This window comes from Dunckerocampus dactyliophorus, chromosome 3 (assembly GCF_027744805.1).
Source record: "Dunckerocampus dactyliophorus isolate RoL2022-P2 chromosome 3, RoL_Ddac_1.1, whole genome shotgun sequence".
NCBI lineage: Eukaryota > Metazoa > Chordata > Actinopteri > Syngnathiformes > Syngnathidae > Dunckerocampus > Dunckerocampus dactyliophorus.
The window spans coordinates 32461336-32749693 of NC_072821.1; the positions used below are offsets into that span (position 1 = coordinate 32461336).

General features: G+C 39.7%; 13 protein-coding genes across 27 annotated transcripts in view; 4 read left to right on the forward strand and 9 right to left on the reverse strand.

Annotated features, from left to right (window-relative positions):
* Positions 1-401: 401 nt before the first annotated feature.
* LOC129178868 (low choriolytic enzyme-like) lies at positions 402-25658 on the reverse strand. 4 transcript variants are annotated; one of them, XM_054771510.1, is made up of 7 exons: positions 5695-5958; positions 4114-4279; positions 3684-3804; positions 2649-2827; positions 2500-2581; positions 1467-1591; positions 402-1333 (listed from the first exon to the last, which is right to left on the reverse strand). In XM_054771510.1, coding segments are annotated over exons 1-7 (825 nt in total). In that variant the 5' UTR covers positions 5845-5958; the 3' UTR covers positions 402-1331. The 4 variants fall into 4 exon arrangements, 3 of the variants coding, with proteins under 3 accessions (XP_054627485.1, XP_054627486.1, XP_054627484.1); XR_008569862.1 differs by having other exon boundaries at positions 1317-1333; positions 2496-2581; XM_054771511.1 differs by lacking the exons at positions 402-1333; positions 5695-5958 and adding exons at positions 23690-23933; positions 24450-25658 and having other exon boundaries at positions 1459-1591.
* Positions 16686-53137, forward strand: c1qtnf4 (C1q and TNF related 4). Its single transcript, XM_054771504.1, has 3 exons — positions 16686-16891; positions 44846-45209; positions 47155-53137. The coding sequence occupies exons 1-3, from the start codon at positions 16701-16703 to the stop codon at positions 47953-47955; spliced, it is 1356 nt and encodes a 451-aa protein (XP_054627479.1). The 5' UTR covers positions 16686-16700; the 3' UTR covers positions 47956-53137.
* Positions 53138-59132: 5995 nt separating this feature from the next.
* On the forward strand, positions 59133-68550 carry pkd1l3 (polycystic kidney disease 1-like 3). The gene is made up of 12 exons (XM_054772029.1): positions 59133-59219; positions 59734-59795; positions 59870-59932; positions 61543-61701; positions 61770-61882; positions 62818-62941; positions 63008-63130; positions 63291-63510; positions 65130-65311; positions 65439-65669; positions 65811-65912; positions 68368-68550. The coding sequence occupies exons 2-12, from the start codon at positions 59757-59759 to the stop codon at positions 68548-68550; spliced, it is 1539 nt and encodes a 512-aa protein (XP_054628004.1). The 5' UTR covers positions 59133-59219; positions 59734-59756.
* An 11582-nt stretch (positions 68551-80132) lies between these two features.
* On the reverse strand, positions 80133-85854 carry LOC129178866 (IST1 homolog). The gene is made up of 10 exons (XM_054771505.1): positions 85702-85854; positions 84143-84243; positions 83872-84052; positions 83708-83795; positions 83550-83633; positions 83357-83467; positions 83091-83267; positions 81877-81978; positions 81446-81491; positions 80133-80430 (listed from the first exon to the last, which is right to left on the reverse strand). The coding sequence occupies exons 2-10, from the start codon at positions 84225-84227 to the stop codon at positions 80270-80272; spliced, it is 1035 nt and encodes a 344-aa protein (XP_054627480.1). The 5' UTR covers positions 84228-84243; positions 85702-85854; the 3' UTR covers positions 80133-80269.
* A 2040-nt stretch (positions 85855-87894) lies between these two features.
* Positions 87895-97875, reverse strand: LOC129178867 (IST1 homolog). 5 transcript variants are annotated; one of them, XM_054771508.1, is made up of 11 exons: positions 97801-97874; positions 96877-96973; positions 96596-96776; positions 94186-94273; positions 92836-92919; positions 92611-92721; positions 92367-92519; positions 90929-91024; positions 90506-90551; positions 88471-88542; positions 88047-88196 (listed from the first exon to the last, which is right to left on the reverse strand). In XM_054771508.1, exons 2-10 carry the CDS (start codon positions 96962-96964, stop codon positions 88487-88489), a joined length of 903 nt encoding a protein of 300 aa, XP_054627483.1. In that variant the 5' UTR covers positions 96965-96973; positions 97801-97874; the 3' UTR covers positions 88047-88196; positions 88471-88486. The 5 variants fall into 5 exon arrangements, 3 of the variants coding, with proteins under 3 accessions (XP_054627481.1, XP_054627482.1, XP_054627483.1); XM_054771506.1 differs by lacking the exon at positions 88471-88542 and having other exon boundaries at positions 87895-88196; XM_054771507.1 differs by lacking the exons at positions 88471-88542; positions 97801-97874 and adding an exon at positions 97543-97768 and having other exon boundaries at positions 87895-88196.
* Positions 97876-98187: 312 nt separating this feature from the next.
* Positions 98188-107819, reverse strand: mphosph10 (M-phase phosphoprotein 10 (U3 small nucleolar ribonucleoprotein)). Its single transcript, XM_054771512.1, has 11 exons — positions 107672-107819; positions 105931-106582; positions 105710-105858; positions 105456-105615; positions 105195-105336; positions 104465-104532; positions 104247-104384; positions 103438-103548; positions 100635-100742; positions 100319-100549; positions 98188-98458 (listed from the first exon to the last, which is right to left on the reverse strand). Exons 1-11 carry the CDS (start codon positions 107794-107796, stop codon positions 98312-98314), a joined length of 2031 nt encoding a protein of 676 aa, XP_054627487.1. The 5' UTR covers positions 107797-107819; the 3' UTR covers positions 98188-98311.
* mcee (methylmalonyl CoA epimerase) lies at positions 107818-111830 on the forward strand. The gene is made up of 3 exons (XM_054771515.1): positions 107818-107870; positions 108123-108463; positions 109338-111830. Exons 1-3 carry the CDS (start codon positions 107843-107845, stop codon positions 109488-109490), a joined length of 522 nt encoding a protein of 173 aa, XP_054627490.1. The 5' UTR covers positions 107818-107842; the 3' UTR covers positions 109491-111830.
* fth1a (ferritin, heavy polypeptide 1a) lies at positions 110421-115274 on the reverse strand. Of its 2 annotated transcripts, XM_054771513.1 has the most exons (6): positions 115083-115274; positions 114959-114976; positions 114480-114585; positions 112910-113056; positions 111937-112062; positions 110421-110789 (listed from the first exon to the last, which is right to left on the reverse strand). In XM_054771513.1, exons 3-6 carry the CDS (start codon positions 114579-114581, stop codon positions 110631-110633), a joined length of 534 nt encoding a protein of 177 aa, XP_054627488.1. In that variant the 5' UTR covers positions 114582-114585; positions 114959-114976; positions 115083-115274; the 3' UTR covers positions 110421-110630. The 2 variants fall into 2 exon arrangements, with proteins under 2 accessions (XP_054627488.1, XP_054627489.1); XM_054771514.1 differs by lacking the exon at positions 114959-114976.
* Positions 115275-118406: 3132 nt separating this feature from the next.
* Positions 118407-123392, reverse strand: LOC129178450 (60S acidic ribosomal protein P2-like). The gene is made up of 5 exons (XM_054770702.1): positions 123284-123392; positions 122437-122560; positions 122288-122336; positions 118830-118928; positions 118407-118679 (listed from the first exon to the last, which is right to left on the reverse strand). The coding sequence occupies exons 1-5, from the start codon at positions 123370-123372 to the stop codon at positions 118603-118605; spliced, it is 438 nt and encodes a 145-aa protein (XP_054626677.1). The 5' UTR covers positions 123373-123392; the 3' UTR covers positions 118407-118602.
* A 717-nt stretch (positions 123393-124109) lies between these two features.
* Positions 124110-133924, reverse strand: lin7c (lin-7 homolog C (C. elegans)). The gene is made up of 5 exons (XM_054771648.1): positions 133718-133924; positions 132462-132580; positions 131757-131828; positions 131457-131666; positions 124110-128004 (listed from the first exon to the last, which is right to left on the reverse strand). The coding sequence occupies exons 1-5, from the start codon at positions 133752-133754 to the stop codon at positions 127837-127839; spliced, it is 606 nt and encodes a 201-aa protein (XP_054627623.1). The 5' UTR covers positions 133755-133924; the 3' UTR covers positions 124110-127836.
* Positions 133925-135568: 1644 nt separating this feature from the next.
* Positions 135569-152490, reverse strand: bdnf (brain-derived neurotrophic factor). Of its 7 annotated transcripts, none has more exons than XM_054771691.1 (3): positions 151370-151686; positions 146848-146890; positions 135569-140090 (listed from the first exon to the last, which is right to left on the reverse strand). In XM_054771691.1, the coding sequence occupies exons 2-3, from the start codon at positions 146863-146865 to the stop codon at positions 139254-139256; spliced, it is 855 nt and encodes a 284-aa protein (XP_054627666.1). In that variant the 5' UTR covers positions 146866-146890; positions 151370-151686; the 3' UTR covers positions 135569-139253. The 7 variants fall into 7 exon arrangements, with proteins under 7 accessions (XP_054627666.1, XP_054627665.1, XP_054627667.1 ...); XM_054771690.1 differs by having other exon boundaries at positions 146848-146893; XM_054771692.1 differs by lacking the exons at positions 146848-146890; positions 151370-151686 and adding an exon at positions 152153-152490.
* Positions 152491-184051: 31561 nt separating this feature from the next.
* On the reverse strand, positions 184052-213955 carry kif18a (kinesin family member 18A). Its single transcript, XM_054770814.1, has 18 exons — positions 213763-213955; positions 212594-212935; positions 211117-211274; positions 210573-210677; positions 210309-210419; positions 209956-210153; positions 204106-204282; positions 203930-204004; positions 202907-203004; positions 200389-200551; positions 198161-198325; positions 197362-197483; positions 196992-197281; positions 195983-196039; positions 189453-189816; positions 187448-187540; positions 186166-186254; positions 184052-184786 (listed from the first exon to the last, which is right to left on the reverse strand). The coding sequence occupies exons 2-18, from the start codon at positions 212907-212909 to the stop codon at positions 184650-184652; spliced, it is 2718 nt and encodes a 905-aa protein (XP_054626789.1). The 5' UTR covers positions 212910-212935; positions 213763-213955; the 3' UTR covers positions 184052-184649.
* Positions 213928-288358, forward strand: part of mettl15 (methyltransferase like 15) — a 79267-nt gene continuing 4836 nt past the window's right edge. The window contains exons 1-6 of the mRNA XM_054770815.1: positions 213928-214006; positions 216733-216990; positions 258008-258144; positions 265785-265976; positions 269190-269368; positions 278884-288358. The exon at positions 278884-288358 is cut by the window's right edge and continues 4836 nt beyond it. Of these exons, the coding sequence (XP_054626790.1) occupies positions 216748-216990; positions 258008-258144; positions 265785-265976; positions 269190-269368; positions 278884-279314 (1182 nt within the window). The 5' untranslated portion in view covers positions 213928-214006; positions 216733-216747 and the 3' untranslated portion in view covers positions 279315-288358. The remainder of the gene's footprint in view (positions 214007-216732; positions 216991-258007; positions 258145-265784; positions 265977-269189; positions 269369-278883) is intronic.

Here is a 288358-nt window from a genome sequence, read left to right on the forward strand (position 1 = left end):
CAGTTGGATGGAAAGTACGCAGCTTTGGTGCAGTCTTAGCTTGATCTTGGTACTGTACACTGTACTGTACTGGCCGAGAAGTGCAAAACACGTGAACAAAAAGCAAACCAAATTACAATTACACCAGTCGGAATAGTTATGTACCAAATCTCAGAGTTATAGGAAGTGATAACGTTTGAACCAATCACCTCTGAGGAGTTGTGTTTTGCACTTCTCGGCTATAAAGATAAACCAGAAAAGGAATGGAATTGGTCCAAACGTTATCACTTCCTATAACTTTGTGATTTGGTACACTCCCTTTCCGGCTGGTGTAGTTGTAATTTAGTTTGCTTTGTGTTAACGTGTTTTGCACTTCTCAGCCACCACAGTACTAGTATGACTTCCACACATTGTGTAGCATTCTGAATGCAGTCTTGGCCTTGTTGAAGCGATTCCCGATTTCGCTGCCTTCTCCGCCATCATACCTTACAGTGCTTCCGAGGCATGTGAATTCTTCAGTAGTTGGAAGATCGGCGAGGGGTTTGGGACATTCAGCATGATCACTTCTGTTTTCTTCTGGTTGATCTGCAGGCCTGCTTGCTGTGTAAACATGCTGAGTGTTTTTCTCTTGCATGTGGTGATCAGTGTGAGACTAGTGCTAGGTCATCGGTGAAATCTAAATCTTCAAGGCTTGAGAAGAGGGTCCATCTTATGGCCCGTGGCCGGTCCAATGTTGTTTGCCTCATCATCCAGTCAATCGGCAAGTTGAAGAGCCAACGCTGACATTGGACATCCTTGTCTAACAAGCCGTCTTCACACCGAAGGCGGACTTGCAGTTTCCCACTCTCTGCACTTGAAGGTGTGCTAGAAACGATCTGTTGTGGAATTTCATATTTCCTGAGTATGCGCCATTTACATTCTCTGTGGATGCTGTCCAAAGCCTTCTCAAAATCAATGTCATTGATGTACAACTGCCTCCGCCATTCAGTGCATTGTTCAGTGATGTTACCCAGAGTGAAGGTCTGGTCCGTGCATCCTCGCCCTTTTTGAAAACCAAAAACACTTCTCATGCATTTGCCATACAAAAGAAAACCAACTGAACCCTTAAGCGCTTGCTGATGGAGGCAAGAACAAACTCCCTCCAGGGAAGACACCTTCAGCAGAACCCAGTCTCTGTCTCCTGGCTGGATTACCACGTCCAGAGGGATCGCCACATGTGGACAGTGCAACCAGTGACAGGCCCCAGAGGACGAATGCAATCCTATCCACAAAGTTTAGGAGAAAATTCCATACACTTATACAGTACACTGATTTGATTTGCTGGTCACTGGGGGCTCTCTCCATCATGATGTTTCTGATTGGTGAAGGTGAAAAAAGAAATCAAATTGCTGTTATTAGACTGTTATTTCCATTTACACACAAGTCACTGTTTTCCGTATCTTGTGTGGAAAATGTTCTAAAGAATGTTTTGTGAAGTGTTTACTCACAGCAATTATAAAGTTTGTTGACACGTGCATAGTCATTAGTGCTCATCTCAGTTGCAGTGCCAAAATTAGTGACAGACTTGTCTTTGGCAGTGATGGTTGGTTTGCCGTTTTTTGAGAAGACAAATCTACAACAACAAAAAAAAAACAGTAAACCAACAAAACAGCAATATACTGAGAAATTCACATCCCCTGAAATAAGAAGTCTTGGAATAATGCAAATAAACTTTCCCTCATTGGTGTGCAGTCAGGGCCAGCAAGGCCCTCTCTGCAGGCCTCGACGCCGACTTAAACTGTAGTATTTGTTCCAAGAAATTGTATTAATTTATTGTCAACAGTCTATTATCTTCATTTAGTAGCATGTCTCTTGGCTGCACTCCTTCCACTTGTTAGATTTTTTTTGTCCAATCCGATTACAGTAATGTAATCTGCCCAGGGCCTTCAGAATCAGGAGTGCTGGCCCATGTCACATGCACTTTATGAGCAATGGGGCTGTTTTTTTCCAGATTTCAGATTCACCTCACAAGGCCAGCTAGCTGGCCCACATCGACTTCAGCATTTTTCCGTCCCATGATTGGTTGATGACTGAAGTCCTATTACCGAACACTCAAAGTTACTAGTGCGCTTGAACGCATCATCAGATGAACACTTAACTGATCCTGTTCCGACATGAACAGGAAGTTACTGGAAGTCTTCCAGACCAGTGCTTATGGGTGAGTGGTTAGTGTGATGTGTTGTACATAATTTTTTGTGTTTTTGTCACGCTATTATATAAATATTGATTCTGAACTGCTCCAGATGATGTTAGTAGTGTCGAGGTTTGGAGTTTTTCAGAGGCAATGTATTGGAAGATAAAGGGTTGACTGGTTTATGCTGTAGTAATAATGGTATTTTATTATTGATTATATTATTGATGGTGGTATTAAGTGGTGGATTGTGGTGATTAAGTTCCCACTGAAGCGCCCAGGTACCAAATGCCCGCCACTGCATTCCCTTTCAAATGTTGAAATATTTATAGAATGATAGACGTACTCACTGGTTGTAGTGCATCACAGATTTAAAATCATAGGGGGTACCCAGGTTGTTGGTTTCCTGAATTTCAAAATTATATTCCCGTCCTGCAAACAAGGAGAGAGCAGAACTAAATTTTTAACCACTATTTGGGATATAATGTGAAGGTCTGACCTGGCCTGATGTTTTCATAATGAATGTTGACATGGTCGTCTCTGTCTGAACGAACATGCTCATGGTGGAATCCAAGTGCATGGAGAACCTCGTGCTCCACGATATCTCTGAATAAACAACCGTTGGCCTTCAAGGAGATTTGCTGTCTGTTTTGCCAACGACCAATGTGCGACCAACACCTGTCACACACACACACACACACACAGTTTAGATATCCCAAAAACATCAAGTGATGCATGCTGGTAGACAATGGCGCTACTTGATCTGGCTCCTCTCAATGCAGAGGAGCAGTGCTTCTAACCTTATCTCTAAGGGAGAGCCCAGCCACCCGTCGGCCGCTTGTACCTGCGATCTCGTCACTACCCAAAGCTCATGACCACAGGTGAGGGTCAGAATTTAGATCGACCGGTAAACTGAGAGCTTTGTCTTTCGGTTCAGCTTCCTCTTCACCACAACGGAACAACGTAGAGTCCACATCACTGCAGACGCTGGTGTTACCAACCGTTTTTTTTGTAACTGTGGTCCCAGATGCCTTCAGTTCATTAACCACTTCCCACCTTATGGCTATGGGATGATTCCTCACTGTTCAGATAATCAAGGACCTCGGGTGGAGGGGCAGACCGAGGGAAGTTGGCGGTGGTGTGGTGCCTCTTCCATTTCCTGATAACTGCCCCAACAGTTGATGTTTTCTCTCCAAGTTGCTTTACGATTCTCTTGTAGCCTTGTGTTGTTCCAAAGTGTTGTCCCTAATGCCTTTAGGCAGTTCTTTGGTCTTTCCCATGGTGGAGATGTTGGAATCTGGTTGTTTGGGTGTGGACAGCTGTCTTTCATACAGGTAACGAGGTGAGGCAGGTGTATTTGATGGAAACGATTAGTTGGGATTGGGGGTGCGTCTTAAAGAAAGACTAACTGGTGTGTGGGAGACGGAATACTAATGCCAGTGGGCAAACCTGCAAAATCAGTAAGGGTTTCTCCCTGTACATGTGGATAGCAAATGTTTAACACCTGATATGAGGTGCGTGTGTGTTTTCTTACCCATTGGCAGAGATGAAGGACAGATAGTCTCTATGTTTTTCCGTCCTCTTAATAAAGTGAATGCAGGTGCTTTTCATGAAGTCTTTCAGAATTTTTATGATGAATTTCCTCTGCTTCTTGGCTGCAGAGAAAAACAAATCATTGCACAAATCCATTCCAACAGAATGAAATTCTCACATTTTCCATAATTCAACAGTTTCAATACAGCCTCTCAGGCTGAGAAACTGAGAGTCTCAGCTCACCGTCAGCTCTCGTTATTATTATGTGGTACTTTATGTATATTTATTAATATTAATGTGTTTGGCCTTAAAGCACATATTCCAATTGAACCAAAAACTCAGGCTAATAGCTAATTTCAGACCTTCAGATAAACTATAAAACATATTCCAAATACCATTCAGGTAAGTCAGAAAGACTGCAGTTCACTTACAATAAGCTGTGGAGATTTCATAGGGCACTTTGACCTTTTTTCCAGATTTAGGCCATTTACAGCCTGAGGCTGTGCAGTTGACAGCATTCCTCAAATTACCTCCGTCATCGATCACGTCCACCATTTTGTCCCCATGTGTCAAGTGTGATGTTGTAGAATCACCTACCTGTGACAGGATTTGCACAGTGAGCAGTTTCTCGTGACACCAAAATTTTCATTTTTGGTATTTTGCCGTGAAAAATAATATTGAAAAGGCCTGTATCCTGTATTAGATGTGTGTTCGAATGTTGACATATTGTCATACATATGTAACGGATGCCAGCCCGTGAGGCTGTGCAAGTGTACGTTGGTAAACCTCACTCCCTCTGCCTTAAGAGCTGCGCTAAACACGCGGTCGACAGCCTGGGCTTTTGGCCGTGTGGTCAGCACTCTCGCCTCCCATTGCAAAGGTCCTGTGTTCGAGCCCCGGTGCGGGTGGTGCGAAACAGGGCGGGTTACATAGATGTGGAAGTGGTAGTTTTTGGCTTCTTAAGTTTCGAAGAAAAAAATTTGAGGCTAACTGGTTAGCATGCTAGCTAGCAGCTGTCTCGAGTGTAAAGGAGTGTAAAGGTGGCTATAGGCGTATTAGTTCATATCTACAAAGCTCTAATAATGTTAAAAAAAACAAGTTTAGAAAGTCTGAAACAGTCTCACTCCCATTTCTTCTTTTTGCAATTTGAAGCTCAACTTAGAACCGTGACGATCACCTGCTGCTGCGCCCTGTTCTCTCTCTCTCTCTCTCTCTCTCTCTCTCTTGTTTTCCACAGCTGGATGCGCAGCAAAGGCTGAGACAACTGGACACACCCACACCTAATTGGTTCATCCCCTACTTAATGCCAAGTAGGGGCAGCTGTGAGACGCCGGTTCCTTGCAGAACATTCTACTGTGTTCACGGCTGGGTCCCTTCCAGTTGTCTCGCACCTGGACACCTGTAGTGTTTTTTGTTGTCTTTTGGTAACTGCTTTTTCCTAGGGCTCCGCAAGCTGCGGACCCCAGCGCTTTTCGTTGTTTCATCTGTGCTAATCACCTGAAAGACTGCATTAAAGAACGGTGATTCGCTGCTCCTGCCTCCGCATTCTGTGGCCCACCTCACTCACCGCCGTAACAAGAACCTCGTTAAGCTCCAACAGTGCAGAATGTAAATTATTGCAATTCTTCAACTGGTCTTAAAACTGCTTCTCATATCATAGCAACACCAGTTTGTTTTCCCCATTTGTACCATTTACTGTATTTCTGCCTGAAATGAAAATACTCTCTTTCAGTTCATGTTATTTTAAGTCTGTGTTTAACATTTCAGGACCATGTCCTTTTTTTGTGGATCAGCGGTTCTTCATGAAAAATGTGTATTTGTATTCATAGTTGAAAACAATGTAATAAAGACTGAATATGTAAATAATGGATGCCATAATGATTATAATGAATATTTTTCTTTTTTTTATACTGTAGTATCCAATATGATATTCAAGAGGGCTGATGTTTTCAAAGTTGAATTAAAATTATGATATGCAGTATACATAGAAGCAATATAAATCTTGATCTTACCGGAGAAACGGCTGCAAGAGACAGGAGGAGAACAGTGAGGACAAATGGAATCATGTTGTCTGTCTTTCGTGCCGTCGAAAAAACAAAAAAGTAGACAAGAGTGGAATAATTTTGTCTTCCCGGGCAGGACTGTTTTGTCAATTGTTGCATGATTTGCCGTATTTCTGTATGCTGTACATAAAGATCCGACTTGGTGAAATTCCTCAAGCACAGAGTAAAATGGACATACAGGACGAACTGGATGCGACTAGTTCCATTCCAACTGGGCTGCCAGTCTGGTTAGGCTTAAACGGTTCACCTTAAACTTAACGCCAATTTTAAAAAGGAAAACATTCAAATTTTGTCCAAAGGCAATGTTTTTTTGTTTTTTTTTAATTTCTTACATAATTTTGTGACATGCAAGTTGAACAGGTCAGTCATTGAAATACTTCAATAATGTAAATAAAGTCACCAAGATGAAATCAAATGCACAACAAATCGTTATACTTCCCACAGCAAAGCCAGCAGCAATACAGAACCAGAAGCTATAACACTGGCATAACGCAAAAGAACAAAAATATACACATGCAGAGCAACCGACAACCTGCCCCACAGCTGCACCTTTATCTAGCCTGCTGTTAAAATGCAGGTCCATCAGTGTAGGGTCAAGGGCTGGGAATCTCATGGTACCTCACGATACAAGACGATTTAGATACATGGCTCACAATAACAATAATATCTATATTTTGCAGCCTCCGGCCGGGCTTGGCAGCAGCTTTCCCATGACAAGCGATAGGAGTAGGCTTTAGCAGTAGGCTATAGAAAATGTGTGGCTGTTTTGCAGCATATTTTAACCAGAATACGGCCTGCAAGGGCGCAAAAACATGGAGACTGTTTTATTGCAACATAAGTGTTGAACAGGATTTTTATTTTAGGTGCCTGACAGTGACGCTAGTTTAAACACATGCAGTAAACACATCATCTCATGTCGCTCAAGTGCAGAGGAACCTTGGTTTGAGTCATTAATTTGTTCTAACCGAAAAGGACTGGATACATTTTTCCTATAAGAAATAGTGTACATCCAATTCATACATTCCAGGAAGCCAAAAACGTTAACACAAAACACGTTTTTATAGTTTTACAATTACAGTTTTACATGCAGTAAACAATTCCAAATGCGTATAAATTAAAGCTGTCAAATTTAACGCGATATCGGAAGTATTTGACGCGTGATTAACGTGCGCACATCCTGTTTGACCCTCAGCCCACACCGTAGTTTGAGGAACCACAGCAGTGACTGTGGGGCCACAAGAAGCAAGGAACAACTATTGAGCAGAAATTCACAAAGAAAAGGGTACTTTGATTGGTAAATTTAGCTTCAAAGCCCGGGCAGATAGCTTTCGCAGCAAGACCAAAGTTATTTGTATCTACTGTCGCTGTGATTTGAGTTGTCACAGAGAGAAGCAAGAAGTTACTGGAGCACTGCCGGTATTTTTTTATTGTCATTGCTGCAATGGTACCTTGGCATACGAGTGTCCCAACTAACAAGCGCTTTTTTAGATGGGAGCTATGTCTCGGTTGATTTTTTGCTTTGAACAAAAATTCGGGTTACGAGCTGCTATTTACTGGCAGGCATAGCCGAGGACAGCTCTTTGGGGGCTTTTGTCAATGTGACCATGGCTCAAGACAAGAATGGATGTAAATACCATTAACAGGGCTAGCATTAGCAGCGTGCTAGCCAGTCACCAGGAACGACTTCTAACATATCAGTAAAACATAGGTACATACATTATAGCAATCTAATATATCTTATTTATTATGTACAGTAGACGCCCCTACAACGTAAATAATCCTTTCCGAGAACGTTTACGTTATAGGGTTTTTACGTTATACGAAGCGTAAAATACATGTAAATAGCCTAATCCGTTCCAAGATCTTCCCAAACTCACCCCTTTGGCCCTTCAAAATATTCAAAGTCCATCAAATACAGTATGGTGAGAAAATATAAGAAAATGTTAGCATAAACATAGTAGAGTAACGTTCCAATATAAAATAAAGTAATAAATAAGATTACTGTAAATGATTACGGTAATTTTACGTTAAGTTAACACAAAGAAAAGTAAAAAAATTAAGAAGAGATTTTAATGCGTGAAAACTAGTTTAAGGGCGACTACGAAGAGGAAGGGACTTTGAAGGGCGAAGCCTGTCTCTCACACAAAGTCACGTACGCACTGTATAAGTCAACCAATGAGATGAGAGCGTAGGTGGTGCCCCGATAATCGGCCAATGAGAGCGTGAAGCGTCAGAAGACGTCACCAAGCGTACTGTACTCTGTTAGTCATGGAAAATGTTTCCGTCTCTCTGTCGCGCGCTTTTCAAATCAAATTTCTGAACTTGCACCGACTGGATGCTTTGCGTTATATGGAATTTCTTATGTAATACGATGCAAAAACTTTACAAAAATTCTTTACGTTCAGTGGAATTTACATAAAAGGAGGTTCACGTTATGCAAGGTACTACTGTATTGTCTAAAACTATGACAGGAACAACTTCAAATTAAAAGTACAAAATGAATACAGAGCCAGCATCCACCAGTACAAGCCTGGAGTTTGTTTGTCAGAGAGCTGCACCACACAAATACACACACAAATATACACTCAGTAAAGTCGGATCTTACCTTTATGCATTCCCACAGAGTGTCAGCATTTGGCACCAAATATGAGGTGAAAGAAAAACACAGTATAGTAGTCTGTCTGGGCAGCGTGGGATAAAGTTTGAAGGTGCAATGTGGGACAAATCGCCGCTCGCACTAAACATGCAAAAACTGTGGGATAAATGAGTTACCGCTGGTAATGCGCTATTTTTAAAATGCAAATGACAAGCATTTGTAAAATGCAAATGTTAATATGTCATGAATGTTGCATTCAAATGCTATGCTCGTGGCATTTAGGTAGAAATATGGTTGGTGACAGTGACGGACACCAGTAACAGTCCTGTTGGGCCTTAAACATGTTCATTGACAATATTATGGACTGGGAACAACAAATACAAATGATATTATTGTTATTATCTTATTATATGGCGCTGGAACGGACCAACTCTGTCACAAGGCAACACGAGCAGCCCTCCTCCTCATATGACGTCACAGCTCTACACCAAGTTGATGAAACCCACCAACTTTGAAATTAAATTGCTCAAGTAACCTTTGGCGTACAGCATTTTGGAACCTGTTTAGATACATGTGGGTGGAACTCTACATGTCCCCAGTAAAAAAATCCTGTTTGGGAGGACCTTTACCGTTCAAGCGTGCAGCTAAGCTAGCTGGCGTTGGTTGCGGTAGTTGGGTTTAAGGGTTGCAATTATTTTGGAATGTGAACTAACAACATGTGACTATTCCCGTGATGGGGATAGCATCGTCGTGTGAGAACCTGTCTAGGGAGATGATACAAAATTCATTGCACAATTCATGATATCCCCCTGACACTGGAATCACTGTTGTTCTTCTAATTCCATTTTTTTTTGTGCACAGACTAGAGTTATTTGGATGTTCTTCACAGTTGAACGTGTTCTCAACAGTACTTGACACCTCATCATGGACAAAATGTAAAATCTCTGGCTTTAATTCTGTAATTTTAACAATTGAACTTGTGCTGGCTTTGTTATTGGAGCCTGATTGTTTTGTTGAACAACTCTTATGTGCGCAGGGTCGTCAGCCGGGAGCCTTCCTTCACAGATGTTTCGCTCCTTTAATCCCAGAACATCTCCAGGTGGTGGAGCAATGGCGTGGAAAGGGATTCCTGCAGCCCGTACGAGGACCCTTCCCTCCCCCGAGCTTTGTCATTTTGACGGAGCCATTGCCAAAAACTCCCTTGCCTGACTCTTCTACAAGTTCTTTCAGGACGGCTCCCTGGGGGAGTGTTCAGGGCACGTCTGACCAGTAGGAGGCCTCGGAGAAGACCCAGGACACAACGCGAGGAGCTGGACGAAGTAGCCGGGGAGAGGGAAGTCTGGGCTTCCCTGCTTAGGCTGACCCGACCTCGGATAAGCAGAAGAAGATGGATGGCAAGGGCCACTTTGACATTTTGTAAAGCAACACATGTCGATATGCTAAGAAGTTAGATGTATTTCAAGAAACAACTGCATCTCAGCCTCGTGATATGTGAAAAACATCATTTTTGCTTTTTTTTTTCAAATATTTCAACTGTCGTTTTAAATCATCTTTGGAAATGTTCTTTTTGTAATATTACGACTTTATTCCAGAAATTACAACTTTATTTTGTTTTGTTTCTCGTAATATTACGACTTCTAAAAATTTACTTTTTTTCATATTTCAACTCTATGCTATTAAATTTACATTATTTTTCCTTGTAATATTAGAAGCTTATTCTCATAACATTGCTTTTATTCCTGTTAAAGCAAGGCTTTTTTTCTTTTAATATTTTGACTTGAAAGGAAGAAATTCAGGAAATTTGGCATGTCCACCAAAATCCTCAGTTGCTTCTACAGATGTACTATGGAATGTCCTTACCGCCTCCATCACTGTTTGGTACGGTAACTGTACAACACGTGATAGGAAGGCACTCCAGCGGGTGATCAAGACCTCACAGAACATTGTTGGGGCAGCCCTCCCCTCACTGCAAGACATTTATAAATCTAGAGTCCTATGAAGAACACACAACCTCATCAAGGACAGCACACATCCACAACACTCATTATTCACACTCCTACCGTCAGGCAGACGCTACAGGAGTTTGAAGTCCAGGACCACAAGGCTGGCAAACAGCTTTTACCCACAGGCCATCAGGCTTCTCAACAAAGCACTCACACATGCCGCACGCAACACACGCACACACTCATAGCACTTTATTTATTTATTTATTTATTTATTTGTATTAATGTCTCTTCTGTTGTTGTTGCTTAATTTATTGGTATTTATGTTTCTTATGTTCTTATTCTTTTTCTTGTGTTTTCTTTCTTTCTTTTTGGGAGAATGAACAGAACAAGAATTTCATTGCATAGCAGAACTACCTGTTTTACTATGCACATGACAATAAAACTCTTGAATCTTGAAGTCCTGTACAATTACAGCTGCTTTCCTCATTTTAGCTGTTGTTGTTGTTGTTCTTTTAATTTTCCAACTATTTTTCTTGTAAATTTTCATCTCACAGTTATTACGTTATTCAGATATTTTTTTCTATATTTTTTTATTTGGACTTTATTCTCCTAATTTTGTTCTTTATTCATTCTAACTTTTGCTGCAACCAAATTTTCGAAAAATGACAACTTTATTTGTTGTTTCCTTTGTGTCTCATTAATATTTGGACTTTAAAAAAATACTGAATATTTCAACTTTATGCTACTATAATGACTATTTTTCCTTATAATATTACAACGTTATTCTTGTAAAATTCCAACTTTTTCTCGTTACTTTTAAAAAATATTTTGACTTTATTCTTGTAAAATTACTGCATATTCTTCCATTTTTGCTTTTTTAAATTTTTTTTTTACTTTCTTGTTAAATTAAATTTAACAAAACAAGACAAGACAGTACAAGATAATTAGAATCACAAATGGACCCCCGGGCCACATTTTGGACACCTCTGACCTAAGCCATGCTGCCCCATCTTCAGTTATTATTTGAAGTGACTATAATCTCTCAATTACGTCAATGTTTGGTCAATTTAGAGATTCTAAAATTGGTTTTGCATTTTATGAGACCATACACTATAACTGTAAACTATATGTGTAGTATATTTACAGGATGTTCAGATGGATGCACATATCGATCGCATCAATACCAGGAGTACTGTCAAAGTTTTTTTTTTCCTATTGCAGTTTTCTTCACCAACAGGGAGCCAATGTCATCCCTATTTTTATTTATACCTGCAGCCTCTGCCGCCACAATCCCATCATCCACGGAGAAACAACGCAAGACAGGCGGACAAGAGACTCCTTGGGGAAATATCAGGAGACAAACTGAGAGGAAAAATGTGATGGATGAAAACATAGCACGGGAGAAGGATGTGATGAGGCAGCAGGGCAAAAAGACAACCTGACAGCGAGAGGGAAAGGCGGGCGGTGTGAAATCGAGAGATGGAAACGAGGTTCAAGGAGAAAGGGGAGGTGTGTGGCGAGGTAGAGAAATGAATGGTTTTGATGGAGGGAAACTGAATCAACTCTGCAATGGCGGCCCTGCAAGAAGAGACGTAGATGAAGCCCATCATGTCAGCATAGAGCAGGGGTGTCCAAACTTTTTCCAGAGAAGGTAACATAGTGTAACACTGTGGGTACACCCTTTCTCCGTAGGGTGCTTGGACTCTCTCTTAGCCATAAGGTGAGAAGTACTGTCATCCGAGAGAAACTCAGAGTAGAACCACTGCTCCTCCACACTGAGAGGAGCCAGATGAGGTGGCTTGGGCGTCTGGTCAGGATGCCTCCCGGACGCCTCCCTGGGAACACCTAGGACACATTGGAGAGACCATGTCTCTCAACTGGCCTGGGAACGTCGGGAGAGGGAAGTCTGGGATTCCCTGCTTCAGCTGCTGCCCTCGTGACCCGACCTCGGATACGCGGTAGAAGATTCATGGAAAATTACTACTTAATAAAAAACAACTTTTTTTTCCTAATAATATTACAACCTTTTTTTCTTGTTAGAATTTGTTAGACTTTTTTCTTTTAATATTTTACTTTATTCTTTTAAAACTACAGCTGTTTTTTTCCATTTCTGCTGTTGGGTTTTTATTTGGAATTTTTCCAAATGTTTGAACGCTCTTCTTGTAATTTTTTTTTTATCGTAATTATGACTTTATTCCCATAATACTTTGACTCGTGACATTTACCACAGCCTCATTTTCTAAAAATGACAACTTTATTTGTTTTTTTGTTTGTTTCTCATAATAACAAAAAAATATGTGTTGTTTTTCTTTAATATTTCATTTCACTTGGTGCTACTAAATTGTTATTTTTCCTCATAATATTACATAATTCTCGTGAAATTGCGACTTCTTTGTCACGTTTTGCTTGTCGCTCTGCTGCCGCCTGTCTGTCACTTGTCTGCAGTGCACCCCGGCCGGCGAAGGAAGAGACACCGGAGCACACCTGCAGACAATTACACTCATGGACTCTTAAGCAAGGCAGCAGCAGCAATCCAGTGCCAGATTGTACTCCCTGATCACCTGACCTTTGCTACCGCTCAGTCCAGCTCCTTACCTTTTGCCCTGCTTTCTTGTCTGCTCCTCGCTAAGGTTAGTTTACTGTCTAGGTTTGCCTACAGTGTTTTTGTTTCTATTCCTAGTTTTTTCCTGTCAGCCTTTTGCTGTCAGTGTTTTTTGTTAGTGTTGTCCCTCGTGGATTTTTTTGTGTTGTACTTTCCCTTGTGGACAGCTTTTGTTGGATTAAACCCTTTGTTTTACAAACTTTTTGCCTTTCCTTTCTGCGTTGGGATCCAGACCCTTCGTCGTGGCTCGCGCCTCTCCTGACATTTTTGTTGTTCGATGACAGCTTTTTTTCTTAACATGTTGACTCTATTTGTGTAAGATTATTGCTAATGTTCTATTATTAAATTGTTATGTTAAATTACATTTTTTAGAATGTGCTGCAGGCCAAAAAAAAAAACCCAGCCACGGGCCACATATGGCCCCCGGGCCACACTTTGGACACCCTTGGCATGGCGCACATATTTGATTCAGTGATCATCTGCCTTCGCTGTCATCACCTCTCCCACAAGGATATTTACACTCAAGGTGACAAACACTCCACCCACCCTTGAGGTGGATGAGCAGGCGACTGCACACCTGATTAAAAAAAGGAGGACATGGAGGGGCCATGGCAGGGGAGCACAACATGCACAGATAACTTCATCATCCTCCACTAACAGGATTATAGCCTCTTGTGGAAAGTCACATTGAAGAAATGTGGAAAGTTTGCACACACGCCGAGCTGTGCCTCACATTTTAATTAATCAGAAAGGGGGAAAAAAATATGCCCGGCAGCACGAGGCACATGGAGCAAACTTACAAAGCCAATTTGAAAACGTAGTGCATGTTTTCTAGGTCAGTTCTCGTTCTCATTTGGCACTTATCTGTCAAACGTGTGCTACTTTGTCCGTTTCCCCTTTCCCTTCTGTGGTTGTTTTGGGTTGTGAGTGTAATTGTGTTAATTGCCATCATATTTGAACCCATTACATCCTAATGAAAACATAAACATATGATAAAGTACGGTAACGTTTTTTGTTTCCTTTTAGGCCAACACCTCTGTCTTGTAACTCTCACGATCGCTTGGCAAATGATGATTTAATCGGCGTGTAAACTTATTTCAACAGTCAATCTGTGACAGTTAATTGTACTTGTGATTGTTTTGGTGGCGCAGCATGATTAGCATTTGTCATCATGAGCAGCTGCAGCGGGGATGTTTTGTTCTGTCTGCCGTGTTACTGAGCCCACCGTGTTGCTATATTTGGTGTGCCAGGCTGTTCCATAAAAACAGACCTGATAATGAAAGTGGGGCAGCCCACAGTGGCAGAAACCTTTGCAACCTCAAGCAAAAACCTTTGTTTTATTCGTCGGACTTGATGCATCAGTTTTCCCATTTTTGGATATAAGCTATGGTGAATGGGCTGCATTACCTGCGCTCTCACTGCAAAGTACTCAACCTGCGTTTACAATGTTGCACCATTAAGCATATATATGTATAGTTTTTTAATTTTTTTTAAAGACATTTTCCCAATGCAATAGCTTGGTTCAGTGCAGAATCGTGCATTTCCATTTCCATTGGAAGCCCACGCACACACTTCGCCAGCAGAAAGAGACGCAGCATGCCTTGCAGGTTATACATTAGTGGAAAATACTATTGTTTTGCATTTATATTAGCGTGTAAGCATTTATTGTGTGCTCCACATTTGTGACTTATTATATTTGGTTCTACTGTGCGTGAGGGAGGCGTTTGGTTTGATGACCTCCTGTCGGTGTGTGTTAGAGCAGGGGTGTCCAAGCTTTATTGTGGCTTTTTTCCCAACCTAATGTATCAAAAATTACAACTTTATTAATTTTTTTTTATGCGTCTTCATTAAACCCTGCAAGCTAACCCTGTTAACGAACATTACAATCCTATTGTGACACTATCTTCGTTCTTTCTTGAATCCAATACTGTTTCTCGCCTCCTTCCTCAAAGTTCTGTTTTTATTGCTGTCCGCAATAAAAAAAAACCACTCAGAAATATTCAATCCGCGATGCGCTTGAATGCTTCAGTGCCTGACTACTCGGTTTAAAAGGGATTCTAAGTAAGGAGAGAGGGAAAGTGACTCAGATATTCACAGCCTTCTGAGTAGAGACGGCCACGTTGCATTCAGACCACGCACGATAGAGTAACCGATTTATATCGTGCGCAATACTGAACCCTCTACTTTTTAGCTGCTTCCCCTCTCTGGTTTGTTGCCCTTGGTAAGGACCTGGGATAATTTACTCATCTATTAGCGATCAAAAGGAGCTGTTGATTTTTAGTATAACTGGAATAATACTTGACTTAATCCTTGACAAAGTACAGAGTGTCACGACTCGACACAAGCCGGAGTTTGGATCCCAGGATGCAGAGAGAACACACTCAGATAAGAACAACAACAAAAAAAACAGAGTCCAGCGTCAAAAGTACACAGGGGGTGAGCCAAAAAGGAATACACAAAATGCTACTAAAAAGGCAAGTAGGAAAAAGGCCACGAGGCAAAAAGGTAAACTAAAGCACTGCAGACAAGCTAGCAGGACAAAAAGTAAAGGTGCTGCAGAAAACCAAGCAGGTGAAACACAAGTCGCTGCAGGTAGTATCCTTAGCCTTTGCATCTTTGGTGTAGCCACTGTACTTTTGTTCATGAAGTCTTCTATGGAGAGTAGATAGTGATCCCTTCACTCCTGCCCCCTGGAAGTTGTTGCTGAAGTCACTAACAGTTGTTTCAAGCACTTTCTCTACAGTTCTCACAATGTTTTCTTGGTGTACGTGGTCCATACCAGTGGTTTCTTTCTTCTGCAAGACATACAAAATGGTTGTAGTGGCTATGACCAAGGTTTGTGCCATGCATCTGATTGATTTTGCATCGTCTCTCAGATTCACAATTGCTTGTTTCTTCCCCCAACCATAGACAGCTCTCTGGTTTTCATGTTGTTTTCACCTCTAAATGCAGTCTACACAGGCAAAACCAATCCAACCAACAGTCTACGGCAAAAATAAAGGAATTGGCCTCAGTGTTCCAATACTGTATGATACTGCACTATAGTGCACAATACTGCACTGTATGGTTGTTGGGCTAATTTTCACTGGGTGGATGTAATTATTAGCCAATAGAAGATAAATGATATGTTGATACTGACATTGGAGCTAGTGCACAAACATTGTGTCAGTTTGTGGTTTGTTTTCATATTTCGTTGTCGGAGCAGATGCGTGCTGCCCGTGCACCAATGGACTTGTTTAGTCTCCTTGCAGAGCTGCGCTGCCCACTCTTAAATCTATTTCTGCACGTTGGCCGAAACACAAAGCACAGCAGTTTGCTGCAAAGCCTCCCGGAAGATCAGATGCAAAAGAGCGCGGCAGTCTGCCAAATGCCAGCCAATAAAAAGCAAAGCGCAGGAGGGGTTCAGTGCTGATTTATGCGATTGAGCAACAGACTTGTCGAATTTGACTGGGATTATGAAGGGAATAAATGATAAGGGATGGATTTCAGTTTAAACGCATTACAAAGAAAAGAGGGAGAAGGGTGAGATGGTCGAAGGAAGGAGGAACTTGGCTGCCTTATTGTCAAATAAATACGGCACCAACAAACTGACATACACACACACACACACACACACACACAAACAAACTGGGAGTATCTGAGTGCATTTAATCAGCAGCATCACTGCAGTATACGCATTGCACCTCTAAAAACCTAATCTCATCACATTGCAACCCAGCATAGCATATCGTGAGTGGGTGAGAGTGGGGGATGGGGCGGAGTGGAGGTGTGTTAACAGAAGATAGAAGATAGAGAAAGAGCAGATGGAACAATGGGTGATGGGCAAAAGAGCAAGGAGGGGGAGAGCAGATTGAAAAGGAAAGAGGAGGGGGAGCAGCGGGAGAGAGAGCGATGCAGAGAGAGAGGAGAGGCTTCTCCAAACGGCGCCGGAGAGTCGGAAGTTTCAGCTGCACGGCTCACACACAACCAGGACAGAAGACACAAGCTCACACGTATGCAAAGGTGAGCTGACTCTTCATCACCACCATCAGCATGATCACCCCCATGTGTCTCTGTGAGTGTTTTTTTGTTTTCCAAGCACGATGATGTGATGCTGGCATCCCGAGCTGTGTGCGGGCGGCCAACTTAGCCACAGCCCAAGTTGAGAGTCTGCAGGCATGCAACGTAAACAGTCAAGCACCACCTGAGGATGGGGTGGGCGGTGGGTTTACTGTCAACATAAACAGGAGCTCCAGGATAGAATGTTACATGTGTCATAAAATACAGCAGATGGACACTTAATGTGTGCATGTGTTGCTCTAATAATAACAGGTGGCGTCTGAAAGTGATACATTCTGGGGGAAAGTGCTATACTGTGTGTTTGCATGGAGCACTTGTGCCGCATTTGAGTAATATGCATTATTTATCCACTGCGAAACAGTGATAACTCGACATGCATGTACTTTAATGCATACCATCAGTTTATTTTATGGCCATGGAAGAGGATGTATGGACATGCGTCTCTTGCTAACGGTGGTGTGATGTGAATTAGGCTGAGTTAATATCTCCATTGGAAAAGTGCAGCCTTCTCGTTTATAACACATTTATTGTGTGCTTCCAGTAGGTGTGTTCAGTCTTATACTTGGACGGGTGTTTAATCTTGGCACTGAGTGCCGTGGAATGTCCTTAAAATCCCAGGAAAATGTTGAAATGTTGTGTGTAACAGGTTACATGAAGGAACGTCTCCCGGTTACATTTGCACAATTCATCGTGTCTGAAATATAATTTCATCCTACCCCTTCTCCGTGTCTATTGCTGCTAATTCATTAATAATGCATGTTAATTAGTAGACTTTCAAATTCTGTCCACTTCCTGTGTGGAAAAGAAAGGCAGGTGCTGAAACAAAAGAAAACATCAATAAGCAAATGGGAGTTCAAAAAAGGCTACAATATAACTTGTGCAGTTTTAAGGAAAATGAAGAAATAAAATGGTTGCAAATAAGGATAGAAATAAGATTAAAATGTAATAAAAGTGATCAAATAGTAACCAACTCTTGGGATGAGACGATGCATGAGATTGGGTCCACGAGACGAGATTGTCACATAAATTTGATGAAAAGTACAATGTAAAATATGCCTGGACAAACAACTGAGCCACAAGACAACGCAGGTGCGTTTTGAAATGTTTACTGTCCCACATGACGTTAACGAAATTACTGTCAACATTATCCATCCATCCATTTTTTAAGCCGTTTGTCCTTACTGGGGTTGCGGGGGTATGCTGGAGCTTGTCAACATGATTTGAGACCAAATAAACCACAGTTTTGATAACATATAATAATAATTAGGGATGCGCCGATCAGGGTTTTATGCTGCCAGTTCTAATACCGATCATCCATGAGTGAGATCGGCCGATACCGATTCAATTTATTTATGATGAGTGCTTTTGGCCAGGGCCACCACTGGACAATTCCAAGGGCCCTGGGCAAAATGGTAAAGTTCATTACACAACAACACACAAATAGTGTTTGGAGGACATAACATAATTAGTATAATGACAACAGTAGACACTTGAGACGTTAGTATGTACCCGATGGACGTAATATACTCTTCCCTGTGGGACAAAAACGAGCTCCAAACTAACCGCATTGCTTGTTTGTTTTAAAAACAGAATGTCACTGTGGTGAAAAGTCACATTTGTAGTCCAAAGACAAGAAGCTAGGCGGATAATTCTAGCTAGCTAGCTAGTTAGCTGCAGTCGTGACGAGCTAGGCAAAGTGTGTAAAGAAAGATGCAAGAGACAACAAATAGCCTGTGGCAAGCTGTCAAGCAAAAAACATTGAGGTTTTACAGACTAGCGTTGATTCTGAGACGAAGTGCGTTCCTAGTCGGCTCAACACGGGTGTTGTCACCGTGACACAGCACACAAGCACATTCATGTCATATTTTTGTTGTCACGACCTGAATGGTTATGACGTGATCGATTTTTGTAATCGGCTTTGAAAGGCATTTCTTGTCACATGGAGAGCACATGTTTTTTTTTTTACGGAAATCGTACGATACTAATCGGTGCCCGATCCATCAGAGTATCTGTAATAATAATAATAATATATGATAATAATGCAATATTTCCTGTAGTATGAGAGTAATTGGCGTTTGGTGCATGTATTTTCTCACAGGCAATTTACTGTCTGTCAAACGCTGGCAGCATTTCTTAGGAGTGTCACCACTGATAGTCCCAGCTTGTAGTTAAACAATGCCAGCTCACTGTTTACACTATTTAAAAATGCCTGTGTTGTTTTTAGTGTTGTTATTAGTTATTAGTAGGGATTTCCCGACCTGATCTTCAAGATCGGGACATCCCTACAAAATACGGCGGATCTGCCGATCCTCTGTATTTTGAAGATCGGAAAATATCGGCTTCCTCTACGAGATCGGGCCATTCCGGTTGCCGTATCACGTTCATAACTCTAAGCCACACTCCAACACGGTAGGTGCGGCAATGTGCCACAAAGCTGGTTGCCATGAGACTCCCGCCACCCGCAAAAAGAAGAAAACGCAACACCACCATGCAGACATGTCCTCGGTGTACCGTGGTGAAGTTACTTTCACTTTGGACGTTAGATATTCGGCTCCGTAGCTATGCCGATAGTTCCCCCTTACTGCGCCCGGATTGCTGTGTCATGGTGGAGGGAGCTCGTAGAGGAAGTGCTGCTCTAACCGCTGTTTTTTTTACAATATAGCCCATCAATAAATGACTAATGCGTTGAAGAGAGTGTAACCGAGCGGGTGAGGAAACCCACTAATGTTATGGGAGTGCAGAGTGAATCAAAGGACAGGGGCCGGAGCAGCAGGAGGCACTTTATTCTTAGCCCGCTCGTCTCTCCACTGACTCCCGCCAAGTGACCTCAACACACACAACACTTTTAGGCCTTCGAAGTAACAGCACATCCTGTGTGGGTACAAAATAAGGGTGTCACAAAAAAATAGCTTACATGGGTTTGTCATATATTATAAATCATAATGAAAGAATGCATTTTTGTTTATATGTATTATAACAAAAACAATAACATTGAAAGAATGGATAGATACTGATAATCCAACTTATAATGGCTGGTGCACACATGCTATGGAGATGATCTCACTAGAGAGAACTGCATTTAGATTGGACGATAGTGAGTATTTACAAATATGGGATCCATTGTATGAATTGATTTTAATGAGTTATTCTTATTGTTATCACAGTTTATTATTTGTTAATGTCGTTGTGATTGTTGTTATTATTATTGTTGTTATCATTGTTATTGTTGTTGTCATTGCTTTTATTTATATTTTTTGGGTGGTGTGTTTGTGTGTCTTCGCTTTTTGGTTGTTTTGTGTGGTTTTCTGCCTCTTCGGGTGTTGTGGAGCTGGATTGGGGTGAAGTTGGGGTTGTTGTTGCTTCTTATTATTGTTCTTTGTTAATCAAATAAATAAATATATTTTAAAATACATATATATATATATACATAAAGTATATATAGTACAAATCACACCACAAATTGATCCACGTCAAATGATTAGTCCTCCCGTAAAAGTATTTTTGCACACCCATTTTTTCCAATTTGATCTTTTATTGGATGGATTTTTATTGGATTTGGTATTGGATTAAGCACCTGACTCACAGAGGTTTGTTACAAAAGCCAAAACAATTTTGTTGTTCGTGCTGTGTAATAAAAAAGTCAATTCAATTCAATACTTTGGCTGCATTATTTTTAATGCTTTGAAGGGCTATTTTCATAACCATATTCAATTCCACAAATGTTTTTTTCATGTTTGTAACAAAAGTTTAACATATATAAATATATATATAGAAAAGGATCAGTACCGGATCAGATAGGATCGGCAAGACTATAAAAAAATCGGATCGGAAGCCAAAAAGTGTGTATCGGGACATCCCTCGTTATTGGTATCAACATTTTAGCTTTTTCTAGTTACATTTAGCCTTTTTGCTCTATTTTTCCACTTTTGCTGTGTTTGTGTTTATTTTATTTCTGCAATGAGCCACGTTCCACAGGTGGCCCCTGCGCCACACTTTGGACACCCATGCATGTTCCGCCTGGAAGGTCTTGCCAGGCGAGGGAGGAGTGCGTGCAAGCTCTGCCTTCTTGCCTCTGTCGCTGCCTTCAGACCTGCATTGCACGGCGGCACGAAGGCGGAGCTCTGCTCCAGCTCGCCTGTGCAGCGGATACTTCACCTTTGTTGACCGCTTGTATTTACACACCTAACAAATGCATGGCACAGGAAACACTTACTGTCTTTCACTTTTACTTAATTAACACGTGACACCCTTAATATACCGTTCAAAATCCCCCAGTTTGTGCATCCTTGAATGCATCATGGTTGTGTGTTGTGAGTGAAAGTTCTGTATAGCTTCCGCCACAAATACACTGATATTTGCCCTGTTCTTCTCTCAGCTCATTGCTGTTTCCAAATGTCGATGCTGTGTGTGTGACTGCATAAAGCTCAGCTTTGATGACGTTACGTCTGTGTTGAGTTGGAGCGGTGCATAACCTCAAGTCAATTCATGCCAGCACACTGCCTGGCACCTACATGCCAATCAACGATGAAAACAAACTCCAGGCTCGTACCAAGGTTAAGTTTGTATTCATTTTGTGCTTTTAATTCCATGCTGTTGTGAGCTACTTTTCTGATTTTGTTCAGTGCAGACAGACAGGGCTTTTATTGTGACAGCCGGAAGTGTGTGCTTGGTCTTGAGCGTAATTTCACATCGTCAGTGGTCATCTTAATAAGCCCTCAGTTACATTGTGTTATTTTTTGTTTTATACACATTACATTATGCTGTGGTGGCACAGCATTACAGTTCAAAAAATCGTGCTCTTTTCGTGGTTCAATATGGCCTATTATTCATTTAAAAATATAGATACTGTATGTAGGCAGCTTTTGCACATTTTCAAGCATAAAAATGGCTAGATGATGTAAAATAGGGCATTCAGAAGACGCATTCAAAGATGTTGTGATGAAAGGTAGTATTTGGGTGTCAGTAATGTTACTATAATGTTCGGTGAGACACACAAACAACGGACTTGATCGCCTGCTTTTATGCCAGGTTTGAGTTATCTCACAACCAGCACAATCCCTAACACGGGCGACTGTTGCGGCCGTAACCCATGCCAAGCTAAAGCTCAACTCTGAACCCGTCACTTTCTGTCCACCACGCACTGAGCTCCCCGAGCACCGGAAGACATTTACAGCAACACACACAAGTACGAGTCTTATTTATGTCCTAAATGGCTTATTTTCTGTCATTTAGGACACCTTTATGAGTATAAAGCTGACTATAGAGGGGTTGTTTCATGTCTGGAGGGCTGTAATAATGTTAAAAACCAGTAAACAGGCTGTAAACAGGGACTTTGAGCGGTTGCTCAAAGTGAAGCGTGAGTATCATAATGGCACCTATGACCGTAAAACCCAATGTTCAATATGGTTGAACTGTGGACGATGGGGGATCGTAACACGTCCATTTTATTCACTAAAGACTGCAGATTATCAAGAAAAATGCTCGGTGAGGAGAGTCCGCGCCTTCCTCGCCTTTGTTTACGTTCTCGACGTCGCTTGCAAGCGCTTCCGCCTGGCTGGGTGGTGTGTGTAGACTCCGGTACTGCGGAGCTCTCAGAGACGAGTCGGAGATCGATGATAACAACGCAGGCGGTGCAAAATCTAACATCCAAAATCTCTTGTCACGTGTAAGATGTTAAACCAAACCCGATATGAACAAAATAATAACGACAAAACTGCAGATCAGGACGTCACGTCATTTTCAATTACTTAATAACACAAATGAGGCGGAATGTGTATCAAAATAGGCTATTCATAACATTCTATAAGAGATTCTATGTAAAAATGTGCCCCCATTTAGTCAGAATGGTACAATCTTGATCACATAACATCTTCATATGATTCTACGGCGAGACTGATAGTCGAATCACACTCCTCCGCATCGAGTCATTGACTATTCCAAGACACCCCTAGATTATGGAAAACCGCAGGGGTATCAAAAGCTTTCACTTGACATATTACCAGTCTCTGGTAAAGATTATATTATTACATTCAGTCTTCAAAAACAGCTGTGCCAAGTCGACGCAAGACTGAAATGGCAAAAAAATTGTTGTCAATTGAGTCATAGAAAAGTTTTGGGCATGTAGCCAGAGCCCTATTATAGCTTCACCTATAAAAAGCACCAGCATATTAAAGTAAGTCCTCAAAAAAAAGACAATGGGCCTGATTCTCCAGTATGTTTGTCCTCAGACAGGTTCTTCTAAGTGGCATTCATGAAAAGTTCTCAAAGTGTTCATGATTGCTCATACGGTAGTGCTACACAACTCAACATTGCACCTGCTGCTCCTAATTAGCGTAGGTCAGCCATCACCAAATGGTGGACCTCGATCCGGATCCGGACCCAGTGATGGCCCTTTAGGTGCCAAAATAAGTGTGTTGTAGGCCATTGGTTCTCAATTATCTACTGTCATGCCCCCACAGAAATATTTCCCCCACCCCATTTGAAAATACAACTGAAAAAAATCTATTTATTAATCTGTACTGCACAGACTGAACTCGAAACTGAAACCAGCAAAATGCAACAAAACGGAGAGCTGTGACGCAAACAGGCATATTCAAATCGCACGCTGAGTACGACACTAATATCGAAAGTCCTCCCTGCCTCTCACGCCCCAATGACAATTCACCACCGCCGTCTGTTTGATGCAATTTAATGCAAAATAAGGTTTGGACCGCCGCTGTGAAAAAAACTGCATAAACGGACCTTACTTATTCGGAGAGCCCTGGCGTTGGTAGTCCCGCCTTTCCCACATCCAGTGAGGCATTGAGTCTTGTGCGCACAATTGAACTTGTTGATTTGAGAGTTGTGAAAATCCACCCATCCATCCATTTACGATGCCACTTGTCCTCATTAGGGTCGCAGGGGTATGCTGGAGCCGATCCCAGCTGACTTTGGGCGAGAGGCGGGGTACACCCTGGACTGGTCGCCAGCCCATCGCAAGGCAGAGCTGTGAAAATGATGGTTAATAGGAATCGGGTGAAGGTGAAGGTTGCGAAGAGAACTACGAAAGGAAGAAAGGATTGGGATTCAATATTTAGTGTGAAAAGCATGCATTGACACACAAACACCTGGTTGGCAAGTCTGCACTCAAATTATCACTCAAATAAATCATGAGTCTATCGCTAAACCATCCACCCGTCCTTTCTTGTGCTTGCGTCGCATTGCATCAGTGAGTTTTAGCGGCTTGAGTTCCACATTTGCCCATTGAAGTGCTTGTGCTTTGAATTGTCTTTTGTCTTCCTAACATAGCTTGTAACCAACGTTCCTCTAGTTTATTGATACTGAGCAATTACCATAGCAACACAGGCACAACCTAGCAACCCCCTACATTTGTAAAAGGTTAGGTAGGCACTAAACATGCGCGATATTGGCTTTCTCACCAATATCCGATACTCGATACTGAATTGAATTGTTTTAGTTCTCACGTTCCCGGAAGGAAACGAGATAGGGAAATCTTCCTCACCTTTTTGTGAAGCTTTTTGTCGTGATTCCACACCCCTCTCAGGTGATGAAACCCCCCCACCATGTGAAATCCAGGACAAAAGTCTTTGAAAATGGAAACAGCAAAAGACTGGAAGAAAAAGAAACTGTGAAAAAAAAAACAGAATCTCAAACATCCAAATATGGACAATGAAAGTAATTTATTCGAAATGATTACCAGAGTGAATATTGAGCTCTTTTTTAGACTCAAGTGAAGACGAGCAAGTCCAAGTCAAGCAAGACAGGTCGTGTCAAGCCCGAAGTCAGAGGCCTGAAATTGTCCTCGGGAGCATGTTGACACGTTGTGGTGTTATTCAGAGCCAATCCCGAGCAAGCAAATTTTAAGCCTGATTGAACGTTAACGGATGCATTCAATGAGGCAGTTTCTGTGGGAAAATCGGTGTCTTGCTGGAAATGACGGTCATGTGACTTGAATACTTTGAATGAGGACACATTTTTCTGAAATGTCAAGTCATTTTAAAGTCCGAATCAAGTCCCAAGTCATTAGCGTCAAAGTCCAAGTCGGGTTGTAAGTCTTTGATGATATACTCAATTCGAGTCCAAAGTCATCAAAATTGTGACTCGAGTCCAAATCGCGTGACTTGAGTTTGACTTGACCTCAGTTATATCGCATTACGTAGTACTTTTTTCAAATGCAAAACTAATACAGTCATGCTTCGCAATAGTGCGGTTCGATTATCGCGCCCTCACTATATCACTATATTTCCAGAAATTAATTAATAAGTAAATGATGTCTGTTTTGTGGTAGACTACGGTCTATTATTAGTCAAAACATACTGAAATACTAATGATCTGTAGTATTCTGGTCACTCGGCGGCAGTAACGACACAAAACATTGATGAGACATTACCTTACATTACCTTAACACTGCATGAAGCCATGAAGTCAGCCAGAGTGAAAAAAACGCTCTCCTCCCATCCCGTGTGGAAGTGGTATGTTTTTGGCTTTGAGGCCGCACGGTGGCCAAGTGGTTAGCATGTTGTCAGGGGATCAGGAGATCGGGAAAACCTGCGTTCGACTCACCGTTTGGGCAACTCTGTGTGGAGTTTTGCATGTTCTCCCCGTGCGTGTGTGGGTTTTCTCCGGGTTCTCCGGTTTCCTCCCACATCCAAAAACATGCATGTTAGGTTAATTGGTGACTCTAAATTGTCCATAGGTATGAATGTGAGCGTGAGTGGTTGTTTGTCTATATGTCTATTGGCTGGCGACCAGTCCAGGGTGTACCCCGCCTCTCGCCCTACGTCAGCTGGGATAGGCTCCAGCATACCCCCGCGACCCGATAAGCGACATTGAAAATGGATGTAAGTTTAGAAGAAATACATTTGAGGCCAACTGGTAACCTCGCTAGCTTGTTAGCTCGCTAGTTCACTAGCTTACTAGCTAGCTGCCGCCTCACGTCCCTGCAGTGTAAGAGTTGGAATGCGGTGTAAACAAAGAATAATAGGAATGTAAAGGTGACTATAGGGGTGTTGTGTCATGTCTACAGGGATCTAATAAGGTTTTAAAAAAAAAAAACGTATTTAGAAAGTCATAAACAGGTTTTCTATGCTCTAACTTTGAAGGTATTCCATTTATTAGCATGAAGCCTGTATCACGGCAACTCATTTATGGAACCAATTAACTGCTGGAAACGTGGGACGTCTGACTTTGAATTTCTTAAAGTGTGAAAGTAATACAATTATCTATCTCTATATGTATATATCTGTAGAACCACAGAAATATAGCAAACACACTCGAATGTGTGTATGTGGTAGTGAGTGGGCTCTAAGGACAAGTCTCGGTATAAAAAAATCTAGGTATATATTTTTAATTTTGGCAATGAAATGCCACAAATTCAGCAGCAACCTGAATCAAATTGATTGGAAGATGGGGCTTAGGTTGCTGCCATAGCTGAGTCTCTTCCATCCTTCTTTTGTGTGCTTATCTGTAGTCGTATCAGGTAACGGAGGAGCAGTCTGGCTGCTATATTTCTCTTTGTTGTCAGACTGCAGCACGAGGTAGCAGATGCTTACTGGATGGATTAGAGCTCTGAGAAATAGATCTCTTCTCTTGTCCAGCTTCAGATGACAAACCTGGCATGTCCTCTTTCGCTCTTCCCGTCCCTGACATTCATCCAGTCCCCAGGCTGGTTCTCTGTCTGCAGCCGAGCAGGCAGCTGACAGCTCGCTGACAAGTGCTGAAGATGAGAAGGAGGAAGAGAGGAAGACAGACTAATGAGAGGGATAGTAGCAGCAGGGCTCTGTCAGTGCACCTCCAGATAACAGCCCTCCTGACTCTTTGATATGTCCCACGTGTCCAGGTCACTGTATCCTGGGCTTGTGTGAGGTTTATTAGACATCCCCGTCTTCTTGGGCCGCTGAAAGAAAGGAGAATGAGGGCAGCTATTGTAAAACCTTGCATAAATCCAAAAGCCAGAGGCGGTATTGAAGGGAAAACAGTACGGACAATGATGTAGAAATATTTTTTTGCTGCTGTGAGGCTGAGATCCACTTGTACGAATCAACACTAAGCCACAAATAAATGCTTTTCTGGCACAGCTGCGTGATTTGTGTAGTTTCCATACGTGACCATTGCTGATCAGTACGTTCTAACCGAATAGAGCAGTGCAGGGGTGTCCCAAGTGAAAAATGAAAGGGTGCATTCTAAGCAGTTACACAGGACATATCTGAAGACAAAAATTGCATCTCAGCTTTGCGATACAGGTGAAAAAGCATATTAACTTCATATGAAATTAGTATGAACTTTGGTCTTTGCTCTTTTTTCCCCCTTTTTGCTGCTTTGTGTTTTATTAATTTTCCAAATATTTCAACTTTTTTGCTAAATAATCTTCCTAAATTTCCCTCTCATAATGTTATGACTTTATTCACATAATATTAGAACTTTTCCCCCCAACATAATTGACATTTTTTTTGTTTGTTCCTCATTATATTATGACTTCAAAATAGCTTTTTTTCTTTATTTGTTGACGGCCTTTTTCTTATGACGGCAGGTTTTAAATAGCCCGACAGAGCGCGCAAAGACCCGCAACCCGGGTTCAGAATCCAGTTTGACGAGCAAACATTTTTAGGGCTTTTTATTTCTGCCACAAATAGCTTGAGCCCAGATCACAAACGGACGTACGATTTTTTGGCTGTGTGATTTTTGGCGTTCCCCAAATTGCTGTTTTTGTTTTTTTTGTCCGTGGAGAATGTAGTTGTGGTGACCATGAGGGAGTGAGATCTCGACACGCATGGAGGATGTACGAAATATCTGAACGTGCGTTGGCCGCGCTAATTACGTACGTGGTGTGCACGTGTTGCGCACCACACACACAGGAGTCCGCAAGTGTGACGTCCAAGAAAAAATGGACATTTTGCCCAAACCTGACACCAGCAAAACGTACGACACACACGTTGGCCGTACGGACGACGCACGAAGATGTACAAAGTGCGCACGTTTATCTTGCAACCTGAAAAAAACGTAAGCACCCTTAGAGTTTGTTTGACAGGACAAAGAAGCTCTGCGGCCGGTATGCGTTTTTTTCGGCTTTTTTGCACGTGGACCGGCCGTAGGAGCTGGCACGACCGGTTGTGACCTAGGTTTGAGATGACTGGACAGCCTGTTTGTGTGGGTGCAGAAAAAATCACATTTTTTTTTGTTGCTAAGCTATTTGTGAAGTCTAATGATACCACGTACCGGGAAAATGATTTGGCCATGGTGAAAGCAACAACGCATGGCTAGGGGTTGTGATAACGCCAATTAGGTTATTAGTTTCAGGTGTTTCCCTGCACAAAATGCCAGGTATTTATCGCGTTAAGGTCATTAAAGCTGCCATACAAAGCGCTGTCAAAATAATCATGGTCAGGTTTGACAGGCACATAAGTATTAATTCAGCAGCATCTTTATTATTGTGTTCATGGCAGTATAATATTAGAAGCACCTCTCAGTATGATGTAGTTCTACACCAGTGCACCCTACAACTCGGCAGCCACGGTCAAGCGGTTGAGGGTCAAACATCAGATGAATATAGGCTGGCGAGGTGAATATATTTACCGATGAGGTGCCCTTAAATCAAGGGTGCTTGGTATTCTTCACTAGGCTGAAGTCAGCTGCAATGTAGTATAACTCGTTTTATTTTGTCCAATATGTTGAGGGCCAATAAAAAACAAGCTGCGGGTCGAACGTCAGCCCCGAGCCGCACTTTGGACACCAATGCCTTAAACCAAGCACTGGAATCAGTTCCTAATGTTGTGTGGATGCTGTGTACACTGACAAATATGTGTGCAGTGCAGTGCAGTATCTTCATAAAGGCTGGCCTTTCATGCATCTTTTAGATTGTGCAGGTATATCGATTGTTGTGTCCAAAAGTGGACATTTCTGTGTTGACTGCAAGCCGGATATGTTTTATGTTTTTTGAAAGCCCACTCAAAAAGCCCACAGAGGGACATACACTTTGATGTTGACCTCTTTCAGGAGGGCAGAATCAGCGCATTGCCCACCCTGTAGCCGTTAAGACAAGTAGCGATACGGTAGCATTGTTGTTTATGCCTTCAGATCATGCTGTTTCCTGGTTGAATACCACCCATTGTTAGTCAAAAATATGCATATTGAAGCAAATGTTATGTTCCCTGCCTAAATGAAACATAGAAATGGCGAAATCAGGGGTGTCCAAACTTTTTCCAGCAAGGGCAACGCGGTGAAAAATGAAAGGACTTTGATATTTTGTAAAGCAGCTGGTATGTTAGATATGCTAAGAAGTTTTATACATGTATTTTTTTTTTTTTAAACCTGCATATTATTAGTATGAACCTTTGCCTCGTGAAGGTAAGCGGCATAGAAGATGGATGGATGGAACTTTTTTACTATTTTTTTCATTTTCCAAATAGTTGAACTTTCTTCTTAAAAAATCTTTGTAAATTTGGTTCTAATAATATGCAAAATTACAGCTTTATTTTGTTCTGTTTGTTTTTTCCTAACATTATGACTTTTAGAAAGTAACATACTGTATTTTTTCTTTAATATTTCAACTCCATGCTACTAAAATGACATTATTTTTCCTCATAATTTTACAAGTTTATCCTCATAAAATTCTCGTTAAAATATGACTTTTCACTGTTTATATTTTGCTTTATTTTTGTAAAATTGCAGCTGTTCTTTTTTAATATTTAAACTTTCTTCTTGTAACTTTTCTTCTCGTAATTATGACTTTCCATCCTTTTTCAATGGCGCTTTTCCTCGCGGGGAGCCTACTTTTAAGCGTGAGGCGGGGTGCACGCTGGACTGGTCGCCAGCCAATCGCAGACAAACAACTTTTCACACTCATATTCATACAGTGCCTATGGACCTATACCTACGCGTCTTTTAGGAATGTGGGAGGTGTAACCGGAGAAAGCCCACGCACACACGCAGAGATTTGAACCCAGATCTCCTGACTGTGTGGCCAACATGCTAACCACTCGGCCACCGTGTGGCCTAACCATGACTTTATTTCGATAATGTTGTTACTTTATTCTCGTAACACTCTCGTAACTTTTTCCGCAACCTAATTTTCCAGAAATTACAACTTTCTTCTTTGTTTTATTTGTTTCTTATAATATAAATGACGTTATATTGCCTCATAATATTACAACATTATTCTCGTAAAATTACGACTTTTTCTCATTAGATTACAACTTTTTTTCTCTTTATAGTTTGACTTCTTCTTGTAAAATTATTGCTGATTTTCCCATTTACGCTGCTGTTGTTTTTTTTAGTTCTCTTGTTAAATTATATTTTTAGAATGTGCCACGGGCCAATAAAAAAATATAACGGAAATGGCCCCCCGGGCCGCGCTTTGGACACCCCTGGGCTAAATGAACTAAGATACAAATATAAGTCATTCAAAAGACTCAGTCAAAGACGTTGCTTAAATGTAGTATTCTACACTGGTCACTAGGTGTCAGTAATGTTACTCTAATGTTGGGTGAGACACACAAGCACCAGACTTGATTGCTGGAGCAACAGGCTTTTATTGCAGGTTTGAATGATCTCACAACAGGCACAATAATCCCTAATAAAAATTGTGTTGGAAGGAAGGGAGAGGCAAGTCTCAATAATGAGACTACAGATCCTTTCACATGTTCAAGGATACCATCTTTATCCTGGATGATGCTCACAGTATTTGACCGCGCGTGCAGACAATTTTGATGGGCGTTTCTCCACTTTTTGACCATACTATGATCCCTAATTTCACCTCACGTTTCGCTTTCACTTTCCTTTCCTTTGGCACACTGAAGCCTCACGCTTGGGAGACACAACGAAGGGAACAAAGTTCATTAAAAAGAACAAAAGTGACGTTGTCCTTCCTCAGCGTAGCGATGCACGACTACACAGTCCTCCGCCTACGGGTTCATCTTTTTGTACAGTATTCATCCTTAAAAAAACGTCGCTGCACGAAGATCGCCTGTACAAAACATCTATTCGTAAGTTGATGACACTTTGCAAACTAGTAGTGTTTGCAGGAAAAAAATAAATAAATAAAATTGATGATACCCGTTGAATATGTGGCAGCTCCTTGGGGAGACATAACGACTGCTGCTGCGCTATGTTTCTGTTGGAATTTTGACCTTGCGCAACTGCTGTGTAGGCTTTTGAGGTATTTACTAAGGTTGGTTTAGGGTTTCTCATTGAGTACCGTGTACTGCAAGCGCTGTATTGTCAATAGAAATTGTGTAAAATGACATATTTTCAGCTGAACACCGCTTATGAATAAAGAGTAAAATGCTGCACGCTTCTCAGTTCAAGGTTTCTAGGTGCAGATGTTCCAGTTCCAGGTTTTGTGGTTGCTGAGCAACATCTGTCATGGCAGTCTGTGTTGACCTTCAAGTGTTTCACACCGCGGCGCCTCCAAGGTAATTCAGTGCGTGACAAGCATGAAAGCCACTGCCTGTTACTTTGGCAACATAACCATGAAATTTAAGCCAAACTACTTTGATTATTAAATCCAAAGAGTCTATCTCAGGCCCTGTCGACACGGGAACATTCTTGGGATTTTTTTTTTCGGCGCGTTGAAAAAAGGTCGCATCCACACTGTGGCGGATTAGTAAACAGTTGCATCTAAACGGGAACGGATAACAGAGTGAAAACGATGTGATACACAAGGAACACCCACGTGTGGCGCTGTGAACACACCAAACCGTAGAAGCAGAAAGAACGCATGCGCATATGTCCGTCGTCTTCCGCTTTCCAAGGCTCGTGTAGACTTACGACAAAGTGGAATTACATGTGCGTCATTTTGGGGGTATAAAACAACAAAATACCAGGAGAATGTCGACTGCGGTGAGTCATGACACTCGAAGTATTCAGATATTATGTTGGCTTAAACTGAAACGTACAAAAACTGAAACAATTCCCCATAGGAAACATGATAAACCCAATGAGATTTGCTGATTTGTTGACAAATATGACCATGACTCAGCGGCGAGGGTCGGCCAAGGGGAGGAGAGAGCCACACGGACGACACCTTTGTGTTTTGCCATGGATTATTTCTTAAATTCAGTAGTGTTTCTCACCTCCTTCATCAAAATTCTGGGACTTGAAACTTTCCTTGACTTCATCGTGAGCCTCGGTTAGCGTGTGGGTGTGTTAACATAAAAAATTTACGCCGCAGTTTTGCCTTGGTTTGCATTTATTGGTATATAAACTTGGTTTATATTATACAGTATACTGTATATAACACATACATATATACAGTATATGTATATATATATATATTTTTTTTTATTACTATATCTATCAGAAAACATCCTTCCGTGTTAGCATCCTATTAGCTAGCAAACAAAATGGCAACCGGACATTACGTCAGCCGTCTATGATGTCATCAGCGGGTGACTCTCAAAAATGTTAACATAAAACACGTTTTTATAGTTTTATAATTATATTTTTACATGCATAAAACAATTATAAATGCATATAAATGACAAATGAAAGGGCTAAATCAGGGGTGTCCAAGCTCTGTGATATGGGTGAAAAAGTGTACTTTTAGTATCTTCGCTTCCGGGTTACGCATCTTGCGGATCGTGGTGTTTTTTTTTTTTATATAAAATGGTGCTGCTTTTGTCGGGATGTTGAGAGAATGACGAAGACTGCTCGATCAACAATCACTTTTTGGAAACGAGCAACCATGCCAAAACAACCACAGTCGTTTAGCAGCACCTGCCTCCCCCTCCTTCTTCCAGGTCGGCCTTGTTCTACAGTATTTTAAATGATTTTATTTCTTTGGTATTTGTTTGCATAAGGTGTACATCCGTTTTCCTTTCTTAACTGATATCAACGAGACGCACCGTAGCTTTTTTTCTTCCAATACTGCCCTGATATATTGCATCATTTTTCTATTGGGATACTATAGTTGTCGTTTGCATAATAATGTGCTAATACGCTATTGTGAGTTGCTGTTTAAAAAGTGTGTCAAGCGCGTACACTTTGTGCTACACAAGTGCAATTAGAGCTTAGTTTCATTTTGCCACCGTGACAGCGGCTGCCACCCGTGCTCACTCACACAACAGAAGAACAGTTTTGTGCGGCTTTGATTTAATGACAGTGAGAGCAGCCAAAAGAGTCGACGCCCGGAGACAAAGACAAAGAGAAACTACACATGGCGAGAGAACACAAATGCTTTGACTTGAATCACACTGCTCATTAATAGAGTTGAAGTGATTCACTTGATACCAATACTTTTCCTAGTAATACAGTACTGCATTTGTATTATATTATATACTGTACATACAGTATAAATATACACTCCTCATCAAAATCCTAAGACCAGTTGAAAAATTGCTAGAATTTGCATTTTGCACATTTGGATCTTAATGAGGTTTTAAGTAGAAGTACAATATGCAAAAACAAAAAGGGGGAGTGAGACAAAAAGCACTTTGAAAAAGTAATTTATTGAAAACAACAATTAAACTGAAATAGGCTGTTTATCAGCGGATCACAAGTTGAAGACCACAGGCTATAAAAGCCAAAATCTGCTCAAAATGTTCATTTTCCGTCAGGCATTCACACTGTCATGCCCTCCTGATGGCTAAAGCTAAGAAGATTTCTCTTTTTGAACGTGGTCGGATTGTGGCGCTGCATAAGCAAGGCCTCTCGCAGCGTGCCATTTCTGCTGAGGTTGGGCGCAGTAAGACAGTCATTCTACATTTTTTTTGAAAGATCCTGAGCATTATGGAACAAAAAAGTCAAGTGGTAGACCCCCAAAAAAAATCACACCTGCCCTGAGCCGGAGGATCCGATTGGCCCTTACTGGTGCCGACTGCAGTGCAATAACCATCAGACGGCATCTGCGGGAAAAGCGTTTAAAAAAACTGAAAAGCAATTCAAAGACCTCGTCTCCTTCAACGCCACAAAACTGCCCGTTTAGACTTTGCCAGGGAGCATCAAACATGGGACATTGAAAGGTGGAAAAAAGTTTTATTCTCTGAAGAGAAAAAATGTAACCTTGACGGTCCAGATGGCTTCCAACGTTACTGGCATGACAAGGAGATCCCACCTGAGATGTTTTCTACCCGCCACAGTGGAGGGGGGCCCATCATGGTCTGGGGTGCTTTTTCATTCAGTGGAACACTGGAGCTTCAGGTGGTGCAGGGTCGTCAAAGGGCGGATGCTTACGTGCAGATGTTGCAGCGGGCATCCCTCATGACTGCGGGCCCTCGTCTGTGTGGTAACAGCTGGGTTTTTCAACAGGACAACGCTGCAGTTCACAATGCTCACTTGCCCAAGGACTTCTTTAGGGAGAATAACATCACTCTTTTGGACCATCCTGCATGTTCCCCTCATTTAAATCCCATAGAGAACATTTGGGGATGGATGGCAAGGGAAGTTTATAAAAATGGCCATCATTTCCAGACAGTTGATGCCCTTGGTGAAGCCATCTTCACCACTTGGAGCAATGTTCCCACTAGCCTCCTGGAAACACTCGCATCAAGCATGCCCAAAGCAATTATTGAAGTGATTAACAAGAACGGTGGAGCTACTCATTACTGAGTCCTACTGAGAACATTTTTTGTTCTGGTTTGGAGAGTTTTTTGTTATTTTTTGAGCGATGGTCTTCAACTTGTGATCCGCTGATAAACAGCCTATTTCAGTTTAATTGTTGTTTTCAATAAATTACTTTTTCAAAATGCTTTTTGTCTCACTCCCCCTTCTTGTTTTTGCATATTGTAGCTCTACTTAAAACCTCATTAAGATCCAAATGTGCAAAATGCAAATTATAGCAATTTTTCAACTGGTCTTAAGATTTTGATCAGGAGTGTGTGTATATATATATACACTGTATGTATGTACAGTATGTGTGCATGTATGTATGTATACTAAGTCACCAACTTACGAACATCCGACTAGCGAACATTCGGAGATACGAACGCAAGCTAAGCTAATAACATTTATCATTACGTATTATTGTCATTTTTATTATTATTGTTTTTTTTCCATTAATTATTCTTGTTTAATATTACTACTACATCCAAACTCATATTTACATACATACGCGTATATGTATATGTGTATACACGTACATGTAGTACCTATATCATTGGTAAATTACCTGTTGTTGGACTTACGAACAAATCGACTTGCGAACGGTCGTCTGGAACCAATTGTGTTCGTTGGTTGGGGACTTAGTGTATATACATTTGCAAACGCAAACCAAGGCAAAATCTTAGCGTAAATTTTTTATGTTAACCGAAAAGGGTGCCAACCGTGGTGGACGTTAACCGAAGTACCACTGTACTTGTTTACAGTCCATCCTGCTTCGGTTTGGAATTCTCTGCTTTAAATTGTAATTTTGGTATTTCTTTAATGGTAATGTTAATAAAAACTGGTTTGGTGGCACTATCGACGGGGGGTGGGCGGTGGGGCTGGGGGGGTGGAAGAGTGCTGCAGCTATGAATCCAGCAGATGCCGCTGTATCACAAGTCAATTTGACAAGACGTGATGCTTTGTAACTGCAGGGTTTTTTTCATACAATACTGTATACTGTTTGCTTGTTATGCCTAAAACTGAATTTAAAAAGTGTTTAACTATGAGAGGCATGATATTATTAGTATTAGTATTAGTTTGTTAATATAAAAAATGTCAATTTTTAGGGCTTTTTTATGAGTTAGGTGCAGTTTTTCACCACGGTGGTGCAGTCGTACCACAGTGCTTTTTTACTACTTATTTACAGCGGTCACGCTGACGTCTTTTCCATTGTGTCTGTGTTTGCACATATATGAGATTTGTATAGACAGCAATTTCATACTTTTATTGTAAGCTTCATCCTTCCACTATTCATCATGCCTCCCGTCCCCCCCCCCCGTCATCCCTGCCTCAACCAAGCTATTGATCTGTCTCCAGAGCTCTATTTTTAGACACGCGACACATCTCAGGGAGCTACAAACTGAGAGATGGAGCACAGATGCCACCGATACCTTGAGGTGGAGTTTTATTTGATAGTTATGATGCTCTCTTCACTTGAGACACACGGCAAATAAATGCACACTGGCACTGCTATCACAGTGCTGCGGTTGTTTTTCCACTTCTTACTGTGCTCGTGTGGGGCAGCCATAACAGACTTACAAGACACTTTCCAAATTCCATTGAGTGATATCGATGTTGCCCACACATACGGTCCGAACGGTTCAATATTCCACGGTGTACCCCGCCTCTCACGCAGTCAGCTAGTATAGGCTCCAGCTCACCCGTGACCCTGAACAATAATAGTGGTTCAGTTTGAACACATTGAGTGAAAGCACTGAATGGCAAAGCATTCCGACAGTGACGTTATTAGCGGTGTTACACAACGCAGCAAAACTCTGACACTGTGCCACGTGGAGAGAATGTGCATGGGAAAAAAACAAAATCTGACAAAAATGTCCTCTTGTGCAATGCAGGTGGAAAATACCAATTAAGTAAATGTTACCCCCAGACCAGGGGTTTTCAAAGTCTAACATCGTGGGCCCACCTCCGAGGAGACACGCAGGTTCCACATGCATTTAATTACTATTCATCATTCTTATGCACAGTTGGGAGTAGAATGTTCACTTTAAGCACATTTTCAGCCTGATTTTAAGTCCTCGCATCTCGTTTCACTTGTGGCTATTTTGTGCTGCGTTTCCCACCAATTATTGCGCCTATAGGCACATATTTTACATTAGAACAAACTCACAGCACGCCACCAAACAAAGATGGCAACAGGTGCATACACAAGCTAATTACGGCATGCACCTTCTGCCATCTAGTGGAAGGGTAACTGTTCTGCCCGTCACTGTGTCACGGGCATACGTAGATTAAGAAATATACATTATTTTTAGTAATGAAATAAACATTTTCTGACCAGTTCAGTGCCACGGCACAGTGGTTGGAGTTTCATTTAAAAACTGCATTTTGTGTTTAATTGTGTTGTCACTGACTAACATTTACATTTGTTTGATGATCTGAAACATTTAAGTGTGACAAACATGCAAAAAAAAATAAGAAATCAGGAAGGGCAAACACTTTTTCACACCACTGTGTGTAACACAAAGCATAACATACAGTATATAGCACAACACAACGCTTGACATATATAACAACACAAACATAACACAACGTATAACATAATCTACAGTGTAACATAATAATAATAATAATAATAATAATAATAACTACAACATTTTTCATGGACATTTTGAATGGGCTTGCCTGTTGCCTACCTGTGGCCCAACGTTACGTCTGTGCAGGTTGCTAGCAGGTTATGACCTGAAGGGTAGCTTCCTAAAGTGGCCATTTTCAGCTTTGATCGTCAATTATGTTGCCATAGTTACACAAAAAATGACCAAATATAAATAGGGCCATTCCCCCTCCATTGAAACCCATCCAGTGGTGCACTTTGCTTGCAGGCCCGTAATAACGCATTTATTTGCAATCCACTGTATGTTTCAAAGAAATATGAAAGTGCTAGCTGCCAGACACATGAATTTCCCCTGTTGCGGATTAATAAAGTATCTATCCAGCTATAAAAATTCAAATACAGCGTAATATAATGTACAGTATGTGAAAAAACAAAAAGTTTCATATCCAATAAAAAGAGGACCTGGCCAGAACAACATTTGAAGAATGCATACACGCAACAGGACTGTCAACAAGACTATTTTAATTACTCTTGTCACATACTGTACATGTAAAACACACACAAAGCACACAATGGGGTTGCAGCGCGTAAGAGTATTTGTTACGTAACTGAATGCTGATTTGACGACGTGGGAAGAGAGCAAAAGCGGTCATTAACTTGTCTGAGACAACAAGCAGGGTACATTTGTCAGACCGTACTCTCCACCACTGTTCTCTAAACACCTCATTGAGGAGAATGCTGTTTCTTTGAGATACTTACAATGACAGTGACTTGGAGTGGAGGCTCTTAAAGGGTCCCTGACATGATGTAGCGACTTTGCTTACATACAGTATGTTACATATTGTTTGTAATTATGTTCTACATTGTTCAGTTTTTGAAAGCGAAAGGTCAATTTTCCAAAACTACATTTATGGTTCGTGGCGTCGGCCATGACAAGCTAGCAGTTCAGTGTCATTTCCGGGAAGTGGCTACAGCAGAGTAAACAAACGCTTCTCCAGGTCGATCGTCGACTTGGCTCAGTATATTTTTAATCAAAATAGTAGTCATGCCAAAATGTTATAATGCTGCTGGATGTTTACGGTATTCGAGTGATACTTTCTTTTCCATCAGAGGAAGGTTTAATACAAAAACGGACGAAGCAAGTGCAGAGAACGAGAGACAGTGGGACGCTACCCCAAGTTCTGTCCGTTGCAGTGATCATGCTATGAAGGAACACCTTTACAAGAAACATTTTAAACGTATTTTGAAAAAGGATGCCATTCCGCTGGTAGACAGGAAAAAAAAAATACAAGAACAACGTCAAAGTTGCCATAGAACAGAGTAAGTCATGTCTTGTTTACATAAAACACTATTCGATGATCACATGATAGCGACAAGGCTGTAAAGCATTATACACGTCATATAAACATCTTTTGACAGATGTATGTTTACTGTGGGAGGTGGGGGCGGCGGCGACAAAATATAAAATAAATCAGGCTATAAAGACCCCCTTCACACTCATTCATAAGCCGACTTCAAACAATGACTGAAGGTTAAGCAACTCCAGAGTAATTTACACTTACCATTCTGTTTTGAAGGCAACCAATCTTCATCTCCATGTCTTAAGGCTTGAGTCCATGTTCTGCAAGTTCTCTATTTCACCTCCAAATGTTTCTCCCTCCTTGTCTCCGCGAAAACTATTGACACATCGTGCAACTCTTGGCTATAATCACTGTAAACATCCTCTGTCCTGTACACCGCTATGTTTGTGTAGCTAAGTACTCCGATGGCGTCACTTCCAGAAATGAGACCAAACAGCAAGAGCTATGAAATATAAATGTATTTTTTGTGAATTTACCATTCGCTTTCAAAAATGACTAACAATACATAACATATTTAAGCAAAGTTGATGAACCTTGTCAGGGACCCTTTAAGTCAAATGTGGCATAAAATTCTAATTCTTTGGCTTCCACCAAGGCTGCCCTCTGCGATTCTGTCAAAAATAGAGCTCTGGAGACTTCTGCCAAGGCGTCAAAGAGGTCCAGTTTGGGGGCCTTAGGATCTTGTCTCTGCTACAGTATCTGCAGATGATGTTGTCCTGATGGCCACATCAGGCTGTGACCTTCAGCACCTCCAAATCCGAGGCCATGCTTCTCAGTTGGAAAAAAAAGTCGTACCGAGCTGAGCCGGAAGGCAAAGCTCTCAATTTATCGGTCGATCTATGTTCCCACCCGCACCTACGGTCATGAGCAATAGGTCGTGACCGAAAGAACAAGATCGCGGATCCCGAAATGAGTTTCCTTCGTAGGGTGGCTGGAACCACCCTAAGAGATGGGGTGAGGAGCTCAATCATCCATGAGGAGCTCAGAGTAGAGCCGCTGCTCCTTCACATCGAGAGGAGCCAGTTGAGGTGGCTCGGCATCTAGTCCAGATGCCTCCCGGACACCTCCTTGGTGAGGAGGCCCGGGGGCAGACCTAGGACAAGCTGGAGGGATTATGTCTCACAGCTGGCCTGGGAACGCCGTGGTGGCCTCAAGGTGGGACTGGAAGAGGTGGATGGAGACCGGGAAGTCTGCACTTCCTTACTGAGACTGATTCCCCCGCGACCCGGGCCCGGATAAGCGTAAGAAAATGGATGAATGGATGGATAAAATTGACTCACCTGTAGCTGCCTTGAGCCTCGGAGGTTCCTAAGTGGTTCCTGAACATCTTAAACAATTTCCTTTCTGCGTTTGACAGGATGGGTCTTCTTCCAGATGGCACATCCACGTAACTTGCATTGATATTCTTGGAATCTGCACTTGTTGAGAATGGAACTCGTAAATTCACCTTCCCAGATTTTCAGGGTTCCTTGAACCTCCCTTTGTTCTGAGTATTAGAACAATTAAAATAGCAGGAGAATACCTATGAGTGCTTTTGTTTTGTTGTGAAAGACTACCAGCTGCAGTCAAACATCATCACTAAACCCTTAATAGGACTTGACCTTGTTAAATTATAAGACATTCAAGAACCTTCGGTGGCACATATGAAATGATTTCAGTCATTCTATGGATATACTTGCGCTGTTGTATCATTTTGATGCTCTGTGGTATAACTGGCTGTTACTGTGGGGATTATTGTATACAAAATCCAAAAATCAAGTCAAACCTGTCCACCAAATTCTTGTTCATAAAAATAATTGTACATTGTATTATCATGTTGTATTATCACCAAATAACAGATTAAAAGACCAAAATGAATACGACATTCATGCCCAGCATGACCGTGACTGAATATCTTTCCGATATTAAACTTCCCCTCTAGTAGCACATCTAAAGGAAAATAGCAGAATGTGCACTTTTAACTGAATTTTAACAAGGCAACGGAACAAGAAAGTCACTAATGAGCCTGACTTTAAAAATGCATATTCCCTATATTAAATATATTAATATTCTACCTCCCGTCATTGCACCCACGGCTGCTCATTACGGGAAAAGCTTTGTTTGATCTATTCTTTCATTGGTGTTTGAACTTGAAGTATGACTCACTCTGAGGAGTACTTTCTGTCAACATGACTCGTTCAAACTTGTCATTACAAAGACAAACACCAAGCAATTGTGCAGTTGTGTTGTATCCCTCGTTGCAATTTCTTTCTTATGCGGATTGGGTAACAATCAGGTTTCCACTGTAATTACAGTAGGCACAGTACTTTTTGCTTCCTGTGTCACTTCCCACCACCTCTCAGGCCACTCTTGTCCATTGTCAGTGTTAGTGTCTGTCTTTGGGTCAAAAACGCTGGTTTCACAGGATTTGTGGGTTGGTATGAAGGCTTTAAATAAGTTCTATCCATCCATTTTCTGTAGCTGAAATGCTGTGGTTTGCATTATAACTGTTAGCATGTTAACACCTAGCATGATAGCGCTAAGTGTCAATGTCAAGTACGTGCTTATATTAGCATACTAGCAATGCTAAGATGCAAACTGTTAGCATGCTAAAACGCTAGATGTTAGTATGCTAACACCTGGCATAATAGCACTTACTCTTTACGTTATGTTTATAGATCTGAAAATGGCTTAAATGCTAAAATTCTAACATTAGCATTCTAGCAATGCTCACAAGCTATCTGTCAGCATCACTGAACTCTATACTACTGGAAGGGGCGTCACGGCTGGCCGCATGTAGCCATTGGTCGGCCATCTTGCTTTATCCAAAAAAGCACACACGCATACACATACATGTATCTTCATTCACTACATTTATTATGGTTTGGTATAAAAATTAACACGAATTAACAAAAATTCCATTGAAACAGAGTAAATTTACTACACCCAAATCTCAAAATTTCCTTCCAGTTTAAGGTTTTGCCTACCTCTATGGCGTGAAATTACAATGCATAACGACTCAATTTCAGTGTTCACAAGGTATTTGTTATGATAAGGATCTACGTAGTATCAAAGTTAAATGCGACGCATACCTTTAGATGATCAGGACAGTCAAATATTGTTGGAACTGCATTTTGTCGCAATCTAACAGTCTGGCCGGTCCTGTCGAAGTTCTCCTTGGTAAAATGACTTGAACAGAGTTGCGATCTGGCTGCAGGAATCCACCTGTCTCTCCGCATATTTACTACCCATTGCTTTAGAAGTTGAGCATTGCAGTGCGGACATCTAAAGGAGAATAAGGGTTCATTTACAACTACTTAGATGAAAAGATGCTTACAGATTTAAAGTATCTATTTTTTTTTACTATTTTTATTATTTAGAAGCATTTACCTACCTGTGAAATGTAAGTCCCTTCTCGCGATTTTCACGAGTATCACGATTTGTGCAATTAATAGCAGGACAAGACGGCATCTCGAACTCCTCTTATTTGTTAGGCTTTCTTGTTTTGGGTGAAACAACATGGCGACTTCTATACTTCCGGTGGCTTCAGGCCTCCAATGCGCAGCAAGCGATCAGGGCCATTCCAGTAGTAGAGTTCAGTGGTCAGCATGCATGAAAACACTGTTTATGTCAGGTAATACCATTGAAAATAGTAAAAATGCTAACATGCTAATAGTTAGCATGCTAACACCTAACATGAAAAGACTGTATGTAAGTTTATATGTTTAAACAAAATAAGCTAACAGCTAACACCTAGCATGCAAGTGCTTAGTCTTTATGTAAATGTCTACCGACATTTAGGTAGTACGTCTTTCCCAAATGAGCTGGACATTTTAATGTATCAATGGTCAAAATCCGTGAGACGAGTTAGTGGACAATAAAATGGTGGAATAAAAAAATGGTCGTGCAGAATATTACTGTCCAGCCGTCACAAAAGTACGTCCAATTTGATATAAATGCATATCAATTGTGGAAATATGGACCATTATTTTATTTTGAAAATAATATATAGCTAGAAATCCCACAGTTTTTGCATGTTTTTGTTGTTTGTTGTGAGCGGCGACCTGTCCCACTTTGTTCGACGGTACTTAAATGCACCACGGTCATGTAGTGTTAGTCATGTGCGATATCACTGTTTTCGTTTCCAATCCGATACGGAGTAAAACTCAGGCTAGTTTCGATGCTACCAATCTAATACAGATACTTTTCTGCAAATTCACCAATCAATTTTAGAGCATAAAACACTGGTATCGGAAGTATAGCTATTTCAGTGTCGGTCCGCACTTCACTAGTGCGTGTGCTTCCTCCCACGCTGCACACTTAGACTATTATGCTGTGTTGTCTCCATTTTTCTTTCACCTCATATTCGGTCACAAATGCCGATACTATACGGGAATGAATAAGGGTAAGGTTTGATGACGTTATTGAGTGCTAATGTGCATTTCTGTTTTTTTGGACAACCTCAAGTTAATTCATGCCAACACACTGCCTGTTACCACACACATCAAACAGTGATGTTATAATCTCTCTCTAAAAAATTAAAGCTCATACAGGTGGATGGTTAGTGGGTCTGTATTGATTTTGTGCTTTTAATTTTATGTTGTTCCAGTCTTAGTTGGAGACCACTCAGCTTAGTGGCAGCAGAGTGAGTGCTCCTCTCCTTAGTAGACAATCTTTGACGTTTTTCTCTCGGTGAAGCGCAAGCTAGCAAGGGCAGAAACGAGGTCTGAGAAAGCTCATAAACAGGCTGCACTTGCTCTAAAACGTTTGAGCCTTGGGAAACTTTAGTCTTTTTTACTGCAAGCACACGTGAATGTCAAAGAAAGCTTCCCCAAAGCAAGAAAAGTAAGCCTTGTGTACATAATTTTCTTTACTGGTTTGCTGGCTGTCTAGCTAGCAGCACAGTCACGTGTTGTGAGGACAGCACAAGTAGTATCACCAATGGTTGTCCCACCAGTCGCTAGATGACGTCACCCAACTCATTTGCATAACATGCATGGAGCGCACATATATTTTAATTAATGCCGTGGGAGACACACTAAAAGAGCAAAAACATTTTTATATTTGCAAATGAACAAAAGCAATAATGAGGCAATATCAGTGAAGTATAATGACATAAACGTAAAAATGATGAGCTTTCTAACAGTGGGACATGTACAGTATGCTATTATTTATGACTTATGGGGAATAAGATGTGTTTTCTGTTGAAAAAAACGGCCTCTTTTTGGAGGAAAAGAACACGTTTTTTGACTGCTGTATGTTACATGCTTTGTTGCCAGATGTCTTGACTTGAATAAGGTCGCTAGATTTGTCGCCAGTTGCTTCTGATTTTACTTCTTTCTTTTTTCTTCATGGTCACTACCCTAGAAAGTTATACTTTCACTGAAACTGGAAAAAAAAATTCAATGTCAGCTTTGCATATGATTTGATATCATGTACTTTATTACTGATAAACTCAAAGTACCAAGCAGGTGCATTTACTGTAGGGAAGGGGTGTCCAAAGTGCAGCCCGGGGGCCCATTACGTTTTTTATATTGGCCCTCAGCACATTCTAAAAAATATAATTTAACAAGAAAACTAAAAAACAAACAACGGCAGACTAAAATGGAAAAATCAGCAGTAATTTTACAAGAATGAACTGAAAATATTACGAGAAAATGTTGGACTCTAACGAGAAAAAGTCGTAATTTTAAGAGGATAACGTAATATTATAAGGAAAAATAACATCGCTTTAGTAGCATAACGTTGAAATATTAAAGAAAAAAGACATTATTTTTTAAAGTAGTAATGTAACGAGAAGCAAACAAAACAACGAATAAACTTGTCATTTACTCTAGAAGAAAGAAAAGTTTAAATAGTTGGGAAAAAAAAACAGTAGTCATAAAAGAAAAAACAGGTGTAATTTTACAAAAATGAAGCAAAATGTTAACAGAAAAGAGTCGTCTTCGAACGACATAAAAGTTTCAACCTATCAGAAACAAACAAAACAAACTAAAGTTGTAACATTGAATGGATATTATAGGAATAAAGTCATAATATTATAGGAATAACGTTATAATATTATGGGAATAAAGTCATAACATGAGAAGAAAATGTACAAAGATTACTTATACTGCGTGTGTGTTTTGTAAAAAAGTGAAACGGCTCAGCATTGGTCCAGACCAACCGTATTAATATGAATGGGTTGCTTGAATCGATGCCTTCAGATTTTTTAAGCAGATTTTTTAGTTGCCAGGCAACAGATATATTGCAGATAGTTCTCAGTTTTCACGACTTGTCCTTTGAAGGCAGCAGCACTCAGGACACTTTACAGCCAAACTAGTCTGTAGAGAAATGGCATAGCAGTAGAAGTACCACTGGTTGTATGTGTTTTAACCCTGGTTGCTGAAATAAAAATGTTTCTATTTCCAGATATAAGATGCTGCTCCCAGCGAGCATGCTGATTGGCCTACTGTGCCTGAGCCATGCGGGCGTTGCGATGGGTTTCGCTCGTCTGTTGGACAACGCCGAATTACGCTCGGCTTTCTCGGTGGCACGAACCAACAGTATGGAAGGTGGACCCAAGATGACCGTCACCTTTGACGCGGTCTATGTCAACATCGGTGGTGACTTTGACCCAAAGACCGGCTTGTTTCGCTGCCGAATCCCGGGGGCCTACTATTTCTCCTTCACGGTGGGAAAGTTCCCCCATAAAGACTTGTCCGTGATGCTGATGAAGAACAGGAATGAGGTGCAAGCTATTGTGTATGAGGAGAATGCCGGAGAGGAGAAGAAGGTAGGTCAGCCCTCTGTTACTGCAGCATTCCTGTGTCGTGTATAAAGCTCACTGCAGCATTCAACAACAATGACAACTCCTGCATAGTTAGAACACAGGCGAGAGGAATATGTACACACACACACACACACACACACACACACACACACAGATAAGCACAGACAATACACAACTGAATCAGAAATCATCACTGTCAGGGTAGCTACTCAAGAAAAAAACGAATCCATTTCACATTACTACCATATTTTCCCAACTATGAGTCACTCCAGTGTGTACTAGCATACCAAACAGCCGTATTTTAACACCAAAACTTCATTTTTTATTCACAAATGAATTCACATAGACTGAAAACCATACGTGTGTATTTCGTTAGTCAGTGACTGACACAGCAGCTACAATCTCCAAGCTAGACACATTTCTCAGTCCACACAGGTATCATATCATTGCAGTTGCACATTACTTACAGACACAGAGTCACCAAGGCAGAAGTGTATTAGAAAGTACAGTCATCCCTTGCCACGTTTTGCGGTTTTACGCTATCACGGGGCAGACTCTGGAAAGCATGCACGAATCGCTTTCTATCAACATGAGTATGAAGTGGAGCGGCAATCTCCTCCCTCACCCCTTGCAGAAAAACATGACCGCAGAACAGCTTGTTTATAGTTCTAAACATGTTTGCTTTGATTTTTCATGGTGATAATGACTTTTTGCAAATGTTTCATGGCCATCATGGTCCCCCACGGGAACCCACCACAGTCGCAAAGTCTGGTTTAAACGATTACCACCTACAATATGAAAATTGTCCAATCTATTCTAAACCATAAATATGACAAATTGGACTATATTTCTACAAACTGAAACCCTGAAATTAGAAAATGCATTGTGTTTAAAAATGGTGCTTATAACGGAAGCCGATGGGACTTTTTTGTCCTCTTGGGACCTCAAATGGTAGGAAATTTAGAATATGACCCTGCAAAAAAAAAAAAAGCATAAAAATCAATTTTATTAGTAATACTAATGTGTAGTGAAGCCTGATCTTTGCCACAGAGCCCCAGCCCCCTTACATTTATGATATGGAAAATAACCCATTTTGTATATATTTTTCTAAGCAAAAACAGTGACATAGTTGAATGAAATTGGCATTTTGAGGGTTAAAATAAATGTAAAAAATTACACATTTGGTATTTTTGATTAGAACTGAAGTTGAGAGATTTGAGCAAAAAAAGTAGAAAAAAATATGAATCTGTTCTGTTTTTATAGCAGTTTTTGGGAGTAGACTTTTTTTTGTCCCCTAGGGACCCCAGAGGATCACGCGGTTTTGTGGTTGAATACTGCCTGTTATTTGTAAATTAGCAAATTGTACATATTTTCTGCCTAAATTAAGTATTTTCTACATGAAGTAAAATACAACTATAAGGCATTCAGAAGACGCATTCAAAGGCACTGTTGCATTCTACACTGGTCACTAGGTGTCAGTCATGCTATTGTAATGTTCAGTGAGACACACAAGCACCAGATGTTTTATTGCAGGTTTGAATGATCTCACGACAGACACAATAATCCCTAATAAAAAGACGGGCTACTGTTGCAGCCGTTAGCCACGCCAAGCTGAAACTCAACTCTCTGCTCCCTTAGGGAACACATTTATGCCAACACACACGAGCACAATTCTTATTTATGTTTTAAATGGATAAGTTACTCTTATTATGTCTACTACATTGTGTATTAGGGGTGTAAAGGTGACTATAGGGGTGTTATTTCATGTCTAGAGGGCTTTAATCATGTTAAAAAAACATATTTAGAAGGTTGTAAAGAGGTTTTCTATGCTCTAACTACAAAAATATTCCCTTTAGAAATAAGGAATCCTAATTTGCAGACATTCACTTATCACGGTCGGGTCTGGAACCAATTCACCGCAATAAAAGTCTGCTTCCATACCTTCCAGGTACAGAGCCAGAGTGTCATGCTGCAACTGGAGTTTGGTGACACCATTTGGCTCCGTCTTCACGGCGATCCTCGTTATGCCCTCTATAGCAACACTGGACATTACACCACCTTCAATGGTTACCTCATTTACCCCGACACCTACGACTACCAGACACACCAGCAGCAGCACCATCCTGCCTACAACACCCAACAGCTCCAGCAGGACAGTGTGCCGCTGTGGAATAGCAACCAAGCCACAGTAGATGTTGGGTCTGAACTGAAGAACATGATGGGTGGGAAGGAGCTGGAGCATCAGGTGGATGGCGAGGAGGAGGAGGAAGATCCGCGATCTGCTTTCTCAGTGGGCCGCACCCAGAGTATAATCGGAGTGAATCAAGTCGGCATACCGCAGCACCAGCCGGTCAGCTTTGACACGGCGTTTGTTAACATCGGGGAGGACTTCAATGTGACCGAGGGGCTGTTCAGGTGTCGCGTTCCGGGCGCCTACTACTTCTCTTTCAACGTGGGCAAACTTCCCCAGAAGACTCTGTCCGTCAAGCTGATGAAGAACCACCTCGAAGTGCAGGCAATGATCTACGACGACAGCCACGGCGAGAAAGCGCTGCAGAGTCAGAGTTTGATGCTGTCGCTGAAACCAGGCGACACCGTGTGGCTGTACTCCCACCAGAGAGATGGCTTTGGAGCTTACAGCAACCACGCCAAATACATCACTTTCACCGGCTTCCTGGTGTACCCGGAACTCCCTTCCACGACTAAAATGAACACCACCAGTCCGTCACAGGCAGATAAGAAGCCCTAGCCGCCACAGCTGGGCTACAGACTAAATGTCGAGGGTGGAATTCATGCAAATTGGTGAGCATGAACGATTCTCCATGGTTTTTCCACACATCCTCTTCATATGAATTTCTTTGTGAGGTCACAGAGACCAAGCACTGGGGGCAGAGCTAGAATTTAATGAATAGTTCCTTCAATTCCAGCAGAAGAGATCCCAAAATGTGACTTCCTGGCCCACCAAATTCCACCATTGAGTGACTGTGAGTGTTCGACTGTGCAAGGAAAATACGGTATTTGTGTCAGTTGACCTCACATCCAAATTAAACAGCACCGCTGAATTGAGTTTCAACTGCAGTTTAATGGCATTAAAATACGTGTGAGAATTTTTAAAGATCCAAAGTGTCTCTCAGGATCACAACCGAAGAATGAGGAAGTTTTCAGGGCATTGAATCAATCCCAACTTATAGTTCAGGTCTCTTGGAAGACCTTTCACCTTCGTCATTTCTTGCTCAAAGACTAGGTAGGCCATCTCTAGCCTGACTAGATAGGACAGCTCTAAATCCTTTGTTGGTCAGCTATACTCTGATTAGATAGGACAGCTCTAGTCAGTTCTCTAGTCTAGTCAGCTCATACTCAAAGACTAAATAGGGCAACTATATTGTCTTTAGAGATGTCCTACTTAGTGTTTGAACATGAACTGATGAAGCTGGTCTGACAGGACTAGATAGGTGAGCTTTAGACTGTCGGGCTGAAAACTAACAATGATTTTATTAGTGGATTAACCTGAAGCTTGTTGTTTTGATTAATGGAGTAATCAAATCAATACGAAACCAAATCAATGCAAACCACACAAAGTTTGTCCTACCTAGTCTTTAGTCTAGTCTAGAGCTGTCCTATGTAGCCTGGACTAGAGTGGCCCTACCTAGTTTTTAGTCTAGTCTAGGGCGGTTCTACCTAGTCTAGATTATTGTCTAAAGATGACCTACCTAATCTTTAGTCTAGTCTAGAGCTGTCCTAGCTAGTGTAGACTGGAGCTGTCCGACCTAGTCCAGAGTGGTCTTATCTACTGTAGATTAGGGCGGTCCTATCCAGTATTTAGTCTAGAGTTGTTGTACCTAGTCTAGACTAGAGCTGTCCTACTTTGTTTTTAGTCTAGTCTAGAGCTGCTCTATCTAGTCTACACTGGGGTTGTCCTATCTAGTCTGGACTACAGCTGTCCAACCTAGTTTTTGGCCTAGCTGTTCTACCTAGTCTATTGCCTAGGGCTATCCTGCCTAGTCTTTAGTCCAGTCTAGAGGTGTCCTAGCCAGCCTAGACAAGAGCTGTCCTAACTAGTCTTTGAGCATGAGCTGATGGAGCTTGCTCGGGTGAGCGGCGAAACATCTTCTAAGACAACCGGAACAGTCCAGCTGCGATGGAATCAATGCCCTGAGAATACAACGACCTGGATGAATGACAATATTCACAGGCTCCCTCCTGTGAATAAACAGTTCCGTGTAATTGTTGCATTCCTTTTTTCGCCCATTCGTATTGTATGTATGGTGTTTTTGCTCGTGTGTAATGGTCTTCTTTCTCATTGCGTCGAAATTGAAAAGACTTTGTGAACTGTGTTGATTGTTGTTGACAAAATGGGTCTTTGTCATCGTCATGAAGCAAGCCGCCGGGGCAGCAGAGGATAAAAATAACTGGCTTTGGGAAAAGTTCAAACCCCATATCCATCCCACGTGCGTCGATGACCACATGGCATCTCCGAGCCCGCAGGAACGTGCACCGAAATTAGGTTTCTAGTACCGGCAGCGTTTAATTTATTTCTTAAAATGGGGGCCACTAAGGGGGAAATTGAATTTTTTTCTTCAAGACCACTTTAATATGCATGTGAGTTTCATTTCACACTTCGGGAAGAAATTGGAAATTGAGATAGACCTTGACTTTATGAAATGACTTTCACCATGTGAAGTGATGCTTCCCTTTGATTGGACATTTTAGTCGCCCTTACCGTTATGCTTAAGTATGACAGATGATGCTGCGAGCTCTGGTTTTCTGTGTGCTGATGAACGGTGAATTCTGTTCACGGATGGGGAATAGTTTCCAGAGTACCAGTTGGCGTACAATGTGTGAAAAGAATAAATACGTGATAATACCAAGTGGGCCGGTCGGATGTCAAAAATAGAAATTTTTATGGGCGTCCCAATCACTCTTCACCATTCACTGATGGTCTCGGAACCAGAGGCAGACACAGCAAGCAGAGATTAAAGCTATTTTCTAACCAATATGCATATTAAAATAAAATGTAACTTGATCCGTTTCAGTTTATGACAAAAAACTTGCATACAAATATCGACTTTTGGTATATTTCATGGCAGCAGGGCACCGCTTACTGAAATCTCAATTGGAACATGGACAAACTTGTTATTTTTTTACATTAAAGGCTTGATTTTTTTAAGTCAAAGGTTTTGAAAAAATTTTTTTTTACATTTTTACATGCACGTCTGAGATTTTCAGCGTGGTTCACAAGTACCTTACCGTTTTGTAGTTTTTCTGTGCAAACAGATAAACAGTAATGGAAAAAAAGATTTTGTGCACTTGAACAGGATGCTGTAGGAAAATGAGTGAAATCCCTACATCCCTAACACAGACTGAAACACTCAAAGAACCCCTCACGAATACGTCTTTGTTACGTTCAGAAGATGCAGACAAAGAACTTCAGCCCAGGCAGAATCGCTGCAATAATAAATCAAAAATACTATCAAAACACTTTGAAACACGCCACCAAAGCACAAACATCCAGGGATATAAAAGCAACGATTTGCTTAAACAGAATTCACGCCAAAAAAATCTAACCTGAATTTTGATGAGCCTCGAAAATACTTGCTGGTCGTCAACAGAAACTTCCATCATCGCCCTACATTTTCCGCTTTTACTTAAAACAACCCTCATTAACCATGTTTACTGAACCTACAGTATATCATTTAATGACAACACGGTAAAATGCTTAAACTTACCTGAAATTGGAAACAAACAATTGCAATGCCAGCACTGGAGAGAGCGATTAGTGGCCAACAAAGGTTTATCTCAGATGAGGAACCCTGTTCCGCTCTCTTTTATAACTTCTGTCAAAGAGGTGGTATGAGGAGTATAAACTTCTCTTTTATAGTTGTTTGGGATATTAGTTTCAACTGTCAGTCTCAATTTGGACATCTAATTGCTCCTCAGACAGAGATTTAAAAAGTGGCATAGCTCGAGTCGAAACTGTGTGTGAGCACAGATAAGAACAACAGGGTGCATCTTTTCCAAGTGAAAGGTCTTCTGAGTGTGTTATGTCTCTATGGTCGATAAGCCGTACTTTGACAAAAACAGAATGGGAAATATTTCATTCCTAACACTGCAAATCACTGTACTGCAGGGGTGTCCAAAGTTTTTCCAGTGAGGGCCACATAGAGAAAAATGAAAGGATGCAAAGGCCACTTTAATATTTTGCATTATTTAGTTTTAAGTGAAAAAGCCCATTGTTAGTATCAACTTCACTCTGTGCTTTTTCCCCATTTTTGCTGGGTTTTTTCATGTTCATTCCAAATATTTTAACTTTCTCTTTCTCTTAGTCTTTATTAATTTTCTTCTTGTAATTTTATGGCTTTATTGTTTATTCTTAAAGCTTTATTTTGTTATGTTTGTGTCTCATTATATTACAATTGAAAACAAATAATGTCTTCTCTCTTTAATATTTGAATTCTGTGCTCCTAAAATGACATTATTTTTCCTCATAATATTAAGATTTAATTATTAATTTATTCTCGTAAAATTGCAACTTTTTTCTTTTAATATTTTGACTTTATTGTTGTAAAAATTGCCCCTCCCAACCATGTCAACTTTATTCTTGTAAATTTTCTTCTTGTATTATTATGACTTCATTCCCACATTTTGACCTTATTCCCATAATATTATAGCTTTTTCCCCAACATAGTTTCCCAAAAATGGCAACTTTGTTTTGTTTTGTTTGTGTCTCGTTATATTACGAATTTAAAAAAAAATCATGTCTTTTTCTTACACAATATTTCAACTTTATGCTACTAAAATGTTACCTCTCCTCATGATATTTCAACATCATTCCCGTAAAATTAAAACTGTTTCCTGGTTAACTCTTAATATTTTGAATTTATTCTTGTAAAATTACTGCTGATTTTTCCCAGTTTTGCTGGTTTTGTGTTTTTTTGGGGGGCTGTTTTCTTCTTAAATCATTTATGTAGAATGTGCTGACGGTCAATGAATAAACAGCCGCGGGCTGCAAATGGCCCCTGGGCAACACTTTGGACACCCCTGTCTTACGGCCTCTGAAGATAATTGATGTGAAATGCAATATTTGGTAAAACACGCTCATAGCCCAAAATTAAAAATGTTATACAACACAACACTTTAGCATAAGCATTCTTCCTACACTGGCAAAAGAGGCACAGAGTGAGTGTTTTCTCCTGCACACAGTTTCTCGCCTCACACTGATCTTTTTGCCACACGGGGGATTTTCTCCTGGCACATTTGATGAAAAGCGGTTATGTGGCGAGTGCCCAGTGTCACACTCCCACCACGCCGCTCTCCGCTTCCACGGTATTGATGAACATTTACCCCCATGGGTTACGTCTCATTCCATCCAATCATGTCTTCTCGGTGTATTGTCTCAGCCTCGGTGCTTTTTCTACTCCAGTCCCATTAAAGGACCCCTTCACAGTCTAAACTCATGATGGCTCCTTGAACATGGTACAGTACATGCACAATCCATGGTGTGTGATAGATAAGTGACTCTACCGGTCTCATTTGAAACATCCTCAAGCATGTGATGCATGCCTGTAACTGAAAATGCAATGCATTCAAAAGATCACAGGCCCAGTCAATGCCTGTTATTGTTTTTTTTTTTTTTAATAAAAAGTCAAATTATCTGTACAATTACTGATGTGTTGAGTGTCGCTGCTCTTTATTACTGTGTATTTACCTACTATGTTGTACTTAATATGACTCTTTCAAGTCCAAGAGTAAACCCCATCTCAAATCTAACTTGACCTCATAAAATATATACACAGTATATAGACTGTGTATACATTTTACCGTGTCCTGTTTTGATCATGTGGCTTGTGTCGTGAAAACGTTGACTATTTCTAACGTGTTAATCCAATTCACCAATTTCAGCGTTTGACAGAATAAAATGCTTTAAAAAGTAATGTATCGGTGGTTATCATTTGTCACATTGAAAAAATGTTGAGACAACAATACCCTGGCAGTAATCAAGCAGGCCTTTCCGGACTGGTAAGTGATTCTGCATTGCCATCTGCTGGACACACCTTGTTCTGAGTGGGAAACCATTTCAGGAAGTGAATATTATATCATGAAAGTACATCTCATCTTTGCACTCCTTCTCCAAGTCTCAGCAATTACTGATAGCTGGTTCACTTCCTGTGTTTAACAGAGGGGTGTCCAACCTTTTTCCAGCGAGGCCCACATAGTGAAAAATGCAAAGTTGCCACTTTGATATTTTGTAAAGCAACACATGTAGATATGCTAAGAAGTTGGATCAATTTCAAGAACTGCACCTCGGCATTGTGATAACGATGAAAATGCCTACTAATAGTATCGACTTCGCTCTTTTCTCATTTTCCCATTCCCACTAGGCTCCTGGAAACACTGGCATCAAGCATGCCCAAACCCATTTTTCAGGTGATTATTATTTTAGTTGGTTTTTTTTGAGCTGTGGTCTTAAACTTTTAATCAGCTGATGAACAGCCTTTTTTTTTTGTCTCACTCCCATTTCTTCTTCTTCATTTTGAAGCTCTACTTAGAACCTCCTTAAGTTTCGACAGTGCAACATGGAAATTCTTGCAAATTTTCAACTTGTCTTAATTTTTTGATCAGGGGTTTACACACCCACAAGGGGCGGACAAGGAGAAGACAGCACTATATACCTGTTATATGAGCCCCGGCTAGCCAGTAAACACAAATTTGCAAGTAAACAAAACCAGAGCAGATGTTAGTCAGAATGATTTGACTGTGTTACAACGTCTTGAACAAGATGTCAGTCACAATGCTTTTGTTGCTTTTTTAACAAATGGGTGTCTTAGGGCAACATTGATGAAAGTCACACAGTGAAATGAACAGGTGGGGGTTGGCGGTGGTGGTCTTGGCTGGACGGAACACTACCTACAATCACGGTACAAACACAAAAGTGAGCACAGCGCGTAAGAAGTAAGTAAACACACAGGGCAGCTACTGCTACTACGGGGTGCAATAAACAACTTTGTTAACTCAAAACACGTCACGTCAGCAACTTTTACAAGACACGTGCCACAAAGCATGCTGGGAAGCCAGAAGACCTCCAGCAACAGCAGCTTTAATGCTTCCTAGATGATTATTAAAAAGAGAAAACCTGTAGTGGTCAGCCAAAGAGGGCTGCATGAGAGCTGGTCCACCCCCTGATGATACTTGGATTTTGCATCTTCTTTTAGTGATTTACCTAATGTATGGAGAACACATGCAGATGTTTTCTTTTCTTCAGACAGGAAGTAACCTTGCTGGTGCATCCACTGTGTCTCTACCCTTACATCCCTGAGGTTTGTGCATTATAAAAACAGCCAACATGTTCCTAAGAGCCGCCGTCTTGCTGTGGATTGCCGGTGGATATTTACCCAAGGAAACGGAACTCTGTCCTGCTCACGACAGTGGCAGACCCACGCTGAGGGAATTTGTTGTGGGAAATGTCCTCTATGAGATCTGGGAGGAAGCCCAATTCTGGTCTCAAGCGAGGAGCAGCTGTGCACAGCGAGGAGGAGACTTACTAAAAGAGTTTAATGATGCCATCAAAATGTTGCTGAAGGACATCACCAGGATGACAAGCGCGAGTAACTTCACCTGGTGGCTGGGGGAGGGAGTTCAAGGGGACATCCTGGAGCCCGTTTTAGGTGAGTTAGATTACATACATCATGAATTTATGTAGGTTTGCCCCCTTCCTAATTTCTTATTTTTTTGCATGTTTGTCACACTTAAATGTTTCAGATCATCGAACAAATTGAAATATTAGTCAGTGACAACACTACTGAGCACAAAATGCAGTTTTTAAATGAAACTTGTAATTATTAATGGTGAAAAAAATCCAAACCTGTGTGGAAAAGTGATTCCCCCCTAAACCTAATAACTGGTTGGGCCACCCTTAGCAGCAACAACTGCAATCAAGCGTTTGTGATAACTTGCAATGAGTCTCTTACAGCGCTGTGGAGGAATTTTGGCCCACTGATCTTTGCAGAATTGTTGTCATTCAGCCACATTGGAGGGTTTTCCAGCATGAAGCGCCTTTTTAAGGTCATGCCACAGCATCTCAATAGGATTCAGGTCAGGACTTTGACTAGGCCACTCCAAAGTCTTCATTTTGTTTTTCTTCAGCCATTCAGAGGTGGACTTGCTGGTGTGTTTTGGATCATTGTCCTGCTGCAGAACCCAAGTTGGTTTCAGCTTGAGGTTCCGAACTGATGGGCACATGGTAGACAACAGAATTTATTATCACAGCAATTTATCACAGCAAGTCTTCCAGGTCCTGAAGCTGCAAACCAGCGCCAGACCATCACACTACCACCACATTTTACTGTTGCTATGATGTTCTTTTTCTGAAATACGGTGTTACTTTTACACCAGATGTAATGGGACACACACCTTCCAAAAAGTTCAACTTTTGCCTCGTCGGACCACAGAGTATTTTCCCAAAGGTCTTGGAGATCATCAAGATGTTTTCTGGAAAAATTGAGACAAGCCTTAATGTTGTTTTTGTTCAGCAGTGGATTTTGTCTTAGAACTCTGCCATGCAGGCTGTTTTTGCCCAGTGTCTTTCTTATGGTGGACTCATGAACTCTGACCTTAACTGAGGAGAGCGAGGCCTGCAGTTCTTTGGATGTTGTTGTGGGGTCTTTTGTGACCTCTTGGATGAGTCGTTGCTGTGCTCTTGGGGTCATTTTGGTTGGCTGGCCACTCCTGGCAAGGTTCTCCACTGTTCCATGTACTCGTTATTTGTGGATAATGGCTCTCACTGTGGTTCGTTGGAGTCCCGAAGCTTTAGAAATGGCTTCATAACCTTTTCCAGACTGATAGATCTCAGTTAAGTTCGGTTTTAACAGGAGGGGCAATCACTTTTTCACAGAGGGCCATGTAGGGCTGGATTTTTTTTTCTCCCTTAATAATTAAGTTTCATTTAAAAAACACATTCTGTGTACATTTGTGTTATCACTGACTAACATTTAAATGTGTTTGATGATCTGAAACATTTAAGTGTGATAAAAAAAAAGAAATCCGGAAGGGGACAAACACTTTTTCACACCACTGTATGTATCTCCAACTCACAGACACTTCCTCAACCGCGAGATGCATTCACTGACATCACAACTGTGCCTTTATTATGCGTGTATGTGTGGTGTAAATAAACAGAAATACAAAGAAAAACAATAAGTGGAAGTTCTTATCACTCACTTTGTAACTCTAAGGTGGAAGTACAATTTCCTTCATTTCAGCGTCCACGGAAATCCCAGAAAATGCACTGAAAAAAAATGTGAATTCAACTTAAATGACGTGGTGTCATTGAATGCAACCCCTCATTGCTCATAATAACATGGATCAAGTGTGATTCAAATGTGCTTTCAGACATGTGTGCTATATTTTAGCTTGATTTAAATGTTCCGTTCATTTGGAGCTGTTAATACATAGAAGTATATTATAATCCTGTCCTGTTTTTATCTTTCTTTCAATGAAATACAGTAAAAATAGGCATATTTCACACATAGTTGTGTAGGGTGATTAATCATGATTAATTCATTTGGAAACAGTAATTGACCTGATTAAAAATTGTAATCATTTGACAGATTTACATTTACATTGACCAAAAATTTATGAATTTGCTGGGCTCTGAATGCTGAACACGCCCAACAATGTAAAGTTGTAGAAAAACGCCTCTCTAAACCCAAATGGGATGGAACTGTAATCATTAGCATAACTAACACCTGTATCTGTCTTATTATTTACTTTATTGTCTAAAAGGCTGCTGTCAAAAAGGTAAAATAAATAAAGCATTCTCTGTGTATGCATTCTGTGCATGAACGCATCCAACACAGAAGACGGTGTTGCGTTCAAGGACACCACCAGCTGCACATACATGAAGCAGAATCCTTTTCAGCTTGTCTCGACGTCCGACTGCAACCACAAACGAGGCTTCATCTGCACCCTCAGTAGGTGTCACACTCCTCCCTTTGGATATACTGTACAGTATGTACCTGAATTCTCTTCAACCTTAGCATTTTTTTTTTTTTTTTTTAAGTACGGAGCAATTAACGTCATGCTTTTTATTTTTGAAAAAGGTTTGCGGTCATCGCTAAACACCCAGGAGGTGAGAAGTAGACTGCGCAGCCAATGAGAAATTGAATTTAACTCTGCATTGTACTTTAATGTGTTGTGATTCATGTTTGCAGAAGACATCGGTATCCAGGTCGCGTAAGTGAGACTGAAAACCAAAGTAAAACAATTATTATTTGATACACTGCTGATTTGGTGAGTTTGCCCCCATACAAGGACATGGTAAGTCCATCATTTTCATGGTAGGTTTATTCAACAAATATGCCACACACCGTTTGGATCACGCAGTCAGCTGCGATAGCGTCTCGATTCCCCCAATCACTGCTGCCAACTATTCAGTAAGAAAAGTAACTACTGGCTGTCCAAGAAGTCGCTGGATGATGTCATCGTTTAATTTGCGTATGCTGTTGTAAAAATGCTGTAGGAAAACGCATAACCTCGTAGGAGAGACAAAAAAAAGTACGTAAAAACACCTTAATTACATTTAGAACTACAAATACACTTTGTTCATTTCAAATTGGCCATCATTTCATCAAAAATAAATTTACTTTAATATTTTATCTCGACCAGCACCTCTCAAAGTTCTTCCATCACACGTTGGCTGTTGAAAACTTTTTAAATTAGCACAATTGAACAGCAAATCACAGATTATGCTGTGTTTATTCTATGGTTCACATTAACATGACTCAATGTGAGGCAATACAGTAGGCTCATCAATTACTTACATTTATCTGAAGAATTGTAAGACAATCCACCTCATTTTACAAACAAAGAGTAGCAATAGACTAAGAATAAAATATAAACACGATAAACACCCTCCTCTTTTGTCCAGGCTTCCTGAAGATTAAGAAACATTTGCGTTTTTTAGATCTGGCTGTGTGAAACAGGTATCGCGTGACTCATTTGCACTTTCGACGCATAAAGCTACACATCATGCTCTCAGTGTGCCGTGGGAGCTGACCGTGCACTGCCGGCTTGCGACTGCCTTTGGGCGGGGCGGACCTGTCAACATCACCTGCTGTTTCTCCGTGAGAACACAAAACGCAGAACAAAAAATGCTTTCACTTTTAAGTCTCCAAATACCAGAAAACTCCCCAACGACGCCAGAAAAGGTCACTCGTCGCTTTTGAGAAAATATGTCGTCAAGAGGGGGTCGGAATGTCACCAGATTTGGCAACATAATCGCCAAGTTGGCATCACTGCCCCCAGTTAGTCAGTGCATATTCAGTACACCACCTTCCTGTTTTGCCATGAGTTATTTCTTGAATTCAGTGATGTTGCTCACCTCAATAACCAAAAATGGAGCCAAAAAGTTGCAAGTGCCAGCATTTTGATAAAGAAGGTGAGAAACACTCATGAAAAAACAGGAAAAGGGTGTCCGGGTGATGTCTCGTTGCCATATGTTAGAGCGGAACTTTTTCATTGCGAAAACAAAACTCACGAAGCATCTGTCAATTTCAGATTCACCATCTTAGATTTATTTTACCGTGTGATTAATTGAAGCAAAAAGATATTTCATCTTCTCATGGTTCCATCCAAAGTTGTCTGCTTACTTTCAGCTTAGAATCATCCTTATATTGTCCCCAAGTAGGGTCTTTGATATCTCCATTTGGCCATGGTTCACCATTGCAACGCATCCTGTCCTGACTCCATTAATGTGTTTCCACTCGTAAATACCACCTAGCCACCCTAACGCAACGTTGACTTTATGTGTGATTGTGGGTGACACTTTAAAGACAACCGTCTACACTTGCATCCTATGATACAATATAATAGTGATACAACAGTTAGCATACAGAAATATAGTGGTATTCATTTTAAGTGTATGTGTGTGCTAGCAAGGTTGGTGTGTATTTAGCATGCTCATATACAACTCATTTATCCTTTCACACATCATGTCTTAGGGAACAGTCTTCAATGAGGGTAAAAGTAACCTTGAATGTTCATTTATTTCTTTCATTTGTTTTTTATTTGCATTTAGATTTGTTTTATACATGTAAAACTATAAAAACATGTTTTGTGTTAACATTTTTGAAAGTCAACCTCTGATGACATCATAGAGACGACGTAGATGGCTCCCGGTTCTGGTTGCCATTTTGTTAGCAAGCTATGCTAACAAGGATTTTTGTGATAAAAAAGACATGAAGAAACAGTCGGACTCACGCAGCGTATTAATAACACGACAAGACGTCTACATTGTACGCTAACTGGGAAATGTACACCAACCGGGGAAGAATTTCTCAATTTCTTACGTTAACTGAAAAACATGCTAAACGGGGTGGACGCTAACAGAGGTTCCACTGGACTTATTTCTGTCTCTGTTCAAATAAGCCAACCAAATATGGACTGTTCATGCGTTTGTAAGGGTGTCAAATTACAACAGAAGCGCTACAGTATATGCGGTATAATACTATTTCTTCAACATTATTTCTTTCAGGGTTCAGAAGGAGTGGACACCCCATGGCTCCCCATGTCTCCAACATTGGCCAGCTTCTTTGGGTGAGATTTATGGACATTTCAAGTACATGCTGTTGTGTCCATTGAGCTCACTAGCATTGTTTATCTGCAAAAAGGAAGCAGACAATGAGCTCATGCGAATGGAAACAGAGGCAGGCGAGCCTACAGATGAAAATAGGGTGAGTACCGCAATTGCTCTGAAAATGCACAAAGAGCCAGTGGTATTGTAAGAAAAAATGGTGGGGCTCACGACAGGACTCATATTTATGGTCTGACCTGTACTTTGCTTTGTGGACTCATGGGTAATTATAATGATGGAGACACCCATTGGATCAGGCCAATCCAATTCTACGTTGCTAGGAAGAAACCAGCAGCTGCAGAAGTTAATAGGGTGTAAAAGTTCAAAGACATTCTGAACATTCATATTATGCGGCTTAAATCCATCACAGTTAAAAAAAAAAAAACTTTATTAATAAATCATCCTGTTTCGTGGTTGAATACGGCCTATAATCAGTACAAAAATAAGCATATTGTAAGTATTTTTTGCCTAAATGAAGCATTCGCAAGCATAAAAATGACTAAATGAATTAAAATACAAACATAAGGCATTGACAAGACGTGGTGTGTAGTGTAATATTTGTGTCTTTATGGGGCGGGGGCCTGGGAAGTGACGTGTGTGACGTCGGCTAGCTAGAGTTGACTCTATTTAGCTGAGTGTTAGCAGCGTGCGAGTGACTGGCTAGAGTTGTGGCCGACAGCAGCTCCTGTGTGAATGTTCACTGCATATGTGCTCTCTGCTAGCGATTGAAGTGCATCGGCGACGTGAGTCTCTCCTTTACCACAAACCGTGGCATTGCAGTCGTATTCTACACTTGTCACTAGGTGTCATTAATGTTACATTGATGAGACAATATCCACCGCAGGAAGAAGCCTGTCAATGCTAACGCCTGAGTCTGTTATGTCTTATTTATGTCTGAGATGTCTTAGTATGTGTACTATATTGAGTAATACGAATGTTAAAAAAAAAAAAAATTAATAAATCATGCTGGTTCGTGGTTGAATACGGCCTATTTGTAAAAAAAAATAAGCAAAAGTTATGTAATGTTTGCCTAAATGAAGCATTTTCAAGCATAGAAATGGCTAAATGAACTAAAATACAAATGCGAGGCATTCTGATGTCGTATTCTACACTGGTCACTACGTGTCAGTAATGTTGGATGACACACAAGCACCACACTTGAGCACCGGAACAACAGGCTTTTATTGCAGGTTTGAATGATCTCACAACAGGCACAATAACCCCTAACACGGATGCTGTTGTGTAACCCACGGCAAACTAAAACACTACTCTGAACCCCCGAGCTCACTTCCTGTCCTTTACCGGAACACATTTACAGTAACACACATGAGAACGACTCTTATTTTATGTCTTAAATGCTTTATTTTCTCTCTTTGAATGTTAAAAACCATATTTGGAAGGTCATGAGCAGGTTTTCTACATGCTCTAACTACATAAACCCTAACTAAAATATTTGATTTATAAACTCACTGGAAAGTCGGTGATCGCTGGAACCAATTCACCGCATTAAACAAGGGACTACTGTATGTGTATTCAATGAACATCCAGTACATGTTGTGTAATCACTCCACCGCACCCTGGGAAAGGAACAGTTCAAATAATGCAAACGCTGAGTCTGCTTAAACTGGACTGGCTACATCTGTATAATTGTATTGTACTGTAAATTCACTGAAAATACGAACAAAATTGTATGCCTTTATTTTTTTACAGGACAAATTCATTCACTATTTGTTGGAAGGCACTAAAAATCTAGCTCCCGATCTTGCCCTGGAAAATAGCGATCTCATCAGTCACATCATCAGCTGCAGTACCAGCATTCTTCATATCTCCATGAACAAATGTGACATCCACACAAATCCCAACCCAACCGTAAGTTTCCGAAGAGTTCACCACCAATCATGCTGCAATATGCTACTGTAGTACTATTCCTCTCCCAGTCTTTATTTGAGGACATATTTGAGATTTTTCGGACCATCTCGTTGCTGCTGGGTTCGGCAACAACGCAAAGGATTGTCATCAAGCACCCAACAGGCGCCATCTATCAGAGCAGGTTTGGTACTTACGCTCAACCAACCTAGAAAGTAGAAACGCAACACTTTTGTTTTTGCTTCCATCTTTCATGAGATTGAAAACTATTTTTCCGTGCACACAAAATCTGCCTAAATCTGTTTGTGAGCGCCTCTCCTTTGCCGAGATCATCCATCCGCCTCAAAAGCTGATTAGACTGCATGGTTATTGCACAGGTGTGTCTTAGACTGGCCACTCCAAAACAGTGCTGTTTTGTTGACAAACCTTTTTTTCATGATAAAAACGAGACGGTGACAAGCTGAACACGGCTCTTTGATGACGAAAACGTGTCACACATGTCGTGTGTGAGTTTTCATTGACAAAACAAGACCGGACGAAAATGTTAGGTCCTCAACCTTTGTTGACCCACGGACCGGCTCGTGTTCCCACAAATCCTTGGTGGAAAATTATTACGGCGCTGTTTGATGTGTGTGGGAAAAGGCAGTATGCTAGCATGAATTGACTTGAGGTTGTGCACCAAAAAATATGCACATTAGCACTCGACAACGTCATCAAAACGTACCTTTATGCATTCCCACACACAATAGTATCAAGCATTTGGGGCCAAATATGAGGTGAAAGAGAAATGGGAAAATGCAGTATAGTAGTCTATCTGTGCAGCATGGGAGAAAGTTAGTACACACACAGTGGTTGGTAAAAAGTATGGGATTTGTAACTGTATATTATGTTTTAAATAAAATACAGGCCCATGTAATAGCCCATATATTGGTATTGGATGTCTGAACCAAAAACTCCAGCGCCAAATTTTGTCCTAGTCCACTCCCGGTGAAAAATATTTGAGAAAAATAGGCCTTTTGTGTAACATCAGCTCATGAAAGATGGGAACAAATATATTCTATTTTTTGTTAATACTTAAAAATTGTAGTTCTAGCTGTACTTTTCACTGCTTTGACTCAGTCACACACCTGAAGACCTCGGCAATGTAATTCTGGGCTCAGTGGAAGATGGCGAGTACATCATAATGCCCCCATATTCTGTTCTTCAAAGCCACATCGGACAGTACCGAAAACTCTTGGCTCAGGTATGTGTGCGTGTCTGTCATATGCATGGTTTTCTATCTTGGCTCTAATGTGGTTCTTCTTCTTAGATGGCTACTTTCTCAGAGAATCCGCATCCATCTGACGATAACATCTCAGGAACAGTTTGCAGCCTTTTACTGAACAATGGCGTGTCAGATGTTGAGTTGGCCAACCTCACACAGATGATAGAGGTACAGCGATGATAAAAAAGGGTTCACAGCATGGGATTATGCGTACATAGTCTTTGGGTTAAATTCACATTTGTAAGGAACAGCGAAAGACAACACGTTTGTTACCATTTTATCAAGGATTTTCCTGACATTTTCTTAAAAACAGTCTTTTTCCTCTCAGATCTTCATGCCCCGCCCCAATGCTCCACCACCAACGAACCACACGGTCAAACTTGAAGGCAATTCAAAGGCACTGACCACGTTCAACGTCTCGGACCCCAATGTGACCGTCTTTGTCAGAGTGGAGCCCAGTCGAAATGTGTCTTTGGTTCTTACGCTGGCTCAAGGGTCACCTCCTAATTCCAGCTATTTTGCCAACACAACCATCCTGAGCCAAATAGGTAACACACACTTTGATTACTGCACTCTCATTTGGTGCTGTGACTTAAATTTGATCAATTAATTGCAGAAGAAATTTGTGCGATTGCAGTCACATATTTAATACTAAAGTCATCCATCACTATATTGCGTTTTTTCACAAAGTTATTAATAAATAAATGATCGCTGTTTCGAGGTTGAATATGGCCTATTGTTAGTTTAAAAAATGTTTTTACTTATTCTTGGCCTAAATTAAGCATTTTCAAGCGTCGAGATGGCTAAATGAACTAACTACATGAACTAAAATACAAATACAAGGCAGAAAAAGCATTCTAATTGTGAATGTAGTATTCTACATTAGCCACGAAGTGTCAGTAATTGAGACAAGCGCCAGACGTGATCGCCAGAAAAGGCATTTATTGCAAGTTTAAATTACCTGAGAACAGGCACAATAATAATACCATAATCATAATAATAAGACATGCTACTGTTGGGGCCATAACACACGACAAGCTGAAACTCAACTCTGACACTAGGACATCACTTCCTGTCGTCTACACCTGTTCGCCAGGGAACACATTTACTGTGACACACACAAACTGGAGTTTTATTTCCATCTTAAATTGCTTATTTTCTCTTATTATGTCTACTATATTAGGTAATACCAGTGTAAAGCATTTAAAGCTGCCATTACAATACATTGATGAGACAACAGGCACCGCAGGAAGTACGATGTCCAAAAACAACAACAAGGAACTGCTAACATGCGAGCCTATGTTATCTTATACATCTTATTTTCTCAGATTATATCTACTATGGGTAATAGGCGTGTAAAGGTTACTATAGAGGTGCTATTTCATGTCTAGAGTGCTCTAATAATGTTAAAAAACATATTTAGAAGGTCATAAACTGGTTTTCTATGCCATAACAACAAAACTGACCGTATAATCCTCAGTTTTCGTCATTAATTCATTCCAAAGGGTCTGATGAAAACCGAGGCAATTTTTCCCGTAGGGAAATAATGTAAATCCAATTAATCGGTGCCAGACACGCAAAAATATTCACAAAATACATTTCATAGAGAATAATTGTAGTTTTACATGCAGAAAACAATGTGAAATAATTAGAAACGACTGGATGGAAACTATTGGTGATGAGGACCTCTCGCACATAACGGTCAGATCAAATCCATTTTTTTTTCACCTTCTTTATCAAATTGCTGCCACTCGCAACTTTCGTTGGCCCCATAGTTGGTTGTTTAGCAGTCAAACTCGCTAAAAAATGCATGTCGAGTGAATCAGCAACATTTCTGTGGGCACTTGATTTTGCAAAACTAAATTTTAGCAAACATTTTTGACGACTCATACATGTACAAGTTAACCATATGCGTATAAATGTGCTTGCTATTAGTGGAAATGCACTCATTTGAATGTCCCTGTCTTCTGTGAGGTTAGATATTTCTATGGCAGATTTTTTTAAATTTTAAGTAAGACTATAACCACTTTTTTTAAAGCTGACTTTACCCTTACGCACCAACTCATAGGAATAGTACAGCATGTTCTCCCAGTTCTTGCATGGATTTAAGTAAAATGCATATATAAGTTATTCTAGCCATTAATTTAGCTTTTTTTTTTTGCAAAAGGAGGCTATCAGTGGATGATAACCCCAGAGATGTTACAGCAGATACCCGGGGTGTGGTATGTCAGCAGCGAACTCTTCAACTCCACGTGGGAGCCAGGCCTGACACTGAGCATCACCTCTTTCATGACCAAGTGCATGTACTGGAGCATAGACAGGCAGACGTGGAGTACAGACGGCTGCCAGGTGAGCTTCCAGCAGAGTTTCCCCTCAACAACATATGCTGGTCCTGTGACGAGATATCAAAATCACTGGTGGTGGGTGCATTTTACATGGCCGCTTTCAATCCATGCAATGTTGTTTTCACCTCCAGGTTGGGGAGCAAAGCACTCCAGCACACTCACATTGTCTCTGCAACCACCTCACGCTTTTTGGAGGTTCTTTCTTCGTGATGCCTAACTACGTGGACATAACACGCACAGCAGAGTTGTTTGGGACTGTGTCTCAAAACTACGTGGTGTTGTCTCTGCTCTGTGCTTTCTTCAGCCTCTACCTGCTTACTCTCATGTGGGCCTGCTATGCCGACCGCAGGTCACTTTCCCGAGTGAGTCAATGCAAAGAAATACTTTTAATTGCTATCACTTATCAACTGTCACAATATGCTCTCTTCCCTTGTATATACCTTATTATCTTGTTTTTTCTTTTCCAACACATTTGGATTATGACAACCATGGTCACATGTCAGAGGAAAATGACTCTGCTGGAAGACAACCATCCATGTGCACAGTACAACTATCTGATCAGTGTCCAAACTGGCCACCGCAAGAATGCAGGCACCACAGCTAATGTAAGTGTTTATGCGCGCGCGTGTGTGTGTGTGCGTGTGTGTGTGTGTGTGTGTATGCAGTGGTGAGAAAAAGTGTTTCCCCCCCTTCCTGATTCCTTATTTTTTTGCATGTTTGTCACACTTAAATGTTTCAGATTATCAAACAAATTTTGTCAATGACAGCACAACTGAAAACAAAGTGTAGTTTTTAAATTTAACTTTTTATTATTATGGGAGAAAAAAAATCCAAACCTACATGGTCCTGTGTGAAAAAGTGATTGCCCCCTAAACCTAATAAGTGGTTGGGCCACCCTTAGCAGCAACAACTGCAATCAAGCGTTTGCGATAACTTGCAATGAGTCTCTTACAGCACTGTGGAGGAATTTTGGCTCAATCATCTTTGCAGAATTGTTGTCATTCAGCCGCATTGGAGGGTTTTCCAGCATGAACCGCCCTATTAAGGTCATGCCACAGCATCTCAATAGGATTCAGGTCAGGACTTTGACTAGGCCACTACAAAGTCTTCATTTTGTTTTTCTTCAGCCATTCAGAGGTGGACTTGCTGGTGTGTTTTGAATCATTGTCCTGCTGCAGAACCCAAGTTGGTTTCAGCTTCAGGTCACGAACAGATAGCCGGACATACTGGACAGGATTTTCTGGTAAAAAGCAGAATTCATAGTTCCATTTATCACAGCAAGTCTTCCGGGTTCTGAACAGCAAAGTCCCAAAGCTTTAGGAATGGCTTTATAACCTTTTCCAGACTGATAGAGCGCAATTAATCTCAGTTATGTTTTAAAAAGGGGGGCAATCACTTTTTCACACCACTGTATATGTGTGTCATAAGTCATCAATCATCTTACATTATAACCCTCCACAATTGCTCTCTCGCGACACAATCCAGGTTTAAGCCCTAAATGTGCCTGACACACTTATTAAACACATTTGAAGTATAAAATGTATAGGTACTCACCACGAATGTATGATAATGCAAAATGACGAATGAACAAGTGGAATCGGTGCCTTTAGCATTTAGAAAAAACATTATTAGTGAAGCTTAAAGGCATAAACATGTAAACATTGTGGGTTTTCTAATGGCGGTACATGTATGCTGTACATTTTACCTGTATTTTTCATATTTATAAATTATTAGGGTGAATAGGTTGTGTTGTCTGTAGAAAAAATTGCCAATTTTCAGAGTAAAAAACAATTTTTGACCAAAAATCTTGTTGGAGATGAAATTCTCCACAGCCTCCTAAAGGTCAAAGGACCATCCATCCATTCATTTTCTACACCGCTTCTCCTCATTAGTGTCGCGGGGGTATGACAGACAGGGTACACCCCGAACTGGTCGCCAGCCAATCGCAGGACACATATAGAACAACCATTCGCACTCACATTCATACCTATGGACAACATTCATGTTTTTGGAATGTGGGAGAAAACCGGAGTACCCGGAGAAAACCCCCGCATGGGGAGAACAACAAACTCCACACACAAATGCCCAAGGGAGATTCGAACACAGATCTTCCCGATCTCCTGACTGTGGCTGTGTGGCCAACATGCCAACCACTAGGCCACCATGCGGCCCAGGTCAAAGGACCACTGTGGAAAATTAATTTTTGCCAATTTCATCTCCCCCTGGCATGTTTTTTAATCTCCAGTTATGAGAAGGAAGAAAGACTCTCACAACAAATTTGATTTTTTCCAAATGTATAGAAGAATAAGTCAGACATAATAACTGAAAGATAAATCAGACATAATAATTGAAAAATAAATCAGACAGGATAGTTTCCGCAGTCTACAGGTACCTGGACCCCGTTTCATTTCACCTGTACCCATCTGCTGGCTGAAAATGAAAGCGTCTCCCCCGATCGCCCCATAGTCATTTTTATACTTGTTTGGTCACACCGTTGGTGGCCGATGGTGGCAGTCCCTCCAAAGATAACTTTGTCCTAAATTCCTTGATAAAGCTTGTGACGCTAGCAGATGATAGCTGGCTCCTTCACTGTCCCATTAAGACTTACTGTAGTTGTTGACATAAACAAAACATACTTTTCCTCAGCCTATGTCAAGGTAGTTTTGTCCACATTCTGGCTGTTTAACCTTTGAGACACTTAAACAGATGTCCACCTACTCCGCTAATTATTTAATAAAGCATTATTTCTATAAATTACTTGTCATCATTCACTAAGTTATTAGACTAATTGATTAAACAGATATCTATACTGTGCTTATTTTAAAACACTCAACAATAATTCAATCAATAGACATCAATGCAAACAGTTATTCTAAAATCTACTTGTAATAATTATTTACCCACTCAGTAAATTATTTTTTTTCCTACAATCTGCAAATTTGCAGAACTACATTACAAAATTACAAAGCTCCTAAGTGCGAAAGATACTCAATCAGTGCTCCAAACGCACTGACAGCAGGCGGAGTTGAAGTCTATTCATTACACTGTGCCTTCCATTAGGTCACAGTGACGTTGATTGGCTCGGAGGGACAAAGTGACACACACCACCTCACAGATCCCGACAAGCACGTGTTCGAGAGGGGAGCTTTGGATATGTTTCTGCTGGCCACACCCTTCCCGCTGGGTGAAGTGCAGAACCTCAGGCTGCAGCACGACAACTCTGGAGGTCATCCGTCATGGTAGGAGAGAAAGAGCGCGTCTCAAAGCAGAGAAAAGTAAAGTTAGACCTGCGTAGTGCATTTTGTTAGTAGACGTTTACATATACTCATCATTGTAGGCTTCAATGTCTTTTAAAATGATTTGTTTGAGCAGTTGATGGACTTATTATACAATGTACTCTGATACAATGTCGCTGATTTTTCAAAACCGCTGTGATGAAATGTATTTCTTTCCTTTTATGTTAAGGTATATAAACAAGGTGACCATACAGGATCTTCAAACTCGACATGTTTGGTACTTCTTTTGCAACTGTTGGGTAAGCAGTGACCGTGGAGATGGCATGACTAAGAAAACCTTCAACGCTGCAAAGAACTGCGAGGTTGCCTGCTTCAGGTAGGGTCTTGAAATAAACTTTCATAGCTCTGTCCCGTAATGAACAATATACTTTACCTCTTTTCTGTCAGGAATATTTTTCAGAACCGAACATCAACTGGTTTTCGGGACGAACATATTTGGGTTTCCATCGTGGATCCTCCCTCGCGGAGTGCCTTCACTCGGGTTCAGAGGGTTTCCTGTTGCATGAGCCTGCTGCTCTGCACCATGGCTATCAATATTGCATTTTGGAACATTCCAGAGAATGAGGACTCGCCAGCAGTCTTCTCCATTGGTGAATCTTTTTTTTTAATTATTATTCATTTTGACTTTGGCAGATTTAATTCAGTGCAGTTTAAAAATGATCAACAAGTGGTGTTGAAACTGAGACCAAGTCAAGAACAAAAGTGAGGAGTTGGTCTCAACTGGTGCACTTCTATACTTAGACTTGGGTACGGTCCACATGGGAACGGCTTTGTTTTGTTTGTTTTTCAGAATATTCTGACTTTAAAAAAATCTTTATTCTTCAATATTTCAAATATGCTACTAAAATGACATTTTTCCTCATATTCCAACATTATTCTCATAAAGTTATGACATTTTTCTCTTACAGAAAATGACTTTTTTTCCTCTTAATATTTTGACATCTCTGCTGTTGTTTTTAAGTTTTCCATCTAGTTCCACTTTCTTCTAGTAAATGTTCTTATCAAAATAATGCCTTTATTCCCATATTTTGACTCTATTCTTTCTCTACAACCTAACTTTATTCATTGTGGGGGGGTTTTGTTTCTCATAATATTACAACTTTCATTTTTTATCTTATTTCTTTAATATTTCAACTGTGTGCTACTAAAATTACGTGATTTTTCCTCATAATGTTACAAATGTGATGACTATGATTCTCGTCAAATTACAGCTTTTTCTCATTAGATTTTTTCATTTTTCTTTGAATATTTTGACTGTATTCTTGCAGATCTTTTCAATTTTGCTGTTTTTTTTTTTCAAGTTTTCTTGTTAAATTTTATTTTTACAATGTGCTGCAGCCCAATAAAAATCCAGCTGCAGGCCACAAATGGCAACTTTGGATAGCCCTGCTATAGAAGAAAGAACACATGCACATTAGGTCTGTTGTGCTCCGCTTGTCTGACTTGTGTGGACTGATGACAGAGTGGAATTCCACAATTCAAGAGGGATGCCTGCTGCAACGTCTGCACGTAAGCAGCCGCCGTTTGACTACCGCGCATCACCTGAAGCTCCAGTGTTCCAGTGAATGAAAAAGCATCCCAGACCATGATGGACCCCCCCTCCATTGTGCTGGGTAGAAAACATCTCAGGTGGGATCTCCTTGTCATGCCAGTAACGTTGGAAGCCATCTGGACCATCAAGGTTACATTTTTTCTCATCAGAGAGCGATCCTCAGGCTCAGCACAGGTGTGATTCTTTTGGGTCTACCGCTTGACTTTTTTGTTCCATAATGCTCAGGATCTTTCAAAAAATGTAGAATGACTGATTTACATCCACCTCAGCAGCAATGGCACGCTGTGAGAGGCCCTGCTTATGCATCTCGACAATCCGACCACGTTCAAAAAGAGAAAGCTGCATGACAGTGTGAATGCCTGACGGAAAATGAAAATTTTGAGCATATTTTTTCTTTTATAGCCTGTGGTCTTAAACTATTGATCAGCTGATAATCAGCCTATTTCAGTTTAATTGTTGTTCTGAATAAATAACTTTTTCGAAATGCTTTTTGTCTCACTCCCCCTCTTGTTTTTGCATATTGTAGCTCTACTTAAAACCTAATTAAGATCCAAATGTGCAAAATACAAATTCTAGCAGTTTTTCAACTGGTCTTAAGATTTTGATCAGGAGTGTATAAGATGAGATACTGCATGCGATGTGCAGTAGCAAGGTCAGGTCAGGTTCTGTGCATGACAGATCATTTGTATGTCACTTCTAACTCCATGATGCTGCGCTGACGCTGCCCAGGTTCACTGCAGATCACCTGGCAGGACATCATGGTGGGTGTCGAGAGCGGTCTTCTCATGTTTCCAATAAACATTCTCATCATTACCATCTTCCGAAGCATCAGACCTCGCATCGTTTCCAAGTCTTGCAAAAGTAGCTCAGAGGAAACCTTGAAACCACAGTTGGTTACCATGCCAACCATTCTAAAGGTGTGTAACATAAACAACATTCTTTTTTTTTTTATTTATTGCTCCAGTCGAGGGCCCTCAATTAACTATCAATTAACTATAGTTATATATAGTTATATTAACTATAGTTAATGTTTTTATCAGCGACACTGACATTGACGATTTGTTGTCTCTCCTTCCCAGGAAACAGAGGAAGTCATTTTACTGGTCAGCAGAAGTCAACGCAACAAAATGGGAAAGATGCACACTTTGGAGTCTGCGGCTGATCTCTGCCCAGCCTTGAATAGAATGCATGAATTAATCCATGTTATGCAAGGTAGTAGTCATACAAAGGAAATAGTGAGAAAACGTACAAAGAAATGCTAAAGTGCTAACGTTTGTCTTTGTGTGTGTGTGTATGTCAAGGGGAGGCTGAGAGCGACCTTCACTTGGTTTACTGCAGCAAGTTCCTCCTAGCTGCCCTTTGTCACCTCCTCATGTGCCTGGGGAGGTTGGATGGGAAGAACTTCCTGAGTTCAGAGGAGTACAGACAAGCACTAGACATCACCAACCTGCTGGTCCGCAAGGCCGACATGGTCTTCAGCAGTCACTTGGCATACTGGTCAGCTCTTAGCCAACTATTAGCACACGTTAGAAGTTAATTTAAGACGAACATGTGTTGTCGTCTTATTCCTTATCCTTGTCTGTGGCCCAGCCCGCTTCCTGTCAAGAAGCAGCAGCGGCGGGCAGTGGGATGCTGGCTACCCTGGTGGTGTGTGTTCCTTGGGTGGTTCCTGCTACTTTCCCTCAGCGCTGTGTCGACTTTCTTCACCTTACTCTATGGATTTTACTACGGCAGAGCAAAGTCCATCAAGTGGATCATGTCTCTGGGCCTCTCCCTCTTCCAGAGCATCTTTATATTACAGCCTCTGAAGGTTGGTCCACATGAAACCAATCAGTTGGAATGGATACAGTCATCATTGGTATTGGTACTGATCTGAAATCTACTGTTGTGCATGCAAATTATAGCAACACATTGGAAACCGTTAAAGTCGACGCCCCTCAGATTGGTGTGATTTTTCTTCCGGTAGCTAACAAGCTAAAAAAGAATTTGAATAGGTGCCTTTTGTCACACAGTTTGTAGGTGCGAAAAGGACGATCAAAAAACGTCTGCAACTGCGAAAGAAGAAAGCACCTTTGGACCTATGGTGGCAGTACCATCATAACCACAAATCTGCTTTTGCAAAAACACGCAGGCAATGTTGCAAAAACACGCAGGCAATGATAATGAATACTACAACAGTACATGTCGACATAAACTGACCGTTTCTTTTCCCAATTTGATGTCAACAGATGCGGTCTGCCATGTATGCCAGTATCAGCTTAAATGGGCACATTTTAGTAATCAGAGGAACACGTTGGACCGGGACTTGATGAGTTGGTCGACATAGACAGGTTGTCAGATTATACTACTACCACCGACACTGACAGCATTACAATGCAGTACAGCTTTGTGCAAAAACAATTTATAGTGTGTCTCCGAGCGCACTCAAACTAGGCCATTCGTACCGTGCCCAACTAGGGCAAAATTTCCTTCTTTGTGCAACAACCTGTTTGCTAGTCTCATGACTTTACAGCAATTTCCCTGACTTTGTGGATTATTTCCAGTCGGATTTTGAGTCATTCTGGTATCAGTACCCCCTTGTTTATCGCAGTTAAATGGTTCCAGACCCGATTGTGATAAGTGAATTTCCGCCAAGTAGGATTACTTATTTATAAATGGAATATATGCGTAGTTAGAGCATAGAAAACCTATTTACGCCATTCTACATACAGTTTTTAGCATTATTAGAGCCCTGTAGACATTAAATAACACCCCAATAGTCACTTTTACACTTGTATTACCCAATATAGTACACATACTAAGACATCTTAGACAGAAATAAGACCTAACATAGACGCACACGTTAGCATTGACAGTGTACTTCCTGCGGTGGCTATTGTCTCATCAATGTGACGTTACGGACACGTAGTGACAAGTCTAGAACACTACTCTAATGTTGCTCTGTTTGTGGTTAAGGAGAGACTCACGTCGCTGATGCACCTCAATCGCTAGCAGAGAACACATATGCAGTGAACATTCACACAGGAGCTGCTGTCGGCCAAAACTCTCGCCAGTCACTCACACTCTCCACACTGCTAACACTCAGCTAAACACAGTGAACTCTAGGTAGCTGACATCACACACGTTACTACCCAGGCCCCGGCCCCAGAAAGGCACAGATATTACAGTAAATACTACGTCTTCTGAATGCCTTATATTTGTATTTTTATTCATTTAGCCATTTTTATGCTTGAAAATGCATAATTTAGGCCAAGGATACGTACAATTTGCTTAAATATCCTTTTTTTTGCAAATAATAGGCCGTATTCAAACACAAAACAGTGATAACTTATTAATTAATTTTTGAAAAACCATGATAGAGTGTACTGTCTCTGTTTTCAATTGTGTTAGTGATACTTCTTTATGGATCGCACAGTTCATATGATATGGTAACGTAATTGTGCGAGTCATTTCTTCTGTATTTGCATTTAAAAGGTGATTGGAGTTGCTGTCTTTTTCGCCCTGTTGCTTAAACCTGTAGCTGTGGAGGAAACTGAAGAAATTGAAGAAGTTTTGTTGGGTAAGAAGATTTAAAGGGTTAAGATGATGTGACATAATGACCTTTCGCTATTGTATACACATCCCGATATTTATACTCCTGCAGTGATGACACTACGTAGGCGTCTCATCAGTGCTCTGTGTGTTCCATGATTTTGCTTCTAGGTCCAAGGATGACCACAACCAACAGTTCCCCTGACTTAGTTATCAAACAGTTGCAGACCTTGAGAGATGATTGTTTTTTTATGTTATCAGATTTCAAAACAGCATAAGACCCAATTGTCAAGGTCGTTCATTAAGGTAACTGGGACTTTTGAGTGGTTATTTCTTTATGTCAGAGCAGGAGCCCTTGTCCATGATTTTATGCCACTTCTGAATAACACAAAAAATGATAAAGCAATAATACAATATTACAATGAAGTTGAGGTTTGTAAATCTGTATGAACAAATTGCTGTAAACTGCATAAAGTGCAGTCGTCACATGGCTTAGCATAGTATTTTCTGTGGTTCGCATAGTATTTCTCTGTGGTTCAGGATTCTTCTTCCAACATGCTTGTACACTAGGTCCCCAACTTACGAACACAATTAGTTCCAGACGACGGTTCTTATGTCGAATTGTTCTTAAGTAGGGGAAAAGGTAATATTACCAATGATATAGGTACTACATGTACGTGTATACATATACAGTATATGTGTATGTATGTAAATATGAGTTTGGATGCAGTAGTAATATTAAACGAGGATATTTAATGAAAAAAACAATAATAAAAGTGATATAATAATACGTAATGACAAATGTTATTTACCTTTGAAGAGGAGTGGTCGAGCATACGTCGTTGTGGTGGAGTTGGAGGAGGAGTTATTGAAAAAAAGGACAAATGGTCGTCGTCGTTAGACTCTTCTAAAAGAGGTAGTGTTCTGTGGCTGGTGTAGAATTAAGCAGGCCTATTAACCCTTCATAAACTTTAATCACACGCTCTGTCCGAGTTGTATAATTTAGCTTTCCATTTAGCTTTATCTTCCCAGCGTCTAACTCTTCCTCTGTTGGTCCCATTAACTCTAACGCTGCCTCTGTTGGTCCCATGAGCAGTGTCACAGTGCCCTCTACTGGTCAAGCATGTACAGTAGCAGTATACGTAAATACTAATTGAGCGACTACAAGGCAAAATAAAATAAAATATAGACCAGTCGGCTTGTGTTCGTATCTGCGAATGTTCGCTAGTCGGGTGTTCGTAAATTGGGGCTCATTTTAGTGCATTGTTTGAGTTCTTTACTCAGTCCTTTCCATAATTTGATTCCACATACTGATGTGCTGAAGGTTTTTACCGTTGTACCGGCGTATAGGTGTTTTAAATTTATTTTTTCCCCTTAACGTAATTTTTCTCCTCTCTTGAGGAAAAGGGTTGTATTGTGTTTTTGGGTAGCGGTTATTTTTTGCTTTATGCAGAATTTTCACTGTTTGAAAGTTTACCAGGTAAACAAATTTTAATAATAGCGATTTTAGGAATAACGGGTTTGTATGTTCCCTATCAGCGGCATTCTGGATTATCCTCACTGATCTTTTTTGTAGTACCGTTAGTGAGTGAAGTCTACTTTTAGAGTTACAGTATTTCCCCTTATCTCAGCACAATAAATTAGATATGGTAAGACTAGAGAAGAGTAGAGAGTACTACTTTATATTGTATACTTTTAATATGGGATTTCCAACTCATTTTGGCGTCTATTATCACGCCTACAAATATATTTTCATTCACTCTGTCAGTGTCCATCTATTTGTATTTGTGCATAGGTGTCCTTTCTGCAATTACCAAATACTATTATTTTTACTTTACTGAGGTTCAGCGATAATATGTTTTTGGAAAACCATCTTTTTAGTATAGTCATTTCATCTGTGATTTTTATTATTATTTTTTTTAAATCAGTGCTAGCCTGCTTTCTCCAGAACAGCATTATGACTAATTATGAATTTGTTTCCATAATGTTTTGACTTTATTCTCGTAACATTGCGCAACCTAATTTTCCAAACAAATTACAAACTTTATTTGTTGTTTTGTTTGTTTCTCATAATATTACAACTTAAAAAATATTTTTTTTTTCTTTGGTATTTCAACTTTATGTACTAAAATGACATTTTTCCTCATAATATTACGACATTCTTCTCGTAAAAATACAACTTTTTTCTCATTAGAGTACAACTTTTTCGTCTTAATATTTTGATTTTATTCTTGTGAAATTACAGCGGTTGTTTGGGTTTTTAATAACTGTTTCTAATTTTGTCTAGTAAATTTTCTTCTCATACTTTATTCCCATATTTTTACTTTATTCTGGTAACCTAATGTTTTCCGCAACCTCATTTTCCGAAAATTACAACTTTGTTATTTTGTTTGTTTGTGATAATATTACGAAAAAAAAATAGCATCTTTTGTCATTAATATTGCAACTTTATGCTGGTACAAAGATGTAATTTTTCTTGTTAGACTACAACTTTTTGTCTTAATATTATGATGAATATTCTCTTAATATTTTTTATTTTATTCTTGTAGAATTACTGCTCCATTTTTGCAGTTTCTTTTTATTTTTTTTTTACTTTTCTTGTTAAATTACCAGTATATGTTTAGAAAGTACCGCAGACCAATAAAAAAACAGCGGCAGGCCGCAAAAGGTGTTTTCTTCACAGCTGAATTGCTATTCAAAGAAAGAAAACACTTCTTGAGATATGTGTGTGTGTGTGTGTGTGTGTGTGTGTGTGTGTGTGTGTGTGTGTAGTAAAAAAAAAAAAGAAAAATCCAAATTAATCCAGACTTCTCATTCATAATTCATAAAGTAGAGGCACCCGTTCCACTTGGCCGAGGGATTGCGTGTAACCATGGATACAGAACGGATCGTTTTCCTCCTGAACGTACTGTATGGCATCAACACTGGTGCTGCGTTACTGACTGCTGTGTCTTTTTCATTGAACAGAACAACAAGACAAGTGCAGGCGTTACTCTGGCAGGGATTCGCTCTGAGGAGACTGCAAAACACTCCCAACCTTTTTCTTCTTGTTTGGTCTATCGGCATAAATTTCACATTCTGGTGTGTGCTTCCAGTGCATGCAGCTTAAGGATTGAAGGAATATAGAGGCAAAAATAGGGAACATAGACTAAAAATATGTAACGGATGCCAGTTGGCTTAGCTGTGTGCTACAATGCGAAGTAAACCTCACTCCCTGACACCTCAAAAGCTGGGCTGGTCAGTGGGCTGGGAGCCCCCTTTTAACCTACTGGCTAGAGCTCGACTCTCGCTCGACTGCGCGAGATAAGCACCATGACAAATATACGCATAAAAGTATACGTATAGTATACCAAAATATTCATATCAAACAAACAATTCCAGTTGCACATGATGATTTACAGGCTATTACAGTGGAACCTTGGATAGAGTCATTCATTCGTCCCAGAAGGTCCGGCTCTAACTGAAATGGACGCTAACCAAAGCAACCTTTTCCCACCAGAAATCATGTAAATCCAATTATCCGTTCCCGAAAGCCAAAAATGTTCACACAAAACACATTTTTATAGTTTGACATGCATAAAACAATTCAAAATACTTATAAATGATAAATGAAACGGAGAACTGAGCATTTAAGGTCACTTTTACTGTACCTTCGTTGCAGACGTGACCCTTAACGTGACTTAACCGGAAGGTGGTGGTGGTTGATCTCGCTGCCACGTTGTGTCTTTGGGAACAGTCACGTCTGCAATGAAAGTAAAATTAACCTTAAATGTAAATTTTTCCCTTTCAATCATCATTTATATGCATTTACAATTGATTTATGCATGTAAGACAGTGGCGATTGCTCTAACACTGCGAGGGAAGCTCAGCTTCACAAAAAAAAAATGGTGAAACGTGTACTGCTATGTGTACATTTCACAGACTAAATATGCACAAAAATACATTCACCTTTTGTTCAGAATCAGCTACTTATCACAGGTAACTGACACGACTTGCTTCTCAATCATCCCTGCAGCGCCACAGCGCTTTTACACAGTCTACTAACTTCGATGAGGAAGCGTAGAGTGGGTTGTTCCACGAAACTGGACAGTCATTGGATAAAGGCTGGGCTTTGTCCCGCCCATCGGACGCTCAGCATCTCTGGGGATCTATGGGGCAGTGGGCTGGCCCGGACGCTCAGCTTCTGCATGATGATTGGATGATCTGTCTGAGACTCCCTTTTTAATTGACCGTGAAATCAGTGAAGCAGCGATCTTGAAATATGTACCATTCATGATGTTGTGCTGAACTGATCCGGAGTCCTTACCGATCCCCAGCGACTTTGTCTTTGTTAAAAACGACTAGCATTGTGTTTGGCGACTCTCTTCTGTCTCTCTGCGGTTTCGTTCCCCAATGAGCAGCGGCAGGTGCAGAGCCCGCCCCCCCCAATCACACTCACAGCCGGTCACACAGTAGCCTGGCGCAGCTCCTCCAGCTGCTAGCAAGCTGCACATCATGGCTGATACTAGAATTTAAATATAAACTAAAGACATTTATGAAAAAATAAGCTTCTCCTCCTTGAATGACCAGCAGCCGCCACTGATGTAAAACTATAAAAACGTGTTTTGTGTCGACATTTTTGAGAGTCAGTTGCTGACTTCCCGTTCTGGTCGCCATTTTGTTAAGCTAGCTAATTGGATGCTAACAAGGAAGTACATTTTGTGATTTAAAAAAAAAAAAACATTACGAACACACTTAACCGTAAAACAGCTAACCGAGGTTGCAATGTACATTAATTATAAGTCTTATAAGAGTTAATTTAGATAATGTAATAGTAATGTATCAATGTGGAACTGTGTGAAAGACTTATTTTTGCTTACTTGTCAGGTGGGATATGGTCCAGCTCACCCAAGACCCTTAGCCTGAGTGGAGTGCACGTTACTGTGAATAGGAAAAAACAGTTTTTGATCTTTGAGTCTACAATTAAAGACCGACTAAGTTCAAGCGCCTTCATATGACGTCATATGATTTTTGACAGTAACCAATTAATTGTTGCCAATAAAAACACACATTCACTCCTTCAATTACATTTGAAGACATTAAAAAGTTTAAGCATTGTTTTTACGTGTGTTTGAATTGTCTGAACGTGACACTGACCTTAAGGCTTGGACGGGTAGAACCAGCGAGGTGACGTTCCAGCGATTTTTCAAATGATCGGTTATCGTACAATATTGCGCATACCTGTAGCCATCTTGGATCACATACCCAGCAGCAAATCTCGCGATACTTAGTTGACAATACTATTTTCACAAGTAGCTTACTATATGGACAATGCCCTGGCAGCTTTGTAATGACTGTTATTGTGGTGGCCTCAGTAGTAAAACCGATTTGAAAAAAGGGTAAACGGCCAGTAAAAACTGACTGGGTGTTTTAGCCACTTTTTGAAATAGTTCAGCACTTTGAGGCGCCCCCTAGTGGTGGCTAATGCAGTGGCTAACCATTGACCACCCCTCATAGTTATTAAACCACTCATCATGCATCACGTACTGTATATTTGACGTTAATATTGGAAGAAAACGTGGATCCACTCTCAAGCACAAATGTCCCTTGAACCTTTTGCATGCAGCAGAAAAATGATATTAAAAACTTTTGCAAATTCAAAATTTTATTGTCATTTTTATTGTAGAGTAAAATCGTCTAAGAACAGTTTTTGGTAGTGTTTATCTTCCTTGATAGTAGCTTTAACATTTTTGCAAAAAGTGCAGAATCATTCATGGCTGCTCTCCATTGGCCATGCAAGCTGAGCTTGAGTGTGCTTAGGTTGGAGGGCACATGACAAGGCATCACGGTGCAGTAAAGTGACTTGAGAACTGAATATGTATCCAGTCTTGATAGACAGCAGATACATGATGTGCTATCCTTGACACAGACTGGCCAGGCCTCTGATGAGATGGACAATTAAGGCAAATACTGCGGCGCGCACACACAGTGGGAGATGTGTGGAGAACTAGGACATCAATATTTACATGTAAAATCAGGTTGTGTTGTCAGATATTTGATAAAAACATACATGACACGTATACCAATGTCAATGTGCGCTGGCACACACTCCAAAAGTGTCACAAATGCTCACCAAGTGAAGTTATACCAACAGAAACCTTGTAACACACAAACACGAGCAAGCTGGACTGGCAGGTCGGTCTTGCTGGACAGGTCTGGGATGAGATGTGGCAGAGATTACAGCGTTACTTTGTGTGCAAAGAACAATCAAGGCATGGAGTGTTGCATTTGACAGACTGAAAACCACATTTCATGATCACACCAACAAAGGGCGAGTAATAAAACAGTTTGGTTAAGCACCTCCAGAAAGTAAAATATATAAAGCATCAGATGTTGTAACATGAGTTGAAGTCTAAGAAAACAATCACCACCTCCATAATACGCCCGCATTATTCTATATGAGGTAAGGGTAAATGTATTGTTTTATATGTGTATATATATATATATATATATAGCTAAATTGTGAGCCTTGAGCATGTATTACTTCCTAATGACAACACTGGCCGGCCCGTGTGTTGGTCTTCAAAGGCTAGGAACATAACTCTTAGGTCTTCTTCTTCAGCTCCTCAAAGCGTCGAGACAAGTCATCAAAGTCGATGTCGTCCGAGCTGGTGGCGTTTCTGCCGAAGGAGGATGGCGGCAGCGTGTCGGGGACGGAAGGAAGTTCTGGGAGAACGCTGTTGTCGTATATCTGTGACGAGTGACCTGCGGCAAAACATACAGCGGAGGGGGAAAAGACAAGCTTTAGTCCTTTTTGCTCAATCTGCAGCAAATTTGCATTCTCTATGGCACACCCACCAATCTCCTTAACGCCTACACATTGTACCCTGTACCCTCCCGCTCCTCAGATGCTAACTTCCCGGCCATCCCTAGAACCAAGCACCGAACCTGGGGAGGGGCGCCGGCAGCGCCTTCTCGGTTGCCGCCCCCTTCCCTTTGGAGCTCACTTCCGCCACACATTTTCAACAACTTCAAGACAACAAACCTTTTAACTTAAAAAATCTTTAAAATGCACGTTTTTACTATCACATCACATTACAGTCTTTCAATCATGCGTGCGACTCCATCGCTTCGCGTTGTCAGCAGTGCCCGGACCATAAGGCATTTGAGAAAAGATGCAGTGACAAAACAATAAAATGATGTTTGTAGATTCCATTACATTTTGAAAATTGAACAAATTATAATAAACAACTACTTTACAATTATTTCAAGCGTGTATACGTTTTTTTTGGGACACCCTGTACATGTCTTTACTGTGTATGTATAAGACAAAGCTTTGTTTTACGATTAGTATCAACATTTCAGTTTCAGCTTCTTCTCTTTACCTTTTTGCTGAGGATTTTGTTTAATTTTATTTGTACAGTGTGCCGCGGGCCACACTTTGAGCACCCCCTGAAGCATTAATGGTGTTTGTGTGATGTTTTATTTATATTCCGATATGATTATAGTCGGAATGACAGCTGTGTTTATTTAGTCGATAGTAAAGAAGTGTATTCGCTGCCATTGTTTATATTCATATTTACTTTATATGCATGTAAGATGCAGACATGAGCCCCACCCCCCACCGCAACCACCACAGATAGACTGCAGTCCAGTCCTGTGTGATACCCTGTATATAGATAATAAAGGTTTTCTGATGGTTTGTGGGCGTTATTTGCTGTCATACTGTGGACTGTATACACTGTAATACCACAGTCCGTACATTCTCTGTAGGACTCACCTATGGCCTGGGAAGGAAGAGAGTTTTTGCCTGTTAGGTCATCAATCTGAAACAGAAGAAGTGTGTTTATGATAGCGTCGTTTTCATCCATTATAGGTTATGTTGTGTTAGTGCTTCAAATAAAAGGCAAACGCTCCTGGGAAACCATCACCTTTAGTGAGCATGAGACTAGTTTGACTAGTTTTAACGCTTAATGCGCTGCTCTCTGTCTGATAAAATCCCAGGTTTGTTAGTTGGACCACTGTGCTGTTAGTGGTTACAGTACAGGCAAATCCATGCTGCCAATTTCTGTGCACACAAAAAGAAACTAAATCTACTCAGGGAAAAGGTGTAGACATGCAGAAAAGGAAGTGCCAAGCTAAGTGAACTGCTCTTCCCTGAGTGATGCCCTGCCCTGTCCGTCTGTCCATGGGAAGAGTTTGGTCACTTACAGACTCGTACGTGGGGGGAGAAGTGGGCAGCTGAGGGGGCTGCCCTCCTCCCACCGTGTGCGGGAAGCTGCTGTAGGATCCAATGGCCGGATTGAACGCTTCCTGGGGGTAAACAACAATCAGGCCCAACACAGTCAATGCACCCTGTTTGCCTCCTAAGTCATACATACACACACATTTCATCTTAGTATTATACTCATATTGATTCAAATGTATGGAAGCCCGTTTCCGCCACTGAAAAACAAATTGACACTGAAAAAAAAATATTATCCCGATGGTAAATCAGAATTATGAGATAAAAAGTCAAAATTATGAGATACAAACTGCTCATGTGCCGAGTGCCATGTAACAAAGGCTCCGTTGAGAAAGGTGTCACATGCGCAGTTTATAACTCGTCATTTAGACTTTTTACCTCACAATTGGGACTTTCTCAGCTCACAGTTTCCACCTTTATCTTGTAACTTCAACTTTTGATCTCGTAATTTCGATTTATCTCATAATTACCATTCTTACCTCATAATTATGACTTTTTTTCATAATTTCGACTTTCTTATCTCATAATTATGAAATTTTATCTCACAATTTGGACTTTATCTTATAATATCAACTTTTTAACTTATTATTTTGACTTTTATCTCATAATTATGACTTTTTATCTCATAATTTAAACTTTTTATCTCATAATTATGGCTTTTTATCCCATATTTAGATTTTTTTTATCCCCTATTTTTGAAAGTATAAAACATTATTTGATTAAACATTGTGATTTTGACGTTTTATCTCCTAATTATGACTTTTTATTTCATAATTATGACTTTCTTATCTCATAATTATGAAATTTGATCTCACAATTTTGAGTTTTTATCTTGTAAAATCGACTTAAACTTTTTATCTTGACTTTTATCTCATAATTATGACTTTTTATCTCATAATTTCAACTTTTTATCTCATAATTTCTACATTTTATCTCATAATTATGACTTTTATCCCATATTTTGAGTTTTTATCTCCTAATTTTGAAAGTGTAAAACGTAAAATAAAAAGTCATAATGATGAGATAAGAAAGTCATAGTTATGACTTTTTATCTTGTGATTTTGATCATCTCATAATCATGACTTACCATTGGGATATTTTTTTCTCTTTCAGTAGCGTAAAGGGGCTTCCATAAAAATGTCACATGCGGTATAACATAATAATCTAAGAATGATCTTACTGCTCCGTTGGGCGGTGGGTAGTTGAAGTGTACCGGCATGGGCATGGGCATAGGCATGGGCATGCCTGGAGCAGTGACACCGCGGCCACCACCACCTCCACCAGCCCCACCTCCTCCAGACTTCTTGTAATTGTTCATGTCAATCAGGTCTGCTTCTTCTCCAAGACTAACCTCGGGCTGTCACGGAAAAAGTGACACGAGAGCAAGTCAACAAAACGTGACATCATCCTGACGAGCAACTTTTTTTTTTTTCAATGCCTACCTACCAGGACCATAGCGTCGGCATCATACGGCACGTTATAGTTCTTGGCTATCTCAATCAGGTAGCGCTCCACCAAGATCTTGGGAGGGGCCTCCACACTCATTTTGTTCATCAGCTGCAAACATCAGATTAGAAGCGCTTAAATATTTTTGCTCATACCTTCTTGCGGCACTCCGATACAAAAAAAAAAAGCTCACTCTTTCATTGACCGTCCCAACCTGGTTTGTCCTGCACAGCTTGCCGTACTCCTTGCTATATTTTATACATAACTGTTCTGCTACCTGTAAGAGAGATCAGGAGAGAAACATTTCAGAACTAAGGCAGATAAGTCAAATTTGTTGCCAAAAGTACTTACAGTCCGTAACTCAGCCACCTGCGCCTCGAGGCGATGGGCTGCCCAGATAAGGGTCGACACCGCCTCCTCCAAGCCTGGATCCATCTCCCTGATTAAAAGCACACAAATATTTAATAACTGGACAAACGGGTATAAAAAAAAAGTTTGCCAAAGTGATGGCTTACTTCATGGACTTAATGAGGCCAAAGCGTGTCAGCAGCAAGTCGCAGTAAAGCTCCAGGATCTCCATGGCTTCCACCATGTAGTCCTCCCTGATGATGTGCTCAACACGGATCCGCGCCCGCTCATCTTTTCCCGCCGACAGGTAGTCTGCAATCTCCTTGCGAGCCTTTTGAGCGAGCTCAGCTACATTGCAAAACGATTGTGGGGAAAATAATAATGAAATAATACCCCTCCCCAAAAAACATCGGCTGCTCTTATTATCTCGATACTCACTTTTCTTTTTCTCAAGGAGTTTGAGTCTTTGGACGACAAGCCGGAGGTTGACTCTTAACCTCTCCGATTTGAAGCCTGGTGGCATCACTGATTGCGATGATCTGTGGACAGGAAACTGTGAGATGAGCAACCTCTAGTCTAGGGGTGTCCAAAGCCCGGCTCGGGGGACATAAGCACGGCCTCACATCACAACACATATTGACCTCAGTGAGACTCCCACCAGACGTATACCATAACCCACGACAAGCTAAAACTACAACTGCGAATCTCCGGCCAATAAGGTCCACTAGGGAACACATTTACTGTGACATGCGCAAGCAGGAGTGTTATTTACGTCTTATTTGGCTTATTTACTCTTATTATGTCTACTATATTGGGTAATTCGAGTGTAAAGCCATTTTAAGTCACCATTACAATACATGGATGAGACAATAGCCACCGCAAGAAGTATGCTGTCCAGAAAAAAACAACAAAGATCTGCTACCGTGTGAGTCTGTTATCTTATTCATGTTAATATGTCTTATTTTCTCTGATTAAATCTACTTTACTGGGTAATACAAACGTAAAGGTGACTATAGGGGTGTTATTTCATGTCTAGTGGGCTCTAATAATGTCAAAAAACTTATTTGGAAGATCGTCGACAGGCTTTCTATTCCATAAATATGAAAACATTCAATTTATTGATATTGAATCCTACTTGGCAGAAATTCATTTATCGCGGTCGGGTCTGGAACCAATTAACCGCGCTAAACAAGGGATTACTGTATTCTCTATTTACCTCTGAACTTTGCCCAAACTTTGTCCTGGGTTATAACTAATTGACAATCTAAAGAAAAATAATCACCACACTATTTGAAAGATGCGGAAAATTAATTTATATTTACACATATGATGATGCCTCCACCTTAGATATCCATGCTGCATTTACTTGACATCACATCGATATCAAAACTCGACTCCCTGAATGATGTAATCGATTCATTCGTCTTATAGCGCAGAAACTCGAACATGTGCAACAAGTTGCACCTGTGGGTCAGTCAAACGAGTTGATTTGAGGCGAGGAGCAGATTTATTTGAACGACTCGTTCACGACTCGCGCATCTGTACTATGGTCTATTCTACCTCTCTACCTCTTTGTGCTTATGTACGTCACTCAATCATGTGAGCATGAGCAACATATAGCAGCAAAACACACAGAACCTCAAAGACAGGAGCCGAAAATACTCGAGGAAAAAAAGGCAAAAGTAGCTAGGCTAGTAGCAGCTACTTTTGTACTGCTCGAACACTAGCATTAACTTTATTGACACGACGTCTAAACGAGCGTATTTCGACAAACCGATATGTCATTTTCACGTGTGTTCCCTAGTTTTTTAAAAACAAAGTAAAAGACGTGTGAATGGATCTCATTATGGCTAACAACAACCCACCGGTCGATGATAGAAAAGACTCAAAAAACTAAGTGTATATACCACTTACTAGAAAGGGTTAATTAGTCCAAAAAGTATTAACTAAACTATTAACAAACAGTTCATTTGAACACTACGAAGCAGATGACTTACTTGTCTGTAGCTGTCGAGAACACAGCAACTCAATTGTTTGTGACTGTGGTGTTGTGTCGCGGGTTCTTTCTTCCGTGTTCTTTTGTCGTGACGTCATGGGAGTTTCTGTCGGGTCCGGTGTTTCTCGCAAGATCGGGTGACGTAGCACCACAGACAATTTACATCACACAAATCCTTTCAGATGATGCTTTGATGATTCATTCGTGGTAGACGCCTGTCACCAACACTTTAAATGTCCTGAAATAGGCTCATAAATTGCTATGTGATATATAGGAAACCTTTTGGAGTCATGCGACTAACGGAAGGTATGGCTGTCCCAAAATGGTGGTTTGTCTGGAAAGTAGCTAGTTTCTAAAAACGTATTTCCCCTCCATAAAAGGTCATTTTAAAACAATAAACAAGTATGTTTTAATAAGGTGTCATATTAAAATTAAACTGTCCTTGCAATATTTCCTCGATTTAAGTCATATAAATGAAGTCACAAATGAGCACATAATACATAAATATACTTTGTTTCTTACTGACACTGACAAGCCTTGCAGTGAAATTAAAGCGGCTATAGTCATCTTATGCTCTTAAAAGACATATTTCTCTTCCAATGATCCGTGGAGCATGCGGAAGGGCTTTAAATGCCCTACTATTACGACTAGTATATCTTTTCTCACTTCCGGGTTTTTTTGTCGTGACGTCATGGGGGTTTCAAGCTACAAAAATATGTCCGCGGGCTTTTAGCCTTAAAAGATTTTGACAGCTCAGACGTGAAAGCACATAACTTTTCTCAATAGTCTTTGTATCTGACCTGGATTGTATGCACTTCAGGGCCTAAAACACCACCTCAATTTCTAGGTTCACTCTATCTGAGGAAGTCAGTGAACTGTGGCTGTGGTCCAAAGACAACAACTTGATTCATAACGACACCTAAACCAGACATAGGCAAACTACAGCCTGTTAAGCAAATCATTTTTTCAAACCTTTGACATTGACGCTGAAGCCAGCAAAAGGATTTGCAATGGTATTGTTAAATGACTCTAAGTCTTGAACTAACAAAATCATTCCAGTGGTCTCTGGACGTCAACAGTAATACAAACCCAGTTAACAACACCATATGTACAATACTCTGTATACGTATCTCCTAATAATGTAAGTAGCTTGTCGCCCATAAAAACACATTTGCAATTCCAAATAGACTTTAATAAGTTGTAATTCTATTATACAAGCAAAACACCTAATAGTCCAACACAGAAAACAAGCGAGGGGAGCAGTTTCACCAGTGACGTAACTTCCAAGGCTGCCCATTAGCCATGCAAGCAGAGCTGGGTGTGGTTTGGGTTAGTGTAGAGCAGTAATTCCCAACCACTGTGGCGTGCCATGGTAAATTACCTAATTTCACATAATCAGTCAGGAAATTATTTATTTACCACAATAATGTATCTTCATCTATCTATGCCAGCGTGACAGGCAGAACAATTAAATGTTCTTCCACTAGGTGGGAGAAGGTACATAATTAACTCGTGTATATAACTTGCGATATTTTTGTTTGGTGGTCAACAGTGCAAATCACCAATTGTTCATGGGTAAAATGTACAAAATTGAGCATGTATCCAGTGTTGATGGACAGTGAATGCAGTACAGACTGGCAAGGCCTCTGGTGAGAGATGAAGAATTAGGCAAACGTAGATGGTCCACGTAAGAGTTACACCCCGTCCAAGTAATCAAGGCATGAATTTTGGTTATTTGATAGATTAGCAAATTACGGAAAAATCATAAATACCAACCTGTCACACCAACAAAGGGTCGATGTTAAAATATTTCCAGAAAGTGAAATATATAAAGCACACGGTGACATTGGTCTGCCTGACCAGAAATAACAGATGATTAGAAGTGTACATGAGCAATTATAACCTCAGTAATATGTCCATATTATTCTGTATGAGGTAAGAGTAAATGTATTGGTTTATATATGTGTGTCTATATATATATATATATATATATATAGATATATATATATATATATATATCTATATATATATATATCTATATATATATATATATCTATATATCTATATATATATATATATATCTATATCTATATATATATATATATATATATCTATATATCTATATATATATATATATATATATATATATATGTGTGTCTATATATATATATATATATATATATGTGTGTGTCTATATATATATATATATATATATATATATATATATATATATATATATAAAAAATATAATATATCAAACTCTGAGCTGAGTTTTACTTCCTACAGACAACAATGCCGGCCCATGCGTTGGTCTTCCAAGACGATGAACACATTCTTAGGTCTTCTTCTTCAGCTCTTCAAAGCGTCGTGTCAAATCGTCAAAGTCGATGTCATCCGAAGTGGTGGTGTTTCCGCCGAAGGAGGTTGTCGGGAGCGTGTCGGGGACAGAAGGAAGTTCTGGGAGAGCATTGTCGTCGTTGATTTGCGTCAACGGAGCTGCAGAAAAATATACAGTACAGTGACTACAAGCATTGCTGGGGAAAAAACGAAACTTTAGTCCAATTTGTTAAATCTGGTAAATACACCAAGCACCGATTCTACCCAGAAGCTTTATATCAAAGTTCATCTGGGATCTGATTAAACATCTGAACCCCATTTAAATGACACGGGGAAAAATCTTTAGTGTGCGGCTAGTATAGCAGTATTCCATCATTTAACGCTGTTAATTGGTTCCAGAGCTGACTGTGATAAGTAAACTTAGTAGTCTTACTTTGAGTCGTTTATTTCTATTGTGCAATATGGTCGCCATCAGGGATGTCCAAACTTTTTCCAGCGAGGGCCACTTAGTGAAAAATGAAAGGATGCAAGGGCCACTTTGATATTTTGTAACACATGTAGATATGCTAACAAGTTTAATACACAGAAGAGTGATGAAGTAATGTAATTGTAAGGTGATGTAATTATTAAGATTTTATCATAATAGAAATAATACAATATTCAGTGTAATAATAAATAAATAATAGTGCATTGTTTGAGTTCCTTACTCAATCCGGTCCATAATCTGATTCCACATACTGAAATGCTGTGGGTTTTTAGTATTGTTCTCGCATATAAGCATTTCAAGTTTAGTTTTTCCCTAAGATAATATTTCTCCTCCCTTGTAGAAAAGTATTTTATGACATTTTTGGGTAGCAGGTTGTTGTTTTATGCATTATTTTAGCTGTTTGAAAATTTACTAAATCTGCAAATTTTACTATTTGTGATTTTAGAAATAAGGGATTTGTATGTTCTCTATAAGCAGCATTATGAATTATCCTCTCTGATCTTTCTTGCAGTACATTTAGCGAGTGAAGATTGCTTTTATAGTTGTTATCCCAAAAAAATACCATACCTCCAATAAGTTAGATATGGTAATACCAGAGAACAGTAAAGAGTGTGGAGTGACTTTTGATCAAGAGCAAATTTTGCTTTATTCAATATTGAAGTATTTCTCACCACCTTATGTTGTATATTTTTGATGTGAGATTTCCAGCTCATTTTTTCATCTATTATGATCCCCAGAAATGTATTTTCGTTCACCCTTTCAATGTCCGCTCCGTCTATTTGTATTTGGTCGCACGTGTCCTTTCTGCTGTTACCAAATATATACATACAGTATATGTCAAGAAAAAAGCTGCCTCTCAGCTTTGTGCTATAGGTAGAAAAGCATATTATTAGTATAAACAGCTTTTTTTCATGCTACTAAAATGAAAATTTTTCTTCATAATTTCAAGACGTTTCTACTTTTTCTCGTTAAGATTACAACTTATTCCTATTAATATTTGGACTTTATTCTTGTAAAAGTCCTGTTGATTTTTCCATTTGAACTGTTTTTTAAAATTGTTTTTATTGTTAAATAAAAAAAGACAACCACGGTGTCACAAATGGCCCCCAGGCCACACTTTGAACAGCCCTGATTCACATTATATCTTATGGAGAAGAAATTGCATTAATTAAATGGCACGTCTTTATGATACGTGCGCAAACGTACTGGCGATTGAGTGATGCATGCCGTGGGTTTTAACAGTGGATTTTCTTTCTATTAAGAAAGGTGGTGGTTATCATTAACAACAAGCATTACAGTCATTCTATGAAGCAAATATTAGCACATATAATGATGTGTTTTGCTTTTTTATGATGCAGCCGCAGAACGGTACTGGTGATGACAGAGTAAAAAATAAAATATGATTATGGCCATAAAACTGTAAATGGAAATAATTGCAACGTAGGCAATCGGGACACTTGCAGAGTCTAGAGCTGCAAAAATTCATCGACAATTCAACAACAACTATTTTGGTATTCAATCTGGTAATCGTGTTTTGATTTACATACTGATTTATTTTTGTAAATATCGTCTGATTTCAGCCTCTCAAATGTGAGTTAAAAAAAAAAAAAACGTCCTTTGTCATCCATGAACTCAAACCTATTATCTTTGTGTTTTAGGCAAAACAAGATATTCACACACAATAGCTCTGACTTTGGAAAACACTGACGGACATTTTTGCTTCTTTTCTGATAAGTTGCAGACCAAACTACTATCCGTTTGTGTTTGGTTCGTATTGATTTGATCTGTCTAGGGCAGGGGTTGGCAACCTTCAGCATCAGAAGAGCCATTTGGGCCCGTTTCCACCAAATTAAAACCTATTTGACCACTAAGGTTTCAGATTTACATGTTAGTACCCTCGCTATATAATATATAGTATTACTATACTACTACTATACTACTATATTACTCATAGTTGTATACAATTGTTGGTTGGGCTCACCTGTGCTCTGGGAAGGAAGACAGTTTTTGTCTGTTAGGTCATCAATCTGAAACACAAGAAGTGTGTTGGCGATCGGGTCTTCTTCATCCATAGTGTTATACTGCAGTATAGGTTATGGCTGTGTTAGTGCTTAACGTAAGCATAGAAATAAAAAGGCAAATGCTCTTGAGAAACCATCACCTTTAGACAGTTTGAGTTGTAATGACAGCACTGATAAAATCCCAGGTCAGTTAGTTGGATCACTGTGTTAGTGGTAACAATACAACTAATCCATGCTGTCTATTTCTGTGCACAAAAAGCAGAAATGAAATGCAGAAGCAAAGTGAACTGCTCTTCCCTGTGTGATGCTCTGTCCGTCTGTCCATCTGTTCGACTATCTGTGGGAAGAGGATGAGTGTTTATGGATGGGAGGAGGTCACTTACAGACTCGTATGTGGGGGGAGAAGTGGGCAGCTGAGGGGGCTGCCCTCCTTCCATGGTGTGCGGGAAGTTGAATCCAATGGCCGGATTGAATGGTTCCTGGAGTTAAACATCAATCAGACGAGTGTATTTGTTCTGACACCCTGAACGCAACACAGAGTGAATGTGCTTGCTCTCACACTGTATGGCACACAATGAAGGATATTATGTTACAGCAATTATGTGATCAAAGGGGCGCTTGATTTACTCACGCTAACCCACCTACAGAACAGTACGAGTAATCTTGCATTATTGGAGCTTTTTTTTTTTTTTTTTTTTAAATCAGTTATCTGAGGTATTTTTAAATTTTGTCAGAGTCATTGGTATGATGTCATAAATCTTCATATCGGCCCGATAATTATACCCTTTTAAATATAGAGCTTTTCTTTGTTTCATACCAGAAACCTTTTTTTCCAACCTTTTTCAAGTGAGGGCCACATAGAATTTTGGATGTTATATATTTCAAGGAAAAACTGCATCTTAGCTTTGTCATATAGGTGAAATGCTACTAAAATGACATTTTCCCCCATATTACGATTTTATTCTCATCAAATTGCAACTTTTTTTTCCCCTCATTGGATTTCAACTTTTTGATCTTAATATTTTAACATTATTCTCATAAAGTTTCAGCTCTTTTTTCTGCTGTTGCTTTTTTATGTATGTAATTTTCCAAATATTTAAACTTACACCTTGTAAATTTTCTTCTCATAATTATGACTTTATTCCCCAAATATTTTGGCTGTATTTTCATAATCTAACTTTTGCCCTGACCTAATTTTCCAAAAATTACAACTTGGTTGTCTTTTCTTTGTTTCTCATAATATTATGTCTTTTAAAAACAAACGTATTTTCTTTCATCATATTTCAACTCTATGCTACTACAATGACATTTTTCTCATAGTTTTGTAAAATTGCAACTTGTTTTCTTGTTACAAAACAACTTTTTTCTCTTAATATTTTATATTTTTTTTCCTGTTTCTGTTTGGGGTTTTTTCCATTTTCCAACTATTTAAACTTTCCTTTATATAATTTTCTTCTCGTAATTATGACTTTATTCCCATAATAGTTTGACTTCTTGTAATATTAAAACTTTTTCCTCCAACCCAGCTTTCCAAAAATTAGCCTCATAATATTATGTCTTTAAAAAAAAAAAAAGTATTTTTTTCTTTAGTATTTCAACATCATGCTACTAAAATGACATTTTTACTCATTGACTGATTTTTCCTGCTGCTGTTGTGTTTTGCCCCAGTTTTCTTTGTGAAATGATATTTTTTAAAAACTGCTGCGGGTCGTAAATGGCCCGCGGGCACTTTGGACACCCTTGTTTTATACATTGGTAAATGGAAATGACAATAGCTTTTACTATAGATTACTATACGTGTAATGCAGTGTAAGATCTTACTGCTCCTTTGGGAGGTGGATAGTTGAAAGGGGCAGGCATGGGCATGGGCATGGGCATGGCAGGAGCAGTAAAACCTCCTCCTCCTCCTCCTCCTGACTTTTTGTGGCTGTTCACGTCAATGAGGTCTGCTTCTTCTCCGCGATTCACCTCAGGCTGTCGGGAGAAAAAAAGTGTAGTGTAGACGCAACACTAAGTAAACACAACATATGACATCATCCTGCCCAGCAACATTTTGAATGCCTACCCGGACCATAGCATCAGGTTCATACGGCACATTGTAATTCTTGGCTATCTCAATCAAGTAGCGCTCCACCAAGATCTTGGGAGGGGCCTCCACACTGAGTTTGTGCATCAGCTGCAAACATATCAAATGTTGTCTCAGATTACAAGCAATTTAATATTTTAAAGGCTGCATGCGCATGCACTCTTGAACACAGTCAAGGCAGTCCCAGGAAAAAAAGATGCTTACCCTTTCATTGACCGTTCCAATCTGGTTTGACCTGCACAGCTTGCCGTACTCCTTGCTATATTTTGCACACAACTGGTCTGATACCTGTAGGGATCAGGAATAGGGGTGACCAAACTTTTTCCAGCAAGGGCCACATAGCGAAAAATGAAAGGACGTAAGGGCCACTTTGATATTTTGTGTGTGTGTGTGTGTGTGTGTGTGTGTGTGAGTGTATATACAATATACTGTATATGTGAGTGCAAATGGATGTTTGTCTATACTGTATGTTCCCTGCAATTGGTGTACCCTGTCTGTCGCCCGAAGTACTTTAGCAACCCTAATGAGGAGAAGCGGCATAGAAAATAGATGGATATGTGTGTGTGTGTGTGTGTGTGTGTGTGTATATATATATATATCTTTTTTTTTATGCATCTCAGCATAGGTGAAAAAGTCTATTATCTGTATCAACTTTGGTCTTTTTTCCCCCATTTTGCTGCTGTTTTTTTTAAACTGTCTTGATATTTCAACTTGTTTCTTAAATAATCTTTGTAAATACATTTTCTTCTTGTAATATCAAGACTTTATTCCTATAATATTATACCTTTTTTCCCCAACCTAATTTTCCCAAAACTACAACTTTATTTTCTTTTGTTTGATTCTCCTGATACTACAACTTAAAAAAAAACCTTTTAAAAATATATTTATAACTTTATGCTAATAAAATGACATTTGATATTTTGACTTTATTTTGGTAAAATTACAGCATTTTTTTCAATTTATTCAGGTTTTTTTATTATTTCAAACTAGAACTACAACTTTGTTCTTGTAAATTTTCTTCTTGTAATTATGACTTTTTAACTATAACATTTTGACTCTGAAAATGTTTATTAGTTGTTTTGTTTGTTTTTCACAACATTACGACTTTTAAAAATCTAACGTCTCTTAAATATTTCAACTCTGATGTTATCTTCCTCATAAAAATACGACATTATTCTCGGAAAGTTATGACTTTTTTCTCTTCGTAGTTTCACTTTATTCTTTCTCCTTTTTTCCCCCCTTGTTAAAGTATATTTTAAGAATATGCTGCACTTTGGACACCTCTATATTAGAATATCAAAATGTCCAGACTAGATAGACAGATGTCAATCAGTATTGCTACCAAAAGTACATCCATCCAGCCATTCATTCTCTATACTTTTACTACTAGGGTTTAATAACAGCGCCACCATGTGTCACAAAAAAATAAAAGCACAGGCAACACGGTCGGGTTGCATTTTGTGTGCAGCAGTTCTGGAGTACAAGAGTTGGCTTACACAAACAAATACAGTCATGTCGACACATTTTGGTATGCGCTTTTCAAAGAGTACTTACGATCTTTAATTCAGTCACCTCTGTCTGGAGGCGATGGGCTGCCCAGATAAGGGTGGACACCGCCTCCTGTAAGCCTGGATCCAGCTCCCTGATTAAAAACACAAATACAGTATTTAACAACTTTTACTTACTTTTTTTACTTAATAAATTGGAGAAGTACGGAATCAGACGGATAACTAGAAAATGGTTAAAAAGCTACTTAATAGGACGAACACAATATGTAAAAATGGGAGAGCATATATCTGAGGAACTTGGTGTTGTTTGTGGTGTTCCCCCGGGGTCAGTGTTGGGTCCTCAGCTGTTCAATGTAAATATTAATAATTTATTCAATGTATCAAAATTATTGATTAACCAATATTGTTTGCTGCCGACACAAATATATTCTATAGTACTGACAATTCTAATGAACACGTCAGTACTGTAAATGGAAAACTTCTTAAAATTAAAAAAAGGGGATGGATTCTAACGAATTCTGAATTTAGATAAAATGGCCCGCACGGTGGCCGAGCGGTTAGCATGTTGGCCACGCAATCGGGAGATCGGGGAGACCTGGTTTAGAATCTCCAAAAGATTACTTACGGCATAAGAGGCTTTGGAAATTTTACACTTCCTACTAGGAAGAGTTCTTGTGTGTCTATACTGTATGTGGTGTGAAACTGTGGAATAGTCTGGATTTTCACCACAAGCAATGCCAAAACATCCACAGTTTTAAAGCACATTACCAACTGATGGTCTGGTCACTCACAATACAGGGAGGGCGGGGCTAATTATTAATTGCTGGGCCATTCAATCCATGGCTCCTTCTTACCTTCGTTGGTATGTGCTTGTTGTCGTTTACCATGTTGGCATGTGTCACTTCCAATACCATTGTTGGTATGTGATTATTGTTGGAAAGAACTGTATTGTAAGTTATGCTGACTATCAGTAATATAGTTCCTATGTGTAATGTACTGCACATCAGTCTTTCTAATCAATTTTCCTTTAGTTATTTACAGTATTAGGATTCTAAACAGTTGTTACTATACCATCAAGGAAGAAAAAGTAAATGCATTATGTTGTACAATCGTGAGATGGGGGGTGGGATTTTTAAAGTTTTTTTTCTTCCCGCTACCCTTTTGAGCAAAATTTATTTTGTTATTACTAGTGTACATGGCAACCTCTATACTGTCTGGTTCACATTTATTTATGCATTTGCTATGATATTACTTGCTTGTACACATAGAAATGTTTTGTTTTTCTTTTGCTGAAAACAAATAAACCAACAACTGGACACGTGTACAGAGTGGAACCTCGGGTAGTGTGCCTTTATCAAAACGCTGGCAGTTGCAACTTTGTTTGGCTCCATTTTGGGTTATTGAGGTGAGAAACACAATTGAATTCTAGAAATAACTCAGAGCAAAGGAGGAAGGTGGTGGTGGTTGATCTCGCTGCCGCGACGTGTCTTTGGGGACAGTCACGTCTTCAACGAAGGTAAAAGTCACCTTAAATGTTCATTCATTTTCATTTATATGTATTTTCAGTGGGCCTTCGGTTAGCATCTGCCCCGGTTAGCATGTTTTTTTCGGTTAACATAAAAAACATACGGCACAATTTTGCCTCGGTTTGCGTGCGTTCTCCGGTTAGAATACAATATGATGCACTTCTTGTCGTGTTGTTAATACACTGCGTGAGTCCAGCTGCATTCTTAATGTATTTTTTTCATCACAAAACATTCTTCCTTGTTAGCATCCTATTCGCTAGTGTACAAAATGGCAACCAAAACCGGACGTTACGCAGCCCGTCTATTATGTCATCGGCGGTTCACTCTGAAAAACAATTGTAGACACATATAAATGATGAGTGAAAGAGATAAATAAACATTTAAGGTTACTTTTACCTTCACTGAAGATGTGATTCTTGACGTGACTGTTCCCAAAGACGCTACGTGGCAGCGAGATCAGCACCTTCCTCTTCTGCCATTACAGTGTTTCTCACCTTTATCAAAAATGCTGGCACTTGCAACATTCTTTGGCGCCAGTCATTGAGGTGAGAAACACTACTGAATTCAAGAAATAACTGATGGCAAAACATGAAGGTGGTGTCCATGTGGTGTTTTTGCTGCAACATAGTGTCTTTGGAAACGGTCACGTTGAGAATCACGTCTTCAATTAAGGTATAGAAGTAACCTTAAAAGTTCATTTATCCAGTTCATTCAACATTTACATGAATTTAGAATCGTTTTCCACATTTAAAACTATAAAAACGTGTTATGTGTTAACATTTTTTGTTTTCTGGAACAGATTAATCAGACATACTTTATTTCTTCTGGGAAAAAATTATTCGGATAGCGTCTGTTTCGGACCTTCTGGAAGGAATTAACGACACTCCTCAAAGTTCCGCTGTATAAAAGTTCACCAAGGTGACGCCTTACTTCATAGACTGAATGAGGCCAAAGCGTGTCAGCAGCAAGTCGCAGTAAAGCTCCAGGATCTCCATGGCTTCCACCAAGTAGTCCTCCCTGATGATGTGCTCCACACGGATCCGCGCCCGCTCATCTTTTCCTGACGACAGGTAGTCTGCAATCTCCTTGCGAGCCTTTTGAGCGAGCTCAGCTACATTGTCGAATTATTGGAGGAAAGGCAGGCATAACATGAAACACAATGTTTTTCTTTTCTATTTTGTAGAGTTGTTCTCATTATCCCTCAGACTCACTTTTCTTGTTCTCAAGGTGCTTGAGTCGGTTGATGACGAGCCGGAGGTTGACTCTTAACCTCTCCGATTTGAAGCCTCCTCCGAGCATCACTGGTGGCTATGATCCGTGGACAAGAGACCGTGAGATGAGAAACCTCTCCTCCTCCACAAGATTCCAGCCTATTCAATCTCACTTCTTCACTCCAATCATTTTGGTATCAATCAAACACCATGTAAATACAGGGCCAGCAATGCCGATATTGATACTTTGACCTGTGTCCAAGAACTGAATTAAACATATCAACACAGCAAAAAATAATGAACACATAAGACAACTGAAAAATATCGATCTCAACACGCTAGTATCGCTTCAATACTGCGACTATCGTTACCGTCGATAGTATCGCTATTTCGACCGGTTCGCCCACCCCTCGGTTATGAAACCACTTAATCATGTGAGCATGACCAACATATCGTAGGAAAACAGGCAGCAACCTCAAATACAATCACCAAAAATACTCCCCAAGAGTAAAAAAAAAAAAACGAAGCTAGTGTGCATGACCTAGCTTAGTGCTACTCAAATATTAGCCTCGCCCCGTGTTTTCACGACAAAGCTTAACGTGGTGCTACTACAAACCGATATGTTATTCCCACTTTACAAATTTCCCCCTACAGTTTTATACTCACATAAAGTAAAAGACGTACGGGCGGGTCCCATTTTTTAATTTATTTCATTTTTTGCTAAGCTCAAGCATTGTTTTCTTCGTCTTCTATTGACACCTAGCTAGTCAAGCTACATGCATACATAGCTGTCGCTCGGTACTACACAAGTGTCCACAAACTGCCATCTACTACTCGTTTTAAGTAGTAAAACACCACCAATAATCCTCCAAAACACAATTATTACTTCAGTTGTAGACAAATAGGTAGATGTCGACGACTTACCTGTCTGTAGCAGTAAAGTACACGGCAATTCAATTGTCACTTCCGTGATTCGCTGTTGTAACGTCATATGATTTTCGGGCGGGTTGGGCCTAAAGTCGAGGAAATAAAACGTGACGTATTTATTGTGTATTGTTTCAATGATGTCGTAGATTCCATTGTGCTATTCTTGCAGTGCAGGTTTTGTGGATTTTCTCCAAATGTTCTGCACACGAACAATAAATACTTGTCATTTTCCTTCCTCTAGACATAATTCATTTTCTTGCAGGTGATTATTTTCCTTGCAGTGCTGCTGCTATACTTGCGTATTCCACCCCACTTTTAACACCCGGTGCAGACATACTGTACTATATTACAATATTAGGTGCCACAGAAAGACACAAATTTGAATACATTTGAATATTGTTTCATTTTAATTCAAACAAATTACAGAGACTTAAAGACTTAAAGGATAGCTGTGTCGTAAAGAGCATTCTGTACAATAAAATCATCAGCCCAAACGATGCATCGGTCATTACAGCTTGAGTTTGCTGGCAGAAACGTCTTTGTGTTTCTTTTTTGCTGGCTGGCCCTTTGCACTTTTGATTTGGCTTTTCACTTGATCCTGCAGCTGTGAGAAGAAGGCTTGGGAAGACCGCAGTGCCTTGTCCTTTCCCTCATCCTAAAACAAAGAATCAAAATGAGTCAACAGTCTCAAACATGCAATGCCGAATAAATCAGTGTTTCCTCAGATATGAATTAATTGTGGAAGCCCGCCACTAATACATTTGTATCGCCACTGATACATTTTGAATATATATATATATATATATATATATATATATATATATATATATATATATATATATATATACATTTTTTTTAGATTTGGTGCGACCTGTTTGCACCATCTTGCCCCCACCAGATTTCTACACTTGAGTATGATTGTTAGAAAAACATTGTGGCCACCAAGCAAACATCTTTTCAGGGGTGGGGGTAGAACTTAGCAACTAACTGCCCGCAAGTCATTGATTTGTATAATGATTATACAATTTTGAGAATGTCTGAATGAATGAAAGTACGGTGCCATGTTTTCCAAGGCATTTTGATCACAACCCATAGGGGGCGCCGCAAATGTTATGCCTGACAGTCATGACTGGGTTTTCTCCGGGTACCCTGGCTTCCCCCCACATCCCAAAAACATACATGGAAACTCTAACTTGCTCAAAATATTAAGAGAATAAAGCTGTAATCGAACGAGAAAATAAAGTTGTAATTTCACAGGAATAAAGTAATATTATTAGAAACAAGTCAAACAAAGAATAAAGTTCAATATTTTGGAAAATTAGGTTGGGGAAAAAGTTATGTTACAAGAAGAAGAAATATTTGGAAAATAATTTTTTTTTCAAACCCAGCAGAAATGGGGCGGGGGGGAAAATGCCGAAATTTTGAAGTAAAACTATTGAGAGAAAACGTCTTAATCGAATGAGAGAAAAAGTCGCAATTTTACGAGAATAAACTCGTAATATCATGAGAAAAAAAATAATGGAATTTTAGTAGCATAGAGAACAAATGAGACCAAAATTTACTAGAAGAAAGTTGAAATATTTAGAAAATTAAAACAAAAGCAACAGCAGAAATGGGGGGTAATTTTTTTTAATTTTACAGTAATAAAGTCAAAAATATTAAGAGAAAAAATTGTATTCTAACAAGAAAAAAAGCTGCAATTTTACGAGAATAAACTTGTAATTTTAGTAAAATAGAGTTTAAATATAAAAAAAAAAGTTATTTTTTAAAAAGTTGTAATTTTTGGAAAATTAGATTGGAGAAAAAGTTAAAATGTGGGAATAAAATCATAATTAGGAGAACAAAATTTACCACAAGAAAGTTGAAATATTTGGAAAATTATACAAAAAACACAACAGCAGAAATTTTACGAGAATAAACTCTTAATATTTTGAGGAAAAAGAATGCAATTTTAGTAACATGAACTTGTAATACTCAAGACAGAAAAAAAGACATAATACCAAACCAAAGAATAAAGTTGTAATTTTTGAAAAATTATGTTAGGAAAAAAGTTTTATTATATTATATTATGGGAATAAAGTCATAATTATGAGAAAAAAAATGTACAAGAGGAAAGTTTAAATAGTTCGAAATATAATAAAAAACAGCTGTAATTTTGCGAGAAAGTCAAAATATTGAGAAAAAACTATTGAGAATTTTTTAAAGCAATTTTACGAGAATAAACTCGTAATATTATGGGGGAAATTTCTATAATTTTAGTTTCATTTCACCTATATCATATCCATCTATCCATTTTCTATGCCGCTTCTCCTCATTAGGGTCGCGGGGGCATGCTGGAGCCTATCTCAGCTGATTTTGTGCGGCAGGCGGGGTACACCCTGGACTGGTCGCCAGCCAATCGCAGCATACAGTATATTTTCTTGAAATACATGTATAGTATAACTTGTAAGTATGTGGCCCTCACTGGAAAAAGTTTGGACACCACTGACCCACGGGAACTAAACAGGCCACTCACCTTGACTATGGTAGCTTTGCCTCCTTTGGTGACCTTCTTCAGGTTTTCTGTGACTTGAGCCTTTGACAGCCTTTTGTTTTCTCCAGTTTTACTGGCTTCTTTAAGCTTCTGTCGCTTCTCTTTCTCCTTGATTTTGAAATGTTTCACCTTCTTCTTGAGTCGTCTCTCGCGCTTCTTGTCGGTTGACGTCTTCTCGGTTGCACCTACGATATCACCCGCTTTGGTTTTCGCCTTTGATTGGACAAAAGTGTGTTTAGACTTTGACATGTAGCCAGCAGCAAATACAAAAAATATATATATAAAACAAATTCCAAACCTTGATTTCCTCGGGAGCAAGCAGTGTGCCATCACTTGCGCTGACTGGAGTAACTTCTTCCATCGTGACGGAAGGCAGGTTAGACACCACCTTTACCTCAGGCGCAGACTGGGGATACAAATCAAACATGAACAAGTGACCAAGCAGCAATGTATATATATTTTTTTTTTAACCCATACAGCCATCCCTTATTTACCGCAGTTTATTGGTTCCAGACCTGATCGTGATAAATTAATTTCCTCCAAGTAGGATTCAATATTAATAAATTAAATATTTTCATAGTTAGCACAGAAAACCTGTTTATGACCTTCTAAATACGTTTAACATTAGAGCAGAGCCCGGTAGACATGAAATAACACCCCTATAGGCACCTTTACACTTGTATCACCCTATATAGTAAACATGATAATAAAAAATAAGACATCATAGAAATGTATAAGATAAGACAGACTCATGAATGTAACGTTACTGCAGAGAAACATGAACACGTTACTGACACCTCCAGACCAGAGTACAATACTACTCTACTGTCGCTGTTTGTGGTAGGGAGAAACTCGAGATGCACTTCAATCAATCTATTAACTCATTCTATACCAAAGACGTATTTATACATTTTTATAATCCCAAACGCCCGATCCCAACAACGTATTTATCCATCTTTTGTTTTTTTTGCGCAAGAGGCGGAAAGAGATGATGATGCAACTCTCCCCTAAGACCCTAAGGCAGAGCACTTTTAAACCATAAAAACGGCCACAAGGTGGCTGAAGTGCTTTTGATAAGAGCCCGGCAGGGATCATTTCAATGGAAGAATCACACATGAAGGTTACGCATTGTAGGGAAATTTTAACGCATGCACACGCATAGTACAGTTCCAAATTGTAAATGGTTCATGGTGTTATATTTGTAAATAAAAATTGTTATGTTGATGTAAAACAACCCTTTTTTGTGTTTTTGTGTTGGTAGAGTTGTTTAGATATTTGAGCTGTCACAAAAGCAAAAAAAAATTGTGTCAAAGTGAAAGCTATGCTTGAAATTGATCTTTTCCACAAAAAGCTGTTTTTCTCCTTTTTCTAGTCAGGAACTGATATTTTCCTGAAACTTACCTATGTTCTACTGATGAATACTAAAGAACGGAAAAAGGTAGAAACAAACTTTTTTTTCTGATGAAAGACGGGAGCCTAATCTTTCTTTTGGTAGGTTCCATGTTTATATAGCCATAGAACACAATATTCTGTGTGCCTTGAAAGACCACTCAAAATAGTCTAAAATGGCCGGTACTGAAGGGGATGTCTTTTGAAAAATGGCTGGGATCGAATGAGTTAACAAGCAGAGAACACATGCAGTGAACATTCACACAGGAGCTGCTGTCAGCCACTCTCTACACTAACCTTAACCTGCTGCTAGCACGAAGCAAACAGTCAGCTCTTGCTAGCTGATGTCACACACATCATTTCCCGGGCCGCACTTCTTAAAAGGTCTCAGATACTGTAATGCGCTTCATATCACGTCTTTTAATGCCTTATATTTGTATTTCCTTAATTTAGTCATTTTTATGCTTGAAAATGATTCATTTCGGCCATGAATACGGACAATTTGCTTAATTGTGCTTTTTTTAAACTAATAATAAACCATACAAAATTTAATACATTTTTTAAAAACCGCGAAAGAGTAAGTGTGCAATGTTCGAACCGTGATGTAGTGAGGGACGAGTATACAGTAGAGCCCCACACATTTGCATTTCAGCCTTCATGGCCCCGCAAATTCAGATTTTTGGTTAAAAAATCCACAGAAAACACACATCCTTCACATTAGGTCAGTAATAATTTATAAATATGTAATAATACGTAAAAAAAGCATACATGTATGAAAAATTGATTTTTCATTAAGGAATTTCGCACTTTGTTTGGCAGTCCTCGAATGCACCACAGTTTGCTTTCACTGGCTATACCGTGACTCCGATTCCATCTGTTCAAGGATTATCTTACATTTCATACTTTTACGTGTGTGTGTGTGTGTGTGTGTGTATGTGTGTGAACGAGCCATATTTAGGGCTTGAACCTGTATTGTGTTGCGAGTGAACAGCAGCAATTGAAGAGAGAAGGCAAAGGTTCTGGAGCAGAATCTAATCTACTAACTACACAATTAACAGTCACTTATTACAAATTCGCTGGTGTTCCCTGAAGGTCACCCACGCAAAAAGCATGAATCTATTACAGTATATTACAGGGTTGGGTTGCTTTTCAAGTTACGTCTCAATATTTAATAGGGGTGTCACAACGAGACACTTAGTTCACGGTACACAAGATTGAGTCTATGAGAACAAGACGAGATTTTAACTTTACTTTGAAGAAAAGTACAATGAAAAAATATAGAAAATATATGACAATATATTGCAATCTATTAATATAATTTCTACTATAGTACACCCTTCTGCACTCTTTGTGTATGCTAGCGGCCCCGCCTCCACCCACCAAGACAAAGAGACAGTATGACTGACAAAAGGGCTCATTCCATTCATGTCGCTCTTTGGAACAAATGCGCCAAGGTCCTCAAACCAATGTACAAAGTGAATCCTTTTCCTGCCTGTTTAGAGGTGAGAAAAGAGACACGCATGCACATGGCAATATATTGAGGCCGGCAAAATTATCACGTTTATTTTTCCTTTATTGTGTGATTAACGAGAATGGGAAATCTTGTCACGTTTTAATCTTGCGAGACCTTGTGACACCCCTATTATTTAACATTGCGGTGACTTTGTCACTTCAAGCCAACCTTATAGCAGCACTGTCAAAACACAACTTACCGGTTTGGGTGTGAAGTGGAAGTTGGAGAGCGCATCCAGCTTTAAGAAGAGCGTGTCCATCAGTTTTTGTATTTCTACATGGGCTGGGTTTTCCTCCTCTTCTGTCTTTTGCTGAAATTATTGGTAGGACATATCAGAAAAATGCATGTTTGCAGTGGCGGTTCTAGCTATGGGCCACACGGGCAATTGCCCAGGGCGGCATCTTATGGGGGGCGTGCCGCATGGATGAGGGAGAAAGTAAAGAAAATTGTAATAATATTTATTTGCTCCTTTGGCCATCAAATCAGAAAAATGTGTGTCAGATGGGCACCCTCTACAGGCGGCACACTGGCATCCCAATAATGCTCAGAAGTGGTAGTGGACCAAACCAACCCGGGTCAAAAATAAAACATATTTCATTCTTGTTATATAATATTGAACACAGTATATTGCACGTCAAGAGTGTTCAACAAATGTTATTTGACTAGGAAAATGTGCCTGTTAAACATGACTGACTGTATATGGTTTTGAATTGAAAAAACAACATTTTTAAACAACAGTTGTGGGAGTGATGTTGAGGCTAAGGGGAAAGGATGGTTGTATTTGTATAGTTTTTTTGCTTATTTATTCTTACTCTATTACACTGTGTAGCCTGTGTGGCAAAGTATAACTTTTTATAACTTATAAGTAGCTTTTTTAACAAAAAAAAAATATTTGTCTTTGTTTGTGGGTTTTGTTGATCCAGGGCGTCGGGCCGTCCAGGGCGTCATTCAAGCCAGAACCGCCACTGCGTGTTTCCAAAAGTGTGAAAGAGAGACCAAACTTTGAACCTGTGTCTGCTTGAGATATTCCTGTTCGTAAATTTCTGCTAGACTCTGCTTGCTCTTCTCGTGGTCCAACGTTAGCCTCTTCTTGTATTCAAACACTTCTTCTTTGGGCTTCTCCTTGCGGACCACATCATCAAATGCCTTGGAGACAAAAAAGTCCAAAGTTAATGCAGTATAATTAGCACAGGCAAAATAATTTAAACAGGGGACTGGACACAAACCTGGTCTTTGATTCGTTGTTTAATGATGTCTTCAAGCTGTAGTGTTGTTTCCTCTGTGATAGCAGGAGCTAAAAGAGCACAGATCAAATCTTCGTGTCAGAGAAAACCAGTCAACAAGTTTCCACAAAGCAGTACAGTTTGGGCTGAAATCGGGTTCATACTGTACCTCTCCTGCTGGTACTAAATACATGGTTCTATTGATTGATATGATATTGAACGAAAACTCATCCTTCCTGCAGCAAAGGTTACAACAGCCACATTGCAAAAAGAGAGAACATAAAACTGCGTCACTGGTCACTTAGCCCATTGCACACAATCACGTCGGTATGACTTCACCATGTATGCAGTTGCATGCAGCTATCGCCATTCCACTAACACAACCAAACATTGCAGGAACACTACTGACACCCAGTGACCTATGTACAATACTACGTATCATCATGTTTTTAAATGCATCCTTTTTTTTCAAAACTGAAGTCGGGAAAATGCAACAAAATGGAGAGCTGCGTTGGCAGGTCTGCACTCAAATCCAGAGGTTGTGTTTTTAAAATAGACCTATGAATGCTGCCAGCACTGCTGCAGAGGTGGACGTAGCCGGGGGTCAGCCTGCCAGTGTTCTGACCACACCCTGCATACTTGAATTACTACTTAAAATGGCAACGCTGCCGCACTGTGGACACCCCTGGCATAAACCCTCTTGGGACCATTTACATCCACCAAAAGTACCTACCCGTCCTAGATGCATGCTCAAAGTCCAAATCTTCTTCGAGCATGCTGTTCTCCGGGCGGCTTTGCGCCGTCACCTCTCCAGACAGCTGCCATGACTTCTCAGCAAGGGCGGCTTTCTCCAACGCCTCAATCTTATGCGACATCTGAGCACAGCAAGTGCAAAAGTGACTTGTGGAGCTGTGAATGCTGAATTGCAAATGTTCCAGATCTACATGTTTGTTTTTTTGTTTTTTAAACCAAAAAGCAACATAACTTTAGTTACCTTTTCTTGACACTTCTCATAAGAGGACCTGGATTCAGATTTTGCTGAACTTGTTTTATTTCCTCCGAAAATGTCCTCAAGGTCCTCCCCTTCACTGTCGTCGTCTCCAGAAAGGTTAAATGTCACTTTTTTACAAGAGGTTTTAGATTGATCTTTGTTCCTGGTAAACAAAAGGCAGACATATTGTGATCAACACCTTTGACACTTGACGGAGAATTAATTAATTCTTTTTTTATTTTTTTCATAACTCTTACTCGTCAAGGCCAAAATCACCATCTTCATCATCCATTTCTTCCTGTCCGTCTTCTTCCTCATGCATGCCATCATCCTCACTATCTTTCGCCACAGCCCCGCCCACAGCATCAAAATAGTCCTTGTACTTCAGATCCCTGGAGCTCTTTGCCTGTTAACGTCAACAGTCATTGAGTGCACACGTACAGGTTTCAAAAACATGCACAAGTACCACAATACGTACAGTGCTTTCCTTGTGCTTCTTCCGAGAGATCATTTCAAGGTCAAGATCATCGTCGTCATCAGAGGGCAGGTCCTGAAAGTAGTCAACATCGTTTTCACCCTGGTGCTGCTTCCCTTCCTGCTTATCCATGTGATCGAGAAAGGACTCCATCTCTGACAGCTTAAAGAACTCATCGTCAACTTCTGAGGGAAGGCCCTTCGTTTTGGAATGTTTCTCTGCAGGTTCCCACTTTTGTTTCTCTCGCTTCTCCAAGGCATCCACATCAAAATCTAAATCCGAGTCCTCATCTGTATCATCTTCAGCTGCACGGTCCGACGTCTTTTTCAACCGCCTCCGTGGCTCCTCTTCTTCTTCCTCGTCCATATGTGCATCAAGCCCTCCTTCGTCCTCGTCACCAGCCTCTTCTTCCATCTCCTCCTCCAGTACGGACAACGTCTCGTCGGACAAAACCTCGTCGACTGCATTTTTAAAATGTTTTAGCACAGCAACGTTCTGCAGCTCAAGCTGCTGCCAGATTTGCTCTTCGTCAAAGTTTGTCACCACCAGCTCAACCAACGGGCTGCCGTTACAGCCTGCTGGCTCCTGGGCTTTGAGGAGGTCATAGAGGGTCTTAGTGAGAGATGTCAAGTCTGTCGCCACAGCATCTTGAAGGCTGCAACAATGGAAACACAGAACCATTACGATGTGTGTTATTAGAACAATGTTCGTTAATCATCACGGTCACCCAAATCCATGATGTGAATTCTTTAACTCAATAAAAGTTGATAGAAGGTCTGGACAGATGGACATTTTATTAATCTCTGACAGAAAGACGAACAGACGGACATTTTACTAATCTCCAAGAGGACGACAGACGGACAGCCACTTTATTGATCTCAGAGAGAAAGACGGACAGACACTTCATTACCTCCAACAGAAAGACAGATGGATGGATGGACAGACAGAAATACAGAGACGTCATTAATCTCCAAGAGAAAGATGGACGGGTGGACGGATAGCTACGGACGGACAGACAGACACTTCATTATCCTCAACAGAAAGATGGATCGACAGACTTTACTAATCTCCAAGAGTAAGAGAGGCGGACGGACGGACAGACAGACATTTTATTAATCTCCAAGAAGAGGACGGACGATCTTCAAGAGGAAGACGGACGAACGGAAAGACAAGACAAGAGAAAGATGGACTGGCAAACGGACAGTCTACGGACGGACACTTATTCATCTCCAAGAAAACGTACGGACGGATAGTCTACGGACAGACATTTTATTACTGTCCAAGAAAATGATGGATGGACGGACACACAGACACTTTATTAATCGTCAAACAGACGGACGAGGACAGACACTCAAAAAATATCCAAGAGAAAGACGGACAGACACACTTAATTGATCACCAAGAGAAATACGGTGTGGGATTTTTATTGCATTAGCTGATGTGCCAAAGATACTGCCCAAACTTGCTGTATTTGCAATGAGAAGCATGCAAGTTGTAGGCTATGATTGTACTGGCCATCAATAACTAGTGGAGCTTGCATGTTTTGGTGTAATTGTATAAATTCTGTATTATAGCAAAGTCGCCATTTTTCATTTCATGACATTAAGGGATAAACAGGGTACAGTACACATCAATTTGCAGTTATCTTTAAGTTAGCCGTTAGCTAGTTTATTGCTAACGAGCTAAAGCAACCTTAAAATATATTCACAATAAAGCCACAATCATTTGGGGAAGTAACACTTGCCTCAGAAAGTTCTCTGGATGTTGTGTGTCGACGTTAAGTTTGTTTAAACACTCCAACAGGACCGCCTCATCTGTGCTAGCCATCACAAGCCACACATGTGAGTGATTCGTGCGTTGCACATACATTCGCTCTCCCGGAAACTCTTCTGCTTGGTTTAGTTCCGAGTCAAAGATGGCGTCCGCTGTTTTGAAGGTTGCAGGTTGGTTTTGTAAAAATACTTACAATCGTTATTCTTTTATCCTCTGCTCAATATTATAAGTACCACCCGGTGCGTTAAACCGTATGGTGATGCCCAAGTAGTGTTACCTAAAAATTCGGGGTAACAGTGCATGCAAACTTTGTAGAACACGAAAACGTAGTTTAGTTTTCTCATCATGTTTGAAGTTTGTTTTGTAAGAAAATACTGCTAATTCCATTAATTGAAAATTAAATATTCCTGTGTTTCTTTTAGTCGCAGGTCTTTCCAGATGTTCACTACTCACATGCCTGAGAGTACATTCGACCACAGCATCCCTCCATCAGAACATCGCAGGGTCAATGTGGAACCTGGGCAAGCTCAACCATATTGCCATTGCCGTCCCAGACATGGACAAGGCCGTGGCTTTGTATCGCAATGTCCTCGGGGCCACAGTGAGTGAACGGTTGCCTCTACCCGAGCATGGTGTCTACACCGTGTTTGTGGAGCTTGGCAACACCAAGCTGGAGCTTCTTCATCCTCTTGGGGAGAAAAGCCCGATTGCTGGATTTTTACAGAAGAACAAATCCGGTGGGATGCACCACATTTGTATCGAGGTACGCAAAGGTCTGATACAGCGGAACCATCTTATGTCGAAAACCTGTACGTAGATGTCAATCAAGTGCCAGTTCTCTATGTTCTTAATACTAAAAAAGTGCCCGCTTAAGTCAACATACTGTAATGGTTTTCAAAGTCTAACGCCTTGAGTTGGAGCGCCTACCAGCCTTTGTTGCCCTCTGGTGGGTTTAAGGCGTAACTACATTATTCCTTCCTGCAAGGAGCCATGCAGGTTCAGCGCACCTGTTGCACCTTAGCAAGTGTAATATACACAGTAGCTCAGGGGTTTTCAAAGACTAAGGCCATGCCTTGGGGGCGTCTGCCAGCCTTTGTCGCCATCTGGTGGGCTTAAGGTGTAACTACAGTATTCCGCCCTCCAAGGAGCCAAACAGTTGTAAATTACAGTAGCTCAGGGGTTTTCAAAGTCTAACACTGTGCCTTGGAGGCATCTACTGGTCTTTGTCGCCATCTGGTGGGCTTAAAGCACAACTACAGTTTTCCTCCCACCAAGGAGCCAAACAGGTACAGCTCACCGGTGGGCACAGAAAAGCTGAAATGTACAGTAGCTCAGGGGTTTTCAGAGTCTAACGCTGTGCCTCGGGGGCAGCTACCACTTTTGTCGCCGTCTGGTGGGTTTAAGGCGTAATTACAGTTTTCCTTTCTCGAAGGAGCCAAACGGGTACAGGGCACCAAACAGCTGAAATGTACAGTAGCTCAGAGGTTTTCTAACGCCGTGCCTTGGAGGCATCTACCGGTCTTTGTTTGTGTTTGGAATGGCGTTCTCTGTCATAATCTTGTGCCTCATACGTTGAAAACCCCCTGTGTTTATGGAAACGGCTAATGAACGATCAACATTTTGTGACTCTTTCGCAGGTTGATGACATCAATGCTGCAATCAGAGACCTGAAAGCAAAAAATATCAGAACTCTGTCAGCAGAGCCGCGAATAGGAGCTCATGGCAAACCGGTAATGTTTCTTCATCCCAAAGACTGTGATGGTGTCCTGGTGGAGCTGGAAGAGGCATGAAGCAGATGGAAGCACTTCTGTACCCTGATATACCACCAAGTGGGATGCTCTGCAGTTGTTACTTCATTTTGCTGTTCATAAAGTTACGTGTTGAATGAGGTTATTTTTGTGTGCTGAGTACATCCTCAACGCAATGTATCAAATACAAGCCTCTCCATCAGATTACAGTATAAAGGAACTTTATATTTTATGTCCAGATGCGTTATCAACAGTTCAACTTTTTCTTTTTAATTTTTGTTGTAGAAATTGTAACCTAAATTTCCAAAAATTACTTCATTTCATTCTTTTGTTTCTCACATATCTTAAACAATTTTCAACTTTACGCAAATTACAATTTTCTCATTTGATTACATTTTTCTCTAAATATTTTGACTTTATTCTTGTAAAAATTACTGCAGATTTTTCTATTTTGCTGCTGTCTTTTTTTGTTTTTAATTATTTTTTAGATTTTTTTTATATATATACTTGGTTTGGGCCACGTAGTAAGTGGGCCAAACTTTTTTTTGACAAAGTACATTGGATGTATTCCAGGGAAGGGGGACTGAAGTTCATTTTTATGTTCCTCACGAAGCCCCCGAAACACATCCATGGACCCCGGACGCGAATGCTAGGTTGCAGCTTTGGCTGCGTCAACCACTACTAACCACTAAAGGGAAATTTATATGCCACAAATTTTCCAATTAGGCAAGGGAACATCTTTAGCTTGTCAATGAAACATCTTGCGCCATGTTTGTAAGTATGTGCATAAAATCCACATTAATATTACTGTATCTTTGTCTAAAAAGTTTCTCTAAAATGAGTTAAAAGTGAGCCGAGTACATTTCCTGAGATAAAAGGAAGTGAAACACCTGGTGATGTTTGCTTCCTGACCCGTTTGAAGCTTAATTCAGCCTCATTAAAAAAAAAAACAAAAAAAAAAAACAAGACAAATACTATTTCAGTTTTAATTTATTTCATATGCCCGACATCTGGTGTAAAACACCAATAAGTACATTATAGGGATGGGATGCAGCATACTAAGTTGTGTTGACAGAAGCGGAAGAAGTTACTACATGAATAACACACTGGCCTGAAGCATGCAGGTGGCTTTCCTATTTGGTACACAGAAAGCAAAATGCAAAATAACAAATCAGGAGGGATTTAGCTGCTTTCCTTGCCCAGAGTATGTTTGTCAAATAGGTATTCTGCCATGCCATTCTGAGGGGCGCCCATGCGACGCAGGTTGGTCACCCAGTCTGCCAGCTCTTTGATGGACTTGACTTGCTCGTCCAGGAAGTGGGTCTCGATGAAATCACACAACTGAAAGACATTGAATCAACATGGTTGAGATTTTGATTTAAAAAATTTTTTTTAAAAAAGACATCCTGAAAATGTTGGCATCACACAGAAAAGAAGATTTTGCTTTGAGTGTTTTCCCCTTTACACCAGGGGTGTCCAAAGTGGGGCCATTTGTAATCCACGGCACATTCTAAAATAATTTACCAAGAAACTAAAAAACCCAACAAAAAACAGCATTAAAAAAAATTGCAAAATCAGCAGAAATTTTACAAGAATAAAATCAAGTCATAATTTCACAATATTATCAGGAATAATTATGTCATTTTAGTAGCATTAACTTCAAATATGAGTTTTTTTAAGTGGACTTTGAGAAAAAAAACAAAGAAAGTTGTAATTTTTGAAAAATTAGGTTGGGGAAAAGTTACAATATTACAGGAATAAAGAAAATATGGAAATCACGTCATAATATTACAAGAATAACATTTACAAGAGGTTACAAAAAAATTATGAAAAAGCAACAGCAGAAATTTTACAAGAATAAACGTCAAAATATTCAGAAAAAAAAAGTATTTACCGAGAAAAAAAAAGTTGCAATTTTACAAGAATAAACTTGTAATATGGGGAAATAGTGTCATTTTAGGAGGATAGAGCTGAAATATTGAAGATTTCTTTTAAGTCATTATGAGAAACAAACCAAACAAGGAATCCCATAATTTTTGGTAAATTAGGTTGGAGAAAAAGTTACAATATTACGAGAATAAAGCCAATATTTATGTGAATACAGTCAGAAAATTACGAGAACAAAATTTACAAGAAGAAAGTTGAAATATTTGGAAAATTACAAAAAGCAACAACAGAAATAGTAAAAACAACAAATTTCACAATAACAGTCAAAATATTAGAGAAAGTCGTATTTAAGAGATTTTTTTTTTTTCTTTACAATTTTATGAGAATAAACTTGTATTGTGGGGGAAAATGTCATTTTCAGTAACAGAGCTAAAAATATGCATGTGTGTGTGTGTGTGTTTGTATACCTGTATATAAAAAACTAAGTCATATGAGAAACAAACCAATCAAAGTGGTCCTTGTATCTTTTCATTTTTCGCTCTGTGGCCCTCGCTGGAAAATGTTTGGACACCCCTGCCTTCCATGTTGGTTAAATACTCACATGTGGGTCGTTGTGATCAGAGCAGAGTTTGTGCAAGTCCAGCAGTGACTGGTTGACACTTTTTTCAAGCTGCAGGGCGCCTTCCAGAGCCTCAACACCACTGCCCCACTCATCCCGCTCAGGCTTCTGCAACACAACACATTTTTCATGAACATAATACCACTTATAAGTTAGGATGACGATGATGCCCCCCATTTGCTTGCACATTTACTTGTGACTTTGGCCAGAGACATAAGGAGCATGAGCTGCTGTGTATTGGCATAACTGACTATGACACGTGCACGTAATTGTAGCAGGCGGTGGAGGAGAGAGGAATAACATTGGGGGACAAAGAATTAAAAAAAACAAAAAAAAAAACACGTTTGGAGATAAAAATGCATTTGTCGCTTCTTTAATGTCAGCAGCACCCGCTGCTCGTTAAGGGCAATATGCACTGTCATGTCTGAGTTTCCAATAACACACACAAAAAATGCTAGATTAATCAGCAGTCGCTGAAAAGAGTATCTAGCGGGGTCGGAATACTCTCTGCTCCCTCCTGCACGGAGTTGTAATGACTCACTACACTACACTTCTAAAAGCGGTTTTTAACACTAGAGCCCTCTAGACATGAAATAACACCCCTATAGTCACCTTTACACTCATATTACCCAATGTAGTAGATTAGAGAAAATTAGCCATTTAAGACATGAAGACTTGTGTTGCTGTAAATGTCTTCTGAATGCCTTATATATGCATTTTAGTTCATTTAGCCAATTTTACACTTAAATACTTCAGGCAAAAAAAAAAAAAAAAAGTGTGAGTGTACAAAAGATAAGCTGAAAAAAAAACACACACACCCTCAGTATCAGTACTTGCCCTATGCTGCCCTCCCAACTCGGGCCTTGTGATATGACAACCCCACCACTCCGTGAAGAAGCGCATGGATAACATTTTGACCCCCCAAAAAAAAAAAAAAAACAGAGCGAGCACATACCCTGACGTCTTGAAGGAAGATCCTGCCTCCCCGTTGGTTCTGAAGTTTCATGAGCTTCTCGGCATGCTCGCGCTCCTCGTGCGACTGGTTACGGAAGAACTTGGCAAAGTTGTGCAAAGCCAGGTCGTCCCGGTCAAAGTAGTACGCCTGTGAACGGTGGGATAGCGATGGTTGAGGTCTGGGCTGTTCATTAACTGCGGGTGACTTCATTTGCTCAAACAAACATGACTTAGCTGCCAGGTTTCAAGCCACACACAAAACCTAACGAAAGTCACCGTTTTATTGATTTTGTCACATTTTACAGTTATTGTGTGTTGTGATGTACTGTACTTAAAGGAATCACAACATCTATTCCGCTTGGCGATTTATCCCAGGGGTGTGGCGGTCCTGGGGCCACTTTCGACCCTCAGCATATTCGAAAAATAAAACTCACTATTAACTATGACACAGATTTGATTTGTCACCTATAACACAGGTTCAGATAGATTAACATTCACCTACACTGGAATAGTTTTAGCATCTTCAATGTACAAAATGTGGGCCCCGTATCCTTTATTTTTCTGTACGTGGCACTCTGTGGAAAAAGTTTGGACAACCCTAGTTGATCCCAACATTTAACTCAGGGGTGTCCAAAGTGCAGCCCCCCGCATATTCTAAATCTAATTTAACAAATAAAAAAAGAAATCAGCAATTTTACAAGAATAAAGTCAAAATATTAACAAGGTGTAATCTAACAAGTCAATTTTATGAGAATAATGTGAGAATATATGAAGAAAAATAATGTAATTTTAGTAGCATAGAGTTAAAATATTAACTTTTTTTTGTTTTTTTAAAGTCGTAATATGCCAAATGTGATGTTTGGAAAATTAGGTTGTGGGCAGAGTTATAACATCATGGGAATACAATGATAATATTACAAAAGTCAAAAGTAACATTTACTAAGATTTAACAAAGAAAAATTTTGGGGAAAAAAAGCTAATGGAAAAATCTCATAAAATGAGGAAAATTTTCATTTTAGCAGCAGAGCAAAGGCCAAAGTTCATACTAACGAAACACTTTTTTCCCCCTCTATCAAAGCTGAGATGCATTTTATTGTTGAAATATAATGTATATGAACTTCTTAGCATACAGAGTGGCCCTTGCATCCTTTCAATTTTCAGTATGTGGCCCTCGCCGGAAAAAGTTTGGACACCCCTAATTTAATTGATAAGTGCTTAAAATGAGAACTGCAAACTTAGAAATGCTTCCAGGTAATGAGGGCAGACCATAAACCCTTTCTCCACCTGTAAGCATATCTCAAATGAACTTCAGACTTTGCCAAATTGCTCGGCGACTGAACGTTGGTCAGGTCCCCCAGTTTAAAGTCGTCATTGATCCAATCGATTACAGACTACCCTCACCCAAAAGCTACACTTGCAGATAGGGCGCTTGAGGATAAAGCTGCCAACGCATTGGTTACACAACCAGAACATACCATTCCTGTTAAACTACCCAGGGTAGTCTTACCAGTGGCACTGAGCTGATAACAATTTTTTTGACCCATTTGTCGTTATCTTTGAGGTAGGCTTACCATAGACAGGTAGACGTAAGAGGCATACAACTCCAGGTTGATCTGCCTGTTGATGGCAGCCTCGCAGTCCTGGTGGAAGTTCTGTCTAACCTGGGAACTCATCCTTCTGAGACACAAGTCATCCATTATGAACACGTGCAATTCAACAGCATACACACTACAGCAGCAGCGCAGCTACTCAAGTCGTATTATGTGCATGTAACTTAATGATCAATAACAAAATCAACAGAAATGACCTAGTTTAAATAATATATTACACACCGGATACCTTAAAATTCTTTCTTTGACATTTTATTTGTGAAAACGTCGGCTGTCGCGTTAAATAACACGGTGGCGCGACTGAGACTGCGCAGCAGCTCTCCCCACCAAGGCCACAATCCACAACCTTCTTGTATATTAAACAAAGCCAATATGAATGTAGTAAATACAAATATATTAAGTGTGAATTCACACAATTAAGTCGACATAACCGTTCTTACCTAAATTCAGAAGCAGGCCTTGCGTGAGACACGGTCGTTGCGTGGTTTCAATGACGAGCGGAGTTAGCAAAACAAAAGGTTAGCTTGCGAGCGAGAGGCAATTGAGACTGTTGACAAGACGAACCAAGACGGTGACGTGACGCTTTTCGTCGCTTCAATCGTTCTCTTTTGGTCCGAGTGGTGGATGAAAAGACAGTTGAAAGGTTGCCGTTCAAGCACTGTTGAAGCAGGTAACCTTCACTGTCCGCTACCGAGACGTGACTGAGCTCTTTTGCCTGCTCGAGGCTGATCAATAAGAAACCCGCCACGTGACGTCACTAGCCTGCCTGTTTCGGGCGGGGACTGAAGGCAGCGCAGTGACGTTACACGTTTTATATAAACCCCTCCACACCACTGGTCAGCACGGCAAAAGTACCCGGATTTTGCGCTCACCACGCCCCATAAGCCACTCAAGCTAACCGCTAACCCATTCGTGATGGAAATTTCGGCTCTTTTTAGAGAGCCGGTCCTTTTGACTCGGCTCACTAAAAAGATCCGACTGGTTTGGCTCCCAAGTGGCTCCGCAGAATTTTCTGTTGTCTTAAATTAATTTATTACCAAATCATGTGTATTGTGTAAAATTACTCATGTAAAAAATACATAACATCACATGTTTATTATTTAACTGGATTTATTGAAACCTCAAGTAACAGCTCCAAAAATGTATTATAATATAATGTTATATTACAAAGTACAAAAACAAAGACCCATCTCAATAGATAAATTAGGTCAAAATAGGTCAAATTTCTCGCGAACGAATTGGCTCTAAGAGCACCACTGCATGTTTAACTCTGCCCCTCCCCCTGCTCAGTGTGGACACGGAGACGCTGCCACAGATCTTGACCAATGACATTCGCCTTTAACAGAAAAAAAGAAGAGGAACAAAAGTAATCGGCTCCCAATTGGCTCCCAAGGACGCGAACCGGCTCCTGTCATTAATTTCAAAGAGCCGTCTGTTACAATCGATTCGTTCGCGACCGACACATCACCTATAAAATATGGGCTAACCACACTCTACCATCGCTATTATAATATTTGCTTTTTGTTTTATTCTACTGGTTGTTACTTTTTTCTGCTTTATTGTTATTAAGTTCAATTATAAAGGTATATATCCATTTTTTTAAACTCAATCATTGGCATCTTGGCTATACTCGAGTGTTTGCAATTCACAATTAAAAAAAGGGGTGGGGAAGAAGAGGAATCGGAACTGTCGCCCTTGTCATTTTCGGTAAGTGGGAAAGGACAGTAATGATTTTTGGGACAGCACTACACTGTTAAAATTCACATCACAGGAACCACGTAGAGTGTACATAGTATACATAATGAAGTAAGTACAGAAATATTCTATTTGAGGCACTTTATTATTAGTCCTGACTTGTGTTGCAACTTATTAATTAAATTATAATATATTATATAATTAATATTTTAATTATACATTTGTTAAATTGTGAATGTATTAATTACATAATTTATTATAAATAATTAAATATTGAAATATTTATACATGTTTCTACATTAACTGGTGCTTTATTTATTTAGTGACATTTCATGATACATTTAAGTCATTATTTAATGGTGTATTTATTTATTTAATCAATTAATGGTACATTAACACATTACGGTAATAGAATTCCAATTTTAAATGATTATTTAAAGGCGTATTCCTTTATTTCAATCTGTCCCATTTTGAGCTTTCACATTCGACAGCACTCTTAATGCTAACTTATCGTTTTCACCATCCGTGGATTGGAGAAAAATCAAAATAAATTAAAACTTGTGCACCCAATTAAAAAAAAACAACATACTGATGTTTGCACTGTATAGTGTGCTATGGCCTTGACGTCAAAACGGAAGGGAAGGGGATGTCACAAATAATCCTGTCTGTTGCAACAATGAGATTTTGCTTGTTTTTTTAAATGTCCCACTTCCATGTGCAGTATTTTTCCTATGATGAAATTCTGCACTTACAGTAAATTGACAGGGGATAGGGAGCTGCATGTCAAGTATACAACATGGACACGCTGTCTACTGACTCAGCACTTTCTTGTAGTTGTTTTTGATGTTACCAAATATGTAGTTCAGCATGTGGAAACCGGTCTTACCACGAGGACATGACGAATTGTCTTTGAATGTCCTTTCACCTTCATTACGCATTTCGTAGGACCTTTACTGCTGATTCACTTCTAGCACTTCTGCGTCCGGCATCTACATTATTATAATGTAGATTCTTCCAAACCAAAATATAGTCTGATGGGTTGAATATGTTGGTCTTGTTATATTCTGCGATGTTAAGCAGCTTCAAATTATTACGTGACGTAAGTAAAATATTCAAAACCAAAATGGCGTCTGCAGAATTGAATACGTTGCTCGTTTTGTATTCTGCAATTTTTACCATCTTAAATTTCACCAAAGGCTTCTCAAATACTCTTTTAAATAACGCAACTTAAATATTCCAAACCAAAATGACATCTGCAATATTAACCACCTTAAATTTCACACGAAGCTTCCAAAATGTATTTTAAAAGAGCTTCTGTGACTTCATACATGGTTTACTCAAATGTTCCTAATTCTAATATTCTGCTACATTTTACATTTTAAATTCACAAAGCTCCTAAAATATTCTTATAGGGCTTTCATGGCATTTTTCATGCCTTACTCAAATATTCCAAACCAAAACACCGTCTGCTGGGATGATTATGTAGGTAATTTTTAGATTTTGCCATATTTACCATCTTAAATTTGACAAAAAGCTTCCAAAATATACATTAAGAGCTTTCGTCAATTAATACATACATTACTCAAATACACCAAACTAAAATACTGTCTGCTTGGCTGAACATGTCGGTAATTTTTATATTCTGCTTTATTTACCAGCTTAAATTTCACAAAACGCTTCCAAGATATACTTTTAAAATATTTTTTGACTTAATACATGCTATTCTCAAATATTCCAAACCAAAATGCCGTCTGCTGAGTTGAATATATAGGTCATTTTTATATTCTGCTATAGTCGCCAACTTAAATTTCAGCGATAAGCTTCCAAAAAAGCCCTTTAGTGACTTCATACATGCCTTTCTCAAGTGTTCCAAACTAAAATGCCGTCTGAGTTGAATATGTAGGTCATTTTTCTACTCTGCTATACAGTATTCACCATCTTAAATTTCACAAAAGCTTGTAGAATATCATTTTAAAGCACTTTAATGACTTGATACATGCCTTAAGTCAAATATTCCAAGCTAAAATGCTGTCTACGGAGTTGAATATGTACCGGTAGGTAATTTTTATATTCTGCTACATCTACTCGCTTAAAATTCACAATAATCTTCTAAAATATACTTTTAAATGTTTTGACTCAATACATGCTGTACTCAAACATTCCAAACCAAAATGCTGTCCGCTGATTTGAACATGTAGGTTGTTTTTTTTTTTATTTTGCTATATTCGCCGGCTTAAATTTCACAAAAAGCTTCCAAAATATACTTTTAAAGCATTTTTGTGACTTAATACATTACTCAAATATTCCAAACCAAAATGGTGTCTGCTGGGATGAATATGTAGGTAATCTGAGGCAACTTTGTCCACAAATTTTATTCCATACAAAGATGTTAGTCAAATAGACCGAATCCCATATCGTCGTCGGATTCCTCAGACTCTTCCTTCTTCTCTTCCTTCTTTTCCTCAGCTGAAAAAAAGAGAGTCATAGAGTGGCATTCAATATGAGGCAGCTTGTACCCGTACAAACACGCACAACAAAATTTGGCTGCTCACGACCATGCTAGCAATCTAAACAAAGTGCCAAGTGACAAACAGGGTGCTAATCTCCGAATTTTACCTGCTGCAACGGGGGCTGCGGCTCCTCCTGAGCCAGCGCCTGCAGAGCTGGCGACAGCGACAGCACCTCCTGCTGGCATGCTGGCCAGTTTACTGAAACCTGAGGAGACACGGTGGCAGACGTCAAGCACAGGCTGCTGTTACACACAATTAAGGTCAGAAAGAGGCAGATGATTCACTTACAATGACACTTGTTGATTTAAATCATAACAGAATGTTTATTATGTTGTTTGTAACTACAAATATTGAGAAAACATGGAGTAGGGATGTGGACTTGGCCACATTTAATGTAGACACAGATCCAGGATTTTGTTAGCTATCAATGGTCAAACCTTATTTACCGCTTCTTAAATGCAATTACCGTCCCCCACAGGATTTAAAGCAGAAGAAGCAGCAACCGCAACCTTTTATTGGCATTTTCACTTCAGCACACCTGGCGATTTTCTTTTTACTTTCTCTTACGTATAGTCTGAGGATAGCACGGTATTTAGCTGCCATGCACTATATAATACAGTCATTCTTTTGCATGTTTATTTTTGTAATTATACTGCTGGGGGGGGGGGGGCAGATCCTGGCCTTTTATTTAAATAGTCATCCCTCATCACTTCATGCTTTGAATTTTGCGGCTTCACTCGATCGTGGTTTTTGAAAAATATATTAATAAATCACGCTGTTTTATGGTTGAATACGGCCTACTAGTAAAATTTAAAAAAAAGCATATTTAATTAATGATTTTAGCACTGCAACAATTATTCAATTACCCAATTAATTTACAACTATTTTGGTAATCGATTGTTTTTAAACGTATTTAAGCATGTAAATATTCTCTGATTTCAGCCTCTCAAATGTGGATATTTTAAAATTTCCTTAGTCATCCATGAAAGCAGACCTGTTATCTTTTGTGTTTTAGCCATAACAGGATATTCACACATATCAACTTTGACTTTGGAAAACAGTCATGGGCACTTTTGCCTCTTTTCTGATATGAGGTGGACCCAACCACCAAGTGTTTGCGTCTTATTACCGTATTTTCACGACCATAAGGCGCACTTAAAAGTTTAAAATTTTGTCCAAAATGGGCGGAGCGCCGTATGTGTGTACCGAGTTCCAAAATCTGTAAGTGTTGCTGTGTGACTTTCATGAGCGCTCCGCTTGCCTGACTGGGAGCGTCTCCTGCCGACACGCTGCTTATATAGAGGAAAGGTGGACGTGACTGAGGACGCTAAAGGCACGCCCCGGTAGTTATATAAGTATATTTTATGAAATGGCGCCATCTATCCATCCGGGCAAGGACTACCGTGGCACAGCAACATCCATGTTCCGCTCCTACTGCAGTAAAAACATTGCAGACAACTACTACCCAACTACATCACCGACATGGACGACGTGCCGCTCACTTTCCACATCCTGATGAACCACACTGTAGAGAAGCAATACAGCGATACACACAACGGGACACGAGAAGTCGGCTTTTACTGTTGTGCTTGGTTGCCATGGTAATGGACAGAAACAGCTACCTGTGGTAGACACTGAAAAAGTGCCTAAAGAAAAGTTTCCAGCCGGATCAATCAAAGGGGCTGGAAGGACGAGGAGAAAATGGCTGAGTGACGTGTATGGAAAGAGACAGGATGTTTTTTCCCACACGTCACCACAGCCGCTGTGAAAAAACAAATGACGAAAGAACTCCAACCGCTGGACATCGGTGTAAACACGGCGTTTAAAGTGAAGTTGCGAGCGGCGTGGGAGCGATAGATGACAGCTAGCGAACACAGCTTCACTAAGACTGGGAGGCAGCGCCGTCGAGTTACGCCACACTTTTGTGAATGGGTTGTGGATGCTTGGGCTAACGTGTCTGATGCACTGTTGTTGGAGCTTTCGCAAAAGCCAGCATCATTTCTGAGGCGCCGCACGGCAACGAGACCGACTCTGACAACAGGGAACCTGGCGTGTTTGATGGAGAACTTGCCCCGCTGTTCATTTGGGATACAAAAAATGAGGACTTTGATGGATTTCTGGATGAGGATTGATAAAAACTAATGTGAGTACATTATTAAATACTTTAATATAGTACAACCGAACTCAGTTTTGCTCCCGCTGGCTTTTTAAAAACATACAATAGCATGCATGCTAGCGTATTGTAGCATCGCTGGGAGCACTTCCTGTTCCCCAGCGTGCTTTGCGGTAGTGTTTTGGTGCAAATGCTCTTAAAGTTACATGTTTGAGCTACATAGTTGTTGTTCTGCACAAATAGCGGTAGTGTCTTGTCTGTTTTTGCGTTGCTGTGTGATGTTTTAAGTTGTGCACCATGACTGAGACCGTTGTGTTGAGTGATGACCGTCCTGATTTCAAGTGGGTTTGACAAACTGAGAGTTCTGCTCTTAATTTATCTGAAGAAATAAAGCATTGTCGCTATCTCACTGACTTCTGAGAGACACGGTATGTTTTAGTGAGCATACCTGCGCCCAATAATACGGTGCGCCTTGCGTATGTGTTAAATACAAAAATAGCACCTGTAACTGAGACTGCGCCTTTTAATACGGTGCGCTTTCGGGTTGTGAAAATACGGTAATTTGGTCCATCTGCGGCCTAACTGATTACTCCGTTAATTGAAACAAGCTTCAGATTAATCGACTAAGAAAATGATCATTTTTGTGTACATTTATAGTTTTACTGAAGCTAGCTTTGACAAACATTTACATCTTTTTTTAAATTATTATTTAACAGAATATTCAAGTGGCAACCTGTTGGTGTTTGTGCACTTATTTGCTCTCTCAGTTCAAATCTTAATAGTAATGGTTAGTTGCAGCCTAATGAGTTTATTTAATAACTGAAATGTATTTATTTTATTTAATTAATACATATGCAATTTTTTTTGCCTAAATTAAGCATTTTCATGCATAAAAATGGCCAAATGCCATAAAACACAAATGTAAGGCATTCAGAAGAAGCAATCAAAGACACTGCGATGATATGTAGTACTGTGCACTGGTCACTAGGTGTCAGTAATGTTCGGTGAGACACAAAGATCAGACTTGATCGCCACCGCAACAGGCTTTTATTGCAGGTTTTAAATATCCCACAGTTACGACTAATATGACTATTTTTAAAACATAATATTTTTTCTTAAATATTTTAACTCTATGCTTCTAAAATGAAATTTTTCCTCATAATATTACGATGTTCTCATAAAACTACAACTTTTTTCTGTTAATATTTTCAGAATCAGAATCTGCTTTATTGGCCAAGTATGCTTACACAAACAAGGAATTTGACTTTGGTAAAAATTTTGACTTAGTTCCTGTAAAATTAGTGCGGATTATTCTATATTTTTCTTTTCTCAGTTGTCTTGTTTAATTATATTTTTAAAATGTGCCACAGGCCGCACTTTGGACACAGAGAGGCACGGTAAACAATGCAATAAACCCCCCATTTAACCACATCTGACAGTTGCACGCTCACCTGCAGCGATCACATCATTCACTTTCTTGCCTTTGAGCTCAGAGAGGACCTGTTGGACGAAAATGACATGGGTGAATGTGAAGCGAAAGTAAAATGTAGTCGCGACGCTAAGGAAGGTCGAAGGAAATCATCAGATCGAGAACTGGGACCTTTTCCAGACGGGTGTCATCGGCCTCAATGCCAACACTGTCCAGGATCTTCTTGATGTGTTTGGCGTCTGGACTGTCATTGCCGGCAAGGGCGGCGAGCAGGTAAGCGGCAACGTAACGCATTCTGAAGAGAACACAAAAACGCACACATTCGGACGTGTCACACTTGAAAGTAGTGCTCTTTTATTGTCAATGTATGGAAAAAATATCAAACAAACAAGATTCAAAGCATATATTGTCATTTTTAATTGCATTAATTCCTTTGCACTATTAACATTTGATTCAAACAATTGTAAGTAATAGAAGGAAATAATGGAATAATTGACATTGTGCTATTATTGTATTGTAATGCATTTCTACATTTTTCACAAATAATAATTTGTCCTATGTTTGATTTTGATTGTAATAATTATCGACAAATTAAAAAAAACATTCGAGTTGTCGTTATCGGCAATAACCCTGTATTTACTTGGCATCGGATTAATAACAAAATTTGCAGTATCGCGCACCTCTACAGCCAATGCTTTGCAAGTAATGCATTCGATACTGAATAATTTACTTAATCGTACAGTCTTGCACCCCCCAAAAAACAGTACTAAGTCATTTTCAAGTCGCTTTATTAATGATGTGCTATGTAACGTGACGCTACCATGTGGCGGTTTCCTGCGGTACCGTTTTTTTTAACCAGTAGCTGCTAGCTCGCCACTTTAAAACGTCTATCCTCCGTATAAAGCGCAGCTTTTAAGTCGCACTCAACCAGACTTCTCTTAACTGTAGTTTTATTGAGATATGGGGCGACACACAGCCACTTAATAGACCTTTTAGGGAGTTTCAAAAGGCCACTCACTTGAGCAAGAAGGGAGCGCGTGTCGACTCGGAGGTTAGCACGGACAGAAAGGAAGTTACGTCACACAACAAAACCGGAAGCGCGCACATTTCTTCTTCGTGTCATTCAATGTACAGCAGAAGGGTAAGCGCTTCCTGCTGTGCTACAAAATAAAAATACACAGAAAACTCGACGCATCCCTTATATCAGTGTTGTAAAGCCAAGGTACATATTTTACATGATACATTACAAAAACGTAATGGTACACCACCAAACGTGTCATGACTTGTTCTGTTGTATGAATGGCAACTGGTGGATACACAGGTTAAATTGTGTACCTTCTGCTATGTAGTGGTAAAACATGTAATTGTTCATCGATAGAGGCACGGAGAGATGAACAAATACACATTTGTGATAAATAATTGATTTCTGGACCAATGATGTGAAATTGGATAATATATATATATATATAACATATATATATTATATATAACTTATATATATAACATCTGATGTGTTGATTGGGAATAATTGATTTATATTAATTATGTTATATTTATATGTTAATCCCACTGCTGTTCTTTGTCTTCACGATATTTGTCCAATTCTTGGAGAGATTTAGGTTTCAAAATTAAGCCATTTTCATTTTTGTAAAAATGTAACTTTTAAGCCTCCAAATTTGAAATTGCATCTTAATTTAAAGTCTTTATAGGCATGAATATTATATATATGCTCAACAAAAGGTGGGAGGTGATAAATGTGTGTCCCCCCCCCCCCCAGTTCAATTTTAAATCTCAGAATAAAAATGATTACAATGAGGAATAAAAGTGTGACATTCAAGATTAAGTTGATTTATCTTCCACTTTTATTACTTACTACATTGTACATTCCACATGAACACAACACAGTAAATAAGAAAAAAAATAGCACAAAACAACCACAGCACAATCTACAGGTAAAGAAACATAACAAGCAGGGACTAAAATCGTTTTTTAAAACATTATCAAAAGCTTCAAAGATGCTGCAGGTTTGGTCTCGGAGGAGATCTCAGAAGGGAGCGTAGATGTCGGCCAGTTTGTCTGCCGAGCCCCAACACCCAAACCACAAGAACTTTTTTTTCTTAGCAAAAAACACTTACAAAAATTGAGAAAAATTCCAAAAGAAAACTATTATAAAAAATACTCTATGGACCATCCCAACATGAAGACTTTTGCAACCTCGTCGGATGACGCACAGTGACATTCAGCGTGTGTTACAATGCGCATGAGCGGGGAATCTAACATGTTGCTCAACTAAAAATATATTAGGATATTCCAAAAGTTATGTACACATCCGATGCCTCAGTAACAAATAAGCCGACACGCTGTGTTGCCAAGCACAGGCCATCTATCGGCAAGGAGAAAGCAGCTAATTCATGAACGTTAGAAGTGAAGCCTCAGGCATTCTTGAAAGTTACTTGGATTTAATTGTTGCTCGTTGAATGTGTGTGTCATCAACTTCACACACCCCTTGACACATTCTAGATTGACATTCTTCATTAACAATCTATTTTGCAGCAATTGAAGTCACATCCCACAGTTGTTTTTAAACATTTTGCATAGTTTCTTTGTATTATTAAGATTTTGTGTTACGCTGAGTACACACTTGTCCATCTTGTGACATTATGCTCTGCGTTACCTCCGAAAAAAAAAGTAACACGTGCCGTAACCCAAATTTCTCTTCACGTCGCCTTTTTGTCTTCAATAATTAATATGAAAAACTCATGACTTTGTTATTAACATTCCATGTCACGGGGGGTGGGGGGTGTTCCTAAGCATGTACAGTAAAGACAGTGTTTGAGCACAGCATGTATTAGTACACATTCGTATATTACAGAGCATTTCCTAGATCAGGGGTGTCCAACCATTTTCCACCAAGGGCCACATAGTGGAAAAATGAAGGGATGCAAGGACCACTTTTGATATTGTTGTAAAGATATGCTAAGAAGTTGTAGATATTACAAGAAATAAAACGCATCCCAGCTTTGTGATATAGGTGAAAAAGCGCTTTATTAGTATGAACTTTGGCCTTGGCACTTTTCCCCCTCATTTTTGCTGTTTTTCCCCCCGAAATATTTCTATTTTTTTCTTAAATAATCTTAAGAAATGTTTTTTTTGTAATATTATCACTCCCATATTATAATTTTTTCCCCCACAACCTAATTTGCCAAAAGGTACAACTTTTGTCATATCACCAGTTAAAAAAATAATAATTCTTGAAGAATTCAACTCTATGCTACTAAGATCACATTATTTTTCCTAATATTTTAACATTATTCTCGTAAAATTACACCTTTTTTCTCTTAATATTTTGACTTGATTCTTGTAAAATTACTACTGATTTTTCCTTTTTGGGGGGAGTTTTCTTCTTAAATTACATTTTTTGAATGTGCCGTGGGTTGCAAACGGCCCCCGACCCGCCTCTTTGTACACCCCTGGCCTAGATAATTGCAATGGAGAAATGTTTAGCACAAACCATAAATGAAGTGTTTTGTGATCCCGAGCATAAAGCTATTGCTTTGATACATACTCTTGTACTTGCAAAGTTTGACTTGCTTTGTGAGAATGGCGTTACCTGGAAATGCTCCGTTTCACACATAGTTCGCTCGCCAAGTGTTATAAGTAAAGTGTAAACAAATAATGCTACCGTCATGCGGATGTGAAGCATAAACTGCAGTCTTCACATAGTAAGAGTGTGTGCCCATAATGGATGTTTTGTGCTTGGTGAAGGGCATATTGCTTCAACTTGTACAGTAGATCCCTGCTATTTGTGGGGTAAGTAATTAACATGCCCATAAAAATGTTTACTTTGACACTCAAGCTAACAGGAAGTCATCAAACCAAACGCCTCCCCCACATGACACATGTTGAACACACAGTGTAACCGCATTGCACTGACGATACTACACGCTATACAAGTAAAAGACCATTTACTATGATGGTATCAAAATAAACGCCCACACACTAATATACAGTACATGCCAAACAATACTATTTTATAGGGGTGTCCCCATCCAATATTGATATCAGATATTAGTCCGATATCTAAAGTTTCTTTAAAAATGTGAAAAAGACATTGCAGCTGTGTGCAAAACTTGTCATGCACAAGTTTTCCAAGGTGGTGGCACAACACTGGAAAAGTTGAAGATGAACAACCTCACAAAAACACAGGACGACGATTTCCACAGGACCACCGGTGGGAAAAAACAACAACAAAAAAAAACCCCTCAAAACCTCTGGCTCCCATGTTGGGTTTGAAGGCTACATTATGCCTAGCTGCCACTACATTGCCTATAAAACTATACTGCAGGTTGCGTGAAGAAGTAAATGGGTCTGTTTATCTCATTGTGATGGCCTGCGGGTTATAAAGTAGAAGTACAAAAAGTACTGTTTTACGTGTATATTAGTGCGCAAGCCCCTTTCAAAACCCGCACTGTCCGTGTGGTACAGTTACATTGAGTGTTCTACATGTGTTACTTGGTTTTTAACATTTTTGTTGCACGGCGAGTATAAACCAGTATTGTTTTGCATGTATATTCGTGTGCAAGCCTCTTTCAAAACCCACACTGTCCACGGGGTACAGTTTCATTGTGTGTTCTTCATGTGCTACTTGATTTTTTTCCCCCTCTATTTTTGTCGCACCGTGAGTGAGGTAGGCGTGTAGGTTGACAACTTCCTGTTGGTTTGTGATGCGCAAGTGAGGGTGTAAATATCTATAACATATAAAGAATACTTCCTCAAGTAAGTTGTTTACATCGGACTATTTTCTGTGGTGCTCAAGCTTTACCAATGTAGGGCAAATGAGGGCTAATTATGGAGATTAGAAGAACAAAATGGCGGGTTTCCCCTCAGAAATACAAAAAATGTTGCACAAATTAGCAGGGATCCACTGTATGCATGTGTATGCAAATTCACCCCTGCTGTCGTGCGGCAGAGCAAAACCTCCATGCAGCTGCACCACTTTCGCTTCATTTACCGTTTTAAATGTTTTTTTGTACTATTTCAAAAGACATCCGCTGAGGATAGAGTAGTACCAACCAGCCGGTGGAGAAAAAGGACCAAGCCTGGTAGGAGCTTGCAAGCACCTTTCCTTGTTAAAAGATCTTTGTATGTAGAAAACTGCTTTCAAACTGCCTTTTTTTTTTTTTTTTAAGTGGAACCCTTCAATTACCAGGCCAGCAACTGATTCCACTGCTTTTGCACCACTAACAAGCAGGTAAACACGTCACAGTTGTAAAACCCGACAGCTCAGAAGGTGGAAGAAAGGGTTTCACGTGACCAACGGCGGATTGGTGGCATTATGTGCTTCGACTTTGGCGGTGGCGTCCACGACAGTAACCATGGGTGAATATTAAAAAAAACGCTGCGGAACATGATAAAAGTACAACATACAGCATGTGTGGATGTACTAAAACTATGTGTGCGTAGGTTAAAATGTTTTTTTTTTAGTTAGAATATAGAAAAGAGACCAGAACAGATGGCCTGAAGGCTGGAGGAGGAGAGTCATAAGAGAGCTGGCGTCGACATGAAACAACCCTACTGGGGATAGTTGTTCTGCTGCCGACGTTTCGCCGACCTCATTTTCTCAAAACGTGACTCCATTTCCTCGAGGACTTTGGGGGTGTACCTCACGACCAGCTTCACTGTGCCCTGAGCTGCTTTGAGGAGTTCCACAGCTTTCTCGTGGTGCTCACCCTCCACGCTCTGGGAAAACAAGACCATAAGGAGAGTAAAGAAAGGTTGCCTGATGCCTCACATTTTTTTTACCTAAGATCCATGATCAGGGTTTCTTCAAGGCCGGCTTATGCCAGCTTTGAGTCCAGATGTGTGCTTGGCTGTCAAAAAATATGTAGCCTGAGGCTGTGTTCACACAGACTGCTATGCATGTGAACACGACACGAACGAAGACACTCACCAGCGTTAATGACAGAAGAAAGCAGGCACGCCTCAATAAATTTGAATTTATTTCAGTTGTTCAGTCAGTTTTGCCCGAGTCTTTGTACACTGTCGTGATTATCGTACAATACTGCGTGTAATACACCAGTGCAACTGCTAAATAACCTGCCATGGGGCCAAAGACAGTTGCGAGTGCCAGCGCAGAAATCCCTCGTTTAGCGCTGTTAATTGGTTCCCGACCTGACCGTGATAAGCGACTTTCTGCGAAGTGGGCTTCCTTCTTTGGAAATGGAATATTTTCATAGTTATGGCATAGAAAACCTGTTTAGGGCCTTCTAAATATGTTTTTTAACATTATTAGAGCCCACTAGACATGAAATAACACCTATGTAGTCATCTCTACATTCGTATTATCCAATATAGTAGATATAATCAGAGAAAATGAGCCATGTAAAGGAAAAACACTTTTTTGGGGAATTTTAGTCATCTTCCACAAGCCTTATGTGAGACATGAAGACACGTCTTTCTCTTTTCTGTGTGTTCTAAAAGGTAGAGAAACCGCCAAAAAGGGACGCTAAGAATGCACCTAATGATATGCAACTATTCCGCCTTCTGAAAACCCTTCAAAAAACACCAACAATGCTCTGTTTCATGTAATGTGACATGCATATTAACCAAGGTACGGCAAAATTATTATTATTGCTATTGGCACGCCGAAGAACTACGTTACTGGCATAGCGACACCTCGCCACGCCACACCAGCTAGCTACTAGCTGGCTATCGATAGCTTCACCACACACTCGCTCACAACGCCTCAGGCCACTACCGAAAGGTAAAGCTACATATATCGGAACTGCGGCCACTGCTGCTGTGTTTTTGTTTTTGAGTTTGGAAAAGTTAACGCTAGGCGTAGCGTTCCTTTCTATGTTGCTATGTGAAATCAACGCGCCCAGGAAGAAAGCTCTGGTAATGCTTAAAAATGACCAAAGTATGGCAAAATACTGTAAGTATTACATGTTATTATGAATGTGCCTGTTACTACATGCTCACAGTATGGACGTAAAACCATAAAACATTGCTGGAGGTGTTTTAATAGCGGGCTGTCTAGGCGAAATAGGTGTGTCCCATTACGTGCATTGATTAGCTGCCTCTTGTCTGTTTTTATATCTTCAGAACACACAGAAAAGAGAAAGACATGTGTGTTAATGTCTCACATGTCTCTTTGATCTTAGCTCCGGCTCTGCAGCCTCGATACGGCTTGTTTTACCTCAACGGGCAAACAGGGAACCACACTGATGCGGGACCTTGCTCTTACAGCGTGTAGATACGTGCTTGAATAGACGAGTTCATATCCATAGGATTGAATAAATTACTTAGAGGAGGAGGAAAAAGTACAAGAACACACAGAGCTGCATGAAAGACAGCCAGTAAAAAAAATTAAAAAAAGATGAATAAAAGTATCAATCATAAGGATTGTAGATGATGGGAATTTTTTTTTTTAAAGTGAAGTTTTCCTCTAAGACAGTTTACCTTGTAGGGGAGCAGAATGGTTGGCTGACAGGAAGTGACATCAGAGTTGTAGCCAAAGCCCACAACAAGTTGAATTTTGGTCTTAATGGCTTGTATTTCACGTCAATTTGACATTTTAATGCTTGAAAATGCGTAATTTGGGAAAAAAAATACAAATTTGCTTATATATGCATATAAAGCATATTTTTGACTAATACGTAGGCCGGCGTCAACCACAAAACAGCCATCATTAATTCCTTTTTGAAAAAATGAGGGAGTAAGTAAGGGAGTGATGTTCACACCGCGATGTAGCGAGGGACGACTGTAATTTGATAAAAAGATGAACACTATTGACTTCAAGAAAGAATCATGGCAAAGTACGACGGTGGCGTCCCCTCCCCTCCTTCCTCTCCTCGCCAACAAGAGACTTCAATAAAAGGTAAAAGTGATGTTTAATGTTCATTTCATTCATCATTTATAATTATTTTGCACACCTCACACTGATATTAGATGTACAATGACGTGTGCATTATCTTTAAAATGAGCGCATACTTACATGGAGCAAATGTGTTTTAATTGCTTGTGTGTGCTATAAGGCGCACGCACGCACAGAAGGCAATAATTATGTTCTGTAGTTAGATAAGGTTTGAAACATGAGATAATGTTGCCCTGGCCAATAATGCAAATTAGATGATGACCCCCCCCCCAATGTTCTTTGAGAAACACCATTATTGATGCATAATAACAGGTGCCTACAAAGTGCGGCCTGTGGCACATTCTAAAAATAGAATTTATCAAGAAAACTAAAAAATAGAGAAAAAAATCAGCAGTTTTACAAGAATAAAGTGACAATATTAAGAGATATAGGTTGTAATTTAACAAGAAAAAGTAATTGCGGTAAGATTATGAGGAATAATAATGTCATTCTAGTAGCATACAATTGAAATATTAACAAAAAGAGGCTTTTTTAAAGTTGTAATATTATGAAAAACATAACAAACAACTAATAAAGTTGTATTTTTTGGAAAATTAAGTTGAGGAAAAAAGTCCTAATGTTACAAGAATAAAGTCAAAATATGAGAATAAAGTAATAATTATGATTAAAAAATATACAAGAAGGAAGTTGAAATAGTTGGAGGGGAACCCCTCCCCAGCAGAAATGGGGAAAAAAAAACATCTTTAATTTCACAAGAATAGAGTCAAAACAGGCTGTATTCTAAAGAGAAAAAAGTTGCTACTTTATGACAATAAACTATTAGTATTATGAAGAAAAATAATGTCATTTTAGTAGCATAAAGTTGAAATATTAAAGAAAATATACAAAAACAAGTCTTTGTTCAGTTTTTTTTCCCATAACATAAACAAAACAAAGTAAAATTGTCATTTTCTAGAAAGTTAGGTTGTGGAAAAAGTTATATAGTAATATAATATTATGGGAATAAAAGACAAAATAGTTTGAGGGTCAAGTGATAATATTACGAGAACCAAATTGATTGACACAATATTAGGGGAAAAAAACAACAGCAAAAGTGCGGGGGGGAGCAAAAACTCATACTAGTTCATACTAATAATTTGTCTAATATTAGTTCCTACTAATAATTTGCTTTGTCACCTACAGTATATCACAAATCTGAGATGCACTTTTTTTCTTGAAACAAGTACAACTTATATAAAGTGAGACCCCCCCCAATAAAAGACAAAGCTAAGCAAAACAGACGGAGACTTCTTCCGCAAACAAAGAGAGAACTTACAACGCCGTTGACGGAGAGAAGCTGATCGCCTCTCTTCAGACCGCCATGTCGGTCAGCAATGCCAGCCGGGATGATCCGCGAGATGTAAATGGGAGAGTTTTGCTCCTTCCCGCCCATGATGTTGAACCCCAGGCCTTCTTCTGTTTTGGGCAGTTCCACAACACGTGGGTGCGAATGTCCTTCACTGGCTGCAAATGCTGCTACGGTGGCCTATAATGTATCAAGTAAACCTTAAACTCAACAACATATCTGTACCTGACGAGAATTATGCCTTTGCATGCTTATGGTTCACGTTAGTACCTTTGCTGTAGCGTTGGCTCTGACTTCAGGACTGCTGTTGATGTCCACGGTCTCATACACGTGCTCATACACCTACACAAACAAGTTTGCCTAATGGTCATGGCGTGATGATGTCATTGTCTCGTTTGCATGCGTAAGAATTGGAGGAGATAGGAATAACGCTGTGCGAGACAAAATGTGAGTAAATAACACGAAAAGCACAACAAATATCTTTACCGACACAAATGACGCTTTTTTTTTTAACACAAACAAGACGGAGCCGCCTGCGAGTGCGTTGAGATAGGGGGAGCGGCCTCCAGCAGCACCACACGCTTTCACGCCAGCGTCTCTGCTAGTATGGTAAGATTTCGTATTTTGTTTGGCGGTCCTTGAACGCACCACATGAAATCTATGCATAACGTTCTCAGACGGTGCCACGGCTTTCGACAACTCAGGCACGAAAGCGCATATCGCTCTTTTCAGCGAGCAGCGAGTGCTGCTGTGGACCCGTCTCCTATTCACAGGCGGCTCAGTTTTGTTTGTGTGAATAAATTAAAAAAAAAAAAAAACGCCAAAAAAGAAAACAGCATTTAAAATCCTAATCCTTAAAATGTTTTGCTTTTTATGTTTTTTACTCACTTTTGGGAAATGCAACACGGCCAGTTATGCAAACCCACCACCACCACAAATAAAGATTGAAAATGAATCGACTCCTGCGTGTCTTACTTCTCTGACAGCATTACAGAATTCACTCTGTAAGACCCTCTGCAGGGCCTGCAGCTTCTGAGGAGGAACTTCCCCCGTCCTCTGGAGCTTGTCCAGCAGTTCGATGGCCCTGTTAATATCTGGCAAACACACAAAAAACCCACAGTCAAAACAAATTTCCAGCTGAAAGGTCTTAATGACAGAAGTCAACATCTTCATTTGACTGACTGTTCCTGGTAGAAGCCGGCTGGTCCAATGTAACCCAGTCATTACCACACAGACGAGGGCCTTCAGTCATGAGGGATGCCCCCTGCAACATCTACATATAGCCAGCTGCCTTTTGACACCCCTGCACAACCTCAAACTCCACTGTTATATTGAAGAAAAAAGCAGCCCATATCATGATGGCGCCCCCTCCACTGTGCCGTGTGGAACACATCTCAGGTGGGATCTCCTTGTCATGCCAGCAATGTTGAAAGCCACCAGGACCGTCAAGGTTACATTTTTCTCATCCGAGAATCCAAGGATGGTCTTAAACTTTTGCCTATTTCACTTTAATGCTTGTTTGCAAAAAATTGCTTACTCAAATTTTTTTTTTCACATTTCTTCTTTATGCATTTTGAAGCTCTACTTATAACCTCATTGAGCTCCAACAGTGCAAAATGGAAATTCTTGCAATTTTTCAACTGGTACATATTGCAATCATATACAGTATTTTGTAGGCTGTACAACGGTAATGAGAAGCTATATAAATATTTGCAAACTCCAACCACGAAGACTGATTTATTATTCCGGTTTGTGCAACACTCTATCGTATATTACGGGTTTAGACGCGATTATACCATCTTATAATTGTTTTCTATTGCACAATAGTGACAAGGCCTACCGGGGGTTTATGTCGGCGTTTTCATGCCTGGCGAGGTAGTGCCGATGTTATTGAATCGGATTGAAATCCATCCTGACTCTCTTCAATGTTATTAACGAGGTAATGCCAATTCATTATGTCCGCATAATTGTCGGTCTCTTAAGCAAATAAGCTAGTTAGCTGTCGTGCGCTAATTAGCTACGATTCAATGTATACCGTAATTATTGTAATACTCATGTACCATTCACGGAAACAACTGCTAGCATGCGCCGACCACAAAGTACAGTTACGTTATTGCTAACCTGTGAAGCTATATGCAGTGCTAGCCTTCGTACTTGGCTAATGCTAGTTTCAGCTAAGTATAGCGACACAAACATCTCCAAGCTAGCACTAGCTAGCCAATTAAGTTTACCTCTCTCCAAACGTACGGGCTCCCCAAGCGACGCCATTCTCTCAACGAAACGCTGGTGTCGGGCAAATGTGGCGCCAAACTATAAATATGGGGGGAATAAAATTGTTAATCCTTGCCGACGTTACGTGCTCTCAGACGAGACGATAAATCAGATTAGCCAAATTAGCAGGCTAGGCTAGTGGCCAGTGGTATGGTGCGTTCAGGGAGCCTGGAGAAAGACAGGAAAATAGCCAGTTCACGCCCACCATTCATTCGCCTCAAAAAAAGTATACAACTGTGCCATAATAACCTTTTGCGTTAAAAGCGTTGGTTTAGGAAATACAGTGGAATGTTGTGTTCGACGAACTGAAAGGCTGGTGTGAAAAAAAGACATTTGGTAAATTTCCTTCTGTTCCAGAACCATAGACAATGCCTGGAACTGAGCGATGCAGTACGATCCTATTTGTGTTATTTTGTTGACTTATTGTCTTATTGTCTTATATTGCTGTATTTATATATTGTTAAATTCTTCACAAATACAGTTGTTGATTTGTTTACCTAAAATCTTTGTCCTGTGTTTCATTCCGATTATAATCTTGATCAATTAATTAAAGGCAAAATCACAAAATCATTTAATGAGTAACAGGAAAGCGGGAGACAAAAGAAACAACATGCTGGAAAGGTGAGAAAATATTATTAGTGACTGACTGAAGTGATTCGGGTACTCGATTCACTAGGGTCACCTGCTACAGAGTGCATGCACAGAAACTCGCACAACTCATCAAGTTGTGAAGTGGGTACTCGATGTTTCGCGTTAAGGCGTAAAATGTGCAGGGGCGAGAAAGCGAACGAGTTAATGGAGACGAGTACCTGTGAGGCCCGATTCAGTGAAAAACTGGCGGGTTTTGAACGACTCGTTCATTACTCGCACATCTTTAGAGCTGAATCTAATCTAATATAGTGGAACCTCAGTTAGCGTCTTCCCAGGTTAACGTGTTTTTCGGTTAACGGTTAAAATTTACACCACAATTTTGCTTTTTTCTCAATTTTAGCTGCATTGTTAATACCCTGCCGGTGTCCAACTGTGTTGCTAATGTATTTTTTTCAATCACAAAACGTCCTCACTTGTTAGCATCCTATTAGCTGGCTAAACAAGATGGAAACCGGAACCGTAAGCGACTAAGTTACGTCGCTCGTCTATGATGTCATCAGCGAGGGACCGAAAAATGTTAACACAAACATGTTTTTATGGTTTTACGTGCATAAAACAATTCTAAATGCATACAAATGGGGAATGAAAGGTATAAATGAACATTTAAGGTTACTTTTACCTTCACTGAAGACGTGACTGCTCCCCAAAGACGCGATGTGGCAACGAGATCAACCACCACCACCTTCCTGTTTTCAGCCACGCCAAGAATCACGTCTTCGATGAAGGTCACGCAAACTTAAATGTTTATTTATCCCTTTCTTTTGTCATTTACAGTACATGCACTTGGAAGTCGTTTCTACATGTCAAACTAGAACTGTAAAACTAAAAAAAATGTGTTTTGCGCTAACGTTTTGGCTTTCTGAAACGGACAAACTGGATTTACATTATTCCTTATTCGGTTAGCGTCCGTTTCAGTTCAAATCAGGCCTTCTGGAATGAATTAACGACGCTCACCAAGGTTCCACTGCAATTACAACAGCCGCACCTGTATTATCGCATATTTATACATTGTTACGGACTTATGGTAAATGAGAAGTGTGGGGAAAAAAGTCTGTTTTCGAAGGGGATTTGCGGGGATCCACTGTAATGTATGTTTGTATGTAATTCTGAGTGGTGGCATGAATCAGTCCTCACCTTTTGGCACAAGATGAACACCTGGTTCCTGGTGGGGAAAGTAGAACATCCTTTCTCTGCTGCTTCTTCCTCTGCAGCAGCGTGTTTGAGCAGCTTGTTTCCCAAATTGCAAAAACCCAAACTTACCTGCAAGAATGTATCACATGCAACACAAACATGGCACCTTTCTTGAGGCTTTTTCGTTATTTTTCTTAGTTCTTAGAGCGTTCCTTTGTCTGACTCTTTGAAAGAAAACAAACCGAAGGGAACGAAGATGTCGCAACCTTTCAACCCAAACACAAGTCGGGGTTTTTCTTCAGATCTTTGTGTCGGATGACGGCTCTTTTGTCGAAGACTTCACGACAGGATTTACGAGTCGTCAGCTGTTGGTTTTAAAGCACAAAGACGTACGGGTGGGTGAAGCCTTCCGGCATGTTTGAAGAGAAACCATTGCCTGCTCGCACGAGTCCACACTTGCATGTGCAGACGTTTAACTGTCAACATCTGGGAACGACTGCAAGTACCCTTGATTTTTTGCGGCTCGCCACAAATAAAGTTGGACCGTCACAAATGCATAGAAAAAACACACATTATAACGGGACTGTCTGTGTAGTTTGTTGTTACAACCCTTTACAGTTAGGTGGCATCGTAACCCCGCTTGACACCACACCTCATCCGCACCTGGTCTGCCAGAGAATAAGAAAACGTGGCAGGAGGGATCGGAGCGACAAATATAGCGACTTTTTCGGGTTGTAATGGTGGGGTGTCAAAATGTTTGAAGTTGGAAAAAGTATTCATACTGAAAAATCTAATTTTCTAAACCAAGCCATGCAGCTACGCTGAGATGTTTTTTGTATATTTCAAGGGAAAAAAAAGAGCCTGCATGTCAGTTTTGTGTTTTCGGTGACATGCATATTATAGGATGAATTCACTTTTTTAATGTTACTCTATTTTTGCTCGTTTTCCCATTTTTTCCCATTTTTATTATTATTTTTTAAACAAATATTTCAACTTTGTTCTCATATGTACATTTTTATCTCTTAACGTTATGTCTTTATTCTCATAATATTTGGACTTTATTGTCGTTAACGTTGTAACTTTTACCCAACCTAAAGTTGCTAAAATTGCAACTTTATTCTTTGTTTTGTTTGTTTTTCTCGACTGTTGAAGAAAAATTTGACTTTCACCTGTAATATTTACATTTATGTATTTTTTTTCTCTCAATATTATGACTTTATTCTCTTAATATTTGGTTTTTATTCTCATAAGATTGCTGTCCTTTTTTCCATTTTTGCTGTAGTTTTTTTTTCGTTTTTAAAAATTTGACGAAAAAACATTATCAGTGAAGAATAAAGACATAAACATGTAAAAATGGTTTGTTTTTTTTAACAGTGGCACATGTATGCTGTATGCTTTACCTGAATTATCACATAATTGTCAAAATAAGATGTTTTCTGTGGGAACCAAACTGCCTATTTTTGGACTAAATATGCTTAAAAAAATAAATTCTTGACTAAAAATTTGGTTGTCTCTTTTGTCTCCCTCCTTCCTGTTGCTCTCTTGTTGTGTCTGTAACCACCACCCCTCCCACTATTGCTGATATCAAAACCTTTTATGTGAACATTTTGAAACTCACTGAATGATTTTGGGCTTGAAAAATACTTAGGGCGGCTCAGAAGTGTTTTGTCTGCATAAAAAAAATATTTTTGTACTGTATATATTAATGTAAGTTTCACTTTTGCATCTATGGTGTGTTCAAGTACCACCAAACAAAGTCGAAATCTCACCGTTTGACGAAAACATCTGTGATGCATAAAGATGTGGTTTTTTTAAACAGTGGTACATGCATGCTGTACATTTTGCCTGTATTATCTCATATTTCTAAATGATTACTGACAGGGTGAATGAGATGTGTTTTCTGTGGGAAAGAAATATTTTCGGCGAATAGAAACAATTATGTCTAAAAATCCACAAAATTCTTGGCCGTGGATGCTGAATTGCGACTGCCCGGGGGTCCACTGTAAATTAGTTTCACTTTTACATCTCACAGCAAGTATGGTGCGTTCGAGTACCGCCAAACAAAGTGTGGAATCTCAACGCTTGACGAAAAACATTATTGGTGAAGAATAAAAACATAAAGATGCTGCATATTTGACCTGTATTATCGCATATTTATAAATGACTACCGACTTAGGGGGAACGAGATATGTTTTCTGCTGAGGAACAAAAAAACATGTTAGGTGAAAAAAAAATTAAAAATAAATTTTAAGACTAAAAAATCTGTATGTTTTTGTGTCCATGAATGCTGAATTGCAAATGTGCGCAGAGCTACTGCATATAGGTTTCACTTTTGCATCTCACAGCAACTATGGTGCCTTCTAGTACCGCCAAAGAAAGTGGGAAATCTCAAGACGAAAATCCCGCAAATTCGCGTGGTGGTGGATGCTGAATCGCGAATGTGCGGGGAGCCACTGCATGGTGCGTTCAAGTACCGCCGAATAAAGTGTGAAATCACAACGTTTTCCGAAAAAACATTACGATTAAAGCATAAAGACATAAACAAGTAAAAATAGTGGAGTTTTTAACACTTTATTTATAAGTAATTACCGACTAAGGGTGAATGAGGCGTGTTTTCTGTGGAAAAAAAATATTTTCGGCAAAAAAATTAAATAAAATGACTTTCATGACCAAAAATCTGCACATTTTTGTGGCCGTGAATACTGACTGGAAAATGTGTGGGGATCCACTGTATATATTATTATTCTTACCGACGCAGGGTGAATGAGAAGTGTTTTGTGCGGGAAAAGAACTATTTTGGAGAAAACAATGCACATTTTTGAACCAAAAATCTGCAAATATCCGGGCATCCTCTGTATTATCTGCTCCCTCGGTCGAGTTTTGTCTGTTTTATGTGCTGCGGTATTCGTGCATATACCTAAAAGTGGAGGGGTGAAACATCGTTTTTCGTTTTTCAGTTGCCTATAGTCATTTTTATTTCTTCAAATATTTCAGTTTAATATTGCAAACAACTTCACAACATACAAAATGAATAATATTAACCCAGAAACATGTCTCATTATATATATATACATTTCTTTTCTAATATATATATCTTTCTCTGGTGGGAATAAAAAAATAAACAGCAAAGCTTTGACAACAGCACCTTGACATAGTATGTAATCCCAACATTATACCTTGAGAAGTTTAGAACAGTAAACAGATAAATTACTTGAGAGGAAAGTTGTTTTCCGCCGAGTATGTAAACGGAAAGTTTTTTGGTCAGCATCCTATTTTTTTTTTTTTGTTGTTTTTTGTTAAGTGGAGAATTTCTGGATTCACAATTGAAGCAGCATGCAAGCTTTTGACGATGGAACTGTCCTCACTCATCATTCCTGTTGTTGTTGTTGTTGTTTTGTTTTTTTTTCCCCCTTTTTCTCTTCCTTCATTTTGTAAATCTTGGCAAAAGAAAATGTTTGGAGGAATGTGACAATTTAAAGTGGGCGCAAATGACTGATCAGATTTTTTTTAATCGTTTACAAGGTCATGAATATGTTCAATAAATAGACTGTTATATCACTTTTACTGTATAAACTTCATTTTTTTTTCTTTTACATGCAGTCCATAAAATTTTCATCTGACGGAATAATTTACCCTGTTATGTATATATACAAATAGATATTTTCTCTGTATTCTCTTTTTAAACTCTTCAATAAAATCTATACATGTTATACACTATCTCCCTCTTTTAATGGTCAAAGAGCATACACATGAAGTGTCTATCCTTATAAAGCGCCAGCCAATCTTCTTTTTGCTATCCATGGTGAGCGCTCGCACGTAGGACTGGGTTGTCCTGCATTGGGAATTATAATGCCGCTTGTCTATTCCTCTGCAGCCGTCCTTTGTGTGCCCCATGGGGTTGCATTTGGTCTCATAAAAGTATTGCTTCAGTTGGCCATTGGGGACAGGGACCTTTTCCATGACGGTAACTGTCTGCCCGGACATGTCTATTGCCGTCTTTTTATCCACAGCTGTCACCCACTGGCTAATACTGTCACACACGCTGAGCTCTCCACGCCGCGAGGGATCCGAGTGTCGCTGCACCCTCATAGACATGTTCGCGGCGTCCAGATAGTTTTTGTATTCCTCCAGGGGAAAGAGCAACGGCGGCTCCAAAGGCACTTGGTTGCTGATCACCACCCTCGCGTTGTACATGTCGACATCCTTGCTGTCGGAGGCCGCCGCCGCCGCCGATCGACCCCCGCCGGCCCCCTGTCCCAGTTGTGCCGCCTCCGCCTCTCCCTCCACCTCCAGCAGCTCCTCTATCACCTGCTTAAAGGTGTCTGTGAGCGAGGGCAGCTCCCCACGCTGGCCCGGCCCCCCGCCGCTCTGTGGAGTCCCGTGGCCTCTTGCGGCGGCGGCGGCGGCGGCGGCGATGGCGCCCAGGTAGCCTTCCGTCCGATGGCCCTGCATGCCTGGGGCGTCTCTCAGGGGCGCGGCTCTCATGCAACTGAAGTATGAAATAACCATAGTAAGGAACAGGATGGTCATCACTCTTCTAACCTGGTGGAACTGGCAAGACAAGAGGGGGAAAGGGAAGGGAGAGAGCGAGCTAGTTAAATAACTGAGCGGATTTATTGTGATTCCCTGTTATTTGCAGCTTGAAAAGACTTTTGTCATCACGCTGATATTGGCAGTGCTCAGTCTGCGTTTTCAAAACCATTGCAAACTGTGATCACCCCGGCTTTGATTTTTATTTGCTGGCGGCCATTCATAAAAGCCGTGCTGAGCATCAGAGAGCTCCGTTAAAAATAGCGGTACAACTCTCTACATAGGCAGGGGTGTCCAACCTTTGCCCACCTTCTGCATACAGAAAAATGAAAGGATGCGGTGGGTCTTTCTCTGATACATTTTGTGCATTAAACATGCTAAAAATAGTCCACTGTAGGTCAATATATGATAAGCTGGTGTTTCCCCAACCTTTATTGAGCCAAGGACAAAAAGATCACAGCAATCAAAGCAACATGAGGCCATCAAACCAAATGCCTCCGTCACTCACGGTGCAACAAAAAAATAACACAACAAGTAGCTTGATGGAACTGCGCCACAGGGACCATGCGGGCATTGAAATAAACACTGACACACGAATATACGTGCAAAACAATTTTAGACTCAGTTATAACCCACAAGGCATGCTGGGTAACTTCCTGTTGGGGAAGGGTGTGGTAGACCGTGTGGTACAGTTACACTGTGTGCTCCACATGTCTTCGTTTGGTTGCACCGTGAGTGAGGAAGGCATTTGGGTTGATAAGCTCCTTTTGGTTTGTGGTGTGTGGTAAATTAGTTAACAGTTTAAGTGTAATATCTCATAATATATCTCATTAATAATGAAATCATTCATTTTTGCAAAATAAACTACATGTTGATAGAAATCCAGATAAAAATGTATAATCGCGTCAACCCTCCCGTTTTCCTCCTCTTCGGCCTTACTGGAGCAGCACAAGTTCGGGTCCGACGAGCAGGCAAAACTCACAAAATCATTCAACGATCTTGAAAAATTTCAAACAAAAAGTATCAGTATCGGTAATACTAGCCTTGTATGTACTCGGTAAGGGGTTGACATCAAAATTTGCAGTATCGCCCGTCCCTATTCATACCTGTCAACATTTGACATTTCCCCAAAAATAAGGGAGAAAGAGGGAAAATAAGGAAAATTCTGCTGGCGTAAAGACACAACTGCCCACTCTGGTGCAGCCGCATTATTTTGCTATATTTTACTGGCGTGCTTCTTTTATTTTGAAGGCCTGACATCACCGGCCACAGGATGTGTTACGCCGATGTTGGCCGAGTGGTGCCGAATGGACCGGAAGCTGTGCTGCTGCGGCAGAACCGTAGAACTTTTTTTTTTTTTGTCATGAAAGTTATAGTACGGGAAAGCAATAAAACGGGAGGGCTCCAGGAAAAACGTACAAAATGCGGGAGTTTTCCAGTAAAACGAGAGCATACTTGTCAACATTTGCATATGAAAATAAGGGACATTCTCCAGAAAAATCAGGGAAAATAACGTAAGATGAAGTTGTCCACCAGAAACCCCCCCCCACCCCAAATACGAGTAACTGTTAAAACGGGAGGGTGCCGGGAAAGCAGGGCAAAATACAGCAGTTTCCTGTTGAAAACGAAAGCATACCTGTCAACATTTCCATATGAAAATAATGGAAAATTTCCAGAAAAATAAGAGAAAATTAGGGAAAATAAGGAACCCTTGAACCTTTGAACCTCTGCCCCGGGAAAAATACCGGGAGGACGTCAGGAAAGAAGGGCAAAACACAATAGTTTCCCAGCGATAACAAGAGCATACCTGTCCACATTTGCATAGAAAAATAAGGGAAATTTTCCAGAAAAATAAGGTTTAATAAGGGAAGATGTGGTGGTCCACCAGAATTTTCACCATCACCTCCGCCCCTGGGAAAAATGCCAGAAACCAGATACCAGAAATGAGAGTGCCGGTGGAAACGGGAGCATACCTGTCAACATTTCCATATGAAAATAAGGGAAAATTTCCAGAAAAATAAGGCAAAATGATGGAAAATATTGAAAGGTGGGGTTGTCCACCAGTATCTCCACCATCATCCCTCCCTTCCTCACCCCGCCCTGGGAAAAATATGGGAGGGCGCTGGGAAAGAAGGAAAAAAAAAAGAAAACGGGAGCTCAACACATCAACATGAGCACATGAAAAAATGGAAATTTTCCCAAATAATAGGGGAAAATGAAAAAAATAAAAATAAAATAAGGAAAAATGTTGTGGTTCACCAGAATGTTCAGGAAAAATACCAGAAACTATTCAAATGAGAGGGTGCTGGTGAAAACAGGAGCATACATGTCAAAATTTCCATATGACAATTTGAGGAATTTTCAAGAAAAATAAGAGAAAATAAGGGAAGACGTGGTCTTCCTCAGGTATTTCCACCAACACCCCTCCGCACTCTCCCTGGGAAAAATCCGAGAGGCTATAAAAATGTGAGGGTGCTCGGAAAGAAGGGCAAACTAGTGTAGTGTCCCGGGGAAAACGGGAGGGACCCTGGAAAGTGTTGGTCTTTTCACCGATAAACCCTGCAAGGTGCGACTCCAAAAGTGCGTCTTCGTCAAAATGGCGGGTACCCGACGACCTTTTTTCCACAGGGAATCCTTTCAAAAACAAAACCTGATCGAGGCTTTGACTGCATTGTGCATGTCTCAACCTGATGCAGGAAAACGCAGTGAGCAAACACACACACACACACACACACACACACACACACACTGTCTCTACTGAGAGTGGACGCAAGGAACCTTTACCGTAAAGAAGGAGCAAACCCTGTCTTAAAAGCATTTGTTTCCTTCTTAATTGGTGTCTGGGGCTGCAATTAACCAACATGACGGTGACTGCCATAGAGATATCCACTCTAAAAATAGATGTGCTGGGAGTCTCACAGTCTATTCAGAATATCACATCCTTCTTCTTAATGAGCCACTCATTCCCCAAGCTCGGTGACGCGCTTCTCCACAATGTGTGACTGGGTTTGGGGGAGGACGTGCAGGGAGGGGCCGGCTTGCCAAGAGATTGTGGGTATTTTTCCCTCTCACCAATTAAAACCACAATAAGGACAAAGGACGGCGTAAAGAGCAAATCCATACTCATGAAAGCTAATTATATGCTAAACCACACAGATTAACCCCTCATTATTGTTTGGATTCCAATCAGTGGGCCTTCCCAGCACAGAATATCATGTCGGTTTACAGGATCGATGCCAGTCACAAGCGTTAGCGTGTAGGATGCATTTAGGCTGATATTATTCTCAGCACTGCGCACAAATGGTTCCACTTCCACATTAAGGAAATGAAGGGAGAGGGCTCATTACTGTCAAACGGCGTCAAACGTCATGCTGGAAATGGTGCAGACAAAGTGCTGCATCTTCCGTAACAGACCACAGGGGTAATATTGCAGTAGCAGGGGGGGCGGAGAGAGCGGCAGCGTCATTTCGCAGCAAAAACAACCACAGATGACGTCTCTTCCAGGTCTCCACTGGGGAGAGAACGGAGGGGAGGAGGTTGCTGGGGGTAATGCCACTCAACAGTGTGTAATTGCATGCAGTTCCCCCGGGTATCCTCACACGGGGAACAACAAATGATTTTATTTATATCTCTGTGATTTCCTGTTTCCATCAGGGCGATCAATACGGCTTATGTTCTCAATCAACATCCTGTTAAAATGCAATAAAGCCAATGAATCATTTCATTGCTGCGGTACCGGGCTGAGAGTTATACAAGACGTGCACCGCAGGATAGAGGGAAAAAAAGAAAGCATGTCTTCGTGTGTTAACAATGCGAAGAACGGAAGGATCCGCGCGTTCTAGAGGGGTGGATCTCGGCTGTACCTTGATTCAAACACGAACGCTATTGATTCCTGTCAGATAATTAACTCTGAGTCATCACATACTCCGAGAACCATCCGTTCTTTCCCGTCCGTCTATCTAAACATCCATCCACCTATCTGTCAATCTATCAGTCATCCATCCATCTATCAATCAGTCTATCAGCCATTCATCCATCTATCAATCCATCAGCCGTCCATCCATCCATCAACCATGATTCCATTCATCCGTCCATCCAAATATCTATATATCAGTCTACCAATCTATCATTTTTAAAAATCTATCCATCTATCTATCAGTCTATCTATCTATCAGTTCGTCCATCCATCTATCTGTCGATCTACCGTCCATCAGTCTAGCCATTCATCTGGTCGTCCATCTATCCATCATCTATCGATCCATCCATGCAAATAGAGATATGTCAATCTATCCATTCATCCTGTCATCATCAGTCTATCAGTCTGTCTATCCTTCTATCCGTCCGTCCATCTATTGATCAATACATCCATCCATCTCTCTTTCTATACATCCGTACGGTTGTCCGTCCGTCCATCTATCCACCATCTATCTATTGATCTATGTGTCCATCAGTCCATCTAGCTATCTGCTGATCTACCCATTCATCCATTCAACCATCTGTACATCCATCTATCAATCCATAAGTTAGCAATCTATCCATCTGTCCATCCATATACCCGTCTGTCCATCTAGCTATCTATCGAAATACCCATCCATCCATCCGACCATCTATCCATCATCTATCCATTCGTCTGTCCATCCATTTAGCTATCTATCCATCCATCCATCTATCTGTTTTTATCTATCCATCCATCCATTTGTCAGTCTGTCAATCCATCCACCATCTATCAATCCATCCGTCCGTCCATCTAGCTAACCATTTATCTGTTTTTATGTAACCACCCATCTATCATTCATCCATCCATCCATCGATCTATCCATATCTGCCTATCCATGTGGCCATCTATTTATCTTTCTACTCATCTACCCATCCATCTGACTCATGACCGATTAAACAGAGTGGACACAAAGGCCTCGATAAGCATTGCTCAAACATGTTTTTATTCATGGCGACACACCTTAAGCATGAAGCACAAAGAACAATGCGAGCAGGTGAGTGCGTGGACTCTCTGACGTCCACATACACACACATCACACACACACACACACACACACACACATCACACACAGGCCAGATGACCACCTGTTCATCTGCTTTGTGCGCATAGCTGCCGTATGTAACTTAGCCGCACATGTATTCTTTGTGCCAGGTGGGGATTATAGTCATACATACCTTATATGACAGATGATGAAAAGTTTCTATTGCGCATCAAAGGACTAATGTATCCCAACTTTAATACGCATTATTACCTTTTCTCCATCGGAAAACTTCAACATCAGAGATAAAAGTGTGATCTGTGGTTACCATTCCTCCTTTGTTCACATCCTCAAACCAAGTGTTTACTGAGCAACATGTTAGATCACGTCCAACGGGCTCAGAACCACAATGCCAAATGTTGAGCTATAATAACATTTAAAAAAATACATTTAGGTCGCCCCTCAAGCAAATCAAGTTGTCAATGCGCACTTGAGGTCTGTTTGACACCATTTCAGAGCACATTTAGTTATACAAGAGCATCACCAGAACATCACCCGGGCCGATCCTAACCCACTGAAGCCAAGCATTACCCAAGGGAATCAACCCTGCTCGATACAACATTCTCAGACCAACCCAAAACGACCCAGAAATGACCCAAATCACATTGCACTTGCAAATTGGGGCACTGCAGTTTCCACCTTTGTACACTAGATGGCGCCTGAGACCGTGTTAAACTGATGCCTGCAGCCCTTGGAGCGAGTTCCCTCCAAAGAAACTAGATAGATAGTTGCGCGTTAGTAATTCGAACACATGCAATGCACACTCAACACCGAGGAAGAAGTAGACTAAAGTGTAGCTTGGGTCTCGGGTTTCCCCATAAAGTCTTAATGAGTGATGAGCCCATCGCAGCATTTTGGACTAAATATAGATGAACAACGTGTTTAAAATGTGATTAACGCGCAAAAGAGAGGTCGCTGAGTGCGTTTTTTGTTAAATATGATAATATTCAAACATATTATTTTTGGAAACACATCAACATAATACGTTTTTGTTTTATTATTAAGACTTTAAGAAGACATAAAACTTTTTTTCCCCTCAAACCAAGTTCAAATTGCGGGAGAAACATACCTTATGCTGCCCAGTCGTAAAAACAGACCATTCAACAGGACAGTGTCATCTGGGATGTCCTGGACAAACTCCCTGAGTAATTTATTTGGACTTTTTTTTTTTTAAGCGATACTTTTTCCCTCGCTGCGCTCTCCCTTGACAAGCGTCGGGGGACGATCTCTTCAGGTTTGCAGCAAATAGATTAAATTATTGATGGTGGAAATTGCATGGATGAGGTCATGCACTCCCATGGCTGGACGGCTCCGGTGGAGATGGTGTGTGGAAGCCGGCTTGTCGCCTGCGTGCATGCCGCTGCAGCAGCAGCAGCAGCGGGAGGAGGAGGAGTAGGAGGAGAGGGAGGAGGAGGAAGAAGAAGAGGAGGAGCCCGGCGGATGAAGACAAGACAAGCGAGGCTGTGGAGCTCGGAATGAGGAGCCTGTGTGGAAGTCGAGCAACTTTACTACACGATGACGCTGCAACATGTGACCTGCTCGCCGCCAACTCCTGTTTCAACACAACCCCGAGGCGGAACTATTAGTGCGCATCTCTTATTTCCGCACCCACACCATTATGTCTGACAATATATAGATTTATGGACTATATATATATATATATATATATATATATATATACATATGTGTGTGTGTGTGTGTGTGTGTGTGTGTGTGTGTGTGTGCTTCCGCGTTGTGCTCACCAAACATGGTGGCATCATGCTCCTTCTTATTCTTCTTCTTCTTCTTCTTGAGGGGGGGTTGTGCGTCAGAGCGCACGTCGTGACCCAATGCGGAGACGTGCAACATAAAAACGTGCATTCAATAATTCATTCGCAGGCAGCACTATCCTTAGTCGTGAATGCGTAAATCGTCTAAAATAAGACAAGCAAGGAGGCGAACAAAGGGATGAACTTAATGACAACTGCCTTAAAACACACACGCAGACACACACACGCAGACACACACACGCAGACACACACACACACTACAAAGTACAAGTACAAGCATCTTTTATGGGTTATTCTAACAAGATTCAAGGAATTCGTGCAGCTTGCTGACAAAATGCAATCCTGATTGGGAGTGGGCGATACTGCACAATTTGGTATCGATCTGATACCAAGAAAATGCCGGACCATCTTACAGTATGCCGATTTTTACTTGCATTTTTTTTCTAAACGATTTTCCCTTTTAAGAGAGAGATTTTAAGCAAACAAAAATATTTATATTTTTACTGACACAATTGTTGGTGAAAAAATTGCCAATACAATATAGACAATAAAAAAAATCAACAAAATAACGCCCCCGCCCCCACTTTTGACTATTCCCTATCAGGTTTTTACGCTTCCCGATGCAACCGTTACGCCCCTAGGCATGATCAACACAATCATATTATTTTATCTTTTATTGTATGCAAAATAAGTCAACAAAAGCTCTTGTTGAAATATTTTAAAGCCCTCCTGTGTCCAACAGTCCAAAAACGTATTCCCTGTGTTTGTACGCAATACATAACTATAACAATATGGACAACACAACCCCAAAAAACGGATATTTCTCAAAATAAACATAGACGACAACTGAAAAACAGCAATCTCCACCCGACACTGACACTACCCTCGATACCAGTCACCAATATCCTGACTTGGCAGCGCAAAGACGTGTTTGCTCTATGGCTAGCATCATCATTCCTCCCTACATGCTCCTGTTTGGCATGTATGGGAGTGGATGCTCGCACCTGCCTAATGAGTCAATCCCACCTCCAACACACCCGGGGACATGCCAAGATAGATATAGCCCTCCCCGAAGGCCCACAGGAGGTGAGGGCGAACTCTGGATGACAAAGAGTTGCATCAGCAATCACAGGACCAAAAAAAAAAAAAAAAAGAAAGAAGAAAGAAGAAGAAGGACACACTGCACAAGAGGCTCTGTTCCAAACAAGCGATTCATAAATAAATGGCTTTCCATCTCATTAGATAGAGAGAGCGAACAACAACAACACTCGCTTAGGGGCTGCTTTTCTGAATGGAGTCAAAATAATGTGTGATAAACGGGGAGGGGAGGGGGCGGTGTTTGAGGCCTGCGTTAAAGCAAGTCCTGAAAACCAAGCCGCCGTTTCATCCGCGCCGAGGTGTTCGATTTCTACAGGTTTAAGATTTCCCGGGAACAATGACTTCAAACTGTCTGAGGCGGTATGGATGAACGTCTTTTGTCCTTACAAGGTGGGGTGGGGGTGGGGGTGTTAAACATGGCTCAGGTTTTAATCCAGCCACGTGTGATTTGCATTTAAACTTCTCTCTTCTGCACAGTCTGGCTTTATTCACTCAGCGGAAGCTTGGTGTCCAGACAGGAACTGCGTAACGTGGCGACGGTGGGGGTTGGGGGTTGGGGGGGGGTGACATTTGGCGAAATTGTCATCTTCGCCGGGGATAAAGGAAGGAGATGAGAGCACTTGCATCAAAGTGGAAGTGGCGCCCCTCCTCAAGCAGCGCTGAGAAAACACTTTGTATAAGGTTAGATGACGTCAAACGGGCGCGGGGGGGGGGGGGGGGGGGTGCGCCTGTGACGCCTCTTAAACAGGTAAACTCAGGCCCTTCCACCGAATCATGATGACAGGAACCTTTGTTGTCATCATCATCATCAGCCAGTCATCAATATCTCCTTCCTCACTTATTTGAATCACACTCCGACCCATTAAGGCTCTCTCTCTGTCTTTTTGCTCGGCCTTCTTCTCCCTCCTCCTCCTCCTCGTCACCCCCCTCCTCGCCAAGCCAATATCAGCACAGCATCGATAACCTTTGCATGGCACACCCGCTGACGGAACACGCATGCGTTGCGCCACCAGTGGACTCCAAAAGCACCAAAATATGCCAGCTTTACGTGTGACACATCCATCCACGCAATGCAATCATCGCCGATCGATTATCGCGAATATCCAGGAAGGAGACGTTTTATACGAGAAGTAGGAAGTGGGCGGATCCATTCAAATAGCGATATCAAGGGTGGTATCGTATGGGATTGATATTTTCCAGTTTTCAGTGTTTTCTTGCTGCGTTGGTTATTTAGTTATTTTGCACTATTCATTGTATTTTGCTTACACAATCACGTGTAATAAAGGGGGATGTTTGTATTATTTTGTTGCATTAATATATTTTCAAATTATGTGCTGGGTTTTTATTGTGATTAAATTAAAGGCCACCCCCCAACCCCCCCAAATCATGAAATGATCTTGAAAAATGTGAAGAAAAAAAGTGTCAGTAACCAAGCTGGCCCTTCTTGGTATCGGATCGGCACAAAAAATGGCCAGTATCGCCCAGCCCTAGTGAGGATATGGTGAGAAGTTGCGTTTTTGGTCCAAAATCATAAAAAAAAAACACTTGCCTATAAGAACCGCAGAGACGTGACGACTGCCGGAGCCACGCCGCCGCCCCTGCCCCCCCCCCGCCAGAACTTGTTTAAACAAGCCTGTTAATTGGATGAAGGTGACGGTGATGAAGGTGATGACGGTGGTGACTCAAAGCAGCGGCGGTGGCGCGTGCTCTAAATATACCGTGACAAGGTTCAGCCCCAAATAATCGATAGCCTATTTATAATTGATATGCGCGGACGTTATGACGAAGGCAGGAGAAGGACGCGATTAAATCAATTAGGAAGGAAATATTTTTGGGTATAAATATTAAAATATAGATTACAAAAATGGCGTAATAATTAATTGAAACGGAAATTAAAATAGACTTTTTTTGTCATGTGAATTTTGCAGCAGCTTTGTTATTCACGCCCACCACAACTCTGCAGAGACGGAAAGAGAGAGAGAGAGGGGAGATTCTCAGTGCACGCGCACGCACGCCCCGCACACACGCGCGCGCAGCCCCATTTATGGACTGATCCGCTGACGTACATTGCAGAAAAGTGCTATAAAAAACCCCCCTCATACATACAAAGTGTGTCGTGCCACCCCACAGACCCCTCCTAACCCGCCTCCGCTCATCCCTCCTCCCAACACGCCCACGCCCACGCCATAATCCCACGAAAAAAATAAAATAAAAAATATTGCAATGTGGACATAAAAAAAGTAAATTAAAATGCAGACAAAAAATGAAAGGGGCACATTTTCTAAATAAATAACAATCGATCGTCTTACGCTTGATGCTCATTAATAAACGCAAAACGTGACGTTGCATTATAAAAATGCAATAAGGATTAACGCGCACGATTAAAACAAGAAATTCGTTGTCCGGACTCATTTTTTTATGGTGTGAAAGATTAAAACGTCTTGGAGAGAACATCTAGGAGGAGGAGGAGGAGGAGGAGGAAAAAAAAGAAGAGATGGAGACAGAGAGAGAGAGAAAGAGAGATAGAGAGAGAGAGAGAGAGAGAGAGAGGGGGACGCTTATCAAAAAACGATGATGATTTTGTGAGCGCGAAATAATAAAGCAATCATTAATTCACACCTTATTTGTAAAAAAAAAAAAAAAGGCTTGCGTCTCCATCTACGTCTGTCAAAGACGGACTGGGGGGGGGGGCACGCCCATATGTATTCTAACAATTTATTTTCGATTTCGAAAGACATTTCTAATGAATTAATATGGGTTCATATGTATTTTTGCAGCCTGTGGTTGGCTCTGACGGGGGGAAAATGGAGGGGGGGGGTGGATGGAGGGGGTGCAGGTGAAGCGAAAAGCACCTTATGAATGAAATCGTGGAACGGTTGTAGTAAAAACACACACACACACACACGCACACACACAAGTGATTTGATGGCGATGACGGGAGGGGGTGAGGAAGGGGGAGAAGGAGGGGCGGGGGGGGGGGTAAAGAGTAGGGCTATTTTTGGTCGATAACACAATCCACAGACAGCAAGGCAAACCGTGAATGCAGCACACCAAAGAGGACAAATAAGCACACACACACACACACACACACACACACACACACACACACAAAGATGGCAGCGGCACATGCATTATTATTCTTATTATGATTAATATTATAATGATTATTATCATGACTATTATTACACGCACACCCCTCCAGTTGCATCGTGCACTGCAGTTTCCATATTGGGAGCAATGATGAGGCACAACGCAACCATTACGCACATTGTGTTGCAGCACGGCAGCTTCGGAAACTCCAAGAAGGCTTCGTTTCTAAACGCATCTCATTTTTTATGTTTTAAAAAAATAATAATAAAAAAAGCAAAGACATGCCAACAACGGAATGTGCTCTTACCTTCACAAGGGCTGACAACCACTATGTGCAGTGGTTAGATCTCCGCGACCGACGCTTGCATGTCCCAAAGTTTAAAACGCAGTGTGTGTGTGTGTGTGTGTGTGTGTGTGTGTGGGTAGGAGGAGAGGAGGGGGGGGCTTAAAGGTACTGTGCAGCGGTGCAAAAAATCGTTACAACTTTGACAAGGTGCTTTTGGAAAAAAAAAAAAATCTCTGAGAATAAGGCTTACCAAAAGTTGGAAAAACAATCCCAGCACTGCGCGTGCTTTTAGTCCATGCACGGCTGTGGTGCCTCTGTCCAATGTGCTGAAAGCATCACACGGCATCAAGGCAAATATCTGGATACTTTTGTTGATGAGTGCACACTTTCCCCCCCACCCCCCGCTCTTGTCACGTGTATTGTCCCCCCCCCCCGACCCCCGCCCCCCTCTCTCTCGTCCACCCCCCTTCTCTTGCCTTATTAATATTTAATATTGCTTGGACATTTCGCTTCCAGATAACGATTCCTCTTTACGAGAAAAAAAATACATGCTCGTATAATAATGTATATAACCCCTACCCGCAGCCGACATGCATGACATGACATGACACGCCACATGCACCCCCCCAATGTCACATTATTTCCTTACCTGCCTCAGTGTACCCCCCACTCCCCCCCAAAAAAAATGCCACACAATCTTTGTCAACATCAGCCTTCCACACACACACTCGCTATAGTTGACTTTGTGCGCTTAGAATGCTGTGTGTGTGTGTGTGTGTGTGTGTGTGTTTCCAAAAGACTTACCATTTTTTTCCACCCCCCCTGTACGCAGTCCTGGAGATAGAAGTGTCTTAATATCCACTCACTCCAACAGATGCTGGTAGGTAATGTGTCTTGTTTCAAGTCATCATACGAGAACTTCTGCTGATGCTCAGTGGATCGCCCACCACTTGGCTGACTTATGAATCTAATAACCCCGTTTTGCAATAACGCCGTGCTTTAAACTCTCTTATGCACACACGCACGCTAAAAAAAACCTTGGTGCCTCTACAAGAAAAGGCAAATAATCAACAAGAAGCCCGACTTGTCAGAGAAAGCTCGCACATACACACAGCCGTAACACCCTCGCCCGGACAACGCCATTATAGGGGGGCTCTTACGTGATTGAAATAAGCCACAGCGAGCAGGCAACTTTATGGTGGAGGTGGTGGTGGTGGGGAGACTAGTTCCTGACTGGGGGTGGGGGGTGGGGGTCTACACGCATACGTTTATTTCCGATTTTATTTTGCAAGTACGCGAACCCATCACCGGGTAGCGCCCCTATAGTTCTCGCAGAACTTGTTGCATACTACTACACATATGAAGTGAGCCCCTCTCCTCTCGCCCCCCATGACAGGTTTAAACCACACAATGATACTTTTGGGGTGAGTTGCAAGGCTGAATTTTCAGTAAAATTCCATCAGTTGCAGTGCCAACCAACACTGAGCCATCTGATTGTTATGCAGTGACGAGGCGCTGTGCTCGCAAGCCATGCCCCAAATGTACTAAGCAACATGAGTAATAGGTGAGACTTGCCTGACTCCATGCCAGCATGCAAAACTTTCTTAAAGAGTGTGTAATCAAAAAGTGCCTTCAATGACTTTTTTGGTGCTGTTTTTAGTTGGAGGAAATCACACTGCATCGTGCTGGTGCTCTATATGCTGGAACAAGCGACAATATTAGCGACAATGTGACAAGTCATTTTTGTCACAAACAAGGCATTCTGAGTAGAGATGTGCGAGTCATAACGAGTCGTTCAAAACTCACGTTTTTTTTCTTTTACCGAATTGTGCAACTGTTACTCAAACTGTGTTTGTATGAATGTATCAGGAAAAAGCAACAGATCAGCTCCTTGACTCAAATCGACCTTTCCCCTTCCTGCCAGAGCTACATCACAGACTTGACAAGACAAGTTCGTTCGAGTTTCACTGACTCATGGGCGCTTGATGAGGACTCGAGTTTCACTGACTCACAGGTGATGGACAAATACTTGAGCTGTACTGACTCATGAGTACTTGATGAAGACCCAAGTTTCACTTACTCGTGGGTCTCGCTGACTCACAGGTGCTCAACGCAGACTTGAGTGTCACTGACTCACGGCTTGACACAGACCCGAGTTTCACTAACTCACGGGTATTTGATGAAAACTCGCGTTTCAAATTTCACTGACTCACGGCTACTCGACAAAGACTTGATTTTCACTTACTTATAGGTTGAAAAAAACTCAAGTTTCACTGACTCACGGGTACTCAAGGAAGACTCGAGATTCCCTGATTCATGCATTGACGCTGAAGTTTCACTCACTGACGGGTACTCACAGGTGTTGGATAACTACTCGAGATGTACTGACGCACAGGTGCTGGACAAATACTCCAGTTTCACCGACTCACGGGAACCCAAGAAGCACTAGAGTTTCACTGACTCATGGATTGACAGATGCTCAAATTTCACTCACTGACGGGTAGTCACAGGTGTTTGACAAATACTCGAGTTGTACTGACTCATGAGTGCTTGACGAAGACTGTTTCATTGACTCATGGATTGACAAACACGTGTGTTTCACTGACTCACGGCTGTGTGATGAAGACTCAAGTTTCAGTGAGTCATGGGTGCTCGATAAAGAATCGAGTTAGACCGACTCACCGGGGGTAGACAAAGACTGAAGTTTCACTGACTCGTGGGTTGACAAAGATCAAGTTTCATTAACTCACAATAGTCAAGGAAGACTCGAGTTTCACTGACTCATCGGTGCTTGACAAAGGCTCAAGTTTCACTTTCTAGCGGGTACTCAAAAAAGACTTGAGTTCCACTGACTCATGGTTTGACAAAAGACTCAAGTTTCACTGACTTGTGGGTACTGAAGGAAAACTCGAGTTTCACGGAGTTACGGCTCCTTGACAGAAACAAGTTCTCTGACTCATGGGTGCTTGATGCAGATTAGAGTTTCGCTGACTCATGGATGCACGACGAAGACTCGAGTTTCACTGATTTATGGGTTTCGACGAAGACTCAACTTTCACTGACTCACGGCTACTCGACAAAGACTCAAAAAATCTGGTTCCGGTAGCAGCAACACGCTATGCAGGATACAGGACGGAAATCATACTCAAAATCAGAAATCAGACTCGACTATCACGTTTCACTGACTGATGGGTGCTCAATGAAGACTCAAGTTCCACATTTCACTGACTCATGAGTGCTTGACTAAGACTGGACTTTCACTGACTCATGGTTTGACGAAGGCTTAAATGGGTTGGAAGTGACATAACCATTCATAATGGTTATAATGGAATAATACAACACATAAACGGACCGATTTTTCATCAAAATGACCCCTTTGGATCACAAATTTCATATCAACAAAAGCGTGACTTAGGTGGACACTTATTAGTAAGATAATATAAAGAACACAGGATCGTGACTTGATAAATCAGTTGGGTTGTCGGCTATACTGTATAAAATACTGTGTAGTCTCAGTAAAATCTCAGTTTTGTAACACCCAAGTTTCCTAAGATTTGGTTTTCAATGAAAATTTAGCCTCCTTCTCGTACACTGGCCCCGTTATCGTACAATATTGTGCATATTTGACCCTTTGTCATTGTAACAGCAAAATCAATATTTCCATCGTATGAACTTTTGCTCTGCTCTGATCCAATTATCTTGGTGTGAACTCATCACCTCTCACTCATTCATTTAGCTGGATGTGTTCAGGTAGGCCTGTCCACGCTATCTTGCGGCTGGCTTCCTTTGAATAGCGGGAGTATGTGCTCCCTTTTAGAAGACCGAAAGAAAAAGGTTCCTCACTGGTTCTATATGCCTGTTTGTGTCTTTTCCCCTGCACCTCCGGACAGACAGCACTTTTGGACAGGCTGCCTTCTGTTCAATAGTGGCTCAAGGTTTTGACAATAAAATTGATAAAAGACAACTTGGTTTCTGTGGGCGATCTTTATTGATAGACAAATTGCCTAAACAACCATGCTTAGATACAACTTCTTTTTAAAAACTAGATCAGTGTAAAGTATTCAGAATTCAAGTATACAGTTTTGTAGCAACCGCAAATTGCAAAACAGTAATACAGCTAAAGATTGTCTGAACTAACTCTGTAAACTTCAACTCAATAAAAGGTTCAAATGATTGAACTGTGCTGGGTTTCAGTAGCGTTTTTTGGCTTGTCACCACACTGCCACCAGAACTAAACACTCTCTCGGATGGTGTACTTGTTGCAGGAATACACGAGTACTTCTTTGCCAACCTACTAACAAGGGGAAAATGTACTTCATGCATCTTCTACCATAACAGAGGACTGCTCTCATCATCCACCAGTCGGCCTTGCAAATAGCTGTCTAACTCAACAACCAACTTGTCTCCATCAGAAAGGCGGTCCATTTCTGTAGAAGGTGTCTTGAAAACGCTTCCAAGGCTTTTCCTTTGCTTTTTTCATGCGTTGTTTCCATTTTCTGTTGATTCAGGCATAGCAGAGCTGGTGTGATTTGGTGGTGTAGCAGAGAAGGACTCCAGTCCTGTGATTGCTCTGGATTTGAAGCCATGGATTTCTTCTTGACTCAAATACCGAAGGCTAAACCGTGGGTCTTGAATCTCTGGTCCGCTGTACTTTTTGTTCAGGCCTGTGTGAGTTCTGAGTCCTCCTATTTTCTCAACAGCGGCTCACCGTTGAAGAGGTGCAGAGCAGGCTTCAAGCAGGACACAGTCACGTAATTCTCAGATCATACAGAATCAGTGAAGTCCATAAGAGGTCCAAGTGCTTTACTGACAGAGTCCGAAACATCTCAATCCTGCCATGAAGGCATCAGATGCCGGCTTGACCTGTCAGCTGCAAGGACCTTCGTGATGGTCTGCTCTTGCTCAAGCAGCCGTTGAATCATCCTCTGCCTCGACCCCCTCCGGGTTACTGATTCAGTCAGTAACTTGTGCTGTGGAAGGCCCAATTCATCTTGTGCCTTCCTGAGTGCCTGCTGTCTTTTCCAGCTATGGGAGAATCCACCAACAATCACCCGACCAGTTCTATCTGGGATCCTTCATGCTTGTCTCTGCAAAACAAAATGAAAATACTTTAACCCCACATATCATCTGCTACAGCTATTGTTATCCAAGACTAGATGTTGCCATTTTTGTTTTGTGTTGTTTGTGTGTTTCTATTACATAGCCCCAGTGAATTATATTTGACTACAGCAATTTTTTATGTAAACTTGAAAAGTAAAACTATATTAAACGGTTAGATGGTTAAAGGGTTAAACATGAAATATGCAGCATTTAAAAAAAATACAAAAATCTTCCTTAAATGTCTTTTATCCTCTTGTGAGGTATGCGTCCTTATAAATATGTTATTTTTTATTATTTTGTATCACAGACAAAAAAAAGCCAATTACCGTAACTATGATAACTGTTGAAAGTGCACTTATGTTCATGACAAAAAAATGAAGCTTACCTGCTTAGAAATGTCCAAAGCAAGCCAGTCTCTTCCATTTGTTGAGGGAAGCTGCTTTCACAACATTAGATCCACTGTCAGTCGTGAGTCCCATTCATGGAGAAATCCAGGAATCCATCCCATCCCATCCCATCCTACAATCCCATCCCAATTCCATTCCTGGAAAAACTCCTTCAACTCACTTGCAATGTTTTTTTCACTTGTGTGTTCCTCTGTAAAAAAAACTGTCTGGAGACAAGACGACTTCAAAGTCCGGTCGCTCCCTTCCTTTTCGACTCAGTATAAAGGCAATCGTGTCTTTGGCTAAATAATATGACACTGCGTCAGTCGGTTCATGCCATCGTTTACTTTTCTTGTTTTAAGGAAGGCCATGAGCAAAAGCGTTTTGTATTTTTGGCTGGGTAAGCGTAGACATGCTCGCTGACTGTGTCTCACGCTTCATGGCACACTCGTCGTACTGTACTGTGTTTGCGCTTGAGATGGTGGAACAAATTTGTCATGCTCCCACCTTTTGACGCGCAAACTTTGCATATTATGGTCTCTTGCTCAACATCTGCTCAATCAAATCCAAACCACTTCCATATCACAGAGGTACCTCCCCGTTCGGCAACAGTTTCTTTGCCTATAGTCTCCGCTTTTCCTCTATTTTCCTCTCTTTTGGTGTCTCTGCTATGGACTGCTGTGGTAGGCGTGAGGCGCCGATGCGTCAATACAGTGCGCCGCCGCACGCAGTCGCAGGAAAGACACGTCATCAACTTGGCTCTTTATTCCATTTACAATGATCATTCATACCGTATACCCTTTGGCCGTACGATAACCGAGACAGTGCACGAGCAATAATTTCCTCCGTAGTTCTACATTTGAATGTAGAGGTTCTGCACCAAGACTAAAGGTGATTCAAATGAGACATGAAGAGAGAGGTAACACATTTGAGGATGATGCTGAGGATGAACAATTCCCCTCGTTGACATGATTTAATGATACGGACGTATGTGTCCCATCACCTACGAGCGTTCCCACCACCGCCACCATCATCATCATCCTCCTCCTCCTCCTCTCTGTCCTCTCTGCTTCCTGACGTGGTAACTTGAATGGCTCCTACTTGTGATGTTGTTAACACTTCCTCTGCTCCCACAGCTCCTTGCAGACTCGCCGCCTGACTCATGCATGTCCCTTTTTCCCACGAGCCGAGCCTTTCGACGCCCGCTTTTCGCCGTGGTGTATCTCACGGCTCGGCCCGAGGTCGCGGATCAAACACTCCTGGTCAGTCAAGATGCTCGCTATCGTAACCTGTGGAGCGCTCGAGTGGAGGAGACAATGCGCATGTGAAGCCAGTTGGATCAATTACGTGAAAACACACATTTTTACGCACGGTAAAGTATTTAGACATAAGCTCAAGCATTATCACTATTCAATAGCCGGCTCATTTTACCACTTGTTATTACTTTGGGAATTCACTCCACTTCCAAAGCAGCAATCTCCCTTTTAAGATGCGATCTCGGTCTATTTAATCCAATCTTTGGCAAGCGGCACAGGCAGCTGACGACAATATGAGCTTGAAAAGCAATTCCTGCTCCTCCTTGCTCAAATGATACGAAATTAAAACGGCAGAAAGGTATTGTTCAAGCCACATGAACTCCACAAGTCATCAAACTTGCCTGTTTACATCTGCTAATTACTTTTGGGGCCCGTCTGGTCTCAGGAATCATTACTAAAATGTCAAGTACTTGCCTAAAAATTTGAGTCTATCAGCACTTTCTTACCTCTCGGCACAATGACAGCTATTAAGTCGGAGCTGCATGTGCAAGTATTGTCTCAATCTTGGTTCCATCATTACTGATAACAAGCGTTCCGCGTCATGTGTTGTTATTACTGCCCCCAACCTCTATTAAAAACAACATAATCACGCCGTCCTTATCTCCGTTTTAAACATATATGAGGTTTTCCTCATATTTGGCTTCAGTCACAGTGGCAGCCTGTTGATAACGTGCTTCACGCTGCTCTGAAATATCTCTGAAGAGTGTGGAAATTAATTACCGGGCTCGGCCAGTGACTCAGAGCTCAGGTCGTGTGGAAGTAATGCGCTCTGTAAATGATCGCCCTGCTGCCACCATACTTCACGCTGGTGCCAAGCGCTGCGTTTGTGCTAATTTAGCTGTTCTGTGTACAGTGTGACGGACAGCGTCAGGATGGATGGCTGTTTGGCTCCATAGGTCGAAACAGAAGCGAATGGCGTGGCTTCTACCTGGATTTGCAGCTTGGATGTGCTGGTGATTTGAATGGAAATATTTACATGTTGTTGCATGGTCCAAGCCACGGGAGGTGGCTTGGAATTTTGCATACACGGCCGCCTGTTTACGATACAAAGGTTGCATATTGCGAGCGGGATGCACTCACCTGCGATGCGGCGCACGCATGGAGCACACGTTGACAAAGACGTCCACATTTCATGATGTGCCTCTCCTCCTGGACTTCCTCAGGAACTCTACAAAGAAACAAGAAGTCATAATACAATAAAGTGGGGTTCAGATTGTTCAATTGGATCATTTGGGTTGTTGCAGGCCTGACTTTCATTCACATCATTCAAGCCCATAAATTAACGTAACTAAAAAGACACCCATACACTTGTTGTTCTGAAAGCATCTTTCAGATTGAACTACATAATTTTGCGGGTTTTCAAAAGTATATGAATTAATAAATCATGCTGTTTCATGGTTGAATAGAGCCTATTATTTAAAAAAATATGCAGTTTTTGCATAAATTAAGTTTGGAAGCATAAAAATGGCTGAATGAACTCAAATCCAAATATAAGGCATTATGAAGACGCATTCAAATTGTGAGGGTAATATTCTACACTCAGCAATGTTACTGGCATTTTTTTAATTGCAGGTTTGAATGATCTCACAATAACCCTGAATAAAAATCCTGAACGAAAACACGGACTACTGTTGCGGCCGTAACTCACAGCAAGATGAAACTCAACCCGGAGCAACTGACCCCACTTGCTGTCCGCCACTCACTCTGCTCCCCTAGGGAACACATTTATAGCAACACAATAGCAACGTATTTTCTGTTATTGTGTCTACTATACAGTGGTGCCTTGGTTAACGTCATTAATCCGTTCCAGAAGGTTCGACTCAAACCAAAACGGACCGTAAGCAAAGCAAATTTTCCAGTTGAAAATAAATAAATAGAATTAAAACGTGTGTAAAAGTGCTACAAAAGTGCTATACAAGTGAAAGAACATTTACAAACACAACCTCCTTGGCCGAGGTAATAAGGAATCCTACTTCACAGAAACTCACTCGTCACGGAACCAATTAACTGCGTGCCACAATTTTGTGTGTTTTTAGATACAAACAGCCCAGAATTTTGATGCTAGGTTTATTGTAATCGAGACAAACATAGTGTAAAAGCATGTATTTGATCCCCAATCAACCAGCACAAATTAGAACCACCACAGACCAGTTATGTACACAAATGAGTCCGGTTATGAGGATACAAGACACCTCAGAAAGTCACAAAAACAAAGACCAAAGAGCTGTCAAATGATCTCAGGGACAAGATTGTAGACCTGGACGAGACCATTTAGCAAAACGTTTGAAATATTTCACCTCGTGGGGGTAAGTAAGGATGATTCTGAGAAATCTGATCTCAAGGGAGTTGGGAGCACAGTCACCAAAACCGAATGATCTGAATGAGTCAGACAAGGCTTGGGGGAATGTGATGTAGTCATATGAGGATAAAACTGAGCTCTCTGGAATGCCGACTACGACCCAAACACCATCCGTGCTGTCAAACATGGAGGTGGAACATCTTTTTAATGGTGTTCATGTTCACTTCCATGGTGATGGCTTTCCTTTTCTTTGCCGCACTGACTGGGAGACATGATGAAGTGTAAAAAGTCTCAAGGTTTTGTTTAACGGCGACGGGCGTACTTTACTCGGAAACACCGCGCTGTTTGAATATGATCTGCGTGCCACACCCGTTAGAAGTAAGATTGGGGGTTACGCTTGACAGACAGCAGGCGCACAGTTTCAAATAAAGGCCCTGAACGGGGAGGGGATCGCGAAGGCAAATACAAAGGAGCGGCGCTTCTCGTGAGAGGGATATCCCGGCCAAAGTTTCTCCATACATCAAAGGGCGGCTGCAAATAAAAGCACACTTGTCAGGAGCGAACAAACTGCCTCCTTTGTGCCGTCCAGCAGCCAAACTCATGCACACAAAGCCTTTGGATGTACGACACCGCAAAGAAGACGCAGCATTCAGATGACATGCTTTGCTCTCTGGTCTGCTTTTGTCTGCCCTGACCGGGACAGATAATATCACTGGATCAACAGACTCCTGTTACACCCCCCCCCACCCGCCTATACTCCACCGTTCTTTCCTTTCTTAAACAAAATAAACTTGATGCAAACAGACAACGCAGCCCCCGAAGGGCTGAAGCCACAAAATGAGTCTCGAGTTCAAAGGATTGTTTTAAGCTGGTGTTGATTGACCACGCTTCGCTGTTATCTGCGTGCACAGGTGGTCCTGGGTTTACTACGTGCCGAAGGTCACTGTCGCTCATTAGTTAGTCGTTATGTCTCCCAAATGGCGGTGGGCCAAGGAAAAGGAAAGCCATCACCATAGTAGTGAAAGTAAACATCATAAATATTGGCCACTCTTTTGGTCTTGACTGCTTGCCTGCCATCCATCCATCCATCTTCTTCCGCTTATCCGAGGTCGGGTCACAGGGGCAGCAGCCTAAGCAGGGAAGCCTAGACATCCCTCTCTTCGGGTATCTCGTCCAGCTCCTCTGGTGGATCCTGAGACCTTCATTGGCCACTTGAGAGACATAATCTCTCCAATGTGTCTTGGGTCTTCCCCACGGCCTCCTTCCTGCCGGATGTGCCCTGAACACCTTTCCAGGGTGGCGTCCGGGAGGCATCCGGACCAGATTCCCGAGCCACCTCATCTGGCTTCTATTGTATCAATGCGGAGGAGTAGCAGTTTTCCTCCCAGGTTCTCAGACAGTGCTTCTCACCTTATCTCTAAGGGAGAGCCCAGCAACCCTACGGAGAAAACTCATTTGCGACGCTTGTGCGCGCGATCTTGTCCTTTCAAAGATCATGATGGTATAGGAAGAATTTTGGTATAAGTTCCTAAGACTTCCTGAAGCTCGATTTACATCACAGTCTAGGAACGGAACTCGTTTTGTTTGTAACCTGTATAATATCACCTGCATTGGTTACGTCCTAGTCAAAAAGACAACACCTTACCTGCCATGGCCATTCAAACAACAGCTTCTGACTTTAATATTAACTCATTGACTGCCAGTCAACTGCCAGAGTTCTTGGGCATTTTTGCTGAACTTTCAAGACCCACAGAATATTGAGTTTTAGGACTACATAAACATTGAAACTATCAAAAGAAACTTTAGACTCTCTTCTTTCATCAGAAAAAAAAGTTTGTTTCTAGCCTTTTTGGGTCTTTAGATACTGGCGGTAGAACATAGGGTAGTTTCAGCAAAAACACCTGATTTTGACCAAAAAACAGAGAAAACAAGCTTTTTCTGCAGAGAATCAAATTCAAGCAGAGTGATGGTGGGGTCTGCCGGATGCGGGGATGAATCCCTGCTGCTGACCGATCCAGATGGCAGCCGCTCATCAGAAGAATCAGGGTCGGGTTCTGAGTCACCCGACTCTGAACCGCTTCCGGTGTCAGGCTCTGGTGTCGCGCCACACGGCTCAGCAACGTGAACCACTCGCTTGTTGTTTCGGCTGCCATTGTCAACTGCATTTGTGTCTACGTCACCTACGTCACCCATGTCACCGCTATCTTTCACGATCGTGTCACTACTAAAGGCACATCCACCGCCAGACAAGCTCTGTGACAGTGTTAGCTGCCTGTATTTTTGGTCTCAGCTCGATTTCTGCATGTTTTGCCATTTTCCTCTCTCAACCCACAATCCATCTTCTTCATAGACAATCTGTCGCTGACGGTTGGAGGAAAAGAAAACCGTTGCCCCCTACTGGGACAGAAATACATTGCCTACAAGTCAGAAATTCACACACAAGATGAATACTGTAACTTTAATCCTGTAGCTCCCGCGGGAAAAAAAGCAAAAGAAGTCAACAGACGTCTTTGGCAGTCAACGTTACTTTTTGAAAGAGTGAAAGAGTTAAGGGTATAATCAGCACTTATTTACAGACACCAACAGCAGTACATTCTCTTTAGCGTCGTGGATGTGCTCACACATGACGATGAACTTGTTTCACTGCCTGCGCGTGTGACGAGAGGTCTATTTCAAGAAAACACACAATTTTTCCTCATAATATTATGAGTTTAATCTTGTAAAATTGTGACTTTTTCTTAACAGTATACGCGTTTTTTTTCTCTTAATATTTTGACTTTATTCTCATAAAATTTTCCATTCCTGCTGCTTTAAAAAAAAAAAATCCAAATATACTTTCTTAATAAATAATCGTAAATTCTCTTGACAATTTTGTTCTTTTTTTCTTAATATTTTGATTTTTTTCTTGTAAAATTACAGCTGATTTTTGTATCTTTACTGTTCAGCTTTCTTCTTGTAAATTTTCTTCTTATCACATTATGACCTTATTCCCATATTATAACTTTTCCCCAAACAAATTTCAAAACATTATTTTATTATGTTTTTCATGATATTAAGACTTTTAAAAAATAACATATTTTTCTTTAATATTTCAACTTTATGCTACTAAAATTACATTATTTTTTGTCATAATATTATGAGTTTAAACTTTTAAAATGGTAACTGAATATTTTTATATATAATAATAATAATAATAATAATATATAATAATTCATATATACATTTTCTCTTAATATTTTGACTTTATACTCGTGAAATTTTCAATTTCTGTTGTTTTTTTTAAAACAAGAATCTAAATATTTCAACTTTCTTAATAAATAATCTTTGTACATTTTCTTGACATTTTTTTTCTGGTAAAACTACGACTTCTTCATTTTTTTCCCTCTTCTGTTGTTTTATTTTTAAAATTTTCAACTATTTCAACTTTCTTTTTGTTTATTTTTTATGACTTTATTCCCAAAAAGATGATAACATTTTCCCCAATTTAATTTTCCAAAATTGCACTTTAAAGATATGTATTTTTTCTCAATATTTTAATGTTATGCTACTAAAAATGACGTTTAAAAAAATGTTATTCTCGTAAAATTACAACTTTTTATTTTTCTTAATTTTCCTCTTCATATTTTGACTTTATTCTTGTAAAATTGCTGCTGATTTTTCCCTTTTTGCTGCTTTCTTTGCTTTTCTTGTTAAATAATATTTTCAAAATTTGCCGCCGGCCAATTACAAAACAGCCGCGGGCCACAAACAGCCCCCGGGCCGCACTTTGGACACGGCTGACATAAGTGGTCAACCATGTATGTTGACGTCGGCTTCAGCGGGCACTTTTTAGCAATAAAAAGGGCGCTGGCGGACCAGGGCTTAATGAGTTGGTGGACATCAGACGAGTTATGGACATAAACAAGTTCCACTGTCGTTACCTGTCATGTGACATAGACAGCCTGTATGCGTCATCGGTGGCGTGCACGTCCACGTGCCTCCGTGGGAACGTCACTCCAAAGTGGGGGAAGATGCGCTGAGTGGGCATGATGGCTCACACTTTGTTAGAGTTGCGCAGGAGCATATGTTTGCATTTTTTTTTCTTTTTTAAATGAAGATTTGGGTGGGCGGAGGAAAAGCTATCTGCAGCGAAGCAGCCCACATATAGCAACTTTAAATTCATTAGTAACACTGTTAAAAAGGCTGTGCAGTAGATAACCTTGACAAATCTAGGAAACAACAAAATGAAGGTCCATCATCTACCAGCTCATCCTGTCAACCGTCCAGGTTACGTGGAACGAAAGAGAGACACTCTATGTGGATACTTATGTGTGTGTGTGTGTGTGTGTGTGTGAGGCATCACGCCAGAGTGTGTCCTGGAGACACCAACATGAGCAGGAAGTACCACAGAGGCAGTTCTAAGTATTTGGCAGGCTTTTGTTTGTCTGTTGCCACATGTTGCCAAAGCTGGGCTGCGTCCATACAAGGAAATGGAGCAGGGCTGTCCAAACGTCTCCCAACGAGAGCCACGTACTGAAAATGATACAAGATGCAAGGGCCACTTTGATGCATGTACTGCAGATATTTCAAGAAAAAAAATGCATCTCAGCTTTGTGATGTAGGTGAAAAAGCATATTATTACGCGGCATTTCACTCATTTTCCCCATTTTTTCTGTAATTTTTTTTTTTACATTTTCCAAATATTTCATCTTAAATAAATTCATACATTTTCTTCTTGTAATATTATGACTTTATTCTATTTATTTATTTATTTATTGGTTGATATTCATGTCTCTTCTGTTGTTGTTGCTTAATTTATTGGTGTTAATGTTTCTTATGTTCTTATTCATTTTCTTGTGTTTTCTTTCTTTTTCTGGGAGAATGAACAGAACAAGAATTTCATTGCGTAGCAGAACCACCTGTTTTACTGTGCACATGACAATAAAACTCTTGAATCTTATTCCCATCATATTAGAACTTTTCCCCCAACCTAGTTTTCCAGGAATTACAACTTTATTTTGTTTTGTTTATTTCACATAATTTTACAATTTAAAAAAATATATATATTTCAACTCAGTGCTACTATAATATTACGAGTTTTCATAAAATTGTAACTTTTTTCCCAATTAGAATATGACTTTTTTCTCTTAATGTTCTGACATTATTCTGGTAAAATTCCAGCTGTTTTCTTTCTATTTCTGCATTTTTTATTTTTTATTTCCAACAATTTCAACATTGTACTTTTCTTTGGGTTTTTTTACTACTTTCTCCTCATAAGTATGACTTTATACCCAACCTAATTTTCCAGAAATTACAACCTTATTTGGTTTTGTTTGTTTCACATAATTTTACAAAAAAAAAAACTTTAACATTTCAACTCAACGCTACTATAATATTATGACTTTATTCTCGTAAAATTGAATTTTTTTCCCCCATTAGAATATGACTTTTTTCTCTTAATATTCTGAATTTATTCTGGTAAAATTACAGCTGTTTTTATTTTTTAATTTCCAGCAATTTCAACATTGTACTTTTATTAGTTTTTATTACTACTTTCTCCTCATAAGTAGTTCAGAAATTACAACTTTATTTTGTTTTGTTTGTTTCACATAATTTTACAATAATAATAAAAAATCTTTAATATTATTACGACTTTATTCTAGGAAAATGGTAACTTTTTCCCCCGTTAGAATATGACTTTTTTATTTAATATTCTGACTTTATTCTGGTAAAATTACAGCTGTTTTTTTTTTTTCATTTCTGCATTAAAATATATATTTTTTTCCCAACCTACTTTTCCAGAAATTACAATTTACAACAAAAAAAAGTCGTAAACTTACGACTTTATTCTCGTAAATGTACAACTTTTTCTCGTACTATTAGGAGTTTCCATCCATCTTTTCCGCTTCTCCTCATTAGGGTCGCGGGGGCATGCTGGAGCCTATCCCAGCTGACTTCGGGCGACAGGCGGGGTACACCCTGGACTGGTCGCCAGCCAATGGCAGGGCACATATAGACAAACAAGCATTCACACTCACATTCATACCTATGGGCAATTTAGAGTCGTCAATTAATGTTAATGTTTTTGGAATGTGGGAGTAAATTCACAACTTCATTCTTGCAAATTTACGACTTTATTCTCGAAATCTCCGATTTTTTTGCGTCGTAGAAAACATCATTCTAACCATGAGATAGTACAGATAAAATGTAAAGCGGTTGAGATTTTGCATCGGATATTTTGTGTGGGAGGAGAACGTCAAGCTGGCGGGAGGGTTTGGAGGGGGAGGAGCGAGCCGTGCGTCAAAAGTAGACATTTTTATGGACATATCAGTTACTTGTGATTTTTAACCATTTGCTGGTGCACCTGGAACAACTCTTTTGACTTTATTTTGCTTCAGCATTTCTATGTAATGAAAGGGAATAAGGACTATCGTATTATTTTGTTGCTATTGTTACATTGCTGTTGTTGGGGTTGCTGCCTGTCTATTTTTGCTTGTAAATAAACAAATACTAGGCCAGAGAACCCCCCCCCCCCTTTTTTTTGTTGAAGTAATGTTGACATCATCAGCAGCACACTTAAAACGATGTGCAATACGGCAGATGAATCGATATCGTGGCGCAATCTCACCACAGAAACCATCAAAGCTTTGCTTCTCACGCCGCGCCTTTGAAATAACCGCCAAGTTTTGGAGCTCTAAAGCAGCGCTTCTCAACTGGTGGGCCGGGATCCAAAAGTGGGTGGCAGACATGTCAAAAGTATATGTTTTTCAGAATAATTGGATTTAATGAGTACAATTAAATATTACAATGAAATATTCTAAAATGTATTTAAAACTAAACTATAACATTTAATAATAAATAAACAAATAATAAACCAAAAACATACCTAAGATTATTACACAATTTAATGGCATTAAATCAATATTTGTGTCTCTAAATAACAATAATCATTTTCAAAAATATTTCTATTTCAATATAAACAAATACTATACATCACAAATTTATAAGAAATATTTGAATGCATCAGAATATCACAAAATGACACAAAATATTTTAATAAAACTAATATACGTATGAAATTACCTATAAAATATTTGTATTTCAAAATAAAACAAATATTCTTCAGATTAATTTAATTTTTATTGTAATGTATTGAAATGATGGTGAAGTATTTAATGCGACTTCATTTTGAAATACAAATATTTAGAAAATATATTTTTAATAGGCATCTTTTTCCTGGTATAGAAATATGAAATAACTATTATTTTTTTAGTACTTTTCTTTCTTAATATTGCGCTCTGAAATCCATTTGTTATGCATATGTTATGAGGGCGATTTTAATTCAATCTAAATTAGCCTGCTTTTACATTAAATTACATTAAAATTAAATTACATTCAAATATTTAATGTAATTAAAAATATTTTTATTTCAAAATAAAATTTCATAATATTTGCATTTCTGAATACAGAAATACTATACATTACAAAATTATATGATATATTTTCATGTGTTGGGCAATCACAAAATGACACAAAATATTTTAATATAATTAACATAATTACGTTTTATTTTGAAATGTTCCAAATATTTGTATTTCAAAATATAAATAGATTTCTTTAGTAGCTGACATTCGTGTTAATATTGATTTCTGAAATACATTTCGCACACATACAGTAGTGTGAAAAAGTGTTTGCCCCCTTCCTGAGTTCTTTTTTTTTTTTTTTTGCATGTTTGTCACACTTAAATGTTTCAGATCATCAAACACATTTAAATATTAGTCAATGTCAACACAACCGAAAACATGGAACAGTGGTGAACCTTCCCAGGAGTGGCCAGCCAACCAAAATGACCCCAAGGGCGCAGCAACGACTCATCCAAGAGGTCACAAAAGACCCCACAACAACATCCAAAGAACTGCAGGCCTCGCTTGCCTCAGTTAAGGTCAGAGTTCATGAGTCCACCATAAGAAAGACACTGGGCAAAAACGGCCTGCATGGCAGAGTTCCAAGACAAAAACCACTGCTGAACAAAAAGAACATTAAGGCTCGTCAACATTTTGCCAGAAAACCTCTTGATGATCCCCAAGACCTTTGAAAACATACTCTGCGGTCTGGCGAGACAAAAGTGGAACTTTTTGGGGGGTGTGTGTCCCATTACATCTGGTGTAAAAGTAACGCCGCTTTCAGAAAAAGAAAGGTAGTGGTAGTGGTGGTGGTGGTAGTGTGATGGTCTGGGGCTGTTTGTGCTCCTTCAGGACCTGGAAGACTTGCTGTGATAAATGGAACCATGAATTCTGCTGTCTACCAAAACATCCTGAAGGAGATTCTTCTTCTGGTCATCTGTTGTGACCTCAAGCTGAAACCAAGTTGGGTTCTGCAGCAGGACAATGATCCAAAACACACCAGCAAGTCCACCTCTGAATGGCTGAAGAAAAACAAAATGAAGACTTTGGAGTGGCCTAGTCAAAGTCCTGACCTGAATCCTATTGAGATGCTGTGGCATGACCTTAAAAAGGCGCTTCATGTTGGAAAACCCTCCAATGTGGCTGAATGACAACAATTCTGCAAAATTCCTCCACAGCGCTGTAAGAGACTCATTGCAAGTTATCGCAAACGCTTGATTGCAGTTGTTGCTGCTAAGGGTGGCCCAACCAGTTATTAGGTTTAGGGGGGAATCACTTTTTCACACAGGACCATGTAGGTTTGGATTTTTTTCTCCTTTAATAATAACATGTTTCATTTAAAACTGCATTTTGTGTTCAGTTGTGTTGTCATTGACTAACATTTACATTTGTTTGAGTGTGACAAAAAAAAAAAAGAATAGGAAATCAGGAAGTGGGCAAAGACTTTCTCACACCGCTGTAATAGAGTGTATTTTTGTTGAACGAAAACTAAATTAGTATGCTTTTAACACCATAAAAGTGGGTGATGGGAAAATGTGGGTCCCAGTTGAGAAGCGGTGCTTTAAAGCATTCTGGACGTTTACGCTGCGACAGCAAAACATGTTGCCAATCAGACGTCCGTTATCATCTGATACTTGACAATTAAAGCAACAATATGTCGTCATTTGAGCTGAACAGGACAGCTCCGGAAATGATTTGGGCGGTGCAGTGCCTCATGATTACAAGAAAAGCGTCTCTCCCGTTGCTGTGACGACCCCAAATGCACAACTATTCAGTGGGTCTGTTGGTTTAAATCTGGGTCTTGTTGTTTGAAATGCATTTGGACAGCACAGTGGTTAAGCCGGAGTCATTATGAAATAGTAGTAGGCCATGTATGGTTATCAGGGTTATTTAAATAAAATACAATCGTGACTTCCATGAAAGTATACTGCATTTTGGCCTTGGCAGAGGTCTGTGCTCTACTGAGAGCTCGTCTAGTTCATTAAAGGATTGGTAAAACCTTTGTACAGTGCTGTACTTTTATCAGTTTGTCTTCTTAAGCTAGACGAGTGCACATTAATCACCGTCAAATTGTATTTCCTGCAGCGGATTAAAAATTAATTACACTTAAAAAGTTTTGGAGGCAGCCGGGGAGCGAATAAATGAATAATTATTGACTTTTCCTAAACAATAATAACAATTGGGATTTCAGATCACTCCACAAGCACACATTTATAAAGGCTGGACACAAAAATGCATATATTTTCCATGTACTATTTAAAAAAATATGTATATATCTTTTGCATTTTGAAATGAATAAAGTATAAAATTTAAATATAATATAAATGTTTATATTTTGTATTTAAGAACTGTAATATATGTGTATTCAGATTATTATACATAATACTATCTATTTTAAATATTTATTATAAAATAATATGTATTTTTACATTTGAATTTAATATACTAAAATACATATTTAATTTATTAAATGTACTATTTTTGTATTTATATTATGCAAAATATGTATTTATTATTATTTTTAGTTATTAATTTTGTTAATATTATTTTTTTAAACAAAAAATTACTTTAGTTTTTATTTTTAATGTATTATTTTTTTATTAATGAATGACTAAAATACATATTTAATTTATTAAATGTACTATTTTTGTATTAAAATTATGCACAATATGTATTTATTATTATTTTTAGTTATTAATTTTATTAATATTATTTTTAAAACAAAAAATTACTTTAGTTTTTATTTTTAATGTATTATTTTTTTTTATTAATGAATGACTAAAATACATATTTAATTTATTAAATGTACTATTTTTGTATTAAAATTATGCACAATATGTATTTATTATTATTTTTAGTTATTAATTTTATTAATATTATTTTTAAAACAAAAAATTACTTTAGTTTTTATTTTTAATGTATTATTTTTTTTTATTAATGAATGACTAAAATACATATTTAATTTATTAAATGTACTATTTTTGTATTAAAATTATGCACAATATGTATTTATTATTATTTTTAGTTATTAATTTTATTAATATTATTTTTAAAACAAAAAATTACTTTAGTTTTTATTTTTAATGTATTATTTTTTTTATTAATGAAATTACTGACTACTTTTTTGTATAATGTACTGCATGTGTATTTAAATGATTTTTATCTTGTTTATTTAATTTATGAGTTATGCTGTATTTGTATTTGTCTATTATAATACATAGTATATATGTTATTTCCTATTTTGAAAGTTATTTAATTCAAGTTATTATTTGTAAATAATTCATTATTTAATGTTTTATTTTATCTTATTTATTTAATTGATAAATTATGCAATATTTGCATTTTTCTATCATAATATATACTGTATATATTTTATTTCAGATTTGGAAAATTATTTAATTTAAATTATTATTTGTAAACAATTCATCATTGAATGTTTTATTTTTAATGTATTATTCATAAAATTGTACTTCTTTTGGTAACATGTACGTGTATTCTAAAGGCACACCCTGTAAAATGGAGGAATTGGCAAAAGCACTTTAACCATTTGCCTTTTTTGGACCCAAAACAATAAAACAAAAATATCTGGCCTTGGTGGAAAGTCTTTTTTTTCCAGAGCAGTTGATGCAACAAAACAGGAAAGCGGTGCAGATGTGAACAGCGTCTGCTGACACCCACACAGTCCTGAGAGAAGGTCTCATCAGTCAAACGAGTGAAAACACCTGCAACATGGGCGTGGAGAGGCTCCAAGTTGATTTAAAAACAAAGAGAAAATGCTCCATCTTTGAACATATGCCGTATAGGACTGTCAAATGATTAGACATTTTAATCCGATTAATCACACTTTACAAATGAATTAATCATAATCATCCTACACAGTTCAATTGGGCCATCTTAGCCATTGCTCTTTTTGAGTGGAAAACAGAAGCAGTATGTAACGCGCAGTGGCGATACATACAGTATACTAGGCTCGAATTGAGCACTGCTGTTGATGTGTTAAGGTAGGAATACATCTTTAAAAAAAAAATTAAAAAAGGAGTGTCAGAAACTGTGCGACCCTGTGGGGATGCTACATTTGCCTCCGTCCGCTGTCATAACAGAGGTCTGGCTTGCCATGATCCAATCCACTTCATTGTGGATATGCTGATACGCATGTGATCAAAATTTTAGGACCGGTTGAAAAATTGCAAGAATTTACATTTTGCGCTGTTGGAGGTTCCAAGTAGAGATTAAAAATGCAAGAAGAACAAAATGAGTGCGAGACAAAAATATTTTTGAGTGAGCAATTTATTGCAAACCAGCATTAACGTGCAGTAGGCTGTTCATCAGCTGATCAAAGGTTTAAGACCACAGCTTAAAAAAAACAACAACCCTAAAATAGAAATAAAATGTTCAAAACAGGAGTCAGTAATGAGAAGCTGCGCCATTCTTGTTAATCACCTGAAAAACGGGTGTTTCCAGGAGGCTATAGTGGGAATGTTGCTTCAGGTGGTGAAGATGACTTCATGGAGGGCATCCACTGTCTGGAACTGATGTCCATTTTTGTAAACATTCCTTGCCATCCATCCCCAAATGTTCTCAATTGGATTTAGACCAGGGGGACATGCAGGATGGTCCAAAAGAGTGACCTTATTTCTCTGGAAGAAGTCCTTTGTCAGGCGGGCATTGTTGTCCTGTTGAAAAAGCCAGTCGTTACCACACAGACGAAGGCCTTCAGTCATGAGGGATGCCCCCTGCAACATCTCCACAGAGCCAGCTGCCATTTGACGCCCCTGCACAACCTGAAGCTCCATTGTTCCATTGAAGGATCATGATGGAGCCCCTTCAACTGTGCCGTGTGGAAAACATCTCAGGTGGGATCTGCTTGTCATGCCAGTAACGTTGGAAGCCATCAGTACCATCAAGGTTACATTTTTTTTTCATCCGAAAAGTTTCGTCCACCTTTCAGTGTCCCATGCTTGGTGCTCTCCTGCAAATTCCAAATGAAGGAGACAATGCCTTTGAAGATCTTCTTAAAAGCCTTCTCTCGCAGATGCTGTGTGATGGTTATTGGACTACACTCGGCACCAGTAACAACCTTCATTTGGGCCGAGGATGGTCCCGTGTCTTGACGAACAGCCAATGGGATCCTCCGACTCAGGGCCACTGACATTTTTTTTTTGGGTCTACCACTTGACTTTTCTGTTCCATAACCCTCAGGATCTTGGAAGAATTTTCACATGACTGTCTTACTGCGTCCAACCTCAGCAGCAATGGCGCGGTGCGAGGAGCCTTGCTTAAGCAGCTCAACAATCCCACCGCGTTCAAAGAGAGAAAGCTTTTTTGCCTTTGCCATCGAGAAATCACGACACAAAATCACATTCTGTCCACACCAAGGCTGTGGTCTTAAACTTTTGAACAGCTGATGAACAGCCTATTTCACTTTAAGGCTTGTTTGCAATAAATTGCTTAGTCAAAACATTTTTGTCTCACTCCCATGCCGTGCCGTGCCAACTGTGCAAAATCTAAATTCTTGCACTTTTTCAACTGGTCTTAACATTTTGATCAGGAGTGCAAGTGTTAATCCAGGGTATAATGACAAACCTAAAAAAGGGAATTGGATTTGACAGGTTTTTACATAAAAAAGGCACCCAGAATGTACGAATTTATGTGAATGAAGGATTTTGGATTTACAATTTATGCTATAAAACATTGAAAATCTAAGGGTGTGTGAACTTTGGGCCAGTATTTCTTGTTTGAAGGAATCTTTGGGTAATAACCACGCAAATGTCTGATAAAATATGAATTTTCTGCAGAACTTTGTCACGTAACGTTTGCGTCTCTCTTATTCTGTCTCACACAGACTTGCGCTCCTCTGTAAACGAACCCCCACTCTGCTTTGTATCAAAGCCTCATCTTCTCGGCGCTACTGTGACGCACTCCCTTTGTTTACCGTAATGACATGTATATCACTCGAAAGCGCACAACCGCTCGTTTCAGAAACCATGGAATTATTTCCACAGCGCAAATGGTTCAGGACTTACGGCCATTTAAAGCAGAATTGCAGCTCAAAGCTGGGCTATGCCTGGAATAGACGCTGGATGAATAAACCGGCAATTGATTTGTTTAGTCTGAACACTTACCATACTGCCTCCAAAAGCCGGCTATCAGAGCCGTAACAGAGGTGGGCCTGTGTGAAAGTGTATGCGCAAATGCAAAGACGCCTCTCGCCCTGTTGTGTTGACTCTGTCACGCGTTTAATGATGGAACTTGCAAGGATCTTGTGTGGCTGTGTTCAGCGTGAAAGGCAATTACGGGGTCTTCTGCAGGATCTCTGTGTGAAAGAAGCTGTTGTTAAGGGCAGCGTTGCCGCCTCCACAAAAACGGTCTGCGGGTCAAGACTGCGGTTCTTGCGCGCCGTCTTTCTCCGTTGTTGTTCCTGACCTCGCGGCCACGGATCGCGCTCAGGGTGGCGAGAATATGACTTGGGCAGAGGAAAAGATGAAGTGCCCACGCAATATAGTTTGCTTTTGTAATCTTGGTGATACTTTGAAAAGCAGTTTTTCTACCATTTTCTTCTACTTGCCTTTGTTTTGACAAAGGAAACAACATCGTGTCAGCCACGCAACCCCTTTGGATAGCATTTGCTCTACACAGCACTGGCATGGAAACAGGAGTTCAGAACATTCAGAGAGAAACGTTCCAATTTCTCCCGTTTTTTATGCTACAAAAATCTTATTAGTAAAATAGAGACATCTTCTATGGGGAAAAATATGCTTTCTCCTATCTAAGACTGATTGGCAGTCATCCCTCACCTCTTTGTGTATATTAATTAATAAATCATGCCATTTCGTGGTTGAACATGGCCTATTATTTGTACAAAAAAAATGCATATTTTACATATTTTTTGCCTAAATTAAGAATTTTCAAGCATGAAAATGGCTAACTGAAGTAAAATACAAATATAAGGCATTCAGAAGATGCATTCAAAGACGCTGGGATAATATGTACTGTAGTATTCTACACTGGTCACTAGGTGTCAGTAATGTTACTGCATGTTTGGTGAGACACACAAGCACCAGACTTGACCGCCAATACTAACAGCCGTTTTGCTTAACAGGTACTGGGGTACTGTAGCGGCGGTAACGCACGCCAAGCTAAAACGCAACTCTGAACGCCCGACGTCACTTCCTGGCCAATACCGGAACACATTTACAGCAACACACACAAGCACAAGTCTTATTTATTTCTTAAATCCATAATTCTGTGCACTATTTTGGCTAATAGGAATGTAAAGGTGACTATAGGGGTGTTATTACATGTCGAGAGGGCTCCAGTAATGTTAAAATCCATATTTAGAAGGTTGCAAACAGGTTTTCTACGCTCTAACTACGGACATATTTCATTTATAAATATGGAATCCTACTTTGCAGAAATTAACTTATCTCGGTCGGGTCTGGAACCAATTACGTGAAAAACAAGGGATTACTGTGGAGGTACAAACAGTTTTTTTTAACATCACAGTTTTCGTATGATCCAGTTTTTATCGGAAAGTTTTGCCCCGGTTTTCCTACACTGTCTTGGTTTTTTGTACACGTAAAAAAATGATCCCGTTTGCCACGTACATTTGTAACCATTCCATATATTCTCAATAAAATGTATTTTTTGTTCATATTTTTGAGTGTCTGGAATGAATTGACTGGATTTACATGATTTCCTTTCGGGAAAATTGCCTCGGTTTTTGTACGTTTGGGTTTACAGCGGAACCTCGGTTAGTAGCGTCCGCCGGAGAAACTAAGGGTGGGCGATCCTGCGAATTTTGATACAGATCTGATACCAAGTAAATAATGTGTTTTAATTTGTTGATTATTATTATAGTCCGAATTAAACACAGGATAAATATTTGGACAAGGAACATACGCACAACAAATGTAATAGAAATCACATGGTGAGCAACACAAATGAACAGGGTGTTTCAAAAAACAAAACAAAAAAAGAGGTGTGAAAAGATGCTAAGAACCCATTTGAATGTGTGCTCACCTTCCAGTGTGCAGTGTTTCTTGGAAGTTGCAGTAAAGGGTAACAAGCGCACACCGATGCACAACAGCCATGCATAATAGCGCTCGGTTTGGGACTCACCCTGTCTCCATGGCAATTGCTGCAATGATGACAAATTTGCCGTTTCAATAAAGAAAATACAATTCCGGAGGCTCAACTGATGCCTCGCTGTCGTGCGTGTCACCGATATTGTCATTACGTGTGCAACACAGCAGGGACGCAGGAGCACAGGGGGATTAATATTATTATTATTATATTTTTAGTTGTTCTAAGCTGAATGAAGCAACACTGCCGTGTCAGCTGGCATTTGCCGTGTGTGGGTTCAGGTTTGAAGTCAGCAAAGTACTTCAGTTGACTCTGCAAATTGTGAAATGTTTATTTGCAAGACTACCTGCGCTGTACAGCTCATTCTCCTGAGGATGAGTCATCTGCAGGCTAACATACACTACGTCTGAGGTGGGCTTTGGATATGCCGCCTGAGGAGAACAGAGCAGGGCGAAGCACACTGCTGAGCCATCACAGCGCTACTGATTTTCTGTCACATTGTTTCACAACAGGCGACACTACCTGCTAAAGGAAACTGTAAATCTCACCCACCCCCAACTTTAACTATGCCACAAGGCTCTGCCAACAGGCCACCTCACGTTGATAAGTGGAGTCTGGTGTTGGCGACACAAAACCCCGACAAATGGGGACATTATTGCCTCGGAAAAAAACAATCTGCAGGGAAAAGGTGACAGATAAAAGTCTTGCAGAAGAAAAGGCACCATGAAGCAGGGCGGGAAGGAAGCATTATGAGTCATTCTGTTTTTTTCCCATATGGTGGCTTACATACAGCGCAACGTCAACTTGGGAAAGGAGTCGCAATTTGACCAAACATGCCTGTAAAATAATTTGTAAAAAAAAAAAAAAGTAAATAATTAAACCAATATTTTCTAAATTTTTTTTTAAATTAATGAGAATTAATGAATATTAATTAATTTCACTGAAATAATGTAATTAAATAAATCATAAAATTTATGAAAATAAACTTAATAATGTAAAAAATGTATAAAAATTAATTGAAATAAAATGGATTTAAAAAATATAACAACATAAAAACAAATTTATGAAATTGAAATTAAATTATTTAAAAAATAATATGAAAACAATCTATAAAATTAAAACAAAATAATAATAATAATAATAATATAAAAACTTTATAAAATAATTGAAATAAAATTTATTAAAAATAATATAAAACAATTCATTAAAGTAAAAAAATAAACAATAATAAAATAAAATAAAACATAATTTATCAAATTAATTAAAATAATATACACTATAACTTAAAAATAATGTGAAATTAATAAAAAATTATTTAATAAAAGAAAAAAAAATATACAGGTACAGTGTATCCCTGCACATTCACACTTCAGCATTCTCAGTCACGCAGGTTTGCAGATGTTTGGTCAACAAATTTAGATTTTTTTCCCACAGATAAAACGTCCCAATCACCATAAATATGCGATAATACAGGTAAAATGTAGAGCGCACACATACCACACTTAAAAAAAAAAAAGTACACAATTTGTACATGTTTATGTCTTTATGTTTTGCTGATAATGTTTATTTGTCAAGCACTGAGATTTCGCACTTTGCATGGCGGTCATTGAACGCACTATAATTGTGTGCTGAGACGCAAAAGTTTATCTGGCTATGGAAGCACAAGCTTCCACAGTCAATCTGGCCTCAAAAGTTGGTGAACACAAGTTAATATATGACGGTAAGTCGTTACTGGAATTACAACAGGCAAGCATTGTGGGTTATGTAGACGCAGCTTGGAGGAACGCCTTCGCTAACCTGATTACCAGACTAAAGGCTACACTGTGAGTCAGATTCCAGCTTTCATTGTCATTTATTAGTGCAGAGTAGCGATACATTTTATACTTTAAATGTGTTTAATAAGTGTGTGAGGCATATTTCAGGCTTAAACATGGATTGTGTCACGAGTGAACAATGGCAATTAAAGGTAGAAGGGGAGGGGAATTGTATCTAATGATTATAAACAGTCACTTTTATGACAAAAGTTGATCCTAAATCGGAGGAGACCATCAACATCAAGCTAGCAGTAGGTTTTGGAGGGTGTGGAGCAAGCCATGTTTCAAAAATATACATTTTTATGGGCGTTTTTCTCCGTTCACAGGTGGTCTTGCGGGGATCTACTCTAAAGCCTCACAAAACCTCGATCGAAGGCTTCAACATTTAATCTCAAGCTTCTTCTTTGGCTTTTTTTGTGACGCCACCACAGGTTACCAGTGATGGTAAAGAGGAAAAATGCAATGGCTACCATAGAGCCAGAGATGGAGAACCTCAGTTCGACTTGAAGCGGTATGCGTCTCTATCCTGGCTGCTCAGCAGTGGCGGAGCCATACATTTTTCATTGGGGTGGCCAAGGTGAGACCATTACTCACATAGGGGTGGCAATAAGTTGACACCTAAAATCTCCAGATGGCCAGTGGGGTGGCCAGAGAGTGACCAGGTGTGGCCGTGGCCACCCCGTAGCACCACCACTGCTGCTCAGTACAATATTTATCATTGAGGCTTTATGATGAATTTCAATTATATATATTTTTAAAATTCAAGTTCATTCTATTTTTATTCAACTTATATTATTTATTATTTTTTATCAATTAAAAAACACTTTACAGGGGTGTCCAAAGTACCTCCTGGGGGTCATTTTCGGCCCACAGATAGCATTTATTGGCCTTCAGCATATGGTAAAAATAAAATTAATAAATTATGACTTATATATGTAATAACAATAAGATATATGATTAGATATGAAAATAATTAGCTCTGTCGCTATAACACAAAGCCAAGATGTTTTGCTCGGATAGCTTAGCACAGGGTATTCAAAGTGCGGCGCGAGGTCCATGTGCGGCTCATGGCAAATTTTTTGGGGGCCCGCAACACATTTTAGAAATAAAATTGAACAAAAAAATAAAAAATAAATAAAAAATGGAGCAAAAATGCACAATGTAAAAAGAAAGCTGAAATGTTGATAATAATATCTCATAACACTTTTGCCTTTTGCCTTTAAAAAATAAAAAATGTATTAGCACCAAATCATACACCTTTGTAATTCCCGTCCCCATCTATATTGCAGGTTTTTTTAAATTAGGATTTTTCATAAAAATCATAAAAAAAAAATCACACCTATTATTCAGTATCTCAGCATAATTTTGTGGATTTTTAAAAAATTCTCCACATTTAGCGAAAATCTTCAACCAATAAGACACACTCATATTAAACTATTAGCGATGTGGGGGGCTTCCACTTACCTTATTTATATCCCAGGTCACTTCAGTTGAGATATCCTACGTAATGAGTTCCAGTTTAGTAGGGAATACAGATCATTTCCAGTCTTTTTTTTGCTTTTACTTCTTTTGCTTTCCACAGATGGCTGCAATGGACAGTGGCAGACATAAAGTGTTTACAACAATCCCCACAGCCCTGCTTTACATGCCAAATCCAGTGTGCATCCCAGGAATTTCCATATCACCCATTTAAATATTAGCTTCCAGCATCACAGAGCAGAATGAAAGGAGGGCGAGGAGAGTCGTGTTTTAACACACGATGTGAAATACATGTAAAGTTCCACTAGTGTAGATGAAATGAATTAAAATAGCATATTCATGAACATGAATAATCTCCGTGCGACATATACGAGGGGGGTGACGTAATGGTAATTGGCCATGGATCATTTGCAAAAAGTGAGCAAAAAAACCCCCAACAACATGAAAACTAATATGTTTAAAACTATATATTAAAAAGAAAAATTCTGTTGCTTCTTTTTCCATTCATCCATTTCCAGAGTGTTTTTAGATGGGGGAGTGGCCCGCAGCAGCACCCGCTGCTTGTCAAGGAGTGCTTTCAGAGTCAGCAAAGGTGTCTTCACTACATTTGTTGCTACTCGCTTTTTTGAGGCCGAATCTCAGTTCTCATACGCCTGAAAATTCTGCCTGGGTTTTGCTACAATATTGCACCTAACTAGTCTGCCCTGTACTGTATCATTCGGCAAAATCAAGCGCCCAGGCAAAACACCCGATGCTGCTGACCTACTGTCCATACATTTTTTTATTGAGTGTGACTGCTAAATAACCCACCACGGGGCCAAGGAAAGCTGCGGGCTGATGTACTGTATGCATTGAGCTGCTATGCTAAAAATAAAGCTCACGCTGAATGCCGTGCTGCTGACTAGAAAGCGGCAAATATGTTTAAACTACAAATAAACTTTCTGCTGTTGCTTACTGGTTGCTTATGTGGATTGAACGGCGCCATGACACTTCATGGAGACTACCGTTTAGGTACCAAAACATGCTATCTTTTCATTTTATGTGAATCGGTGAAATTTGGTCGGTGCCTATAAAACATGGGGTGTCAAACTCAAGGCCCAGGGGCCAGGTTTGGGCTGCCATATCATTTTATGTGGCCCGCCAAACACTGGAAATAATGCACGTCAAAAAGACACTTATTTGATTGTATTATTTGTATATTATTTTTAACATACTTCTATCTATATTTAAAATTATTATTATAAATTATTTATTTAAATTATTGTATTTTTTATTTTCAATATTATTCTCATTGTTTATATATTTAATTTAAAAAAAAATGATTTAGACTGCATACAAACAAAAAATCAACACAACACGCTAAATGTACAGGTATTTGTTGTCAATTTTGACAGAAAAGTTCTTGTGTTTTGTTGTCAAATCCATTAAAAAATGTTTATTATTCATTGTATTTGTTTTCCCTTTTAAACATAGTTATTTTTTATATATTTATTTTTTACTTATTTAAATATATTCATATTATATTACTAAAAATAAAATAAAAAAAGACAATCTTTCTTGCTAAATGTATTTGTTGTTGATTTTGACAGAAAAGTTCTGTTTTTGTTGTGAAATCTCATTAAAATTATAATTTTTTATTATTAGTATTCATTTTATTTTTAAATTTATTATATTTTTATTATTTTATGTATTTTTTAACATTATCGTACAAATATTTGTTCATGTATTTAACATTTTTTACTTATTGAAATATATTTATATTGTACTAAGTAAACAAAAATATAATTTCTTTTTTAAATTGAAGAGACCCTTAATATTTTTTGTTAATTGTATTTAATTAACAAAATTGTATTCAATTTAATTGTATTCAATTTTGACTGAAAAGTTCTTATTTTTTTAGTTGTCAAATCCAATTTTAAATTATTATTCATTAATGAATAATTAATACTATTAATTATTATTATTATACAATAGATGCACTTGGCACCTTGACTTCTTTCAATGTAGGTTTGTTGGTAAAACAATACAAAGTGAAAATTATAATAATCGAATGTGTGTTAATATCATGAGGCGACTATACATGAATGGTTTCACAGTTCCAGGTGGTCCTCTCAGGGTAACCATAACTGCGATGTGGCCCACAGTGAAAACGAGTGTGACTCCCCTGCTATGTAAGTACAGAATTCGGTACTAATCCCTCACAATAAGATCCATCCATTATAATTATTTCTGCATGTAAAACTAATGATTTTCTATAAAATGTATTATTTTTTTAAAAAAACATTTTTGGGTGCCTGTAATGGATTAATTGGATTTACATTATTTCCTATGGGCAAAACTGCTTCGGTTTTCGTACGTTTCGGTTTTAGTCTAACTTTCTGGAGCGAATTAATGAAGAAATCCGAGGTTCCACTGAATCTAGACAGGTCGGATGCGTTATGATGTGCTTAGGAGGGGGGGCAAACAGGCAGCGCCTAATGTATTTGTGGCTGAAACACTGCATACTGTCTGAATCAAGCGCTTTATAAAAGTGTCAGTGCTTTATATTATATTTGCACATTTTAATTTATGACCATATGTGCGATGGGGCGAGGCACGCCGGCTTTGCACAAGGCTCATTTAAGTCACAACTACTCTTGTGTTGAGAAAAAGGCCACAGCTCACATGCAGAAGGTCTTTAAAGGAACGAGACTGACACAAGTAGTAAAGTGTTTGCCCCCCCCCCCGGAAGGCAACATACCGCTAAAGTCACTGCAATGTTTGTCTCACGATACAAAAATAGAGTTAACAACTTTGTGACGCATTTGACAGATGTGCCCCCCCCCCCACTAACAAATCACAACACATATCATGCACTGTCTCCCAGGGAAGCGAGATAAAACAATAGGTCCAACATGATCTGAGATTCTACCTGCAGTTGCTAAGCAACACCCACCTCCAGCCCCTCCATCTGTCCCATTGGTCAACAGGAAAAACGCACAAGGCACCCGATTGGCTGAGAGAAAGTTAATAAACTTTAGCCAAGGCCTGCCTGACTGGCTGTGTGCGCACATAAACACACAGAAGAGATTCTTGTGAATGAGAGCGCCGGCGCGTGCGCGGTGCAGGGCTGAGGTACTGTATGCATTGAGCCGCTGTGCTAAAAATAAAGATCACGCTGAATGCTGTGCTGCTGAAAGTTGCACGGCTGAATGGAAAGCGGCAAGTTCACGCAGCCGTTTGGGCCCCGCACTCGTCAGTGATCAAGGTGATGTTTGGTTCAAGTGTAGGAGTGGAAAAAAGATGTGACAGTCGTGACAAAATTGTTGAAATGGCCTGAAAATTTACAATTAAACCAACTTATACTTTGAATGGGGGTCTTAAACCCAACTTACGCGGGGGCTGCTGAAGGAAGAGTCTGGGCCGCATCACGGAGTCCACAAAAAAAAGTACAACTCATCCACTTTTCTCAAGTACCTCAGAACATGAATGGTTCTTCAGCTGTTGCAGCTGTACGAGAGTATGTTGGTAAACCTCACTCCCCGACACCTTAAGAGTCGCGCTGGACATCGAGTTAACCGTGCGGGCGGTTCGATTATCGCGCCCTCGCTATATCATGGTTTTAAAAGAAATTTATTAATTAATAAATGATCGCTGTTTCGTATTAGACTATGGTCTATTATTAGTCAAAACATATTAAAATACAAGGGATATGTAGTATTAGGGTCACTAGGTGGCAGTAATGACACAAAACACTAAGACATTACCTTACATTACATTACCTTAACACTGCATGAAGTCAGCCATGGCATGTCCGACATGATAGGACAAAAGAAGTTCTCCCATTTTGTGTGGAAGTGGTACGTTTTTTGGATTCTTAAAGGGATAGTTTGGATTTTTTGACATGAAGTTGTATGACATCCCCGTCAGCATTGTAGTCCAATAGACTTACCCCCCACTTGGTCTCCTAAGTCCAGTTCTGGTCAGATTTCTGTGATGAAGAACGTAGTTCCGCTTAATTGCTGGGGACAATTAAGTAAAGAGTTGCTTCTAAAAACAATATGAACATAAGATTAAAACATTTGCATCACAAAAATGCCTTCTCATGTAAGTCTCTGTTATTGGACTGCAATGCAGATGGGGATGTCATACAACTTCATGTCAAAAAATCTGAACTATCCCTTTAAGTTTAGAAGAAATAAATTTGAGGCTCACTGGTTAGCTCACTGGCTAGCGGCCGTCTCGAGTCCCTGCAGCATAAGAGTTGAGTAAGGAGTTGTTGTAAACAAAGAATAATAGGAGTGTAAAGGCGACTATAGTTGTATTATTTTATGTCTACAGGGCTCTAATAATGTTCAAAACTGTATATAAAAAGGCAAACAGGTTTCCAATGCTCCAACTACGAAAATATTCCATTTATTAACATTGAATCCTATATCGCAGAAATTCATTTATCACGGTTGGGTCTGGAACCAATTAACCGCTATAAACGAGGGTTGACTGCACAATGTTTCACAAAGCTAAGATGCAGTTTTTTCTTAAAATTTATACAACTTTTTAGCCTATCTAAAAAAATATCAAAGTGGCCCTTGCCTCCTTTTGTTTTTCAAGCTTAGAGTAAACACCGTTTCTGTTTATTATTCTCCATAGTAGTAGTTGCCCAATCTGTTTACTTACCTACAGTATTACACGTCGTGCTGTCATTTTTCTGTCCGCACTGTGATTGTAGGTAGTGTTCTGTCTCGTGGCAAAGAAGATAGACAAGACGGTTGCTTTCCCCAATGGGAAAACATGTAGATTTTAACAGTAAGTTTAATTTTAGACAGACAACGCTGTACAAGGCAAACGTACAAATATCTACAAGACAATAAACAAGAAACTCTGCGGATTACCGTGACCCCAGATGACTGAGAATATCCACAGACAATATCTACAAGGGTTTTTTGTTGACATGTTTTAAACTGATGCGAGTAAGTGCATTCTTAAGACGAGTGAGCAAGTTTGAGTGTTTTCCCAGTGGTGACTATTTTGGAAAAAAGACCCCAAGAAGAACCTGTGACTATGTTACTGCCAAGTGGCTTTAAAAGCTCTAAGCCAAATATTGTGTCATAGCACTATAGCAGGAGTGTCTGGCAGGCTGTTACCCAGTGAAAGATTAATTATTAATTAGCTTGCATGCTGCACACTTGGACGCGTAACAGCTCTTGCCATGTATTGTACATTTAAGTGTTACCTGTGCCGTGCAAGTTAGTGGAAAAATACACTCTTGGAGTGAACAAGGGTTAGAAAGGGGCTGGTCCTCTTGCTGTCAAAAATAACCTTCCCATGTATGTGCACAATGTTTATTTTTAAAATCAAGTAAAAAAAAAAAAAAAAAAAAAATGCATGCAGGCTGATTCACAAAGCCTACAAAATGCTACTCTAAAATGTAGTCGCGTTCAAGAAGTTGACGCAAGTTGACGTTTTACATGCGCTTGGCCACTCTCTTCAACTGCTGGGATGTTTTGTAAAAAAGCGACTTGGGTTTGGAAGGTTGAAGGAGGTTCAGATTTCCTTCGGAAATGCTCCTCACGACTCGCCGAGGTTTGTTCTCTTCTGAACCTGATGGAGCGACAAGTGGGTGTCAATCAAGAGTGAGCGCTGAATGTAAACACTTTCAAGTTCATGACAGACCATTTGCTAAGTTTCACACAACGTCACACCAAATGGACACACTCAGTCACCAAAACACAAAATAGCAGGGGTGTCCGAATGTTTTCCAGGGAGGGGCAGGTAGTGAAACATGACAGGATGCAACTTTGCTACTTTCATATTTCGTAAAGTTGTGCTAAGAAGCTACAGTATATACTGTATATTTCAAGAAAAAACTGCATTGCAGCTTTAGTATATAGGTGACAAGGCCTCAACCTTACTCTTTTTTTGTTGTGCCATTTTTAAAATGATTTTTCATACATTTGAACTTTCTTTTTAAATAATCTTCAAATATTTTAATTTTGTAATAGTCTGATTTTATTCCCATAATATTTTGACTTTATTCCCCAGAGTATTATAACTTTTTCCCCAACCTAATTTTCCCAAAAATGTTACTTTTGGTTTCTCAAAATATTCCAACTATTTTTTCTTTAATATTTCAACATTATGCCACTAAAATGTCATTTTCCCTAATTTTTATCATGACATTCTTGTAAAACATTTAAAACTTTTTCTTGTTATGTTACTACTTATTACGACTATTATTGCAGATTTTTCCATTTTTGCTTTTTGTTGTTTTTTTTAAGTTTAGTTTTCTTGTGAAATTATATTTTTAGAATGTGCCATGTGCCAAAAAAATGCATAAACAAAAGAAGAAAAAAAACTGTCGTGGGCTGCAAATGGCTCCCGGGCCACACTTCGGACACCCCTGTTCTATATTAAATGTTCAGGGTATGTAGCTTGAAAGAGACAAATGTAAGACCTTAATTCACAAGCTAATGTGACCACATGACAAATACTGAAGCTTCATTTCCCCCAAACATTTGTTCCAAGTAAAAATATATTGTGCCACCTGACAACAGAAGTAATTTACAGTAAGGCTACCTTTCATATACAAGCGGACTCTACCCTGTCCTTTTATTAAACAAAACAACTGAATTTGATATATATCTTAGTTTCACAACATTTCTGTAGCTACACGGTCGCGTGTTTACAATTTTACACCTCCTTTCTTAAATGACACGTCTTTATGTGGACTACAGTGGATCCCTGCACATTTGTGATTCAGCATACATGGCATGACATTCTTTTCTCTGAAAATAAGACACTTTTTGAGCAGAAAACACATCTCATTCACTATAAGTCAGTGATAATTTATAAATAGGTGATAATATAGTTAAAATGTACAGCACAGAGTTAAAAAAAGCCAACAATTTTTACATGTTTATGTGATCTGTGGACAGCCTGTATGTTAGTGAAGGCTTGTGTCTTTCTTTGACGATGCTTACCAGAAAAATGATGCACTCTGACTGGTCTGGGGGCCATGGAGGAGCTTTTCTTTATGCGCTTTGGTGCAGACGGATACTCATCTCTCTCACTAACAGTGAAAAAGAAAGGGAAAAGTCATTTAGAAAAAGGACATTTTTTGTGTTTATTTATTTTAAAAAAAGAACGAAGACTATCATTGCTGGCTTTAGCGTATCGTTGCAACAGAAGGAAATGGTTTAAGCCAGGGGGTGTCCAAAGTACGGCCGGCCTGGGGGCCACTTACAGCAGGCATTTTTTGTAGGCCCACGGCACACTCTAAAAATACCAAATTTGATAGGTTAAAACATTAAAAAAAAGATAAATTAAAAAAATATATACTATAAAGATAAATTAAAATAAAAGAAACTAAAACCAACATTCATTTATATTATTCATATCAACGTTTCACTCAACTTCCCACAATGCAATTCTTCTTAAAGGGCCAGGCTCGGTCTGTAACAGCGTTGTAAAAAAAAAAAAAAAAAAAAAAGACACTACAAATTTCCGTGAAACTGTGAATCCAAAAAAGGTGAACCAGAATAGAGCGAGGAAACGCTGTACTTTCAATTTTTTTTATTGTTTTGTTACAATGTGACATTTTTCCTCTTAATATTTTGTAAAATTACAGCTGTTTTTAATTTTCCCCCCAACTATTTCAACTTTTTTTTCTTAGTGTTTTTTCTTATAATTTCCATAATATTAACTTTTTTGTTTCTCATGATATTGCGACTTTAAATAAATAACATCTTTCTTTCATATTTCAACTTTATGCTAAAAAAATTGGGTTATTTTTCCTCCTAATATTACGAGCTTATTCTGTTTCTGTTAATGTTTTGACCTCATCCTCCGAAAGATTTTCATTTCTACTCCTGCCACCCCATTTTTGAACTACCATAGTTCTTCTTATCTTTATTCCCATAACTTTTTGACTTTATTCACATAATATTTTAACTTTTTCCAGCAATTACAACTTTTTCTTGTTTTGTTTTTACTCATAATATTACGATGTTAAAATGTTTTAAATTTTTTTTAATATTTCAATTTCATGCTAGTAAAGACACTTTATTTTACGACTTTACTTTTGTAAAAATACTGCTGATTTTTTTTTTTTTTTGCTGTTTTTGTTTTGTTTTTTTAGTTTTCTTGTTAAATTAGATTTTTAAAATGTGCTACTGGGCCACGAATCGTCCCCGGGCCACACTTTGCAAAAAAAAACAAACAAACAAAAAAAAACAAACAAAAAAGAAAAAGAATAACAATTACCGGTTGAGTTTACGCTTTCCTTGCGCAGCAGACGTCATGTCCATGTAGGTTGGGTTGGCCCGTCTCGCTTGTAAAGACGCGGGGATCTGATTTCTGCATACAGAGGTTCCCATGAAACTCAATGTATTCATCAGCAAAGCAGCAGCCCGCCATAGCCCACTGTTCTATTTCACAACAGAATATCTAATGTGGAGCTGCTCCCTCTCTGTCGATTGAATGTTCTGCCCACCTCCCTTAACACACTGAGAGGTGTTTCTCGTGCTTAAGATGCAGTCAAGGGAGTCATCTGGACTGGCTGGAGGTTCCAGGCAGCTTTTTCTTAAAGCCTTTCTGTCGGAAGTGCCGCTTGGGATGAGATATTGTATGCATAATCCTTCCGATTGACGGGTTACTTTGGGCGTAATCTCTTCAAAATTCTGTTACAAAACACTTTTTTTTGCCATGCTAAAAATGGACCACCAAATATTTTAGTGTTTCTTCGATAGCTGGCAAAAAACAGATGTAACCATCATCTTAATGCATTCTGAAAAAAAACATGATGCAAGAATGGTAAGATTTTTGGCTAAATGTGTATTTTGATGTAAGAAATGATTGACTTCAGCCTGTCCATTCCTACCCTTTGACCTGAAGTTCTCCTTAAAGGGATAGTTCGGATTTTTTGACATGAAGTTGTATGACATCCCCATCAGCAGTGTAGTACATCAACAATGACTTGGTCACTTGGTCACTTGGTCCCGTGAGCCCTGTTGTGGTTGGATTTAGTTGATGAGGAACGTAGTTCCGGTTAGTTGCTGGGGCCACTTAAGTAAATCACCCTTGATGCACTACACTGCTGATGGGGATGTGATACAACTTCATGTAAAAAAATTCCCACTATCCCATTAACATTGGATCTGTGTACCTTTTACTGAGATAAAAAAAATCACTTAAAGATGTCCTATCCTGCTCATTTCTGCAGCTTTTAAAGGAAAACTACACTTTTTAAATTAAATTTCGCCCATCATCCACAATCCTTATGTGAGACATAAACACTCTCTCTTGAAGAGAGAAAAACAGCTAGCACGAGGCAGCTAACAATGCATGAAATGGAAACCACCTGTTATGCCTATAAAGCCCTCCAAAAAAACCTTCCAAAAACACCACCAATGTTCTATTTACATAACGTGACCTGCATATTAACCAAGCTACAGCAGCATTGTTCTTGTAGGAGCTAACACCAAAGAACTACTTTTCTGATGAAGTGATACAGCGTCTCACTCACAGGGCCTCACTCACTGCTAGTTCGAGGTAGCTAACAATACTGGTAATGGGATTCACCTTGTCCACCTATAAAGCTCTCTATTAAAACGCCTCCAAAAACGATTTATCGTTTTATATACATTGTGCGACCATGTAGTAACAGGTACATTCATGATAACAATTTAAGCATTTCCGGCGCTTCCTTCCTGGGCGCATTGATTTCACAGAGCCCATAGTAACGAATGCTACTTCCATCAACACCCAACATCGAGAGAGCGTTTGCTATCACTAATCATGGCAGTCTTTGTGAGAGCCAACGATGACTACTACATTGTACTTTTACTCCTACCAGGCAGAGAGTAATGTTGCTGGGTTTTAGGCAGATCCATCCATCTATCTATCTATCTATCCATCTATCTATCTATTATTTGTTATCGGAGCTATTTTTTAATTTGATCGAATTTATCGGTGTAAGGTCATAATTCCTTCATATCGTCCCGATAATTATTGTGCAACCCAAAATTGAATGAATAATGGTGAATCCGTGCTTTGTTCACGATACTGCTGTCTGAAGTGGTGAGGAGAGATAGGTCTTTAACTCCCCAGAAAACCAAAAAAATCTTTCCATTGCTGCCTTACTTTGGTGTGGATACACAATTCTGCTTACATACGATGTAGAACAAGAGTACAAACATTTTAAACATACACAAAAAGTTTGAAAAATTGACAATGTAGGATCATGCCCCTTTAAGAACCAAGCACTTACCGTTTTGTAGGAACCTGGTTGGCCTCATCAGCTTTGGCAGGATTGATGACTTGACAGCGAGCTGAAAGATTCACAGACTTCAATGCCTGAGGGGGGGCATTATTGGTAAGTATGATGGTGGAATTGGCTGCATCTTCTGCAACTTCAAAGGTCATGTTTGGATCCAAGCCGCTGGAGAAAGTAGACGGAACGGCCTGAACAGCTCTTTGAGCAGGTTCTGGTGTGCACGGGAGAGGAACGATGCCCTCCTCAAAGCCTTGGGAATTTTGGCAGAGAGTCCTGGGGCTTTGTGGTGGGAACAACGCCGAGAGATTTCGGGGAGGTCTTGCTTCTTGTTGCTTCCTACCTGGATGACTTTGTCTTTCTGAAAAAAACAATACAAACAGCAAGAATGAGAGGAAATCAAGCAACAACATATTACAAAACATGCCCATTTAATTCACATTTAGTCTTTTGGACCAACCCATCCGTCCACCCACCCAGAAAACCCCAGAATGCATGGGGAAAACATTCAAACACACACAGAGATGTCCCAACATAGAAACCGGATCTCCAGAATGTGAGGCTGGCCTGCAGACCACTAGGACACGGTGCAGCCATTGGACTGCCCCACATTTTTCAAAAGATTAAAAGGCAGAGGGGTGTCCAAACCTTTCCCACTGAGGGCCGCATACGTGGAGGCCACTTTGATGATATTCTTCACATATGTGCTCATAAAACCAATCAAATTTAGGTCCAAACATACTAAGCAAAAACAGTATGCTTCCGGTCTATGATGTCATCAGCAGTTGACTAAAAAATGTTAACACGAAACACGTTTTTATAGTTTAACAATTATACAGTACAATTGTAAATGCATATAAATGAGGAATGAAAGAGATAAATGAACATTTAAGGTTACTTTTACCTTCATTGAAGACATGCTGTTCTCAATGACATCAAAGATGATGTGGCAGAGAGATCAACCACCACCACCTTCCTGTTTTGCCATGAGTTATTTCTGGAATTCAATAGTGTTTTTCACCTTCTTTGTCAAAATGCTGACACTTGCTTGTTTTCTTTGGCTCCACTTTGGGTTACTCAGGTGAGAAACACTCTTGAATTCAAGAAATACAGCAACTCAAAACAGGAAGGTGGTGTCTGTTAATCTCGCTGCCACATTGTGTCTTTGACACCAGTCACGTCAAGAATCAGGTCTACGATGAAGTAAAAGCAACCTAAAATATGAATCTATCCTTTCGTTCATCATTTATATGTATTTATAAGCATTTATTATTTTCTGCATGTAAAACTACAAAAATGTGTTCTATGTAAACATTTTTGGCTTTCTGGAACAGATGAATTGGATTTAAATGATTTCTTACGGGAAAATGTGATTTGGTCAACGTTTCATTTGGAGTCGAGCCCTGTAGATCAAATTAATGACGCCAAAGTTAGCGAACCAAAGTTCCGCTGCATACAACAATAGATCAATACCGGTACTTATCTTTTTTTTTTATTATTACAAAAAACAAAAAAGCAGACATGGGTTTTTCTTTTTTCTTTTTTTTTTTTAAAGTTATATAGTCAAAAATTTAAATGAATAAAATATATTCCTAATATTCCACTACATTTTTTTCTGTTATTTATTTATCAGACAGTTATATATACACACTATTTTCCAGGCTATAAGTCTCCCTTTTTTCATGGTTTGGCTGGTCCTGCGACTTATACTGTGGAGCAACTTATATATGTTTTTCACACTGACAGCCGTGAGAGGGTGCTCTAGGCTAGTGTGCCAGTCAGTATCTGCGACTTCCTATCACTCCTGCACCACTGAAAGTGTATAATGTAAATATCAACTTATAAAGACAACTGAGAAATACGGAACACAAATGCCCCCAAAAAGAAAAATCCTATTCTGCAAATACAGGCTGCAAGTAAACTAGTTACTGTATGTTATGTTGTTTAGGCTGTAAATAACTGTTAATATGTTACGTTAACATGCCACCTATTCATGTTACGGTAACAGATGCCTGTTTAGCCTGTTCTCCATTTTTATTGTTATTACGATAACTTGCCTTTTAAGATGAAATGTCTGCTCTTGGTCTCTGATTTTATAAAATAAATTTCCCCCCCAAAATGCGACTAACAGTATAGTACAGTGCGACTTATAGTCCGGAAAATACAGCAATAGTACACCATGAATCACTTTTTCTGGTTTAAGAAAAAAACAACAGAATTTTATGAAATTATATATATTATAATTATTATGAATTATCATGTTTAAGGTGACTAGTTCAGTTCAAGGCAATTATAACTCTAATTGTTTTTGTTTTAAAGTTGTTTATTTTGCAATTTGAATTATTATTTCCAAATGGAGGACAATACATTGTTTTTTAAAACATATTACATCTTTTTTTCTTTTCACTGTTTTTTCAGTTTTCCTTGATGTTTTTTGGGCCGGACTTTGGGCACCAGTGGATCAAAGTATTCACTATTTCAGGGGTCACCAACTCGCATCAATGCATAATTAAATTTTTACCTACATATTAAGTAGTAATAATTCCTCAATTGCATGGGCACCTCATGTATCCCATGCGGGCGCAACATTAGCCACCCCCACACTATTCAGTGCCATATATGATAGACAAATGATGCAATGATTTAAACAGCATCTGTACCTGGAATATGATAAAGACCATTGCACTCATGGCATTTCCTGCAGCGGTGTAACAGGGGATGGAGATGCTTATGAGGAAAACAAGCATCACATCATAGAAGCAGTGACTGTGCAGAACACAATTGATTTTACCGTCACTTTGACATTTTTGAAGTAATATTAGCAAAAACAGATTCAGACGTCTGCACTCAGAGTGGAGGAGATAGTAATAAATAGTACTATCCTGTGGCAGCGGAGTTGTTTCTAGCAATAAATGGAAGCAGAATTCCTTCAATCACATATTTTTGGCTTGTAGGGGATTAATACATGCATGAGTTGCTATTTCTGGTGGAGGCAGCACTGAATTAGGGTCGCTTGGTTGCTGCTGCCTGTTTTTTATAGTGCGCCTTTTCTGGTTGGTGGAGCCGGGGAGTTTACGTCTGCTGACGTTTTTTCCTGCCCTGCTGTGGATCTGCATTTTCATGAATGAAGCTCAAGAGGGATTGGGAGGGTTTGAGGCTAGACAGGAAAAAAAAAAAAAATGCGGGTAAAAGGAAAAGGCAGAATGGAGGGCTGAGCTAGACAATGGGACATCTGAAGCAAAGGGGAAAAGTAAAAATATGAAGGTAAGATATATAGGAATGTGTACCCTTAGGGATACAAATGACCAAAAAATAAATAAAACAATAAAGTAGAGGGAAAAAATAAATACAAAAAACCCCCACAAGGACATCGTGTAGGCATGATTATTCTTTTATAACCACCTTCAGTGGCGATTTTTGCATTAGCTTCTATTAATAACCAGACAAGCAAAGTGTTCATTCCCCCTTCAGAACACTTCCCTCTCTAAATCTGATCCTGTTTGATTGGCTGAGCAAACTGCAGGGTGGAGCTATTTCTCGTACACTATTATGGTGCAGTGCCTATCATAAGAGCTGAGGAAGTGGTGAGGGACGGACAAAGCCGCATCTGGTTGAGATCAGAGCAGTTAGTCCAACGCTAAATAAAAGCCTCCCTATGCTGAATTCACCATTTCACAGACAATATTATACGCTTATCCTTGCCATCTGTGTGTGACAGTGGAATTACAATAGATCACAGGTGTCAAACTCAAGGCCGGGGGGGCGCGGATTGGCCCGTCATGTCATTTAATGTGGCCCGCAAAAGCCTGGAAGTAATGTACATCAAAAAGACATTTACATTTTATATTATCGTAAAAAATATTTCCTTATTTTTTGTTGTCAAATACGATTTAAAATTATGTATTATAAATATATTTACTTTTTATTGTAAATATAGTTATATTATTTATTTAAATTTTATGGTAACAAACACTTTTTATATATTTATTAACTTATTTAAATATATTTATACTGTACTAGTAACAATAAATAACATATTTAACATAAAAATATATATTAAGAATGTTTTAATAATTTTATTTTTTTAACTTTTTAAATGTTGTTTATTATTTTTAATATTATTTATTACTATTTTTTTTACTTATTCAAAAAATATGTGTATTATATTAAATACTTTTTTTTAATCAAAAAGACTCATGCTAACTTTGTTCTTGTTTTTTATGTGTCCAATCAAATGTACAAATATTACTTTTTTATTAATGAATAATTAATATATTATTATTATTATTATTATTACATTATTATTATTATTATTTGAATTATACATTAGATGTATACTCAAATTTGCACTTGCACTTCTTTCAATTTAACCTTTTTGGTAAAACAATACAAAGTGAAAATGACAATAATAAAATTTGTCATAATATTATGAGGTAACTAATTAATTAATAATTAATATTGTTCCACAGTTACAGATGGCCCTCTAGGGTAACCATAACGGCAATGTGGCCCACGGTGAAAACGAGTTTGATGCCCCAGTGATAGATGGTTGGCTAGAAAAATTTAAGTGAAATTCCAGTCAGTACATGAAATATTGAAAAAGATGCAAGGAGTTATGATTTCATTAGAGAGATGATACAGCGGCTGCATGTTCCCAATAAGGGAAACTGGAGTGATTAACAACAGTTATATAAAGGCTGCATATATTACACTGATTATATTACATGGAAATTCACTGGCATGTTGCTTTGAAGGCCCCGAATTGCTTACATGCATGCTGGGAAAATCAACTACCGTACTTCATTTATTGATGCTGTTATTGCCAAATGCAGACATTCTGACGGCAAAATACTATGGTGGAGACCTGCTAATTTTTTTCCCCACAGAAACAACATCACATTTACCCTAAGTTGGCAATAATTTCTAAATATGTCATAGTACAGGCCAAGTTTTTGTCTTTACAGTATGCTTCACTATGCATTTGTGAAGTGCTGAGATTTTGCGCTTAGTTTGGCGGTCCTTGAACGCACCATAGTTGTGTGAAACGTTTGTTTGGCTAAGGAAGCACTAGCTTCGACAGTCAATCTGACCTCAAAACCTGCAGTGAGGTGAACAAAAGTTATGTGTATGATAAGTCGTTACTGGAATTCCAACAGGCAAGTGTGGATTATAATAATAATAATGGATGAGATTTTCTAAAGCGCTTTTTAAAAGGTACCCAGAGCGCTTCTTATTCATTCACTCCTCAGTCACACACGGGTGTTGGTTATCTACACCTGTAGTCACAGGTGCCCTGGGTTAGTCTGATGGAAACGTGGCCGCCAATCGCGCCTACGCCCTCTCCAACCACCACCAAACATTTGTTCACATTCATACACCAGTGTAGGCAGCACTGGAGGCAAGGTGAGTCAAGTGTCTTGTGCACTTCTTCCCATAATGCATCATTCCCAGCAGAGCAGTTCATTGGCTAATGGCTGCCATGGATTTACGATGGGTTGACAAGCTTGTCGTGAGTTCCCTTATAGCTTGTGATTGGCCAAAGAAAGAGCTACCGTTTCCTCACTGACTCGCAAGCGGCACAGTAATGAAACAATTAGTAGTAGTTCTGAAGTATAGGAGATGTCACAAGATTAGAACAGTCATAGATTAGCGGCTTATATGCGGAAATGATGGTAATAGGTCTGTTTTCATGGATGACTAAGGAAATTAAACAATATTCACATTTGAGAGGCTGAAATCAATGGATATTTACATTTAAAAAAGCAAAATGAAAGACCAAAATAGCTGTTGATTAAACGGTTAATCATCGATTACTTGTTGCAGCTCTAAGTACAGTCACTTTTATTGCAAATGTTGATACGAAATTGGAGGAGAACATCAGCGTCAAGCGAGCGGGGGATTGGGGTCAAAAGTAGCCATTTTTAAGGTTGTATAAATTTTTGCAGTTTGTGTAACACAACTCGGCGAAAAGCAAGTATGTACTTATTGTGCGGTGAAAGCTGAACAATGTCAATGAAAGCACAACACAGAGTAGTACCAGCTCAGAGGAATGAACTACACAGCAAAAGGCTCTGCTCATGTTTTGCCGGCCAACTTTTAAACCAGGTATTTTTCGCTCATAATGTGCAAAGAAACGCAAAAGAAGCTGTGACAACCCCCGTGGGGTTCCCAAATGTTGTTCCCATTCAATAAACTTGGTCATCTGGCAGAATTTTCTGTAAAAGTTCATTTCCGATGAAGTCGCACGGACCATGTGCAGTAAATATCATTACAGCCGCTTTGAAATTTAATATTTCATGACAGTCTTTGAGCTGCAGTTCTCCACAGGCTCTTTAAGAACAGCTTTCCTCTATAAAATCAGTCGTGTTCGTATTATATGACTCAACTTCGGGAAAGGACGCTACGTCAGTAGCACAGCTATAAATCGAATTATTCTGTGACTTGAGTCATAGATGGCTCAACAAAGCGACACAGAAAAGAGAAATTTAGATTTAAAAAAAAAAGAGAAAAAAGGAAAAGACATTTACCTTTTGGGGATGGGGCACTTTTGATCAAGGATACTCTCTTTGTCTGCCCCTCTGCACCTGTAATAAAAAGGTCACATCTGAAAATCACATGTTAAAATGTTTCTGTAATTAAAAGACTTGCTGAAGGACTGGTGCTATTTCTTCTCTGGGTACGTGCCAAAGGCAAATAGCTGGTTGTGCCAACAAGGCTTAACCAATGGGTTGGGTCAGTAACACCATTTTGGGCAGCATATTGAGCTTTCATCTCACCAAGACAAGGTATACACATCTTATGCCAAGGCAGCAGCAGGTGTGCTATCTGCAGTGTCCTAACCTTCACCATTTTTTATTAATGTGAACCAGAACTATTTTATATGTATATCCAATAAGATGAATACAAGGGAAGCCGCAGGAGAGTTGCGTCATAGTTGAGTCTTTCGTTAAAAGTACAGTCACGTTAAGTTCATCTTTTTTGTTTCCAACTTGGCGCATGCATATATATATATATATATATATATATATATATATATATTTTTTTTTTAATATGTGTTCACTTAAAAGTTTGAACAAGGTCTTACCTCCAGCTGCAATTTTGTGGTATTTTTCCTCATAATGTTATGGCGTTATCCTTGTAAAATGACGATTTTTGCTCATTAGATTACAACTTTTTTCTCTTAATATTTTGATTTTATTCTTGTAAAATCACTGCTGATTTTTCCACTTTTATGCTAATAAAATTACGTTATTTTTCCTCATAATATTATGTTATTCTCATAAAAGTCTGACTTTTTGTCGTTCAATTACAACTTTTTTTCCTCTTAATATTTTGATTTTATTCTTGTAAAATTACTGCTGATTTTTACATTTTTGCTGCTGCTGTTTTTTTTTTTTTTCTTGTTGAATTATATATTTTGAATGTGCTGCGGGCCAAAATAAACAGCCGTGGGCAGCAAATGGACCCCGGCCTGCACTAATTAACTAACAATTGAAAATAAATTGTCACCATCAATAAAGTGTCAAGTCAACTTACTACACGGGCTACTCTGGTGATAGAGCAGTTGCGAGAATGACAGGACAGGTGCCAGTTCGCTGCAAAACTCAACGCTCCCTTGGTCCTTGGTCTCCTGCGTTGTTTCTCCACCAGATGAAGCTTTTACGTCCTGGCCCACTCCTTCCTGGTCCGCCCAGACCACACCTCTTTCTCTTAGCACAACCTGCTCCAGCTCGTGGTTCTTCAACTCATCGTGGGCTGTGACCAGCCCAGCATCACGCGCTGCAGCGTAGAGACGCCCGTACGCCGGCAACAACACGTTCACCATTCTGAAATTCAACAGCGAATCTTGCAATGAGATTTTATGGGTTAATCTTGTTGTATGTAATCACAAGTGACACCAACATACTTCTGCATGCGCTTGTTTTCTTGATCCTGAAGCGCAGTCAGTCTGATCATCTGCTTGATGTGTTGACCGAGGTCGTTCGCCTGAAGCTCCAGTCTGTGACAACGCAAGTCCTTTTCCAATACCTTCATAAAGTATAAAATCGATTTCAATGGAAGAAAAATTGTGTAAAAGCTGGGATGATGACACTTGAGAGAAAAGGTTTGTTTTTGTCTATGTTTCATTTGAAATTCAGTATGCTGGGCAAGGAGGAAGAGGGCGGGGAGGGTTTTTTTGGAGACTCTGACGCAAGAAAACTACGAATCAACAGCAGCGAGGAACATTTGACCATTGAGTGCGTCATAGTTCTGGGTCAGTTCTTGGAAGAAAGGATAAAGAAAAAAAAACAAAACACGGACATGGTTTTAGGTAACCGGCTGGCTGTGTGAGGGACGAGTAAAGGGTATTGATTTATTCTCTTCAGTGATCCACGAGTGAGCTGGAGAAATAAAATGAGCACGGTTCTAATTACTGGGAGAACAGATGGGAAGAAAACAAAGACAGTCACGACACTAGTAGAGACACAGCCTACCTTCTCAAATAAACAAACAAAAAAACACAAGCAAGTTCTGAACGACACGTCCCACATTGATACCGTTCCTTCTTTATTTCACCATACTCCACATCCTATTAAGCTAAAGCCAGTTTGTTCACTGTAATTTGTGAGATCACGACAAATTAAAAGTTGTTCTCAGTCGGCGAAGCGGGGTTACCTCGGAAACCACTCGAGTCCCCGTGGATGTGATAGTAAGGTTGTACTAACCTCGGATCCCTGATCATTTGACTTCAACAATTTCATCTCGTTCTCCACACGATGAAGCCAGCCATCGTTTTCCTGAAAGCGTATTTCTTTTTCCTTCAGACGTTTCCAAATGTGCTGCTGCTGAGTGCGGAGCATTGCAATCTTCCGCTCGTGTTTACAAGTAGCCTGTTGGTAAAAGAACACACACACACACACACAAAAAACACACACAATAAGAACAAAAAGACAACAGACGTGCATTATTTGACTTATTATTAGAGGTGCAACAAATAGCGTAAATATCCTCTGATTCCAGCCTCTGAAATGTGAATTTTTAAAAATTCCTTCGTCATCCATGAAAGCAGACCTATGATCGAAGATATTCACACACATGAGCTTTGACCTTGGAAAACAGTGGACATTTTTGCCTCTTTTCTGATATGTTGCAGACCAAACCACTTGCTTCACATTGATTTGGTTCCTTCAAAGACAGTCATGCTCAATATTTTTCCAGCAAGGGCCACATACTAAAAAAAATGAAAGGATATAAGGGCCAATAGGATATTTTCGAAGAAAAAACTGCACCTCAGTGTTATGACATTGGTGAAAAAGCGTATTACTATCATCAACTACCCTCTTTTTGTCCCCATTTTTGATGTTTAAAAAAAAAAAAATTATTTAAAAATCTTCATACATTTTTTACTCATAATATTTTGACTTGCTATAATATTTGGAAAAATTACAACTTCAGTCATTGCTTTGTTTTTCTTAATGACCTAAAAAAGAACTTTATGCTACTAAAATGGAAGTATTTTCCTCATAATATTACAGTGTTATTCTTGTAAAATGATTACTTTTTCCCTCATTAGGTTACAACTTTTTTCTCTTAATATTTTGACTTTATTCTTGTAAAATTACTGTTGATTTTTCCATTTTTACTGTTGTTATTTTATTTTATTTTTTTTTTTTAAGTTTTCTCATTAAACTATATTTTTAGAATGTGCTGAGGACCAATGTAAAATCAGGCACCTACTGCAAAGAGCAACCGGGCCGCATTTGGGACACCCCTAGCAGAGGTGCCCAAACTTTTTCCAGTGAGGGCCACATAATGAAAAATTAAAGGATGCAAGGGCCACTTTGATATTTTGTAAAGTAACACATGTGGATATATTGTTCTTGTAATATTATAACGTTCTCCGCCAACTTAATCTTCTAAAAATTACAACTTTATTCTTTGTATTTTCTTTAATATTTCAACTCTATGCTACTAAAATGTTATTTTCCCCCCATAATATTATCAGTTTATTCTCGTAAAACTTGTTAGAATACAAGTTTTTTTCTCTTAATATTTTTACATTATCTTTCTGCTGTTGCTTTTTTGAAATATAATTTTCCAAATATTTCAACTTTCTTTTTGTAAATTTTCATCTTATAATACAGCCATTTCTTCCATTTTTAATGTTTTGTTTATTTAAATTTCCAATTATTTTAATTTAGTCTTGTAATTATGACTTTATTCCCATAATATTTTGACTTTTTTCTCGTAACATTATAACTTCCAATTTTACAAAAAATTACAACGTTATTCTTTGGTTTGTTTCTCATATTAGGCCTTTAAAAAACAACAACATTTTCTTTAATATTTCAGCTTCATTAATTATTTTAATGAATAATTATATTAATTAATTATATTTTTAGAATGTGTCATGGGCCAATAAAAAACAGCCGAGGTCTGCAAATGGCCCCTGGGCCGCTCTTTGGACAGCCCTGGCTAAAGAGGATACTGGGGTGGCGTAGCAAGTTGCTCACAGAAAATCTGTGGAGAAAAGTGAACGCTGGAATTGCAGAGCGACAGCCTCAAAACCTTCATTAGGAGAGCATCTGTAAAGGGGTTTCAATCGAATTCAAAAGGATTGTTTCAATCAATCAAATACAAATTCATTTATAACCTCTAATTTAATGTTTTTTTATGATATGTTTTTGTCTCTCTGTTAAAATAAACCCACCATAAAAACGAAAAACTATTCATGTCTTCGTAAGGGACGCGACATGAACAGTCCATCATTTTGTGGGACAAAGCCTGGAGTTGGTTGATACTGAAAGCCAGCAACTGGGGGAGCAGGACCCAGGTCCTGTTGTGGTGTAAATTACAGGCCCAGACAACTATAGAGAAGAGTGAAGTAAAAATGATGATTCAGCAGCTGTTTTCCTGCAGGGAAGATCTGGAAAGCAGCGTAAGCATCCGCTACCTTGTCAGTCTTTTCCTTTGCAGAAATATATTGGACCTGCAGGTTGTCCTCCTCGCTGTAGCGCTGGCGCAGCTCATTCTCCTTCAGTTGTCTCTCCAGATCCAGCTGTTCCCTCCTGATTTGGGCACGGTTGGAGAAAATTTGCTGCAGGGATTCAGACACCCTAAAGAGAGAGGGAAAAAAAACACAGGCTTTGACTTTCAAAGGTCCGAGTTAGCAAATTTGACGGACAAGGGGAAGATTAAGACTCAAGCATTTAAATGAAAATAAAAATGGAAGTGTAACCTTCTACAAAGGCCAATATTTTTGGTATTAAAACAAAAAAAGTTCTATATGATGTACCCAATGCAGGAGAGAGGAAAGAGATATGCAAGTCAAAAAATACTGGAGAGCTGTCGCTGAAATGTGACTGCACTCTTCAGTGAAACTCTGGTGACGTAGGAGATGTTGTGGCCTTGCTAGACTGCTGAATTTTTAATAGTGTGAGAAGCGTGCATGCTCTATTCAGAGCCTCTCACTGTGCGAGTTGTGAATTCTGATGCCAGTGAATGAAATGTGTGGGAGTGAGACTCATTCAGCTTTTCTGTGTCCCCCGCCCCCAGCCCAAATATCCTGACAGATGCCATTGTGGGTCTTAAGAATGACGAGATGGGCTTTTGTGCATCTGATTATATACAAATCATTGTCTGTGCTTTTACTTAAACATGCTTCACAGTTGTCCCGAATGTAACAAAACATATGAATACAATAGTATAATAGTCCTCAATTACATGTGTCGAAGGGCCAGAAAAATACTCGGCAGCCACATACACATACTGTACATACACAGTGTGTGTGTGTGTGTGTGTGTGTGTATATGTATATATGTGTGTGTGTATGTACACTGCTCAAAAAAATTTGAGGAACACTTCGAAAACACATCAGATCTAAACTGGGGGGAAAATGATCTTGAATATCTTTCCTGATAATAAGTGGGTGATGTATTAGTAACAAAATGATTCCACATCATTTGATAGAAATGAAAATGATCACCCTATAGAGGGGGGAAATCAAAGACACCCCAAAAATGAAAGTGAAAAAAATCATGCAGCAGACTGCTCCATTTGGCTAAAATGTCATTGTAGCAACTCAAAATGATTCTCAGTAGTTTGTGTGGCCCCCACGTGCTTGTACGCATGCCTGACAACGTCGGGGCATGCTCCTAATGATACTACGGATGGTGTCCTGCGGGATCTCCTCCCAGATCTGGACCAGGGCATCACTGCGGTACCTGGACCCATGGAGGAGATTCCAGGAGACAGGTAGTTACTCCAGGAGAGCTGGACAGGGCCGTAGAAGGTCCTTCAACCCTCAGCAGGATCGGTATCTGCTCCTTTGAGCAAGGAGGAACAGGATGAGCACTGCCAGAGCCCTACAAAATGACCTCCAGCAGGCCACTGGTGTGAATGTTTCTGACCAAACAATCAGAAACAGGCTCCATGAGGGTGGCCTGAGGGCTCAACGTCCTGTAGTGGGCCCTGTGCTCACTGCCCAGCACCGTAGAGCTCGATTGGCATTTGCCATAGACCACCAGAATTGGCAACTACACCACTGGTGCCCTGTGCTCTTCACTGATGGGAGCAAGTTCAACCTGAGCACATGCGACAGACGTGAAAAGGGTCTGGAGATGCCGTGGAGAACGTTATGCCTCCTGCAACATCATTCAGCATGACCGGTTTGGTGGTGGGTCAGTGATGGTCTGGGGAGGCATATCCCTGGAAGGATGCACAGACCTCTACAGGTTAGATAATGGCACCCTGACTGCTATTAGGTATCGGGATGAAATCCTTGGACCCATTGTCAGAACCTACGCTGGTGCAGTGGGACCTGGGTTCCTCCTGGTCAACGACAATGCCCGACCTCATGTGGCTAGTGTATGCAGGTAGTTCCTGGAGGATGAAGGAATTGATACCATTGACTGGCCCACACGTTCACCTGACCTAAACCCAATAGAACACCTCTGGGACATTATGTTTAGGTCCATCCGGCGCCTCCAGGTTGCTCCTCAGACTGTCCAGGAGCTCGTTGATGCCCTGGTCCAGATCTGGACCATTTTCATTTCTATCAAATTATGTAGCATCAATTTGTTACTAATACATCACCCACTTATTATCAGGAAAGATGATGAGCTGATGAGCTCTGCTTGCTAAATAAAGAGTTACTTCTTCCTCATAGGCTTGTCTTCCTCATACATGTCTCACGATGGAATGATAATAACACGTTTCATTAAAAAAAAAAGCATTCTGTGTTCAGTTGTGCTGTCATTGACTAATATTTAAGTTTGTTTGGTGATCTTAAACATTTGTGACAAAAGTGAAAAAAAAAACAAGAAATCAGGGAGGGGGCAAACACTTTTTCGCAACACTGTAGAACTGATGCTTTCAAAGCGAGATGAAACCCCAGTTGCTATTCAGCATAATCCTAATAAAAAAACATTTTGACACATAAATGGCATGAGACAGACAAAAACGATGCTAACCTTTTGAAGTCTGCTTGTTTCTGGGAAGACAATGTGTTTGCAACAAATGCCGCATTCTTCTCCTCATATTCTTTTAGTTTCTGTTTCAACTGTACAATCTGTCAAAAGAGATAAAACAAGTCAGACAGGAGCACTTACAATATAGTATTTTCGCTGACTCATGATGGAAATTCTGTGTATTGTCAGTGACTAGGCATGGGCCGGTATGATACCCCTCGGCAAAAACTCAGTTTCACGGTATTAGAATTACAGCTGTAAAATGTGTTCTTTTTAAATCTCTCTATTGAAAAGAGGGAAAAAAAGTAAAACAGTCATTTTTAAACCATAAAATACGATGAAAGTGGAACATATGTATTTCAAATCAATAAGAAAAAATGTATAATAAAGAATTAAAATGCAGTTCTTAAAGCAGTCTGCTTGGACTAATTCTGCAATTCAAGTCACAACACCATAAATATTTTCTTAGTTAAAAAAAACAACTCACAACAAAATGCAAATAAATGCTATCATGTGGCTCAAGGTCACAACATAAATAATAATTTAAAAAAACCTCATAATGTTACGTTATTTCATAGGGGTGAAGGTGCAGATCACACTTTTCCACAAACGTCCGTTTCCAGGTCATGTGATTATTTGCAACTGAGACATTAAGTGGTTGTTGCTTGTTCTTATCCTCGACCTCTGTCTTGTTTTAAATGACTTCTCCACATTTGGTGACCATCGATGTGAGTAATATGTCCCCTGCTCAGTGCTAACGAGGCAGCTAACACCGGTGCCATTTATGCCCAACTTTTGGCAACACAGCCCACACCTGTGGTTTCAACACACCGAAGCCCAGTTCTGACTGCAAGGAATAACACAGGACATGACAAAGTATTTCCATGTAGTGTCCGCACTGGACCTCCACTTTCGCTCATGAACGGCATGATGGACAGTTTTAGTGGTTTTGAAACCGTGACTTTTTCATACCGTGGTATACCTTCAAACCGGCCCATGACTGTCAGTGACAGTATTTTGTTTTACCTCTTGCCGTTGCTTCTCGCATATGACTGCATACTGGCTAATGTGACTGTCCAGACTTACGACGTTACTCTTGAGCTAATAGGTAAGCAAGAAAAACAAACAAGACTCAATAAACATTTGCAATCCATGTACCACATAACACTTGACGTTCCATTACTCAATATTTTTATACATACCGTAGATTTGATCTCCTTGGCCCGATTGGCATATTTCAGTGTGTTATGAGTGTCATCATACGACATGGACGAAGGGCTGACATTGGCGATCATGACGGTCCTGCAGTTGCCTCCCAAAGAGTCCTTCAGTATCCGAGTGAGTTTGCTGTCCCTGTATGGTATATGAGCCTTTTTGCTCTGAAGCAAATGAAAAGAACTGGCATGACTCAAAAAGTTGAAATCATTTGGGATGTTTGGATCAATGTGTAAGCAAAAACACTCTGTTGTCATATTTGAATAGGGCACATAATGATGTTAAAGAAAACTGCACTTTTTGGGGGGGAATTTTGCCCATCATCCACAGTCGTTATGTGAGACATGAACATGTCAGGCGTTTTAATAGTGGTCTTTGTAGGCAGCATAGCTGTGTCCCATTACATGCAGTAATGAGCTGTCTCTCTTTTTTTATATCTTTAGAATGCACAGAAAAGAGAAAGACGCGTGTTCATGTCTCATATACGGATTGTGGATGATAGCCAACATTAAAAAAAAGTGCCGTTTCCCTTTAAGGAACAGGTCTCAAAAGGTATTAGGATTGCAGAATATCACAACACAGTGGAACCTTGGTTTTCATTTGCCCTGGGTTTTGCCAAAAATTATTGCTCTCAGTTTTGGCATGGTCATACAGTGCGTCTAACAAACTATTTGAGGAAAATCGAGTGAAACAAAGCATCCACAGTGACCGTGAAGAATAGATCGCGGTTCTTTTATTAGGACGCTGAATACAGATTCCGGGCCAGGGACTCCATTAATCATCTTTACTATGTGTGTGTGTATGTGTGATTGGTTTATTTGTTCATAGAACGCACACAGAACAATGAACAATTCGTACCGGTCTCCTTCCTTCCTCCTAATAAGTGCACAGTTTACTGATGAGTTCAGGTACACTGCAAGTGTAAGACAAATCTGTGTTTTTTTATTATTATTAATAAGGCCACACAAAAAGTTACAATAAAAATAGGTGAGAAAAACTACTGAATTCAAGAATGAAATCGTAGCAAAGTGCAAAGGTACCCTCTGTTGACTGAACTATGATACAGGTGGTCCTTGGGTTACAAACGAGTTCCGTTCGGAACTCGCTCCAAAATTAACACCAAACCACATGCTAATTTTGTTATTTTTGCCATGCAAAATAACATTGAAAGGCATATTTCCTGTGTTAGATGTGTGCTTCAATTTACCTTTTTTTTTTAATTTTTTTTTTACATTCGACAAGAATCCAGTTGGACACCGGAGAAGAACAAGGAAGTGGCGTCACTTTGAGAACGCTCCCTCTCAAAACTACGCATGGAATACAGTGTTTTCATATTGTTGCGGTTCATTGTTTGATGACTTTCTGTTGATATTATGCCCGCCCGTTGTGTGGCAGGCTTTGGCTCAAACAGTCGAGGGGAAGGAGTAAGCCTGTTCACATTTCCCAAAGACATTATATTTGGCACATTTCGAGGACAGTTGTTTTGATTTTGTGCCTGAGATAAAGGAAAGTCTGGGACTGAATGTACTTTGGCCATCAGCTGTCCCAACTATCTTTCCTCGACCCTGGAAAAGCGTGCCAAGGTGGCAGCAACAAAGCCACATTTTATCTACCATATTTTATTAATCTTAAAATAATAATATGCATTTATTAATTGCCAAATTTCAAGGCTAGCTAAACAGGGACCCCTGTTCACTTGTCTTGTATCTTGCAGTCTCTGCATAGATCTGTCAGTGTTAATCACTGCCATTCAAATGCTTACTCTGTAATTGTTTAAAAACTAATGTACAGTCGTCCCTCGTTAAACCTATTTAATAACACCCCAATAGTCACTTCCACATTCCTATTATTCTTTGTTTACACTGCAGGGACATAACAGACGGCCACCGCTAGCATAGCAAGCTATTGAGCTAACTTGTCAGTCTTTCAAACCAAGTGGGGAAGCAGGAAAGAAGCCAAAAACTTCCCACTTCCACACGGAATGAGAGGATAACCCCCCCCCAACTCGATGTCAGGCATGATATGTCAGCTCGGCTCTGCTGGCTCAGTAGTCAGTCTCCATGCAGTGTGAAAGGTAATGTAATCTAACAACATTACTGATGCCTGGTGACTAAAATACTATATATAAACTTGTCTCTGTATTTTCTGACTAATAATAGGCCATAGTCGACCACAAAACGGCAATCATTTATTAATTATTAAAAAAAAAAAAAAACGTAATAGTGAGGGACGACTGTAAAAAAACAAAAAACAAAAAAACAGAATTAAAGAATTAAATGAAACAGTAATTAAAAAACGATGCTGCTTATCACTGTCGCTTTCATAAGAGCCGATCCTTTAACATGCTCAAAGGATACTGCATGATCTGGCAGTTCTGTGTCAAAGACTTTTGTGATTTCCAACCATCTGTGAAGCTGTGAACGTGACATGAGTCCTGACTGTGCGTGTGTGTGTGTGGGTGCGGGCCGGAGGAGGAGGAGGACGGATGCGTGCTGAGAAGACAGTTGAGTTTGCAGATGTTGTTTTGGTGCAGTTCGGCTCATAGTAGCCGCTTTTGTTTTAGCAATACATCGATTTTTGCTCATCCTTACAGCATCCCGGTAGATGTTACAATACCATCTTGGTGGGCACAACACAAATTTTCTGAACACATACTAACCACCAATAAAAGACAAAAGTCCAGACGGTGTCCAGCATACTAGTATTTCAGTGTCAGAGTAGGCAAGGATGAAACACTGAGCCACAAGAAGAAACAACTTAAGCAACCTCCACTCTTCAGAAATGTAGGTAATAGAAATACAATAGCAGATTTCACCCACAAGAATAGAATGGGATTTCTAGCAGGATTTCTGATGCACATACAGGAAAAATACAAATGACATGCTTTGAATACACTGCATTATGTACAGTTATGGTCAGATTTGTACACACACATCTTACTTGAAATGATTTCCCTGATGCTGCATATACTAAGATGGAAAAAAAAAAAATCAATATGCCCTTACAGAAATGATTCATTGCCCACACAGTGAAGCAAGGTAAGGCGCGGGTTAGCACCGCTAACACTGTATAAACACTTAATCACCTGTAACTAAGGGGATGGGATCGGAAATGAGTAGGGATTTGTGGAGGGTTTTTCAGGGTGAGCAGATAAAACACTTCCCCCAAACTTCATAATTTCAAAAACCCACAGTTGTGAAAAAAATAAATGAACTTAAAAAGCTATTTTAAGCAATAAAAATAAAGTTGTATCTGTAAAACAAACAAAAAAAAACCCCAGTGAACAATGCATACTCACTAGAAAGGAGGTATTAGGTACAACTTATCTAAACACATGCAATACACACAAGTCCTGAAATGATTGCCGTTGTGGCATGTGGTGATTTCAAACTGGTTTACGTCCTTATTTAGCTCTATGCAATGGGAAAATATTACACAAAGCTCTCAATAAGACTCAGTACAGTTACACAATGCTGCACAAGTATATTGTTGAACGTATAAATATTTTGGATATCGGAGCATGTTTTTTTCCCCCGGAAATCCAGGACAACATGAAAAGAACACTGTGCGCTTGCTAAAAAGTCCTGGTCTGCCCTTTGCTCCACATATACACTGACATGTAATGGGTTCATGCTCGGGTCAAAGCCGCTTTCCACAAAATTCAATTTTTTCAGGGTCAAGTCGTTTTTGCGTAATCCTTCTGACAGACAGACTGACAACAAAAGCAACAAAGGCGGGTGAAACATGATGAAAATGAAAAATGATGAGGAGAATGTGGACTTTACCCACCCCCCATCTACTCTATAAATAGAATTGTTAGGAAGATGTGTTTACCCCCTGCTTACGCAACAATATTTACCTCAAAAAACCTCACACAGATGTTTTGGCTGCTTATTTTTTTAAAAAAAGCTCTTAACAGAAATGCATACAAATTTAAAAAATACAACTGATACAAGTGTTTCCCCATGAAGCACATTCATTTATTTCTGGCGGGCCACCACAGGGGTTACACGAGCCAATATTAATATCGGCCCGATATCAACCAAAAAAATACAACACGGATTATACCGGCCTGCATCTAAAATCTCCGATACAAGCAGTCCATTCCAGACTCTGCACTTCTATCCAGCAGATGCCCTTCTATTCAGCATGCAGAACCCACGCGATCACAAAAACAGTGTGTGCTCGCGTTTTTAGCAAGAAGTAGGAGTGATGTCGGCCGCGTGGCTGTTTTTCCATTAAAGTCCGAAAAAGACGTTGCAGCTGATTGCAAAACTCGTCATGCACGAGTTTCCCATGGTGGCACAGAACCGAGGAAGTTTAATGCGACCAACCTAATCGTGCATTTGAAGAAGGCTTTTCATGACACCACGGCTTCCTGAAACATCCACTGCTAAAACATTTGTAAAGCGTGAGAATCTCCCATGGGCTGGCAAAAAGTCATTGGCTATAAGAGAAAAGAGCCAGCCCCCATTGGTGATGAGTAATCTCGGCTTTATACCCTTCGTTATGCTACATTATGCCTATTGCAGGTAAAACTAGACACCACATACATCAAGAAGTAAATGGGTCAGTTATTGTCATACCAACTGTTGCTGACTATTATTCTCTGAGTAACATCACTTTCCCAAGTCATTTCTAACATTCCTTGCCACTAAGCAAGCAATAAAAGTATGTATGATCAGTGCTGATATTGTCTCGATATCGGTATTGGCCGATACGCAAGGCTGCAATATCGGAAGTATCGTAAGTGAAAAAGTTGTTTCAAAACACACCTAGAAAAATAAACACGGCCGACATCACTTCTCCTTGCTAAACGCGCTAGTACACGCTGTTGTGAAAACGTGGGCTCTATCCGAATCGACTGCTTGTATTGGAGTGCCAATATCAGAGATTTTAGATGCAGGCCGATATAATCCAATACTTGTTTTGTTTTTTTGCTGATATCAGCCTGACAGCTGATGACAACCCTACTACTGCACCACACGACATCAAAGTACATGCCTACGCACAATCGCACACGCAAAACTACACCTCAGTCTACACACCTCAAGACACGCTGGGTAATCTTCCTCCTATCCGACAGTACCCAAAACACTTTACTGTATTTAGCGAGTAATCAGACCCTTCTTGATACTCTTTCTTTTTTTTTCCCAAAAAGGCAACTGACACCAAATCTAGCGACTTTTTCTGGTCATACTGGGCCCTTTTGGAGACTGACACGAAAGCACGTATCACTATTCTCAACGAGAAGCAACAGAAGTAAGTTGATTTGTTCAGCCAACCTCGGTTTTTGTCATTAACCCATTGCAGAAGGTCAGACGAAAGCCAAGACGTACAAAAACTGAATCCATTTCGCCCCTACGCAAGTGTGAATCCAATTACTCTGTTCCAGACACCCAAAAATATAAACACAAAACACATTTTACTGAGAATAATTATAGTTTTACATGCAGAAAACAAAGCGAAATACATGAAACGGAGATGAGTGGAGGGAGGACGGCAGGCGCTGTTTCATTCAAGTTGGTTACAAAGTTAACTTTAAAGGGGACCTATTAGGCTTTTCCGACCTATAAATGTTGTTACAATGCCATCTCACACATACAAGTGCGCACGCGCACACACAGGACAAAGAAAAGGGGACAGAAACTGAGTTGTTCATCGTTCTGTATGCATTCTATAAACAAATACACCACACACATAATAAACACCATTAAAGGATTCCTGGGCCTGAGTCTGTCTATAGTGTCCCAACTCAAAACTCAAATCCACCTAAAACCAAGGCATGTTTTGCCAACATTCTGGATGTACAAAGACATAAGGATAACTTGACTCACCTTGGGGTCAGCGAGAGCATTGATAACATTCCCCAGGGCGAGGAGTGAACGGTTGATGTTGGCGCCTTCTCGCAAGCGTTGCCCTTTGGCGTTGGTAGCGCTGGCTCTCTCCGAGCCTGCCAGATCAATGAGGCTCATTTTGGCGACACACACATTGGGATTGAGGCTGGCAGTTTTGTCCTGCTGTCGCAAATATATCTGGAGATAAACATAACACTCATTATAAAGTCATTGGGACGCCAACAATTTTTCTATTGTAGTTATTGTAGACTGTTGTACTTGCACTGAAGTTACCATTATACTGTAGTCCTCTTTTTAAGATACAGTGCTCAAATGGGGCTGAACTGAAATACCTGGAACACAGCATGGGACCGGGAAGAAGTGGCATTCATATCAGTAGGGTGTTGCGTCCTGTTTTGATTGCCTGAATCCAAAGCTTCAAGGATCTGCTCTGCAGATTTTGGCTAAGTAGGGGTGTAAGAGTGGGGGGGAGACATCATCCATGGAGCATGTCTAGTATATATGCAGACTATTTTGCCAGTTTACACATTCAATTGCTAGTTATGGAAGCTATATGGTTGCTGTGGCGATGTGTATAAAACAGTGTGGTAACTAACCTGGTGCAGTGTGAGGCCTTGAACCACCACTCCTTTAACACTGTCCTCTCTTACCGCAAGAGGACCTGCATTTGCCAAGAGGTCTCTGATTTGTTCATTGTAAACCTGCAATTAAAACAACAAAACCAGTCAAGACATGGATTACAGCAGTAATGTCCAATTTTTTTCCAGCGAGGGCCACATATAGTGGAAAATAAAAGGACGCAAGTGTCACTTTGATATTTTGTAAAGCATGTTAAGAAGTTATGTATGTACTACAGTACCTGTATGTATAAACACACACATACTTAGCAATAACTACTACTACTAGCAATAACACAGAGATGTGCAAATTAGTTGGAAGATGATTTCTTGTCCCCTAACGCCCCCACAAATAGATTGCAGTCCTGTGGGAAATACTGATTACTTGCCCACTCATTATGGCATTTACACAAATGCAAAGATGATGACAAATTAATTCAGGTGCATGTTGACACAAGCAATCACTACTTGTACTGTAAATATTTTACAAAGAAAATGTAAAAAAAGGATAAAAAATGTTCACCTCAAGATATGAGACTGCAACAGCAAACTCCTTTTCCTCTTTGGCATCATCCATGCGCTTGAAAAGCTCTTTCATTGTGCGGTACATGACCCCTGGTTGCGTTTGTGTACCTAGCATGGTATGCGTTTTACCTGCTCCAGTTGCACCATAAGCAAAAACTAAAACAATGGGGGTGGGGAAGAAGAAGACCATTATAACAATATTACGAGTATGCCAATAATCTCAAGATGAAAAAAGCATAACCTCAACCTGTGTGATATGATGATTTTGTGCATGGAGTTCGTTTAACAAGCTTAACTGGGTGTGACTGACAAAGACCAAATGTTCGGAACAGCATGATCAAAACTGGACCAATTTATGACACTGCTCCAAAAATGATAAGCCAGCTTCTTTCGTCTAAAATAAACTTACAAAACAGACTACATCCTGTACAGTCACATAATGACATGGTAATTGGAAGCATTCTGCATTTAGTAGTTCAGATCAACAGCGTCTGATAAAATACAGAGTTCTTTTTAAAGCAAAAAAACAGATTGGACACTCAACTATCGCACACGTGCAGTACTGTATGCGACATTCAAAATTGTCAGAGAAAATCTGTAACCCGAGTAAAGGAGAAGCCCATCAAAATGTCTATTTTTGACACACATTTGCAATAAGAGTTACTGTTGTAATTATTAGATTAGATTCAGCTCCAGAACCCTTCCCTTCTCTCTTCAATGTGCCTCACACACTTATTAAACACATTGTAAATTATAAAATATATAAAAGGCACTCCCCACTAATGAATGACAATGTAAACAGATGGAATCTGAAGGGCTATCCACACAGAAACAGTTTCAGGTCAAAACGGCAGAGCATGTTATCGTTTCAGCCACACAAAAACAGTGTTCTGGGTGACCTGAAACGGTATTTTTTTTTAAACGTCTTCCAGAGTGGGAAAATCGCTGCCACGTGACTACAAGTGAGCTTTGACGACAATCCAACATAATATCTGAATATTTCGAGTACAGTGTGGACGCAAATTTTTTTTCCGCCCGCCCCCCCAAAAAATCCCAAGAGCTTTGGGAGCCAGTGTGGACAGGGCCTCAATTCAATAGCTTTTTAGAAACACTATTGAAATCAAGAAATAATTCATGGCAAAACAGGAAGGTGGTGTCCGTGTGGTGTCTCGCTGCCACATTGTGTCTTTCAAAACACTTACATCAAGAATAGCGTCTTTAATGAAAGTAAAAGTAACCTTAAATGTTCGTTTATCCCTTTCGTTCATCATTTATGCATTTGGAATTGTTTTCTGCATGTAAAACTATAAAAACGTGTTTTTATTTTTGGCTATCTGGAACAGATTCATTGGATTTACATTATTTCTTGTTAGAAAAGTTTATTTGGTAAGAGTCTGAGCTTCCGGAACGAATGAATGATGCTAACCAAGGTTCCACTGTATTGGCTTTAAAGTGTGTATTAATCAAATTGTTACCTGTGCAGTTGAATCCATTCATGACACCATCTAGCACTCCTTTAGTGGTATTCTCAAACACATCATCTTGAGTAGAGTTCTCGCCAAAGACATGGTCAAAAACAAACTTCAGGTCTTTGTTCGCCCTCTTGTTGACGTCCCTGTTCCGAAGTCTTTGTGACCCAAAACATGATACGTCCGCTTCTTTTGGGTCAAATATGATCATGTGGTTATCGATGACTTGGACCACATTCCGAAATTTTTCACACCTCTCGCCGTTGTTGGGTGGCCTCACTCGAACGACCACCTTCACGTGGCTGCACACGTTACTTGCCATCGCGTTTCCTCGTGACTGGAGCGTTACTGTAAAAAGAAAAGCAAACCATGGCAAAATGATGAAATTTGTGAGATTTTTAAGATTCTGGGTGTAAAAAAGGACCGAGAGCGGTAGGTGACAGAGCTGTTGCATTTCAATGAGTTATGCGTAACATTCGTGTTTACGAATGCACTCCCTTAAAATGAATTCAAAACCCAATTTTGTTCCATAAACACAAGACTCGCTTGAGAACTACTTACAGCACAGAGAACACAGTGTGTTCCTGCCCAGAGAATAAAAGAATAAAATTGCTTATTAACGTTAACGTTTTGGACTTCGTTATGTCTCCCAAACGGCAGTGGGCCAAAGAAAAGGAGAGCCATCACCATGGAATCACCAATATTGGCCGCTGTTTGGTCTCAACGTTCTACTATCTTGACCATCATTAAGGATAAAGATGATTGAATGGTAATGAATTTTAAGAAGAAAGAAAAGCTTGCAGGACAACCAGTTGTCCAACCACTTGTAACCGTTTCAGTTAATGTCGACTTAAACTCTCCAAATATAATCATAATAGTAATTCGTTTTATTTATAGGCGCCTTTCTGGGCAGTCAAGGACACCGTACAAAACAAGAAACAGAACGAATAAAGTTGTAATTAGAATGAACTTGCCGTCCTAGGCGTTGAAGTCATGGTATGGCAAATATCACATCCCATAATAGTGTGGTACATGATCGATGGTGGCGGTCAATGTTGGTGCTTTAACTCATCATAGAAAAGACGATCTTTGAACGGGCACAGGAAGCTAATGCCGCGGCTAGCAGCGACCGAGATGCTACGACAAATTGTCAACGTTTGCCTTTAAGGACTTACCTTTTGTCTACGAGGGCACACTTTCATTTCCTCGACACTGCAATATTTCCTAACGAGAAAACCGAAGCTTGCATTACCAAACAAAGAAAAGTAAGCTAAGCCTTGGGGGAAGCTAACGTTGAAGAGGGCACCGCCAATATTTTCAAAAACAAGCCTTCTTCCTCTGTGGCTGCTCATTGGGCGGGTTTACGTGACGTCACCACCACGTGCGGTGGTGGGCGGGCTTACGGTATTGCGACTGACGGTAAGCTTGACCTCTCGAGCGTGTTACCACGCAGAATTAGCACATCGTTCCCATTAACTTCTACTAAATCTTATTGTTCTGTAGCTACGGGTGTATTAATTCTTGTTCCGCTTAGTGTGCTCTAATCCAGTGTGAAGGGCAGGCATAGCAAGAGTCAAACACGTAAGCCATAGCATGCTACGTTGAAGCTAAATTCGGATCTCCTCGGCTACCGTAGTGCACGGAAGCTTCTGACACTCCTTTTTAAACCAGGAGTATTGTATTGATTGCTGCATTACATACATACACGAAGACGCACCTGACTATAACAATGCATGCTAATATGGCCCATGTTAGCATGCCTGTAGACAAGACAAAATGCATGCATTACACTCTTGTAATTGGAAATCCAGTGGATTCATTTGGAGACGTTGGCCAGTATTCTGTTCACCATTCCCTGCAGCTGCTCTACATGTATCTGTTTAATTGGAGTCCTGCACCACAAACACTCAGATTTCCAATTCATCTTGTTGCCAGGAAACACCTGAATAACTTCTTTTACCACGTGACTCACTTGGGTGCCTGATGTAGGCAGTATTGTGATAGGCAAAACGCCAAAAATGATTGATTAGCTACTGCAGAATGTAAAATGTATCTCATTGTGGTTGTGTATTGTTTAGCTACAGTGTTTTTATGTCTATTGGCACTGCTGATAGGAAATTATTGCATCTGGAATTTGCCAATCCTGCCCTGCTTGATGGCTGGCACTGACTGCACACCCTGCAGATGTGCGCTGCTGGGAGGGCTTAACCTTCAAAGTTAAAACTGTGGTGGCCTCCGAGTTAGAAATTCCACCCCAACCAGAAAGATCAAAGCAAGCAATTGTCAGCTTATCATGTAAATATTAGTGAGCACTGTTCCTATGACCTGGCTTGACTGTCTTTGTATTTATTAGCGGTGTAACGGTAGACCATAGTCAAGGTGGGTACATAACTCATTTTTTAAGGTCACGGTTTGGTGCAGTAAGGGTTGGTGCAATAAGGGAACAAAATGCAATAGCTTTGATATAAAAAAACAAACAAACAAAAAAAACCGTTGGAAACTGGTAATAATTATCTGTGGATGCCTGTTTCCACCAGAGACATATCTCAATGGTAAGACGTAATTATGAGATAAAAAGTTGAAATTATGAGATAAAAAATCTTAAATATGAGATCAAAAGTTGAAATTATGAGATAAAAAGTCATAATTATGAGATAACGTGATTAATTATGAGATAAAAGGTCAAAATTATGAGATACAAACTGCTCATGTGCTGAGTAACATGTGACGAAGGCTCTAGTGAAGAAGGCGGCACATGTGCAATTTGTATCTCATAATTATGACTTTCGTGTCTCATATTATGACTTTTTATCTCACAATTGTGACCTTTTATCTCATAATTATCTGTATTATCGTATGTTTTTTAAAATAAATGTAACTTTTGAATGTCTTAATTTAGATTTACCATTGGGATATTTTTTTTTCAGTGGCGAAACGGGCTTCCATAATTATTCAATAAATACAGTTCTAAAAAGAAAAAGAAATAACGTATAATAGTTTACAACAGGGATGTCCGAACGTTTTCACCGAGGGCTGTTTACAGAAGAACTTAAGGATGCAGGGGCCATATTTGTACATTTTGTGTACTATTAAAGATGCTAAAACCAATTAAATGTAGGTCAATAAGCTAGCCGGACAAAACAAAATAAGCAAATAGGCAAAAAAAAAAAGACAACACAAATAATTGTGATATATAATACTCTATCTCATTCATAATAATTGACAGTGGAACTTTGTTTAGCGTCATTCATCTGTTCCATAAGGTATGACTCTAACCAAAATGTACTCTAACCAAATCAGTTTCATAAGAAATAACGCAAATCCAATTCATCTGGTCCAGAAAGCCAAAAATGTTAACACAAAACACATTTTTATAGTTTTACATGCAGAAAACACGTTGAAATGCATATACACTTGCCCCTTGCTACATTGCGGTTTGAACATCGCTCACTGTATCGCGGTTTTTCAACAATTAATGATTAAATGATGGCTGTTGTGTGGTTAACTACAGCCTATTATGAGTCAAAAATATGCATATTTAAGCAAACTGTATGTATTTTTTGCCCAAATTAAGCCTTTTCAAGCATAAAAATGGCTAAATGAGCTTAAATACAAATACAAGGAATTAAAAAGATGCATTCAAATTGTGAATGTAGAATTCTACATTGGTCACTAGGTGTCGGTAATTGTTCGGCGAGACAAGCATCAGACTTGATTGCTGGAACGACAGGCTTTTATTGCGGGTTTAAGTGATCTCACAACAGGCAAAATAATATTACCATAATAACATGAGTTACTGTTGTGGCCATAACCCACAACAAGCTAAAGCTCAACTCGGAAACCCCCAATGACACTGTCTTAAATGGCAAATTTTCTCTGATTATATCTAATATATTGAGTAATACGGATATAAAGGTGTTACTTCATGTCTAGAGTGCTCTAATAATGTTAAACAGCATATTTAGAAGATCATAAATAGGTTTTGTATGCCATAACTACGAAAATATTCCATTTACAAAGACAGAATCCTACTTCCCGGAAATTCACAGATCGCGGTCGAGTCTGGAGCCAATTAACTGCGATAAATGAGGGAATGCTGTATTGGATCATCAGTAGCCCACCCTTACTTTTTTTCTTCTCCACAGGTCAAATTAAGCCTGATGGTTTTCCATACGCCTGCTTGCTCCAGCCGACTGTTCCAGAAACCAACTCTGGCTGTGCGGACATTGTGGAAATTATGGAATTCATATTTTCACTCTCAGACATTAATATGTGCCTTTTCTGGTCCTCGTGGTGGTTTGTACAAATCAGATGAAGTGTTTTCTGCTTCCACCGACAAACCTCCTCACGTGCCTGTCATGCTGAAAGAGGTGCTTCATTACTTGGACATCAAACCAGGCCAGGTACAGTATGTTTATGTTCTTATCCCGTCTAGTGGCAAAATACGTCCTTAAATGAGTGCTGAGTCAAAGAATGAAGAGTAAATGATGTGAAATGTGTAGTCTGTACGAAGAACGTGTGAAGGAATTGTGTAATATGTGTAAAAGACTTTACACCAGGGATGTCCAAACTTTTGCCAGCGAGGGCCACATAGTGAAAAATGAAAGGATGCAACTTTTCCACTTTGATATTTTGTAATGTTATGCCAACAACATTTTATATCTCAAAAATAAAACTGCATATTATTAGTAGGAATTTAGGTCTTTGCTCTTTTGTCCCCATTTTTACACCAGTTTTTTTTTTCCAAATATTTCAAGTTTCTTCTGAAGTTATCTTTGTAAATTTTCTTCTCATACTCTTGTGACATTATTCCCATAATATTATAACAAGTTGCGCAACCTCATTTTTCAAAAAGTACAACTTTATTATTTTTTTTCTCATAATATTACCATTTTCTTTAGTCTTTCAACTTAATGTTCAAAAAAAGGACATTATTTTTCCTCATAATATTACGCTGTTACTCTTATAAAATGACTGCTCATTTTTTTATTTTTTTGCTGTATTCTTGCAAAATTCTATTTTTAGAATGTGCTGCAGGCCAGTAACAAAAAAAAAAACAAAAAAAAACAGCCCCGGACACCCCTGCTCTACTGGTGTCGCTTTAAAAGTAGTATTTGGTTGGTACAGCATTTAAAATACCTTCAACAATTACAGAAAGCCTGCCTTCCAACTCACATTCAGTTCACGCGCCTCCCATCTGTTCTGTTGCTTGTCCATGTGCCATAAATACGTCAGCAGCTCGCACAGCTACCAAAGCCTCACTTCACAAAGGTTGTTTCAAAGCATAACACACTGCCCCCACCGTTTACCGCTGGTACTGCGACTTTCGGGACTCTCAGTGCATTAATAACATTTCCATATTTCATAATGTAGTGGAGGGCCGCACGGTGGTCTAGTGGTTAGCATGTTGGCCAACACAGTCACAGTCTGGAGATCGGGAAGACCTGGGTTCAATTCTCCCCTGGAGTTTGCATGTTCTCCCCGTGCGTGGGTTTTCTCCGGTTTCCTCCCACATTCCAAAAAGTGGTTATCTCTAAAATTGTCCATAGGTATGAATGTGAGTGTGAATGGTTGTTTGTCTATATGTGCCCTGCAATTGGCTGGCGACCAGTCCAGGGTGTATCCCGCCTGTCGCCCGAAGTCAGCTGGGATAGGCTCCAGCATGCCCCAGCGACCCTAATGAGGAGAAACGGTATAGAAAAGGGATGGATGACGTAGTGCATGGGTGTCCAATGAGCGGCGGGCCGAGGAAGTTTTTTTTTTTAATTGACTTGCAATCATTGTAATCTAATTTAACAAGAAAACAAAAAAAAAAAAACAGTGGCAAAAATGGAAAAATCAGCTGTAATTTTACAAGAATAAAGTCATAATATTAAGAGAAAAAAATTGGAGTCCAACGAAAAATATTTGTAACTTTATGAAAAAGTCGTAATAAAAAAAAAAGTGATATGAGAAACAAAAACAACGAAAAAAGCTGTAATTTTTGTAAAGTCAGGTTGCGAATAAAGTTAGAATGTTCCGAGAATAAAGTCAAGATATGATTGGAATGAAGGCATAATTACGAGAAGAAAATGTATAAGAAGAAAGTCGAAATAGTTGTGAAATTTGAAAAAAACCCAACAGAAATGGAAAAAAAAAAAAATACAGCTGTAATTTTACGAAAATAAAATTTTACGAGAATAAGCTTGTAATAATATGAGGAGAGATAATGTCATTAATGTCAGAGTTGAAATCTAAAAGAAAAGATGTCATTTTTTTTATAAAGTAGGAAAATTATGAGAAACAAAACACAGTTACAGTTGTAAGTTTTGGAAAATTAGGTTGAGGAAAAATGTAATAATGTTATGGAAATAAAGTCATTTTATTCTGTAAAGAATTCATGATGATTATTTAAGAATAAAATTAAAATATTTGGCAAATTAAAAAACAGCAAAAAAATATTGAAGATGGAAATTCATACTCGCAATATTGTTTTTATAATACGAGAAAAAAATGTTGAACAAAAGTTGAAATTCTTAGAAAATGTAAAATAAAACAGCAGAAATGGAAAAAACAGCTGTCCTTTAAAGAGAAAAAAAGGCACAATTTTGTGAGAAGAAGCTTGTAATATTGTGAGGGAAAGTAATGTCATTTTAGTTGCATAGAGTTGAAATATTAAAGAAAAAATATGTTTTTTTTTTAAAGTCGGAACATTATGAGAAACAAAGCTAAATATAGTTGTAATTTTTGGAAAATGACGTTGGTGAAAAATGTAATAACATTATTGGAAGAAAGTCATTATATTATGAAAAGAAAATGTAAGAAGAAGGCTGAAATATTTATTTACTTTTTTTAAAAAAACAGCACAAATGGGGAAAAAAAGAGCAAAGCCCGGAATTCATACTATACATGTGCTTTTTCACTTATATCACAAAGCTAAAATGCAGTTTATTATTGAAATATATCTAATTTCTTAGCATATCTACATGTGTTGCTCTACAAAAGTGGCAAAGTTGCATCCTTTCATTTTTCGATGTGGCCCTCCCTGGAAAAAGTTTGGACACCCCTGATGTAGTGCTTTGCTGCAGACTACAAGCACAATAATAAAAATTGTTAAATTAATAATTTGCTGACATCAGAACTGCCAATTGTTGATACAACTCATGTACTGTATTTTATAAGATTATGCACGACCGCTCACTGTCATAGCTGATCAGTGGATCTCATTATTTGCTCTGTATTCATTTTCATTTTTGTAACAGAGACAGGGTGGTGATATATTTGCTTTTATTCAACGTATGTATAATTAGGACAGATGGGCATGAGTCAAAAAGCCTTCTGGTGTGGCAAAGCACAGGAAGGGAAGCGCTGCCCCCCTATATAATGCATGGTCAAGACAGGTGGGGGCCACGGGTCAACGAGTTAGTCAGGAATTGCGCCACTGTAAAGCTGTTGGCACGACACAGGGTGCTGCATCGCTCCTGCCTGAACTTTAGCACCTCTAAACTCCTCCGCTGCCCGCCCATTTGCCAACTGTCCCAAGACAGTTTGCCAGTCAGATGCTATTAAAACATTCTGATAGATTTTGTTTTCCCGCTCAGTACATGCTGTACACTTCACTTATTTGACGCTCTGTGAAAACGTTGCGCGGCTACATTCAGAATTGCTGCTTCACCACAGATGTCATTTGTTGACTCACGGGAGGTAATGTTACAATTACATTCTAGAACTGGGGGGGGTTGTCACATTGCCATGCTGTTACTTTGCATTAACGATGTAGAAGTCTGAATACTGCCGTAACCTTTCCAATAGCTAAGATTTGTATTACTGTATGGTCTCACAACATAGGATAAAAGCACCTTTTTATAGCAAATGTAACATTGTGTCCTATGGCTATATAAACATGGAACCTCCCAAAAGAAAGATTAGACTCCCGTCTTTCATCAGAAAAAAAAGTTTGTTTCTACCTTTTTCCGTTTTTTAGTATTCAGCAGTAGACCATAGGTAAGTTTAGGGAAAATAACAGTTCCCAACTAGAAAAAGGAGAAAACCAGCTTTCACTTTGACACAAATATTTTTTTGCTTTTGTGACAGCTCATATATCTAAACAACTACACCAACATAAACAACACAAAAAAGGGGTTGTTTTACATCAAAATCACAATTTATTTTACAAATATAACACAATTAACTATTTACAGTTTTCACATTTGGAACTGAACTATGTGTGTGCATGAGTGTGCAGGTGTGTGCATACGTCAAAACTTCCCTACAATACGTAACCTTCTGCACGCGACACTCAATGCACTTCTGCCACCTTGTGGCCGTTTTTATGGCTTAAAATTGCTCTGAAGTGAAATGCATTCGTGGAGAGTTGTGTCATCACCTTCTTTTCGCGCAAAAAAAACGTAAATGACATATGAATACCTTGTTGGGATCGGGTGTTTGGGATTATAAAAATGTAAAAATAGGTCTTTGGTATTTAATTCGTTAATTTTGTAAGAAAAGCTAGAAAAAAACGATACATATTTAATGACAAAGGTTTGTTTTATTATTATTAATGAGTATCAACATTTCAGCTTCTTCAATTTAGATTTGAAGATTATTGCCATTTTGCTTTTTTGGGGGGGGTTTAATTTATTTTTACTTTTACTTTTTACTTTTATATGTTTTTATTTTCTCTTATTATGTCTGACTTTAGGGGTGTTATTTCATGTCTAAAGGGCTCTAATGTTAAAAACCATATTTAAAAACAGGTTTTCTGTGCTCTAACTATGAAAATATATATTAGATAATAATACTATATTAGAAATCCTACTGGGGAAATGAACTTATCACCCTGCAACCAGGAACCAATTAATGGCAATAAACGAGAGATTACTGTACATTACTGTAACTGAAAAAAGTGAACGACTGAATACATAAATAAGTCAAAGTGCAGGTGCAGTAAGTAAACTGAGGCGCGAACTATATCTGAAGTCTGGAGTACAAGAAGTACCTTTTTTTTTTTTAAAAAGATCGGCAAGAGGCGTGATTCACCATCTGTTATAAAGCAGACAAATATTTTTTTGTTTAAACCATACATTTTTTTTGTCTGTACAACATATACCATACATTTTTAAAGCATTTAATATGGTTAACATCGGTAACATTGACAAGTAGTTGGACTTCATGCTCGCATTTGATTACATTCATAAGTAAATGTTTATGAAATGAAAGAAAATACCACACAGACACTCATCTTTCATATTTGTTGGGCAGGATGCACTTCAAACATGTCGTTTGTCACGATTTTGCCATTTCTTGCAGGTTGTTTGTATTTTGAGTCAAACCAAACAGCACGGCCCCATGGGCCGTTTTTTTTTTCCTTCTGTAGTTTGAGCTCTGGGATTTTTATTTTCATTGTGTAGAAAGTGTAGCCTTCTTCTGTAAAGGTCATATGATGCAAAATACAAAACCTTTAGATCCAGGATAATTCACTGATGCTGTGTTGTGAGTCTGTATATTTATTAATTACACATTTTTAGCAACTTGATTTATGGTAACGAGTACGGGTGTCACGGGACACCCAATTCACGAGACGATGCACAAGATTGGGTCCACGAGAACACGACAAGGCGAGATTTTAACATGAATTTTAAGAAACGTACAATGAAAAAAAATATGAACGGACAAACACATTTTTTATTTAACCGAGTCACAAAACAAAGCAGGTGCATCTGAAACGTTTATTATCCCACAAATTGTTGCTAAACATTATCATTGGCAACATTTTTGAGACCAAAAAAACCTCTGTTACAAAATAAAATAAGAATAATTAATAATAATATATGGCCGCACGGTGGCCTAGTGGTTAACATGTTGGCCACACAGTCAGGAGATCGGGAAGATCTGGGTTTGAATCTCTGTGGAAATTGCATGTTCTCCCCGTACGTGGGTTTTCTCTGGGTTCTCCGGTTTCCTCCCACATTCCAAAAACATGCATGTTAGGTTAATTGGAGACTCTAAATTGTCCATAGGTATGAATGTGTGCGTGGATGATTGTTTGTCTATATGTTCCCTGCGATTGGCTGGCGACCAGTCCAGGTGTACCCCGCCTCTCGCCCAAAGTCAGCAGGGAAAGCCTCCCGCAGACCCGCGACCCTAGTGAGGATAAGCGGCATAGAAAACGATGGATGAAATAATAATATAATATAACGATGCATTATTTCCTTTAATATGTCATCTTTCACTTTGTAAAGTTGTGGAATTGGTGTTTGTGACGTGTATGTTCTCACAGGCAATTGGCACTGTCTGTCAAACGTTCTTGAACGTTCTTGCTAGTTATAACATTATACATATATTTAACGACATATCTGTGTTTTTTTTAGTTATTAATATCAACGTTTTAGCGTTTTGTAGTTACGTTACGCTTTTTTGCTCTATTTTCCACTTCTGCTGGGTTTTTGTTTTATTTCTGCAATGATCCTTGTTCCACAGATGGCCCGTGCGCCACACTTTGGACAACCTTGCATGTTTCGCCAGGAAGGCGAGGTGTTGCCAGGCGACGGAGGATTATGTCCAAGCTCTGCCTTTGTTCTGTTGCTGGTCAGAGGTTGTGTTGCATTGTGAAGGGGTTTATGCAGCTTTCAGACTCGCATTGCATTGCATTGCACAGCACTACAGAGGCAGTGTTCCACTCCTGCTGGCCTGCGCAGTGGATACTTCACCTTTGTTGAGCACTTGTATTGATTAACCGAATAAATGCATGATTGATAGTACAGCAATGGACACTGGACACAATGTATGGACAGACTACTACAGTAGGTGGACGAGAAGTGTACCAGACAACTTTATATTGAATGCGGATCATCACATTGCAGAAGTGTTACAAACATTGGAATGCATGATGAAGATTCTGACTAGCAAACAGCACTTATTGTATCCTTGAACAAGTGAACGTCAACTTGGGTCAAATTCCACATGCGAGAACGGCGTATCTATGCGGTATTTTTGCTCTGAGTTACCAACATCTTGTTACGAATACGCTTGTTTGCCCCCCCATCTCTTTGAGGCAATTTTTTACGACAGAGCTTCTTAGACATCACGTGCCGTGATATTTATTTATTGTTTGAATTTATGAACATGAACGGTCAATAACCATACTTTAGATGTGTAATATTGGGGGTTCTTTTTCTTAATGATGCTTATTAAAACACTTGGAAAACAAGAGGTGAATAAATGAATTGCAGCTGATGTGAAACTGATGAAGGGTAGGATTAAATAAGCTTTGCTTCTTCCTACTCCTTTTTGGACATGCAAAACTGTGAATTGTGTTATGTGATGTGCTCCAGTGTAACTTTTATGCATGTTCAGGGTGAATTAAACCATTACCATTACCATTGAACTTCGTCAGTATGTATATTTTCTTTATTCACCAACCGTGACCTCACGCAGCACATGTGCAGATGCTCCACAGGCATATACATCATATCAGTCGAATCAAATATTAATATATTATATTTACATATATATTACAATAGAGACATAGCAAACAGAGGAAAAAACAAATATACATAGATAAATACAAATAAACCAGAAAAAACAAAGCCATAGGCACCCCTGCAGCTTTATATACCCACGTTTTTGTGCGATGGATGTACTCTTGCCGTACGGGCAACACACGACCGACTTACTCGACATGCATAGAGCACGTAAGAAATATATGAAGGTGCTTTGGCTGTACTGATTATGTATGTGGGTGCACGTGTGGCGCACGACACACATCCGGAGTCCACAAGTCCGACGTACAAAAAAATTTACGTTTTGCCCAAACCTGACACCACGCACAAAGACATACAAAGTGCGTAAGTTTGTCTTGAAACCTGAAAAAAACGCAAGCGCCTGTAGTGTTTGTTTGACAGGACAAAGAAGTTCTGCGGCCGGTCTGTGGACAGTCTACGGCTTGAAAATCAGCATGTCACACACCCACACGTGTGCGTTTCTTACGTTTTTTTGCAAAAACTCTTGCTCAAAAACTCTTTAAACCTCTTGCTTGTGTGTGTTACAGTAAATATTCTTTGGATTATTATTATATTGTTATTGTGCAATTGAATAGTCGACAACATAGACGTATGTCAATCCGACCTTATTTTAGTGCATGTAAAGTACTGAGAGAGTGCGTGAGAGAGACTTTTTTGAATTCTTCACACTCCTTTTTTGGATGCACTGCGCACTGAAAGAAGATGCTCGTGAATAATGAATCATTGGAATGAAACACTCCATCTCGGGATGCCAGGGCTGATTGACGGGCAGATATTAGGTCTTGGTCTCGTAAAGTTACAAGTTTGGTGTGAGGTTATCGGTGGTCAGGAGAGTCTTGCCACATTACTTTTGTGAGTAGGAGATGGCATAGTGGGAGGGGGTGTGGTGTGAAGGCAGTTTGGGACTTGATTATCCAAATGGGCAGCATACTGTGGGTCTGCAGAAGGCCAGATTGTGCAGTCTTGTTGAGCAGACAACTCCTTTGTGAGATCTTCACCACTTTGTCGTCTAATGTTGTCTCAGTTCTTTTATTTGACATTGTTGTTCTTTTAAGATCTGAAACGCTACAAATACCCTATCAATCACTCATACTGGGATCCTGAATGTCAATTAAAAAAATCTGCTAACCATTGTCAATGCTGAATTTATAGTATTATTGTAGGCTTTATTGCAATATTTACAGTTGTTCCTGTTTTGAGAGTGTGGGTATGCTAATCAGATACATACCCTGTGGACTGCTGTACTGGGATGACTCATTCCTGCAACACATGCTCCTTTGGTGTGTGTGTAAGGTCCACCTGCATTATCTTCAACTTTCTAGTAAATATGAGATAACAATGATAAGGTACTTGTATGGCAGCACGCTCATCACCTGTCACTGCTTAAATGGAACTATAATTTAAAACTCAGGCTGTATCAAGTGGCCTCAATGCATTTTTTTTTTTACTCCCATGTGATCCACTTTGTATATGCATTTTGGGAGTGTAGCAGAAATCAAAACCACCAAAAATGTTTCCATTGTAAAGTGTCCCAACATGCTTGACCCAAACGGTCCCACTTTGCGTCAACCTTTTTGTTGGGAGACGAATGCAGAAAGAGCAAAACGCTGTGCGTCGTTTGGTTGACAGATATTGGTCACAACCCTGCAGTGACGTGAATGGAAAGTGCCATGCAGTCGTCCCTCGTTTATCACGGTGAATTGGTTCTAGATCCGGCTGCGATAAGTGAATTTAGTAAGAGTCAGTATTAATAAGGGGAATATATTTGTAGTTAGAGCACAAAAAACCTGTCATGACCTTTTTATAAATACGATTTTTAACATTATTAGATCTCTCTAGACATGAAATAACACCCCTGTAGTCACTTTCATACTTGTATTACCCAATATAGTTGACATAATAATAGAAATGAAGCCGTCTTAGATATGAATAAGATAAGACAGACTCACACATTAGTATAGGCAGCTTTCTGGTGGCTGTTGCCTTATCAATGCAACATTACTGTCACCAATAGACCAGTGTATAATACTACTCTACTGTACTGTCGCTGTTTGTGGTTAAGGAAAAACTCATGATGAGTCACTTACTCAGAGAACAGTGAACATTCACACAGGAGCTGCTGTCGACCACTCTCTACACTGCTAACCTGCTGCTAACAACTCTAGCTAGTTGACGTCACAAACGTCCATTCCCAGGACTCGCTTCTTAAAGGCGCACACAAGTCACAGGTACTGTATTACACCTCGTATCACATCTTTTCAATATCTTATCTTTGTATTTTCATTCACTGAGACAATTTTATGCCTGAAAATGCATAATTTAGGCCAGTAGTTCTCTATTGTTTTTTGTCATGCCCCCACTGGGGGACAGAAATGCGCTTCCTGATTTGAAATACTATTAAGAAACTGATCATATCTATTTATTTATCTGTACTGCACAGACTGAACTTGAAAATGAAACCAGCGAAATGCAACACCATGGAGTGTGAATGGAGCAGTGAAGCATACATGCGTATTCCTGATTGAATTGCATGCTGAGTACGACAAATTCATACATGTTGGCAGGTCTGCACTAACACTGAAAATACTCCCTGCCTCTCAGTGCCCCCCTGACAGTTCACCGCAACCCCCTCCGGGGGGACCTGCCCCACTATTTGAAAAGCACTGATTTAGGCCATGAATACATACAGTTTACTTGAATATGCATATTTTCAAAACTAGTAATAAACCATATTCAACCATGAAACAGCGATTATTTATTAATAAATATATTTTTTTAAAAACACGATACAGTGAGGGCGCAATGTTCGAACCGCAATGTAGCGAGTGATGACTGTATTTAAAAACCGAAAGAAAGGACAGGGTTGTTGTTTCTTGTGTTTTAATTAGGGCTGTCCTGATGCAACTTTTTCACTTTTGATCCGATTCCGATATTGCAGCCTTGAATATCAGATGATACACGTGTTGATCTGATATCGGCAGAGATCATACATACTTTTATTACTGATTCAGTATTGTGGAATGTTAGAAAAGGCTTGATCAAGTGATATTACTGAAACAGAGAATAATAGTTGGCAACAGTAGGTATGAGAAAAACTGACCCATTTACTTCTTGATGCATGTGATGTATAATTTTATTTGCAATAGACATAATGTAGCGAGGCTCGACATGCCCAATGAAGCGTTTAAACCCAACATTACTATTTAGTCTTACAGCCAATGACTTTTTGCCGTCCCTTTGGAGTTTCTCATGTTTTGGAAACGTGTTAAAAACAGTGGTGGATATTTCAGGAAGCCGTGGTGTTGTGAAAAACCTTCTTCAAATGCGCGATGAGGTTGGTCGTATTAAACGTCCCCGGTTCTGTTTCACCACGGGAAACTTGTGCATGACAAGTTTTGCACTCGTCCTTATCGAACTTTAAAGGAAGAAAGCAGCCACATGGCCGAAAGCACTCCTACTCCTTGCTAAACATGCAAGCACACGCTGCTGTTGTGATCACGTGGGTTCTGCATGCTGAACAGAAGGGTTGCTACCAGATAGAAGTGCTGGTGCCGAGGCTTGAATGGACTGCTTGTATTGCAGACCGATATAATCCAGTGCTGGGTTTTTTTGGCTGATATTGGACGATATCAATATCGGATCGGGACGCCCGTATTTTTAATAATGGAACCTCACAACACTAGTCCAGGAAATGAGGCTCATCCTCAGCATCGTTGGTGAAAAGGAGGTTCAAGTGGAGCTTGTGTGGCTTGGTCCGCAAAAGAAATGAATTTCAGCTGGTCTCACAGCATTTTTAAGCTGCTGAGGACCTCTTCCGGACGGCCCACCAACGTCGGTCCAAATTAGAGTACCTGAGGAATGAAGCCGCATCCTGCCTACACACACCTGAACGGAACTGAACTATGCATCTATGACAAGGTGTTTTTAACCCCTTAACATTCCGATGGCTCATCGAAACCAAGGCCAAGGCGTGTTATACATCATTGGAAAGCTTATTTAGCTGAGATTCGACTGATATAAATCATTCCAGGATACAAGAGTTACTGCAGGCTTGGTAAACACTAATGTTAGACCAGTAGCAGACATAAAACAATGATGCGGCTAATTAATTTTTAAAGGCTAACGAGCTGCTACGACTAATCATTTATGTTGGCGTGTTGTAATGGAAAGACACATGTAAAATAGATTACGGTTGATTATGCTATGCTTACAAGTGGTGACGGTAATACCACGTTTTGAAGTCTTATGCAGCATTCGGATAAATCTTAAGTAAGTTTGATAAAGTGTAGAAATCCTACAGCTTCTGCATTGACTGCTTAGACCACCGCAGCTGTTGTCCACAGAGTGGAGGTAGGATTGCAAGGTTTATAAAGCAATGCATGTGTGGTTCTAATCCTGCCTCGAGCACTGCCACTTCCGTATGTTCAATATTTTACTTCTAGCAAAGTACGGCCTGTATAATGTATGTAAAAAAAATATTTATTTTAAATTTAGTGGGTGCGGCTTATATTCAGGTGCTCAATAGTTTGGTTTGTTTGTGGTAAATGCAACGCATTGTTGAAGCCGCAGAATATTCCAAATGCAAATACATTTCCGACAAAAACTGTCCCATTACATTGACAGTCATCCAGTAAATGTACTCCATTAAAATAATGAGTCCACATCAAGCCTAATATGCGACATACGAAACGCTGCGGCAGACTTTCATCATTTCCGTCAAATACACACGTTTTCCATAACTGATTAAATGTGGTTTGCATGGATGTTTTAGCAACTTCACGCTGAAGCTTTTAACATCTCACTGGAATGGATCGTTAACTTTAGTCCAGGGGTGTTCAAATGTTTTCCAGCGAGGGCCACATATTGAAAATGAAAGGATGAAACTTTGCCAGTTTGATATTTTGTAAAGCAACACATGGAGATATGCTAAGAAATTATATATTTTTAAAAAAAGCATATTATTAGTATGAAATTCGGTTGTTGATCTTTTTTCCCCATTTTTACTTTTAATTTTTAAAATAATTTCCCAAATATTACAACTTTTTTCTTAAGTAATCTTGGTCATTAAAAAGTAACAAATGTTTTCTTTAATATTCTCTTTAATATTTCATCTACATGCTACAGTATTTAATTCTCATAAAATTGCGACTCTTGTTAGAATGCAACATTGTTTTTGTTAATATTTTACTGTATTGTAAAATTACAGCTGTTTTTTTCATTTCTGCTGTTTTCAATTTTCCACATATTTCAACTTTCTTTTTGTATATTTTCTTCTCATACTTTATTCCGATCATATTTTGACTTTATTCTTGTAATTTAAAATTTTTCTGCAACCTAATTTTCAAAAACTTTATTTGTGTTGTTTTCTTCTCATAATATTACGACTTAAAAAACCCGCATCTTTTTTCTTGAATATTTCAACTTTATGCGGCTAAAATTATATTATTTTTTCTCATAATATTAACAACACTATTGTCATAAAATTACGACATTTTCTTTTTAGATTACAGCTTTTTATCTTAATATTTTGACTTTATTAATGTAAAATTACTGCAGATTTTTTTCATTGAGGCTGCTGCTGCTGTTGTTGTTGTATAGTTTTCTTGTTAAATCATATTTTTAGAATGTGCCACGGGCCGGAAATGGCCCCCCCGGGCCGCACTTGGGACACCCCTGTGTGTCACAATGGCCAATCAACTTCTGAAGTGGCCTTTTATTGTGGCCAGTCTAAGGCACACCCATGCAATAATCATGCTGTCTGATCAGCATCTCGATGTGCCACACCTGTGAGGTGGATGGATTGTCTCAGCAAAGAAGTGCTCACTAACACGGATTTAGACAGATTGGTGATCAATATTTGAGAGAAACAGGCGTTTTCTGCACATAGAAAAATCTCAGAGTTCAACTCATGACAGATGGGGATCTAGTTGACTTATCCAAAGATATAACGCACTCATTAATTGCAGTGGCCAACTCAACAAAAGACAATAATACATGAGATACACAATCATATCCGCAACATAAAGGATCACTGCTGAAGCATTATTAGATGAAGCCTTAAAAGTGTGAGGCAGTGACCTTATCTGTGTTACCAACACAATCTGTATTCGCAGCCTCACCCTGACAGTGCTGTTATTCTCAGCTAGAGTGCTCCCACTCATTGCTTACTCTGACTAATTTTGTAGGGAAGAGCATGTCTGCTTGACATTACATGACACGATTCACCTTAGCCAGTAATGTTTCCTTATTTCCTCACGATTGTTTCGACAGTGTCTACTGCCACACTGAGCAGTGTCTTTACTCGCTGCTTTCTGTTTTTTACATTTGTGGTACTGCACAGACTGTTTGCTAATGTGGATACACGCAATGGTGTGCCGTGCATCTGGTACATGGGTTTTCAGAGGGGACTTAACTATATTCATCCAGCCCTTAATACAGGGATGGCCGAAGTGCGGCCCGGGGGTCATTTGCGGCCTGCGGCTGTTTTATTATTGGCCGGAGGCACATTGTAAAAATATAATTTAACAAGAAAATAAAAAAACACAGCAAAAAAATAAAAAATCTGCACTAATTTTAGAAGAATAAAGTCAAAATATTAAGAGGAAAAAAATATGGTCATGTTAGTAGCATAAAGTTGACAGTTTACATTATCACTGTTGTGTCCCTTTGCAAGACACTTCACGCACCTTGCCTCAAGTGCCCCCTTCATATACACTGCTCAAAAAAATTAAAGGAACACTTCGAAAACACAAAATCAGATCTAAACTGGGGGAAAAATGATCTTGAATATCTTTCCTGATAACAAGTGGGTGATGTATTAGTAACAAAATGATGCCACATAATTTGATAGAAATAGTTTTTGTGGCCCCGACGTGCTTGTACACATGCCTGACAACGTCGGGGCATGCTCCTAATGAGACTACGGATGGTGTCCTGGGGGATCTCCTCCCAGATCTGGACCAGGGCATCACTGCGGTACCTGGACGCATGGAGGAGATTCCAGGAGACAGGTAGTTACTCCAGGAGAGCTGGACAGGGCCGTAGAAGGTCCTTCAACCCTCAGCAGGATCGGTATCTGCTCCTTTGTGCAAGGAGGAACAGGATGAGCACTGCCAGAGCCCTACAAAATGACCTCCAGCAGGCCATTGGTGTGAATGTTTCTGACCAAGCAATCAGAAAAAGGCTCCATGAGGGTGGCCTGAGGGCCCGACGTCCTGTAGTGGGCCCTGTGCTCACTGCCCAGCACCGTAGAGCTCGATTGGCATTTGCCATAGACCACCAGAATTGGCAACTACACCATTGGTGCCCTGTGCTCTTCACTGATGAGAGCAAGTTCAACCTGAGCACATGCGACAGACGTGAAAGGGTCTGGAGATGCCGTGGAGAACGTTATGCTGCCTGCAACATCATTCAGCATGACCGGTTTGGTGGTGGGTCAGTGATGGTCTGGGGAGGCATATCCCTGGAAGGACGCACAGACCTCTACAGGTTAGATAACGGCACCCTGACTGCTATTAGCTTTCGGGATGAAATCCTTGGACCCATTGTCAGAACCTACGCTGGTGCAGTGGGACCTGGGTTCCTCCTGGTCCACGACAATGCCCGACCTCATGTGGCTAGTGTATGCAGGTAGTTCCTGGAGGATGAAGGAATTGATACCATTGACTGGCCCCCACGTTCACCTGACCTAAACCCAATAGAACACCTCTGGGACATTATGTTTAGGTCCATCCGGCGCCTCCAGGTTGCTCCTCAGACTGTCCAGGAGCTCATTGATGCCTTGGTCCAGATCTGGGAGGAGATCCCCAGGACACCATCCATAGTCTCATTAGGAGCATGCTCCGACGTTGTCAAGCATGCGTACAAGCACGTGGGGGCCACACAAACTACTGAGAATCATTTTGAGTTGCTACAATGACATTTTAGCTAAATGTGTATTATATATATATATATATATATATATATATATATATATACAGTAGACGCCCCTACAACGTAAATAATCCGTTCCGAGAACCTTTAAGTTATAGGGTTTTTATGTTATACGAAGCGTAAAATACATGTAAATAGCCTAATCCGTTCCAAGATCTTCCCAAACTCACCTTTAACACTTCAAAATATTCAAAGTCCACCAAATATGGTGAGAAGATAGTACAGTAACATTCCAATATAAAATAAGGTAATAAATAAGATTGCTGTAAATGAGTAAAACTGAAAAACAAAAACAATCTTACCGCTCACGAGATGTCTTGATCAAGAGCACACAAGCGGAGGCAGGAAGGAGGAGGAGGACTAGCCTTAAAGAGTCTAAGAGTCAGCTGGTCTCACAGACAAACACACACACAAGATAATGCTGTGTGCAAAATTTTAATTTGTAACTTAACTTAATTGTTCAAGTTAGTTTAAGGGCGACTACGAAGATGAAGGAAGTTGAAGGGAGAAGCCTGTCTCACACACAAACGTGCTGTATAAGTCAGCCAATGAGATGAGAGCGTAGGCGGTGCCCCGATAATCAGCCAATGAGATGAGAGCGGAGGCGGTGCCCTGAAAATCAGCCAATTAGAGTGTGAAGCGTCAGAAGGCATCACCAAGTGTGAACTTGCACCGACTTGAGGCATAAATAAAGTTGATTCAAGAAAACAAAAAACAAACTTGAACCGGCTTGACGCTTTACGTTATATGGAATTTCTTCCATAACACGATACAAATACTTTACATAAATGCTTTATGTTCAGTGCAATTTACGTAAAAGGAGGTTTATGTTATGCGAGATACTACTGTACACACATATGTACTTGGTGGAAATTCACTCATCACAGTCGGTTCTGGAACCAGTTAATCGCAATAAACAAGGGATTACTGTATTCCAAAGAAAAAAAAAATCAGTTTTATCCATTTAATGAAGAATTAATAATCAGATTTTGGGGATGATCTACATTTTTGCACAGAGGCCTATTATCAGCAACTGTCAGTCCTCTCCATCTGTCTGGTATGGCTGCTAATCCATGTTAATCATTTTATTAGGCTAATTGATTTTTCCAAAACTCTTTTGCAAAGGAGTTGCACAGATTCAAAACCAGTGTATTAATAAGACGTACGTGCGTCATTTTTTAGGTCACTTTAGTATGTATTTTTTTTGTTTACAGGCTCAAAATGGCTCGAAAGAAAGAACTATTTTTACAAATCCAGCATTCTATTGTTGTGCTTAGAAATTGCAAAGAAACGTAACAACTCTTACTATCTTGTTAACTATACCCTTCAAAGAGCTGTAAACAGGACTGAAAAAAGGGGTGGGAAGTCCTGATGCACAAATTTGTAAGAAGACAAATATATGTGAGTGTATGGTTTTAGACAAAGATGACTCACAGGTTGTCATCAGGTTGCAGCTGCACTAAATAGTACACATCAAACACCTGTGTCAGCATCAACACTGAATGTGGGGCTAAATGGCAGAAAATTTGCCTAGAAAAATCACCGGCCAATACGTTTTTAATGTTGTAAAATGGAGGGGCTGCAGTAGATGATGCCATTTTCAACCAGAAAAGCACTCAAACGCCATAGTGCCCCCATATTAAGAATTACGCAATAAATATTAGTCCTACTTTTATTTTATGTACATAATTAGATTACTTGACCATGAAAACATACCATTAGCAATTTTGGTTCATGAGTTATTCACAATAATTGCATTTTCCATAATGGCGGTTTTGTTCTGGATCTATCGGCATAGCTTTAGAATAACAACAAATCTGTTGCCGCACTCCAGATTCCACAGTGTCCTGGCTATATATTATGGTGTTTGTTATTACTATTTTTTTGGATTCTGGATCATTGTATCCGGAATTATTCCATTATCTGGATCAGTCTTTGATATTTTGTAGAACCTGTTGGAAACTTGTTCTGTATTTTCTGTATTTTTTTCCCAAGTGCTCCGACCATTTCATGTGGAGTTATATGCACAAATGCTGAAAATGGTCCGATCTCGCAATGTTAAAGAATTCTTTAAAAAAAATTCCTGGATCCAGACCGCGATCCCGATTACCCCCAAAATGTAATCAGTTCTTCCATATCCCATTTCCGACAATCCCTGAAAATGGAATCCAAATCCATTCAGAACTCAAGTTATTTTGAACACATAGAAACAAAGAAACGCCGGCAAAATCATAAACTCCTTGGCTGAGGTAACAATCGTTTGTGTGTAGACAGGTAAAGCTGAGCTTTTTCGCTTGTCTAATAAGAAATGTGTGATATTATCTCCCGTTTTTAACCGTAATTTAACAACAGAACATGAAGTTATTGACTTATGGGTGTCATTTTGCGCAGTGGTCGGCGCATGTGTATTAAAAATCCCATTCGTGATCAGGAATGCAACAATACATGTGTCTGTTCATGTATCAAACGGTTCGATACGAACATGAATTGAACGATACTGTAACCCACATGTAGATGTCACATGAAATCAGCTGACGTCCAAATCTCGGCAGGCGGAAGCAATCAGCGGCTACTGCTTGTGGCCTGGCGGCAGACGCCATCTCAAACGGCATGCAAAAGTGCATTTTTCATCTTTATTATCCAAATTCCGGATAAAATACCTCAGCTGTAAGACGCATGCCCTTGCAAAAAAAATCTTCATTGCATTTCTAGCGGCATACACACACACAAACGCACACACACCCTTCCCTGGAGCCACCTTCACTACCCCCATCTCACCCCCCAGTTCCTTTTATTTCATACTGTATTGTCAATCTAGTCTTCAAACCACTGGAAGCTTCTTCCTAAATGCCTCTAGATTTTTTCTCCCCCTCCTATTGCCATCCTTTCCACCACAGAAACTTCATTTAGCTGGACTCTTCTTCTTCTCTCCTCCTAATGGACTTGGCCCTGTTCTTCTTTTGTCTTCTTTTAGTGGCATGGAATTCACCTTCAGGAGAGAAAGCCATCTTTCCTGATGCTTCTTTACATTTTGTGAATATACTTAGATGATTCAACCCCCCCCTTTCACTTGTGTTTTCTCTTGAGCTTTATATAGTTTGCACTGTTTTCGTGGCACACTGCATTGATGGCGGTGTCACACTTAAAATAAATCTTTCATGGCTGACACCAATGAAGCATGTAATCATTGTGAATAGAAGCACTGCATCATATTTGACCCTATTCCTTGTTTTCTGTTCAAACAAATAGTTATCCTTTTGGGATTTCTGTTGCAGTCAGTGGACTTTTAATTTTTATTGGGTTTATATAAATAAACCTTTAATTTCAGTGCAAATGCAAATAAATTCGAGATGGTGTACTGTATTTACTTATTTGATACAATGAATCATAATCTTAATAAATTAACTGGGACAGTACAGCATTGAGTCGGGGGTTTCAATTGGATGAAAATCTACTTAATGAACAGGGAGCCATTTGTGAAGTTGAGAGAACATGTACTGTACATCTTGTATATACATAGTCATCCATTGGTTCCAGACCCGACCATGATGAGTGAATTTCCGCAGAGTAAGATTCCTTATTTATAAATGGAATATTTTCGTATTTAGGGCATAGAAAACCTGTTTACAACCTTCTAAATAGGGGTTTTATTCCTTATTAGAGACCTCTAGACAGGTGATTCTCAACTGGTGGGTCGGGACACAAAAGTGGGTCGTGGGTCTATGCCTAGGCAAAGAGGGGAAAAAAACGAATGACCCGATATCTGTGAATGCGCCTCGCGTTCTTGTCTGTACTATTCGCATGATATGTTGCCATGGGGTGCGTGCTATGTTTATGGGCAATTTTGTCCCGCTTGAGCAGGAGGTGAAAGACATCGAGCGGGTCCATCCGACACACAGCTGCATATACTGTATCTGCCGGAGAAGAGTGCTCTATAAAGAGAGGACAGAGTCTCACCACTGCAGCTCATTTTGTGTTGCAAATCGTTCCTTTTAAATAGAAAATATTTGAAAAGTTTGAGTTGAAATTTGCTTCGCTGCTTGACATTGAGCAGTGATGGTGGGTCCCGCAGCCAAACCAGTTGAGAACCACTGCTCTAGACATGAAATAACACCGCTATAGTCACCTTTACACTCCTATTACCCAATATAGTACACATCATAAAAGAAAAGAAAAGACGTAAACACAGCTTGTGTGTGCTGTGTTTCGTAGGGGAGCCGACTGGTGGCTTAAAAATGCTTAATTATATTAATTAATTAAAAAAAAAACGTGGAAAATTGCTTAAATATGCATATTTTTTTGTACAATAAAAGGGCGCATTCAACCACGAAACAGTATGATTTACGAATTAATATATTTTTTTAAAAAACGTGATAGAGAGAAGCTGCGGAATCCGATTATTCAGCTTATTATGTATGATAGCAGTAATGTTCGATGGGACACACCTGATCCCTGGAACAACAGGCTTTTATTGCAGCCTTGAATGATCTCACAGCAGGCACAATAATCCCTAAGACAGGCTACTGTTGTGGCCGTAACCCACATCAAGCTTAAACTCCGCGACTTCAGTTCCTGTGTACCCCCCACTCATCTCCCCTAGCACCAGAACACATTTACAGCAAAGTCCTTCTTATGTCTTAAATGTCTTAGTAACTCTTATTATTAGTCTCCTATATTGGGTAAAACAAGTGTAAAGGTGACTATAGGTGTGTTATTTCATTTCTAGAGGGCTCTAATAACGTTAAAACCTGTATTTAGATGGTCATAAACAGTTTTTAGGAAAGTAGGAAAATATTCCATTTATAAATAGGGAATCCCATTTTGCAGAAATTCACTTATCTTGTCCCGTCTGGAACCAATTAACTGCAATAAATGAGGGATTTCTGTCATTTGGTTCACACAAGTTTGTCAGATGGCCTCTATATTGACACGGTCAATATTGAGTTATTGGCTCCCAGTTTGACAAGACACAATTGCTTGCCATCCATGTTCCTCAGGGAATCCACTCAGCAACATAGTATTTCAAGGGCCAGTGTCAGCAACGAAGACATTTCCATTCACCATCCGTCCATCGTCTATGCCGCTTATCCCCACTAGGATCGCGGCGGTAAGCTAGAGCCTATCCCAGCTGACTTTGGGCGAGAGGCAGGGTACACCCTGGACTTGTCACCAACCAATCGCAGGGCAAAATTTCCATTCACAAATGAAAAACAGCTAAGCTAGACTAATCACGACTGTGAGTAAAAATGATCTCTTTCCATTATGTTCCATCTCATCTTTGGATGATGTCACTGCAGTGCTGAGCAAGTGAGTGGTGGTCCTTTGAGTTAACAGCCTTTCGTACTGATTAGCAGCGAAGTTGCCATACTCTTAATGACACAGTCATTATTTCGTCACTTCTTTGTGCGCACCTGTATCCAGGGATACAGGTCAGCTTTAGAAAGCCTTGATAAGCCATCAAGACACCATGAGGCCTTTTTTTTCATTAGGGAAGGGGAGTTAAAGGATCATGTTAGTTCTTTGGTGAAGTAGGTGCCGAGGAAAAATAAATGGGAAAAGTGCCCCATCAAATCTATTCCTGATTTAGATGGGGGCATGTGCTTGCCTGGTCTAAGTGATCTTGATCTTCACAGTGTTATGCACCTGGTTGTTACCTGTGCACCCACACAGCCAGTTGCTGAACCCCATCCCCAAAAGGTTGACCTCTTGTCAGGCTTACCCTTTAAGGCCATTTCCAAATGTAATTATAGTGTTGTAATTCTGTCATAACAGAAGGAAGTCATCACGCAAAATTGACATGAGCAAAGTGCACAGGTTGTCTTACTGATTTCAATTTCGTCACGTCGCTGTGATTTGAGTTATCACGGAGTACGTCGTCTGTCGGAGAGAAGCGAGAAGTTACTGGAGCACTGCCAGTATTTTTTAAATTGTGGTACCTTGGCATATGTGTGACCCAACTAATGTGTGTTTATTAGATGCGAACCGTCTATCGGCTGATTTGTTTTGCTTTGAACTGCGAGCTAAAATTTGGTTTACGAGCTGCTATTTACGGGCTGGCATAGCTGACAGCTATTGGGGGGCTTGTGTCAATGTGACCATGGCTAAAGTCGAGAATGGATGTAAATAGCATTAGCAGCGCTTGCATTAGCAGCACTAGCATTAGCAGCACACTCGCTAGTCACGGCAAAAGATTTTCATCACATCAGCAAAACACACGGACATTATAGTGATCTAATATATCTTATTTATTATCAATTGTGTAAAACTATGACAGGAACAATCTAAAATTAAAAGCACAAAATGAATACAGAGCCACCATCCACCAGTACGAGCCTGGACTTTTGTGTACTACAAATATGCACATTAGCACTCAGTAAGGTCATCAAACTCACCTTTATGCATTCCCACAGAGTATAAACATTTGGGACCAAATATAAGGTGAAAGAAAAAGGGTAAAAATATCAGTATAATAGTCTATCGGTGCGGCGTGGGGCAAACTTAGGTGCATTCAACGACGGTCGAACAAAGTGGGATAAATCGCTCCTCGCATTAGACATTCAAAAACTGTTACTGTTATTATTTTTTTAATAAAATAATAGCCCATATTTCCAAAAGTTTGTCACAGATATTTACATCCCTACTTATAGACAAAAACGTATTTCTATCTGTGATTCAATGCGATTAATTATGAGTTAACTATGGACAAAATGTGATTAATCATAATTAAATATTTTAATCAATTGATAACCCTGGTTTGAATCTATAACAATGTGGGGCTAATGATTGACTGACGTACTGTCCTGCAGGTGTGTCAAACTCACAAGGGCCCAAAAGTCAAAATCTGACTTCAGGTCTAGTGTGAGCAAATGAAGCCCTCCTTTCTGTGACGTGCTGCAAACGCCCTGTCGTAACTTTCTGTGAGCTCACTTGTAGACAAACATGGCGTCGATCATGTGGGACTTCTCACTGTTTCAGAAAAAGACATTTGCCAAATGCTCTGTGAGGGAATGAGGAAGGGAACAAGGGAAAAAAAAATCATGGAGCTTCAACACATCAAACCTGATAAGCCACCTGAAACGCCAGCTATGATGTCTGGGGCCCGGGGCTTGTTCCTATCACCGCAGCGTTTGAAAAGTAAAAAAAAAAAAAAATTGCCAGAGACGACCCGAGAGCTTAAGTGATCTGTGATTTCATCATGGAAATGATGGCGCTGGATGACCAGCCCTTTACCATCGTTGAAGATACATACTGTAAGGCTTTTGTGGGCTAGTAAACAACTTGGAGCCACGCTTGGTAGAGCCGCCGCTATTTTATAAAAATGTTTTGTTAATAGTAATTGGGGGATGATATTTGGTAAGGGCAAATCTACAGGTAGAGTTTGGCAAACCCAACTTTGAGTCGTTCTTACCTCGAGGTGTGCACAAACTACAGTTAAAACTTTATTTTAAAAAACAGTATCGGTCTTGAGAAGTAGGAAGTTATCGGTATCGAAATCGGCTTGAAAAAAAATTTTGCATCCCTTATTGAAAGTATCACATGTATAGGGTCTCACCACAAGTGAATGGCGTCAGGTGATTGATGAACAGATGGAATTGGTGTTATAGCACACAACTATGGTGTGTTCAAGGACCGCCAAGCAAAGTGCTGAATCTCAGCGCTTGGCGAAAAAACGTCATCAGTGAAGCATAATGGCATAAACATGTAAAAACTGTGGGCTTTCTTGCAGTGGTACATCTATGCTGTACTTTTTACCTGTATTATCACGTGTTTATAAATGAATGAGATGTGTTTTCGGTGGGAAAAAAATGCCCATTTTCAGAATTAAAAAGTTTCAATAAAAAAAATATTTTTTGCGAAAAAAATCTGCGCATTTGCAGGGCTGTGAATGCTGAATCGTGTATGTGCAGGGATCCACTGTTTTATCTAAACATGTGGTGGGAATCTCTGGCCACCTCACGATTCGATGCGACTGCGATGCGATGATAAAACGATTAGCGATGAATCTCGATGCATCTTTTTTTGTGGTCATTTGTGGTCAGTTTTTTCATGCATAATTTTTTTCTATATATCATTTCTTTTTACTCACTGTGTACTACTAAAACAAAACATATTTGAAATGATCACAATTAAAATAAACATGAAACAGATGAATTTACTTCCATTATCTTAATAATTGGAAGGTTACAGCTGCCAACATATTTCCCATTGGACAGGACCAGCAGGAAAAGTCAAGTGCACCAGTAGCAGCATGCATCAAATTAACAAACTTCAGCATATTCTAAGTAACCAACATAAAAAATCTGCCATCATTCACAAATAAATAATAGACTTCTGAATTCAAACTGAAATCCTGAGTGTAGAATCTCTGACAAAATAATATTTTTGCTGTATAGTAAAGTCAAAAACAGCTTTCATACAAAATATACATTTCTGTACCAGCGGCTCTCATACAAGAGTAATGCTTGCAGACGTCAGTCTATTGTAAATAACCAAAAAAAACTAGGCTGCCCGTATTTACAATTGGAATGTCAGTGAAATAACGTTGCGATGGGACGTCGTATCTGGCTTCCAAAGTATGCAACAAAGTACGAAAGCCCTGCTTCTCAGCATCCGAATACGGCCAAATATCCTTTGCAATAAAAGTTGCGATTGACTTTGTGATTCGCTTCGCCTTTTCCGAGTTGGGTGGAAAATTAGTTATCTCCTGCTCCATTGTTTTCTGTTTGGCAGCAACTTCAGCTGGTTCGGGTGGTTTTTCATATTTGTCGTGTTTTCAAAATATTTTAAGCTTAAATGACAAAGCTTGCATATTGTCTGGCTCCCATCCAGCTCATTTTTACCTTCAAATACATGAAAGCCAAAGTGCTTCCAGAGGCTCGCTTTAAATCCAGCGGGTGCGGGTGGGCGTTTACGCTCAGCCATTTTAGTAGCGTCTTACACATAGGTGCACCGCCATAAACTGTCCGGGCGGCACTTCCGCTTTCCGTCTTTTTGTTGCGTTGTTTTTGTTCCGTCAGCATCCATTATTGACATTTATGAATCGATTAATAATCGTCAATGTCTATGAATGGATTATTTCCCCCACCACTACTAAACATACCTTCATGTAGCCATTTGGAACAAGCCCTCTCGCAAAGTGTTTGTGTTCCTGTGTCACTTCGTACCTCATTCACTGGCAAACCTTTAACTCATTCTGAAACTTAAGTAGCATGTTTGGTTTCCACCTAGTTGTAGGTAAACATCTGAGATATCACCGATCACTATCCACAGAAGCTTGACAGACTCATTGTCAGAAGCTGTCATGTCTTTTAAGTTTATCTGTTCCACAAGCCATCTGTTTTGGCTTTGGGCTTTTCCCCCAGGCCACCTCCCATCTGTAAGACTAGAGCAAACACTGGCTGTCTTTCAAATACATCAGGGGCCACATAGTGATAAATGAAAGGATGCAAGGGCCACTTTGATATTTTGGTAAAGCAACACATGTTGATATGCCAAGAACTTATATAAGTGTATATTTCACGAAAAAAATGCATCTCAGCTTTGTGATATTTGTGAATTTTTTTTTTTTTGTATGAACTTTGGTCTTTGCTCTTTTTTCCCCCATTTTGCTGTTGTTTTAAATGTCCAAATATTTAAACTTTCTTCTTAAAGAAGCTTTATAAATTTTCATTTTTGTAATGTTATGACTTTATATATATATATATATATATATATATATATATATATATATATATATATATATATATATATACACAACTAAAATTACATTATTTTTCCTCATAAAATGACGAGTTTGTTCTCGTAAAATTGTAAATATTTTTCTTGTTAGAATACAACTTTTTTCTTTAAATATCTTAACTTTATTCTCATAAAATTACAGCAGTTTTTTCTATTTCTGCTGTTTTATTTATTTATTTTAATTTACCAACTATTTCAACTTTCTTGTACATTTTGTTCTTGGAAAAATTATGACTTTATTCCCATAATATTTTGACTTTATTTTCATAACATTATAACTTATTTGCAACCTTATTTTCCAGAAATTACAACTTTATTTGTTCATTGCAAACAGACAGCATTTCCTCAAGCTAATTGATGTCATTTTCAGTGGCGCCATGCTCTTAAATGGCCTCAATCTGGGACCCACATTTTCCAATGGCCATTAAGTCACGACCGACTTTTATTTATTTGTCATGTAATTTTTTAAAATTATATTCTACACCTTTATTCAAACCATTTGTTGTGTTACTTTTTACACAACGTTTTAAGTCTTTTTTTGAAATTACATTTTACACTTTTTATTCAAGTCATTTTATTAGTTTTAATTTTACACTTTTATTTAAGTCATCTATCCATCCATCCGTCCTCTATGCCACTTATCCTCTATTTAAGTCATTTTTATTTGGATTATTTTTATACTTTTATTTGACTGTTTTTTTCTATTTGAGTTTTTTTTTACACTTAAGTCATTTTTATTTGTATTACTTTTTGCACTTTTATTGAAATCATTTTTATTTGTAGTACTTTTTACACTTTTATTGAAATCATTTTTATTTGTAGTACTTTTTACACTTTTATTTGTCATTTTTATTTGTAGTGCTTTTTACACTTAAAAAAATCATTTTTATTATTTTTAGACTTTTATTTAAGTCATTTATTTTTTTCTTATATTTTACACTTTTATTTCAGTCACTTTTATTTGTTTTATTTGTTACACTTTTATTTAAGTCATTCATCCATCCATTCATCTTCTATGCCACTCTGCCTCTATTTAAGTCATTTTTATTTTTATTATTTTTACACTTTTATTAAGTCGTTTTTATTTTTATTATGTTTTACACTTTTAAGTCATTTTTATTTGTCTTGCCTTTCACACTTTTATGTAAGTTATTCTTGTTTGTATTACTTTTTACACATTTATTTAGTTCATTTTTATTTTTAGTACTTTTTAGACTTTTATTTAAGTCGTTTTTATATCTATTATTTTTACACTTTTATTTAAGTCATTTTTAAATTTTTTTTACACTTTTAGTTAAGTCATTTTGATTTTATTTGTATTAATTTTTACAATTGTCTTTATTTATTGAACAATTTAAATAAAGCAAGCGTTTTTGTTGTTTTTAAATCGCTTATGTCGGATTTTTAACATAATTACCTGTGCAAATTGCATTTTAGAGGAATTTATGAAGGTGTTTTGTCAAGGAAATGAGCAGGAACGTGATAACTGCACAAAATCAGATATTTCACTTCTTACTGTGCAAGGAATATACGTATACGAAGGAGGAAGATGATTAAAATACCAGACATCTGCAAAGCCATTCCCGTACACTTGTGTCTCACTATGAACTTTGTATACCAGAGGAAGAAATGCAAACCGGTTAGCTTAACTCTTGCCATGGCAACGGACGCGACAAGAAAAGCGATCCTGCACCTGTGTCTCTGTCTCCCTAATGGTCTGTCTGTTGGTGTAACAAGATCTGTAAAAACTCCCCTCAATGACATTTTAGATCCCTCACTGTAACTGACCTGGGCTTTGGGAGTCACAGGTAGGATTTAGGTGAGTACTCTAGCTTCTCTCAGGTTCCTGCTCCCCTTTTTCTTAATGAATTCAGCCATAAGACGGACATGAGACGAGGCCTCTTTTTCCATCATAACTGCATGAGCTATGTTTTCAAACTTTTCTTGTGCATTTCCTTCATATAGTTGCTGCTATTTTGCATTTTAGTTTTTTTTCTTTTTACCACATAACATCCAAGCAAAAGTCCATCATGCATTGGGCTTTTGCATTGCTCATTAAGAATGCCAGCTGAAGTGTCTTGCATGAGTCTACCTTGTAGCCTCATTGGCACACTGCACCACTCACTTTACTCTTAACTCTCCTATTCCCTCTGCTGGGAAAGGCAGATATTACAAGCAAGGGTCCTACGCCATTATGGAATTTTATTTGATATATTTCCAGGTCTGGAAAAGTATGAAAAAATATTCATGTTTCCAAGACTGTTACACTGTTCTGTTTTCTAAAAGATACAATTAGGGGTAACGCAAAAATAAAAAGACATATGGATGGATGTGTTTTGCTAAGTTGCTTGCTTGGACAGCTGAGATGTACTGTATGTGTGAGACGCATCCCGGACAACATTTGGGATGATTTGGGAAGTTTGATGGCCAACCATCTGTTCTTATCCTTCGCCAACCCTTTAGTATGAGCTACATTACCTAGCTATAATCCTCTAGACATGACATACATATTCAGAATAGTTCAAATAAACCATTCATTCCATTACACCAGGGTTGTCCAAACATTTTTCATCGAAAACATCTCTTGAATCATTTCACAGTTCCACATGTCCAAAACGAGTAGGAAGAAGCACAGCTTATTTAATCCTAGCCCCCCCTCCCCCCCACCGTTCCACATCTTGTGCAGTACATATTATTCACTTCTTGTATTCCATATAATATTATTCCATATTCCAATAATCAGTGTAATAATAAATAAATAATAAAATCAAGCATGACAGAACAATAAATATAATAATCAATATAATAATAAATAAATAAGATGAAGACAAGCATAATAAAGCAAGTTCAAGACTCTTCAGCCTTGTATTGCTTGTATTGTTTTTGAATTTGCTCATCTTGGTGCATTGTTTTAGTTCCTTGCTCAATCTGTTCCATAATTTCATTCCGCATACTGAAATGCTGTGAATTTTCAGCGTTGTTCTCGCATACAAGTATTTCAAGTTAAAGTTTTCCCTAAGATCATATTTCTCCTCTCTAGAGAAACACTGTAGGGCATTTTTGGATAGCAAGTTATTGTTAACTTTATGCATTATTTTAACAGTTTGAAAATGTAAAAAATCAGCAAATTTTAATACGCGGCATTATGAATAATCCTCACCGATCTTTTTGCAGTACATTGAGTGAGTGAAGATTGCTTTTGTAATTATTACCCCATATCTCCACACAATAAATTAGATATGGTAATACCAAAGAACAGGTAAGACTGTGGAGTGATTTTTGATCAAAAACTAATTTTGCTTTATTCAATATTGCAGTATTTCTCGACACCTTTTGTTGTATAGTTTTGATATGAGGTTTCCAACTCATTTTTTCATCTATTATATTTTCATCCCCAGAAATGTATTTTCGTTCACTCTTTCAATGTCCACTCCGTCTATTTGTATTAGGTCGTACGTGACCTTTCTGCTACTTCCACATAGCACTGTTTTACTTTTTCGTAACTTCAAGGATAATCTGTTTTTATCAAACCATGTCTTTAATATGACCATTTCATCCTTGACCTTTTTAATTAGTTCTTGTGTGCTTTCCCCAGAACAAAAGTCAGTATCATCCGCAAATAATACCAATTTTAAGTCCGTACATGTACATGTGATATTTAAACTTACAGATGTGTATTCTCCTAGCTTTACAAATTGCATCCTGTTTGCTAGGTAGCTTTTAACCCAATTCAAAACTAATCCTTTGATTCCATACCTTTTATAATTTTGTTGTTAAAATATTGTGATTCATTGTATCACAGGCTTTTGTAAGATCCATGAATACTGCAGCTGCACACTTTCTGTGGTCTATAGCATTGGTAATTTCCTCCGTGATTTCAATCAAGTTGAAATATTGGCTCTGTATCCATATTGACTACCTGCTAGGAAGTCATTCTTATTAATACATTTGTCCAACCTATTATTAAATAGCTTCTCGATAATTTTAGAAAACTGGGGTAATAAGGAAACTGGTCGGTAATGTGGAAATTTATGTTTGTATGTTTGTATTTTAAGATGCCCCAAGTTGCTCTAATGTTTATTCTTATTTAGTAATTGACTGTAATATTCCCTCTTGAACTCTCTCAAGGTTGTTGTTAACTTATTTGTATAAGTATTATTTCTTTTCTGCTTCTTTAGTTTGTTGAATGATAGAGTTCCTGTATAATGTATTCTTCTTCTTACAGGTGTTTTTTTAGTCCTTTTGTAATCCATGGCTGGTTGTTTTTCTTGGACTTTTCTTGCCAAGGACAGTTCTTATCATAGCGCTCCATATAAGTGTGTATAAAGTGATCATATGCTTCATCCACATCTTTTCCACTGTAGACACTCTCCCATCTTTGTTCTTGTGGATCTTTCCTGAAAGCGCTGATGCTATCCTCTGTGCGTAGTCTTTGAAAAGTCTTTTTAGCCACCACCTGTCTTTTATTATTACGTTCATTGTAAATTATGAACACTGGAAGATGATGACTGATGTCACTGATTAACAGGCCAACAGTTGTGTTATTATAGTGAAAAATTAAAGGATGCAACTTTGCCACTGATATTTTGTAAAGCAACACATGTAGATATGCTAAAAAGTTCTATACTGTATATTTCACGAAAAAACTGTGTTTCGGCTTTGTCTTAAAGGTGAAAAAGCATATTATTAGTATCACCTTCATGCTGCTGTTTTTTGTCCTCCATTTTTGCATTTTTTTTCAGAATATTCCAACTTTCTTCTTCTTTTTGTTTTTCATAATTTCCCCCCCCCCAAATTTAAATATTAAAAATATTAAAATTGTTATTTTTCCGCTTAACTTTTTTTTTCCATTTCTGATGATTGTTTTTTTTTTTTTTTTACATTTTCCAATTGTTTGTCTTCTTGTAATGTATTACTTTTTTTGTCGCAAATTTATGACTTTGTTCTTGTAAATTTCTTTTTTTTCTCGTAAATTTACAGCTTTTTTCTCGTACATTTAGGACTTTATTCTCGTAAATCTACAACTTTTTTTTCTTGTAAATTTCTGACTTTTTTCTTGTAAATTTAAAACTTCATCTCGTAAATTTTTTACTTTTTTCTCATAAATGTACAACTTTTATCTCGTACATTTAGGGCTTTTTTCTCTTTATATCTCGTAAATGTACTACTTATTTTTTCGTAAGTTTATGACTTTTTTCTTACCAATTTACGACTTTATTCACGGAAATATACAATTTTATTCTTGAAATATCAGATTTTTTTCCCGATGTGACCCTAACAGAAATCAGTAGTAGAAATCAGAGGATATTTACATTCTTAAATAAAAGCAACACTAATCAAACAGCAAAATAGTTAATTAATTGTTACTGTGCTAATGATACACATCTATTTAGTACTGAGTGTGGGAAAAACTCTTGAAGAATTTTGAAATGTCAAATCTGTAGGAACTCTGTACACACCCTTTTTGGATAACAAAATAGAGTTTTGGAGTAATGGCTTTAATTAGGAATAGAATATTGCAAATGTGGAGCGGTGTACAGTATATAATGACCCCAGTGAGGTTTTTGCTTATCTGGGAGAGCACTTCTCTCAATGAAACGTGGATGACTCACTCCAAAGTTTGGTGTCATCACAAATGCTGAACCCGTCATCACCTGACTTGTTCTGCCCATCTGTCAGTAAAAGTAAATTACCTTGTAAGCATTTCTGTGTATAAATGGGGTCAAAAGGTATTGAACCCATAATGCAGCAGTAACCTCATATGAAAACTTGCACCAGTAAAATAAAAACATGCCACCTTTTTTTTTTTCCCCCCTTGCGCCCATATCTTTCTGCAGATTTTAGTCACAGTCCGCACTTCAGCGGAGAACCAATTTGTCTCACGGCCGATTAAGTGTAAGTCGTCCGGTTTGATAAAAGCCAGTCTACTTTGCTTTTTCCTGTTCCCTTTTTTTGTGTATTGAATAGCACAACAGGCAAGTTCATTATGCGTGTGACTCATCCCGCTAGCCCACACCCCCTCCCTGTCTGCTGCTGTGCACTGAAAAGGAGAGGGAACCGCCATTGATCATTTCTTTCCTCACACATGCACGCACACAGCCCACCTTCCACGTCACTATTGATCCACATGTTTCATGTTTTTTGTGGGGAATAGCGAACATTTCCTTCTGTGTCATTTCACGTCTCTTTCCCCATCACTGACGCCATAAATCATTGCAGTACATGCATGGAAAAAGATGGTTCACTCAGTTTTCTAATGTGATTTCTGTCGTTACGGTTTGGAGATCTTCGGTTTCTTTCCTTAAATCAGAGGTGTCCAAACGTTTTCCAGCGAGGGCCACATAGTGAAAAATGAAAGGATGCAACTTTGCCACTTTGATATTTTGTAAAGCAACACATGTTCTAGATACTGTATGCTAAGAAGTTATATATATTTCAAGAAAACACTGCATGTCAGCTTTGTCATATATGTGAAAAAGCCTATTATTAGTGTCAACTTCGCTCTTTGCGCTTTTTTTCCCCATGTTTGCTGTTTTTTTTCCTAATAGTTCAGCTTTCCTCTTAAATAATCTTAATACATGTACTTTTTGTAATCTTATGACTTTATTCCCATAATATTTTTACTTTATTCCCATAATATAACTTTTTCCTTAACCTAATTTTTCCAAAAATGACTTTATTGTGTTTTGTTTATTTCTAAAAATATTCTTAACACAATAAAGTCTTTAACACAATAACTCTTTTTTTCACCTATTTTTGCTGCTGCTGTTGTTTTTTTATTTTTCCAAATATTTCAGCTTCTTTAAAAACTTTTTTTCATAATATTGTGACTTAATAACGTATTTTAACTTAAATATACTGCTCAAAAAAATTAAAGGAACACTTTGAAAACACATCAGATCTAAACTGGGGGAAAAATGATCTTGAATATCTTTCCTGATAATAAGTGGGTGATGTATTAGTAACAAAATGATGCCACATCATTTGATAGAAATGAAAATGATCACCCTATAGAGGGGGGAAATCAAAGACACCCCAAAAATGAAAGTGAAAAAATGATGCAGCACACTGGTCCATTTAGCTAAAATGTCATTGTAGCAACTCAAAATGATTTTCAGTAGTTTGTGTAGCCCCCACGTGCTTGTACGCATGCCTGACAATGTCGGGGCATGCTCCTAATGAGACTACGGATGGTGTCCTGGGGGATCTCCTCCCAGATCTGGACCAGGGCATCAATGAGCTCCTGGACAGTCTGAGGAGCAACCTGGCGGCGCCGGATGGACCTAAACATAATGTCCCAGAGGTGTTCTATTGGGTTTAGGTCAGGTGAACGTGGGGGCCAGTCAATGGTATCAATTCCTTCATCCTCCAGGAACTACCTGCATACACTAGCCACATGAGGTCGGGCATTGGCGTGGACCAGGAGGAACCCAGGTCCCACTGCACCAGCGTAGGTTCTGACAATAGGTCCAAGGATTTCATCCCGATACCTAATAGCAGTCAGGGTGCCGTTATCTAACCCATAGAGGTCTGTGCGTCCTTCCAGGGATATGCCCCCCCAGACCATCACTGACCCACCACCAAACCGGTCATGCTGAATGATGTTGCAGGCAGCATAACGTTCTCCACGGCATCTCCAGACCCTTTCACGTCTGTCGCATGTGCTCAGGTTGAACTTGCTCTCATCAGTGAAGAGCACAGGGCACCAGTGGTGTAGTTGCCAATTCTGATGGTCTATGGCAAATGCCAATCGAGCTCTACGGTGCTGGGCAGTGAGCACAGGGCCCACTACAGGACATGGGGCCCTCAGGCCACCCTCATGGAGCCTGTTTCTGATTGTTTGGTCAGAAACATTCACACCAGTGGCCTGCTGGAGGTCATTTTGTAGGGCTCTGGCAGTACTCATCCTGTTCCTAATTGCACAAAGGAGCAGATACCGATCCTGCTGAGGGTTGAAGGACCTTCTACGGCCCTGTCCAGCTCTCCTGGAGTAACTACCTGTCTCCTGGAATCTCCTCCATGCGTCCAGGTACCGCAGTGATGGTCCAGATCTGGGAGGAGATCCCCCAGGACACCATCCGTAGTCTCATTAGGAGCATGCCCCGACGTTGTCAGGCATGCGTACAAGCACGTGGGGGCCACACAAACTACTGAGAATCATTTTGAGTTGCTACAATGACATTTTAGCAAAATGGACCAGTCTGCTGCATAATTTTTTCACTTTCATTTTTGGGGTGTCTTTGATTTCCCCCCTCTATAGGGTGATCATTTTCATTTCTATCAAATTATGTGGCATCATTTTGTTACTAATACATCACCCACTTATTATCAGGAAAGATATTCAAGATCATTTTTCCCCCAGTTTAGATCTGATGTGTTTTCCAAGTGTTCCTTTAATTTTTTTGAGCAGTGTATTTCAACTCAATGCTACTAAAATGATGTTATTTTTCCTCATAATATTACAAATGTATTCTTTTAAATACGACCTTTTTCCTCTTAACATTTGACTTTATTCTTGTAAAATTACAGGGTTTTTTTCCAATTCTGGTGATTTTTAAAATTTATTTCAACTTTCTTCAAATTTCTTCTTGTAAAGCAACACACGTAGATATGCTAAGAAGTTATATACAGTACATTTCTCTACCATAAGCCGTCTCCAAAGGCGTTTCAGAGAATTTGGCAGTACATCCAACCAGCCTCACAACCGCAGACCACGTGTAACCACATCAGCCCAGGACCTCCACATCCAGCATGTTCACCTCCAAGATCGTCTGAGACCAGCCACTCGGACAGCTGCTGAAACAATCGGTTTGCATAACCAAAGAATTTCTGCACAAACTTTCAGAAATCGTCTCATGGAAGCTCATCACATGCCTCGTCATCCTCATCGGGGTCTCGACCTGACTCCAGTTCGTCGTCGTAACCAACTTGAGTAGGCAAATGCTCACATTCGATGGCGTCTGGAACGTTGGAGAGGTGTTCTCTTCACGGATGAATCCCAGTTTACACTGTTCAGGGCAGATAGCAGACGGCGTGTGTGGCGTCGTGTGGCTGAGCGGTTTTCTGATGTCAGTGTTGTGGATCGAGTGGCCCATGGTGGCGGTGGGGTTCTGGTATGGGCAGGCGTCTGTTATGGACGAAGAACACAGGCCCATTTTATTGATGGCATTTTGAAGGCAGAAAGATACCGTGACGAGATCCTGAGGCGCATTGTTGTGCCATACATCCAAGAACATCAACTCATGTTGCAGCAGGATAATGCACGGCTCCATGTTGCAAGGATCTGTAAATCAAAAATTTGTTTGTCCGATCCTATATTTTGTTATTGTAGTTTTCTTAATAGTAATGTTAAAATATCGTCTCATCTTGTTGTCGTGAGCTGAGTGTATTTTGACACCCCTCGCATCCACTGTAATACAGTCAGACCACCCTTGTTTCTTCACTTTATTGATCCATTTCAATGCCTGGTACAACTAACGTTACATTTGTTTGGACAAATATGATGATGATAACAAATATAGCTCATAAGAGTTTCATTTAAGAGCTGATATCTAGAAACTTTCATGGTTTTCCTGATAATAACCAACATCACTTAAGTTCTTGCATGAATAGCTATAGCATTGTACTGCCAAAAAATGTAACTCTTATAAGCTATTTTTGTTGTCTTTGTTACATTTGTCTAAACAAAGGTACCTTTAGTTGTATCACGCATTAAAATGAACAAGAAACAAAAAAAAAACGGCGGGCTAATCATTTTTTCAATGACCGTATATAACTTCTTAGCACAGCTACAGGTGTTACTTTTCCAAAAGATCGATGTGGCTAACTTGCATCCTTTCATTTTTCACTATGTGATCCTTGCTGGAAAAAGGTTGGGCACCTATGCTTCTGTAGGGAGTAAACTTCAAGGTTGTGCAAATCTGTAAAAAAAACAATGCTGAAATACTTAAAATCATTGAAAACTTAATTTACTCATTGAATTTCATAGTCTGTTCAAAATATGGATTGGTGTATCCTCAATTTATTTGAAATATTCATCCAAGAAACATTATATTTATTGCCAATTTGTTCAAGCCTGTACAGAAACAACCCACGGATCTTATTATTAGGCTCGTCTTTCCACTATTAAAACCCACAGTCAAATACATGCATATGAAATAGGTGTGTAACACAATACAGATTACATCTGCTTTTTATTGTAATAGTTTTGGCTCCTAAACAGTTTCCAAACCAGTTTTTGACAGTTTTTTGACCAGTGGAGATTTTTTATGTATTGTGGGGGAAGCCCAGCCTTCTGTGCTTCTCTGGTCGGACGACTCTGGATGTGTTTCCCTTGGATGGATGCTTTTTTTGACAGTTCCTGTGTTTTTGCAGACAATGGCTCAACTTGAGCTGATTTATAAGATGTAGTTCCTAAAAAGTTTGAGGAGTCTTAGGCTACATCCACAGTGCATGTCAATTCCGTACAGTACAGTACAACAGTCAACAGTACAATTTTTTTTCAAATGACACCCAGGCCCCTTACGTATGTGGTCATAAAGCCGATTTGTATCTGATGCTACTGCAGTCTGAACGTTCAGGTCGCGTATATCCTATCTATACGTCATCAAAATGTCACAATTTGTCGCCAAAATAGACATGCGGGAAGAAATGAGGAGCAGAAAACAGGCCGTGGCGAAGAGTAATCAGTGAGAAGATGTTTTGGAACTGATAACTCACATCCGTGTGCCACCACTCCTCACCCACACGCTCCTCGGAACAAACGTCTCAGCAAGTTCCCCACAAACTGACATAGCTCAAATTTGGGCCCTCACCCTTCTTAATCTCCTCCATCCAGCCATCCATTTCCTTCCGCTTATCCGGGTCCAGTTCACAGGGGAAACAGTCTCAGTAGGGAAGCCCAGACTTCCTGGTCTTCAGCCGCTTATTCCAGTTCTACCAGGTATTCCCAGGCCAGCTGTGAGGCATAAACTCTACAGCGTGTCCAAGGTCTGCCCCTGGGCCTCCTCCCAGCTGGGCATGCCCGGAACACCTCACCAGGGAGGCGTCCAGGAGGCATCCGGACTAGATGCCCAAGCCACCTCAACTGTAAGCAGCAGTAGCAGCGGCTCTACTTGGATGTCCTCTGGGATGGCTGCACTCCTCACCCTATTTCCATGGTCATGGTCACAACCGGTGCCACGGGCTCCTACGGCCGGTTTACGTGCTCGGAAAGCTTGTGACGTGCTGATTTTTGAGCCGGCTGCAGAGGTTCTTTGTCATGTCAAACAAACTCTAGAGCCGCTTACGTTTTTTTCAGGTTGCAAGACAAACTTTTGCACTTTGTGTGTCATCTGTACGGAAAACATGTGTCTTTTGTACCTTTTGCTGGTGTCAGGTTTGGGCTAAATGTACATTTTTTTTGTACGTCACACTGACGGACTCCTTTGTGTGTGTCATGCGCCACATACCCCGCATACGTGATTAGCCCGGCCAACGCATGTTCAGATATTTTGTACGTCCTCCATGCGTGTCGAGATCTTACTCCTTCATGGTCACCACAACTGCATACTCAACGAACAAAAAAAAAATGGCACGGACAAAAAATTGTATGTCCGGTTGTGACCTATGCTTAAGGGTGAGTCCAGCCACCCTACTGAGGAAACTCATTTCTGCCGCAATCTCATTCTTTCGGTCACGACCCAAAGCTCATGACCGTAGGCGAGGGTGAGAGCATAGATCGACCGGTAAATTGAGAACTTTGCCTTCCGTCTTCACCACGACAGTCCGGTACAGCAACCACATGACTGCAGACACTGCGCCGATCCGCCTGTCGACCTCATCGTCCAACCTTCCCTCACTCGTGAACAAGATACAGAGACACTTGACCTCACTCCCAATCGACCCTTTACCGACTGAGAACCATGGCTACTACATGCCATTCGGTCCTTGTACAACTGAAGCAGGAGCCTGGTTCGCATTGCCAGCAGAAAGTCGAGCCTCTTGCCAGTGAATGTTGGCGTCTGCTCAGGCTGCCCTGTGTCACCGATTCTTAATCTCCTGACTCCTGCCCTGTCCGACGGAGAGCCCTCATCTCGGACGCACTCTAGGAGCAGCCGGTGTGCTGCAACCAACCTCCTGATTTGCAACTAACCTCCTGATTTCTCCCACACTGTCCCTGACCCAGAGGTGAAGTTTAGTCATTTCACTGCCACTGTTGACTCGATGCTGAATAGTAGTGTAGACAAGCCCTGGGTGACTGTGCAGATAAAAAAAATCAAATAAAATAAAGACATTATTCCTACAGCTTTACTGACAGATTCCTACAGAAAACTGCAAATAACTGTGGCTCATAAAAACAAGAGTGCTAGACTGTATTAAGAGAAAGAAGTGAAAGAGTTGCGGTGCTCAAATTCCAAGCAATGGTGTAAATCTGTCAGAGCCCTAATGGGACTGGAGAAAGCTGGGCGTCTGTTTCACAGCACCCCAAAACTCTGCAGCTCCATTGTGAGATGCTTGCTCAGCACTTTGTGGATCCCACACTGCCATCTGAGGAAGAAGCCACTCACAAGTTGCCTGTGGGTATCATACCACTCTGAGTATTGGTTGGTATTGGTTAATTGATGCAAATCTCTTTGTGGCAGACAATGTGATTCTAATCTAGATACAAATGGTACGATACGATGCAAAAATTATACATTTTAAAAACAATGATTCAATGCGATTTGATGAGGTGTACAGAGGCCAAACAGGCCTAAAAAGGACTTGCTGAATGAACATATTTTTGTGTGATGGGATCAATACTTTTCCCTAACCTGATTTTCCAAAAATTGCATTTTTTGAAAAAGAATGTATTTTTTAAAAAATATTTCAACGCTATGCTACTAAATGACATTATTTTTCTTCATAATGTTGCGAGTTTATTCTTGGAAAACTGCAACTTTTTTTCCTGTTAGAATACAACTTTTTTCGTTTAATATTTTGACTTCATTCTTGTAAAATTACAGCTATTTTTTTAATTTCTGCTGTTCTGTTTTTAGTTTTTTTTTTTAAGTTTCCAACTATTTCACCTTTCTTTTTGTAAATTAAATATTACCACATTTTCCCCAATCTAATGTTCAAAAACTGCTTTTTGTTTTGTGTGTTTCTCATCATATTCTTTATTCTAAAAAAATTATGACTTTTTCTTGTTAGATTACAACTTTTTCCTCTTAAACCTTTGACTTTATTCTTGTAACATTTATGCTGATTTTTCCATTTTTGCTGTAATTGTTTTTTGTTTTTTTTTAGTTGTTGTATTTTTAGTATTTTTGGTGCGGGGCGTTCTTTGGACAACCCAGCTATAAACTTCGCAACCCAGGCTACCTACATGTTCCCAGCGTAACTCGTCACTCGGAGGGTGCTTTTTTTCATCGGAGTTCAACAGCTGCTGCCGTGTTAATGTCTAAGCAGAAGCTGCAGTAATTCTACATTTGATCAAACTTCCTTAGGATTTGTCAGATCAAAACGTGATTGCTGCATAGGATTTCTATCAAAGCATGAAACATTCCCTACTTCCTGGTACGGCACTCTAAGCATCATGGGGACTGTAGTTCTTTTAGCGTAAACATAAAGCTAATCTGCTGCAATATTCAGTCTATTTTACATGTGTTTTTACATAACTACATGTCAACATAAATGATTAGTAGTAGCAGCTACAACTACAACATTATTTTAACTGTTATCATTTTTAGTTTTTGTTTCCAGTGGTGGAAAAAAATTCAGCAGTTAAAAGCATCATGCTTAGGTCATGCATGCAAAGATCAAAATGCACTTGCATTTTTTTGTGACTTAAAAATATGTGATGTAATATATCATCTCATCTTGTTGTCGTGAGCTGAGTGTATTGTGACACCCCTAGCATTTTCCATAACTGTATGTTTCCAATTTTGTGGGTAAAGGTGCTGGTCAGTGCTATTTCAGATAAAGCCATACCCACCGTCCCAGATCGTCAAATGCTTAACCGCCTTGGAAAAGTCTTTGAAAAGATCGTGAAGGACGTTCTCTTGGAAGTATCACACCTCGCATGATTTCATGCCCAAAAGATCAACTGTCACTGCTCTGATCCACATTCTTCCAGCAGTCCCAAAATGGATGTTCATGCTGTGTATGTTGCTGTGTTGTGCTTTTGATGACATTAAGTGCTATTAACTTCTTTACTCCTTGGCTAGTGTCCGTGGCCAGATGCCTCCCTCTGGCTCACTGTAATGAGTTATATGAATGACAATGAATGAATAGTGCAGTGGGGTTCCTGCATTTCCCTCTCCTGATCCAGTTTCAGCTGTTGTCCCCCGGTGTGGTGTATTATGACCTTTTGATTTTTGTGATCTGTATCAACAGCCTGGACTCAGGTCTCCCTGCTTTCGTGTTAAATATGACTATGACTTCACATCCCTTAAGTGACTGACTGGTTCCCTACCTGGCCTGACTCAGAAAGCATTGGATTGTGTGACTGCACGGGGGCTGGGCAAAGACATTGTGGTCATTAGTGCAAGGAAAGATTCAAACACTCCCTCTCCCCCATCACCTATGGTTTCAGGTCAAGGCGTCAGTAATCTCCCATTTCAAACTGCCTGAAGTTCAGATTTCTTGAAATGTATCATGGAATGCCCATGTCATCTACAGTATATGCTCTCAAAGCTAGACCCAGGATGTACTACCTCTCTGTGGCCAAAAGACCTGTCCTCCCAGTTCGGGTTGGTCTGACAAAAATCCTGTCTGAGGAGGTAGAGAAGGTGCAGAAAAGCAGTGCTATCGGATAATAGGCATCCCACATTGTTACTCTTTCCCCACCTTAAATGAGCGGCTAGATGAGGACCTTCCGTAACATCCTGCTTCCAGCTGCTTACTCTCTTTGATGCAACTTGTTGTACCCAGGAGCGAAACCAACATAAACGTTCTTTGATTTCCTGCGTTTATCAACTGTATGATAAGTAATACTTGTTTTTAGTGTGGATAGTTTTTTTTTTATTATTATTATGGTTTTGTAGTGTTTGACTCAACCCCATTCTATCCACAAGGTGTTGTTATGCTGTGCTTTCCCGCGATGCCAAACTTTAATAAATGAAACTGAAGCTGGATAGTAACTTGGTGTTTGACAGCACATGTACCACGGCGTTTTGTGGAATTCCCTGCTTGGTCCTTGCCAACCCCAACATCCATTCATCCATCCATTCATCTTCTTCTGCTTATCTGAGGCTGGGTTGCAGGGGCAGCAGCCTAAGCAGGGAAGCCCAGACTTCACCGGCTACTTTGTCGAGCACCTCCCGGTGGATCCCGAGGCACTCCCAGGCCAATTGAGAGACATAGTCCCTCCAACGTAGCCTGGGTCTTCCTCGAGGCCTCCTACCGGTTGGACGCGCCCTGAACACCTCCCCAGGGCGGCGTCCAGGAGGCATCCTGACCAGATGCCCAAGCCACCTCATCTACAGGAGCAGCGGTTCTACTCAGAGTTTCTCCCGGATGACAGTGCTTCTCACCTGGTCACCACCCTACGGAGAAAACTCATTTCCGCCACTTGTAGCTGCAATCTTGTCCTTTTGATCATTTCATTTCATTTCCGCAAAGTAGGATTCCTTATTTACAAATAGAATATTTTTGTTAGATCTGTTTACAACGGTCGAAAACATTATTAGAGCCCTCTAGACATGAAATAACACCTGTCACACTCGTATTACCCAGTACACTTGTAGTAGACTCGTACTCATGTGTGTTGCTGTAAATGTTTTCCGGTGCTAGGGGAGCTGAGCGGGACGGTGGGCAGGAAGTGATATCGGGGGTTCAGAGTTGAGCTTTAGCTAGGCGTGGGTTACGGCCGCAACCGTAGCCCGTGTTAGGGATGATTGTGTCTGTTGTGAGATCATTCAAACCTGCAATAAAACCCGAACATTACAGTAACATTACTGACAGCTAGTGACCAGTGTAGAATACTACAAGTACATAACATCACAACGTATTCCAAATGCCTTATATTTGTATTTTACTTCATTTAGTCATTTACATGCTCGAAAATGCTGACTTTAGGCAAAAAAAAAAAAAACTAACGTTTGCTTAAATATGCATATTTTTTTAATAATAATACGCCATATGCACAGTGGTGAATAAGTGGCGAGGGATGACTGTATTAGTTTTTATGTCCCCTCAGTGAGTTGAGATATGCACCATAAATGAAATATGAGTGAAATATGGAATCATGTTGAGCACAATGTTTTTTTTTTTGGTTTGTTTGTAGGTGGTCCTCGACATGACATTTGGCGGTGGTGGTCATACCAAAGCAATGCTCAATGCCGTTCCTGACGTTACCATCCTGGCCTTAGACCGAGATCCCACGGCTATTTCCCTGGCCCAGCAGTTAGCTAAGGAACACCCGTAAGTGATTTACTACACCTAAACACCAGGCAAAGCCTGCGCTACCGACTATCTAGACAAATGTTTATACAAGATGGTGGTCCGTGTTTTACCCTTTTTAATGTCACAGTTGACAGCTTCACCTTTTTGAGCGGTCTTGGTGGTCATTAGCTGTGAAAACACATGTAGATGTGATATACTACTGCATTTCTTGCTCTGTGTCTCACCGCTTGCCCGAGTCCAATCACATACTGCTAACTGGTTACTGCGTTCCTTTGTCCAATCAAATCAATCCTTTTTAACTTACAGCTTTTCTCCCCCCACGCAGTGCTGGTGGGCCCGGTGTGTTGTTTGTCAGAGTAAGGGCCCCCGACTGCAGTGTGAGGGAGATACCTCCCACGGACGATCTATTAGATACGAGAGGAGGGGGCAGGAAGTAGAGAGAAGCCCGTTATAGAAGTTATAAAGTGAAAAGGGAAAAAAAAATGAAGCGAACAGGGAGACACGAGGAAAGAATGCCAGGGTGACACGGAGCGCGCATGTTCATGAGCAAGCCGAGGGAGGATGAAAATGAGATTTTCGAAGGCCACGGCGTGGGAAGGAATCCTTTTACGTAGATTCTGGGGAAACCTCTCTCAAGGGAATCTGCAAGAGCAATGTGCCTGTGAGCAGGGAAGGACAATTAAGAGAGAGAGAGTTTCCAAACACTATTCTGTCAGCAGCAATATACCCCCGCTGTAAACTCTTCTACGCCTACTCATGATGCAAGTTGAGAGAAGATAGAGAAATCTCGCAATTAACCAATATTATTGGAAGACTGAGTAAAAGGCCCTTGCAACCTACGCAGTGCATCCTCTGCCTGGAGGCTTTTCTCTCTCCTCTGTGTTTTCATGTCTTGAGGAAAGTGTAACCTCAGTGCAAAGCCCCAGTGTGGCTAAACCTCTTTTAAGGCGCCCAAAAAAATCAATTTCCAAATGAATTGCAAGCATTACAACTTGCTTGTGAAAGTAACCTTGCATGATTGATGTGCAGCATTGTTTTCATGTTTATGCTATTACTACCGTGGGTTTGGTCTGCGTTAGACCAGGCAGCACACAGTATTGTAAAATCAGGTGTATGTTTGGTCATAAACCATGTTTACGCTTGCACGCATTTTGTCCTCGCAGTGGTACAAAATTTTGCGTGCCGATGAGTAAATTGGTGGGAAAACTGCAGCGTAGCTGCAGTGCACAAAGAAAATTTCACAATGTTCAGATTTGTGGCACGCATAATTTCCGTGAACTACCTGTGCCTAAACAATGCGGGCGGTGCGTATCAAAGCGTGTCTCATTCACATGAATGGGTTGACTTTCCCCCCACCTCTTCGAGCAAGTCGGGGGGGAATTACCCCATTACGTCGATCGCGAGCTACCGGTAGTTTGCCATGGTAGTTTGGGTCGATCACTTTGTAGATGTCGTATGACATCAGTCAGCTGACGTTAAGCTCCCCTCCTGATTCACGCTTGCTCCCCCGCGGCTTTTCAAGCTACACAGAGATGCAACTTTCATCTTTATAATTCTGATTAGGGATAAACGAACTCAGCGGTAAGTATTTCAAAGTTTACCGGGTAGATTTAGTATATGTTACATGTTTTATAGAAAGAGGTGCATCGTTTTGACTTGTAACTTGCATGCTGGATAAGTGCGTACACCCCTGATATACAGTATATGTGTAACATACATAAATACATACTCATATTTTTAAAATAAATACAGTAAATATATATATTTTCTATATTTATAGTAGGAGGTTGAGATTTGGGACTTGGGTCATTTGGGTAATTTTAAAAGTAGCTTGCAGGCTGAAAAAGTGTGAGCACAGCCTGGATGACAAGAGGGTTCACTCTGCACATTGGTGAAGTTACTTTCATGTTGGACGTTGGATATTTGTCTCCCTTGCTGTTAATTTCACGTCGGCAGTTGGATATTCGCCTCCGTAGCAACAGCGGTGGTTCCCCCTCACTGTACCTGGACTGCTCTCTCATGGTGCGGGGAGCTCGCACGGGAAGAATGTGTGGAAATATTTCCCCATAGGATCGCTCATTCACAGCAGCATGTCCTCACAAACACTAACCAGACCTCTCCTGAACTAAACATGTCGAGGCGACAACCGGAAACATCAGCTAAATCGGAGAAAAAACTTTATATATTCTTACTAGCCACCGAACGTGAGCATGAGCTCACGTACAGCTATAGCCAGTATAAGCTAGCTGGGTTAGCTTGGTTTAGCGGAGCATGCTAATGGGGCTGTGTGTGTGCCACTCAGGCTGTATGAGTTGTGCTTTATCCATCCATCCATCCATCCACCCATCCATCCATCCATCCATCCATCCATCTTCTATGCTGCTTATCCTCACTAGAGACACGGGTATGCTGGATCCTATCCCAGCTGACTTTGGGTGAGAGGCGTGGTACATCCTGGACTGGTTGCCAGCCAATCGCAAGGCACATATAGACAAACAAACATTCACTCTCACATTCAACCGCAGTACCCGGAGAAAACCCACACACATACAGGGAGAACATGCAAACTCCACACAGAGATGACCAACTGAGATTCGAACCCAGATCTTCCCGATGTCCTGACTGTGTGGCCAACATGCTAACCACTAGGAGTTGTGCTTTAGTGCATGTTAGTGTAACTCAGCCTTTTAGGTTGGCCGCTGACTTCGTGCAAGTTGTGTGTGAAGTGGGGGCAACAGCCACGGCTTCAAGAGGCACCCGATAACTATCTCAATTAGCCACATCACATTTTACACTTCCGGCCTTCAAAACAAGAGCGGCACACATCCTGTCTAATAGTGGTAATAAAATAAGAGTGTCATAAAAATAGCTTACATTAATAAAGCTATTACAGTTGCATATGCAATTTTATTTAAAAGCTCTTGACATTCCAATCCTTCCAATCAAGGCACACGGGCCACACTTACACTACACTTTGATGTCAAGCAAAGGGCCACAAAAGGACCGCCTTGAGTTCGAGACCCCTGGCACACAGTTGTCAATTTGTTTCCAATTACCTCCCACCTATTAATGTCGAATTAGTCGGCTGAGCTGCGCTCTCATCCATGGAGGACCCTGCCATTGCTCTTCAACACACCAGTGGGTGTTGTGGAGAAAACTACACGAATCGTGCAGGAAGGTCCACAGGAAGGTGTGGGGGGGAAAGCAGGAATAGCCATGCTATTACTAATCAGCAAAATGCCAATGAATGCCAATGCCAAATTGTCAATGATTGAAGCTTTTTTTATTATTGGTCTCCTCACTATGCCCATTCTTAAAATATACTGTGGATGTGAATATGTAATAATCAAAAATGTGTTAAACTATGTAAACTACACCCGTGATCACAATTTTAAGACCAGTTGAAACAGCAATTTATTGCCAAGAAGCCTTAAAGTGAAATATGCTGTTCATCAGCTGATCAAAAGTTTAAGGGCACAGCCTTGAAAAGCCCAAATATTGGTAAAAATATGGAGTCACTGTCATTTTGTGTCACACTGTCATGATGTCTTTATGGCAAAGGCAAAAAAAGCTTTCTCTCTTTGAGCGCAGTGGGATTGTTGAGCTGCATAAGTAAGTCCTCTCACAGCGCGCCATTGCTGCTGAGGTTGGACGCAGTAAGACAGTCATTTGAAACCTCTTGAAAGATCCTGAGGGTTATCGAACAAAAATGTCAAGTGGTACACCCAAAAAAATGTCACTGGCCCTGAGCTGGAGGATCCCATTGGCTGTCCGTGAAGACATGGAAATTAAAGTTAAATAGTTAACCAAAAAGAACAAAAGTGGCATTGTCCTTCCTCCCAGTGTTGCCACCCGACACGCATGTCGCTAGTTCTTGTTTTGTTTTTGTACGATATTACTAATTAATGGCAGTCCGTACATAACCACGTAATGGCAAAACTCATAACGCCATAAATATATCAACAATATATCATGTACGCTACGTGTGTTCACTGGTTTTTAAGAGTTTGGATTATGTTTATTGTTGCTCAAAGGTGTTATCACTCCACTGAACAGGCTAGGAAACAATGGTTGGTGAGCAGGGACGTGCTGTCATTAAGCGCTTAAGTGACTTCATGTCCACTGCAAAGAACAAAGTGTTTGGAATGGAATATTTTGCGCTGTTACTGCATAGGTACTGCAACATGTGCTGTATCTACAACAGCGAGATAGCGCAATCACAAGACCTTTCACTTGGAACAAAGACACACATTTTTATGCGTCACCTTCCTGTCTCCTGGTTTGGACTTATTAAACCAATACACCAACAAACAGTTAACAGCAAGCATCCTGATCTTTGGGGCCGCCTCTACAGAAGGCTTATGAGGAAGAGGAACTCAGTTTCACTTTAGATCGCTCGGACCCTGACCCTTGACTGGGTGGCTGACCGTTCTCTCCAGAGCTGGCATTACAATTGCTTGTATTCACTCCAAATAGAATAAATTGTTCAACTGACTTCTTAACTCAGATAGTTATTTCACAGCTGAAAGAATTAAAGAACCCAGGTGGTTCCCGAACAATAGCATGCCCTTTTTGTGGACGGGTCAATGTGACTTGCATACAGTGGACTCAGAGAGCTTTTGGAAAAAAATTTTTAGGTGAACTGAGGTAGCACAAATTGAAAATATGAACAACAAGCACTTGAGCACCAGCCTCCGTGTCTGCGTGTTCTATGTTTATAACCTCTCCTGTTTTTTTTTTCCTTCACTGGATTGAAGATATTTTCATCACTGGTCCCCTGCTGAAAGCAATCAATCAGCATCTTGTCTTAGGCCTCAGTGACGCAGGTAACGGAACCGAGCAGGTCAACACAAGGGAGTATTTCTGGCATGATTTGTGAAGAGCAGCAGCATTTTCAACACGATTGTGCTCAGACTATATAGCGATGGTTTGTTTGCATCTGAAACTGTTGGTTTAAAGAATATTTACTTTATCAGTTCGGTATTTCAAATGCAGTAAAACTTTTGGTTTCAGAAGCTGCCACCACAAAAACTATTGGGTGCTACAACTATAAATAACTCGGAACTCTTAAGCAATTACAAGTCCACACTGAGACCTTAGCACATTGTCCTTTTTAATAATATAAGACATTACATAAGGCATTTATGTCTACAACTATGTGTCTAAGACACATAAAGAAGTTAATAATTTAGAAATGTTATGTAACTGTTTTGCATATTTTTAAGTCCTTCACGGTTGCAAAACATGATTTAGAAGAGGTTTCTGTTTTTAATAGAAGGTATCACCACCTGTGTGTGGGCGGGGAACACTTCTGAATTTTAGATGCCAGTTATAGACAAGTCATTTCATCATATTTACTTTTTTTGGTGTGTTTTTTTTTAATAGTTTGTTCCTTGCCGGGACCCAACATTACTAAAATACATTCTATACTTTCCGGAAAGGGGTACCAGAGAGTTTCGAGGGGCATGATGCACAGTGATTCGCAGCTATAACCAAATAAAACCATACAGTCGTTCCTCGTTTTTTTAATTGTTTCCAGACTCGACTGCGTTAAAAGAACTTCCGCGATATAGGACTTAATGTTAATACATTTCATATTTTCATAGTTTGAGCATAGAAAAGCTGTTTATGACTTTTTAAATGCTGTTTTTAACATTATTACAGCCCTGTAGACATGAAACAACACCTTTACACTAATTTTAGTCATTGTTTACACCACATTGCAACTGTTAAGCTACAGGGACTTGAGACAGCAGCAGTTTTGTGTCATTACTGCCGCCTAGTGACCAGAATACTACTATACATATCACTTGTATTTCAATATGTTTTGACTAACAATAGACCATAGTCTACCACGAAACAGGGATAACGAATTAAATAATTTCTGGAAAAAAAAGTGTTTTCTGCATGTAAAACTATAATTGTAAAACTACAAAAATAAGTTTTGTGGTAACATTTTTGGCTTTCAGGAACAGATTAATTGGATTTACATGATTTCTTATGGGAATCGGTTAGTATCAAACCTTCTGGAACAAATAATTACACTAACCAAGGTTCCACTGTACTTTATTTGAATATGCTATGTCACGCTTTTCAGGAGACTGACCCATATCCTGTACATATATTAATTATGAAGAACATACAGTGGAACACCTCACATTTGCAATGCAGCATTCACGGCACTGCAAATGTGCAGATTTTTGGGTGAAAATTTATCCGAATTTTCTCCGCAAATAGGACATTTTTTCTGAAGAAAACATTTGATTTACCATAAGTCTGTATTACTTTATAAATGATAATGCAAATGTACAGAATACATGTACACCATTAAAAAAAAATCCCACAATTTTTACAGGTTTCACAAATAATGTTTTTTTTTTGTCAAGTGTTGTTAAATGCAAATCAGCATTTAACAGCAGTAAAATCTGTGAACTTGTGTTGTACGACCCACGAACTGTATTTCATAATTTGCATCTTATTTTGATGATGCCTTTTCCTGCAATGTCTCTAATATAAATTTACCATCCAGAGTTCTCTTTGCTACTCCTGTGGTTTTGGAACGGCTGCCTGTAATTTTCTTGGTTCAGATGATATCAGTTCATTTTGAGGAGGATTAATCCAGCAATCAGGCGGTACTCTGTGTCAACTACTGTTGCGTCTACTATATTTAGCTGCACTTCATCTGATTTGCCGTTTTTGTTTGGCATCAGAAGGTATTTCATTAGTCACAATTAACCATTTTTTACATACTATATAAAACATTCTGTTCTGAAACCTATCTTGGTCCCACTTTATGAGAATAAACTTGACATGCAAAGATTATGCTTATGATTTATGACTGAGTATTGTAACGCCACTGCTACTTGTTACTTGGTGCTCATTCTATTGAACTTGAAGACTAGATGGCATCGTAACTCTGCAGATGCGCACACGTGGTCGCACATTATAACGCATCTGTTGGTCAATATGGTGAGATAATAGAGGTTCAGTGACATGTACGTTATAATGGTTAAAATCAGCGCACACTTACATGAAACTTTTTTGGAATTGCTGTAACACGCGTCTACATCTGCACAAAATGAAACCAACACCTGTGAGTTTTTATATAAGCTTTAAAAACAGTAGATAATGTTTCATATTTCTTATTATACAAACCCAAAAGCTCAGATTTACCCATCCACAAACACTATTACAGTCATATGCTTTGTGCCTTTTTTTCATTGTATTAATTTTATGTTTAATCTCTAACTTTACAGTTTCTGTATGCATATTGCCTTTTTATGAAATCTTTTTTTAATGTGTTGGTCTTCTTGAGTTGTTGGGGGTGGAAAACAATGGTCTGTCACACCCTGAAGTGGACATTGATTGGCTGTGATTATGTTTGGGCTCGTTAAGCATAAGCTTAAGCATAAGGCTCCCATTGTCGTTGGGAGGGCAAGGTGAGTAGCGAAAAGGAGACATGAAAATGGAGGAGCATTTGAGAGTTGTGAATGATTAGGGCTTTTCTCAGCAACTTTTAGGTGAGATTTAAAAAAGAGTCTAATTACTACCAGGTCATAATTCATGACTCGCTCAGTTTTTTTAATCTTTTGACAACACTATACTGTAAATAATATACAAAAGCAAAATTAACGTAAGATCATCTTTTCTTTCTCCAGAGGCCATGTGAAACCATTACTTGGACGATTCAGTGAGCTTGAAGAACTGCTCTCAAGCATTGATGTGAAAGGGGGCAGTATTGATGCTGTCCTGTTGGATGCCGGCTGTTCTTCCATGCAAATGGATCAGGCCGAGAGAGGGTTCTCACTCAGCAAGGATGGGCCTTTAGACATGAGGATGGATGGAGCAAGGTGACACATTTTCATTGTATTTACATTTTACTTGTGTTATAAACAACAAGCCTGCCAGCAACCTTGCCTCTATATTGATTTTACATGTTAATATTGTTCATAGTTTTGTAAGAAAACCCTCCACCCAGGAGAATGCCATTTTTTCTCAAATAGTGGCCATCCCACGACATGCCCAAGTTATCTCCTGGGTTCATCATCAACACTCAAAAATATAAATGCACCACTTTTTTGCCCCCATCTTTAATAGCTCAACTCAAAGATATAAAAAGTTTTCTATACACAAGAAAAGTCCTATTTCTCTCAAATATTGTTCACAAATTTGTTAGTGGGCACTTGTCTTTTGCCATGTGCTTCCATCCGCCTCGCATATGTGGCATACGAAGATGCTGATTAGACACATGATTATTGCACAGGTGTGCCTTAGGCTGGCCACAATAAAAGGCCACTTCAAAACCAATTTCCTTTCATCGGAGGTTGGCAGTATGGGCCTTCTTCCAGACCTTGGCAAAGTGTCGGCACATCCAAGTGGTAACACTTCATTATTTGGACTGATGATCTTGGAAACGGCTCCAAAAGACTCCCTCAACTTGTGTAAATCTACAATTCCTTGGTCGATCCAATGAGTGCTGGCAAACGCATTATTTTATGCTGCCAGAGAGAAATTGCCAGCTGCAGTAAATCATATCACTAACAAGTGTTAATAGAGTTTGGCCCTGTCAAGTTAAACATAACACACTGGAAGCTTCAGCAGCCCTTCTTAAAAGATTTTGGTGAACATATCTATAGTATATGTTTAGAGAAAATTCAATGTAGACTCAAATTTGTGCACCTTTTTGGTGTTTTTAAAATGTACTGAAGATGTACGTTGAATTATCATTCCGTCCTGGAAAAAGAATTGTTGTAATAAATCCTTAAGTGACCAAACTTAAGACATTCAAGTCTATGATGAGTGTATATAAACTTCTGACCGGAGCTGGAGCTGCTTGAAAGGCCCTGGGGACACCCTGTTTCATTCTGTTTTGTGGCAGTGGTGAATACAGAGTGGAATACAAGGTTGTGGCTGATGGGTAGTGTGGTAAGGGTAATGAGTTCAGTGCTCCGTGTCATCAGAAGCTAATTACAGGCTAATCAAACATGTGTATATTTTGTTTAATAACTCATAATGTGGATCCTTACTATGTATGGCATTTTCTGCACTACCTACAATATACAGTGGATGGTATTCATCACTACTGTATTTTTTTTTGTGCATTTCAATTTGCTCCCCCAAATATACAGTATGAGAATGATAATACTACGATACAAAGTAATGCAATACATGGAGGCAGATTGCTACCACGGACTCTTGGGTTTGGTTCTATTCAATGGTTCTTCATGTCAGAAGGGGAGCTTTTCTGGGTCCAGGTCTCAGTTGGGATGCCAAAACTTCCCAGTCTGCGGCCACCTCCTATAGTTCTGTCAGAATGATACTGAGGCATTCCCAGGCCAGCAATGAGACATAGTCTCTTCAGCGTGTCCTAGGCCAAAACACACAAACGCTAACTTTTAATTCCAGGAATTACAATTACCAAAGCTTCTTTTCCACCAAATGTCCAGGAACTTTTATTTTCTGATAACCATAGTTCCTGGAATTGAAAGTTTGATGCCATTGTTTCTACAAGGCTAGTGGGAATGTTGCTCCAGGTGGTGAAGATGGCTTGACGGAGGGCACCCACTGTCTGGAACTGATGTCCATTTTTGTAAACTTCCCTTGCCATCCATCCCTAAATGTTCTCCATTGGATTTAGATCAGAGGAACATGCAGGATGGACCAAAAGAGTGAGTTTATTCTTTTGAAAGAACTTTTTTGTCAGGCACGCATCGTGAACTGCAGTGTTGTCCTGTTGAAAAAGCCAGTCATTACCACACAGACGAGGGCTTTCAGTCATGAGGGATGCCGCCTGCAACATCTCTACATAGCCAGTTGCCGTTTGACGCCCCTGCACAACCTGAAGGTCCATTATTTGATTATAGGACAATGCAGCCCAGATCACGATGGCGCCTCCACGGTGCTGTGTGGAAAACATCTCAGGTGCGGTCTCATTGTCATGCCAGTAATGTTGGAAGCCATCAGGACCGTCAAGGTTACTTTTTTCTCATCAGAGAATACAACTTTTTTCCACCTTTCAATGTCCCATGTTTGGTGTTCTTTTGCAAATTCCAAACAGGCAATTTTGTGGCCTTTGAAGACCTTTTTTCTTCTTAAAAGCCTTTTCTCGTAGGAGCTGTCTGGTGGTTATTGGACTGCACTCGGCACTAGTAACAACCTTCATTTGGGCCAAAAATGGTCCCGTGTCTTGATGGACAGCCATATCACTTTTGTGTTCCATAACTCTAAGGATGTTTGAAGAATTTTCAAATGACTTATGTCTTCAAATGACAATGTCTTACTGCGTCCAACCACAGCAGAAATGGCACGCTGCCAGAAGCCTTGCTTCTGCAGCTCAACAATCCCACTGCGTTCAAAGAGAGAAAGCTTTTTTGCCTTTGCCATCAAGAGATCATCATCAATCCACATTTCTGCCAAGATTTTGGCTTTTAAAGGCTGCAGTCTTAAACTTTTGATCAGCTGATGAACAGCCTGTTTCACTTTCATTCTTGTTTGCAATAAATTGCTTACTCAAAATGATTTTCGTCTCACTCCCATTTCTTCGTTTTGCTTTTCGAAGCTCTACGTACAACGCTGTTAGCATCCAACAGTGCAAAATGTAAATTCTTGCAATTTTTCAACTGGTCTTAACATTTTGGTCAGGAGTGTATCTGATATTTTAGATGCAGGCCCACTATATTAATTATTGTGTTGGACTCTATTGTAATGTATACATAATTATTACTATATTCAAACATATCAGCATTTATTCATAACAATTTGAGTCACGCACTTAGATATTCCATGAAATGAAATGCGCATTATAGTTAAAATATATTTTATATATATTGTTATGTTTTGTAGTTCTTATCGTTTTTATATGTAACTCACATTTCAGAATCTGCAGCATCCCGCCTAACATAACACCATCGCCAGCTGTCTTTTCCATCCCTCACAAATCATTGTCTTCATGACTGACTGTCAGCCATAAAGGTTTTCAGCTGCATCTCACTCATGGCAGGATTCACTGCTGTCAGCAAGGACGTGACGTCGCCAACTTTAATTGGTCTTCCCTTTGTGCGTAGGTTCTCCGATATGCCCTGTGCTGCTGACGTGGTGAATACCTTAGATCAACATGCTCTCGCTTCCATCTTCACTGCATATGGGGAGGAGAGACATGCCAGGAAAATAGCTTCAGCCATTGTGGAGGCACGCCGTGTCAACCCCATCACCCGGACGCAGCAGCTGGCCAGTGTGGTCGCAGGTAGCGAGACATGAACCTGAATAATTCCCACAGCTTTCTGAAGGCTTTAGCAGAAAATAAAGCACAAGTTGAGTTAAAAGCCCTTCTCCCAGTGGGAATTGCACTGTGATAGTTGTCACTATCTTCTCTTCTGTTTGCGTTTTGTGGGTCTCTGATTCCTTTTCTCTTAAAGGACAACAATAACAAAGAGATGAGCTAGAAACACATAAAAGTAATGTAAAAAATTATGAAAATAAAACAAAAAATGTAAAAAAACAATACATTAAAAAAAATGCATATAAAAACTCCCATACAGTCTACATTTAAAAAGATATATTTTGTATTATCCATCTGTTGATGCTCATGTGCTCTGTCTTATGCATGCAAAACACACGTGACATTATTGCTGACGCACACACACAAGCTCACACACCACACACGTATGCACAATGCCACTGCGTGCAACATTTTTCTTTGTGTGATTGTTTATTTTTTCATTTGTTTGTATATGCCTCCAATATCGGAGGTGCTGGATGATTGAAATGTTGGAGTCAATAGTTGGTGCACAGAGCAGCGTGTGCGTCAGCGCCACCCTGGGAGAACAGGTGTGAGTAAGAGCACCCGTCTGATTTCTTCTGAAGAATATCACTGCCTCTGCTTATTTGCAACAACCCAGGTCCTGATTGAAGCAAGTAGCACTGGGGGCTCTGTGACCAACTGTGCCAAAAATGCTGACAGGGAAATTATGAAATGTACAAATTTGGCTTCTGCACCTGCACCTGTGAGATGTATAAAACAAGAAAAACAGATTTGTTCCTCTGACGTTGTTCCTGTCGTTCAGCAATTTTGCTACGTAAATAAATGTGCAGTATGTCCTTGCATGGCGAAATCCACAAGTAACTCATGCGCCCATATTTTTAAAAATGTCTGTTTTTTATACGTAGCTCCTGCTGGCTTGATGTTGACATTCTCCTCTGATTTCGGATCAACATTTGCAATAAAGTGACAGAATGTATGTAAAACTTATAAATACATCTTTGGAATCAGGCATAGCAACCATATACTGTAAATATGTCTTTGGTATTGAATGAGTTAACGTTGACCACCAGTTTTGGATCAACCTTTGCTATAAAAGTGACTTTTAGTTATTAGATTGGATTCAGCTCCAGAACCCTCCCCTTCTCTCTTCAATTGCCGTTGTTCATCAGCGACGGAAGCTAAATGCACAATCCAGGTTTAAGCCCTAAATATGCCTCACACACACATTTAAAGTAAAAAAAAATGTATTGGTACTCACCACTAATGAATTATAACGTAAGCTGATTCATTAACAGATGGAATCGGAGTAACGGTGCCAGTCACAGCAACCGTGGTGTGTTCAAGGACTGTCTAACAAAGTGCGACGTCTCAACGTTTGATGAAAAAGCATTATCAGTGAAGCATAATGACATAAACATGTAAAAGTTGTGGTAAGTGCTGTATATTTTACCAGTTTTATCACGTATTTATAAATGACGGCCGAATGAGGGTGAATAAAATGTTTTCACATAGAGAAAAACATCATATTTGGGGGAAAAAAAAGAACATTTTGACCAAAAATCTGCAACTTTGTGTGGTGGTGAATGCTGAATTGTGCTACTGTAGTAGTACATACAGTAGCTCAAAGGTATTAGTAGCTTTTTTTATGAATATTTTTTTGTGTTGTGAAACTTGCATGCATTTATACAAACTTATTTATAAAAAAAATATACTATTTATGAAAATGATTTGAGTATAATATTTCTTCTGCTGAAAAAACTGCCTTTTTAACTTTAACTGACATTTAACTCATTCAATTCCAGCCATTTTTCAAAAGACAACCCCTTCAGTGCCGGCCATTTTAGATGATTTTGACTGACCTTTCAAGGCACACAGAATATTGTGTTCTATGGCTCTATAAACATGCAACCTACCAACAGAAAGATTAGACTCCCATCTTTCATCATAAAAAAAGCTTGTTTCTACCTTTTTGCATTCTTTAGTAATCAGCAGTAGAACATAGGTACGTTTCAGGAAAATATCAGTTCCTGACCACAAAAGGGAGAAAACCAGCTTTTTTGAAAAGATAAATTTCAAGCATGACTTTCACTTTGGTTTGGTTTGGTTTAGTTTAGTTTAGTTTTCTTAGTTTTCTTAGTTTCTTTACAAATATATCACCATGAACTATTTACAATTTTCACATTTGGAACTGAACTATATGTGTGCACGTGCGTGCGTTTTTATGGCTTGAAATTGCTCTGAAGTGAAATCTATTAGTGGAGAGTTGCGTCATCACCTCTTTTTGCCTCTTGCGCAAAAAAAAAACGTATGAATACGTTGTTGGGATCAGGCGTTCGAGTTTATAAAAAAGTATAACTACCTCTTTGGTAGTGAATGAGTTAAAAAGAAAAACAATCCTGAAAAAAATGTATTGTTTTTTTCTGCAGAAAGCAAATTATTCTAATTTAAAAAAACAAACAAAAAAAACCCCAAAAAACGTGGTGTCAATGCCCAGTCAGGAGCCCAACACCATTGGAGATGTCTTGTACCGTCCCGTAACTCAGAAACATGGGAGGGTTTCATCAAGAAGGGCACCCGGTGTAAAAATTACGTGAAAAATTACTCATGTTATTGACTCGCTGTGGCTACCCCGACAGGGAAAGTCAATAATGTATACTGTACATGTACTAGCGTCTTGTCAAGATGAAGTTTTGCCCTTTCCTCTTCATTTAGCCTTGTTGCTAGCATTCGGAAGTTGACTGCAGAATGTATTTGTTCTGTCCTTTGCTCACCCACACAACAAACATTAGTTTCTGCAAAATGCAAATGAGGCACAACAGTAACATACATTGTTTGTTCAGTGTATACACATTGTTGTTTTTTTTTTTTTTGCACTCTACTTAATCTCCGCTTTTCTCCATGGACGTGTCTCCAGGATCTTTGAAAGATGAATTAAGAGAGAGAGAGAGAGAGCACATGGCTTGGTGAGGCCAGACTAGGGCTGGGCCGGCCTCTCTGTGCAGGCATTGTATTGATTGCAGTATGACTCACACCTTAGGCTGTTTAGTGCAGGAGGCGAGAAATGCCACATCACTCACTTCTCTATTTATTGCAGTTTCTCTTAAAGGCCTTATATAGGCTCGGCGCAAACTGCTTTACGTGCCCACAACCTCCAAAAATTTGGAAAAGGTACTTCTATAAGCCTGAAATCCGATTTTTATCACTTGAATAGACATGAAACATCATTTATTTTCAATAGGGAGGCAGCTGTCCCACTACCCTAACAAAACACACTGAAGTTTAAATAGTATACAGTTTTTACTGTAAACGTCCTGAAAAGGGGACATATTAAGTAAGAACAAACCGACACGACCTTTCCTCAAGCCACGTTTGTGATGACTGAGAACTAATTATTCACATAGAAAACGTGCACAAACACCAGTATGCTTGCAGTAGTGCAACAAATTGCACTGAAATACTGTCACTGAAAATACATCCAAATAATAGCTGAACGAATATTGTCTTGCTTAACATTAGCAGTTTCAACTTACAGTGACAGTATTTATGTGAAAAATGTTCCAATAAACAAATACAGCAATTGACATCCTGCAGTAAATTCAGAACATTTGTATTACACTGATATAACATAAAACTCACTTCTTATTTCTAATACACAACGCTCGTGGTTTATCTTCACAGTATTACATCATAAACATGGCGGCTCCTTTAACATTAGCTCGAGCTCGTGTCGGTACGCGATCTGTACCGGAAACGCGATGGGTTGTACGCACGTGTTGGGCAAGCCGAGTTGTACTACGCATGTGTAATCTATGCCATCCATCGATCGATTTTACAGCAGCTACAGATCGTAAATGTCAGGCAACAGGACATCTCCGAAGCACTATATATATATATATATATAGTGGTTAGCACGTTGGCCACACAGTCAGGCGACCATTCCGGGGTGTACCCCGCCTCTCGCCCGAAGTCAGCTGGGATAGGCTCCAGCATACCCACGACCCTTGTGAGGAAGATGGATGGATGGTACTTGTATTTATTCGTGTATATTAAACAGTGGTGTGAAAAAGTGTTTGCCCCCTTCCTGATTTCTTATTTTCTTGAACGTGTTTCACACTTAGATGTTTCAGATCATCAAACAAATTTAAATATTAGTCAATGACAACACAATGGAACACAAAATGCAGTTTTTAAATGAAACTTTTTTTTGAGGGAGAAAAAAAATCGAAGCCTACATGGGGTGATTTATTTATTTTATTTATTTATTTATTGTTTATTTGATGTGGACATCACAATTACATTGGACGGGCCAGATGCATTGTTTGAGTGTTTCAGCACAGGTGCTAATTAGCAACACTTGTCCACAGGAGGCTTTTGAAATTATAAAAACATTAAAAGGAACATGAGTAAAAGACGAGGAAAAATAAATAAAATAAAATAAAATACAGCTTACAATAACATTCCAACAATAAAAGGAGGCAGTTTTTCAAATGAAATTCATTTGTAAGTTAAAAAGCAAAGGCAAGATGGTCAAGCAGTCAACCCGTTAAAAACTATTCATGTGAACACTGTTGTTTTGATTTCAGCCAAATGGTTCAATTCATAAAATTTCCAAAAGTAAAAAGGTTACGTATTAAAATGCGGCAGTGGTGCCATCTTGTTGGTTTTTGGTCCATGATTTTTATTGCCTGCTTGTATATTGAGATGAGAGATTTGAATGTGGTTGGGGAAACTTGTGCCCCCCTGAGATTAATTGTGATCTATCAAACTGGAAAAGGTTATAAAGCCATTTCTAAAGCTTTGGGACTCCAACGAACCACAGTGAGAGCCATTATCCACAAACGGCGAAAACATGGAACAGTGGTGAACCTTCCCAGGAGTGGCCGGCCAACCAAAGTTACCCCAAGAGCGCCACAACGACTCATCCAAGACCCCACAACAACATCCAAAGAGCTGCAGGCCTCACTTGCCTCAGTTAAGGTCAGAGTTCATGACTCCACCATAAGAAAGACACTGGGCAAAAATGGCCTGCATGGCAGAGTTCCAAGACCAAAACCACTGCTGAACAAAAAAACATTAAGTCTTGTCTCAGTTTTGGCAGAAAACATCTTGATGATCCCCAAGACCTTTGGGTAAATACTCTGTGATCTGATGAGACAAAAGTTGAACTTTTTGGAAGGTGTGTGTCCCACTACATCTGGTGTAAAAGTAACACTGCATTTCAGAAAAAGAACATCATAGCAACAGTAAAATATGGTGGTGGTAGTGTGATGGTCTGGGGCTGTTTGGCTGCTTCAGGACCTGGAAGACTTGCTGTGATAAATGGAACCATGAATGCTGCTGTCTACCAAAACATCCTGAAGGAGAATGTCCGGCCATCTGTTTGTGACCTCAGACTGAAACCAACTTGGTTTCTGCAGCAGGACAATGATCCAAAACACACCAGCAAGTCCACCTCTGAAAGGCTGAAGAAAAACAAAATGAAGACTTTGGAGTGGCCTAGTCAAAGTCCTGACCTGAATCCTATTGAGATGCTGTGGCATGACCTTAAAAAGGCGCTTCATGTTGGAAAACCCTCCAATGTGGCTGAATGACAACAATTCTGCAAAGATGAGTAGGCAAAAATTCCTCCACAGCGCTGTAAGAGACTCATTGCAAGTTATCGCAAACGCTTGATTGCATTTGTTGCTGCTAAGGGTGGCCCAACTAATTAGATTTAGGGGGCAATCACTTTGTCACACAGGGCCATGTAGGTTTGGATTTTTATTCTCCCTTTATAATAAAATGTTTCATTAAAAAAACTGCATTTTGCATTTCGTTGTGTTGTCATTGACTAATTACATTTGTTTGATGATCTGAAACATTTACGTGTGACAAACATGCAAAAAAATAAGAAATCAGGAACTCTTAAGTTGCGTTGCCCGTCTCTGATGTCATCAGTGGTTAACGCTCAAAAATTTGAACACAAAACACGTTTCTAAATGCAACTGTAAATGCATATAAATGACAAATGAAAGTGACAAATGAACATTTAAGATTATTTTTACCTTCACTGAAGACGTAACTGTTCCCAAAGATCAGCCACTACCACCTTCCAGTTTTCAGTCACGTTAAGTCTTCAAAGAAGGTAAACGTAACCTTAAATGTTCACTTATCCCTTTCATTCATCATTTATGCGTATTTATATGCATTTCCAATTGGAAAAACGTATTTTGTGTTAACGTTTTTGCCTTTTTGGAATGGATTAGTGGGAAAAATTGATTCGGTTAACGTCCGTTTTAGAGTTTGGAAGAAATGAATGACACTAGCCAAGGTTCCACTGTACTTCTGCTTTAAACCACACCTCCCCCAATCACTCTGTGTCGGACATGAGCAACAAATAAAACCGTGGAACCCCACACATTCTCCATTCAGCATTCACAGCCCCGCAAATTTGCAGATGTTTGGTCAAAAGAAATGTTTTTCTCAAATCTCATTTACCATAAGTTGAAACTAATTGATAAATATGTAATAATACACTGCTAAAAGGCCACAATTTTTACATGTTTATGTCATTGAGCTTTACTTTTTTGTCACCCACTGTGATTTCACACTTTGTTTGGCGGTCCCTGAAAGCACCATAGTTGCTGTGCTGTGACTCGGATTCCATCTGTTCATTGATCAACTTATAGTGGAGAGTAGCCATACATTTTATTTAACGACATGTGCAGGTCACTGTATCCAGGGAAGTGAGACAAGAGTGTTTAATAGGCGTGTGAGGCATATTTAGGGCTTAAACCTGGATTGTTTCACGAGTGAACAACAGCAAATGAAGAGAGAAGGGGAGGGCTCTGGAGCTGAAGCGTTTATGGTCCTGGACGTAACTCCTGAGAAAAGTGTGAATCTACTGTACATGCAACAGTGCTAAGACGTTTGTGGTGTGTTTTTTTTAAGAAGTACGTTGCTTTTGTAATCTGTGGGAAATAATCATGTGACTACCTTCAAAAGAAAACAGCAATATTCTTCATGCATTCTGCGGTTATATAGGAATTAAGGTCATCCCCAGTGATGTTTGTAAGCCTTCTTTCGTGTGCATTTTTAGCACGGCTCGCTAGCGTACCTGAAGGAACTAGGTATGCAAGGATACTTCAGCTACTTTTCTAAGTGCACATTTACAACAAGAAGAAATAAAGGGGCAGATTGTGAGTGTTGGCAGCCGAGTGACACCAAAGACAACAAAAACACATTTGAAATAAGAACATGGCATTCATGAATTAGAACCATTTGGCTCCACTGACTTCAGTATTTTAGTGACACATTCGCCAGTCAACACCATGTCCGCCGTCCATCTGCTCCGCATTGAGACTCTGATGGACCGAACGGACCTGCAGCTCAGTCCTGCTGCTCTTGTCTCACTTCCCTGGATACAGTGACCTGCACATGTCGTTAAATAAGATCAGTCTCACTTTTGTTGCCATCAGTCGTTGACTCATGCTGCATTAATGATTATAAATACATTAGTGCTGTACAAGTGCCAGTTGCTAAGGCCACGGATTTATTCAGTTGCTTTATTTTGCCATCGTGTGTCAAGAGTTGCCATCTGGGTGGCGTTCTTTAGTTTGTCGGCCATAAAAATATAAAATTATGTTCTTGTGTTTTCAGGTTAACAACAGTTGCATCTATAAATTTTCTACTGCTTCTGGAGCTTGTAGATCAGACTTATTTGCAAACTGTCCTTTGCATTATTTCTCTGTACAAGGTGTAAAGTGTGTCCAGTTCTCGAGACTAAGGTATGCCTGTGAATATTCTCATTCATCCAGGTCATTGCATTTTCAATCGATCGCAACTGGACTGTTCAGGTTGTCTTAGAAGACGAATCGTCTCTCATCCGAGCAGGCTTCATCGGTTCATTCTCAATAACTAGGTGGGACAAACAGTAGTCAGACAAGATAGGACGGCTCTAGTCTGAAAAGTCGGTGCAGGATCCAATGGACTCATCCTCTAAAGGAGGAGGCAGGTCCGGACAAGAATGGTTCCGCTTTTTTGTGGTGTCAAATGACGGTCATGAGGATGGAGTGGGGCTTCTGCCAGCCAGCGATGGTCGTTTGGGTGGCGTCACCTTTGTTAGCATTCCATTTTGATGTAATTAAGGACATTGACACGCCTGAAACCAAGGTGGCTGCTCCCTGTTATTTGTCATGATTGAATCTTTTAGGAAGGGATGAAAGGACAGCATTGTCAGTATGTGGGAGACAGGTGGTGCCGTAGACCTCCCCCTCTGTCCAGAGGTGGTTTCTCAACCTTAATGTAGATGGCTTCCCTCACTCCTCTTTCAAACCATGTCTTCTCAGTCCAGAATGTGTCAATTCTTTGTCCTCAAAAGAGTGCTGTTTCTCTTTGAGGTGCAGGTAGACAGCTGACTCTTGACCTGAGGAGTTAGTACTTGTATCTGTGTTGTGATTTGCGCCTGTTTTTCATCTGAAAATTGGTGCATTCCTCACTGCTCTGGACAGCATACACCGGATTGTTTTATGGGGTGTCCAGTCAAAACAACAAGGCAAAAGCAGGAAGATGCTATCTGTGCATACTGGGGGGCAGTGGTACTGGTAACCCACGGTACGGTCAGTGTTTAGGTGACAGTTTCTGGATGTTTTTTGTGCGTTAAGAGAACATCTTTTTTTTTTTTTCTCCCAAAATACTCTTTTTATTATTTATTGTTATTATTATTGTCATTATTAATTTAATTTAAAATTGAAGCATTATAATTAAATTAGAATATACCGGCTGGTAATTCTCCAAAAAATAAAATTCTCAGGAGCCGAAAATGGCCATTCGGCCGCACTTTGGACGCCACTGGTTTACATTGTTTCTTTTTAGGAAGGTGCAAGTGCAAAAGTAAGTCTTTGAGTAGGGTAATGATTATTTTATTTTTAGTAAAGGTCCTTATCTGAAGTGCAGCATTAATAGTTGCAGCCTGCACAACCATTCTCATCTCTACTGAACAATGGCAGCACACTGCTTTCATCTTATGCACTCATCTTTGTCCCTTCTCGGAGGTGAAGTGTTCAAAAGCAGGAGCACCGCACCTCGACGTCGGGACCAGGAGGCGGGTGGGCCCAGCAGGCACGTAGCTGAGGAGATCTGCCGGGTCCAAGTGGCTTTCGTGCACTGCCGACACAGACTGGCAGGGCTTAGCGGTTGTTGTCGCCTATACTCCCTATATACTCTCCGAACGCCCGACCTTTTCATCCACATTGCATCACCCTGGACAAGTGCGAAGACAAACCGTATTGAAAAACCGCAACCACAACCCCTAGTACACAATATACTACGAAAGGCAAGAGAAAGCAAAGGAAGTAACGTGAGGAAACATAGCAAAAACAGAACTGGAAGTAGACAGGGGGTAAGCACCTCTCTGAAGGGGTTACCTGTTTACGTTTATTGTCCGTGTGCTTGCACTAAAGTTGTGATTAATCCTGCAGACATAACAACACGTCATGCACTTTGTTTTTTGTCTCTAGGAGCATTTCCTGCTGCTGCCCTCTATGCAAGAAAGGACCGACTCCACCGACCTTCACATGTGGCAACAAAGACCTTTCAGGCTCTGCGCATCTTTGTGAACGACGAGCTGAACCAACTGCACGCTGGTCTGCACGCTGCCCAGACGGCACTGAAGTCTGGAGGACGCCTCTGCGTTATCACATTTCACTCATTAGAAGACCGACTGGTGAAGCGCTTCCTTCAGGGTGACGACTTGTCGAATCTAGAACAGCATCACTTTGACCCGGGGAAACAAGGTAAAGGGAGAAACAAGTCAGTGGAGAGAAAACGCGGTAGAGCTAGTGCTTATTGGCATCGTTTCCAAAAAAAGGTGATCACCCCAGAAAAAGACGACATGAAAGACAACCCTCGAGGACGCTCAGCAAAGCTCCGGGTTGCAATCAGATGTTAATTATTTTCTGCTCTTCTTACAGTAAATAAATGTCATTCTCTTTTTTGTATCATGGTAACTGCTTACATTTTACTACAGGTATATGTAATATTGTAAGGCTATTTTAACTCTTTTTAGTTTAATACGTATGAACTCTTTATAAATCCTTAATAAATTCTTATAAATTACTTATTTAGTGCTGGGTCACTATTTGATGTATTTTTCCATACATCTACACACTTTCTTGATTTAGCAGTGAAGCAGTACAGTAGATCACCACTTTTTGCGATTGTTACATTCCGGGACCTCCAGCGAATGGTGAAAATCCGCAAGTAGTTGAGCTGCTCAGAAAAATGTCTATTTATGACACACAGCTGCGACTAAATTAGATGTGTTTTCTTTGGGGGAAAAAAGCCTATTTTCAGAGAAAAATAAAAAAAAAATGTAAAAAAATATTTGTTATGCCCAAACATCAGTGAATTTGTGTGCTGTAATTCTTGATCCTTGGGGTTTTGTGATGAAGTAATGTCATAACAGTTATTCCCGAAAGAACCTCAAGACTATCAATAGTCCCAAGTCCATGAGTTGGAGCCTATCCAACCTGATTTCAGACCAAAGCAGTTGATCCATATTTTTCTGAAGCGGAATGTTTGATTCTGGGTAGTTGACAGTTCTATTGATGGTATAGTGACAAAACAAATTCCTGTATGCGCACCTTCATTCCAAAGGTTCGGTTCATGTCTGTCATCTTCTCAGTCATGCGGGTCATGGGTAATCCGCAAAGGTTGCATCGAGGGACTGGACTCTTCTTGTTAATTGAGGACCTTTCACCTTTTATCCAGAAGGATTCTTCAGTTCAACATCTTCAGTCTGAAGTCTCTCTGTTTATGTCTCTGGTGGGTGTGTCCCCCGGTCGTGGCTGGTGAACAGCCGTTGGCAAAAATAGGCTGTGACAAAACACCTTGTTAGTGGCCACACTTCCTGTGGAAGGAGACAATCTTTGGGGGAGATATGCTAGGACTTGTTTTAAGCAGACAATAGAGGATAGCGCAAACCTCCTCTGTTTTTTAAACCATTGGTCCTCCCTATCCAGAATTTGGACATGGTTGTCCTCAGATGAATTACTGACTCTGGCCCCGAAGAAACTGTCCTCAGATGTTGTGGCGTGCGTTTGTATAAGGATCGCTTGGTCTCTCCAAGGTAGAGATCGTTGTACTCCTCACTCAGAAAGCCTTTTGGATTAAAGGTGAAACGTCTTCAGCAGACAAGAAGAGTCCAGTTGCCTCGATTCAACCTTTGTGAAGGTTCTGTTGGTGTTTCCTTTCTCTCCCCTTGTCCCTCCCCAGGTTCTCCAACCACATCCCAGGAGGTGGGATTGTAAACCCTGTTGTCCTACATCACTGTGTTCCCTATTCTGTAAAGGTCTGTGCTGTCCGATGGTATCAGAAATAAAGTTTATAGGGTCCCTGACATGATTGATCAACTTTGCTTAAATACTGTGGCTAGTGTATGCAGGTAGTTCCTGGAGGATGAAGGAATTGATACATTGACTGGCCCCCATGTTCACCTGACCTAAACCCAATAGAACACCTCTGGGACATTATGTTTAGGTCCATCCGGCTCCGCCAGGTTGCTCCTCAGACTGTCCAGGAGCTCATTGATGCCCTGGTCCAGATCTGGGAGGAGATCCCCCAGGACACCATCCGTAGTATCATTAGGAGCATGCCCCGACGTTGTCAGGCATGCGTACAAGCACGTGGGGGCCACACAAACTACTGAGAATCATTTTGAGTTGCTACAATGACATTTTAGCAAAATGAACCAGTCTGCTGCATCATTTTTTCACTTTCATTTTTGGGGTGTCTTTGATTTCCCCCCTCTATAGGGTGATCATTTTCATTTCTATCAAATTATGTGGCATCATTTTGTTACTAATACATCACCCACTTATTATCAGGAATGATATTCAAGAATATTTTCCCCCCAGGTTAGATCTGATGTGTTTTCGAAGACGCACGTCACCCCGATGACGTCACGTCCGGAAATGAGACTGAACAGCTAGAGCTAGCTCGTCATGGGTGCCACCATGAATGCTTTCAAAAATCAAACAATGTAGAGCATAATTACAAACAATATATAACATATTTAAGCAAAGTTGATGAATCACGTCAGGGACTCTTTAACACGACTGCAACAAGTGCAGCATTCCAGATCGTCATTGTGTAGGAAATCTGTTCTGGCACAATAAAGCATACAGGCCAAAGATGCAGAACAATACACGTTAAAAAGAAAGAACACCTCAACAACTGCAAAACCGATGTTTTTCGCCTCTAGCTTTCATGCTTGACAGAGGTAAAAATAAGGCTGCAGTAGATTAGCCTCTTAGGACTTTGGGGGTTGAAGGTTTATGTTGAAAGTCTGTAAATCAGGGCTAGTTGTTGAAACACTGCTGCCCAAAGCACCAAGTGCCCAACTTCTGAGTCATTCTTGTTTGTCTGTTTCTATATGCAACCTCACTCATGTGTACAGCACAACCATTTTCCAGGGAGACTGCTGAAAACTATGAGAGACAACACTCTGGGACACACGGGGCCTATCACTGTGGAATCCTACAGGTGACAAGCCCATCCATCCCGGACTGGTGGACTAGCGGTCTACAGTGTTGTTGTTACCTTGTGTCTCATCTGAAGTGGCTGCCTTCTAGACTTTCACTGAGACGCAGCACGTGTAATGCCATTAAAGGACAGAGAGCACATCACACAAGTTCTTTTGAGAAGTAAGCAGATTCCAGAAGCACAGCAAAGTGCTTGGCTTCCATGTAGTAATGTCGACAGAGAGAGAAGTTATTCACTTGTAGATGAGCAGTGCCGTAATTCTCTCTTGTGGAGGAGAGCTGAGAAAAGTCCCTTGAACTGTGTATTTTCTCATAATTGAGGTCTGCGGATAAGAGTTTGGTGGTCGTGCCGTTTTTTGTAAACTCTCAACCGTCCCGCTTTCCTCCAAGAGCCTTGTTGGTGTTAAGTCCACCTGCTTGCTTTCTGGTGCTTTCAGTTTTCTGACAGTGTCCATGATGTTTTTTCTCTTCCCACTTGGAACTCCATGGGCTGGAAGGCATTTACTTCATGAAGTGTTGTAGAAACCTCTGCTCCCTACTCCGTACTCAGTAGTCAGTACACCAGTCTGTGTTTTCACCCACTTTTTTCTGGTCTGTACATCAGATAAGTTCTCTTTCATTGGGACGGTATGTTCGGTGATTGCCGCTCTTGCCCTTTCTGAATAGATGAGGACGTTAAGCAGTCTCTGCTATCTGAGGAGGGAACACCATTAGTCTCCGTTCTTCATCCATTCGGATTGTATGGTTTAAGAGTGAACTTCAAGTACCTGAACACGTTAAACACTTCACCACAGGTCAATGCAAAGCGACTCATGAATGCGGCGTCCATATTTAAAGAGCCTTGATTGCTTTGTTGGGGTGGCCTCTGTCTTTCTGAATCACGGCTGGTGAGGAGAAGACGACGAGGACAAAGAAGCGAAATTTCACAGAAACGGAGGTGGAGGTACCGGGAAAAAGTATACTATTTGGAGGACACGGCGGTGGCATAACAAATAAAACAAAGAACGAGTGACACTTGCCACACAAATAAAGGCCGCGTAACACAGATAAATGTTGCTATGGTGACGTGCTTGACGTATGCAGCCAAGAACTGTCTCATTTTTTGACGAATTGTCCAAAGAAAAGCAACTGGCGACATATTAGCTCTGTATTTTGTAAACTTAAATCCTCTAGAATTATTTCATTGACAACTTTTTCAATTTTTTTAAAATTACTTTGCAAACACTGAGCGTGTATTTACAACAGTGATAGACATGTAGAGTGCATGCGGGGGTTATGAAACACATTACACAAGACATAGGACAGGTAAGAAATGGAAGGGGGGGTTTGTGCGATGTCAAGCGATTTGACAGAATGCGAAGTGGGCTGTGTACTACCAAAAGCCTAAATATAAGGGGGCGGGGGGAAATAAGATAATGATACATAGTAGTCAGGTGGGTGTGCTGCATTGGACAAAGAAAGAGAGAAAATATGTGTATTATAATAATAATAATAATAATTTAAAAAAGGGTAAATTTGAATAAAATAGGATGAATTATGAATATGATTAAATTAAACAAAATTCAACTAAAATACTAATTGAAATAATAATAAGTAATAACAAACACAATTCATATTACGTATGTTTGCTGAGATATTGTTTCCTCTTCAACCCCTGGTGAGTGAGCCCAGCCCACCGAAAGACGGCAGAGCCCAAGTACCCCCAGCACCCCCCCCCCCTAACCAAGATCAGACAAATTCTTGTTTCGTCCCCTTACCCATGTTTCTCCCTGCATTTGTGCGTTGAAATAAACACTTACCTTATCCTTTCTTTCGTCGCCCCTCTATAAGCCTGTGCATATGTCGTGCATTAAAAAGATTGGTCGGGCACGTGAGGCGTTATTGCTTTCACTAGCGGCTAGCTAGCTAGCCCAGTGCTGAGGAGGAATGCTGGGAGGCGTCCCGACCCCACAGCCGAGGCGGGCCGGGCACACCATAGGGAAACAAAACGGCCATGTAGATACGACATTAGGAATAAGATGAAAGAAACGATACTTTGTATACTAAAAGACGAGAGAAATAATAAGCTTGCAAAAAGAAAAAAGGCATAATAATTGGAACAAACCAACATGAAACAAAAAATAATTATTTCTCCCGTTATAGTGAATTATTGGCAAGTGTAAATATTTATATACAGTATATATGATATTACAATTAAGAAATTAGATTAAAAAACAATAACTTGGGGTGAAAGCAAATGAAGAGAGAAGTAATAAACTTGCAAAAAAACAGCAAATAATTCTTTCTCCCATGTTATGAGGATAGGTTAGTGAAGTATTGATAAGTGTAAATGATCTATAAAGCTTATGAGTTGTTTTTTTCTATTAATATCTGATTTCTTATTAAATTGATTCAGTGAGTGATGCTGCATGCTTTTTACTTTTTCCAGTTTTGAAAAATTACTTTCTCAACGATAGCTAGAGAGACGCGGAGGGGGTTATGATATTTATCAGGAAGGTGTATTTGTGTGGCGTCTCCTAGAAGACACAGCGATGGACTTAATGGGGTCCCACATCCCAAGATGGTTGATGTGTTGTTAGTTGCTGATGACCAGAAGGAGTAGTTCATTGACAACTTGATTATAATTAATAATAATCGCAGAGAGTGGAACCGTGATAAGTGAATTTCAACAAAACAGGAATCAATATTAATAAATGGAGCGGTTTCATCCTGTAGAAAACCTGTTTATGACTTTCTAAATATGAGTTTTAACATTATTGGAGCCCCATATGAAATAACAACTCACAGTCACCTTTATGTAAACAGTCTTTGTTTACATCTCATTGCACAGGCTTCGGGATCACTGCAGGGACAAAAGACGGTTCCTGCTAGCATAGCAAGCCAGCAAGCTAACTAGTTCGCCTTTCCAATGTACTTATTGTAAACTTAAGAAAAAGGTTTCAAACGGAGTGATGAAGAAGGACAAAGAAGCCTAAAGCTTACCACTTCCACACAGAATGAGAGGAGAACCTCTTTTCCCACTCAGTCTCCGCCATGGCATGTTGACTCGGCTCTGCTGGATCAGTAGCCAGTCTCCATGCAGTGTGAAAGGTAGTGTAATCTAACGTCTTGTCTCATGACATTACTGATGCCTACTGACCAGAACACTACACATAACTTGTCTTTCAATATTTTTGGACTAATAATGAGCCATAGTCAGCCAGCGAAAAAAACCCGATATAATGAGGGAGCGGCATTCGAACAGAAAACAAAATGACGGATGAAAGGGATAAATTAACACTGAAGTTCACTTTTACCTTCATGAAGACGTTATTTTCGACGTGACTCAAAACAGGACGGTGGTGGTGGTGGTGGTTGATCTCGCTGCCATACTGTGTCTTTGGGAACAGTCACATCTTCATGAAGGTAAAAGTAGCCTTAATCATTCATCATTTGTAAGCATTTCCACTTGTTTTCTGCATGTGCAACTACAATTGTAAATGAATGACGCTAACCAAGGTTCCACTCTATTCTGTATTTCTAGCCATCTGCTATACCTGGCTCTGCATGAGCTGCCCCAAAGTAAGTTGTCAGATAAATTGTATGAGCAGCACAGGTGAACAAATGCTTCAACAAATCCTATATATATATATAAAATACGAAAGGAGACGAATATGCTGTAAGCTAAAGCACAAAACAATAAATCTTTTGCCACAGGAAACGAATATTCATCTACACCTGACTGCAGATTTTTGTTAGCGTGCCATTTTTTTACAGAGAGAAGGCAGGCACTGTGACCATTAAAGTGTGCGAGGAGAAGACACTGTGGCTCCTTCTTGACAGCCTGAAGAATGTATGAATTTCTCAGTGTTGGAGAACAGACTGACACAGTGGCAGAAAGGCTCCTGTTATCAACATCTTCACTCTCTCCTTCTGGCTGTCTCTGTTCTGCTTTTCTGTCTTCTCAGGGACAAATCACTGAAGTTGTCTCTGTGCGAATCTTTTTATTTTTTTTAGTAAATGATTTGTCTCGCATTATCTAAAGGTCCTTTAGTTGTTTTGTGTATACTGGAAATAAAGCGGACACAGTGGAACCTGTTTATGTTGACAACCCGTCTATGTGGACCAAGTCATCAAGTCCCGGTCACCCAAAAGTGCTCGCTTAAGTCAACGGCTTCTGTTGACACAAAACTTCAAACCTAAAGGGGTCATTTCTATGAAAAAAGTCAGATTTTCCAGACTAAAAGTCACACTTTTTCTTCATAGTTTGGCTGGTCTTGCGACTTATAGTCAGGTGTGACTTATTTTATGAAACTATAGAAATGGAATTTAACAAGATTTAAATGTTATTTCATACTAATTGAACCAAGGAGTGAATATTACCATCGACGTCCGCAAGAGGGCGCTCTGTGTTGGTGACAACTACAAGTATATGCTCTTTCTGCCATTCAGTGATGATGCAAGAGATCGGGAGCTTGGTGAACTTGCTTATTGGCTTGTTACATTCATTTAGCCCAATGGTGTGCAAAGTGCAGACTGGGGGCCATTTGCGGCCTGCGGCACGTTCTAAAAATCTTTATCATGAAATCTAAAAAAAACCCAGCATTTTTAAAAGGCATAATATTATGAAAAATGAACAAAAATAAAGCTGTAATAATAATGAGAATAAAGTCAAAGTCAAAATATTATGGGAATACAGTCATAATTCCGAGAACAAAATGTTAAAAGGTGAAATAATAAAATGAACAGCACAAATGGGGAAAAAAACAACTCTAATTTTATGAGAATAATGTCAAAATACAAAGAGAAAAAAAGTTTGTTTTCCAAGAATAAATGTGCAATGTTGTGAGGAAAAATAAAGACATTATTTTAATGACAATATTTGAAAAGTCATAATATTATGAAATACAAGCAACACAAAATAAAGTTGTCATTTTTGGAAAATTAGGTCGTAATTTTTACGGCAAGAAAATTTGCAAAGATTATTCAAGAAGAAATTTGAAATATTTGGGAAAATTTAAAAGAAACGACAGCAAACATGGGAAAAAGAGAGCCAAGACCAAAGTTGATACTAATAAAAGGCCTTTTCGCCAATATTACAAAGCTGACATGCATTATTTTTTGAGCTATAAATAACTTCTTAGCATATCTACATGTGTTGCTTTACGAAATATCAAAGTGGCCAAGTTGCATCTTTTTTATTTTTCAATCTGTGACCCTTGCTGGAAAAAGTTTGGACATCCCTGACGTAGCCTATTCCTACTCCAGATAAATGTCACTTCCTGTCCGCAGGTCTGGAAAACATTTATTGAAACACACACGAGCATGAGTCTTATTTATGTCTTAAATGGCTTATTGTCTCTTATTATATCTACTGTATTGCGTAATAGGAGAGTAAAGATGACTATAGGGGTGTTAGTTCATGTCTAGAGGGCTCTAATAATGGTAAGAATCATATTTAGAAAGTCCTAAACAGGTTTTATATGCTGTTAACTTAAAAAAAATATATCAGTTTATTAATATTGAATCCTATTTCCCGGAAATTCACTTGTTACCGTCAGGTCTGGAGCCAAATGACTGCGATACGGTAATCCCTCGCCACTTCCCGCTTCAAATTCCACGGCTTCATTTTATCACGGTTTTTCAAAAATATATTCATTAATAAATCAAATTTGTGGTTGAATACGGTGTATTATTAGTCAAAAAATATGCATGTTTAAGCTAATTTTGTGTATTTTTGCCAAAATTTGGCATTTTTAAGCATAAAAATGGCTAAACAAACTAAAATACAAATGTAAGGAAGATGCTGTGATGACATGTACGGTAATATTCTACACTGGTCACTAGGTGTCATACTACACAGCAGACTTGATTTGAATGATCTCACAACAGGAACAATACTCCCTAAAACGGGCTACTATTGCGGCCGTAACCCACACCTTGCACTTCCTGTCCGCCCCCCACTCAGCTCCCCAACCACCGGAACACATTAACAGCAATACGCACAAGCACAAGTTCTATTTATGTCTTAAAAGGCTTATTTTCTCTTATTCTGTCTACTACATTGGGTAATATGAGTGTAAAGGTGACTATAGGGGTGTTATTTCATGTCTAGAGGGCTCTAATCATGTTAAAAAATAGGTTTTCTATGGTCTATGTAGAAAAATATTCAGTTTATAAATAACAAATCATAGTTCATGGAAGTTCACGGCCGGGTCTGGAGCCAATTAACCACAACAAGCGAGCGATTACCGTCCACGATAACCAGAACAGCTCTCTTCCAGTCTTGAGGTGGACACAAATATTCAAGGGCATGTTTTGAAACTGAGCCAGCTGCATTGGAACACCTGCTTCTTTCTTTCAGGTTACATAACAAATCCATGCAAAGCCAAGTTTCACACCAAAAAGGGATTCCCACAATCTTCCGCAAGTTATCGGTTGCTACATGTAACAGAACAAACTGAAATATGCT

Coding starts and splice junctions, on each gene's coding strand:
- LOC129178450 (XM_054770702.1), bottom strand. CDS start 123,372: ATGTGCGCGCTTCCGGTTTTGTTGTGTGACGTAACTTCCTTTCTGTCC. Junction 122,337..122,436: donor ATGACACCCGTCTGGAAAAG/GTCCCAGTTCTC, acceptor TTCGTCCAACAG/GTCCTCTCTGAGCTCAAAGG. Junction 118,929..122,287: donor GAATGATGTGATCGCTGCAG/GTGAGCGTGCAA, acceptor GTGTCTCCTCAG/GTTTCAGTAAACTGGCCAGC.
- LOC129178866 (XM_054771505.1), bottom strand. CDS start 84,227: ATGCCACCAGGCTTCAAATCGGAGAGGTTAAGAGTCAACCTCCGGCTT. Junction 84,053..84,142: donor ACTCCTTGAGAAAAAGAAAA/GTGAGTATCGAG, acceptor TTTGCAATGTAG/CTGAGCTCGCTCAAAAGGCT. Junction 81,492..81,876: donor CTCCCCCCACGTACGAGTCT/GTAAGTGACCAA, acceptor CTTCTGTTTCAG/ATTGATGACCTAACAGGCAA.
- lin7c (XM_054771648.1), bottom strand. CDS start 133,754: ATGGCGTCGCTTGGGGAGCCCGTACGTTTGGAGAGAG. Junction 131,667..131,756: donor GAGCCAACGCTACAGCAAAG/GTACTAACGTGA, acceptor GATACATTATAG/GCCACCGTAGCAGCATTTGC. Junction 128,005..131,456: donor TTCTCTCCGTCAACGGCGTT/GTAAGTTCTCTC, acceptor TTGTTTTCCCAG/AGCGTGGAGGGTGAGCACCA.
- LOC129178867 (XM_054771506.1), bottom strand. CDS start 96,964: ATGCTCGGAGGAGGCTTCAAATCGGAGAGGTTAAGAGTCAACCTCCGG. Junction 94,274..96,595: donor GGCCTCATTCAGTCTATGAA/GTAAGGCGTCAC, acceptor GTTTTTAATCAG/GGAGCTGGATCCAGGCTTAC. Junction 88,197..90,505: donor TCTTCCTTCCCAGAGCACAG/GTGAGCCCAACC, acceptor ATTTTTCTGCAG/CTCCGTTGACGCAAATCAAC.
- pkd1l3 (XM_054772029.1), top strand. CDS start 59,757: ATGGCTCCCCATGTCTCCAACATTGGCCAGCTTCTTTGG. Junction 65,670..65,810: donor ACCGCAGGTCACTTTCCCGA/GTGAGTCAATGC, acceptor GTCACATGTCAG/AGGAAAATGACTCTGCTGGA. Junction 65,913..68,367: donor ATGCAGGCACCACAGCTAAT/GTAAGTGTTTAT, acceptor GCCTTCCATTAG/GTCACAGTGACGTTGATTGG.
- c1qtnf4 (XM_054771504.1), top strand. CDS start 16,701: ATGGGTGATGGGCAAAAGAGCAAGGAGGGGGAGAGCAGATTGAAAAGG. Junction 16,892..44,845: donor AAGCTCACACGTATGCAAAG/GTGAGCTGACTC, acceptor TTCTATTTCCAG/ATATAAGATGCTGCTCCCAG. Junction 45,210..47,154: donor ATGCCGGAGAGGAGAAGAAG/GTAGGTCAGCCC, acceptor CATACCTTCCAG/GTACAGAGCCAGAGTGTCAT.
- kif18a (XM_054770814.1), bottom strand. CDS start 212,909: ATGGCAAGTAACGTGTGCAGCCACGTGAAGGTGGTCGTTCGAGTGAGG. Junction 204,005..204,105: donor CCAAGGAGATCAAATCTACG/GTATGTATAAAA, acceptor CTTACCTATTAG/CTCAAGAGTAACGTCGTAAG. Junction 189,817..195,982: donor AAGTGCCCCATCCCCAAAAG/GTAAATGTCTTT, acceptor TGTTTTTTTCAG/AAAGACAAAGTCATCCAGGT.
- mcee (XM_054771515.1), top strand. CDS start 107,843: ATGGCGTCCGCTGTTTTGAAGGTTGCAG. Junction 107,871..108,122: donor CGCTGTTTTGAAGGTTGCAG/GTTGGTTTTGTA, acceptor TGTTTCTTTTAG/TCGCAGGTCTTTCCAGATGT. Junction 108,464..109,337: donor TGCACCACATTTGTATCGAG/GTACGCAAAGGT, acceptor ACTCTTTCGCAG/GTTGATGACATCAATGCTGC.
- mphosph10 (XM_054771512.1), bottom strand. CDS start 107,796: ATGTATGTGCAACGCACGAATCACTCACATGTGTGGCTTGTGATGGCT. Junction 106,583..107,671: donor CATCCAGAGAACTTTCTGAG/GCAAGTGTTACT, acceptor CCATTGTTGCAG/CCTTCAAGATGCTGTGGCGA. Junction 105,616..105,709: donor GGTGATTTTGGCCTTGACGA/GTAAGAGTTATG, acceptor TTTGTTTACCAG/GAACAAAGATCAATCTAAAA.
- LOC129178868 (XM_054771509.1), bottom strand. CDS start 5,844: ATGCAACAATTGACAAAACAGTCCTGCCCGGGAAGACAAAATTATTCC. Junction 4,280..5,694: donor CTCTTGCAGCCGTTTCTCCG/GTAAGATCAAGA, acceptor ATCCTGTCACAG/GTAGGTGATTCTACAACATC. Junction 2,582..2,648: donor TTATGAAAACATCAGGCCAG/GTCAGACCTTCA, acceptor CCTTGTTTGCAG/GACGGGAATATAATTTTGAA.
- fth1a (XM_054771514.1), bottom strand. CDS start 114,581: ATGAGTTCCCAGGTTAGACAGAACTTCCACCAGGACTGCGAGGCTGCC. Junction 112,063..112,909: donor TCTTCCTTCAAGACGTCAGG/GTATGTGCTCGC, acceptor GTTGTGTTGCAG/AAGCCTGAGCGGGATGAGTG. Junction 110,790..111,936: donor CTGATCACAACGACCCACAT/GTGAGTATTTAA, acceptor AATGTCTTTCAG/TTGTGTGATTTCATCGAGAC.
- bdnf (XM_054771689.1), bottom strand. CDS start 151,694: ATGCCGTGTGATGCTTTCAGCACATTGGACAGAGGCACCACAGCCGTG. Junction 140,091..151,598: donor GATTGTTTTTCCAACTTTTG/GTAAGCCTTATT, acceptor TTGTCTTGCCAG/TTCCACCAGGTTAGAAGAGT.